A 219,460-nucleotide genomic window follows, 5' to 3' on the forward strand; every position below is an offset into this window, starting at 1 on the left:
ATGGCACTACCATCAACATCCAGGGCACACCCCATCCTCATCATCACCAACATATGTAAGTTATACATGATGGCACTACCATCAACATCCAGGGCACACCCCATCCTCATCATCACCAACATATGTAAGTTATACATGATGGCACTACCATCAACATCCAGGGCACACCCCATCCTCATCATCACCAACATATGTAAGTTATACATGATGGCACTACCATCAACATCCAGGGCACACCCCATCCTCATCATCACCAACATATGTAAGTTATACATGATGGCACTACCATCAACATCCAGGGCACACCCCATCCTCATCATCACCAACATATGTAAGTTATACATGATGGCACTACCATCAACATCCAGGGCACACCCCATCCTCATCATCACCAACATATGTAAGTTATACATGATGGCACTACCATCAACATCCAGGCACACCCACACCCCATCCTCATCATCACCAACATATGTAAGTTATACATGATGGCACTACCATCAACATCCAGGGCACACCCCATCCTCATCTCACCAACATATGTAAGTTATACATGATGGCACTACATCAACATCCAGGCACACCCCATCCTCACATCATCACCAACATATGTAAGTTATACATGATGGCACTACCATCAACATCCAGGGCACACCCCATCCTCATCATCACCAACATATGTAAGTTATACATGATGGCACTACCATCAACATCCAGGGCACACCCCATCCTCATCATCACCAACATATGTAAGTTATACATGATGGCACTACCATCAACATCCAGGGCACACCCCATCCTCATCATCACCAACATATGTATTATACATGTTATACATGATGGCACATATGTAAGTTATACATGATGGCACCATCAACATCCAGGGCACACCCCATCCTCATCATCACCAACATATGTAAGTTATACATGATGGCACTACCATCAACATCCAGGGCACACCCCATCCTCATCATCACCAACATATGTAAGTTATACATGATGGCACTACCATCAACATCCAGGGCACACCCCATCCTCATCATCACCAACATATGTAAGTTATACATGATGGCACTACCATCAACATCCAGGGCACACCCCATCCTCATCATCACCAACATACATGGACTACTCAACATCCAGGCACACCCCATCCTCATCATCACCAACATATGTAAGTTATACATGATGGCACTACCATCAACATCCAGGGCACACCCCATCCTCATCATCACCAACATATGTAAGTTATACATGATGGCACTACCATCAACATCCAGGGCACACCCCATCCTCATCATCACCAACATATGTAAGTTATACATGATGGCACTACCATCAACATCCAGGGCACACCCCATCCTCATCATCACCAACATATGTAAGTTATACATGATGGCACTACCATCAACATCCAGGGCACACCCCATCCTCATCATCACCAACATATGTAAGTTATACATGATGGCACTACCATCAACATCCAGGGCACACCCCATCCTCATCATCACCAACATATGTAAGTTATACATGATGGCACTACCATCAACATCCAGGGCACACCCCATCCTCATCATCACCAACATATGTAAGTTATACATGATGGCACTACCATCAACATCCAGGGCACACCCCATCCTCATCATCACCAACATATGTAAGTTATACATGATGGCCCACTACCATCAACATCAGGGCACACCCAATCCATCATCATCACCAACATATGTAAGTTATACATGATGGCACTACCATCAACATCCAGGGCACACCCCATCCTCATCATCACCAACATATGTAAGTTATACATGATGGCACTACCATCAACATCCAGGGCACACCCCATCCTCATCATCACCAACATATGTAAGTTATACATGATGGCACTACCATCAACATCCAGGGCACACCCCATCCTCATCATCACCAACATATGTAAGTTATACATGATGGCACTACCATCAACATCCAGGGCACACCCCATCCTCATCATCACCAACATATGTAAGTTATACATGATGGCACTACCATCAACATCCAGGGCACACCCCATCCTCATCATCACCAACATATGTAAGTTATACATGATGGCACTACCATCAACATCCAGGGCACACCCCCATCCTCATCATCACCAACATATGTAAGTTATACATGATGGCACTACCATCAACATCCAGGGCACACCCCATCCTCATCATCACCAACATATGTAAGTTATACATGATGGCACTACCATCAACATCCAGGGCACACCCCATCCTCATCATCACCAACATATGTAAGTTATACATGATGGCACTACCATCAACATCCAGGGCACACCCCATCCTCATCATCACCAACATATGTAAGTTATACATGATGGCACTACCATCAACATCCAGGGCACACATCCTCATCATCACCAACATATGTAAGTTATACATGATGGCACTACCATCAACATCCAGGGCACACCCCATCCTCATCATCACCAACATATGTAAGTTATACATGATGGCACTACCATCAACATCCAGGGCACACCCCATCCTCATCATCACCAACATATGTAAGTTATACATGATGGCACTACCATCAACATCCAGGGCACACCCCATCCTCATCATCACCAACATATGTAAGTTATACATGATGGCACTACCATCAACATCCAGGGCACACCCCATCCTCATCATCACCAACATATGTAAGTTATACATGATGGCACTACCATCAACATCCAGGGCACACCCCATCCTCATCATCACCAACATATGTAAGTTATACATGATGGCACTACCATCAACATCCAGGGCACACCCCATCCTCATCATCACCAACATATGTAAGTTATACATGATGGCACTACCATCAACATCCAGGGCACACCCCATCCTCATCATCACCAACATATGTAAGTTATACATGATGGCACTACCATCAACATCCAGGGCACACCCCATCCTCATCATCACCAACATATGTAAGTTATACATGATGGCACTACCATCAACATCCAGGGCACACCCCATCCTCATCATCACCAACATATGTAAGTTATACATGATGGCACTACCATCAACATCCAGGGCACACCCCATCCTCATCATCACCAACATATGTAAGTTATACATGATGGCACTACCATCAACATCCAGGGCACACCCCATCCTCATCATCACCAACATATGTAAGTTATACATGATGGCACTACCATCAACATCCAGGGCACACCCCATCCTCATCATCACCAAACATATGTAAGTTATACATGATGGCACTACCATCAACATCCAGGGCACACCCCATCCTCATCATCACCAACATATGTAAGTTATACATGATGGCACTACCATCAACATCCAGGGCACACCCCATCCTCATCATCACCAACATATGTAAGTTATACATGATGGCACTACCATCAACATCCAGGGCACACCCCATCCTCCTCATCATCACCAACATATGTAAGTTATACATGATGGCACTACCATCAACATCCAGGGCACACCCCATCCTCATCATCACCAACATATGTAAGTTATACATGATGGCACTACCATCAACATCCAGGGCACACCCCATCCTCATCATCACCAACATATGTAAGTTATACATGATGGCACTACCATCAACATCCAGGGCACACCCCATCCTCATCATCACCAACATATGTAAGTTATACATGATGGCACTACCATCAACATCCAGGGCACACCCCATCCTCATCATCACCAACATATGTAAGTTATACATGATGGCACTACCATCAACATCCAGGGCACACCCCATCCTCATCATCACCAACATATGTAAGTTATACATGATGGCACTACCATCAACATCCAGGGCACACCCAACCTCATCATCACCAACATATGTAAGTTATACATGATGGCACTACCATCAACATCCAGGGCACACCCCATCCTCATCATCACCAACATATGTAAGTTATACATGATGGCACTACCATCAACATCCAGGGCACACCCCATCCTCATCATCACCAACATATGTAAGTTATACATGATGGCACTACCATCAACATCCAGGGCACACCCCATCCTCATCATCACCAACATATGTAAGTTATACATGATGGCACTACCATCAACATCCAGGGCACACCCCATCCTCATCATCACCAACATATGTAAGTTATACATGATGGCACTACCATCAACATCCAGGGCACACCCCATCCTCATCATCACCAACATATGTAAGTTATACATGATGGCACTACCATCAACATCCAGGGCACACCCCATCCTCATCATCACCAACATATGTAAGTTATACATGATGGCACTACCATCAACATCCAGGGCACACCCCATCCTCATCATCACCAACATATGTAAGTTATACATGATGGCACTACCATCAACATCCAGGGCACACCCATCCTCATCATCACCAACATATGTAAGTTATACATGATGGCACTACCATCAACATCCAGGGCACACCCCATCCTCATCATCACCAACATATGTAAGTTATACATGATGGCACTACCATCAACATCCAGGGCACACCCCATCCTCATCATCACCAACATATGTAAGTTATACATGATGGCACTACCATCAACATCCAGGGCACACCCCATCCTCACATCATCACCAACCATATGTAAGTTATACATGATGGCACTACCATCAACATCCAGGGCACACCCCATCCTCATCATCACCAACATATGTAAGTTATACATGATGGCACTACCATCAACATCCAGGGCACACCCCATCCTCATCATCACCAACATATGTAAGTTATACATGATGGCACTACCATCAACATCCAGGGCACACCCCATCCTCATCATCACCAACATATGTAAGTTATACATGATGGCACTACCATCAACATCCAGGGCACACCCCATCCTCATCATCACCAACATATGTAAGTTATACATGATGGCACTACCATCAACATCCAGGGCACACCCCATCCTCATCATCACCAACATATGTAAGTTATACATGATGGCACTACCATCAACATCCAGGGCACACCCCATCCTCATCATCACCAACATATGTAAGTTATACATGATGGCACTACCATCAACATCCAGGGCACACCCCATCCTCATCATCACCAACATATGTAAGTTATACATGATGGCACTACCATCAACATCCAGGGCACACCCCATCCTCATCATCACCAACATATGTAAGTTATACATGATGGCACTACCATCAACATCCAGGGCACACCCCATCCTCATCATCACCAACATATGTAAGTTATACATGATGGCACTACCATCAACATCCAGGGCACACCCCATCCTCATCGTCACCAACATATGTAAGTTATACATGATGGCACTACCATCAACATCCAGGGCACACCCCATCCTCATCATCACCAACATATGTAAGTTATACATGATGGCACTACCATCAACATCCAGGGCACACCCCATCCTCATCATCACCAACATATGTAAGTTATACATGATGGCACTACCATCAACATCCAGGGCACACCCCATCCTCATCATCACCAACATATGTAAGTTATACATGATGGCACTACCATCAACATCCAGGGCACACCCCATCCTCATCATCACCAACATATGTAAGTTATACATGATGGCACTACCATCAACATCCAGGGCACACCCCATCCTCATCATCACCAACATATGTAAGTTATACATGATGGCACTACCATCAACATCCAGGGCACACCCCATCCTCATCATCACCAACATATGTAAGTTATACATGATGGCACTACCATCAACATCCAGGGCACACCCCATCCTCATCATCACCAACATATGTAAGTTATACATGATGGCACTACCATCAACATCCAGGGCACACCCCATCCTCATCATCACCAACATATGTAAGTTATACATGATGGCACTACCATCAACATCCAGGGCACACCCCATCCTCATCATCACCAACATATGTAAGTTATACATGATGGCACTACCATCAACATCCAGGGCACACCCCATCCTCATCATCACCAACATATGTAAGTTATACATGATGGCACTACCATCAACATCCAGGGCACACCCCATCCTCATCATCACCAACATATGTAAGTTATACATGATGGCACTACCATCAACATCCAGGGCACACCCCATCCTCATCATCACCAACATATGTAAGTTATACATGATGGCACTACCATCAACATCCAGGGCACACCCCATCCTCATCATCACCAACCATATGTAAGTTATACATGATGGCACTACCATCAACATCCAGGGCACACCCCATCCTCATCATGACCAACATATGTAAGTTATACATGATGGCACTACCATCAACATCCAGGGTACACCCCATCCTCATCATGACCAACATATGTAAGTTATACATGATGGCACTACCATCAACATCCAGGGCACACCCCATCCTCATCATCACCAACATATGTAAGTTATACATGATGGCACTACCATCAACATCCAGGGCACACCCCATCCTCATCATCACCAACATATGTAAGTTATACATGATGGCACTACCATCAACATCCAGGGCACACCCCATCCTCATCATCACCAACATATGTAAGTTATACATGATGGCACTACCATCAACATCCAGGGCACACCCCATCCTCATCGTCACCAACATATGTAAGTTATACATGATGGCACTACCATCAACATCCAGGGCACACCCCATCCTCATCATCACCAACATATGTAAGTTATACATGATGGCACTACCATCAACATCCAGGGCACACCCCATCCTCATCATCACCAACATATGTAAGTTATACATGATGGCACTACCATCAACATCCAGGGCACACCCCATCCTCATCATCACCAACATATGTAAGTTATACATGATGGCACTACCATCAACATCCAGGGCACACCCCATCCTCATCATCACCAACATATGTAAGTTATACATGATGGCACTACCATCAACACCATCACCCCATCCTCATCATCACCAACATATGTAAGTTATACATGATGGCACTACCATCAACATCCAGGGCACACCCCATCCTCATCATCACCAACATATGTAAGTTATACATGATGGCACTACCATCAACATCCAGGGCACACCCCATCCTCATCATCACCAACATATGTAAGTTATACATGATGGCACTACCATCAACATCCAGGGCACACCCCATCCTCATCATCACCAACATATGTAAGTTATACATGATGGCACTACATCAACATCAGGCCACCCACCTCATCTCACCAACATATGTAAGTTATACATGATGGCACTACCATCAACATCCAGGGCACACCCCATCCTCATCATCACCAACATATGTAAGTTATACATGATGGCACTACCATCAACATCCAGGGCACACACCCATCCTCATCATCACCAACATATGTAAGTTATACATGATGGCACTACCATCAACATCCAGGGCACACCCCATCCTCATCATCACCAACATATGTAAGTTATACATGATGGCACTACCATCAACATCCAGGGCACACCCCATCCTCATCATCACCAACATATGTAAGTTATACATGATGGCACTACCATCAACATCCAGGGCACACCCCATCCTCATCATCACCAACATATGTAAGTTATACATGATGGCACTACCATCAACATCCAGGGCACACCCCATCCTCATCATCACCAACATATGTAAGTTATACATGATGGCACTACCATCAACATCCAGGGCACACCCCATCCTCATCATCACCAACATATGTAAGTTATACATGATGGCACTACCATCAACATCCAGGGCACACCCCATCCTCATCATCACCAACATATGTAAGTTATACATGATGGCACTACCATCAACATCCAGGGCACACCCCATCCTCATCATCACCAACATATGTAAGTTATACATGATGGCACTACCATCAACATCCAGGGCACACCCCATCCTCATCATCACCAACATATGTAAGTTATACATGATGGCACTACCATCAACATCCAGGGCACACCCCATCCTCATCATCACCAACATATGTAAGTTATACATGATGGCACTACCATCAACATCCAGGGCACACCCCATCCTCATCATCACCAACATATGTAAGTTATACATGATGGCACTACCATCAACATCCAGGGCACACCCCATCCTCATCATCACCAACATATGTAAGTTATACATGATGGCACTACCATCAACATCCAGGGCACACCCCATCCTCATCATCACCAACATATGTAAGTTATACATGATGGCACTACCATCAACATCCAGGGCACACCCCATCCTCATCATCACCAAATATGTAAGTTATACATGATGGCACTACCATCAACATCCATGGGCACACCCCATCCTCATCATCACCAACATATGTAAGTTATACATGATGGCACTACCATCAACATCCAGGGCACATCCCATCCTCATCGTCACCAACATATGTAAGTTATACATGATGGCACTACCATCAACATCCAGGGCTCACCCCATCCTCATCGTCACCAACATATGTAAGTTATACATGATGGCACTACCATCAACATCCAGGGCACACCCCATCCTCATCGTCACCAACATATGTAAGTTATACATGATGGCACTACCATCAACATTCAGGGTACACCCCATCCTCATCATCACCAACATATGTAAGTTATACATGATGGCACTACCATCAACATCCAGGGCACACCCCATCCTCATCATCACCAACATATGTAAGTTATACATGATGGCACTACCATCAACATTCAGGGCACACCCCATCCTCATCGTCACCAACATATGTAAGTTATACATGATGGCACTACCATCAACATCCAGGGCACACCCCATCCTCATCATCACCAACATATGTAAGTTATACATGATGGCACTACCATCAACATCCAGGGCACACCCCATCCTCATCATCACCAACATATGTAAGTTATACATGATGGACACTACCATCAACATTCAGGGCACACCCCATCCTCATCGTCACCAACATATGTAAGTTATACATGATGGCACTACCATCAACATCCAGGGCACACCCCATCCTCATCATGACCAACATATGTAAGTTATACATGATGGCACTACCATCAACATCCAGGGCACGCCCCATCCTCATCATCACCAACATATGTAAGTTATACATGATGGCACTACCATCAACATCCAGGGTACACCCCATCCTCATCGTCACCAACATATGTAAGTTATACATGATGGCACTACCATCAACATCCAGGGCACATCCCATCCTCATCGTCACCAACATATGTAAGTTATACATGATGGCACTACCATCAACATCCAGGGCACACCCCATCCTCATCATGACCAACATATGTAAGTTATACAAACGGAGGTGATGGTATAGATGTAGTAGGATGCTATGCTAACTAAGGTCATGTGGTCGCAGTGGTCTCAAAGATAGTGATAAAGAATTTGAGCTTGTCTTATGCAACATCATACTTACCTTTGCTACTTGTTTTCTTTTAGTCCTTTCTGATCAACACTAAACGATTAGGCCTTGGGCTAGGAGGGTCCCACATGCACCCCCAAACCTCCTAACCAATATTGTTTAACCTTTATAGGGATGCAAAATATTACCAATTGAAGCGAAAATGTGGGAAATCATGTGCATCAATCATGAAAACAGTAGACCATGATGTAAAAGGAGCAAATGTCACATGCAATTTCATCGAACAATCATGTTTATATATATATTATATCATTATATACTTACTATACATATATTACACAACAAATAATTGAACTTTAATTATATCAATATCAATGTAAATTTACATATATCAACATTTAAAAGTTAAACGTGGGTATATTTCTAATGTACCCATAGCGTAACAGCTTTGATTTTCTCTCAGGTTCACAGTGAACCTGAAATGTGGAGCGAGCTTAGATCCTACAGTGAACACCGCTCTCCATTTTAACGTCCGGTTTAACGAGAGTTGTGTGGTACGGAACACGTGTCAGCACGGATCATGGGGCAGTGAGGAGAGGCATGGAGGCAACCCCTTCCAGCGTGGGGTACCATTCAACTTAGCCATCCACATAAAACATAACCATATTAAGGTAGATTATTATACAACAAACTTAATTCACGTATAATAGTAAACAAAAATAAACGAAAATACACTCTTACGATATCAAATAATCAATACCTGACAGAAGAATTTATTTATTTTTATGTTATGCAAAGTATCTGCCCTTGACGACAATTACTGATTAACAAATCATTATGTTTTGTTCTTACATAACGATGTTTTATAAGTATTTATGACGATTCCTCAAAAACACATGACATAACATAAAATTCTGTATATAACAGAAACATAAGACTGTTATCCATAGTGGTAGCATTTAGAACCGGCTGCTTTAGCAACAAGAGTGGGTAGATTTTCCATGGAAATAAATAGACTGTCAATTAAAACTACTTACTAGTTAATCATAGTGTATGGTAGCTCATTTTGCTTTTTGGAAAGTTAATATTTGCATTTTATATGTTTTGCAGATAAATGTGAACGGTCGACATTTTTGTGACTTTAACCACCGTATCCCGATGCACCATATCAACACACTCCATATTGATGGAGGAGTTGGAATAACTAGTGTCAGCTTTGGGGGCAAAGGTCACGGAGGTCATGGACATCACCATGGACACCACGGGGTAAGAAATGTAAACACGAGGACTGAATACGTAACTGATTAACGTACTGTTTCATTGTTCGTTGGATAACCACAAACCAGAGATTTCATCCAGAAAGGATTCTGTTTCTTGCTATGATCTATAAATTTGTGTTGTTTAGTTTTTGTTTTCTTTTAGGGTGGATTCCCTCAGCCAGGCTTCCCTCCAGCAGGCGCTTCGTTTTCGCCACCAGGCAGCATGATGCCACCAGGACAACCTATGTATAATCCTGTAAGTTTCGTTTTATAAATTTCTTAGATAAACGCCTTCATTTCAAAATAAGTAAGTTTCTGTCCTTTACATTTAAGGCTTGCCAATATATTCAACTGCATAAGCAGTATATATGGGCTGTAGTCCAATTTACCGAAATATCGCCGTTTCATTTATATACTTTATTCACTATTAACACGGCAACCATTACAAGAGGTTTTTTTAAAAAAGTTACAAATTACGGAATTTGATAATCATTTAAGCGATACTTACTATTCTATTGAAGCCCGTGCCTTTAACGACATCCATACCGGGCGGAATGACTCCAGGAAAAATGGTGTGCTTAAGTGGAGTTCCTCATAGTGTGTGCCAGAGGTAATACTACAAAAACGTTCCATATTTTTTATTTTCCTAGAAAATCGTTACTCAGTTCTATCCACAAATCAATCAAAACTCATTATAAAACACTTTGTAAACTACTTCAAGTTGTTGGGCGATAATTTATAACGTGATAAATATAGTCCAGGTGTGATTGTCCATTAGAACAGTTAAAACTGCCGTGTTTGATATCTGTGTACAGGTTCACCATTAACCTTCAGTGCGGGCCTATGACCGGGGAGGATATCGCTCTACACTTTGACGTTAGAATGCAGTTACCTGGAGATAGTCAGCAGGTGATCAGGAACGCCTGTATCAGTGGTGGCTGGGGATCAGAGGAAAGACAGGTGCCTTACTTCCCCTTCCAACCTAACGCTAACTTCGATATCATGATACTTGCCGAGCAGGGCAAATTCAAGGTAAGATCTGAGTACTAAATATGAAAAACTGTCATTAATGTTGACGTCTTATTATTTTGGATTACAAAATGGAACTTAAAAATATCAGGCAATTACTGTATCTGTATCATGCGTTGGCAATATCAATATCATTGTTTTCTGTTTTCGTTTTGTTTTGGTATATTTTGGCCTTTTTATTGAAAATTCCACATCATATACCAAAATGACACATTAAATGAATCAATTCAAAATTCAATTTTAACTTAAAAATGCTTTTGATGTTATAACTTATTTATTTGATACAGATTGCCGTAAACAACCAACACTTTGCTGAGTTCCACCATCGCCTACGACCTTTGAACCGTATCAATACCCTGAATGCATCCGGTGATATCAGAATCACACAGGTGCGCTTCCAGTGAACAATTCCATCTTTTGTCGACATACCTATGAGCTTCAACTCGTCAATGGATGATTAATACAGATCGAATGGTTGTAACAGTAAATCGAAAGTTTAGGTGCTTGTTATATATCCATGATTCAAAATTCACGATTAGTTGGAAGTGATTTCGTTTTGATTTTAAATTTCTTAATTTTTAAAAGTGCAATAATTTTGTAAACATTTTACATTTATCATCGTTGGAAACCACAAATACGTTATTGTTGATTTTGATTCAATAAAGGTTTCTTTACATATTAACAGTGTATTTGATTTCATTTCTATACTGTAAAACTGGAACTATCGTAGCGTGAAGGCGTCGTCTATTTCACGTTCTTGCATGGACATTTCCATGCCTAAAACATATTCATAAAGTTTAAATTTTAGACGTGAATATCGTCATAAAATGCACAGCTGGAATATTGGAGACCACCGAAAGAATGAAAGTTGAAATAAAAAAGCGAAATAATCCACATGCAAAACATCCAAGTTTACAGTTGTTGCTATTCATAAACATACAGTATTATATCATCACAAATCAGTATCACCTGTGTCATTTCACATACGAAATTACAGAAGGTATTGTAAAGCTACACGTTATAAATACGTGAAATGAAATAAAATAAAATATTGAATTCGAGAGAATGTATACACCACGTTTATAACTAACATGCTTACAACGAATTCTTGGTTGTAACAAAGTAATCTATGTTCCTATAAAATGTGTGTGATATGCGTATAACGAACACTGCTTCACTAATGCATCCACTCAAAACAGAATTACAGAATAATGTAACACCGTGAAGTACCACAAAATATCAGCTGAATACAATAAGTGGCAAGACAGCGAGACAGTTTTAGGAGCAGCGACGACATAATGACGACTTCGTGTTCCATCTTCAATGAAGGCAGAAACTAGAACCATTAGGTTACTAAAGAGATAGCGTTCCCTTTATCGTCATTGATACACATATCATTGATCAGGTCTGGTACAGGGGCTATTTATGATTGGAGCCGGCAACTCGTGTATCTGGAATCTTTCAACTTCTCGATCAGTTTAATGTTTATTTTTATCTATCATTTTGATATTTGGTTAAGTACATGTACATCTGCGTGTTTATTTTTTACGTGTCAATGTTCGGACAATGATCCCTGCTAATTATTTTGACAAATATCTTAACTACCGTCATCAAACACCAATGTCGGCCTGAAATCAGTTAAAAGTTTACCACAGATAAATGATATAAACATTAAAACACAGACGAAGATCAGTTAATCGATCCATTTTAAACATTGTCGTATTTAGAAAAGACATCTTATCTGTTAACCATTACATTAGATAATGCTGTTAAAACAAGTTTATAACGAACACGTTTATTACGACTTCGTGGTTAGAACATAACTATTACCATTTTTTGTTAAATTTTCCATAAAATATCTGTATTCTGTGTATAACGAACTATGCTTATAACGAAGTTATTTTGCAGGTCACCAGAGGTTCGTCTTAATGATGTTTTACTGTATTGATTTACTTAATTCAAGTCAATTACACTTTAAGTCAGGCCCTTCTTACAAGTGAGCGACCTATACATTATATACAACATGTGACATAAGACTGCATACACGGCTGCTTCATGATGCAATTGGATGAAAAAAGTGAAAAGAGATTTGCAGATGACGTCACATATATAAAAATGTTATAAATAATAGAACGCGGAAATAAAATATTGATATTTCCAGAGTACATCTTTCCGTTGTTTCGATGTCACATTGTACTTATCTTAATGTTAAGTCGTAAGTTACTAGGAAAACATTAAATATTGCAAGGCAGAGTCATGTCTGATCAAGTAAGAAAGATTTTTTTTTTAATTTTATGTAATATTTACATAAGTTATATTTTATTTCATGTAATACATACATTTACATATGGACAGTATCATGTCTGATCTTGTAAGTTATACTTTATTTTATATAATATTTACGTGTGGACAGTGTCGTGTCTGATCTGGTAAGTTATACTTTATTTCATATAATATTTACGTGTGGACAGTGTCGTGTCTGATCTGGTAAGTTATACTTTATTTTATATAATATTTACGTGTGGACAGTGTCATGTCTGATCTTGTAAGTTATACTTTATTTTATATAATATTTACGTGTGGACAGTGTCATGTCTGATCTGGTAAGTTATACTTTATTTTATATAATATTTACGTGTGGACAGTGTCATGTCTGATCTGGTAAGTTATACTTTATTTTATATAATATTTACGTGTGGACAGTGTCATGTCTGATCTGGTAAGTTATACTTTATTTTATATAATATTTACGTGTGGACAGTGTCATGTCTGATCTGGTAAGTTATACTTTATTTTATATAATATTTACGTGTGGACAGTGTCATGTCTGATCTGGTAAGTTATACATTATTTTATATAATATTCACGTGTGGACAGTGTCATGTCTGATCTGGTAAGTTATACATTATTTTATATAATATTTACGTGTGGACAGTGTCATGTCTGATCTGGTAAGTTATACTTTATTTTATATAATATTTACGTGTGGACAGTGTCATGTCTGATCTGGTAAGTTATACTTTATTTTATATAATATTTACGTGTGGACAGTGTCATGTCTGATCTGGTAAGTTATACTTTATTTTATATAATATTTACGTGTGGACAGTGTCATGTCTGATCTGGTAAGTTATACTTTATTTTATATAATATTTACGTGTGGACAGTGTCATGTCTGATCTGGTAAGTTATACATTATTTTATATAATATTTACGTGTGGACAGTGTCATGTCTGATCTGGTAAGTTATACTAAGTTATACTTATACTATAGTTATAATTTTTTATAATAATACAGTTCTATTTATATGACCATGTATTTATTTATCGTTTGTGTTTTATTCGATGAATTACGTAATATTTACTAATGTAGAGCTATCTTATTCTAATCACATAACAGTGACATTTCTTATCCAGTAGGTTTTAATTCCTGTCTTACAAGTCATATGTATTACATAACATCATAGTGTATGAAGTAACTTATATTTCTTCTCTTATTACAAATAGTGCTAAATAAGTGACAAAGGCATGCCATGTCTTACTACAAAGTATATATATCTAAAATAAGTGATAATTTCTTATCAGATTTGATGAAACGAGTCTTTTTATTTTGAGAGCCGTGGCGAGTAAAAAAATAAAAACTTCGAGACAAGTGCAATACAATCTCATACAAGTATCTCAAACCTATAAGCTGTTTTGGCGAAAGAATAAGTAAAAACTTGTATGTTGAATACGTGAAGGAAGGTTAAGTTACGGTATTAGGATCCCGTTACAGTAGTTTTATTGTGTATGTCTATGAAGCACTTCTGGGGTTCAGCTAAACATAATTACGTTGATCATAAGCGAATGTGCGTAATGGCTTGTCTAAGGTGTGTTACATGTAAATTAATTGTGACAAAATATGCGAAACAAATGTATGTCGCAGGATAAAAGTCCGAAAGATTAGGATCATATTTCTAGTGTATATAGAAGTCATTACCAGCGTCTATTTGACTATATTTACATTGTCTTGTCACTTCTACTATATAAACTAACCAAGGCAAAGTGAAGTATATGACGGTATAACTGACACCCAAAACGTGACCATTATGACGTCACTAATGTTAACGTGGTGACGTCAACTGATCACCGTCAAAACGGCTGTTGCATCTTGTGGATTAAATCGTCGTTGATAAACTGTTTTTTCTGGTCTAGCTTAAACGATGTTAATGCAGAGACCTTAAAGTGAGTTGATAGGGATATAATTATTAAAATATCTTCCTATGGCATCTATGGTTCTTATAGATGCCAGAGCTTTGCAGACAATCATCTCATAATGCGCTAGCATTTTTTTCAAAGTTGCTACTATCAGAAATATTCTGAAACATGAAGTTCAATTTTAACAATAGACTAATACTTCTCCTCTATAAAGCGGTGTATTGCTTATAATGGTGGAATACGTCCTATCATATGTTATGTGTTTCTTTACTATTTTAAGACTCGTGTGAAGACTCTCATTCCGGACGGGGTTACACCGGGGAAAATCCTGTTTGTCAGCGGTACCACACATAGCACATGTCAGAGGTAATGTCACAAAAACACCATGTTCTACATATTGCAAGATATCATTTTACTTTCTCGCAAACAAATTTTGGTATCTTCATGTTAATATATGTGTAATTACTAGTAGGCAATTCTGTTTGGACTATTTGAGATTTAATTTTTGACTCTACTTCATCTATTTCATTTGGCACTTCATACCTAATAAATCTTTATGTGGTTATAAGAACAAATTAGAAAAAAAGTCTAAATGGGCAAATGATAGAAGCATGAAGTGTTTGTGATAATGTCCTGCTGTCAACAGCAGTAAAGCCTACAATTAAAGGTACGTTGTACATTACATACCACAAATATCCTCGTCTCGGACAGAAACCTTTCCATCACGAGCTCCTTGGTAAATATTTCTCAATATCTACAGCAAATGTGCATTATACTATGTTTCTACATTGTTAACCGCAGTAATAATGAAACACATATGAACAAATTTGGCATCGTACCCTTTACTCGATACTGGATCCTATTTTGTTTTCAGATTCACCGTTAACCTAGTACGTAGTTCGGAGGCCGGTGATGACATCGCTCTCCACTTTGACGTCCGGGTGCGGATCTCTGGGGAGATACACCGCATCATCAGGAACTCACAAGTCCATGGACACTGGGGAGTCGAGGAGTACAACATTCCTTACTTTCCCTTCCAGCCGAACTCAAACTTCGAGATCATGATACTAGCTGAAGAGGACAAGTTCAAGGTACGTGTACCGTAACACGTTGAATGAAATATCGACAAGTACTTTATTTTGAGGGTGCCATTGTTCGGGAGGGTACAAGACAAAACAAACTGAATTGATCCATGTAAATTACGGAAAAACATCAAAAGTCCATTGCAGTTTTTGGTTAAAGCGCTTCATGTGATTTTCTTCTATTCAGTCAATTTCAATGCAAACTATTTATACTGGATTTAAAAATTGGTAATTCCATAATCGACTGTTGAATATTTTCTTACATATTTTCATCCAGTTGTTACATAATCTGTGTTAAGCTTACCGATAGTCGGTAAGCAGATAATTATATGTGGAAACTAATTGAGTTATATTAATTAGTATGAAAAGTGATGTGATGTAGACGTAATTATCCCTGTGAACCATATCGTAATCATTCGCTCTATTGTGTTTAGATTGCTGTAAATAACAATCACTTCACGGAGTTTCGACATCGCGTCCGGCCCCTGAATGAAATCGACTCATTCGTCATTTTTGGTGATGTCAGCGTCTCCCAGATGCGTGTCCAGTGATCATAAGCCTATACAAACTTCGCTAGCTAAGGGTATCAGTCCGATCCTCTCTTTAGTAGAGAGAAGATCGGACTAATTCCATTGGCTAGCGAAGTTCAGCCTATACCAGCTAGTTTTTGATCGACAGACAATGTAAAGGACGGTTTCGTTTGGTGCGTCTGCAGTTATGGTCGACACTGTCCACATATAACTGTTCTCTATTATTATCTCATCAGCATAGTTTGAAGAACAGGGGCAGGCGCGGACATAGGTAAATGTCATAAATGTCAGATGACCCACACCCCATCATCTAAATATGTATTTACACATTTTAATAACTTACTAACCAGCAGTTCGTAATTTTTCAATTCTGATACATATACATGTACTAAATTTACTGTTGAATGTATCTATTACAATAGTTTCATGTACTTTGAAAAAAGGTGTATTTCTAATATTTGACATTTTATTCATTTAATGATGTTATTTACAAATTGATTCTGTATTTTACAGTAAATTTATTTTATAAAGACATGAGGGTACAGAGAAATTTTCATCATGCTTGAACTACATATTTGCGGTCATATGTATAAATCATCGTTATTTTTACGGGAGAAGACGAATTATAAGTTTACAACTTGTGTCTAATCCCATTTGTATATAATGTGCAAATAAAATATGTTTAAATCATATCAAAAAATAACTCACACGTCGTAAAAGAGCAAAACTACATGCATCCACCTTGGTATTTCAACAGCTGTCAACAAGTCCACTTGTTACGTTTCGTCTAGTTAATTGATTATAAAACTACATGTTAATTTGTCGTCATTTTAATCGTGCACTCACTAATTGTTGACGACACTTTCATTGAACAAATACAGTACCTGTCTGCAGAGTAAAATTGCTGGATACCATTCCAAAAGAATGTTGCTGGTTTTTTTTCAATAATTTCAATAATAAGCAAGAATAGAAAATTCTTGATATGTTTCTATATTGTACGCATCCACGAAGTATGCGGTTGCATGGTGCAATGTTGGTTCAAATATGATCAATACCGTTTTTGACGTTATATACAATGTATTTAAAATAAAGTTCTCTAAATGATGATGGTAACAGTGTAGTGAAAGTTTTGTATCATTCAGTCTCCCAGCGTATAAAAAAACCTTTTAGTAAGATATTTTGTAAGTCTGTTTTTTAAATTAATTAACATTCTCAAGCAAGGGACTAAACAGCGCATTTAAGCCGACATATCTAGGACAAAGTAACTCTTACACCGTACGTATGGTCACCAAATAAAGACTACCACTATATATTTATTAAATAAAAGTCGTAACATAATGGGAGACTGTCGTTTTGTTACGGTATCTGAACAGTAGAAACTGGAATTCCATGCACTTCCCTCGGTAACTTCTTATGTTATAATAAAGAGGCGAACGGTATACTACTTCTTCTGGTGATAGTAAACTAAAGTCAAGTCTAATTTACTACTACGCAATACTAACGACACATGCCGAGGCAGTTGAGAGGGAACCAAGAATGAAGAAAGTTACAGCAGAGCAAAGACTTACAAACACGGATGGCTCCATGTAAGTTGGCTTTAGATATTATTGAGTGAAAATCGTCACGCATCTTGGACATTAGAACTTAGTAGCTATCATTTTCGTGCCTCCCAATTTGTTTCTGAAATTTTCACTGAAATTTGTATTATATTTCTTGTTTATTTTAAAACAAATTAATGCATGGTCCTAATATTTATGTTTTATTTGACAAGTGAGAAATGTTTCACTGTAAAAATATTTTTAATATTTCATTTGGTTACTTCATTCAATCATCCTCATCAAATACTTTGCAGTCAAATAACAAAACTGTTTTCATGTTAAAATGTGTCGACTTTATTTACAAAATAGCAATACTATATAATATGTACTTCTGTACAAAACTCTCCACATTCTCGAAACAAGATCCATACTTTATAATACTACACAACACCCATCAACAAATCTTATCAACCGTCCATCTACTCACAGACATATTTTAAGACCAATGCCGTCATAGCATTAAAAGTAATATCAAAACATTAACAATATGTACGCAGTACGTACCATCACATGGTAATTAGTATATAGCATAATGATAGGTGATCAAAATTCACATCCCGGTAATGCAATGTCTTCAGGGGAACCGGCTAGCAACAACAAACCTTCCTGACCATAGTTACTGTATAGGTTTACAGTGAAATAAATAATGCAATTTACAGAGGATTGAACAGAACAGTGTTTATTATAATGGTGCCATCATGGGATATCAGGTAGATTTGCTGGAGGTAGGCCCATCTCTCTACTGATTAACACTAGATATTAAGCTGGAGTTAGTCTCTTGATCCGATGTTAAAAACAAGAGGCCCAAAGGGCCTTAACGGTCATCTGACTACCTTGGCAATAGTAAATCTAATTTCATATGGTGTCATTTGTCAGGACCATGTCAGGATCATTTTCAATTTCTTTCAACAAATTTTATTTCAAACAAGAGGCCAAAGGGCCTTAACATGTAGGAAATTAATTAGATATAGTGTCATGGTAGCCATCTTCGATTTGGGATCAACCAGAGATGTAACAACACTTTGTCGGGACCATGTCAGGATCATTTCATGCAAGTTTCAGCCAAATCACACTGGTAGAACTTCAGAAGAAGTTCAAAATGTGTTTTCAAGATGGCGGCTTTGGCGGCCATCTTGGATTACGGATCGACCCGAAAAATAACAACACTTTGTCGGGACCATGTCAGGATCATTTCATGCAAGTTTCAGCCAAATCGCACTGGTAGAACTTGAGAAGAAGTTCAAAATGTGTTTTCAAGATGGCGGCTGTGGCGGCCATCTTGGATTTCAAATCGACCCGAAAAATAACAACACTTTGTCGGGACCATGTCAGGATCATTTCATGCAAGTTTCAGCCTAATCGCACCGGTAGAACTTGAGAAGAAGTTCAAAATGTGTTTTCAAGATGGCGGCTTTGGCGGCCATCTTGGATTTCGGATCGACCCGAAAAATAACAACACTTTGTCGGGACCATGTCAGGATCATTTCATGCAAGTTTCAGCCTAATCGCACTGGTAGAACTTGAGAAGAAGTTCAAAATGTGTTTTCAAGATGGCGGCTTTGGCGGCCATCTTGGATTTCGGATCGACCCGAAAAATAACAACACTTTGTCGGGACCATGTCAGGATCATTTCATGCAAGTTTCAGCCTAATCGCACTGGTAGAACTTGAGAAGAAGTTCAAAATGTGTTTTCAAGATGGCGGCTTTGGCGGCCATCTTGGATTTCAAATCGACCCGAAAAATAACAACACTTTGTCGGGACCATGTCAGGATCATTTCATGCAAGTTTCAGCCTAATCGCACCGGTAGAACTTGAGAAGAAGTTCAAAATGTGTTTTCAAGATGGCGGCTTTGGCGGCCATCTTGGATTTCGGATCGACCCGAAAAATAACAACACTTTGTCGGGACCATGTCAGGATCATTTCATGCAAGTTTCAGCCTAATCGCACCGGTAGAACTTGAGAAGAAGTTCAAAATGTGTTTTCAAGATGGCGGCTGTGGCGGCCATCTTGGATTTCGGATCGACCCGAAAAATAACAACACTTTGTCGGGACCATGTCAGGATCATTTCATGCCAGTTTCAGCCTAATCGCACTGGTAGAACTTGAGAAGAAGTTCAAAATGTATTTTCAAGATGGCGGCTTTGGCGGCCATCTTGGATTTCGGATCGACCCGAAAAATAACAACACTTTGTCGGGACCATGTCAGGATCATTTCATGCAAGTTTCAGCCAAATCGCACTGGTAGAACTTGAGAAGAAGTTCAAAATGTGTTTTCAAGATGGCGGCTGTGGCGGCCATCTTGGATTTCGGATCGACCCGAAAAGTAACAACACTTTGTCGGGACCATGTCAGGATCATTTCATGCCAGTTTCAGCCTAATTGCACCTGTAGAACTTGAGAAGAAGTTCAAAATGTATTTTCAAGATGGCGGCTGTGGCGGCCATCTTGGATTTCGGATCGACCCGAAAAATAACAACACTTTGTCGGGACCATGTCAAGATCATTTCATGCAAGTTTCAGCCTTATCGCACCGGTAGAACTTGAGAAGAAGTTCAAAATGTGTTTTCAAGATGGCGGCTTTGGCGGCCATCTTGGATTTCGGATCGACCCGAAAAATAACAACACTTTGTCGGGACCATGTCAGGATCATTTCATGCAAGTTTCAGCCAAATCGCACTGGTAGAACTTGAGAAGAAGTTCAAAATGTGAAAAGTTAACGCACGGCGCACGGCGGACGGCGCACGGCGCACGGCGCACGGCGGACGACGACGGACGAAACATGACGACTATAGGTCATCCTGACCCTTCGGGTCAGATGACCTAAACAAGAGGCCCAAAGGGCCTTAACGGTCATCTGACTACCTTGACAATAGTAAAATTATTTATATATGGTGTCACTTTGTCAGGATCATGTCAGGATCATTTTCAATTTCTTTCAACAAATTTTATTTCAAACAAGAGGCCCAAGGGCCTTTAAATATAGGAACTTAATTATACATAGTGTCATGGTTGTCATCTTCGATTTGGGATCAACCAGAGATGTAACAATACTTTGTCTGGACCATGTCAGGATCATTTCATGCAAGTTTCAGCCAAATCCCTTCGGTAGAACTTGAGAATAAGTTCAAAATGTGTTTTCAAGATGGCGGCTGTGACGGCCATCTTGGATTTCGGATTGACCCGAAAAATAACAACACTTTGTCTGGACCATGTCAGGATCATTTCATGCAAGTTTCAGCGAAATTGCACCGGTAGAACTTGAGAAGAAGTTCAAAATGTGTTTTCAAGATGGAGACTGTGGCGGCCATCTTGGATTTCAGATCGACCCGAAAAATAACAACACTTTGTCGGGACTATGTCAGGATCATTTCATGCAAGTTTCAGCCAAATCGCACTGGTAGAACTTGAGAAGAAGTTCAAAATGTGTTTTCAAGATGGCGGCTGTGGCGGCCATCTTGGATTTCGGATCGACCCGAAAAATAACAAGACTTTGTCGGGACCATGTCAGGATCATTTCATGCAAGTTTCAGCGAAATCGCACTGGTAGAACTTGAGAAAGTTCAAAATGTGTTTTCAAGATGGCGCCTGTGGCGGCCATCTTGGATTTCGGATCGACCCGAAAAATAACAACACTTTGTCGGGACCATGTCAGGATCATTTCATGCAAGTTTCAGCCAAATCGCACCGGTAGAACTTGAGAAGAAGTTCAAAATGTGTTTTCAAGATGGCGGCTGTGGCGGCCATCTTGGATTTCGGATCGACCCGAAAAATAACAACACTTTGTCGGGACCATGTCAGGATCATTTCATGCAAGTTTCAGCCAAATCGCACCGGTAGAACTTGAGAAGAAGTTCAAAATGTGTTTTCAAGATGGCGCCTGTGGCGGCCATCTTGGATTTCGGATCGACCCGAAAAATAACAACACTTTGTCGGGACCATGTCAGGATCATTTCATGCAAGTTTCAGCCAAATCGCACCGGTAGAACTTGAGAAGAAGTTTAAAATGTGTTTTCAAGATGGTGGCTGTGGCGGCCATCTTGGATTTCGGATCGACCCGAAAAATAACAACACTTTGTCGGGACTATGTCAGGATCATTTCATGCAAGTTTCAGCCAAATCGCACCGGTAGAACTTGAGAAGAAGTTCAAAATGTGTTTTCAAGATGGCGCCTGTGGCGGCCATCTTGGATTTCGGATCGACCCGAAACATAACAACACTTTGTCGGGACCATGTCAGGATCATTTCATGCAAGTTTCAGCCAAATCGCACCGGTAGAACTTGAGAAGAAGTTTAAAATGTGTTTTCAAGATGGCGGCTGTGGCGGCCATCTTGGATTTCGGATCGACCCGAAAAATAACAACACTTTGTCGGGACCATCTCAGGATCATTTCAGGTAAGTTTCAGCTCAATCCCACTGGTCAAACTTGAGAAGAAGTTCAAAATGTGAAAAGTTAACGCACGGCGGACGGCGGACGGCGCACGGCGCACGGCGGACGGCGCACGACGACGGACGAAACATGATGACTATAGGTCATCCTGACCCTTCGGGTCAGATGACCTAAAAACATACAAATTTATAATTAAAGTGAGTTATTATTCTGTTCAAGCAATGTACCGATTAATATTACAATGATTCGATTCTTTCGATAATATACTGATACATACTAGATTATGCCCCCTAATATGTTTGATTAGATACTGTTACACAAAATAAAGAACAGTAGTTCTAATTTTTGGAGGTAACTGATGAAAGACCTTTTAAAAGAAACACCATTCCTACATAATATATGATAACGTAACACCGATACTGACTGTAACTTATAATGACTACTGGTTCAGCTGTATAACAACCTTTGAATTAATGGAGACACGCACGGGTCAAGTCTTCTAATATAGTAAAGAGACACGCACGGGTCAAGTCTTCTAATATAGTAAAGAGACACGCACGGGTCAAGTCTTCTAATATAGTAAAGAGACACGCACGGGTCAAGTCTTCTAATATAGTAAATCAAATACAAAAAGTAATAACTTTCCTTGATAAATAACTAGCATGTACTTCCACAAGTACCCGGTAATATAAGTGTATCTAAATACAAATACTATTGTCCTTTTCTTTATATAAAAACACAACACGGGGATGTGTGCACCAATTTTGCAACTCAAAATGCCAATTTCTGCAACTCAAATATCAACACTACCCCCTGAGACCCCATCCCAAATTACTGGGAACTTTTAGCGTGTTATAAACCACAGTTAGGAGGAAGTGGGGCAGGGCTTCTATTCTGATCCTGAAAAGGGACAGTAAATCACCATTATTAGGAGGAAATACTTGTTTAGGAAGCTACTGGACAGGTTCTTCCCCATTCTGTCGGTGATCAACAGTACAGGCAATCACTGATAAAACAAATACATAGTCATAATCATTGTTTAATGTACATATATTGTATCTTTAAGACGTAGTTCACTCACCAAATCCGATGAAAAATCATAATTATATAGGTGTAAGAACAATTAGAAAACAAAACTGCATTATTTCATCATTTACACAGAAATTATCTCATTTAGAGATGGTAAATTATAATAATGACGCAGAAAAATTGATAAAATTAATTATTCGAACATGTGTGTACACTACAAGAAATAGAATTTTAACAATTGGTTTTACAATAAAGTATTGGGTGTATTGGTGGATGAAACCAGTAATTTACTGACAAGTTACAAACTAAGGCACATGGTATATCTGACATCCAACAATCTACATCGCTCTTCATTCAGAGGAAATCAACAGGAAGTAAGGTCCACTATAGCCAATCAAAATTTTAATGTAAAAATGTTCAATTAATAAAGACATGGGGGATAGCATTAAGGATTTATAACGCAATGATAAGCATAAGTATACAAATGGATGCATCCTTAAAACAATGATTTCAGTTGAAAGTCTTTTCAGGGATCAAATAGGTCGCCATTTTAATTTAAACAAGAATACATCCCTTTCATTGAAAGAAACGTTCATCATTCATTTCTGTTTTGCTTTTCTATGGCAGCAATTGTTCTTCCTCTTTCAATCGTAAATTACGTACATCGTACATTGGAAGCAACAAATGAATGCTACTTATATAATATTCTTTAAAGAGCAAAGTAAATGGTGAAAACTAGAACATTGTATGTAATGGACCAGAAAAAACTGTCGATTACATTTTAACTGGCAAATATATAAAATTGCATTCACACAATTCTTACATACCACTTCAATAACTTACTTTACAATAATCAAAAAACAAACTATCACATATCAAAATATGAAAGAAATTATGATTGTTGAGTTTGTTGAGCCCCTGCTACATCTTATTACCTTCAGTTCACCATGGTCTGATCATCAAACTGTTCGAGTTATTATCTTATAATACAATCTGTTCTGACCACCTAGAATCCTGAAGCTACTAAGTTACTTCAGTAACACAAAGAAACTTGAGAAACAACAATGGTGTATCAATAAATTCACTTGCAAAAAGACAGAAGTTGGATGAAGTCTGAAATATTTAAGCCTTTCTCAAAGTAAACACTAGTAATGCTACAGGGGGAGACAACCCATCAAATTATATCCAGACATTTTATCACAAATGTATGTCTTCTGGATACAATTTTTTAAAGACTGATACAGATACAGTAATTTATGCCTGTTTAACTGATGTATCCATGTACGTTTATTGAGATCTGACAAATGTCAAACTTCTATGATATCAAACAAGCTAGTCACCCATCTCCACTCATACCAGGACATTTTTATCAGTATGGCATATATAGCTAACCATCTTTACCAGGAAAAGACAATCAGATAATTCAGTGCAGCTTTTCATCTTTCCTGTGCGACTCATCAGACATCTCATTGTTTCATCTTAATACCAAAATATATATAATATAAGCCAGCTCACCATATTCACGATTATATATTGTATCATTCCATGAAAGCCTACTATTATCCTTTAATATGGTCAAAGAGATAGACAAGCTTTAAGCTTGAAAGCCATTTTTATCACACCACTGGCCAGTTCTATCGTAAGACACACGTGTAATAACACTAATGTGAGAGGTAATAGTGATGTCGTAATCACCATATGATGTTACATGATTGTATCGGTAGACAGACACGTCCAATATGAGCCTGGTTTATCTGCTCTTTTCTACGGTATAGTTGCTGATATTCGAACAGGTTTTAATTTCTCTAAAATCAAAAAACTCTAAACTCGCGAAAACCTTGCGATATTGTTCGAAAATCATGGTTTTACATACCATCCAGTGAATGAGGCTTTCATAGACTACAAAGATGAGTCGTGAAAATGAACCAACGCAAATATGTTGGAAACACTAAATTGCAAAATTTTACATCAGCAAATTAACAACTATACAGAAGAAACAAAATTGATAGTTTTTGTCAATATTTAACTGTCTGGCCATGTGATAATTTAAATCTCACATTAATGGCTATGAAATATAAAATTTATTTAACTTAAATAATTTGATATGTTAAGGCTCGTGCTATATCAAATTATTGAATTTAACTAATACATTTTGTATTACATAGTCATTTATATAAGATCCTTTATTTATATACTGATCTGAATGAAACATCATTTCAGAGACAAGCTGGCCATGTTGTCGTTAAGACACCAGGTAATAAAAGAGCTCACCATCTCTCTGATATGTCACACAGACAAGCTAGCTCAGACACATCAGATCAGCCAGCTCACCAGTGTCCTGACTGTTGGATTAGAATCATTATGCCGTGGTATTGACCCTCTCACACTCTTCCTCCTCCTCCGCGTATGTATAGGTAACAGGCGTCCCATTCCTTACACAGTCCTCTGTCAGTGTCACCTTCACTATCTTAGAGCCCGGTACATCATATAGATTGTCCTGTAATGTGTATAAAGAGAAAGATTACAGCCCGGTACATTGTACATGGCCGTTAGTAATAGATTGTCCTGTAATGTGTATAAAGAGAAAGATTACAGCCCGGTACATTGTACATGGCTGTTAGTAATAGATTGTCCTGTCATGTGTATAAAGAGAAAGATTACAGCCCAGTACATTGTACATGGCTGTTAGTAATAGATTGTCCTGTAATGTGTATAAAGAGAAAGATTACAGCCCGGTACATTGTACATGGCCGTTAGTAATAGATTGTCCTGTCATGTGTATAAAGAGAAAGATTACAGCCCAGTACATTGTACATGGCTGTTAGTAATAGATTGTCCTGTCATGTGTATAAAGAGAAAGATTACAGCCCGGTACATTGTACATGGCTGTTAGTAATAGATTGTCCTGTAATGTGTATAAAGAGAAAGATTACAGCCCGGTACATTGTACATGGCCGTTAGTAATAGATTGTCCTGTAATGTGTATAAAGAGAAAGATTACAGCCCGGTACATTGTACATGGCCGTTAGTAATAGATTGTCCTGTAATGTGTATAAAGAGAAAGATTACAGCCCGGTACATTGTACATGGCTGTTAGTAATAGATTGTCCTGTAATGTGTATAAAGAGAAAGATTACAGCCCGGTACATTGTACATGGCTGTTAGTAATAGATTGTCCTGTAATGTGTATAAAGAGAAAAGATTACAGCCCGGTACATTGTACATGGCCGTTAGTAATAGATTGTCCTGTCATGTGTATAAAGAGAAAGATTACAGCCCAGTACATTGTACATGGCCGTTAGTAATAGATTGTCCTGTAATGTGTATAAAGAGAAAGATTACAGCCCGGTACATTGTACATGGCTGTTAGTAATAGATTGTCCTGTAATGTGTATAAAGAGAAAGATTACAGCCCGGTACATTGTACATGGCCGTTAGTAATAGATTGTCCTGTAATGTGTATAAAGAGAAAGATTACAGCCCGGTACATTGTACATGGCCGTTAGTAATAGATTGTCCTGTAATGTGTATAAAGATTACAGCCCGGTACATTGTACATGGCCGTTAGTAATAGATTGTCCTGTCATGTGTATAAAGAGAAAGATTACAGCCCAGTACATTGTACATGGCCGTTAGTAATAGATTGTCCTGTAATGTGTATAAAGAGAAAGATTACAGCCCGGTACATTGTACATGGCCGTTAGTAATAGATTGTCCTGTAATGTGTATAAAGAGAAAGATTACAGCCCAGTACATTGTACATGGCCGTTAGTAATAGATTGTCCTGTAATGTGTATAAAGAGAAAGATTACAGCCCGGTACATTGTACATGGCCGTTAGTAATAGATTGTCCTGTAATGTGTATAAAGAGAAAGATTACAGCCCGGTACATTGTACATGGCCGTTAGTAATAGATTGTCCTGTAATGTGTATAAAGAGAAAGATTACAGCCCGGTACATTGTACATGGCTGTTAGTAATAGATTGTCCTGTCATGTGTATAAAGAGAAAGATTACAGCCCGGTACATTGTACATGGCTGTTAGTAATAGATTGTCCTGTAATGTGTATAAAGAGAAAGATTACAGCCCAGTACATTGTACATGGCCGTTAGTAATAGATTGTCCTGTAATGTGTATAAAGAGAAAGATTACAGCCCAGTACATTGTACATGGCCGTTAGTAATAGATTGTCCTGTAATGTGTATAAAGAGAAAGATTACAGCCCGGTACATTGTACATGGCCGTTAGTAATAGATTGTCCTGTAATGTGTATAAAGAGAAAGATTACAGCCCGGTACATTGTACATGGCTGTTAGTAATAGATTGTCCTGTAATGTGTATAAAGAGAAAGATTACAGCCCAGTACATTGTACATGGCCGTTAGTAATAGATTGTCCTGTAATGTGTATAAAGAGAAAGATTACAGCCCGGTACATTGTACATGGCCGTTAGTAATAGATTGTCCTGTCATGTGTATAAAGAGAAAGATTACAGCCCAGTACATTGTACATGGCCGTTAGTAATAGATTGTCCTGTAATGTGTATAAAGAGAAAGATTACAGCCCGGTACATTGTACATGGCTGTTAGTAATAGATTGTCCTGTCATGTGTATAAAGAGAAAGATTACAGCCCGGTACATTGTACATGGCTGTTAGTAATAGATTGTCCTGTAATGTGTATAAAGAGAAAGATTACAGCCCAGTACATTGTACATGGCTGTTAGTAATAGATTGTCCTGTAATGTGTATAAAGAGAAAGATTACAGCCCGGTACATTGTACATGGCTGTTAGTAATAGATTGTCCTGTCATGTGTATAAAGAGAAAGATTACAGCCCAGTACATTGTACATGGCCGTTAGTAATAGATTGTCCTGTAATGTGTATAAAGAGAAAGATTACAGCCCGGTACATTGTACATGGCTGTTAGTAATAGATTGTCCTGTCATGTGTATAAAGAGAAAGATTACAGCCCGGTACATTGTACATGGCCGTTAGTAATAGATTGTCCTGTAATGTGTATAAAGAGAAAGATTACAGCCCGGTACATTGTACATGGCTGTTAGTAATAGATTGTCCTGTAATGTGTATAAAGAGAAAGATTACAGACCAGTACATTGTACATGGCCGTAAGTAATAGATTGTCCTGTCATGTGTATAAAGAGAAAGATTACAGCCCGGTACATTGTACATGGCTGTTAGTAATAGATTGTCCTGTCATGTGTATAAAGAGAAAGATTACAGCCCGGTACATTGTACATGGCCGTAAGTAATAGATTGTCCTGTAATGTGTATAAAGAGAAAGATTACAGCCCAGTACATTGTACATGGCCGTTAGTAATAGATTGTCCTGTCATGTGTATAAAGAGAAAGATTACAGCCAGGTACATTGTACATGGCTGTTAGTAATAGATTGTCCTGTAATGTGTATAAAGAGAAAGATTACAGACCAGTACATTGTACATGGCCGTTAGTAATAGATTGTCCTGTCATGTGTATAAAGAGAAAGATTACAGCCCGGTACATTGTACATGGCTGTTAGTAATAGATTGTCCTGTCATGTGTATAAAGAGAAAGATTACAGCCCAGTACATTGTACATGGCCGTAAGTAATAGATTGTCCTGTAATGTGTATAAAGAGAAAGATTACAGCCCGGTACATTGTACATGGCCGTTAGTAATAGATTGTCCTGTAATGTGTATAAAGAGAAAGATTACAGCCCGGTACATTGTACATGGCTGTTAGTAATAGATTGTCCTGTCATGTGTATAAAGAGAAAGATTACAGCCCGGTACATTGTACATGGCTGTTAGTAATAGATTGTCCTGTAATGTGTATAAAGAGAAAGATTACAGCCCAGTACATTGTACATGGCCGTTAGTAATAGATTGTCCTGTCATGTGTATAAAGAGAAAGATTACAGCCCGGTACATTGTACATGGCCGTTAGTAATAGATTGTCCTGTCATGTGTATAAAGAGAAAGATTACAGCCAGTACATTGTACATGGCCGTTAGTAATAGATTGTCCTGTCATGTGTATAAAGAGAAAGATTACAGCCCGGTACATTGTACATGGCTGTTAGTAATAGATTGTCCTGTAATGTGTATAAAGAGAAAGATTACAGCCCGGTACATTGTACATGGCCTGTTAGTAATAGATTGTCCTGTAATGTGTATAAAGAGAAAGATTACAGCCCGGTACATTGTACATGGCTGTTAGTAATAGAATTGTCCTGTCATGTGTATAAAGAGAAAGATTACAGCCCGGTACATTGTACATGGCTGTTAGTAATAGATTGTCCTGTCATGTGTATAAAGAGAAAGATTACAGCCCGGTACATTGTACATGGCCGTAAGTAATAGATTGTCCTGTAATGTGTATAAAGAGAAAGATTACAGCCCGGTACATTGTACATGGCTGTTAGTAATAGATTGTCCTGTCATGTGTATAAAGAGAAAGATTACAGACCAGTACATTGTACATGGCCGTAAGTAATAGATTGTCCTGTAATGTGTATAAAGAGAAAGATTACAGCCCGGTACATTGTACATGGCCGTTAGTAATAAGATTGTCCTGTCATGTGTATAAAGAGAAAGATTACAGCCCAGTACATTGTACATGGCCGTTAGTAATAGATTGTCCTGTAATGTGTATAAAGAGAAAGATTACAGCCCGGTACATTGTACATGGCTGTTAGTAATAGATTGTCCTGTAATGTGTATAAAGAGAAAGATTACAGCCCGGTACATTGTACATGGCCGTTAGTAATAGATTGTCCTGTAATGTGTATAAAGAGAAAGATTACAGCCCGGTACATTGTACATGGCCGTTAGTAATAGATTGTCCTGTCATGTGTATAAAGAGAAAGATTACAGCCCGGTACATTGTACATGGCCGTTAGTAATAGATTGTCCTGTAATGTGTATAAAGAGAAAGATTACAGCCCGGTACATTGTACATGGCCGTTAGTAATAGATTGTCCTGTAATGTGTATAAAGAGAAAGATTACAGCCCAGTACATTGTACATGGCTGTTAGTAATAGATTGTCCTGTAATGTGTATAAAGAGAAAGATTACAGCCCGGTACATTGTACATGGCCGTAAGTAATAGATTGTCCTGTCATGTGTATAAAGAGAAAGATTACAGCCCGGTACATTGTACATGGCCGTTAGTAATAGATTGTCCTGTAATGTGTATAAAGAGAAAGATTACAGCCCGGTACATTGTACATGGCCGTAGTAATAAGATTGTCCTGTCATGTGTATAAGAGAAAGATTACAGCCCGGTACATTGTACATGGCCGTTAGTAATAGATTGTCCTGTCATGTGTATAAAGAGAAAGATTACAGCCCGGTACATTGTACATGGCTGTTAGTAATAGATTGTCCTGTCATGTGTATAAGAGAAAGATTACAGCCCGGTACATTGTACATGGCTGTTAGTAATAGATTGTCCTGTCATGTGTATAAAGAGAAAGATTACAGCCCGGTACATTGTACATGGCCGTTAGTAATAGATTGTCCTGTAATGTGTATAAAGAGAAAGATTACAGCCCGGTACATTGTACATGGCTGTTAGTAATAGATTGTCCTGTAATGTGTATAAAGAGAAAGATTACAGCCCGGTACATTGTACATGGCCGTTAGTAATAGATTGTCCTGTAATGTGTATAAAGAGAAAGATTACAGCCCGGTACATTGTACATGGCTGTTAGTAATAGATTGTCCTGTAATGTGTATAAAGAGAAAGATTACAGCCCAGTACATTGTACATGGCCGTTAGTAATAGATTGTCCTGTAATGTGTATAAAGAGAAAGATTACAGCCCGGTACATTGTACATGGCTGTTAGTAATAGATTGTCCTGTCATGTGTATAAAGAGAAAGATTACAGCCCGGTACATTGTACATGGCTGTTAGTAATAGATTGTCCTGTAATGTGTATAAAGAGAAAGATTACAGCCCGGTACATTGTACATGGCTGTTAGTAATAGATTGTCCTGTAATGTGTATAAAGAGAAAGATTACAGCCCGGTACATTGTACATGGCTGTTAGTAATAGATTGTCCTGTCATGTGTATAAAGATTACAGCCCAGTACATTGTACATGGCCGTTAGTAATAGATTGTCCTGTAATGTGTATAAAGAGAAAGTTTACAGCCCGGTACATCATACATGGCTGTTAGTAATAGATTGTCCTGTAATGTGTATAAAGAGAAAGATTAGAGCCCAGTACATTGTACATGGCTGTTAGTAATAGTTTGTCCTGTAATGTGTATAAAGAGAAAGATTAGAGCCCGGTACATTGTACATGGCTGTTAGTAATAGATTGTCCTGTAATGTGTATAAAGAGAAAGATTACAGCCCGGTACATTGTACATGGCCGTTAGTAATAGATTGTCCTGTAATGTGTATAAAGAGAAAGATTACAGCCCGGTACATTGTACATGGCCGTAAGTAATAGATTGTCCTGTCATGTGTATAAAGAGAAAGATTACAGCCCGGTACATCATTCATGGCCTTAAGTAATAGATTGTCCTGTCATGTGTATAAAGAGAAAGTGATTGAACATATGGCGATGTTATAAATATAATATGAAATGAAAATTGACATATGGGTAGATTTTGTATCCGAATACAAGCATATTATTCATAAAGTTTTGAGCAAATAATATTTTTGTCATCGCCTTGTCAATAAAAACAAATAAATGAAGCAAACTAGATCATTTTGTTTCAAATACTTTTTCTGAGGATGTAAAAAAAAAAAACCCCCATTAATCTCTTGAATTAAATTTTAAGTGAAAAACGTCTTACCAGAACTGCCCTGAGGCCACGAGCACCAGTTTTCTTTTTCATTGCTATTTCTGCCACTGCTCGGAGAGCTCCCTCTTCAAACTCTATTTCAGTCTGAAAACAAAAAGATTAATTGAATACATATATCTGTGTATACCCATTTTGTATGAGTATTATTTTCATCCCTTAATAAGCTTACAATATAAGAAGGGTTCCACTCTACATATATTACCTTGGACAAAGACTTGTTAGACAATGTGGACCTTGAAATGAATTAGACAGACCTACTATTAAAGACAAAACATTTACTGTTTTCATAGAAAATTACAACTCCATAACTCACATTCTTCACCTTTCACATAAGCACATAACATAAATAACTGTGACAGGTGCTGTCACATAAAGTTCTCCCTATCTCACATAAATAACTGTGACAGGTGCTGTCACATAAAGTTCTCCCTATCTCACATAAATAACTGTGACAGGTGCTGTCACATAAAGTTCTCCCTATCTCACATAAATAACTGTGACAGGTGCTGTCACATAAAGTTCTCCCTATCTCACATAAATAACTGTGACAGGTGCTGTCACATACAGTTCTCCCTATCTCACATAAATAACTGTGACAGGTGCTGTCACATAAAGTTCTCCCTATCTCACAAATAACTGTGACAGGTGCTGTCACATAAAGTTCTCCCTATCTCACATAAATAACTGTGACAGGTGCTGTCACATAAAGTTCTCCCTATCTCACATAAATAACTGTGACAGGTGCTGTCACATAAAGTTCTCCCTATCTCACATAAATAACTGTGACAGGTGCTGTCACATAAAGTTCTCCCTATCTCACATAAATAACTGTGACAGGTGCTGTCACATAAAGTTCTCCCTATCTCACATAAATAACTGCGACAGGTGCTGTCACATACAGTTCTCCCTATCTCACATAAATAACTGTGACAGGTGCTGTCACATAAAGTTCTCCCTATCTCACATAAATAACTGTGACAGGTGCTGTCACATAAAGTTCTCCCTATCTCACATAAAAAACTGTGACAGGTGCTGTCACATAAAGTTCTCCCTATCTCACATAAAAAAACTGTGACAGGTGCTGTCACATAAAGTTCTCCCTATCTCACATAAAAAACTGTGACAGGTGCTGTCACATAAAGTTCTCCCTATCTCACATAAATAAATGTGACAAGTGCTGTCACATAAAGTTCTCCCTATCTCACATAAATAACTGTGACAGGTGCTGTCACATAAAGTTCTCCCTATCTCACATAAATAACTGTGACAGGTGCTGTCACATAAAGTTCTCCCTATCTCACATAAATAACTGTGACAGGTGCTGTCACATAAAGTTCTCCCTATCTCACATAAATAACTGTGACAGGTGCTGTCACATACAGTTCTCCCTATCTCACATAAATAACTGTGACAGGTGCTGTCACATACAGTTCTCCCTATCTCACATAAATAACTGTGACAGGTGCTGTCACATAAAGTTCTCCCTATCTCCACAAAGCCTATAGATCTATTTTGACAAGAGTGACCTCCCCTGAATGATGATGTGACATTGTTTTACCGGTAAATAAATTTTATTTTGCAGAAGAAAAATGCCTTTAGAAAAGTCACTTCATTTAAAGTTAATATATTAGGCACAGCAATATCTATAATTGTATTAGATTTGTGTTCTCAACCATGTTCCTTTTTATTAAATTTTGACCAATTGCATGCCGTAGCAACCATCTTGACTCCTGGTCTGCAAAAGTTGCCCCAAAAAAATGACCTCAAATTAGTTTTATGTCACTTTATGATATACAACTTAAAAAATACAACAAAAATAAAACGGATCCTTTCCGACCAGTGAAAAAAGGGAAATAACTCTTACTGATTTTTAGAAAATTTGAAACACACAAAATTTGTTTTCGTTTACTCATAATTAAGGTAGTTTTCAATTTAAAAATCAGAATCTGATTTAAACTACATATTGAAACCGATTCCAGACAAATAGGACCAGTAGTTAAATATCTATATGCAGTTCTTTTTTGAAAAATGAAAGGCTGTATATACGTAGCAGCCATCTTAGATGCTTGTCGGAAAAAATGAAAACGTTCGACACACTTGTAGCTGACCAGAAATGGCCTTGCAAAATTTCATGGCAATCCGACTTAAAGTTTTTGAGAAAATTTTCAAACGAAGTCCAACGGAAAAAGAAAAACCAGAAGAAGAAGAAGAAGAAAAGGAGCAAACACAATAAGTTCCTCACTCTGTTGGGGGAACTTAATAATTCCACTATTGGAGTAGATAGTATGCAATTCAACTGGAAACAGATTTTCCATTCCCATGATTTTTAATGCCAATATCTATCCCTAACAAAACATTTTGATAGGAGCTCGAGGATCGGTGTGAAGTTTAAGCTTGATCTGCAGCTCATGGTAAGTAGTTATCACATGGAAATAAATTTCTTATTTTTTCAACAGCAGTGACCTTGACCTTTAGACCAAGTGTGTTTGAGTTTGAGTTTAATAAGTTAAATGGAAGATGGATTATTGAATGAAAATTTATGTGTGAACACACAATACTGAATAGTATATATCCGTTTTGCCTACACACAACACAAAATATTTCTATATCAAAAATAGAGTGACTTTAGAGAAGCTTTTGTTTCACTTACATCACTCTCTGCAAATATTTTCCTGTATTGTCGTACTGGTGCGTCCACTGGCTCTGTGAGAATTTTAACAAGACTATTCACACCTAGAGAATGAAGTGACACTAATATAGGAATACGTCCACATAATTCTGGAATCATTCCAAACTTCATTAAGTCCACAGCTTCCACCTTTTCTAAGATGCCGTCAAGTTGAGCACTCTCCTCGTCGAGTCCTTCATTGTTTTCATGTTCTTTATCTTCCTCTTTCTGATTAAAGCGAGCTCCAAATCCAAAATCCTGATAAAAAAGTAACACCATCATTAAGACTTTAACACATAACATATTACATATATATGTATGCAATGTATGTATTTAAATAATTATGTATATTTACTTGCAGATATCTGAACTTCTATCAAATGCTTACATAATTATAATATCTATATATAACATACTAGACAGTGCAGTGAGAGTTGAAAATTTTTGAGTAAAACACACTGAGAATCAGTATATATAACATTTACAATCTATCATACAAAAAGAATTATCATTTAAGAGGCAATATTAGAAACATTGACTATTCTGGTACATTATTTATATGGACAAAAACCTATGATTATATTAAAAACAAATTCCTTTGTTAAATTGTGAATCTTGGAAATGATACATGAAAGAGCATTTGATATAGCAGGAATTGGATATAAATCTATAGTCTTTACCTTTTCAGATATCCGAGCTTGTATTATTTTGTCTAATCCCATGAATGCCCCAGAAGCAATGAAGAGGATGTTTCTAGTGTTAATTTGTATGAGTTCATTTTTCTTGTTTTTCAGTGACACGGTTGTAGTGGTTCCCTCTAACGTTTTAAGGAAGGCCTGCTGTACTCCTTCCCCTCCCACATCTCGTCCAATGTTGTACTTAGGTACCTTAATCTTGTCTATCTCGTCCAGGAATATAATACCTGAAAGTTTATACAATATATACACACATCATTGTCTATCTCGTCCAGGAATATAATACCTGAAAGTTTATACAATATACACATCATTGTCTATCTCGTCCAGGAATATAATACCTGAAAGTTTATACAATATATACACACATCATTGTCTATCTCGTCCAGGAATATAATACCTGAAAGTTTATACAATATACACATCATTGTCTATCTCGTCCAGGAATATAATACCTGAAAGTTTATACAATATACACATCATTGTCTATCTCGTCCAGGAATATAATACCTGAAAGTTTATACAATATACACATCATTGTCTATCTCGTCCAGGAATATAATACCTGAAAGTTTATACAATATACACATCATTGTCTATCTCGTCCAGGAATATAATACCTGAAAGTTTATACAATATACACTCATTGTCTATCTCGTCCAGGAATATAATACCTGAAAGTTTTACATACACACATCATTGTCTATCTCGTCCAGGAATATAATACCTGAAAGTTTATACAATATACACATCATTGTCTATCTCGTCCAGGAATATAATACCTGAAAGTTTATACAATATATACACACATCATTGTCTATCTCGTCCAGGAATATAATACCTGAAAGTTTATACAATATACACATCATTGTCTATCTCGTCCAGGAATATAATACCTGAAAGTTTATACAATATACACATCATTGTCTATCTCGTCCAGGAATATAATACCTGAAAGTTTATACAATATACACACACATATTGTCTATCTCGTCCAGGAATATAATACCTGAAAGTTTATACAATATACACATCATTGTCTATCTCGTCCAGGAATATAATACCTGAAAGTTTATACAATATACACATCATTGTCTATCTCGTCCAGGAATATAATACCTGAAAGTTTATACAATATACACATCATTGTCTATCTCGTCCAGGAATATAATACCTGAAAGTTTATACAATATACACATCATTGTCTATCTCGTCCAGGAATATAATACCTGAAAGTTTATACAATATACACATCATTGTCTATCTCGTCCAGGAATATAATACCTGAAAGTTTATACAATATACACATCATTGTCTATCTCGTCCAGGAATATAATACCTGAAAGTTTATACAATATACACATCATTGTCTATCTCGTCCAGGAATATAATACCTGAAAGTTTATACAATATACACATCATTGTCTATCTCGTCCAGGAATATAATACCTGAAAGTTTATACAATATACACATCATTGTCTATCTCGTCCAGTTATACATATAATCACCTGCCAGAATATAATAGTTTATACAATATACACATCATTGTCTATCTCGTCCAGGAATATAATACCTGAAAGTTTATATACAATATACACATCATTGTCTATCTCGTCCAGGAATATAATACCTGAAAGTTTATACAATATATACACATCATTGTCTATCTCGTCCAGGAATATAATACCTGAAAGTTTTACAATATACACATCATTGTCTATCTCGTCCAGGAATATAATACCTGAAAGTTTATACAATATACACATCATTGTCTATCTCGTCCAGGAATATAATACCTGAAAGTTTATACAATATACACATCATTGTCTATCTCGTCCAGGAATATAATACCTGAAAGTTTATACAATATACACATCATTGTCTATCTCGTCCAGGAATATAATACCTGAAAGTTTATACAATATATACATCATTGTCTATCTCGTCCAGGAATATAATACCTGAAAGTTTATACAATAACACATCATGTTATCTCGTCCAGGATATAATACCTGAAAGTTTATAATATATACACATCATTGTCTATCTCGTCCGGAATATAATACCTGAAAGTTTATACAAATATACACATCATTGTCTATCTCGTCCAGGAATATAATACCTGAAAGTTTATACAATATACACATCATTGTCTATCTCGTCCAGGAATATAATACCTGAAAGTTTATACAATATACACATCATTGTCTATCTCGTCCAGGAATATAATACCTGAAAGTTTATACAATATACACATCATTGTCTATCTCGTCCAGGAATATAATACCTGAAAGTTTATACAATATACACATCATTGTCTATCTCGTCCAGGAATATAATACCTGAAAGTTTATACAATATATACACACATCATTGTCTATCTCGTCCAGGAATATAATACCTGAAAGTTTATACAATATATACACACATCATTGTCTATCTCGTCCAGGAATATAATACCTGAAAGTTTATACAATATACACATCATTGTCTATCTCGTCCAGGAATATAATACCTGAAAGTTTATACAATATATACACACATCATTGTCTATCTCGTCCAGGAATATAATACCTGAAAGTTTATATACAATATACACACATCATTGTCTATCTCGTCCAGGAATATAATACCTGAAAGTTTATACAATATACACATCATTGTCTATCTCGTCCAGGAATATAATACCTGAAAGTTTATACAATATACACATCATTGTCTATCTCGTCCAGGAATATAATACCTGAAAGTTTATACAATATACACATCATTGTCTATCTCGTCCAGGAATATAATACCTGAAAGTTTATACAATATATACACACATCATTGTCTATCTCGTCCAGGAATATAATACCTGAAAGTTTATACAATATATACACACATCATTGTCTATCTCGTCCAGGAATATAATACCTGAAAGTTTATACAATATATACACACATCATTGTCTATCTCGTCCAGGAATATAATACCTGAAAGTTTATACAATATATACACACATCATTGTCTATCTCGTCCAGGAATATAATACCTGAAAGTTTATACAATATACACATCATTGTCTATCTCGTCCAGGAATATAATACCTGAAAGTTTATACAATATACACATCATTGTCTATCTCGTCCAGGAATATAATACCTGAAAGTTTATACAATATACACACATCATTGTCTATCTCGTCCAGGAATATAATACCTGAAAGTTTTATACAATATACACATCATTGTCTATCTCGTCCAGGAATATAATACCTGAAAGTTTATACAATATATACACACATCATTGTCTATCTCGTCCAGGAATATAATACCTGAAAGTTTATACAATATACACATCATTGTCTATCTCGTCCAGGAATATAATACCTGAAAGTTTATACAATATACACATCAATGTCTATCTCGTCCAGGAATATAATACCTGAAAGTTTATACAATATACACATCATTGTCTATCTCGTCCTGGAATATAATACCTGAAAGTTTATACAATATACACATCATTGTCTATCTCGTCCAGGAATATAATACCTGAAAGTTTATACAATATACACATCATTGTCTATCTCGTCCAGGAATATAATACCAGAAAGTTTATAAAATATACACATCATTGTCTATCTCGTCCAGGAATATAATACCTGAAAGTTTATACAATATACACATCATTGTCTATCTCGTCCAGGAATATAATACCTGAAAGTTTATACAATATACACATCATTGTCTATCTCGTCCAGGAATATAATACCTGAAAGTTTATACAATATACACATCAATGTCTATCTCGTCCAGGAATATAATACCTGAAAGTTTATACAATATACACATCATTGTCTATCTCGTCCTGGAATATAATACCTGAAAGTTTATACAATATACACATCATTGTCTATCTCGTCCGGGAATATAATACCTGAAAGTTTATACAATATACACATCATTGTCTATCTCGTCCAGGAATATAATACCTGAAAGTTTATACAATATACACATCATTGTCTATCTCGTCCAGGAATATAATACCTGAAAGTTTATACAATATACACATCATTGTCTATCTCGTCCAGGAATATAATACCTGCCTTATAATACTATAGTAAGGAAAAAGGAAACCTCTAACCTACAATAAGTACACTGACAACTTTGCTACATGAGTTTTGAACTTGCAACTCAAAGATGAAGGGCTAGCGGTAGAATGTGGAGTCATGTACTTATTGTTCCCTGTGCAGAAACTTTCGTTGTTATCCTAATTGTTGTGAAACCACTAATTTAAATATAAAAACAATGAATTTTGTTATATAATTAACATTATCACCTAACTGCTCCACTGGCTAACCACTGATATTTCTATCCATAGAATGAGATCAAATCTCCAAACCACAAAACAAAGTACCCACAAACATTTCCTATTATACAGTATACACTGTATTACAACAAATAGATACAGTACCTGTTTCACATTTCTCCACATCGTTGTTGGCATTAAGGAGAAGCCTAGATAAAACTCCTTCCACGTCCTCCCCCACGTAACCAGCAGATGTTAGAGTTGTACAGTCTCCTACTGCAAATGGCACTCCTAGAAACTCGGCTAACTTGGAACTCAGTAAGGTCTTACCTGGCAACAGTAACATTATTAGTTATATAGTCAGTTACTGACCCCCTATAAAGGCATAGAGGGTCAGTAAGATTTATAGGGGGCGAGGGCGTAGCTAATTTATCGCATCGAGGACCATTTATTTGGTTTATTAATTCTTTGTTTCCTATTTGTTTGGTCAAGAATCTGATATCAAACCACACATGTATCTAACTCACCTACTCCTGTTGGTCCTAGTAGCGACACCACACATGTATCTAACTCACCTACTCCTGTTGGTCCTAGTAGTGACACCACACATGTATCTAACTCACCTACTCCTGTTGGTCCTAGTTGTGACACCACACATGTATCTAACTCACCTACTCCTGTTGGTCCTAGTAGTGACACCACACATGTATCTAACTCACCTACTCCTGTTGGTCCTAGTAGTGACACCACACATGTATCTAACTCACCTACTCCTGTTGGTCCTAGTAGTGACACCACACATGTATCTAACTCACCTACTCCTGTTGGTCCTAGTAGTGACACCACACATGTATCTAACTCACCTACTCCTGTTGGTCCTAGTAGTGACACCACACATGTATCTAACTCACCTACTCCTGTTGGTCCTAGTAGTGACACCACACATGTATCTAACTCACCTACTCCTGTTGGTCCTAGTAGTGACATCACACATGTATCTAACTCACCTACTCCTGTTGGTCCTAGTAGAAGTATATTACTCTTATCTAGCTGTACAGTCTCCTCTTGGTCGTCGCCCAATACAGTCGGCTGTAGTTGTGTCATAGACTTGGTAGGAGGGGGCTGTGACTGTCTGTTAAGTAGGGGCGAGCCCGACACAGCTAATAATGCATCTAAACCAAAACACCAAAAATAACCAAAAATAACATATAGGTAGCACAAAATTGTGGTTCTTTTCCATACGCAGCAATAATAAATTTGATTTTCAGTGACAACAAATAAAATTGAAAAACAGGATATATAATAATTAACGGAAGTTATTAATGGCATTGAAGTAATTACATAACTGATAACTAGCCCTTACACAACTTACCCGGTCTATTTAATTTCCCCAGTGACCCTTGAGCATCAATGTTGTAACAGTCCATGTAAGGCTGTGCCGGAGCAGATTTAGCTTTCTGGGCCTGGCTGTACTTTATTCTTGTGTAGTGATTATAAGTTTGGGTAGCTAACACTTTCTTAGCTCTGTGCTGTCCAGTCACATATTTATTTAAAAATTCATGTATCTGTAAAAAAGAAAATAAATACAATAATATGTATTTGTACATATACTTCACGAGACCTGTTTGCTCCTGTGTAAGTAAGTTGAGGTAATTAAACTTTGGATACAGAATGTTGTACATCTTATTACAGTAACTACATCTCAAATACATTATTACAGTAACTACATCTCAAATACATTATTGTAACAGTAATTACATTTCAAATACATTATTACACATTCATCTCAAATACATCTACATTGTAATACATTTATATATTACATGTAATTCTACATCTCAAATACATTACACTATAATTGCTGAATGGATCATACACAAAAATAATTCTGAAAATAATGAATTCAAAGAAATAATATACATTGTAATATTCAACATATTGCACGTATATCCCCAAAATCACAATAATAAGATGATTGTAATAGAGTAACAATTTTAATTAGAAGCTATTTTCAAAGTTAAGTTAAACAAGAGGCCCACAAGGCCTGTATCGCTCTCCTGGTTTGTGATGGCAAGAAATGTTCTAAATACAGATTCATTATTTCTTTTATCAAGGAATTTACCTCTTAATTTGGGCCCCACTTTTCTTGCTCCAGGGGGTTAGACCCAAAATTTATACAAACTCTGTTTCCTATCCCTAGACAATATTTCTGGCCAAATTTGTTTAAAATCCATGCAGAACTCTATTACTAGTAGCAATTTTAAAGATTTACCTTCGGGCCACGTGAGCTAAAAATCTGCTGTACATCTGCAATACACATGTACAAAATTTTACTACCCACCATTGTAAAATGTTAATTTATTAATCCTTATAAAAATACTGGACAAAATGATTAGTGATGTACCTTATATAAGCCCAACACTTACCATGCGTGGTGTAGGGGGTTTTGTGTCTTCTGGGATCTGTTCGTGTAGATCTGGTCCGTCTATAAACATGCTGTTACATGATGTTGACACACAGCGAACAAATGTTCTATCTGAAATAACGAAACCAACATTCTGATATACACTGGGATATTAGCAGATAATATGATACAACAGTCCTACAAATCATTACCCTAACTCAACCTACATGTATACCCACTAATTTGTACATCAGAATTATTCAGATGTTATTTACATACTTTAAAAGATTAACCTTTCTATAACTAGTCTAATCTGTGTGTAATGAACATGACAAGAAGCTTACCTGCATCTAGATATTCTAAAGTTGACCCACATTTTGGACAATCCACTAAACCTCCATCCCGACTCCTCCCTCCTCCAATGTCTCCTTTGAATTTATAGGTATCCACTGTAATCTTACGCATCGGTACATCCTGAGCAACGTTTATGATGGCTAATTTGCCTGAAGAGAAATGCAAAATTAACACTACACCACAGACTATCTATACAATAATGACCTTAAGGGTATTAGCATTATACTTGCTGTCACATTCCATTATCATAAAAGGTGACTTATTAATTAACTTGTCTCACTTGCCCCATTTTTGGCCTTGAGTTGAGCAAATGCATCTGTAAAGAAGGCTTTGGAATTTGTCCCTGCATAACCGAGGCACATCATTGGTGTATGCATGAGTCTAAAAGTGGTAATTTCTACTTATGCTTAATGTTCAGCATAAAGCTGTGGGACGGCTCTTTAGCTTGTCAGTATAATATATATATTTATTTATAATGACATTGTGTGGGTTATCTAGTGTCTGGTAGTATATGTTTCAGTGAGATTATGACATAGTAAAAAGACAATCATCAACTCGCATATGTATTTATTGCATTTGTGCACATGGGCATCAAACTCAAGTATATTATAATGGCACAGCCCTTTGTGCCCGGCCCGAATGGCACAAAGTGCTTCTAAGGTAACACAAACATGAAAATATAAGACAAGAATTCCACAGAAGTGGATGTGTCGCCTGCACAGCATCACAAAACAAGAGGCCCAGAGGGCCTGTATCGCTCACCTGGTTTGTAATGCCAAGTAATATTCTGAATACAGGTTCATTGTTTCTTTTCTGAAGGAATTTACATATTAACCTCTAAATCCCCTATTGGGCCCCACCCCTCCTGCCCCTGGGGGATCAGAGCCAAAATTTATACAAGTTCTGTTCCCCTTCCCCCAAGGATGTTTGTGGCCAAATTTGGTTACAATCCATGTAGAACTCTATGACTAGTAGCGATTTATAGGATTTACCTCTATTTCCCCTATTGGGCCCTGCCCTTCCTGTCCCTGGGGGATCAGAGCCAAAATTTATACACTTTCTGTTTCCCTTTCCCCAAGGAAGTTTGTGGCCAAATTTGGTTACAATCCATGCAGAACTCTAGGACTAGTAGCGATTTTAAGGATTTACCTCTATTTCCACTATTGGGCCCCGCCCCTCCTGCCCCCGGGGGGTCAGAGCCAAAATTTATACAAGTTCTGTTCCCCTTCCCCCAAGGATGTTTGTGGCCAAATTTGGTTACATTCCATTCAACACTCTATGACAAGTAGCGATTTAAAGGATTTACCTCTATTTTCCCCATCGGGCCCCATCCCTCCTGCCCCCGGGGGGATCAGAGCCAAATTTATACAATTCCCCTTCCCCCTAGGATGTTTGTGGCCAAATTTGGTTACAATCCATGTAGAACTCTATGACTAGTAGCGATTTAAAGGATTTACCTCTATTTCCCCTATTGGGCCCCGCCCCTCCTGCCCCCGGGGGGTCAGAGCCAAAATTTATATAAATTCTGTTCACCTTCCCCCAAGGATGTTTGTGGCTATATTTGGTTACAATCCATGCAGAATTCTATGACTAGTAGCGATTTAAAGGAAATGTTGACGGACAGACGGACGACGGACGGACGGAAACAGTGTTTTGACCATTTTTTAAGTCCCGTAACTCTTGCAAATATTGACTTATATTGACCAGTATCGCAACCATCTAAGATTTCATTGATATAAAGCAATATACCAAATTTGGTTGAAATTGGACAATAAATACTAAAGTTATTGAGCGGAAACCATGGACTTATCTGTTTTGACGATAATGACGGATTTCGACCATTATTTATCTCATCTGAGATCTCATTGATATAAAGCAACTTGAAAAATTTTGTTGAAATTGGACAATAAATATATAAGATATCGAGCGGAAACCATGGATTTATCTTTTTTTGACGATTTTAAAGTCCCATAACTCTTGCAAATATTGACAGATTTTGACCATTTTCGAACTCATTCGAGATCTCATTGATATAAAGCAGTTTACCAAATTTGGTTGAAATTGGACAAAAAGTTATCGCACGGAAACCGTTTCCCCGACGCCGACAACATAGTGATACCTTAGTGTCGCCCTTGCGTTGCAGGCGACACAAAATATGATGCTTTGAAGTAGGCTTATTATACAATCGAGCGGTTCAAATGCTCATATGACCTGATAAGCGTTATCTTCATCTGGCAGAAGCTCAGTGCTATTGCTCTTTATTTGCAAGCATTCTAGTGATTCAGACCATGCATGGCCACCTTTCAATAAAATCAGCTGAACAAAAATGGAATATCTGATACAACAAGAGGCCCATGGGCCTTAACAGTCATCTGACTATTAGCACAACACAATGTAGTCATTTAAAGATTTTAGCATATTTGACCCCTGTGACCTTCAATGAAGATCAAGGTCATTCATTTGAACAGACTTGGTAGCCCTTCATTCCAGCATGTCAAAGGCCCAATATCAGGTCTCTAGGCCTCCTAGTTATTCGTTTAAAATATTTTAGCCAATTTGACCCCTGTGACTTTGAATGAAGGTCAAGGTCATTCATTTGAACAAACTTGGTAGCCCTTCATCCAAACATGCTGCAAGCCAAATATGAGTATCCTGGGCCTTTTGGTTCTTGAGAAGAAGTTGTTTAAAGATTTAAGCCTATTTGACCACTGTGACCTTGAATGAAGGTAAAGGTCATTCATTTGAACTAACTTGGTAGCCCTTCATCCCAGCATGTCACAGGCCCAATATCAGGTCTCTAGGCCTCTTAGTTATTCACAAGAAGTTGTTTAAAGGATTTTTAGACTATTTGACCCCTGTGACCTTGAATGAAGATCAAGGTCATTCATTTGAACAAATTTGGTAGCCCTTCATCCTAGCATACTACATGCCAAATATCAGTACCCTGGGCCTACTGGTTATTGAAAAGAGTTTGTTTAAAGATTTTAGCCTTTTTGACCCCTGTGACCTTGAATGAAGATCAAGGTCATTCATTTGAAAAACTTCAAAGCCCTTCATCCAGGTATGTTACAGGCCCAATATCAGGTCTCTAGGCCTCTTAGTTATTCACAAGAAGTTGTTTAAAGGATTTTTTAGCCTATTTGACCCCTGTGACCTTGAATGAAACTCAAGGTCATTTATTTGAACAAACTTGGTAGCCCTTCATCCCAGCATGCTACAGGCCAAATATCAGTATCCTGGGCCTTCTGGGTCTTGAGAAGAAGTTGTTTAAAGATTTTAGCCTTTTTGACCCCTGTGACCTTGAATGAAGGTCAAGGTCATTCATTTCAACAAACTTGGTAGCCCTATGTCCCAGCATGCTACAGGCCAAATATCAGTACCCTGGGCCTTTTGGTTATTTAAGAAGTCGTTTGAATGAAAAGTTTACACACGGCGCACCGCGCACTGTGGACGGTGCACTATGATGGACGGTGCATGATGACAATTGGAATATCTGATACAAAAATGGAATATCTGATACGGAAATAAAATTTCTTCCTTCACTATTGGGGTTTTCTTCTCAAATATTTGGGACGTGCAAGGATAGAGTGTGAATATATAAATAAAAAATAATCAGAAAATTCGGCTCCATTATTTCCATAAATTGCACTTTTTAATATTGCATTATTAGCGGTTACTGAAACATCTGGCTGTACCTTAAGGCCTTGCCTTTAGTCATATTAGGTAAAAAGTACCAGCCTGTTCAATTTTATTGCAATACAATGTGGGAATATAGGTCACTCGCCTTACATATGATGTTGATTATTTTAGTGTGTGTGCCATAGTTGATGTGGTCCCTTTCATCTGTTTAATGTGACACCTGTGGGATGGGGCTATACACACATATCGCGTATACTTCCGGTTGTGTGTTGGCTGCTGTCATATGTATCCTTGTGCAGTCTAGGGTAACTTGGTGTTTACCTTTGAGACGACAGGATATTGGTGAGTTGCGCGCTCACTGCGCATATGCCATGGATCTGGCCAATCGGAATGGGTGTGCGACGTCGCAAATAGGACCAGGGGGCTGGGGTATAAAAAGGGCTGCACAGCGAAAATGGCTGACTTGCATGGCCGGATAACTGGCCAACACTCAGGGAGAGATACCTTTCCTACCTCAGGAGCTGATACCAGCTACCACACAGTGCTGACAACAGCACACGTACATTAGTGCGTAAACGTTAGGACACGTGGGGGTGTGTACATGTTAGTTAGGAAGTGGGGCTGTTGCTAGTGTTTACCGGGAGGTGAGGGTGTAGTGTATAAGTTTATAGGTATAGGAGGGGGTAGATATACCGTTATCAATAGGTCCTATATAATCCTATAGGGGTGTACTTATACTGTCACCGTTTATCTTTGTGTATTACTTTTACTTACTTTGTTACCGTTTATATGTATCACTGTTTAATTGATTAGTTAATTAATATGAATAAATCTCCATTTATCTTTATGTAAGTGTTTGTTGACATGTAATTAAATTGCTCCGCCACATCCTTATGAACTTGGGATTGAGCTGTCTGTAATCAGCTCAGCGTGTGTGCGTGTCTCTACTCTCGGGATTCGTTTGCTGACCGGTGTCGTGGGGATTGTAAATCAAAACTATATACGATCACAACATTTGGGAACTGACGTCCCCTCGACGCTGGTCCCGGGAGTGGGGACGCGCTATTACAGAATGGTGCCTGTGACCGAGGATGTGGAATGTGAGTATTTAATTATATGTCACTTGAACTATATATATATGTGAAATTCAGTTTCAAGGCAATGTGTATTTTGTAACCTTTATTGTTAGAAATAGCAAGTCCTGTAACAATAGACGTTCATTTACATGTTAAAACACAAAACTGTTATAATGAAGTAAGTTTTTGCTCTACGGTATCAGAAACTAGGAATAAGGATATTGATAAAACTTTGTTAGGTTTTGTCGTTGAAAGTATATCAATGAGACCATATTGTGTTGGTATGGGGAGATTGTAACTCTAAGGAAACTAGAAAGGAGCGTTACATTAATTAGAAAACTAATGAGTAATGAGAGGTCCAGCCAGTATTTAAACGTCAAAGAGAGAGTTGGTAAATTGGAAGGAAACTCTAGGGGGTATAGATAAACAAGGGAAAGTGTCAGGTCGGGTTCGACAATGGTTACTGGTGTATTATAGACATAGGTTGTCTTAATGCAAGGTGCATTTACATAGGGTAACATTTAGAATGCTGATAGACATTAGGCTCAATGTGTCTGTTTCTCCAATTGTTAAATGGGGTTAAGTTCACCAACTCAAAGGTGGATTCATTATGTTTTCAAAATGGGATAAAATGGTAGCGATACATAGTTTCGGGAGTGGAGAGATCGGCCGAGGTATACAGAATTAAATTCCTAGTGATACCTCCTATGTCAACAGTTGGGAGGGGATATATTTCATACACTAATGGGACATTGATGACAGGCTAGGGCGTGAGACCATCTAACGGGACAAGCACGTGTGTATCTGACTAGCCAGGGTCAGGATAGTACACTGTTTACCACTGGTATTGGATTACTCAAACAGTTACTGGACCACCCCTACTGTGAGGAATGGTATGAGTGTGACCTGATGTGACCTCGACCCTGAACTCAGTATAATGACAGGGTCAGGTCAAGTAACAGCCAAAGAAAATACAAGACATCTCCATTGGCATTGGCCTCGAGGAACTGTACCAGTTCTAGGGGGTTAATTGTCAATCAAATGGGGATCAATAGAGCTGTATGAGGGATACGGAGACGTTACGTACCTCCGTGAAGATGAAGGAAGACAATACCGTGGACGTTACGTACCTCCGGGGAGATTAAGAAGAGGACCACCGGAACCGGAAGAACACAGGAAACGGACATATTTTTTGAAGAGTGTGGTACAACGATTTTGTGTTAACGTTGACTGTGTTAAGCGTTATGCGATTTTGATTTCATTCGTGTGGATTTTGAAAAGAGAAGAAATTGTGACTTAAACATTTGGATTATTTTCATTTGTGAAATGTGAAATGTGAAATATTGTGGATTATGCCATTTTTCATTTCAGGGAAAACATTGACATTTCATTGCTATTTGTTTGATTTTCAGCTAAACTATAAGTTTTCGTTATGGATAAAAGTTCCTATGGGTTAATGTTCTTTATGGTTACTCAGATTTCGTGGTGGGATTCTAGATTCGAACTTAGTGCAGTACCTGTTAATCTATATTAATGGGGTATGTCACTAAAAGGTTATTGTTCCATATTTTGAGGTATTAATCGGTATTAAGCTGATGGTTATAATGTTAAATGTATATTATGGACAAGATTATGTTTTGGTATATTGTTCTACATAGTGTTTTATGTTCATATTTACTGTACACCATATTTTGATAGTAGCTATGACAATGTTTTGTTTATGATACATGGATGTCAGTACTGCCTGCTCCATAGAAATAGTGGTTCTGAAAATACTATCACATTATACCGGGTTATGATGTGTGTAGTTTGTGTAGCTTTCAGATTTTTGTTTTGTTAATGATTGGATGATTTTACTTTTGTATTCATAGAGGCGGTATTGATACCCATTCCAAGGGTAATTAAGGTTGATAGTCTTGGTGACAAAGTTATATTTTTGTGAAAATGATACTTTGATCTTAAGGGGGGATGAATGTGGGAATATAGGTCACTCGCCTTACATATGATGTTGATTATTTTAGTGTGTGTGCCATAGTTGATGTGGTCCCTTTCATCTGTTTAATGTGACACCTGTGGGATGAGGCTATACACACATATCGCGTATACTTCCGGTTGTGTGTTGGCTGCTGTCATATGTATCCTTGTGCAGTCTAGGGTAACTTGGTGTTTACCTTTGAGACGACAGGATATTGGTGAGTTGCCGGAAGACGTTCCGCGCTCACTGCGCATATGCCATGGATCTGGCCAATTGGAATGGGTGTGCGACGTCGCAAATAGGACCAGGGGGCTGGAGTATAAAAAGGGCTGCACAGCGAAAATGGCTGACTTGCATGGCCGGATAACCGGCCAACACTCAGGGAGAGATACCTTTCCTACCTCAGGAGCTGATACCAGCTACCACACAGTGCTGACAACAGCACACGTACATTAGTGCGTAAACGTTAGGACACGTGGGGGTGTGTACACGTTAGTTAGGAAGTGGGGCTGTTGCTAGTGTTTACCGGGAGGTGAGGGTGTAGTGTATAAGTTTATAGGTATAGGAGGGGGTAGATATACCGTTATCAATAGGTCCTATATAATCCTATAGGGGTGTACTTATACTGTCACCGTTTATCTTTGTGTATTACTTTTACTTACTTTGTTACCGTTTATATGTATCACTGTTTAATTGATCTAGTTAATTAATATGAATAAATCTCCATTTATCTTTATGTAAGTGTTTGTTGACATGTAATTAAATTGCTCCGCCACATCCTTATGAACTTGGGATTGAGCTGTCTGTAATCAGCTCAGCGTGTGTGCGTGTCTCTACTCTCGGGATTCGTCTGCTGACCGGTGTCGTGGGGATTGTAAATCAAAACTATATACGATCACAACATTTGGGAACTGACGTCCCCTCGACGCTGGTCCCGGGAGTGGGGACGCGCTATTACAACAATAAGGAATGATTAAGATATACATGTATCAAATGAAACTGTTAACGTTACCATGGAATTGTCAATAACTTTGTAATATTTTCCATAAGGAACGTATGTCAACTACTGGTTTCTTGATTTGTGTGTAAAGGAAGTGGACGTGGGTCAATCATCTGTAGCTCATCAAGTAGAGTATCTGGCTTGTGGATCAGATTCCGGAATTATGCCGCAATCTGGTTGCTACATTTTCTCATCTTCTGTTTTGCAAAATTTAACAAGCTTGCCATCTCATGTGTTAAGCATTAGCAGTATACGCTTTATATGTGATATGCGAACTATAATGAGTTGGTTTTTGTTTGTCTTCGGGGGTGAAAACTTGGAGGGAAAAATTGTAGTTGAATGGGACTGGGTGTACATGTAGATCATTGGTGACCTGCGCATGCAGGTGGGCTAGTTAAATTGGGTAAAGCAAGTATCCAGCTACTAGTATTTTGAGGTTCTGGGTTCAAGCCTCGTGGCCAGAATATGACCACTACCTTTTCTCCTCTCCTGTTACATATTTTGGTTTGTGATCATGATCATATGGTTGTGAATCATAGACATTTCGGCACTTGGTCACTTCGGCACTTGGTAATCTCGGCATTACCTTCACTCGAATTTTCAGGCTAAGCATATTTCTTTCAAAATGGTGTTGATGTGACTTTTAACTGTTCAAGACCGATTACAAAACCAGGGTTCTATCCATCGTTACATAATCACAGCAGTAGCTAGTCTTTTATCTTTTCCCAAGAGAGAAATGATACCTAGTCACTAAGACTGCGCTATGGTAAATCTGTTCAGATTAAGGGTGGTTGATAAATTTCGATGTTTGTACATTTAAATAGTATGACATATATAACGTTACTGATCGAGACTGATTGGTGTGTATTTCTTGTTCGCATATGTTTCGATTTCAGTCTAAACATTATGTAGGAATTAATCGAATCATAATTACCCAAACGTCCAATCCGTCTAATTCCTAGATTTCGTATCGGGTGGATACAACGAGAACAAAGTGAGACTCCTGCCATCGCTACGCATTTGACGGGTACTGTAGCACTTCAGAAATGTCGATGATATTTCGGTCGCTGTATGTTGTTGGATCAGGTCAAGGTTATAAGGAGAATTCATTTCATAGATAGAAACAAATGCAATATAAAAATAAAATGTTGACAAATATCTACATGTATTAGGTATGCTTCAATATAACTAATTTAAGGTACACTAATTCTCCAGGTCTAACATTTTGTACAAAGTTATTCAAAACTATTTATTAGTTATACTTTTCCAAAAATATTACTCCCTTCAGATGTTTTCACTTCCGGGTTGATAGTCTTGCTCGTTTAAACGTTTAATAGTATCGTATGTAGCAATGTACACAAGCGTCTTGTCTATCAAGACTGGGTTGCTTTCTTTTATTCTGTTATCGGTCAGAACGGAACGATATATTTGCTTCAGTTCAAACCAAGATGTCGACCGGCAGCAGGGGACTGCTTTCTAATTTCAAATATAAATGTCAAACAAGTATTAGCTTCCCAAAAAGCTAAGTGGGCTACGCGGAAGCTTAACCGTTGATTGGAAAGAATATGGAGATTAAACCATGATATGATGATATTTTCTTAGCAATTTCAATTGTTCTGTTGGAAGTCATTTTATAGCTTACGAGCTTGTGTAAGTGCAAGGTGCATCTGTGCATGTAACTAGCCAGATCTAGTACAGATGAACAGTTTTATGTTACCAGCAAATAAAGAGGATTTTATGCTGAGGTTGATAAGCTCAGAAAAAAAAGACAAAGAAAATATTGAACTTTAAATACCTCATTATTATGTTTCTGTGGGTTTTTTTCAGAATATGTATGGGTTTTTTTTCTATGTTCCGTTTTCATTTCGCTTTTAGCATGTATTGTCATTCCACACGTAACTTAATATGGAAATGTTCAAACAAATAAAATTGATTTTATGTTCAAATTTAGAAAATGGATTTTACCTGCAACTATAGCAGGCCAGTATCATTGGCCATGTTTAACACAGGAATCTGAGAATTAGTTACAGATTATGTATATAAGAGTGCCCCCCCCTCTTTTTTTTTTATAGGTCTAGATCAAAAAACGATAAAAAGCATACTCTACTATATTTTTTCTGATATGAGACGTTAACCCTGTGGTATTTTTAGACTGTATACCTTCAGCCTATACCGAAATAATATTCTGTCGCCATGTAGTCCGCTAAACCTGCCTATATATTTAGGCCTTTTTTTGCCTAATATATATATCACAGGCTGTGAGGGCTTTGTCAAGGCTCGTCTGAAACAATATGGAAACACAAGGGCCGTTTTCGTTTACTCGGTTCGACTGTTGGTTAAAGTCATTATTTCAAGTATAAATCCTGACGGACCTGCAGTTTTTTTATATAGGCCTGTGAGGGCTTTGTCGAGGCTCGTCTGAAAACAATATAAAATTACCAGGTCCGTCTAAACGAACAACTAGGTCCAACCAGTCAAACCTTGACAAAGCCCTCACAGGCATGTTTAATTGACTTGAAATAATGACTTTAACCAACGGTCGAACCGGTTGTTCCGAATAAACGAAAACGGCCCTGTGCTCTAACTATAATCTCGCCGTCTGAGGTTATAACAGTCGTTTTTATTTTCTATTTTTGGTTTTATCTTTAATAAAAACAGTAAAAAAGAATAACAACCTGAATGATCTACATAATGAGGATAAAGTAATAAAAAGAGAAGTAAATATGGTCCGGATACATCCAGAATGACGACTTTTCTTTACAATCTCCTCGACTTTTTTCCAAATAAGGAATTCCTCCGCACTAAGATTCACAATGCTTCAACAATATTTACGGCTATAAAGTAAACATATGTACTAAAGCCAAATATGTTTTATCTAATATATTATATTTAGTTAATAAAAAAACCTTGAAAAAACCGTTTACACGGAAGAACTTTTCTTGTCGCAGGAATATCCAGTAAGGTGTTGTTCGGTTACTGACAGCTGAAAACGTGTTTGAACCGATGTTATGGAGTATGAGTAGGATTCTAGAATAATCTAGAGTTTTTATTTCGTAAACACACACCGGAATATTTCAACGGAGGACGATTAAAAGAAGAAAAGGTAACAACACATGAACGGGCACAGTTCGGCGGAACTGTTCATTTAATTTAATATTTTACAAAGCCGAATCGACCAGCCCAACTCCATTTCGATTGTTGCTATCACAACATGAGAGTTGATTTGTTTTGCAGACGATCGTGCTGTTTCAAACATTTCTCGTTTTGCTTACCGCTTAGCTTATTTGGAATATCTTTTATATATTCAAGAAATTTTAGTTAACGTCGCATATCCGAAAAATTATAGTACTGTTTTAGTTAGCTACTGTTGTAGCTGAAAAGATATCACCTTCTGACTGACTTTTCCGTCAGAAGGTGATATCTTTTCCGTTACAACAGTAGCTATGTTTTAGTGTACTGTACGTATTAGTGTGTAGCGGAATTGGACTTGGTCAATAATCAGTGACATGGGCGGCTTCGAATGGATTTTTACATATGGTCACAGGGTTTGTAATGATTTTAATGAAGATAACTCTGAGTATATTTCTTTACAGATGGCTAAAGTGATCACACAACAGACCTTTGATGAAGTGGTGAAAGAGAATATGGAGGAATTTGGAATGGATGCTGATGAAGCAATAGATGATGCTGTTCAACAGTTTGAATCACAGGTAAAAAGAACATAGATTTAACATTTAGCTTTGTTTGTATATCAACTCGATATTCATGTAATAAAAGTGTAGAGTCCTACGTGACCTGAGAGAGCTATATATGTATGTGGTCCTGTGCATGAATGCATGTAGTGTTCTCACTTGTAAAGTTTTACTGTTTAAATACGTGATCTGAGAGAGCTATATGTGTATGTGGTCCTGTGCATGAATGCATGTAGTGTTCTCACTTGTAAAGTTTTACTGTTTAAATACGTGATCTGAGAGAGCTATATATGTATGTGGTCCTGTGCATGAATGCATGTAGTGTTCTCACTTGTAAAGTTTTACTGTTTAAATACGTGATCTGAGAGAGCTATATGTGTATGTGGTCCTGTGCATGAATGCATGTAGTGTTCTCACTTGTAAAGTTTTACTGTTTAAATACGTGATCTGAGAGAGCTATATATGTATGTGGTCCTGTGCATGAATGCATGTAGTGTTCTCACTTGTAAAATTTTACTGTTTAAATACGTGATCTGAGAGAGCTATATGTGTAAGTGGTCCTGTGCATGAATGCATGTAGTGTTCTCACTTGTAAAGTTTTACTGTTTAAATACGTGATCTAAGAGCTCAAGTTTGCGGAGTTTCTCTATAAGATGTAAATGTATAGGTAACTCTTGTTTGCATGTATAAGAGTACATGTATGGGGACTAGAGTGTGCAAATAGATGTTGTATGACTATGAGGTCATAACTTTTGGGAGTTACATGTAGTGTGTTGAGTTTTCGGGGTGCCAAATTCAATTCTTTTATTACCTTAAGCTTGAGCCTTTCGGCTCATCGGTTTGAAACAAACATATATATACAAATACAATACAAACCACACTCACATCCATGCTCTCGCTATACTTACATACACGCTAACACACAAACAACCCTCGTAAGTATACAAGGCTAGTGTAACGTAGAGGGATTATGCTAATATTTAACTTATAAAATGTTATTTCTTATTTTATTACTTAATTTAATATATTTTGCTAAATTTGACAACTCTTTTTTGTTCTTTGTTTCTAAAAGTTGAATTATTTTGTACATACTCGGTCTAATGAAATAATATTTCTTAATAAAACACTTTCTTAAAGCTAAATAACATTCACATTTTCAAATAAAATGAAACTCATCTTCAATGTCCTCACTGTTACAGTATCTGCATGTTCTTTCATTTCTTTCTAGACTCTGATCTATAAATGGATATAAAGTCATTGATAGGGACTTGGTACATGTTCTGTTCACATGGTCTAATGTTTTGATCTAAAAATAGGTATGAGGTCAAGATCGGCCTATAATCAGGCTCTGATCTAAAAAGAAGTACCAGGTATATTCAGTTGGTCCTGAGATCCCTTGATTTCAACTCTGGGTTAATAATAGGTCTTATGTCATTTCAGGAGGGAGCAGTTTACTTGTTATAGTGCATGGTCACTTCCAAGTAAATGTAACTATAACAAATGATGTAGTTCTGATAATACGTGTATACAGCTGTATATAGTTGAAGCGAAGATTAGAAACTTTCTAATTCTTCTCTACAATTTAGGTATACATGTACTACTTTCTAAAGTGATGTCATTAGTTAAAAATAGTTTTGGGACCTCCATATACATATATAAAAGGGAACATTCTGTAGTTTTTTGTGTAGGTTTATGTTTAGTTCTTCTTTAGTTTTTCAGTGCATTTGAAACTTAAATATTCTGAATAATCTTAACTTTTATTTAAAATATATTTAGAATATTTAAGTACCTCATGATCAGTACATCTTAAGGAGAAATATAAAGTTTGTTCAAGGATGCGCTCTATATTTTCTAGATAAAAAAACTTAGCAAAAATAGCCAAACTTTACTAAATATTTAGGAATGTTACCATATCAACTCCCAATTACAACTGCAACGATACATAACTGTCATACATGTTTATATATGCTGTCAAAGATATGTACTCAGTATTTGCAATTGATATTCAACAATTTGATCAGTAAATTTGAGGGCCAAAAAATGCCCAAACCATACATGTATAGTCCTTTACAAAAATTCAATTGTATTTTATGTTGTTTTTCTGACAGGGTGTCAACCTCAGTAACATTGTACAAGATTCAAGGTTGTTTTCTGGCCAAGGGGATGCTGCTGAACATCCAGTTGTCTCTGCCATTAAAAACCTGAAGATTTGTGTAGACAGTGAGGACTCTTCCAATGCTGAGATCACAGACTGTATAGTGATGATCCGAGCGGAGTGTGACGTGGATCTGTCCAGGAGATGTCTAGCTGGCAACAACCAAGCTTACCCTGCTTTGATACAGGCTCTGGAAAAGTTTCTTACAGACGACAAAATGCTTCAAAAAACTCTACTGACATTATTGTCTCTTACAAACGGCCAGCCTGATTTGTTGGATGAACATGGCTGTTCTTTACTCATGGAAATGTTGGACAGTTTTAGGGACAATGAAGATATTTTGTATCTCACTGTTGGTCTTATCTGCAACACTTGTACAAAACATGAGGCAAACAGACAGATGTTTGTGAAACGGAGCCTAATATCAAAATTGACAGAGGTGTTGAATAGACATAAGGGTAGTGAAAAGTTGGTGACAGAGACTTGTGGAGCACTCCGAGTGCTCACCCTAGACGATGATATTCGTGTTCCTTTTGGCCAAGCTCATGAAAATGCTAAAGCAATTGTGACAGAAGGAAATGCCCTGGAAACTCTCCTCAATTTGTGTAAAGGTGAATTTCTTAAAAAGCATCACTTGTATATATATCTATACAACAATAAAGACTGACTTATAAACTTTTTTACATTTGAGATAATTTTACAAGGAACAAATTAAAGGTATTATAAATGTATGACAATTTCTTTAACAATCTTATAATTAAGATAATTTGATCTATCTAGTACTGTAGAATGCAGTAGTTTGTTTCCTTTTTTTATAAGACTATTTTGATTGGTTTGATTTTAGATTACTCTGACAACCCTGGTGTTCTGAAGGAACTGTTCTCTACACTGGCCAAGTTGGTGGTTAGATCCGAGTTCTGTAAATCTGTGATGGACATGGGAGGCCTGGACTTTATCCTAAGGGCCTTGCAGAGCAGTGTTAAAGATAAGGTAAGGGACATAACTGTAGCTTCTGCACTGGGTGCTCCTTCAGTGGGGTTCTTTCAGAAAAACTGATCACGATATGGGGATGTCATAAAGCCAAATCCTATGTGTAAACGGTTTGTGTTTCAAAATGTATGAGAACCGTTAAAAATGTCATGTAATTGTGATTATTACCCATTTAATAAATAGCTAGTAATACTGTGTAATCCTAATTTATAATATACAAGCTGGTAATACATTGTTAATATATATGGTAATAGACAATATTTGGCAAACATTAGAATCTGTTTTCCAGAACAGTCATTTGATCTAATACTTACCATATGATGTAATTCAGCTAATTATATAATTGCAGTGCTTAGACTTTGATTCCAGTCATTGTATTAAAACTATTTTGAAAAAATTAATTTAGATGAACTAAACCAATTCTAAGCAATTAACAATCATACATAATTTCCCTTTAGCTTAAATAACGTTTAGAGTTTAACATTAGCACTTGATAACAGTCTTTAACACAAAGATATTTTAATGCACTGGTATTACACAGAACATGATTACAAATTACCGTATATGTTTTCCCCCATATATATTCAACATCAAAGAGATAACATGATTTTACCTCTTAACCTTTTATGGTATTGTAAGTTATAGATCAACTTTGAAATAAACACCAGTTTGTGATTGTTTATAATAGATGTTTAATTATATTCTCAGGGAGTTGGTAAACAAGCCCTAGGTCTTTATCATAGATGTATAACTATATTCTCAGGGAGTTGGTAAACAAGCCCTAGGTCTTTATCATAGATGTATAACTATATTCTCAGGGAGTTGGTAAACAAGCCCTAGGTCTTTATCATAGATGTATAACTATATTCTCAGGGAGTTGATAAACAAGCCCTAGGTCTTTGTCATAGATGTATAACTATATTCTCAGGGAGTTGATAAACAAGCCCTAGGTCTTTGTCATAGATGTATAACTATATTCTCAGGGAGTTGGTAAACAAGCCCTAGGTCTTTATCATAGATGTATAACTATATTCTCAGGGAGTTGATAAACAAGCCCTAGGTCTTTATCATAGATGTATAACTATATTCTCAGGGAGTTGATAAACAAGCCCTAGGTCTTTATCATAGATGTATAACTATATTCTCAGGGAGTTGGTAAACAAGCCCTAGGTCTTTATCATAGATGTATAACTATATTCTCAGGGAGTTGGTAAACAAGCCCTAGGTCTTTATCATAGATGTATAACTATATTCTCAGGGAGTTGATAAACAAGCCCTAGGTCTTTATCATAGATGTATAATTATATTCTCAGGGAGTTGGTAAACAAGCCCAGTCTTATCATAGATGTATAACTATATTCTCAGGGAGTTGGTAAACAAGCCAGGTCTTTATCATAGATGTATAACTATATTCTCAGGGAGTTGGTAAACAATCCTAGGTCTTTATCATAGATGTATAATATATTCTCAGGGAGTTGGTAAACAAGCCCTTGGTCTTTATCATATAATGTATAACTATATTCTCAGGATTGATAAACAAGCTAGGTCTTATCATAGAGTATAACTATTCTCAGGGAGTTGATAAACAAGCCCTAGGTCTTTATCATAGATGTATAACTATATTCTCAGGGAGTTGATAAACAAGCCCTAGGTCTTTATCATAGATGTATAACTATATTCTCAGGGAGTTGGTAAACAAGCCCTAGGTCTTTATCATAGATGTATAACTATATTCTCAGGGAGTTGGTAAACAAGCCCTAGGTCTTTATCATAGATGTATAATTATATTCTCAGGGAGTTGGTAAACAAGCCCTATGTCTTTATCATAGATGTATAACTATATTCTCAGGGAGTTGGTAAACAAGCCCTAGGTCTTTATCATAGATGTATAACTATATTCTCAGGATTGGTAAACAAGCCCTGGTCTTTATCATAGATGTATAACTATATTCTCAGGGAGTTGATTAAACAAGCCCTAGGTCTTTATCATAGATGTATAACTATATTCTCAGGGAGTTGATAAACAAGCCCTAGGTCTTATCATAGATGTATAACTATATTCTCAGGGAGTTGATAAACAATAGGTCTTTATCATAGATGTATAACTATATTCTCAGGGAGTTGATAAACAAGCCCTAGGTCTTTCTTATAACTATATCTCGGAGTTGTAACACCAGGTATAACTATATTCTCAGGGAGTTGATAAACAAGCCCTAGGTCTTTATCATAGATGTATAACTATATTCTCAGGGAGTTGGTAAACAAGCCCTAGGTCTTTATCATAGATGTATAACTATATTCTCAGGGAGTTGATAAAACAAGCCCTAGGTCTTTATCATAGATGTATAACTATATTCTCAGGGAGTTGGTAAACAAGCCCTAGGTCTTTATCATAGATGTATAACTATATTCTCAGGGAGTTGATAAACAAGCCCTAGGTCTTTATCATAGATGTATAATATATTCTCAGGGAGTTGGTAAACAAGCCCTAGTCTTTATCATAGATGTATAACTATATTCTCAGGGAGTTGGTAAACAACCTAGGTCTTTATCATAGATGTATAACTATATTCTCCGGGAGTTGGTAAACAATTCCTAGGTCTTTATCATAGATGTATAATTATATTCTCAGGGAGTTGGTAAACAAGCCCTTGGTCTTTATCATACTAGATGTATAACTATATTCTCAGGGAGTTGATAAACAAGCCCTAGGTCTTTATCATAGATGTATAACTATATTCTCAGGGAGTTGATAAACAAGCCCTAGGTCTTTATCATAGATGTATAACTATATTCTCAGGGAGTTGATAAACAAGCCCTAGGTCTTTATCATAGATGTATAACTATATTCTCCGGGAGTTGGTAAACAAGCCCTAGGTCTTTATCATAGATGTATAATTATATTCTCAGGGAGTTGGTAAACAAGCCCTATGTCTTTATCATAGATGTATAACTATATTCTCAGGGAGTTGGTAAACAAGCCCTAGGTCTTTATCATACTAGATGTATAACTATATTCTCCGGGAGTTGGTAAACAAGCCCTAGGTCTTTATCATAGATGTATAACTATATTCTCAGGGAGTTGGTAAACAAGCCCTAGGTCTTTATCATAGATGTATAATTATATTCTCAGGGAGTTGCTAAACAAGCCTTTGGTCTTTATCATACTAAATGTGTATAACTATATTCTCCGGGAGTTGGTAAACAAGCCCTAGGTCTTTATCATAGATGTATAATTATATTCTCAGGGAGTTGGTAAACAAGCCCTTGGTCTTTATCATAGATGTATAATTATATTCTCAGGGAGTTGCTAAACAAGCCCTTGGTCTTTATCATACTAAATGTATAACTATATTCTCCGGGAGTTGGTAAACAAGCCCTAGGTCTTTATCATAGATGTATAATTATATTCTCAGGGAGTTGATAAACAAGCCCTAGGTCTTTATCATAGATGTATAACTATATTCTCAGGGAGTTGTAAAACAAGCCCTTGGTCTCATCAAAGCTCTGGCAGGAAACGATGAAGTAAAAGTTGAGGCTGTGAAGAGTAATGCTTTGGAGATTATTCTGGTGGCTATGATTAAACACCAGGCCAATTCTGGAGTAGCTGAGTTATGTTGTGCCACCATCGCCACCCTGATCCTCCGTAATCCAGCTCACTGCACTGCTGTCATGAATCTGTCTGGTCACCAGTCCATTGTACAGGCCATGAAGATACACCCCAAGGAGGCAGCAGTACAGGTACAATATACTGTATTGGCATATCACAGAGTTATCTACCCTTGCAGGTATGTGAGCTTATAGTCATACTTTTCAGAGAAAATGATGTGAACTTTGGCTCACTAAATAATAACATCACAAGGGATACCTACCTGCAAATGGGTAACTCTATAATGTGCAAAGACCGTATTCTGTATTTATTTATAATATTATTATCTCAACATTAGCCTTACTGTGAACGTTTGGGTTATCTGAGAATTTAAGACTGGTGTTCACTGGATCCGGATGCTGATAGTCCGTAAATCTTACAATCCAGTTGGAAATATTTGAGAATGGATTTGATAATTGACTTATATAAACAGTAAGCCAATGTTAGGATCATTGAGGATTCACTGTACATGTCTGTAAACAGTAAGCCAATGTTAGGATCATTGAGGGTTCACTGTACATGTCTGTAAACAGTAAGCCAATGTTAGGATCATTGAGGGTTCACTGTACATGTCTGTGAACAGTAAGCCAATGTTAGGATCATTGAGGGTTTACTGTACATGTCTGTAAACAGTAAGCCAATGTTAGGATTATTGAGGGTTCACTGTACATGTCTGTAAACAGTAAGCCAATGTTAGGATCATTGAGGGTTCACTGTACATGTCTGTGAACAGTAAGCCAATGTTAGGATCATTGAGGGTTCACTGTACATGTCTGTAAACAGTAAGCCAATGTTAGGATCATTGAGGGTTCACTGTACATGTCTGTGAACAGTAAGCCAATGTTAGGATCATTGAGGGTTCACTGTACATGTCTGTGAACAGTAAGCCAATGTTAGGATCATTGAGGGTTCACTGTACATGTCTGTAAACAGTAAGCCAATGTTAGGATCATTGAGGGTTCACTGTACATGTCTGTGAACAGTAAGCCAATGTTAGGATCATTGAGGGTTCACTGTACATGTCTGTGAACAGTAAGCCAATGTTAGGATCATTGAGGGTTCACTGTGCATGTCTGTGAACAGTAAGCCAATGTTAGGATCATTGAGGGTTCACTGTACATGTCTGTAAACAGTAAGCCAATGTTAGGATCATTGAGGGTTCACTGTACATGTCTGTAAACAGTAAGCCAATGTTAGGATCATTGAGGGTTCACTGTACATGTCTGTAAACAGTAAGCCAATGTTAGGATCATTGAGGGTTCACTGTACATGTCTGTAAACAGTAAGCCAATGTTAGGATCATTGAGGGTTCACTGTCTGTGAATATAAACAGGGTATTCAAGTTCAACTTGTTTGAGTTCAAAAGTTAACAAGGTTATTCAGTATTTAAAACATTCAGGAGAAGGAAGTCATACAACATTTATCATTGTATATGTATGAAAATAAGTAGAGAAGTGTAATATCTCTCTAGACTTGTACAGGCATCACATGTACAGTATTTAACCCAATGAGCACCCCGATTCCTATAAGCGTACTTCCCCATTTTTAGGCTTCAATTTCACTCTCTTAGAATTAAAAGCAGACTGGAAATATGAAAACTTTGTTGGTTTCCTGCAAATTGATTTACGACTTACTTAGTAGAATAATTTTATGAAAGGTTAGTTCAAATTTGTTTTTATTAAGCTCCCCCCCCCTTATGGTTATTGGATCGAATACGGTATGTGTAAATTATTGTTCTGATATAAGAGGATACACAATCTTAACAACAGAATTATAAATAGCATATTCAAAATTGAAAATTTTGATGGTGAATAAAAAGAATAATCAGATGTAAAATTACCAGTATTTCATTTGATAAAGTTTTATGTAGGGGAATACAAGTAACCTGTATAAGATAAAAAAGCCAAACAAAATTGCAGCCAAGAAATCATGTGATCAATACTCTGATTCTAACTTCCTTCCCTCAAATAATGTACATATTCTTGGAAGCATATATACTAAATGATGGTAAAACTTTATACTGGAGTGAGAGATATTGACCTATTTCTAACTTATTTCAGAATCAAGCTTGTAATGCTCTACGTAATCTGGTAGCGAGAACGAGGGAGTACGCTGAGCCTATACTGGAGTTAGGAGCTGAGGCCTTGATTAACGAAGCCCTCAAAAACCACCCATCGTGTGCGGACGATGCCAAGGGGGCCCTTCGAGATCTGGACTGTGAAGTGGAACTGACGATACGCTGGAAAGGAGAGAGAGGGACCTTAACCCAGGATTAATCAGCATTACGAGTGCCTTTATTTATTCTATCAACACATATGTTGAAGAGAGTCTAGGAATGTTTAAATTTTTATACGGGAGCAAGTTTCATACATGCCTTGAAAAGGCTCTAAAAATTAGGGTTGGCCTTGATAATAAAGCCCTAAATTTTGTAAACAAGTTCCTAAAATAACAAAAATGATATTCTCTGATAAAATGGCTTTTAAAGTTAACTCCATTGAATTATGTACGTTTGGACTTTTGGAAGAGCAGTTACAGTCATAGACCTGCATGTATCAACTCCATCTATATTGGATTTGAAGACTATTTCTCATGTTTTATATAGGGATTGAATGTATTTTTCTAATTTTCATAGCGGTTATGAATAGCAGAAGCTATCTACATATCCCATGGAGCCCGTTAGCGCTCCTCAGAAGATATATAGATAGCTTCTGCTATTCATAGCCACTATAAAAATTAGAAAAAATACATTCAATCCATATATTTACATTAGAATAGTTTATGAAAATGAAAATTATTGAAAAGGTTTTATATTATATTTAAAAGTATCACACCCATACGACGAGAAACAAGATGAAGGAAAAGCTGGATGACAAAGTCGTTCTACAACATCGCGTTTTCAAGCTTCCACCTTCCGGTCGACCTTTTTTTGCAAATGACAAACGATAAACAAGAAATATAGTTAAAATAATATTTGATTTACTTATTACAGTAAACCTTAGTTAATTCTACATCTAGAAACAACACATTAAAGATAATACATTCAAATATTGTGGGGGCCTATTGATATTGATATTATATTGATATGAAACTGCATGGCGTCATGTTTGAAATCAGCTGATCTATGCACGAGAATCATTGTATTCATAGTGTAATCATAGTGTTTTCATAGGAAAATGATTGTTTTCGTCAGTTGGTTGATTCATATAGTGACAAAACACTCAGAATGTAAATATACATCTATGCAAAACAACAAGCTGAGACATTTTTAAAGGGCCACTACCTTTCCGAAACGGCTTTTAATTTTTAAAATGGGAATGTAAAACGAGATCAATAATTTTGTAGAGTCGCAGAAGTTATTAACTATACGTTTACTAGCACACTTATCATCACCTTCAGAACTGTTTAATAAAATAAATAAAATGTTAATTTTCATAACGCGGGTCGTTTTATGTTTCCCGCCGTCGTCCTAAATGCCGCGCGGTAGTTGACTATCACTGCGCCAGACGGCAAAACAGCGAAATGAATCTCCACTGTTATCGTACATTAGACAGGAAATCTTGCATATGTTTGGTGTTGTAACCTCATCTTAAGCCATCGATATATGTTTTCTTTTGTTATTAATGTTTTTAAGAAACCTTTAAATTTTGCTCCGGAAAGGTAGTGGGCCTTTAACAAAATTACTTGATTTCATAGCTGTAGGAACAAGATAATAATAATGTATTTAAAAGGCCTAAATTTTACTGAAAACTGTCCTGGAAATCTCTAAAAGGCTTTGTATTAACTTTTAAAATTTGTGTATGAAACCTGTGTAGCCTAATTCTGTGACCACATTGTAATTGGTTGTACCAAGAAAGTATTTCAGCTTATTAACAGGTTTACTGTTTGTGAGAATAGTTCTAATCTGTTTTATTTACAAATGTCCCATGTTATTTTAAGTTATATTTTAATGATGATACACTTGTAGAAACCTCAAGGCTTTAACCCTGTCGATGTGATTCTTTCTGTTTTTATGTTACAACTTTTATATTTTCCATGATTCTCCTGTTTTTATTCCTTTGATATCTCTACTTATACTTTGATCAAACTTGTTTTAAGGATTCTCTGATCACATCCCTACCCTCATCATATATCTTTATGAACTAAAATCACAGACTTGGAAAAATATTTTTTCTTAACTTTTCATTCATGACACCTGATCTGTTCAAAACTTTATACTTACTTGTAGGATGTTTTAATTTACCAGGAGTATACTGATTAATTGTGTTCATATTTATCTAAATTAAAACTTCACATGCAAGTTCAATTGCAATATGAATATGATGTACGTATTAACATTTATTGGCATTGACAGGGCATTAAATTGTATGTAGTATCCATCTTCAACTGACAATCAAATAATTATGAAAACAAAATACAACAAATGTTAAAGTAATTTCAAAGATATACCTACTACAACACAAAAGACTGACATACATTGCTGACAGAATCTTTGTATGATGAACCTGGTATTGAATAAATAAAAAAGTTGCATAGTACATTTCTTGGTACTGCGAAGTTTTTGTCATTTATACTGCTGTTATAAGTAACTGTGCATGCTAATTAAAGTTATGTAACTTATTATGGATGCAGTAAATAAATGTTTTGATAGTACTGAAAAATTCCTGTGTTCATTTGTTATATCATGTTTTATAGAGTATATCATTATAACCCCAGTTCACTATACATGGTATGTACACACGTTTTGTAAAATAACTCAGAATTAACTTTTTGATAGATTTTATTAAAAAATGGATGTTTCAAATAATGGATAGTGAGGGGGTGGGATTAACTGACGGGATGGGATTAACTGAGGGAATGGGATTAAAATTCAATCAATCAATCTGTTATTAACCAAAAGCCCTTAGACTTATAGGTACAAAACATGTATACATATATATAATTACATTTGTAGATATATTGACAATGTAGTTAGATAGTGGAGAATGAGATCACATACAAAATTCGCTACACAATAAAATGTAAACGTAATATCAACTTTACATATATTTTCGATCATCGTCTCTTAAAAGCTAGATATAAGTATTTCCCTAAATTTGATAACTCCCTGACATTTTCTATACTAAGCAATTGTATCAGTTTAAATATCGATGGTTTCATGTAATAATATTGTTTAATTAATCTGCGCCTGAGATCAATATAAAATGGACAAATCAAAATAAAGTGAAACTCATCTTCTATATCCCTTAAATTACATTTGTTACAAATTCTGTATCTTCTTACCACATTTTGATGCCTCCCAATTTCTATATTTAATTTATGAGCAGATATCCTAAACTTGGTTAACATTTGTTTGTATTTATTTTCAATAGGTTTGCACAAATAAAATTGTATACAATGACTATCTATAAGGTGTTGGTATAAAAATCCTTTAGGGGACATGGTTACATTTGATAATTAATATGTTTTGTTTTGAAGTATCAATTAGTCTCTGTTCTAATATTTTAAACGCAACATGAAAAGATAATGAAGATTCAAACATGTAATTAAGTGCTAGGACTGCTAACTCGTTTTTTGCTCACCTGCCCAAAGGGCAAGTGAGCTTATGCTATGGTGCAGCGTTCGTCATCCGTCCGTCGTCCGGCCGTCCAAATTTTTCCATTTAAACAACTTCTTCTCGAAAACTTGGAGACCTAGAGTCCTGAACTTTGACTTATAGCATGTTGGGATGAAGGGCTACCAAGTTTATTCAAATGAATGACTTTGACCTTCATTCAAGGTCACAGAGGTCAAATAGGTGAAAATCTACAACAGAATTCTTCTTAATAACCAAGAGGCCTAGAGACCTGATATTGGGCCTGTGACATGTTGGGATGAAGGGCTACAAAGTTTGGTCAAATGAATGACCTTGACCTTCATTCAAGGTCACAGGGTTCAAAAAGGCTAAAATTTTTAAACGACTTCTTATTAATAACCAAGAGGGCTAGAGACCTGATATTGGGAATGTGGCATGCTGGAATAAACAATTACCAAGTTTGTTCAAATGAACGACGTTGACCTTCATTCAAGGTCACAGGGGTCAAATAGTTGAAAATCTTTAAACAACTTCTTCTTAATAACCAAGAGGCCGAGAGACTTGATATTTGGCATGTGGCATGCTAGGATAAAGGGCTACCAAGTTTGTTCAAATGAATAACCTTGACCATGACTCAAGGACACAGGGGTCATATAGGCTTAAATCTTTAAACGACTTCTTCTTAATAACCAAGAGGTCTACAGAAGCTTGTTCAAATGAGTGACCTTGACCTTCATTCAAGGTCACAGGGGTTAAATAGGCTAAAATATTTAGATGACTTCTTCTTAATAACCAAAAGGCCTAGAGACCTGATATTGCGCCTGTGACATGTTGGGATGAAGGGCTACCAAGTTTGTTCAAATGAATGACCTTGACCTTCATTCAAGGTCACAGGGGTCAAATAGGCTAAAATCTTTAAATGACTTCTTCTTAATAACCCAGAGGCCTAGAAACTTGATATTGGGCATGGGACATGTTGGGATGAAGCGCTACCAAGTTTGTTCAAATGAATGACCTTGGCCATGACTCAAGGGCACAGTGGTCATATAGGCTTTAATCTTTAAACAACTTCTTCTTGATAACCAAGAGGCCTAGAGACCTGATATTGAGCATGTGGCATGCTGGAATAAACGATTACCAAGGTTGTTCAAATAAATGACCTTGACCTTCATTCAGGGTCACAGGGGTCAAATAGGTGAAAATCTTAAAACGACTTCTTCTTAATAACCCAGAGGCCTAGAAACTTGATATTTGGCATGTGACATGCTGGGATAAAGGGCTACCAAGTTTGTTCAAATGAATGACCTTGGCCATGACTCAAGGTCACAGGGGTCAAATAGGCTAAAATTATTAAAAGACTTCTTCTTAATAACCAAAAGGCCTAGAGACCCGATATTCGGCCTGTGACATTCATGTTGGGATGAAGGGCTACAAAGTTTGTTCAAATGAATGACCTTGACCTTCATTCAAGGTCACAGTGGTCAAATATGCTAAAATCTTTAAACTACTTCTTTTTAATAACCAAGAGGCCAAGGGACCTGATATTGGGCATGGGACATGTTGGGATGAAGCGCTACAAAGTTTGTTCAAATGAATGACCTTGACTTCCATTCAAGATCTCAGGGGTCAAGTAGGCTAAAATATTTAGATGACTTCTTCTATATAACCAAGAGGCCTAGAGACCTGAAATTGGGCCTGTGACTTGCTAGGATGAAGGGCTACCAAGTTTGTTCAAATGAATGACCTTGACCTTCATTCAAGGTCACAGGGGTCAAATAGGGGAAAATCTTTAAATGACTTCTTTTTTAATAACCAAGAGACCTAGAGACTTGATATTTGGCATGTGACATGCTTGGATAAAGGGCTACCAAGTTTGTTCAAATGAATGACCTTGACCTTGATTCAATGTCACGGGGGTCAAATAGGCTTAAATTTTTAATTAACTTTTTGATAACCAAAAGGCACAGGGACCAGATATTGGCCCTTTGACATGCTGGGATCAAGGCCTACCAAGTTTGTTGAAATGGATGACCTTGACCTTCATTCAAGGTCACAGTAGTCAAATAGGCTAAAATCTTTAAAAGACTTCTTCTTAAAATCCAAAAGGCATAGGGACCTGATATTGGGCCTGTGGCATGCTTGGATCAAGGGCTACCAAGTTTGTTCAAAAGAATGACCTTGACCTTCATTCAAGGTCATTAGGTCAAATAGGCTTAAATCTTTAAACGGCCTCTTTTTAATAACCAAGAGGCAAAGGGGCCACTAATGTGCTTAGGGATGATATACATTCTTATTTACTCTATTTGTTGATTATGAAACATGCATGGTTACCAGATTGCAGGTGAGCGATTCGGGCCAATTGGGCCCTTGTTTACATTTCTTATCCAAACATCATCTTGACTCACACATTCATCATAGCATTTTTTTCAATATCAAATTATCCGTTTGCTTTAATTTCAGCCAATATCTAAACACTTTTAATTAACTGACGGGATCGGATTAACTGAGGGAGTGGGATTTACTGACGGGATGGGATTAACTGAGAGGTGTGATTAACTTCATAACTACAAGTATGTAAACATGATAGTTATTAAATAAGGATTCCTTAACTTTGATCAATATATAGGGTGTCTGATAATAAAACTCGATGTCACTTCCAAACTAAGGTAAAAGTTACACAAGTTACCTCTCTTTGAACTTAGGCAAAGCTCTTAGTATTATGGATATCCTCCCATATGCACTTATGATGGACCATTCGATTTAACCTTCTCGAGGTCAAAAGACGATATTGAATGTAATGGCAACGCACCGAAATTAAAATGTAAATTAGATTCCGTGTGACCTGAAAAAAAGTCATAGAGCAAGTGTTTTATTTTGCATTAGTCCTCATCATATGGTCGTATATATAGTGAGCTATTCATGATAAGGTCGCCTTATGCTTTCTTTGTTGGTCTGTCACCCCATCCTCTCCTATATCCTGATATCAGTCTGTCCCTAAACAAAGGTATCACTTTGGTCCGTTTTGTTCTATTTTAGGATGATTAAAAATTTATTATTTTTGCTGAAAACTAAGACATTTCAACGATTTGATAGTTTGCGATTGATGCTTATTTAACGGCTGCTATATTAATGTCACCTTGTAAATGATATTCCTGTTTTCATGTTCTAAATATGTTTTTTATTTTTTCATCAGTTTTCTTAACTGAACTTCACAAACCCAAGATTTACATGTAAAAACTGCAAAAAAATATTATCTCTATTCTAATATTTAATTAATTTGGACTTAAACAATGAAAATGGGAATTTTCACCTTTTAGACCTCTGAAATTTCCATGAGCCCAGAAAAAAAAATCTGATTAGCATACATTAGCTGGCCCTAAATATTTTTTTGCTTATCACCGAGTCGCGTGAAATGGCTCAAAGTGATACCCCTCCTTTTGTTGTTTCTCAGAAAGTACTGAAGGATAATTTCTAAAATTTCACTTGAGGTTTAACCTGGTCTATTGTTTTGTGTACTTAATTCTGAGAAAGATAACATAAAGGAAAACAACATGGATAATATTTGTAGCTGTGCGACCATCTTGAATGTTGGCAGTCGAACTATGTTACAACTGTTTCTCAGAAAGTTCTGACAGGATTTTGGTTTTGAATCGTCATATCTAATCTCCCATTGGACTATAGATTTGTAAACTTCAGTTTAGTAGCGATCACAAAACAGCAAAGTCAACTGGGCGTATATTGAATTTTGAAATTAAATTTTGTTTATGCTCTTTCTCACAAATTTTTCTTCACTCATATACATATAAGTAGGTTTTCTGGTTCTTAATGGTATACAATCTTAGCAATAACTGAATAGTACAATTTCAAATATCCATTTTAAATTTCGACGAAGTTGTTTTAACATTTAAGTGTTGCGTCATTGCGTTATCAAATGTTTCAATGGAAATATAAAGCAGAGATAGAATCGTACTCCATTTAACTGGTGTAGATCTATCAATGGTGAACATCAAGACCATTCTGGGATCTCTTTAAAACAGAATCATTTGACGATTCCACCAAACACCTGCCAAAATGATTGCAACTTAAGCTGAACTTTCATTTAGGCTTATATATGTACTAAAAACTCGATTTGTATAACGCTTAACTATTGAAGGTATGATGCTAATTGGAATTGGCAGTCCATTGGTAAATTGTGATTAGAAAACAGTAAGCCGATATGTTAAAGCTGTTTCTATTCAGAATCGATGGAATATATGATACTCCACATTGAATAAACAGCGAAAACCCTTAACATAGAGGTGAAACAATATGTAGTATGCAATCACACATATTGATGGAAATGTTCTTTAGCCCTAGGAATACATAATGAATTGACTTATTTCGACAGCCAAGTGTCGATAGGATGAAATGTCCGACCATAGTGGTGTGTCATATTACAGACAGTCGGACCTTACACTGGCCTTACCCAATTGTATAGTTTTCCCTTCATTACCGAGATAGTCGCGCTATTGAAAACCTATAACTACTCATATAATCAAAGTCCGAATTGCAATTGAACAATTACTATACACTTCATTTAGAATCTAAAGTATTGAAGTACACGATAGATCGACTAAGAGGTAACATGCTGTTTATATCATATGTATTTTGAATATAATGGATACTCTACCCTGGCGCTGATTGTGTCTGACTGTCCAAGTCAATATTGACTAAAAACAAACTCGTTTTTATTACCGCATGGATTCATCATCATCTTTTTTCTTACAGTGTATATATATTAGTTATCTTTTTATCGGTTTAGAGCAACTAAAAACGTATTGCCTTCCTCCGATAATGGTTTCTGATGGGATTTGTAGAAACGGCACACAATGTGTAAACAGTTTTTAAATGAAAGTGCAATAATGACTTGGTTTGCACTGGGAACTAGTTTTCTTATGCGACAAAACCGGTATTGATATTAGGTGTCGCATGTTACTATTCACAGCCCTTTACGGAAGTCTATCGGTACACCATTCACTGTACATTATGAAAGGGCGTTTATATTTAGATGAACTAATGCAATAGCATTCAACGCAGTGTTAACCTATTAACAACATTTAACGCCTTAGTTAAGGTTTATTAAAAGCAGCTTGGACGCATTTTGAACAGCAAACGTTTATCTATTGTTTTGACACATGGACGACTTTTAGTACATTTATGTACGTGTTTTTAACCAATATAGCCTTGCCACTGTTAAAGATGCTCCATCGCCGACAGAGCATAAATGATATTCTTCATTTGAACAATAATTGGTGTTTAATCGCGTATATATATGTCTAATTAACACAAAAAATAACATCAAATAATTTGTTTCGCCTTTAGTGCATGCGCAATCATTACTTCATTCCATATAAGATATAGTGTTACGGAATTTTTTCGGGATGCAATTAATTATTTTTCATATTTTGAACTTGAGTTAAAATTAGAAGCTCAAACTTTTTAACGGTAGTAATGGTGTAAAGTAAGTAACTTTTGTAACTGATGAAAAATACTAAATCGTCTGCTCCTGTTTTTGATAGTGAAAAAATACCATTTGTCAGCGGTGGAGCATCTTTAAATTCTGCCAGCAAATATTATTCTACGGTATATAATTGTAGCATTTTATTTGCATCACGATGAAAAGTCAAATACATGTAACAGTAATGCATTGTGAAAGCACAGGACCTTGAAACATATATGTCAATTATTTAACATGACTCCCAATTACAACTAAAACTCTCGTAAAATTTACATAAAGTATTATTCTGGTGTTTTGTAACATATGCTACATACGATAGTACCAATTATCTTCAAATTAAAAAAAAAACTACATGTGCTCTGAACACATTTTAAAGAGCATTTTGGAGCATGCATGGATCCCACAATTATATTCCAACGAAGAACTAAGTGCACATTTTATATTCACTAATATCTTGGCTTGTTTGATTTCCGAGAACTTAATTCTTTCACGTCATTATCTTCTACGAATGTCGATACAGTGACAAATGTCCCCTCCGGCGTCTGTTTTTCTTCGTAATACATTTTCTCCAGCCGCTGGACCACGATCCCAAGTATTGACAGGTCGACACGGAAGAATCCACTGAAGGGCGAGTCAAGGTCAGAGACGACGTAACACAGCATACTGATGGAGAAGACTGTGATGATACACATGGTTAACTCCAGGCGATAGGACAACGCCCGTAACAATAGGATACCGATAAAGGAGAAGAAGCCCAGGGTCTCTAGGAATGCCCACCTGTCCAGGACATACAGGTAAGTGGTGAATGTAAGAAAAAGTCATAAATTAAAATTAAAACAAAGATATGTTGTGATATATATTGATCAGTTTCAACATAGGTGTCTACTTCTTAACTTTGAAAATTACTCTAAGCCTACCCCTACTCAACTTCGCTAGCCAAGGGTATTAAGTCCGATTCTCCTCATACTACCCTTGGCATATATCACTTCTCGCTTTCAAATTCTGATTGGATGCGGCTAGGTTCAGGCGACCAATGAAAACGCAGCTTTAATATGTCAACAGAACTGAACTGAAGCGATAGTATAGTGACCTACATTTGTATGTTGTGGCATCAGGCATGTCATGCCTGTTAACATCAACTCCGAGCGAAGTTATATTACTATCTACTTAATCAATTAGATGTTTTATACCAGCTGAATGAACGTCTTGGAGACGTTGCTCTCCAAACAGATTGGAAAGTACGTCCGTGGTTTATGTTTCACAAAGTAAACAATTCAATGATATACTGCGATTTCGTTACAAAATTGGATATTGCAGAACTTCTGCATGAAACACAAAAACCTGTCTCCGAACTTACTAATAAACAAATGACTCACACACATGTTCATCTTTGGTATTTTGAATCTGCCGCAAACAACACACGTGTTTCATAGGGCGCTGCCATTTTTTCAAACATACAACAATGATACGAGCTTTTTAATTGGTTGCTAATTACGTAAATGGAAGGGGCGCAACTGCGGTGATCTAGCAGGTGGCGCAGTGCGGGAACACCCGTTCTGAAGTGAGATATGCCAAGGGTAGTAGAAAGAGAATCGAACTAATACCCTTGGCTAGAGAAGTTGACCCCTACTCATCCTCGATACTCCAGGGATTATAAACTATCCACCCCTGGACTAAAGTGAAGGCTCTGTGTTTTGACAACAAATGCGTAACTGGGTTGGTCCTGTGGTTGACTTGGTTTGCAGCTCTCACTGTAATCTTCAAAGGAAACCTCTGTAGGTTTGTTATTGGTAAGTTTTATTCTCTTGAAGTGCCTTCATTTTTTGTATGAAATAGTCCAGGGGCGGATAAAACGTCATTGATAGTACTCACTGAAGCATCGCCGATGACCCCTACTATTTGTTTGAAAAGATATGTTGATATTGTAAGGGTATGCCAAGGATATTCCTGCAAAACCAGAAGCAGACGCCTGCTCACAAGATGATGGTATGTGACGGAAGTACATTATATTCAAAACCATATTTATATAAATAAAAACTATTTCATTCTCGCATCATATTTAAGTAACAGTTTCCTTAACTATAAGAACATATATTTAAATAATTAAATACTGATGAATATTGACGAACAAAATATTTCGTGGATTTATAATTGTGTATTTTTCCATTCAGGTGACATTGAAATAGTTGACTTCAAACGATTTCCGGAAATACTCTAACTACAGCATCGATAATTTCATTTCAGTCTAAAACTTGTTCGTACAAAATTAACCATCTCCAAAATATCAGAAAAGGGTGTGCAAAATACAAAGATCAATTGAATTCTAGAAGAGGATTGTGCGCGCCGTCAAAAATGTGAATTTTAACAACTATGTGTCTCAAATTAAGGAACTAGAAAAAGCATTGGAACAACAAAAGAAATTATGAAAAGCAAAGACGAAACAATCAGTACATTACAAACAACCGCGAAACAAAAAGAACAGACACAACGACAGATTGCGAATTTAAAAGTTCATAATTTCGGAGAAAGGGCGAGGAATTAAAACAGAAAACAAAACGAAATCCCCCAAAACCCCCCCCAAGCCTCCAAAAAAACTTAGGTACTACAGACGCGGAATACTTTCCCGGACATCCAAACAACACAACAAATCTTAATACACGACGCCTAGCGACCACACATTTCCTATGGAAACGAGCGGACTCCATCAAAACAGAGACCAGTTTAATTAAGACCGCGGGGACTTCCGTCCTTTCCCGGAGCGGTAAGGAAGTTATCACAAAGAATTTTTTCGTCGATAAATATTTTAAGTGCTTTGAAACTTACTTGTACATACAGGATATTCTCCCTGGACCAAGTAGCGACAAACTGCTATCCCATCCTGGTCCTGTCCGAAAAACTCTTGGACAGTAAGTCAGTTTATTCGCACTGCACCAAAGAAAAAAGGGCCAAGTCAACTCTAAACGGGGCGAGATTCTGAACGTATAAGGAAATTCCGAGAAACAAAAAGGTATTGTGTATTTTTCCATTCAGTTTATAAAACTTACTTGACTGGGTGTATCTTGGTGTGTAGTATCCCTATACGGTCAGAACATATGCTGTTCAGCTTGATGATGTGGGACATTATTTTATCACACATTGTCTTGTTGACGATATTATTGTCGTTGGCATCAACTTCCCGTAGTAGGTCGACGATGGACCAGATCTTCACTGTAAAATACAAAATCATATCACAAGACCAGTGTCATTCGAGACAGAAAGATTAGGTCAGTCTAACAGCAGCAGTTTATAGTATTATACTACGGTACAATTATTATATACATCTATGTGTCTTCCTTCCTGGGCGGTGTAACTTTCCTGGTAAGATTCTTTCAGTTTAGTATTTGTTTTAAAATGTTCTCATTGACTGCTTTGAGAACAAAATTCAAAACTAAAATAAAAAAGCGAGAAGCTTACTTTAAGTATATAATTTCACAACCGGTATACATTGTACTTGGATTTATAGTATGAACTACAAATGTATTTGTTGATAATATTTTATACACATATAAATGTGTGTATTTTTGTACATTTTATGTCCGTAATTGCTTGTTTTCTATGATGTTTTAGAAGTTCTCCCAATTACAAAGTAAACGTGATCTAAATAAACTAAAGTACTAGCTTTGTAAAAGGTTATTTAACAAACTTCGGATCGATCTACCTGTAGTTTCAATGTAACCTTGTCAACTCGTAATCAATGAACAGACAGAGGCTTCGGGTACGTGGGACTGCAGTTTCATTACGTATATACGTAAAGTGTTCATGTGAATCAATCAGGAACACATTTCACTACAGTATAAACAAACAATGTAGACATTATTTTGGCCTTGTGCTCCAAGGCCTTGTCAAATACGAACTATCACGTAAGAAGGACATATTCCTCAACGACTTAAGGTCTTGTGCTTGGATTTAGGATTTTTTCCTTCATAGTGAATATTTTTACTGGCTTATTTTTATGATTCTTAAAATACCAAAATCACTATACAAGTCAGATAAGAAAAAATTCAAATGAATGGTGTAACAAATCAACAGCCTACAAAAGAGTACACCATCCATTAGTTGTAGCAGTTGGTTTGTTATACCACGAGAAGACTGACACATACCTTTAACGTCTACTGTTGGTTTGTTATACCACGAGAAGACTGACACTACCTTTAACGTCTACAGTTGGTTTGTTATACCACGAGAAGAAGACTGACACGTACCTTTAACGTCTACAGTTGGTTTGTTATACCACGAGAAGACTGACACGTACCTTTAACGTCTACTGTTGGTTTGTTATACCACGAGAAGAAGACTGACACGTACCTTTAACGTCTACAGTTGGTTTGTTATACCACGAGAAGAAGACTGACACGTACCTTTAACGTCTACAGTTGGTTTGTTATACCACGAGAAGAAGACTGACACGAACCTTTAACGTCTACAGTTGGTTGGTTATACCACGAGAAGAAGACTGACACGAACCTTTAACGTCTACAGTTGGTTGGTTATACCACGAGAAGAAGACTAACACGAACCTTTAACGTCTACAGTTGGTTTGTTATACCACGAGAAGAAGACTGACACGAACCTTTAACGTCTACAGTTGGTTTGTTATACCACGAGAAGACTGACACGACCTTTAACGTCTAAGTTGGTTTGTTATACCACGAGAAGAAGACTGACACGAACCTTTAACGTCTACAGTTGGTTTGTTATACCACGAGAAGAAGACTGACACGAACCTTTAACGTCTACAGTTGGTTTGTTATACCACGAGAAGAAGACTGACACTACCTTTAACGTCTACTGTTGGTTTGTTATACCACGAGAAGAAGACTGACACGTACCTTTAACGTCTACAGTTGGTTTGTTATACCACGAGAAGAAGACTGACACGAACCTTTAACGTCTACTGTTGGTTTGTTATACCACGAGAAGAAGACTGACACGAACCTTTAACGTCTACTGTTGGTTTGTTATACCACGAGAAGAAGACTGACACGTACCTTTAACGTCTACTGTTGGTTTGTTATACCACGAGAAGAAGACTGACACGTACCTTTAACGTCTACTGTTGGTTTGTTATACCACGAGAAGACTGACACGTACCTTTAACGTCTACTGTTGGTTTGTTATACCACGAGAAGAAGACTGACACGAACCTTTAACGTCTACAGTTGGTTTGTTATACCATGAGAAGAAGACTGACACGAACCTTTAACGTCTACAGTTGGTTTGTTATACCACGAGAAGAAGACTGACACGAACCTTTAACGTCTACAGTTGGTTTGTTATACCACGAGAAGAAGACTGACACGAACCTTTAACGTCTACAGTTGGTTTGTTATACCACGAGAAGAAGACTGACACGAACCTTTAACGTCTACAGTTGGTTTGTTATACCACGAGAAGAAGACTGACACGTACCTTTAACGTCTACAGTTGGTTTGTTATACCACGAGAAGAAGACTGACACGAACCTTTAACGTCTACAGTTGGTTTGTTATACCACGAGAAGAAGACTGACACACCTTTAACGTCTACTTTACCACGAGAAGACTGACACTACCTTTAACGTCTAGTGTTGGTTTGTTATACCACGAGAAGACTGACACGTACCTTTAACGTCTACTGTTGGTTTGTTATACCACGAGAAGAAAACTGACACTACCTTTAACGTCTACTGTTGGTTTGTTATACCACGAGAAGAAGACTGACACGTACCTTTAACGTCTACTGTTGGTTTGTTATACCACGAGAAGAAGACTGACACGTACCTTTAACGTCTACAGTTGGTTTGTTATACCACGAGAAGAAGACTGACACCTACCTTTAACGTCTATGTGGTTGGTTTGTTATACCACGAGAAGAAGACTGACACCTACCTTTAACGTCTACTGTTGGTTTGTTATACCACGAGAAGAAGACTGACACGTACCTTTAACGTCTACTGTTGGTTTGTTATACCACGAGAAGAAGACTGACACGTACCTTTAACGTCTACTGTTGGTTTGTTATACCACGAGAAGAAGACTGACACGTACCTTTAACGTCTACTGTTGGTTTGTTATACCACGAGAAGAAGACTGACACGTACCTTTAACGTCTACAGTTGGTTTGTTATACCACGAGAAGAAGACTGACACGTACCTTTAACGTCCTACAGTTGGTTTGTTATACCACGAGAAGAAGACTGACACGTACCTTTAACGTCTACTGTTGGTTTGTTATACCACGAGAAGAAGACTGACACGTACCTTTAACGTCTACAGTTGGTTTGTTATACCACGAGAAGAAGACTGACACGTACCTTTAACGTCTACTGTTGGTTTGTTATACCACGAGAAGAAGACTGACACGTACCTTTAACGTCTACTGTTGGTTTGTTATACCACGAGAAGAAGACTGACACGTACCTTTAACGTCTACTGTTGGTTTGTTATACCACGAGAAGAAGACTGACACGTACCTTTAACGTCTACTGTTGGTTTGTTATACCACGAGAAGAAGACTGACACGTACCTTTAACGTCTACAGTTGGTTTGTTATACCACGAGAAGAAGACTGACACGTACCTTTAACGTCTACTGTTGGTTTGTTATACCACGAGAAGAAGACTGACACGTACCTTTAACGTCTACAGTTGGTTTGTTATACCACGAGAAGAAGACTGACACGTACCTTTAACGTCTACTGTTGGTTTGTTATACCACGAGAAGAAGACTGACACGAACCTTTAACGTCTACAGTTGGTTTGTTATACCACGAGAAGAAGACTGACACTACCTTTAACGTCTACTGTTGGTTTGTTATACCACGAGAAGAAGACTGACACGTACCTTTAACGTCTACAGTTGGTTTGTTATACCACGAGAAGAAGACTGACACGTACCTTTAACGTCTACAGTTGGTTTGTTATACCACGAGAAGAAGACTGACACGTACCTTTAACGTCTACGGTTGGTTTTTATACCACGAAGAAGACTGACACGACCTTTACGTCTACGTGGTTTGTTATACACGGAAGAAGACTGACACGTACCTTTAACGTCTACTGTTGGTTTGTTATACCACGAGAAGAAGACTGACACGTACCTTTAACGTCTACTGTTGGTTTGTTATACCACGAGAAGAAGACTGACACGTACCTTTAACGTCTACAGTTGGTTTGTTATACCACGAGAAGAAGACTGACACGTACCTTTAACGTCTACAGTTGGTTTGTTATACCACGAGAAGAAGACTGACACGAACCTTTAACGTCTACAGTTGGTTTGTTATACCACGAGAAGAAGACTGACACGTACCTTTAACGTCTACAGTTGGTTTGTTATACCACGAGAAGAAGACTGACACGTACCTTTAACGTCTACAGTTGGTTTGTTATACCACGAAAAGAAGACTGACACGAACCTTTAACGTCTACAGTTGGTTTGTTATACCACGAGAAGAAGACTGACACGAACCTTTAACGTCTACTGTTGGTTTGTTATACCACGAGACGAGAAGAAGACTGACACGTACCTTTAACGTCTACAGTTGGTTTGTTATACCACGAGAAGAAGACTGACACGTACCTTTAACGTCTACGTTGGTTTGTTATACCACGAGAAGAAGACTGACACGTACCTTTAACGTCTACAGTTGGTTTGTTATACCACGAGAAGAAGACTGACACGAACCTTTAACGTCTACTGTTGGTTTGTTATACCACGAGAAGAAGACTGACACGAACCTTTAACGTCTACTGTTGGTTTGTTTATACCACGAGAAGAAGACTGACACGTACCTTTAACGTCTACAGTTGGTTTGTTATACCACGAGAAGAAGACTGACACGTACCTTTAACGTCTACAGTTGGTTTGTTATACCACGAGAAGAAGACTGACACGTACCTTTAACGTCTACAGTTGGTTTGTTATACCACGAGAAGAAGACTGACACGTACCTTTAACGTCTACAGTTGGTTTGTTATACCACGAGAAGAAGACTGACACGTACCTTTAACGTCTACTGTTGGTTTGTTATACCACGAGAAGAAGACTGACACGTACCTTTAACGTCTACAGTTGGTTTGTTATACCACGAGAAGAAGACTGACACGTACCTTTAACGTCTACAGTTGGTTTGTTATACCACGAGAAGAAGACTGACTGTACTTTAACGTCTACCTTATACCACGAGAAGTCTACTTTAACGTTGGTTTTTGTATACCACGAGAAGAAGACTGACACGTACCTTTAACGTCTACAGTTGGTTTGTTATACCACGAGAAGAAGACTGACACGTACCTTTAACGACTACCGTTGGTTTGTTATACCACGAGAAGAAGACTGACACGTACCTTTAACGTCTACAGTTGGTTTGTTATACCACGAAAAGAAGACTGACACGAACCTTTAACGTCTACAGTTGGTTTTTATACCACGAGAAGAAGACTGACACGTACCTTTAACGTCTACAGTTGGTTTGTTATACCACGAGAAGAAGACTGACACGTACCTTTAACGTCTACAGTTGGTTTGTTATACCACGAGAAGAAGACTGACAACCTTTAACGTCTACAGTTGGTTTGTTATACCACGAGAAGAAGACTGACACACGAACCTTTAACGTCTACAGTTGGTTTGTTATACCACGAGAAGAAGACTGACACGTACCTTTAACGTCTACCGTTGGTTTGTTATACCACGAGAAGAAGACTGACACGTACCTTTAACGTCTACAGTTGGTTTGTTATACCACGAAAAGAAGACTGACACGAACCTTTAACGTCTACAGTTGGTTTGTTATACCACGAGAAGAAGACTGACACGAACCTTTAACGTCTACAGTTGGTTTGTTATACCACGAGAAGAAGACTGACACGTACCTTTAACGTCTACTGTTGGTTTGTTATACCACGACTTGAAGAAGACTGACACGTACCTTTAACGTCTACAGTTGGTTTGTTATACCACGAGAAGAAGACTGACACGAACCTTTAACGTCTACAGTTGGTTTGTTATACCACGAGAAGAAGACTGACACGTACCTTTAACGTCTACAGTTGGTTTGTTATACCACGAGAAGAAGACTGACACGTACCTTTAACGTCTACAGTTGGTTTGTTATACCACGAGAAGAAGACTGACACATACCTTTAACGTCTACAGTTGGTTTGTTATACCACGAGAAGAAGACTGACACGTACCTTTAACGTCTACTGTTGGTTTGTTATACCACGAGAAGAAGACTGACACGTACCTTTAAGTCTACGTTGGTTTGTTATACCACGAGAAGAAGACTTACCTTTAACGTCTACTGTTGGTTTGTTATACCACGAGAAGAAGACTGACACGAACCTTTAACGTCTACAGTTGGTTTGTTATACCACGAGAAGAAGACTGACACGTACCTTTAACGTCTACTGTTGGTTTGTTATACCACGAGAAGAAGACTGACACGTACCTTTAACGTCTACAGTTGGTTTGTTATACCACGAGAAGAAGACTGACACGTACCTTTAACGTCTACAGTTGGTTTGTTATACCACGAGAAGAAGACTGACACGTACCTTTAACGTCTACGTTGGTTTGTTATACCACGAGAAGAAGACTGACACGTACCTTTAACGTCTACTGTTGGTTTGTTATACCACGAGAAGAAGACTGACACGTACCTTTAACGTCTACTGTTGGTTTGTTATACCACGAGAAGAAGACTGACACGTACCTTTAACGTCTACTGTTGGTTTGTTATACCACGAGAAGAAGACTGACACGTACCTTTAACGTCTACTGTTGGTTTGTTATACCACGAGAAGAAGACTGACACGTACCTTTAACGTCTACTGTTGGTTTGTTATACCACGAGAAGAAGACTGACACGTACCTTTAACGTCTACTGTTGGTTTGTTATACCACGAGAAGAAGACTGACACGTACCTTTAACGTCTACTGTTGGTTTGTTATACCACGAGAAGAAGACTGACACGTACCTTTAACGTCTACTGTTGGTTTGTTTATACCACGAGAAGAAGACTGACACGTACCTTTAACGTCTACTGTTGGTTTGTTATACCACGAGAAGAAGACTGACACGTACCTTTAACGTCTACTGTTGGTTTTTTATACCACGAGAAGAAGACTGACACGTACCTTTAACGTCTACTGTTGGTTTGTTATACCACGAGAAGAAGACTGACACGTACCTTTAACGTCTACTGTTGGTTTTATACCACGAGAAGAAGACTGACACGTACCTTTAACGTCTACAGTTGGTTTGTTATACCACGAGAAGAAGACTGACACGTACCTTTAACGTCTACAGTTGGTTTGTTATACCACGAGAAGAAGACTGACACGTACCTTTAACGTCTACTGTTGGTTTGTTATACCACGAGAAGAAGACTGACACGTACCTTTAACGTCTACTGTTGGTTTGTTATACCACGAGAAGAAGACTGACACGTACCTTTAACGTCTACTGTTGGTTTTTATACCACGAGAAGAAGACTGACACGTACCTTTAACGTCTACTGTTGGTTTTTTATACCACGAGAAGAAGACTGACACGTACCTTTAACGTCTACTGTTGGTTTGTTATACCACGAAGAAAACTGACAGACTGACTACGTTGGTTTTTATACCACGAGAAAAAGACTGACACGTACCTTTAACGTCTACTGTTGGTTTGTTATACCACGAGAAGAAGACTGACACGTACCTTTAACGTCTACTGTTGGTTTGTTATACCACGAGAAGAAGACTGACACGTACCTTTAACGTCTACAGTTGGTTTGTTATACCACGAGAAGAAGACTGACACGAACCTTTAACGTCTACAGTTGGTTTGTTATACCACGAGAAGAAGACTGACACGTACCTTTAACGTCTACTGTTGGTTTGTTATACCACGAGAAGACTGACACGTACCTTTAACGTCTACAGTTGGTTTGTTATACCACGAGAAGAAGACTGACACGAACCTTTAACGTCTACAGTTGGTTTGTTATACCACGAAGAAGACTGACACTTACCTTTAACGTCTACAGTTGGTTTGTTATACCACGAGAAGAAGACTGACACGTACCTTTAACGTCTACAGTTGGTTTGTTATACCACGAGAAGAAGACTGACACGTACCTTTAACGTCTACTGTTGGTTTGTTATACCACGAGAAGAAGACTGACACGTACCTTTAACGTCTACAGTTGGTTTGTTATACCACGAGAAGAAGACTGACACGTACCTTTAACGTCTACAGTTGGTTTGTTATACCACGAAAAGAAGACTGACACGAACCTTTAACGTCTACAGTTGGTTTGTTATACCACGAGAAGAAGAAGACTGACACGAACCTTTAACGTCTACTGTTGGTTTGTTATACCACGAGAAGACTGACACGACCTTTAACGTCTACAGTTGGTTTGTTATACCACGAGAAGAAGACTGACACGAACCTTTAACGTCTACAGTTGGTTTGTTATACCACGAGAAGAAGACTGACACGAACCTTTAACGTCTACAGTTGGTTTGTTATACCACGAGAAGAAGACTGACACGTACCTTTAACGTCTACAGTTGGTTTGTTATACCACGAGAAGAAAGACTGACACGTACCTTTAACGTCTACAGTTGGTTTGTTATACCACGAGAAGAAGACTGACACGTACCTTTAACGTCTACTGTTGGTTTTTTATACCACGAGAAGAAAACTGACACGTACCTTTAATGTCTACAGTTGGTTTGTTATACCACGAGAAGAAGACTGACACGTACCTTTAACGTCTACAGTTGGTTTGTTATACCACGAGAAGAAGACTGACACGTACCTTTAACGTCTACGGTTGGTTTGTTATACCACGAGAAGAAGACTGACACGTACCTTTAACGTCTACAGTTGGTTTGTTATACCACGAGAAGAAGACTGACACGTACCTTTAACGTCTACTGTTGGTTTGTTATACCACGAGAAGAAGACTGACACGTACCTTTAACGTCTACAGTTGGTTTGTTATACCACGAGAAGAAGACTGACACGTACCTTTAACGTCTACTGTTGGTTTGTTATACCACGAGAAGAAGACTGACACGTACCTTTAACGTCTACGTTTGGTTTGTTATACCACGAGAAGAAGACTGACACGTACCTTTAACGTCTACTGTTGGTTTGTTATACCACGAGAAGAAGACTGACACGTACCTTTAACGTCTACTGTTGGTTTGTTATACCACGAGAAGAAGACTGACACGTACCTTTAACGTCTACTGTTGGTTTTTATACCACGAGAAGAAGACTGACACGTACCTTTAACGTCTACTGTTGGTTTGTTATACCACGAGAAGAAGACTGACACGTACCTTTAACGTCTACTGTTGGTTTGTTATACCACGAGAAGAAGACTGACACGTACCTTTAACGTCTACTGTTGGTTTGTTATACCACGAGAAGAAGACTGACACGTACCTTTAACGTCTACTGTTGGTTTGTTATACCACGAGAAGAAGACTGACACGTACCTTTAACGTCTACTGTTGGTTTGTTATACCACGAGAAGAAGACTGACACGTACCTTTAACGTCTACAGTTGGTTTGTTATACCACGAGAAGAAGACTGACACGTACCTTTAACGTCTACTGTTGGTTTGTTATACCACGAGAAGAAGACTGACACGTACCTTTAACGTCTACAGTTGGTTTGTTATACCACGAGAAGAAGACTGACACGTACCTTTAACGTCTACTGTTGGTTTGTTATACCACGAGAAGAAGACTGACACGTACCTTTAACGTCTACAGTTGGTTTGTTATACCACGAGAAGAAGAAGACTGACACGTACCTTTAACGTCTACTGTTGGTTTTGTTATACCACGAGAAGAAGACTGACACGTACCTTTAACGTCTACTGTTGGTTTGTTATACCACGAGAAGAAGACTGACACGTACCTTTAACGTCTACAGTTGGTTTGTTATACCACGAGAAGAAGACTGACACGTACTTTAACGTCTACTGTTGGTTTGTTATACCACGAGAAGAAAACTGACACGTACCTTTAACGTCTACAGTTGGTTTGTTATACCACGAGAAAAAGACTGACACTACCTTTAACGTCTACTGTTGGTTTGTTATACCACGAGAAGAAGACTGACACGTACCTTTAACGTCTACTGTTGGTTTGTTATACCACGAGAAGAAGACTGACACGTACCTTTAACGTCTACTGTTGGTTTGTTTATACCACGAGAAAGAAGACTGACACGTACCTTTAACGTCTACTGTTGGTTTGTTATACCACGAGAAGAAGACTGACACGTACCTTTAACGTCTACAGTTGGTTTGTTATACCACGAGAAGAAGACTGACACGTACCTTTAACGTCTACTGTTGGTTTGTTATACCACGAGAAGAAGACTGACACGTACCTTTAACGTCTACAGTTGGTTTGTTATACCACGAGAAGAAGACTGACACGTACCTTTAACGTCTACAGTTGGTTTGTTATACCACGAGAAGAAGACTGACACGTACCTTTAACGTCTACAGTTGGTTTGTTATACCACGAGAAGAAGACTGACACGTACCTTTAACGTCTACAGTTGGTTTGTTATACCACGAGAAGAAGACTGACACGTACCTTTAACGTCTACTGTTGGTTTGTTATACCACGAGAAGAAGACTGACACGTACCTTTAACGTCTACAGTTGGTTTGTTATACCACGAGAAGAAGACTGACACGTACCTTTAACGTCTACAGTTGGTTTTTTATACCACGAGAAGAAGACTGACACGTACCTTTAACGTCTACAGTTGGTTTGTTATACCACGAGAAGAAGACTGACACGTACCTTTAACGTCTACAGTTGGTTTGTTATACCACGAGAAGAAGACTGACACGAACCTTTAACGTCTACTGTTGGTTTGTTATACCACGAGAAGAAGACTGACACGAACTTTTAACGTCTACAGTTGGTTTGTTATACCACGAGAAGACTGACACTTGCCTTTAACGTCTACAGTTGGTTTGTTATACCACGAAAAGAAGACTGACACGAACCTTTAACGTCTACAGTTGGTTTGTTATACCACGAGAAGAAGACTGACCACATACCTTTAACGAGAACCACGAGAAGAAGACTGACACGAACCTTTAACGTCTACAGTTGGTTTGTTATACCACGAGAAGAAGACTGACACGTACCTTTAACGTCTACAGTGGTTTGTTATACCACGAGAAGAAGACTGACACGACCTTTACGTCTACAGTTGGTTTGGTTTGTTATAACCACGAGTTATAGAGAAGAAGACTGACACGTACCTTTAACGTCTACAGTTGGTTTTGTTATACCACGAGAAGAAGACTGACACGTACCTTTAACGTCTACAGTTGGTTTGTTATACCACGAGAAGAAGACTGACACGTACCTTCTAACGTCTACTGTTGGTTTGTTTATTCTGACACGAACCTTTAACGTCTACTTGTTGGGTTTGTTATACCACGAGAGAGAGACTGACACTACCTTTAACGTCTACAGGTTGGTTTGTTATACCACGAGGAAGAAGACTGAACACGTACCTTTAACGGTCTACGGTTGGTTTGTTATACCACGAGAAGAAGACTGACACGTACCTTTAAAAACGTCTAACTTTGGTTTGTTAATACCCAGGGCAAAAGGACCTTTAACGTCTACAGTTTGGAATTGTTTATACCACGAGAAGAAGACTGACACGATACCTTTAACGTCTACAGTTGGTTTGTTTATACCACGAGAAGAAGACTGACACTGTACCTTTAACGGTCTACTGGTTGGTTTGTTATACCACGAAGAAGGAAGACTGACAACTTTACTTTAACGTCTACTGTTGGTAGTTTTTATATAGGAAATAAAGTAGTTCACAGTAACTTTATAGGAAATATAGTTCACATAATTTTATATGGAAATAAAGTAGTTCACATAACTTTATAGGAAATAAAGTAGTTCACACTAACTTTATTAGGAAATAAAGTAGTTCACAATAACTTTATAGGAAATAAAGTAGTTCACACTAACTTTATAGGAAATAAAGTAGTTCACATAGTAACTTTATAGGAAATAAAGTAGTTCACAATAACTTTATAGGAAATAAAGTAGTTCACATAGTAACTTTATAGGAAATAAAGTAGTTCACAATAACTTTATAGGAAATAAAGTAGTTCAAAGTAACTTTATAGGAAATAAAGTAGTTCACACTTTTACGAATAAAGTATTTATAGGAAATAAAGTAGTTCACACTAACTTTATAGGAAATAAAGTAGTTCACAATAACTTTATAGGAAATAAGTAGTTCACATATTATAGAAATAAAGTAGTTCACACTAACTTTATAGGAAATAAAGTAGTTCACATAACTTTATAGGAAATAAAGTAGTTCACACTAACTTTATAGGAAATAAAGTAGTTCATAGTAACTTTATAGGAAATAAAGTAGTTCACATAACACATAGAAATAAAGTAGTTCATATAACTTTATAGGAAATAAATAGTTCAAATAACTTATAGTTCACAATAACTTATAGGAAATAAAGTAGTTCAATAACTTATAGGAAATAAAGTAGTTCACAATAACTTCATAGGAAATAAAGTAGTTCATAGTAACTTTATAGGAAATAAAGTAGTTCACAATAACTTTATAGGAAATAAAGTAGTTCACAATAACTTTATAGGAAATAAAGTAGTTCACATAACTTTATAGGAAATAAAGTAGTTCACAATAACTTTATAGGAAATAAAGTAGTTCACACTAACTTTATAGGAAATAAAGTAGTTCAATAACTTTATAGGAAATAAAGTAGTTCACACTAACTTTATAGGAAATAAAGTAGTTCACAATAACTTCATAGGAAATAAAGTAGTTCATAGTAACTTTATAGGAAATAAAGTAGTTCACACTTACTTTATAGGAAATAAAGTAGTTCACACTAACTTTATAGGAAATAAAGTAGTTCACAATAACTTCATAGGAAATAAATTAGTTCATAGTAACTTTGTAGGAAATAAAGTAGTTCACAATAACTTCATAGGAAATAAAGTAGTTCATAGTAACTTTATAGGAAATAAAGTAGTTCACACTAATTTTATAGAAAATAAAGTAGTTCACAATAACTTTATAGGAAATAAAGTAGTTCATACTAACTTTATAGGAAATAAAGTAGTTCACAATAACTTTATAGGAAATAAAGTAGTTCACACTAACTTTATAGGAAATAAAGTAGTTCATAGTGACTTTTTAGGAAATACAGTAGTTCACAGTAAATCTATAGGAAATAAAGTAGTTCACAATAACTTCATAGGAAATAAAGTAGTTCACCCTAGCTTTATAGGAAATAAAGTAGTTCACAATAACTTTATAGGAAATAAAGTAGTTCACAATAACTTTATAGGAAATAAAGTAGTTCACAATAACTTCATAGGAAATAAAGTAGTTCATAGTAACTTTATAGGAAATAAAATAGTTCACAATAACTTTATAGAAAATAAAGTAGTTCATAGTAACTTTATAGGAAATAAAGTAGTTCACAATAACTTTATAGGAAATAAAGTAGTTCACACTAACTTTATAGGAAATAAAGTAGTTCACACTAACTTTATAGGAAATAAAGTAGTTCACACTAACTTTATAGGAAATAAAGTAGTTCAAACTTTATAGGAAATAAAGTAGTTCACACTAACTTTATAGGAAATAAAGTAGTTCACAATAACTTTATAGGAAATAAAGTAGTTCACAATAACTTTTATAGGAAATAAAGTAGTTCACAATAACTTCATAGGAAATAAAGTAGTTCATAGTAACTTTATAGGAAATAAAATAGTTCACACTAACTTTATAGGAAATAAAGTAGTTCACAATAACTTCATAGGAAATAAAGTAGTTCACAGTAACTTTATAGGAAATAAAGTAGTTCACAATAACTTTATAGGAAATAAAGTAGTTCACAATAACTTTATAGGAAATAAAGTAGTTCATAGTAACTTTATAGGAAATAAAGTAGTTCACAATAACTTTATAGGAAATAAAGTAGTTCACAATAACTTTATAGGAAATAAAGTAGTTCACACTAACTTTATAGGAAATAAAGTAGTTCACACTAACTTTATAGGAAATAAAGTAGTTCACAATAACTTTATAGGAAATAAAGTAGTTCATAGTAACTTTATAGGAAATAAAGTAGTTCACAGTATCTTTATTGGAAATAAAGTAGTTCACACTTACTTTATAGGAAATAAAGTAGTTCACAGTAACTTTATAGGAAATAAAGTAGTTCACATAACTTTATAGGAAATAAAGTAGTTCACAATAACTTTATAGGAAATAAAGTAGTTCACACTAACTTTATAGGAAATAAAGTAGTTCACAATAACTTTATAGGAAATAAAGTAGTTCACAATAACTTCATAGGAAATAAAGTAGTTCATAGTAACTTTATAGGAAATAAAGTAGTTCACACTAACTTTATAGGAAATAAAGTAGTTCACACTAACTTTATAGGAAATAAAGTAGTTCACACTAACTTATAGGAAATAAAGTAGTTCAATAACTTTATAGGAAATAAAGTAGTTCACAATAACTTCATAGGAAATAAAGTAGTTCATATAACTTTATAGGAAATAAAGTAGTTCACACTAACTTTATAGGAAATAAAATAGTTCACAATAACTTTATAGGAAATAAAGTAGTTCACAATAACTTATAGAAATAAAGTGTTCATAACTTATAGGAAATAAAGTAGTTCACAGTAACTTTATAGGAAATAAAGTAGTTCACACTAACTTTATAGGAAATAAAGTAGTTCACACTAACTTTATAGGAAATAAAGTAGTTCACACTAACTTTTATAGGAAATAAAGTAGTTCACACTAACTTTATAGGAAATAAAGTAGTTCACTAACTTTATAGGAAATAAAGTAGTTCATAGTAACTTTATAGGAAATAAAGTAGTTCACACTAACTTTATAGGAAATAAAGTAGTTCACAATAACTTTAGGAAATAAAGTAGTTCACACTAACTTTATAGGAAATAAAGTAGTTCACAATAACTTATAGGAAATAAAGTAGTTCATATAACTTTATAGGAAATAAAGTAGTTCACAATAACTTTATAGGAAATAAAGTAGTTCACAATAACTTTATAGGAAATAAAGTAGTTCATACTAACTTTATAGGAAATAAAGTAGTTCACAATAACTTTATAGGAAATAAAGTAGTTCACACTAACTTTATAGGAAATAAAGTAGTTCATAGTAACTTTATAGGAAATAAAGTAGTTCACAGTAATCTTTATAGGAAATAAAGTAGTTCACAATAACTTATAGGAAATAAAGTAGTTCACACTACTTTATAGGAAATAAAGTAGTTCACAATAACTTTATAGGAAATAAAGTAGTTCACAATAACTTTATAGGAAATAAAGTAGTTCACAATAACTTCATAGGAAATAAAGTAGTTCATAGTAACTTTATAGGAAATAAAGTAGTTCACAATAACTTTATAGGAAATAAAGTAGTTCACAATAACTTATAGGAAATAAAGTAGTTCATAGTAACTTTATAGGAAATAAAGTAGTTCACAATAACTTTATAGGAAATAAAGTAGTTCACCTAACTTTATAGGAAATAAAGTAGTTCACACTAACTTTATAGGAAATAAAGTAGTTCACAATAACTTCATAGGAAATAAAGTAGTTCATAGTAACTTTATAGGAAATAAAGTAGTTCACACTTACTTTATAGGAAATAAAGTAGTTCACACTAACTTTATAGGAAATAAAGTAGTTCACAATAACTTTATAGGAAATAAATTAGTTCATAGTAACTTTATAGGAAATAAAGTAGTTCACAATAACTTCATAGGAAATAAAGTAGTTCATAGTAACTTTATAGGAAATAAAGTAGTTCACAAGTAACTTCATAGGAAATAAAGTAGTTCACTAACTTTATAGGAAATAAAGTAGTTCACATAATTATAGGAAATAAAGTAGTTCACAATAACTTCATAGGAAATAAAGTAGTTCATAGTAACTTTATAGGAAATACAGTAGTTCACAATAACTTTATAGGAAATAAAGTAGTTCATAGTGACTTTATAGGAAATAAAGTAGTTCACACTAACTTTATAGGAAATAAAGTAGTTCACACTATTTTTATAGGAAATAAAGTAGTTCACACTTACTTTATAGGAAATAAAGTAGTTCACAATAACTTTATAGGAAATAAAGTAGTTCATAGTAACTTTATAGGAAATAAAGTAGTTCAAAGTTACTTTATATGAAATAAAGTAGTTCACACTAACTTTATAGGAAATAAAGTAGTTCATAGTAACTTTATAGGAAATAAAGTAGTTCACAGTAACTTTATAGGAAATAAAGTAGTTCACACTAAAGTAACTTTATAGGAAATAAAGTAGTTCACACTAACTTTATAGGAAATAAAGTAGTTCATAGTAACTTTATAGGAAATACAGTAGTTCACACTAACTTTATAGGAAATAAAGTAGTTCACAATAACTTTATCGGAAATAAAGTAGTTCATAGTAACTTTATAGGAAATAAAGTAGTTCACACTAACTTTATAGGAATTAAAGTTGTTCACAGTAACTTTATAGGAAACAAAGTAGTTCACAATAACTTCATAGGAAATAAAGTAGTTCACACTAACTTTATAGGAAATAAAGTAGTTCACAATAACTTTATAGGAAATAAAGTAGTTCACAGTAACTTTATAGGAAACAAAGTTGTTCACAATAACTTTATAAGAAATAAAGTAGTTCACACTAACTTTATATGAAATAAAGTAGTTCACAGTAACTTTATAGGAAATAAAGTAGTTCATAGTAACTTTATAGGAAATAAAGTAGTTCACACTAACTTTATAGGAAATAAAGTAGTTCATAGTAACTTTATAGGAAATACAGTAGTTCACACTAACTTTATAGGAAATAAAGTAGTTCACAATAACTTTATCGGAAATAAAGTAGTTCATAGTAACTTTATAGGAAATAAAGTAGTTCACAGTAACTTTATAGGAAACAAAGTAGTTCACAATAACTTCATAGGAAATAAAGTAGTTCACACTAACTTTATAGGAAATAAAGTAGTTCATAGTAACTTATAGGAAATAAAGTAGTTCATAGTAACTTTATAGGAAATAAAGTAGTTCACACTAACTTTATAGGAAATAAAGTAGTTCATAGTAACTTTATAGGAAATAAAGTAGTTCACACTAACTTTATAGGAAATAAAGCAGTTCACACTAACTTTATAGGAAATAAAGTAGTTCATATTAACTTTATAGGAAATAAAGTAGTTCACACTACCTTTATAGGAAATAAAGTAGTTCACACTAACTTTATAGGAAATAAAGTAGTTCATAGTAACTTTATAGGAAATACAGTAGTTCACACTAACTTTATAGGAAATAAAGTAGTTCACACTAACTTTATAGGAAATAAAGTAGTTCACAATAACTTTATAGGAAATAAAGTAGTTCATAGTAACTTTATAGGAAATAAAGTAGTTTACAATAACTTCATAGGAAATAAAGTAGTTCATAGTAACTTTATAGAAAATAAAGTAGTTCACACTAATTTTATAGAAAATAAAGTAGTTCACAATAACTTTATAGGAAATAAAGTAGTTCATACTTTATAGGAAGTAAAGTAGTTCACAATAACTTTATAGGAAATAAAGTAGTTCACACTAACTTTATAGGAAATAAAGTAGTTCACAATAACTTTATAGGAAATAAAGTAGTTCACACTAACTTTATAGGAAATAAAGTAGTTCATAGTGACTTTTTAGGAAATACAGTAGTTCACAGTAAATCTATAGGAAATAAAGTAGTTCACAATAACTTCATAGGAAATAAAGTAGTTCACCCTAGCTTTATAGGAAATAAAGTAGTTCACAATAACTTTATAGGAAATAAAGTAGTTCATAGTGACTTTATAGGAAATAAAGTAGTTCACACTTACTTTATAGGAAATAAAGTAGTTCACACTATTTTTATAGGAAATAAAGTAGTTCACACTTACTTTATAGGAAATAAAGTAGTTCATAGTAACTTTATAGGAAATAAAGTAGTTCATAGTAACTTTATAGGAAATAAAGTAGTTCACACTAACTTTATAGGAAATAAAGTAGTTCACACTAACTTTATAGGAAATAAAGTAGTTCACAATAACTTCATAGGAAATAAAGTAGTTCATAGTAACTTTATAGGAAATAAAGTAGTTCACACTAACTTTATAGGAAATAAAGTAGTTCACAATAACTTTATAGGAAATAAAGTAGTTCACAATAATTTTATAGGAAATAAAGTAGTTCACACTAACTTTATAGGAAATAAAGTAGTTCACAATAACTTTATAGGAAATAAAGTAGTTCACAATAACTTCATAGGAAATAAAGTAGTTCACAATAACTTCATAGGAAATAAAGTAGTTCATAGTTACTTTATAGGAAATAAAGTAGTTCACAATAACTTTATAGGAAATAAAGTAGTTCACAATAACTTCACAGGAAATAAAGTAGTTCACAATAACTTCTTAGGAAATAAGGTAGTCCACAGTAACTTTATAGGAAATAAAGTAGTTCACCGTAATTTTATAAGAAATAAAGTAGTTCATAGTTACTTTATAGGGAATACAGTAGTTCACAGTAACTTTATAGGAACGACATCAGGAGCATCTATAGGCTTAATGTACTTTTTTAAGTGTGAATATATATAATTATTTAAATTTTGATGAGACTTGCATTGGTTCTAAGACAGATGAAAACGTGAATGTGAAAAACTGATTAATCCCTTTTCTTTATGAATTGAATGTAAAATGAATACACATGCATATATATATATATAATTGTTTACTCCCTCAATGGTGCTCATACTCCGTATATCTGTGACTGGGTAGGCACTTAGTGGTAAAATACTATGGACATTTTAGTGCTGCCCAGTTAGAATGAAAGATTAAGATTAAGTTTTGAGTTTTAAGTTATAAGCTATAATCATAATCAAAATCAAGTTAAGCTAAAATCAGAATCTTTTGATTAAGCAAATACTAATCAATTAATACCGCTATTAATTGAAGTTTAATATAACAGGAAGATATACATGTTATTCATCGTTACAGGTAATATCTTCTCATTATAGATGTAAATAACTATTTATTAGTATTTTCAGTATTACGTACGTATGATTTGTGTTAATCCAAAAAATGATTTAATATTATTTTATAAATCTGGTCCATTGCAAATATGCTTTACAAAAAATGTAAAAGATGTAATATGTTTCTGAATTGTATATATACATTTTGTAATACATGCATGCAATCGTGTGGAGAGGGTATATATAGGCTATGCCTGCTGCCCAATCCAGAATTAAATCTTTTGATTTAATAAAAATATTTTGGAATTAATTATTTGAATTAATTGAGTTTTAATACGGTGTTAGTGAATCGGTACTAATTGCTTGTCACTTTAGGTTTCATATCTGTACATGTAGAATATATTTAATGATCTATTTCTTAATGTCTCTCTCTGTGAATAAAAACAGAGTTTGTTTCTTTTTATTTTGTCCTTAATGATTGACATCGAATAATGGCGAAAACACACAAACACACCCTCACACACACACACACACACACACACACACACACACACACACACACACACAAAAGACGAATCTCTGGTTATATCTTTTAAGAGGACAATATGTGGTTTGGGCCTTTTTGGCCTCAAAACCGTCGAATTTAAAGCTAATAATTAAGAAATAAAATTGATGTATTCGATATAGAACAACCCTGATTTAATTGTAGTAAAAGTTACCTAAATTTGCAGCTTTAAGTTGCCATTTTAATTATCCGAAATATGCATAAATTAACTGAATTCGAAAATTTTGTCATTTTTTATCATATTTATTTTTGCATATAGTTATGGATGGTTACCATGGCAATTACAACTTCAATAATGTATAATTATCATACCTATTATACAAAAGATGTACTCGATATTTCACATAATTTGATTTAATTGTAATAAAAGTTTTCTAATTTTGTAGCTTTAAATCGCCATAATCGCGCGAATTTGAAAATTTTGTCATATTTGTTTGCATATTTAGGATGATTACCATAGCAATTACAACTTCAATAATGTATAATTATCATACCTATTATACCAAAGATATTTGTTATTCAACAATTCAATCACTAAATAACAGGTTTGAAAATTTGATGGATTTGGAGGCCAAAAAGCGGCCAAACCGTACACAGTGCTTTACATAGAGTTTTGGAATGAAATACGTCGAAATTTTATTAGAAAAATCCACCTAAAGTTTGTTTGACATTTTCCCATTTAAGAACAGTGGCTAAACTGTTATTAGCCTAATCGAGCCCCATGAAATGATATGACAACTGTCCGCGATGACGTAGGATATGCTTATTTTGCTTTATTTACCTAGTTCTATTCGTTTAAATATTTTTATGAGCATTATATATTCTATTTACATTTTGCCGGTGTGTCTAATCGATTTGATTTTCAACAAAGATTTAGGTATTATATTGATTTCATAACATCAACATGTTGCCAAACATACATTTATATTGTTTTTCACGTAATTATTTATCTCGCCTTTCTCGCTTTGCATAACGTTAAAACCATATCACAAACCTTAAGACAAATATTTCTCCATAGGATTGACTCTGTATATGTCATGATTATAGTAGGAACTTAGCCAAGTCTCAGTAAGTTCGGATTTAGATAACTGGCATTCACACAAATGTTCACAATCCACCATTTTGAAAATTATTAGTTTTTTCTCCTCAATATTTGTCAATAGTGTTCAGATCAACACAACGTGCATCTTGAAAATATCAGAACCGCTTTTAAAAAATGTTTCCTTAATCTTTGTCCATATATTCTGACATGTGCAAAGAGCAATATGACGAAATTCAAATTTAATTTGATGAGATTAACTTTGCTAACGCATTTTTTCACAATTCTGAGGTTTTAACCCAATAATACCAGAACCGGTTGAGATTTTTTCTCGACCTTTGTCAATGTTTTCTGATGCAAAGATTGGCTTGACCAAGTTCCACTTCGTTGAATGTGCTTGACTTTGATAAAAGGTGACTTACTTTGACAGCGGCGGAAAAAAAGGAACATTTCAGTCGCGCCATTCTCGACTACCGTCGAAAATAGGTACAGACACTGTCATATTATCAACTTTTATATGAGCATGCACGTTTTCTTGTTTTCCTGTCCATTAGTTTACATGGAAGCTTTGATGTTGTTGTGAGATATTTCGCCGTTTGATGAGAATGATAGGCCTTTATAGTATTTACTGATTCATCATGCTTTTAAATTTCAATACGCATTCATGTTGTGGTATAATATATATAAATGATAAGAATTTTAGAGTTTGAAAGTTGGACTAATATATAATTATTTACATATATCTTTTATATATTATATTACATTGTGTAGGTCAAGCACATGTGTTTCTTATTTACAATAGTATATGTACGTACATGTAAAGTCTATTGGAAACCAACCTCTGTTAGGGTCATTGTATTGCTACTAATTACATAGCCATGTTATTAATTATGTTACATGATAAGTTCTAATGAGTAAACATGTTTCCCTACGTTGTAATACAGCATCTACGTTGGGTCAACTGTTCCAGGTATTGGCTTTCATACCCAAATATTGACATATGTTATCCCGATGTACTGCTATATTAACTCGCCAATAATCTCTGTACAGAGACGATTCCTAAGACTCCAATAAACGTATCGTACCATTCACTGAATTTGCGTTGGAGTTCTACATCTACATTTCCTCAACATACATTTATACAAGATTATAAACATCATATTGGCGCCGTGCTGAAAAGAACCTGGGTTTGGACACTTTGCGTCGACTACCACTATCGATCATTGGTTTCACAGGTACGTAGATTTGGCCTATTAGCTCTTTTACAAGTAAATATTTGTACCACTTATTTTATTTTTCTCGCACAAATAATATTACTGTTTTATCATGGCTTTATCATCACTGAGTACCGGTCTTATTCTTAGTAAGAATTATCGTTTGACTTTATACACATATACATCTTATGAACTAAAATAGACTACCAGTATGTAGTTTCACTTTGAAGTAAACACATAAAAACACAGACATGCACCACAAGGAGTCGACCACATCAATACACATAACGCACACATATATACATAAAAATAAACAATTTATAAGTTAAAACAATTTCGTTATGGAAATATTTGAGGTAATATTTTTATTCAATAACCTTGCTAATTATTTTTAACTACAATAATCTACAATATTTCAAATCACTGGTTAAAAAATGTTCAATTATTTTATGATTCCTCTCCTGTGACATGTTCATGAAATTAGTTGATTGTTTGTATCATAAATCTCAGAAGTTCCTTAGTGTTTATTTACATATAATATTTACTATTCCACAAAAAAAAACATTTTTACATCTTATATACTTTTGACAAGTTTCTCTCACGTGATAATGCACGGAGGTTAAAATATGTACTTGGAAACTCGTCATTTTTATGTTAGAGGCAGAGTAGTGATGTGATTAAACACACACGTTTATTTTTAGTTGCTCTAATCCTCATATAACAGATTCCGCACATTATACTTTTATATACATAAAACATACAACATAACACACATTATGATTATATTATTTATTTCATTATTGGAGGAAATTACTACCTGATGTATTTGAATGCAAGGTTAACACTTGTTAATTTTCTCCTACATAACATATTTTCCACATACAATTTACAAACTTACGGAACTTTCTTTCACTTATCATCTAGTTTCCTTTAAGTCTCAATCTAATTAGAGACGAAGCATCATGTCTGAGTTTAAGACGGAAGTACGTACGTCGATCAGACTCTCTCATTGATTGTCATTCACTCTATGGCAACAGCATATCGTGAACATGTCCTCGAGGTCGGAATTAGTGCAAATTAGCTTATATATTATTTTGTAGTTTTTTTTCTCTCAAGTATTTCAATCAAATTTTCTACAAGTTTAAGCTATTTGTATCAATCTAGTTACATTAAATTACACATATTCATTTTATATCTTCATCAAATGATCAAGCATTATTAATGTCTTACTCATACACCACACATAGACATTTTATTTCACACAATTCACTTAGTTACCGGGGAAAAAAAACTATAAATGCAAATAAAAAAAGAAAAACCCACAATGTTAAAAAAAAAGAAACATACTACATTGTACATAAATTACGCATGTATGCTAGAAGTTGTGTTGTATTTTTCATCTAGTTTTCACAGATTCAATGTCTGTTCTATCTCAAAATAGATATATAATAAGAACTGATAAATTGCTAACATGCATATATGCCATCAGTTTTTTCACTTAGTATCACGTTTATATGTTTTTAGATTTATTCTTCTTATCAAATAGTTAAGTATCAAAAGTTTTACTCGTAGATAATGAGACGACCATACATCAATACTTTACTTACGGTTATATTATCGCTTTGAAGCACGATTTACAACTTAAGTTTTACATTGTACAAAAATTAATAGCAGTTAATACATTTAACACCACAAGCTCATGATAGTTTTTTTATGCATTTGTTGGCTGCTTACTACATTATAATATATATCCCTTTGGGGTTTTTTTTCCAACAAGCTCTAAATAACAACAGCTTGATAGTTATAGATATATTAAATAAAATATCTCCAACTATCCCCTAGGCAAATCTACAGATAATATTACAACTATTGATTGATACGTACAATGTTATTAAGCGATTATTTTATTATCTTTCATTTTTCTATATAGTTTTTCTACATTTCTGGTGACGCCATGATATTCTTAGAAATATATTTGTGATTGGTACAATTATTTATAAGGAAAAGAGTTAAAAGTCTAATCTTTAAAACTTGTCGCCTTTGATACGCAAAAGAATTGAGAATCAGCCATAATCCAATCGAAATATGATCTCGACCCCATGCGACGGAAGTGTTAATGTATCCACGCCTGTCAACTATAATTCCGCCTCCAGTTATAGAAGTGGATCGGTAGTCCATCAAAATTCTGACTTTATTGTGTCTTCGTTATATTTGACTTGTTTTGTGTATGCCGTCTTCATTCTATCATTGAAGTTCCTGTTAATATATGTATCTCCACAAAAGAAACTTAACATCTATTATTTCAACATACGTATATTTTCTGGATAGTCCCCTGAAGTAATTAAACACCAGGTGAAAATTGTTATAAGGACTATGCCAGGCTATGTCAGAGTCAGAGATAGTGACGTTTTATTTCACGCAAATTTTCAATTATATCTCTGTGCTTAAAGACATAAACATTCACACAAAAAAAAAAAAAAAAAAAAAAAAAAAAAAACTACATATTCAACGGATAGGGAGGAGCTGATGCAGTCTAATGCCGGAATGTTTGTCTAAAATCTCCTTATCCAAAGAAGTCAACACTACACCTTTCCACGTCAACACAATTATCATCAATGGATTTGGAAATACCCGAAGCAGTCTAATGCCGGGAATATTGTGTAAATCTTCTTTTCCGATGAAGTCAACACAACACCTTCCACGTCAACATATATCTTCAAAGTGCTCAACGGATTTGGAAATACCTGATGCAGTCTAATGCCAGGGAAAACGTGTTTTATATTTTTATCTCCGGAGAGGACTCATTACACTTAGTTTAACTTATATTCTACAATTTTTACACGGAACTCTCATCTTAAATAATTCTTAGCCTTATTGTGCAAGAAATCACTGTTGGATTCAAGATGGTTGTACATCGTTTTCAGCACTCATTAACTTTTCATCACGCGACGGCATATTTATAAACATTTCTATATCTACGTTGGACATTTTAAAGTTATATTTTGAATACTGTGTTTTTAATAATCAATTCGGAACTCTATGTTTTACATACTATACTTATTATGCTTTATATATATTCCTTTCAAGCAACATTCATATCAATAATTTCATTTTCTTTATTTATATCTTATTTTCAATCAAAATATTGAAAATTATTTGAAAGTGTCTTACTTTCATTTTAACTTTACTGTAAATTTTCATTGTATTATTTATATGTATGCACATGCAGTTCGTTCTACAGTTCTAGATTCTGTAATTTAGAATATAATGGTCATAATGATAATATAATAATGATCAATGATAAGATTTTTAGAAATTTTATAATTTATTATATCAAATTATATCTAATTTGATATAATGTATAACATGGCGACGAATGTGGTATAATATATATAAATGATAAGAATTTTAGAGTTTGAAAGTTGGACTAATATATAATTATTTACATATATCTTTCAAGTATATTACATTGTGTAGGTCAAGCACATGTGTTTCTTATTTACAATAGTATATGTACGTACATGTAAAGTCTATTGGAAACTAACCTCTGTTAGGGTCATTGTATTGCTACTAATTACATAGCCATGTTATTAATTATGTTACATGATAAGTTCTAATGAGTAAACATGTTTCCCTACGTAATACAGCATCTACGTTGGGTCAACTGTTCCAGGTATTGGCTTTCATACCCAAATATTGACATATGTTATCCCGATGTACTGCTATATTAACTCGCCAATAATCTCTGTACAGAGTCGATTCCTAAGACTCCAATAAACGTATCGTACCATTCACTGAATCTGCGTTGGAGTTCTACATCTACATTTCCTCAACATACATTTATACAAGATTATAAACATCATAATGTGATTATTGTTTAAGATTTTTGAAAGTAATGATTGAATTAAAACTGAAGAATTGTATAAAAAAGTACAATAAGGTATTTAAAGCAGATAAATGATCCTGTGATTTGATACGAAAAACATACCTTGGATTTGTATGATAATCCAGACGTTCACTAGGATAATCCACGGAGACATCGCGTTGATAGACGTTACGTGTTAAACATTTAATACACTTGGAGACCCTGGCAGCCTATACAAACACACCTTGAACTAATGAGATACATAGTATGTAGCAGGTAAACTCATTCACTATATAGCTATGATTACAGGTATCGACCGGTAGGTAACAGGTACATCAGGTACCATGGCAGGTGTGCCAAGACAAGCAAGGATGGCTAAGACCAAAGCGGAAGGTGGCGAGAAATACTCCTGACCAATGTCTTAGGACTTACGAGTTTCAGGTGGTCGTTACTATAAATTAAACTATTTATTTGTGCTTGGACTGGATTGCAGCGATAACCTCTTTATTCTACCAGAGTGTATTTGCGGAGATTCTAAATTACTCTAAAACCACTCCAGTCTGCTTAGAGTGGATCCCAATAACACCGAACCACTCCAATCTGTGAAGAATGAATGGTAACGAAAGCAATTTCATTATGTTGACAATGCGAAAACCAATCACGAACATCTTCACGGCTGCAGTTACTAGATTATGTCGTGAACTATCATTATTTTTTTACAAACATGTATCTTTGACACTTAGCTAGTGTCTTATACGTAGGAGATAGATTAATATTGCGTTTGTATAGCTGAACGTCTCAGCTCTTTAGATAGTGTTACATTTTACGCCATTTTGTTCTTTTATGTACAATTACGTTAAATGGTTGTTCAATATACAATACAACCCGAATACAACCATCTCAGTTAAATAGCGAAATATAAAGCAATCTATGGCTGCAGCACTATGTAATATCAGTTAAATGACATTATGTACTTTTAATTTTATATAATGATTATTTGTTCATAACGGAATCGTTCTTGTATCCATTCACATAATTGTCGTGGTAATTAAACTCTTATATAATGGATTGCGAATTAAATGAACCAATCTGGACGGTTTCAACAAAAGTTTTTTTCATCTTTTTTTTCTGGGAAAAAGGAAAGATTGCTTTCTTGGTGCAATCTCATCTGGGATTAAAATGAAGTTTGTAAAAGTTTCTAATCTTTTTATTGAAGTCATTCTTAGAAACGAAATAAAGTGCAACAACTAATTCAAAATATACTGTAGTCTCTTTCACACTCAGCCTCGTATTCTGTCCTACATGTTTTTATCGAAGGTATGATAGTGTGTTCATTCTAATGATAACGATAACTAGATATATACAATATACACCAAAGAAGGTGTTGGTGTCTCGCTGTAGTTCTTATTTGGTCTCGGATATTTCAGACGTATGAATAGAAGGTCTATTACTGATTTTTTTACCTTGACACTTATTCACTTGTCGCCTTCGGTTGAGCGCTCGACCCTGTAAGGAAGGTTCTGGGTTCTATTTGAGACGTAGGAGTTGAAGGTCTAATGAGTAATTAGTAATATTCTTTGACCGATGCACTCAATAGTTTATAAAGGTGGTAGTTTCTGCTCCTGCTTAGCGATCAGCATAAAAGGTAATAGAGCGATATGTTTGTCTGTTGTCAGTATAATGTGACCGGGTGGTGTGTACTTATTTGGTGTCGTCGACAGCATATAGAAAGGCAAGAGTTCCTCTATAGCAAGAAGATACGACATGAATATGCCACAGCCTCCCAAACTACGCACTTCACATGCGCAACACATTACGTACATAGGAGATCGTTCTTAAATAGCCCTGGTTGTTCTAATGGGTCATTAATTTAACAAAACAAATAAACGTTTGTCTTGGATTGACAACAAAAGGAAACTTCATTTAGTCGAATGATAGAAATGAAAAAAAAAGGATAGAAAATAACTCATTTAATAGCAAGAAAAGAAAGTGCGATCCTAAATTTAGTCGCCTTTTACTATCATACAATAGCGACTCTGGTACAGTTCTAACGACCTACCAGCAGGGAGAGGTAAACAATGATAAGGATATATAGTTTAATTACGTTTACACATTCAGGACATACAAAAGTGAAGTGTTCACGCATGTTTACAGAAGACACTTTGCGCGTCTACTATACAATGGAGAAGGGGAAAACATAATAAGGTCAGTACATGTAGTGCTTCTAGAAGTCATAATGAATGACCTTAAACAGTATTGACTGTCCGATATATAATGAATAAGCTATAGGAAGGCTATGAAGATCCTTACACTCATCACAGTGCTGTGTTCGAGGGAAACTAAACATGTTTTAGGCGAATAGAAAGTACTGTGATCGACTTGAAATATTTGTAAGATATATTTAAGAACCTCTTCTTCTGTGCATGATGATATCAGATCCTTGTAATCATAGTTTCCCCGAAATGTTTCGATGGGCCGGTTAACATGAGCTAACAAACAAACACATGTTTAAGCAAAAACATTAATGTGAATATGGAAAATACTGGATAAAAAAGACATGTATGATGACATTTGTTGTTTACACAACACTTTCGTTTCTATGGCCTTCCTATAATAATAGACTTTTTATTGTTTCATTTGTCTGGAGATCTCAGTTTTTGGTGTTTCTTATTAATAATTTTGTTGGTATAAATTACACGATTTGCTCATTGGTATCATAAAGTGTCTACTTCAACCTCTTGAGTTCCGAGTACCTTTTATTTGCGTCATTGGACATGGAGTCAGAAACTTGCTGGCATTGGGCATGTCAATGTGTTATTCAATATTATTATACCTCAAGTGAGAATCCTGCATTCTGATTGGTCGAGAGATATTTTGTATTTTACACTATCACACGGCAGGTAACATTAGAACAATAGGAAAAAATAGACTCGTTCGTAGCAACCCCCCTAGCAACGGGTGATAGTGTATTTTTGACAGTGCAAAATATTAACCGCCCGAAAAATATGCACACTCGTTTCTTTTTTCGACGCCATCTTTGTTTTTTGAAGCGACGCTTCAAAATTTATCTGGAGCTATTTAGTAATAGTTTTGCCAAATTAATCTGTTATCAATAAAAAAAATATTAAGGACGGAACTTTCCGTTCACGTCTTTTCGGTTACCGTCAAAGCGCTATATGTTCGTTTTTATGAACCCGTCGGTGATTAGGTGAACGGAAGACATGCGATTTCAAGCGTCTTCGTGACGTTGCTAATGTTGTAAACAGACGACGGGACGAAACCAAAATTCATTGCGATTTACAAAAACCTTAAGATTTAAACAAACGCAGGAGACAAGACAACAAGAATTTTCACTAAATGCGTATTGTGAGTATTCTTTTTATAATGCAAAGATAGTTAGCTCGACTGAGTAGAAGCTGATATGCTATTCTACTGCCGACGGTGATTGTTTGACTTTTGCTAAAATCAGTTCATTGGGTTAAAAAGTTTCAATAGATTGCAAATTCTTGAAAACCACTTTTGTTTCTAGACTTTTGGTATAATAAAATAAATACTACCTGCATTAGAGGGTGACAGTGCCTAGTGTCACCCCGAGGATATCACTGTCACCCTCTCTAATGCTGGTAGAATTTATATATTAAAGGGAATAGTCGGACAAACAAAGGCTTAAGTCGGTAAAAATGGTGTTAATATATCCAGTATAATTTCTTATGAAATAGAAAAATAAAATCTCCCTTCAAAATCGCTCTGTATGCGAAGAAATTAATATATATTATAGGAATCCTTATACGTCTTCCCGACCGGCTATCAGTGCAGTTCACTCTTAACGCATATCCACGCAGCCTCGTTTTCAAAGAGTGAGGCGAATTTATATTTAGAACTGTGCTAAATTTGCACGGGGCTTCCCCACAATTTCAATGGTCAAAACTGGACACCGTAAGCAGAACTTGACCATCATTATGGTATACAAGGACTTTTGGAAGGCCAAAGAACGTATTTATACTGATTTCCTTTGCCTGACTATTCGCTTTAAACATGGCGCCTTTCTATAAACATTGAATAACAAAAACCTTAAAGATATTATCTTTCTCAAAATATATATGTTATGGATACCTGTTATTTATAAATGCACGAATATGAATGTTGTCAATTTTAGTATCACTGACAATAAATAAAAATAGGTGCTGTTTGGCAATTTTCTTTTGAATGATGAAAGGGAAATGACATATTCAACGACACCATTTCGATGATTTATACGTTACAAGAATAGTTCTTAGAAAGTCTAAATAAGCTTATCACATTTTCAATAGTAATTTCTAATTTATGATGAAAATCATGATGATTCATTGTTTCTGTGATCTTTAAAACCCTGACCCGATTAAAGGACACCCACTATACAAAGTATCTACTTTATCAACGTCACCCACCTTGACAATATTGATAATCTCCAGAAAAATCAACGCAAAATCGACCATTATAACAATTAAATGGAACTCAACGTCGCTCCTATCAATACGGGTATTGTATCTGTGAGGTGCCGATGTTAGGACCCACGTTTATTTACGTTTATTATTCAAAGACTGGTAGCACTTGTGACCGTGGTGTGGTGTAATGTAGCGTAATACACGCCGCGAACACAATGTTCCTCCTCTTAGGCGGTCTCGGCACCAGTGCTATATCGTTAAATATCAAGGCACAATCGATAGACATCCCATGAACAGAATTTTTTATCATTATGCAAAATAACGGTTTTATATAAAAGCACAATTAACTTTGTTTTTAATAATCATGTATGTTTCTCTGCGTGGGACGAGAGCTAGATGCTGCAGAATCGATCCCGTTACAGCTAGAGAGAGTTCATCAATATTTTTAATTAGCTCCATTACGTATCATAAATACTACGATGTTGCTATGATAGACCTCTTTATGGAGCAGAGGTTGTCTTGACCTGAAAAAAGTGCAGATCATTGTAATAGAGGTTTTTATAAAACATCACCTGAGCTGGTGTATTTATTGCCAGGATTCGTCACCACACAGCTGTATTGAACTGTACGTATAATTATATTTAGTAATCGTATGCTTCCTACTATGAAATATCCTTCTACCTTATCAAGGATACTGCAAACCAACTTCCGTTCGTGTGCGATTTACTTTCGCGGATTTCGCGATCCAAATGAATTCGCGAAAGTTTATCTCCGCGAATAAATAATTACTAAATATATATTGAACGTAAATTGTAATTTATTTTAATTCCGCGAAAATTAATCTCCGCGAACTTGAAAATGAAATCGCGAAATTTAATAGCCGCGAAAGTTTACAGTAATAGAAATGACGTGTCTTCAACCTGAGCAAGCGTTGATGCACACACAGAGTCTGGAGACCATAGAACGAATGATTACCAGAATTATCTTGATAGCGTAAATTAATTCAGAAAAAAATTCAGCGTTTGCTTTCCAGTCAGTTCTCAAATAAACAGCACACAAACGGGAAAAAGAGTGCAGTGGATTAAAAAAAAATACTTATAATTTAATCTAACATCTTTTCACATTCCCAGTTCAGATACCCTTTTTGAATGATTGATAATGTGCACAGGAAATATCACCATGACGTTTCAGCTTCTGTAACAACCGACACCATATTATACTTTACCTATGGCAACTTTTCGTTTAGAATATATTCTGGGTTTTCGCTCACCTTGGACAAGTGGGGCGGGACCCAATTGGGGAAATTGAGGTAAATCATTTGATTCGCTACTATTCATAGAGCTTCTGACCAAATTTGGCCAGAAACATCCTCTAGGGAAGGGGAGCAGAATTTATATAAATATTGGCTCCGAACCCCTGGAACAAAAAGAGTGGGGCCCAATTAAAGATATCAGAGGTAAATCTTTAAAAATACTTCAGAAAAGAAATCATGGCCCTGTATTCAAAACATTACTTGGCATTACAAACCATATGACCGATACAGGCCCTCTGCGCCTCTTGGTTCATACAGCTTGGTTTCTAATCTAATTGAAATGAGACTCATTAGTTCTATACGTTATAAAACGTGTTGCCATTAAATGTTGTATTGATTAACTGTGTTGTAATAGAAAGTAAAGTCTGTTGAAAGTTCTAATGCACCGTTATAAGAAGGGGCATGTTAAGTCAATGATGCATCGAATCGAAACTGTATCTGATTTCTCAAGACCTTGAAATTTCTATTCCTCATGAGTATTGAACTGTTTTATCACCTTTTGAAATATGTTATCATTGACATTGAAATATATTTTATTATCATTCATCTAATACAAAGATTCAAATATAAACTAAATATATATGAGAAAGTGAAAGAAAAAAATGTCGATGAATATTGCAAGAACGGGGAACATGTCAAGATTTCTGCAAAGCGTTCATACACTGCGTTTTTTATTTGCAGTTTGATAAAATGAAATGAGTGCGATCAAAGTGTTAATGATACATATCCCCCTGAATTATCGAATAACAGTTATATTTATAAGGTGATATTATAGCAGTGATTGTGTACATTAGTTTGGACCTACAACGTTCGATATATATATATATATATATATTAATTACACGACTATAATAACAGTACTATCGGTTGAGGAGATGGTCTTATCATACGTTATAATTATGGGAGTAAGTGTCAGTCAAGCAGTTAGAAAAGCTAACTATTATAGCACGTTAATAGATAGGATAGATAAATGTAATTAAAGAAAAGAAAGCATACGATAAAGAATCAATATATAGAAAACATGCCTTAAAACGACTACTTTATGCATTATACAATGTAACAATATACAGTATCATTATATCGTTATAAATGGGTCAAAATTGCCAACGGCATATACAGAGACCTCAACGTAACAACTACCAGATATCCATGTCGAAAGGTGTGGTATTGGAGGTAACATTTAGTTTTATTCTGGCATTATCTTAGAAACTAGGCCTTGGTGTAAAGATACATAATACAGAATGAACCTTTAAATCGACGTTTGTTTTGTGTAACTGTGTACTTAATCAAGTCATAACCAAATAGATAAGAATTGTTATCAAATTGAGCACTAAAGTTGGTCAAATACAGACCATTCCTCTGTTAACATGAAGGCCATTTATTGTTATCATTCTATTCATTCATATCAAATCTCCTTTCTCAGCGACTCTTTCTAGGCAACATAAGGTCATATAGTTTTTATAATATTCGAACTATATACAATGCATTCACAAACATTCAGCTGACATCAGCGTTTGCTGTCTCTTTCCGTGCACCGATTCTTGTTTCTACATCCTTTGATTTGTTGTGTAGAAAATCAATAAGATCGACCATCATTTGGAGATCGATGAGGAAGAATCCGTGAAATGGGAAGTCGAGATCGCTGACAACACAGCAGAGGAGGGTGAAGGACACGACTGTTACTATACACATAGCCAGCTCCATACGGTAGGAGTCGGCCTGGATCAGTAGTACGCCCAGGAAACTGAAATAACCCAGAGTCTCCAGGAAAATCCACCTGTAACAGACAAACATAGATTACAATGACATGAAAACAGAAGCGCGCAGGATTAAAGAGTGATTTGAAATATATATGTACAAGCAGTAATAAAGTGGTTTAAACATCTAAAACACAGAAACACAAATAGGTGTGAATTGGGTTTAAAGGCATAAAACCTCAGACATGAAGAAATAGATTTATACTATAGATACATTCTTTATAACGTTTTTAATGTTACAGATCAAAAGTGACAATTTTGTCTAGACATCACATTTATACACCGTTAACACGAAGTACAATCAAACAAACAGGATAAATAGGCGAAATTAAAATAAAATGAACCTTTCAGATCAATAACTTCATTAATCAACTAACAAAATATTCCCTGGTCTTTATTCCATGATACTAAAAATTAGTACATCACATGATAATTACTAGGAATGCGATTGGATAACAGCCATGGTCTATTTTGCGACATTTCCTTGTCCTTCTTGACTACGGGAGACTATACCTGACTACGGAAACTATACCAAAGTATAGTCCCCCGGGAATGAGCACGCGACCAAATATATAACGTCATAATGAATGTCATGTGACGTACTAAATCTATTATGACCCTTTCCCTTGGGAACAGTTCTCCTAAAGTCTTCGACTCGGGGACTATACCTCGTCAGACAACACTATACGAGAACAGTTCTCTCTGGAAAGGGCCATAATAGAATAATATAACCTGTGTATCTAGTCTTGTTCTGTTTGTAATGTGAGGCATAAAAACCTCTAGAAAATGACCTTAGAATCACCTTGCAATATATAACCCCATACTCAAAATTGTATTTCACTAGGGTATAAGTCAATTTTAGGACTAGTTAATAGTTCACATTCAATGTCTACACACGGATTGTGTTAAGGCTGTATGGAAACACACAAGGCTCGGAGATCGAACTACCATAGTGTTTAAATTTAAACCATGCTTATATTCCTATAAATAAAGCACGATTTCTAATAAATCCAAACAAACGTACGCTACCTACATATACAGTTATTATTTAACCATGAATACAAAGAGGAAAACTATTTATTGTGAAACAGGTCACGAACAATGTAAGAACAAAATGCATAATGGATCAAATTAACATATGCAAAATATAAATAATAAACACGGGGTCACAGCGTCACAAAACATACCCTTGCTTCAGGTTTAAGACCCAAGTGAAGAATCTACGAGTCAACAGTAATATTTAGGGTTAGGTCGGATGCATAGACGTATCCCGTATCTAAACGAGTCAAGTACTCCTCCGCTCCGTGAGTCAATGATATAAGTTGCTTGAGCGTTTACAAGTCCAAAAGCCATACGTGTATATTCATAAAGACCAAGCCGTCCTTTAGTAAAAGCTGTCCTCTATTTGTGATGATCTAACAACTCCACTTGGCGATATCCAGACTTCATATCTACCACTGAAAATAGTCGACTTCCGGCCAGGGAGTCAAGGATCTCGTCTACTCTTGGGAGAGCATAAGCATCCTTCACTGTGCGTTGATTAAGCTGGCGATAATCGACACAAAGGCGAAGAGAACCATCGTTATTACGCATAAGTACCACATTAGAAGTCCATGGAGAATGGGAACGTTGTATCACTCCTGGAAGAGCTGATGGCTATGGTTCCACACTTCCTTCAACATGGAAGGTGGTATGCGTCAATGGAGCTGCTTGTATGGGATCTCGTTGGTCAACTTTATGCGATGCTGTATCAAGGTGGTATTGCCCAATTCAATGCCACTTGCAGAAAAAATGGGTCTAAACTTCTCCAAACGCTGACGACCACGAGCAACTTCTCCCCAGAAAGTCCTTCAGTGTGTAACTCAACCCTATCTAGGATATCTGCTTAGCCTCTGGTTCCTCTTCTAACTTTGATATATCCTCTACTGACACAGGTTCCTCTTCTATCTTTGATATATCCTCTACAGACACAGGTTGTAGTTCACACAAGATAGCTTTGGACTGTACATTCACTGTCCTCGTAGACATGTTACTGATGCGTATCTTCATAGGATCACCACTTATAGGTCTTATAGGATAAAACAGCTGCCGTCATATCTAAGGCTTGGGGAATGGCAGACTTCTCAGTAGGTTGGACTAAGGCACAAAGCTGATGGTAGTTAAGTTTCTTGCAGAGAGTTCCTTCCAATACAGCATATGTGTTCGGTTTAATGGTGACAGGTGAAGAACTTGTAGATCTTATGACTGTCGCGATAACTCATTATCCCTGATTGTCACACACCGAAAGGCAAGATAAAAAGGCGTTGTTAATCTAGCACACTGTCAGTAGGAAGGCCCAAACTGAGCCACAATAATTCTTTAGTGCCCAAATTAAAAATGTCAAATGATTGTCAATGTAAAACTCGAAATATGTTGACTGTCAAAGAAATACCAAAAGTCAACAACCTCACATCACGCTTAATGTGTTAATACATTTAGTAGTACTAGTTAGAGAGCAAAGGAAAAACAGGAAGAAATAAAAGGTTTTTGCATCGGACACAGACACGGATACCATGTATGACCGAAGACAATACGTCGGATAATGCAAATAAACCAACAGATAAGTTCTTGCCTTAAAGAAAAAATACTTATCCCAAAAGCACAAAAAGTTCCTGTATGCACAAAAATAAATAATGCAATACCCACTATCAATTACTTGAGCGTACTACTACAGAGTTAGACACATCAATATATAACACAATTAATACAAAGCAAAACTTACACTGTTAATCACATATATGTATAGAAGAACAACATAAGCGAACAAGTAAAGCGGTGAAAGGAAAATAAAAGTACAAAAACAAAAACACAAAAAACACTAGCAAATTAATACGTGAAGACAATATATAAATTAGACAAATTAAACCTACATTTTATCAAAATAAAAATGCAAAAAGAAAGCACACAAATATTTAGTGTTACTGTGTACCGTGTACTATTTTGCTCTGGAATCACATCCTGATGACCTGCAGTCGTGAGGTACCAAACGGAAGGTTTTCTCAATACGACCTCCATAGGACTTTGATCTTCCGTTAATACAAACTATAGATGTACTGGTGGTCGAATCGTTCAAGACCATAGAGCAAGGACAGTGTTTTTTACTTTTTTTTCTACTATATAATAAGCTGTAGAAGTACACTCCACTTTGCTACTTTTCACAATCATCCAATTGCCATAAATTACAACATGCCACACATTCACATTTGATCAGGAAACACCAGTCGTCAGGAGAATCTCGTGACTGGCCTTGACATTGGCGCCTGTGACGTTGATATTTTGTAGCATGGTACGGTGACCATGTAAAAACAATTTAATCAAAGCCAGTTTCCTGTATTTTATCAATTTAATATGCTCGTCATCATAGCGTTTCAAGACGGGCATACGTGATATTGGAATCACATGGGCCATTATGATGTCATCGACGACGCTGGAGACATCATCAAAAATGTTCAAAACATCATCAAGATTATCTAAGGCCTCGTCCAATTTTCTCTGGAATGTTTTGCGTGACACTTTCAAACCGAATAGAACTCGGGTCCAGCTGTACCGACCAAATATGATGTCGACTTCGCTGAATATCTTCGCGTCCCTCCTCTTAGATACGCTTCCATCCAGCACAAGTAGGCAGTACAGATCCTCAGACGTCCATTGAATATGTGAACAACGGTCATTTGGCGGACCCAATGGGTTGGTCCAGCTACAGAAACGAGTATACCAACTTCCGCCAGGCAATTAATTAATCTCATCCTTAACAAAGGGCTGAATTGCTAACTTTAGGTGTTTTCTACAGGTAGGCCTTCATCAGGTTGCAGGGTTTCCCCTGCTGGTGATGTGGTGTTTTAGCGATTTGTGGGATGAATAACGCTTACAAACTCCAGTACTTAAATCGCTTTATGATAGTAGTTTCATGGTATGGGAGACTTCTCATGATGGTTTCATGCAGACGTTTGAAATATGACAGATGCATCAAGACTCAAATACTTTTATATTTTGCTGATTTTTTTTTCTTTTTGAAGTTATGATTGGTTTAGTTTTATTAGTTTAACGTCCTATTAGCAACCGGGAACATTTAAGGACATGCCAGGTTTGTTGGGAGAGGAAGGCCTAGATGGTTTGATGTTCAATGAGATATTTCACAGGGAAGCGGATTGTCAGCAGTAATTGTATCTAGTTTTTATCATTGTACAGTTATGGGAATTCCTGTAAATTCCTACTCAGGCTGACGATTTATATTAACTTCTAACAAGGTCAATGGTCTCAAATGTATGATACATGTGAAAACTACTGTAAAAATCTAAGGTTCATCTTTATTTGCTGCACAACAAAAGTTATTAAATTTTATCAAGATAAAAATAAGAATGTGGCATCGAAAATACATTTTCATTAGCTTTGTTGTGCAGATTTGACTTCAAAAACGCATACACATCAAGTCACTTTTTACCTTCCAATGCATATTGACGGTTGCGAATTATATCATGCAAGTAAGGCATTTATGAAGTATATGTATGTGTTCCGTGAATCTAATGTACTCACTGAAATATATGTATGTGTTCCGTGACTCTGATGTACTCACTGAAATATATGTATGTGTTCCGTGAATCTGATGTACTCACTGAAGTATATGTATGTGTTCCGTGACTCTGATGTACTCACTGAAATATATGTATGTGTTCCGTGACTCTGATGTACTCACTGAAATATATGTATGTGTTCCGTGAATCTGATGTACTCACTGAAATATATGTATGGGTTCCGTGACTCTGATGTACTCACTGAAATATATGTATGTGTTCCGTGAATCTGATGTACTCACTGAAGTATATGTATGTGTTCCGTGACTCTGATGTACTCACTGAAATATATGTATGTGTTCCGTGAATCTGATGTACTCACTGAAATATATGTATGTGTTCCGTGACTCTGATGTACTCACTGAAATATGTGTATGTGTTCCGTGACTCTGATATACTCACTGAAATATATGTATGTGTTCCGTGACTCTGATGTACTCACTGAAGTATATGTATGTGTTCCGTGACTCTAATGTACTCACTGAAGTATATGTATGTGTTCCGTGACTCTAATGTACTCACTGAAGTATATGTATGTGTTCCGTGACTCTAATGTACTCACTGAAGTATATGCATGTGTTCCGTGACTCTGATGTACTCACTGAAGTATATGTATGTGCTCCGTGACTCTGATGTACTCACTGAAATATATGCATGTGTTTCCTGACTGGTGTACTTACTGAAATAGATGTATGTGTTCCGTGAATCTAATGTACTCACTGAAATATATGTATGTGTTCCGTGACTCTGATGTACTCACTGAAATATATGCATGTGTTCCGTGACTGATGTACTTACTGAAATATATGCATGTGTTCCGTGACTGATGTACTCACTGAAATATATGCATGTGTTCCTTGACTGATGTACTTACTGAAATATATGCATGTGTTCCGTGACTGATGTACTTACTGAAATATATGCATGTGTTCCGTTACTGATGTACTTACTGAAATATATGCATGTGTTCCGTTACTGATGTACTTACTGAAATATATGCATGTGTTCCGTGACACACCCACTCTCGGCTGACATGACGTTGAGGTCGTGGAGACACTGTAAGACCTCGGCGAACACTATCTGGTCTACAGGGACTGTTTACTGCGCTGATCACTGTTCAGAGGTTTCAGTAGCCCCCAGATATTTACTGTAGAAAAACAAAACTAGGAATTAGAACATGTTTTAGAATTTCGTTGATATCAATCAGTTTGTTTTTCTCATCATATATCTTAAATCTGACTCATTACACGAAATCGCCGTCATTCAATAGTTTCAATTAGCAGGTGACAAAGATATTGTTTAAGTCATATGTGCCGTAATTTCTACTTATAAATGGAAAGAATGAATTGTCCAAATATTCAAACATTTTGAGTATTATAAATCAAATAGTTCAAAATGAATTCTGCAGTATTGCCAATGGTTTATGTCTACACTGATTACACAAGGTAGAATTATGAAGCTAGACATTGGTCTACAACAATATGTCACATATTACAGCGTCATAGGTACAGTGTACAATCACTTCCAAAACATGTTTTCATCTAAAGGTTCTTAATTAATAAAGGTAAATTATTTCAGTTTTTTGTTTTCTTAATTTTTTTCATGTTTTTGTTGTTGTTGTTTTTGTTGGGTTTTTATCCATTAAAACTAAACTTTTGAATTACGGACAACCAAACAGCAGGTGATAATTTTCGATCCGTCATAACACATGAACTGTACATTACACATCTACAAAGCCCATGTAACAAGGACGTACCCGGCACACAGAGGTCCTCCATAGTCTGTATGCGGTAGATAATGTTGATGATTTCGTCTTTCAGTGTGTGTAGAACATGAAGAAACGTCCGATGGGAAATCGACTCCATTGATTCTAATAACAACACCAACTTTTTCATACTCCATGTCTGGCCTTTGAGTTTAACTTCTATATTAGTGTGTTTTTCAAACACTTCTTGGAACGCGAAACCAAACATGATGGCATACACCATCCCAGACGGGACCAAGAAGCAGCTTAGTGAATCGTTCACATTCGGAGGAGATTTAAAATAGGGTTTTGGCCAGAAATAATCAGTGATCGGCGAATACATAAACAGTGTCATTGGACAGAACAACAATGTTAGGGCTGGTGGTGTGACCATATACAGTAAACTAAGGCCATTGTTCTGGAAATAGCGCAGTTTGTCAATAGCATAGGTGTCTCTATCTGTGAGGAAGACGGGAAGGTTGGCGGGGTCACTGTCTACAAAGTCCTTATACTCATACACAAATGTGGACGGGTGGAAATTCTTCTGTGTGGGACGCTTAAACTTCACCCTCCTCCTCTGCCAAAGGAGATACAGTATCAGGAACACTGCAAACGCAATATTAAAAACACCAAATCGTTGTATATGTGGATACAGTATCAGGAACACTGAAAACACAATATTAAAAACAAACAAATCATTCTATACGTGGATACAGTATCAGGAACACTGAAAACACAATATTAAAAACAACAAATCATTCTATACAGGGATACAGTATCAGGAACACTGAAAACACAATATTAAAAACAACCAATCATTCTATACAGGGATACAGTATCAGGAACACTGAAAACACAATATTAAAAACAACAAATCATTCTATACAGGGATACAGTATCAGGAACACTGAAAACACAATATTAAAAACAACAAATCATTCTATACAGGGATACAGTATCAGGAACACTGAAAACACAATATTAAAAACAAACAATCATTCTATACAGGGATACAGTATCAGGAACACTGAAAACACAATATTAAAAACAACCAATCATTCTATACAGGGATACAGTATCAGGAACACTGAAAACACAATATTAAAAACAAACAAATCATTCTATACAGGGATACAGTATCAGGAACACTGAAAACACAATATTAAAAACAACAAATCATTCTATACGTGGATACAGTATCAGGAACACTGAAAACACAATATTAAAAACAACAAATCATTCTATACGTGGATACAGTATCAGGAACACTGAAAACACAATATTAAAAACAACCAATCATTCTATACAGGGATACAGTATCAGGAACACTGAAAACACAATATTAAAAACAACAAATCATTCTATACAGGGATACAGTATCAGGAACACTGAAAACACAATATTAAAAACAACAAATCATTCTATACGTGGATACAGTATCAGGAACACTGAAAACACAATATTAAAAACAACAAATCATTCTATACGTGGATACAGTATCAGGAACACTGAAAACACAATATTAAAAACAACAAATCATTCTATACGTGGATACAGTATCAGGAACACTGAAAACACAATATTAAAAACAACAAATCATTCTATACGTGGATAAAGTATCAGGAACACTGAAAACACAATATTAAAAACAACAAATCATTCTATACGTGGATACAGTATCAGGAACACTGAAAACACAATATTAAAAACAAACAAATCATTCTATACGTGGATACAGTATCAGGAACACTGAAAACACAATATTAAAAACAACAAATCATTCTATACAGGGATATCAGGAACACTTAAAACACAATATTAAAAACAATAAATCATTCTATACAGGGATACAGTATCAGGAACACTGAAAACACAATATTAAAAACAACCAATCATTCTATACAGGGATACAGTATCAGGAACACTGAAAACACAATATTAAAAACAAACAATCATTCTATACAGGGATACAGTATCAGGAACACTGAAAACACAATATTAAAAACAAACAATCATTCTATATTTGGATACAGTATCAGGAATACTGAAAACACAATATTAAAAACAATAAATCATTCTATACAGGGATACAGTATCAGGAACACTGAAAACACAATATTAAAAACAACCAATCATTCTATATTTGGATACAGTATCAGGAACACTGAAAACACAATATTAAAAACAACAAATCATTCTATACAGGGATACAGTATCAGGAACACTGAAAACACAATATTAAAAACAAACAATCATTCTATATTTGGATACTGAAAACACTATATTAAAAACAATAAATCATTCTATACAGGGATACAGTATCAGGAACACTGAAAACACAATATTAAAAACAACCAATCATTCTATATTTGGATACAGTATCAGGAACACTGAAAACACAATATTAAAAACAATAAATCATTCTATACAGGGATACAGTATCAGGAACACTGAAAACAATATAAAAACAAATCATTCATACAGGGATACAGTATCAGGAACACTGAAAACACAATATTAAAAACAAACAATCATTCTATACAGGGATACAGTATCAGGAACACTGAAAACACATTATAAAAAACAAACAATCATTCTATATTTGGATACAGTATCAGGAATACTGAAAACACTATATTAAAAACAATAAATCATTCTATACAGGGATACAGTATCAGGAACACTGAAAACACAATATTAAAAACAAACAATCATTCTATACAGGGATACAGTATCAGGAACACTGAAAACACAATATTAAAAACAACCAATCATTCTATATTTGGATACAGTATCAGGAACACTGAAAACACATTATAAAAAAACAAACAATCATTCTATATTTGGATACAGTATCAGGAATACTGAAAACACTATATTAAAAACAATAAATCATTCTATACAGGGATACAGTATCAGGAACACTGAAAACACAATATTAAAAACAACCAACAATATTTGATTCTATATCTATACAGGGATACAGTATCAGGAACACTGAAAACACAATATTAAAAACAACAAATCATTCTATACGTGGATACAGTATCAGGAACACTGAAAACACAATATTAAAAACAACAAATCATTCTATACAGGGATACAGTATCAGGAACACTGAAAACACAATATTAAAAACAACCAATCATTCTATACAGGGATACAGTATCAGGAACAGGAACACTGAAAACACAATATTAAAAACAACCAATCATTCTATACAGGGATACAGTATCAGGAACACTGAAAACACAATATTAAAAACAACCAATCATTCTATACAGGGATACAGTATCAGGAATACTGAAAACACAATATTAAAAACAACCAATCATTCTATATTTGGATACAGTATCAGGAATACTGAAAACACAATATTTAAAACAACAAATCATTCTATACAGGGATACAGTACCAGGAACACTGGAAACACAATATTAAAAACAACAAATTATTTTGTACGTGGATACAGAATTTCAAAATTATTGTTCATTTACCGGTATTACTATTAATAAGTGAAATAATTTCTATGTACATTTCCTGATGAAATTGCATTTAAACAAGGGGCCACAACACGTGGCAATATTTCACTGGTAGAAGGGAATAATGCATGGAAGATTAACAATAGGAAAGGCACAAGGATATAATGTCCTAATGTATTCAGAACGAGTACAGAAAGTTAATTTAGGGTTGGCTTGCAGAACGTAAATTAAAGTAAATAGTCGGTGACTTTAATGACAGATGTTTATCTTAGAACAGTCAACCCTCCAATAGTGAAATATGACAACGTCTATTAAACATATGTAAACAAAATAATATGCACCAAATAATAGACCAACCAACTCACATTACAAACACCATTGCCTACATACTTGATCTATTTTTTGTTGATAAACCACATTTCGTTGTAAATCATGGAGTAAATTCCCCGCTCTGCGAGCTCGATCATTGTACCATACACTCTAACACTGTATAAAGTACCTCGACAACAGTCCTACGAAAGAACTACATGGAATTATAAAACAGCGGATATTGCAGGTCTGAATGATGCTTTTATCTCTGCACACATCGACATATTTTTGGTGTATTTGATCGACTAGATGGCATCATAACAAATGTAAATAAATTTATAATTGATACATGTAAATCATTCATTATAAGTAAAAAAAGTTACGATCCGTGATAAACCTTTGCTTACAAACGAAGCATTTCGATCTAGAGACAGGTTTGTAAAGCTATTTCAGCGTACCAAAAATGACTACGACAAGTAAAGATATCAAGTGGCACGAAGAGAAGCAAATCGTCTTAAACGAGAAGCATTAAAACGATACAATGAAACAACATTAACTAAACTCACTAACAGCAACACAAACAAAAGATTCTGGTCGATCACCAAATCACTTCTCGGGAAACAATCAGATCATTTAATTCCTCCTTTAATCAAAAACAACAATATAATTAACGACGATAAAGAAAAAAAGCAGAATTATTCAATAAACATTTCTTTGACCAGTGATGAAAATGCTGAAATTACTTGTATCACTGATATCGAAACAACTCCAGAAAAGGTGTGTAATATTTTTAAATCCTTGAACACAAATAAAGCAACTGGTCCTAGTGGCATAGGCAATTTTATATTGAAACATTGTTCAGAATCACTGTGTCAAAATTGGTCTCATATTTTTAACATTTCCCTTAGATTGGGTTGCTTTCCAACCATATAGAAAACAGCTAGCCCAGGTGTGTCCTATCCGCAAGAAAGGCACCAAACAAAATGTGACAAATTACCGTCCTATACCACTCTTTCTCATGGTAAACAATCTTCTCATTAAGGAAAATTCTAGTTAAAAAAAAAAAAAAAAAAAAAAAAAAAAAAAACGATTCTACAATTAACCAATTATTAAAGATTACTTACAAAATTTACAAAAGCATTGATGAGACATAACGCACAATGTTCGGTCACTTTTACGTCACGCCGGAATTTCTTTGGAAAAAGTGTTGAACAGTAAAATAATATAAGCGCAATACTATTTTTTTAAATTAAAAAACAGAAAGGATATATTTATTCAATTACGGGAGGACTTTTATCAAAATATTTGTAATATTTATGTTTCTATTGATGTGTTTTTGTTGAGAAAATGACGTTTTTTGGCGCGACAGATGTAACACGCACCTGTATGCGGTTTCAGTTAAAGTGTCACTGTGGTCATACTGAACACCACATGGCGGTAAAATTTGACAAAGAGATTCCCCAAAAACGAACTATCGTGATGTCATTTCGTTATAATGAATTGTGACGTCATACTTCAAAATGGTGGACTTTGTTTGTAGACTTGCCGATCGACAGATCCGAAGAGAAAAGATAAAAAAGTGAAAAAAACACAAATACACACAGTACAAAACGGTACTAATACATGAGATAGAGACATGAATTGTTAATATAAAAATACGTTTTTCTTCTATTTTAATAACATGTCAGAAAATATAGACTGCGACGTCGTTCTACTTTTTTATCGAACAAAACCTTTGTCTTGCAGAAATGACACAAAATGAAATTCTTAAATTGACTGTTCTGTCACGCAAGTTCACGACGTTGAAAAATGACTTTATATTAGGAAGTATGTTTTCTATTCAGAATAAAAAAAAAAGGTTTTGCTCAAATATACGTGTGCGAAATCTCTACTGAAAATTCAAAAAAGTATTCGAAAAATTGCGTTTTTTCTTTGTCTTGCAGGTTTGCCGAATGTCGGAAATGACGTCAATTGCGCTCGTCATGTTATATAAGATAATTACGTCTTTTACATTAAATAACGTTACATAAAAGTGACCGAACATTGTGCGCGACGTCTGACGGAAAAGATGTATGTTCCGTCTTTTAAAACGTTTCCAAGGCATTTGATAAGGTATGGCATGAAGCTCTTATATATAAACTAGAGAATATAGGTATTCAAGGAAACCAACTTAATTGGCTAAAAAGTTATCTTACAAATCGAAATCAATTTGTTGTTTTAAATGGCCAATCATTAGAACGTAGGTATACCATCTCGGGTGTGCCCAAGGGCTCTATACTTGGCCCTTTACTATTTTTGATATATGCCAATGTCATTAATATAGGGATTCTTTCAGATATTAATTTATTTGCAGACGACATTTCTCTCTCTTCAGAAATTTACAACCCAGAATGTATTAACAAGTTAAATAATGATCTTTCTACTCTCTCAAAATTGGACAAAGCGTTGGTTCGTAACTGTTAATGCAATGAAAACAGAACTTGTCATATTCACCAAACAGCGCATTCTGAACAACCCTGATCTTCAGCTCAATAATGTCACAATCAATCACGTCAACACACAAAAACATCTTGGCATATCATTATCAGGAAACCTAAACTGGCATGTGCATATATATGATATTGTAGCAAAATGGCTAATGAAATATTGAACATATTGCAGTCATTGTCGTACAAAATACCACGTGTCTTTTTTGAAAAGCTATATAAATCTATGGTAAGATCTATCCTGGAATATGGTTGTATACTCTTTGATAACTGCAATCAGCATGAATCCGACTTTATTGAAAGTGTCCAGCGACGGACAGCTCTAATATGTACAGGGGAGTATAAGGTAACAAAATGAGCTTTGCTGAGAGCTACTTAGCGATAGAAGGAAGCATTATAGACTTAAAATGTTATCTAAAATTAAACATGATCTCGTCCCTCCATACTTGAAATCACTCTGTCCACTCCTTTCACATCGCACTCCAAACTAAAATTTCAAAAATTGTAATACACTACCTCCAGTTCCTTCCAAAAAACATGCTATCACCAATCTTTTTTAAGAACTATTAGAGACTGGAACAATCTTCCCGGACGCATAAGAAATAAACCCACTCTTAACTCCTTTTCACAAGCACTATTAAAGCTTTTGACTCTATAATCAAATCTAATCAATACGCATTGTCGTGGAAAAGGTAAAATCAATACGCATTGTCGTGGAAAAGGTAAAATCAATACGCATTGTCGTGGAAAAGGTAAAATCAATCATTGTAGATTAAAAATGGGCCTCAGTGCCCTCAACAAAAAAAGATTCTCTTACAAGTTGACACGAAATAAATTATTGTGATTTCTGGAAAGATACTCCTGAGGATGAAAAATATTTCTTTTTGTTATGACCTAGATTCATCACCCCACGTAAAAACTTATCCAAAATACTTGTAAAGAGCTGGTTCCAAATGAATGTCAATCCTGACCTTATCATTAATCTCGTACCTTATGTTTGTCAAAATCTATACATGGCTCTGAAGATAATACCGATTCATCAAACAAAATTATTTTTGATTCCGTTTTAGAATATATCATTGACTCAAAAAGATTCTAGATAATTTTTTCTTTACATTCACATTCCATTCCCCATTTCCTCAGCAGTTACATTGCTATCTCCCCCTCCCCTCTCTCTCTCTCTCTCTCTCTCTCTCTCTCTCTCTCTCTCTCTCTATCTCTCTCTCTTTGATTTCTATCTCCCCTTTCTCTCTTTTTTTGTCATGGAATGTTTGTGTGAGTGAGAGTGTGTGTGTGTTAGAACGGATTTCAAGTCGAAAACGGTTATAACGGGTGATAATTATATAACGTATTTGTGTTAATTAAATAAATCGTTTGTTCAGCATATAATTAACAAAATTCTAATTAGTTGTTTGAGCTATGTATCTTAAAGCGATTATTATACCTGTATACCAGGTGTCTGTATTCTACATACCAAATGCCCCAAGTGCCAATAAAATCATAGGTGGCCACATTATTTCTGAAACTGATGGCTCTGACTGTGCTTCTGCTTCTACTTCTACTTCCGGTGTAGTAAATTCTGCAAAAGGTATCAAGGTTATTTCCGCTTCCGGATATTGTAATCCAGTAACTTCTGACTCCGGTTCGGCAGTTCCTTCAGATTCTGGTTCGGCAGTTCCTTCAGATTCCGGTTCGGCAGTTCCTTCAGATTCCGGTTCGGATAGTTCCTTCAGATTCCGGTTCGGCAGTTCCTTCAGATTCCGGTTCGGCAGTTCCTTCAGATTCCGGTTCGGCAGTTCCTTCAGATTCCGGTTCGGCAGTTCCTTCAGATTCTGGTTCAGCAGTCGCTTCTGACTCCGGTTCAGCCGTGGTTTCTGGCTCCGGTTCGACCGTTGTTTCAGACTCCGGTTCTGCCGTTGTTTCTGACTCCGGTTCGGCCGTTGTTTCTGACTCCGGTTCGGCCGTTGTTTCTGACTCCGGTTCGGCCGTTGTTTCAGACTCCGGTTCGGCCGTTGTTTCAGACTCCGGTTCGGCCGTTGTTTCTGGCTCCGGTTCGGCCGTTGTTTCTGACTCCGGTTCGGCCGTTGTTTCAGACTCCGGTTCGGCCGTTGTTTCAGACTCCGGTTCGGCCGTTGTTTCTGGCTCCGGTTCGGTCGTTGTTTCTGACTCCGGTTCGGCCGTTGTTTCTAACTCCGGCTCGGCCGTTGTTTCAGACATTGTTCAGGTTGTCAAAATGATTTCTATTCCACGTTGTTTATATATGACTTCTGTTTAATCTGTTGATTCTAGTTTCTATTTTGATTTGTTTTTTGGTGACCAAGGCGATGGTTACCGTAAATAATGCATAACTTCAATTTGGAGATGGTCCCATCCATCATGTGTTCAATCCTATCTGAAATGAAAAAAGTGATATCAGTTTACATGTGAGACCAAATCCTCACAGTGTTCTATACAGCGCTATATATGAAGTTTGCACATGTAAAGGTAAATGTACCGATATATCCTCAGTTACTACTACCATTTCGATCCTGATTTTATTCTCGAAGATCATGTATAATCCTTTGGTCACAATAATCGACCGGTATCCGGGGATAGAAGGAAGGATACTGGTGGTTTTGCCATTTTTCCGACATCAGATAACACCGATCAAAAATTTGTCACACCTCATTTACATAAAAAGGAGGCTGTGCGGTACTCGTAAGGCGTCTGTTTCGACAGAGAATTTTTGGGGTCCGTTGAGGAAGTGAATAGCGACCGAACATACAATGCTAATCGGACGATTATCATATGATGTCCGGGCGATAACCGGCCTGTTCAACGGACATCGTACGAATATCGCCCGGGCATCTTACGGATAACGAACGATAGTTGTATAAGGCCCGGCCGAATGCCGGACGGTGTCATTACAGCTCGATATCCGGCCGAATATCGGTTGATGCTTAACCGATGTGTAAAGGATATGTGGCCGATTATGAAAATCTACGGTACATCGGAAAAAAATTAACTTCGAGTTAAAACTCTTCAGGCACCTCTCCGATGCTGCCTGAGAGCCCTAGTCACCGGTCAGCCATATATGGTGTCCGGCCGGATACCAGGTCAAAATGGCTAAAAATCATGCCTGGAGTTCATCCTAAGCCTAATCGGAAACGATTGTGACCAAAGCATTAAGCATGACTACCACGTTAAGTCAAATGACATGTCTAACTGCTGAGTAATGTAACATTTCAGGACTGATGTTGAATATTCTTGCTTGCGTTGACTGATGAAGGGAATTTAATCTCGTGCAAATGAAATGAATTCACGTACCATTTGCATTATTCCCATTTCCCTTCAACATTCAATGCAAGCAACAAAATTGAAAATCAATTCATGTTTTTGTGAACCAATTAAAAAAAAAATCTATGTCGCCAAGTAACTCACATTCGATGGGACAACAGTTACACAAAATAGAGTTCTGAAAACCGTTTCATTCTTTGGATGTTTCTGCAGTTAAGTACAGCAAGTTTAGTCACAGGGATACGAGAATAAGTTACAGTTTATATCAATATTGACCACCAACCAAAGTGTCCGTAGACCATTTTGTTGCACTTTTTACCACAGGGTTCTGAGAATTAGTTACAGATTATATAACCATTTTTAGACGTTTTAGAGGTCTAGATAAAAAAAACGATAAAAATCATATTCTACATGGTACTTTAGTACCTAAAACGTCTAAAATGGTCTTAGAGCACTCTAGTGGGTCCATGATTATTTAATCTGTAACGGTTAATTTTCAGGTCCCTGTGTTTTTTACGTGACGTCACGAGATCCGGTGAAGCTATTCTACGAACTTATATGGAGTCATTTCCTGTTTTATAAGTGTTAATAAACTAATCACTACTCTCCATGAAAAGCGAATTAAATAATTAAAATATGTTAAATCGTATATATGAGGAATGCAGAGTCTATGAAAAAAGCAATCCGATGGATGAAAAACGGTAGCAGGACAGAGACTAATGCTGATCGATGTTTGTGTACAGAAAAACAATTAAAAAAAACTCACCTGTATATCTATATGTTTTCATTGATGTATTGTACTAAAAACATGTGATTTGACATGATTCCGCAACTCGTAAAAATGATAAGCGTTTGGCACTGCGCAGACTTAGGCTACTGTACCGTCAACAATCGCCGAAGCGCTTGGGTTGGCATATTATTTTCAAGACACCACATATATGCATACAAATGGTTTTTGTTAATTTTTTTTTTCCAATTGAATAGCAAAACCCCATTGTTTAAGTTAGTATACATATTTTCACTTTTTAACTGAATCGATACTATGGACCACCTGCGAATATCTTAGGTGCACAGATTTACCAGACAGCACCTAGCTTATTAGTACTGAAAGTGAGTATGTGTGCCATCACATTTTCTGGTGGCATGAAACTGTACATAAAATATAAGCATACTAAAACTGATTGACGAATACTTGAATGGATTTCACGATAAGTCGGACGTCCACGTAAGCTTTTCAACTGCCATGTCATTACAGAACGCAAGAATACGATGTTTGTAATGAATGTTTGTTGAATAATTGTGAAATTATAACCGAAGCTACTAATGTAAATGTTGTTGAATGAACACTTAATTCATTCCCACATGTATGACATATGGCAAACATAAACTAGATCGATTATTTCTTACCATATCTCTAATTCATGACGATGCTTTTCAGATTCAGGCATCCCATGTATCGCCAAAAGCATGATATACCGGACGTGACGTCTTCAACCAAGAAGATGACGTAATAAATTACGTCACAAGTGATTTTCATCTGTCAAACAACTTATACGATCTCATGGATCTGAGAATTAGTTACAGTTTATATAGACTACTATTAGTTATATAGTCAGTTACTGATGACCCCTATAAAGGCATAGAGGGTCAGTAAGATATATAGGGGCGAGCTCGAGGGCGTAGCATTTCTGCCGGAGGTGCGATAATATAAGACTCTTTCATATGTGGATATGAAGGATAGACGATATTCTACCCGAGGGTCACAAAATGTAATAAAACCCGAGGCTTACCGAGGGTTTTGCTACATTTTATGATCCCGGGGGTAGAATATCTTTATCTTTCATATCCACTTATGAAAGAGTATTTTTCTTTCATACCTCGACGTTTTATTGCAATTTTACAACTATAATATCCCGCCATTTTAAAATAAATTCGAAGAAATCCACGGCTGAAAGTCAATTTTTCATACATGAAAAATTACGTGATATTTTCAACAAAAATTTCGTTGTGTGCATCTTTTATAGTTTTGAAAAAAATGTTAAAATTTTACCGAGGAAATAGAAATTTTGTTGACGCTGTGACGTCACGAGGCTTTATTGCATGGGTAGCCATGCAATACAGCCTCAGGTGGCATGAGTGTATTGCCCTAGACCAGCCAGTATAACACGTGTAGGTATGAAAGAAATGTTATTTTGGACCCATCAGAGTTCGCATAGACTATTTAAGACGTTTAACCCTCTTGCTGCCAGAACTCTGTTTGAAATATGTGACGTCACTGCCAGAACTAATGACGTAACGTCAAGTTCGCGACGTTGTATATATGTACATGCAGCTGCAGGTGCAGTACCCGTTTAGTATTGACGATCCCAATCATTTACGTCATCAACCTCAGTGATATTTTACAATAAAAGAGAGAAGAGATGGAACTGTACAATGTGCATTATTTATAATTCTTGTTAAGCACACAGGGATCTGAGAATTCATTGACCCACCAGAGTGCCATAACACCATTTTAGACGTTTTAGAGGTCTAGATAAAAAAACGGTAAAAATCATTAAAAAAAATCAAAAATCAATGTATATTCTGCCATGTAGATGATTTTTATCGTTTTTTATCTAGACCTCTAAAACGTCTAAAAATGGTGTTAGGGCACTCTGGTGGGTCCATGATTACATAATATGTAACTAATTATCAGATCCCAGTGGTTAAGCACGCTTGAAGTTTCGCGAAGAGTGCTATATCATAAACATTTTTTTCCTGAACAACACACAGTCCGGCATCACGAAGAGAGCAGACAAAATTTCTCTCGGATCTTAGGCCTGAAATAAACCCCATTAGTACCACTTACATGCACTTTATATTGAGATTTACAACAGGGGTAAATTGAGCTTCTTTTCTTTTTTTTTATGTCGCAAGTAATAATGACGATTTGTCGATGAATAAAGATACGATAATAATTTATTGATCTTTTGATTCTCCTTGTCACGTCATATTCGTAAATATGTGTAAACCAATATTTTGTTTCATTAAACTATATAATTATGAACTTTTTGAATACATTTGTATCAAATCTTTTATTTTTTATTGAAAAGTTTATAATAGTAATTTGTACTTTCAAAGATTTACCGTCACAATAAACGAGGACCATTATATATTTCTGCAATGTATATGTATGTTCCAAGTGTTTTGAGAGAAATACATGCAGCTGTATGATAGCCTGTTTCCGACTTGGCCAAAACGAGTCAAATCTTTTGTATTTTTGTCTTCCTATAATAAAAAACGACAATCCTCATTTATGCAAAACAAACTCGCGTTTTCTAATGAGCGTGGAGACATTAAAATTAAGTTAAGTAAACAAGCGCGCTTAGATTTAAAGTGAACAGTCGGGCAAGGATGGCTAAACTCGGTAAAAATGGTGTGAATGTATCCAGTATAATTTCTTATGAAATGGAAAAATAAAATCTCTCGTCAAAATCTGTCTGCATACGAAGAAATTAATTTAAAGTATGGAAATTCTAAAACGTCCTCCCGGCTCACTATGTCCGTGGTTACATTTCCACGCAGCCTCGCTTTCAATGCTTTCAACTTTTCTTTACTTTAATGGTCAGAACTGGGAAACTAAGCAGAACTTGACCGTCGTATTAATGTGTGAGAACTTTTGGAAGGCCAATGAACGCATTTAGACTGGTTTTCTTTAACCGACTATTCACTTTAACTTATGAGTATTTTGTGGTTAGACTACACTGTGTTAAAATAACTAATGAAATCTAGGCTTGTCTGACCATATTGAACGGTTTTTATTTATTCTCAAATGTATAGTGATTTATAATGATTCTAAATTGAAAATGCTCTCGCCAGAATCATATGAATCTAAGTTGTATTTTTAAAAATATTTTTGGAACATTTTAGATTTTTAGGCGTTCTACACGCTGTGTATCCGGCCATGTAGGGTATGATGTTTACCGACTTTTTTTTATTTTATATATCCCCAACCACGACTAAAACTGGTCTCTGAACACTGGGATATATAAATGTCCAAATATATGATACTGTATCAATTAATAATTATCATATCCCTCTGATCAAAATGTTCTATTGTCTTTATTTCCATTTCTATTTTACATATTTTGCCAATTTACAGTTAGGAAATCCGTATAGTTCAACACTACTTTTGAAACTCGCAATACTTTTATAACGCATTTTGAAAGTCCGATTGAATAATTTTTCTTCATTAATCCTATATGCTGAATAATGCAGTTGGAAATAAAGAAATTGAAATGAATCGGTATGGCTGCTATAGTTTTCCATCCGTCAATATCGACGGATATTTGAGTATGGTAAATGATGGTTTATAAACAGTAAGAGTTTTTGTTGAACGTGACAGAATGAAGAAAAAAATAGATAGAAAAGAAGAAATAATGAAGAAAACTAGAAATCTTATGGCTAGCGATTCATTGTAAAGGCTTCAAGGACTTTTATAGGGATATCTGCCTTGAAGTCTGCTAGTGTGGTGCTACATTGTATGATACAATTTACTGCTTCCGTTGTATAATTGTGGAACGGGAAAGGGCACAGGGACCTGGCACAATTTTTTTTAACCAACAGTATACAATACTATGATATATATATATATATGTATACTGTTGGTTAAAAGTTTCGTGCCAGATCCCTGTGGGAAAGGGGTATCTAATAGTGTTTTACACGACATGTATGTACATTCGTACACCGGATATTGCTAGCAGTGAAAGGTACGCAAATCTAGATGAACTATTTACACTATAATCATAATAATTGCTTTTACATATTAGCTCGTTTACAAAAGTTACCTACGTGGCCCATAAAGTATTTGTATATCCTGAATCTTCAATATTTGTTGGGGGAATTGGTGTCTTGGCTAGCAGATATTTATCTATATGTTCGTTAATATGCTTTAAACCTATAGTTCTACTACCTGTTCCAGTTAATATTATCATTATGGTATAAAAACCATATCATCGGACATGTTCAATAAGATATTATGCATTTTTGACGGTCACGACGAAGAGATACAGCTCTACATATGTCACTTTATCTGAATTTGTATCCTGCCATTCATGCATTTAATCCATAGTACGATGTTGACTCATTCTTGATTAAAATACTACCTTTCGTATATGTTAATCTCTTGGACATAACCTCATTTAAACGAGTTTCCGTTCCGGGAACTGAAAACAGGTTAAAGTAGTCAATAGGATCGGATTTGATATCTGGCGAGTTGATGAACCTTATGTCTTTCACAAACTCACATAAGTGTATACGTCACGAAGATCTCGTCCAATGTCCTCGAGATCTGGCGGTCCTCGCCTATAGCATTAATTATTTTCGTTTGATATATCAAATTCCATATCAGAATCGTTTTCTGAATAATATTCCATATTAACACGTCTCGTATATGGTGTCACTCATCTAAATTACGTAGTTACGTGCTAATCGGCGAAGTGACTACATTAATTGAGATATAAGAGTTATAAAAAGTACCGAAGTTGTAACGCTGTGCAACATCTTACGATTTACGATATTCAGACGTCAGTAATTAGATCCCTCTAACCCAAAGTAACCTTGTATTTGCACTGAGTGTTTTCTTTTCATTTTGTGTTTCTGCTGTGTCTAATTTTGATGAAAAACATAATTTGGCCCAATACATTGATACATTTTAGAACAACCGCTTCAATAACGTCATTATTTTGCGACCGTTTCCTATCGCAGCAGAGTTAAAACCCGCAAATACGCTGTGTATTTCTTCTATAATATCTTATTTCGTAGTATTCACAGCAATTTCTATCGTTATGATATTATCACTTTAATCCAAAAGACTTTTAACAAATTATCCTCTGCTGAAAAGTAAATGGGTTTCTCAAAAACCATTGCCTTGTTCATCATATTGTTCCGTACGTCATATTTCCTAATCTTTACGTCATTTGTTAAAATGTGATGTTTTTTTGACAAAGTGGGACATTAAAAAGACACTATGTACCATGAATTATTTCGATATGAAATATTTCGCTGTATATATGATAGAGTCGTGATTCTAGGTTCATTTGTGACCAATATAACGATAGTCTGTTGAAAATCAAGCGAGCTATACGCCACGCACAGGGGATTACTTGAAATGGACATATATGTACACTCTGGCAGCCAGCCGACAATGTACATATATGTACACTCTGGCAGCAAGAGGGTTAAGGGGTATAGATCAAAAATCAGATGAGAAAGTACCATGATGAATTCCCAAACCAGACTGTGAAAATTTGCGTGCTATTTTTGTTGAAACGGGGCGAATGTGATTACATGTAGATGTACATTGTCTAAATATTGTCAGTCTACACGGCCGTCGTGCTAATATTAGGAGATGTATCGTTCCGACTATATAAAGCATATTTTATACAAAATTTAAATATAAATCGGCATGAGGCCCCAACTTTTTTTATAGTACGCATAAAGAGAAAACAAAACATGTGGAAAAAGATCCCTGAATATATTTACTAAAAAATGACCAGCGCGTACATAATGCACATTAATGATATAGACAGTCCCGTAACATCTAGATGTTTTTAATTGATCCAACATGTGTTAGTGAAACCTCTTGTTGATTTATCAAACTGCTGAATATTACCGAGAAACCGATGTCCAAGACAATTTATATCAGGTCTGAGGCCGAGAGCACAGGGATCCGAGAATTAGTTACAGTTTATTTCAAGTCTGAGGTCGGGGGCACAGGGGTCCGAGAATTAGTTACAGTTTATATCAATTTTGACCCACCCAAGTGTTCATAGACTAACCTTAGAGGTCTTCTAGATAAGGGGTTCTAGATAAAAAAATTAGTGTAACTCATATTTTACCTGTACACGAGAATGGAGAAAAACTTCCCGAGACAAAAATGTCAAACCCACCAAGTTTTAGCGGCTAAATATTCATTATTACAATTCATTTCCACTTTATTAGCACTTTTACTATTATGGCACTACCGGTAAGACCATTTTAGACGTTTTAGAGTTCTAGATAAAAAACGATAAAACTCATACTCTACATGGTACTATATACGAAAAGGATGGAAAGCTTTAAGACTCAAATATCTCATTGGCTGGCAGTAACTTACGGTAGCTTATTGGTAGCTTACGCCATCTTGAATGTTGCATTCTGGGGTATATGCTATTTGCCAAATTTCCACCATCTCTATCTAACTATTAATACATACCTTTCATGATCTTCCTTGGATTTTCCACTGCTTTCATTTTTAACCTCCTTGAAGTGTATTATGTAAACCATTTCTTCTTTTCAGAGTGGGACCTGGAATCGGATATTCTATGCTACTGGTTAACAGAGAAATCCATACAGAGTCTAGGCGATCGTCGGTGGTCAGATTGTATATGCTACTGCAGATGACTGTAAAGATGATGAAAACTTGACAAAAGTAAACAATTTCTCCTCGGGGTAATTTCTGACCAAACCATAACCAATTTGATTTTTTCACTGGTATCGTCAGTCATTTTGATGATGACTTGAATGTTTGATGACTTTTATACATTTTTCTGCGACAACTCCGTAGGCTTAAATTTCTTCCATTTCTTCAACATATCTGACACTGGTTCTCTGGGAATTGTTGAACGTGCATTAAGTGTTGTAAATGTGTTGTACCCACTTTCCTCAAAGCCGCCTTTCCAATCCATATGTATTGGAGACAGGAGACTGCATTGATGCGTAGTATCTCTGGATGGCAACGGTGTGTGAAAATCTTGAGATGTAGCCAAAGGGGTAACTCTGGATGGTCTTGATGAAGGAATAGCTTGAGATGTATTCAAAGGGGTCTCTCTAGATAGCCTCATCTCTAGTATCGGTTGTAAAGGGGTTGAGGTAACGGTTTGCATTTTATCTAGATATGCTTTATTGCTTATCCAACTCTGTGGGACATTTACATCCCTGAGAGCTGTCAGAAAGGCGTTCATGCCTTGTGGATTGACATGTTTAAGAGATCTTTGACGTATAGCGTTTCCAACTAAATCTACTAAATTTGAACCTGGAATCACTGGCTCACCTTTATATCCAAATTCCCCTCTATCGTTCCACTCCACAACCTGTTTTAATTTATCCATCAACATCTCTGTCTTATAGTGGGCTGTTTTTGGTACACTTTGTAAGACAAGTTTACGCGTGAGATACTCCTTTGGAAAACTGGTGGCAGTCGCTATCTTGGGTTGCACACCATTTTGTTGATATTGTTGATGTCTAGACATGTACTTTCTTAAAATTTTGATCGTACATGGTCATTTTGTCGTTTAACGGAAGATCTTCACGTTGTAAAGTGTTTGCCATTTCTCCTTCTATGTCATGCAGTGATTTTACCAAAGAGTTAACAGGTGGTTTAGGTCTGGCTTTGGTGGTGTGACCACTTACTTTCAATATCTGTTTCCTCATTTGGTGTATAGACTGGACAGGACTTGCGTTGCTAAGGGTAGAAGGATAGAAGTAATGGCAGGTAAAAGTCCTCCTTGTTGAATTAAACTTTTTTGAGTTTTGTATGAAGAATTCAATAACTGACGGCACTTGTTTTTGTGACGAGATAGCCTTCTCTTTTGTTTAGGTGTTAAGGTCAAGACACCTTGTAGAATTTCTTGTATGTACTCACATATACATATATTATATATAATGAAACTTTTATTGGCTTTTTCTAGGAATAATTTTCGTAGGGAAGGCTTAGCTCTGCAGTAATACTCCAAGTCTTTGCAATTTTTCTCCAGATATGACATCATGGACAAATGTTCATGTGATATAAACTTTTTTTCAATACACGCATCCCTTATAAAGGTTTTTATGGGACATACACAACCTGATATTCTCCAGGAAATATACGTGCGCGTAACCTAAGATCTGTAGGCGTGTCTTGTTTCAGATCAACTAACAAATAACCGTAAGGATTGAGAGTGGCGTCATTGTAGGCTTCTACTATTGACGTCCTACCTGGAAACATCTGCTGTGACAAACATCTTATTTGTGAGGAATCCCTAGGATTTTTCATAAGGACAATGTAATGTGAATTCAAATTGATATCTCTATGATTTTTATTCTGAGGATGGTCGGTTGTCGTTCAGCAAATATCTTTTTGAAAGCATCCAACACTGTATCTGCCTTCTTGTTCTTTAAAGGTAGTACCCAAGCATAGCGTGAAAAATGATCAATAACAACTAGTAAGAATGTGATGTCATCGTTATAGTCTTTGCTGTTTTCATCATCTTTATTGTCATCATCAGTAGTATATACAATCTGAGTACAGGTGATCCCCTAGAGTCTGTGTGGGTTTCTCTGTTGAGCAGTGGCATAGGATATCTGATTCCTGGTCCTACACTGGAAAAAAGAAATGTTTTACATAACCCTACCTAGTAATAGTTCAATGGAATAGTTTCCCAACGATACATTGACGACATACACCACACGTCTACATCAACCTCAAGACTTAAAAGGGTCATGGGAAGTTGGTTTGGCTGAAATTCAATATCCACATTCTTGGTTTAACATGAGTGAAAATGAGTTGTGGTTGGAAATGACTGTTGGTGGTACTACTAACGTAGCTAGTACTGAATTTGATCCTGGAGCAACAGTAAAATTTCACTTAAAACCAGGCTATTATTCCAACGTGATCAATATCTTAAAATACATATGGGGTGCCAAAAGAATGGTATCACACGGAGAATCGTTCAGGATTGCTATGGACAACATTGATCAGAGGGTGACTTTGACAGTGATGACAGGTTTACGTTTGCAACTTAGTCCCAAGTTGTCAAAATTGTTAGGATTTGAATCTACACACTATTCAGAAGGAAAACACACTGGAAGGTACATGGCTGACGTCCATCAAGGTTTCTATTCCATTTATGTCTACTGTCCTTTAGTTGAACCACAGATAGTGGGTGATTCAAGAGTTCCTCTTGTCAGAATATTTCCAATTGACGGTACACCTGGACACGTTATCAGCAAAGAGTTTCAACCTATTCACTACATTACGTTACAAAGAAGGCAATTTCAAGAAATAGAGATTATGTTGAGAGACGATACCGGTAAACCAATTCATATTGAGAGGGGTAAAGTTGTCATAACTTTACATTTCAGAAGACGTCCGTTGGGCTTGAACAACCAGGCCTGAAAACTCTATAAAGATTGATTGAGGTAAATGTTTTAAACATTATGAAAACAGCTTACCAAAGTGACAGAAACCTATTTGATAGGTATTATGTGAATCAAGCTGGAGGTGGCAGTGATGGAAATATTTTCAGAGGAACCAGAATACAGAGAGGTTATGGTATTGGAGGTCTGTTTAGAGGTTTATTTAAATCCGTCAAGCCTTTACTGAAATGTGAGTTAAGACCTTCACGCCACTCTTAAAGAAAAGAGTAAAATCTGTAGGTCAACAGGCATTTCATTCTGGTATGAATTTGGCAAGTGATTTATTGAAAGGAAAAAACATCAAAACTGCAGCAAGAAAACGTGCTATTGAGGCAAGAGAACAATTAAAACGTAAAGCATTGAAAAGCCTTGGCCCGCCTGGAAAGAGAAAGAAGAAATTAAAAGCACCCAATCAGCATAGAGCTAAAGATATATTTGATACATGAATCACCAAAAAAGTTATATATATATATTAGTGTGTGCGCATATGTTATGTTGTGTGTAATCTGTGTACAGATTAGACAGTTATTCTTTAGAGATGTCTCTAATTCATCAGGATTCCTGTGAATGTGTCCAGTCAGAATTAGATTTATTTGATACGCCACCCACACAAACCAGTGTTGAAGATGGATACTGTTATCAAATTGGAACAGTCACATCTGTCACTGATGGTGGGCCTTACGTCTTTGAAATCTCCGGAGCTGGAGACGATTACTTAGATTTAACAAATACGTCCATCTACGTGAAAGCTAAAATAATCAAAGCTGATGGCACCAACCTTACTGACCAGAACGTTGCACCCGTTAATCTTTGGTTACATTCTCTCTTTAGTAATGTCAGCGTTTGTCTAAATGAAAAAGTTGTCTCATCATCCAATAACATGTATCCATTCAGGGCTAACCTGGAAACACTACTGAGCTATGGCCCTGCTGCCAAAGAGTCTCAGTTGACGAGTGCAATGTGGTATAAGAATAGGGCCAAACAAATGGACACTACAGGCGACGATAATCACGGTTATGTCAAGAGGAAACTTGCAACAGCTAATAGACAAACAGTGGATATGATGGGTAGACTCCATTCTGACCTATTTGCACAGGAAAGATATTTGGTTCATAACGTGAACATGACAATAACTCTGACCAGAAGAAAGGATGAATTCTGTTTGATGGGAGAAACAGATGAAGTTAAGGTGGTCATGAACAATATCTACCTTTACGTGAGAAAAGTAAAACTTAGTCCATCGGTGAGACTAGCCCATGCAAAAGCAATGGAGATATCACCTGCCAAATATCCAATCAGGAGAATTTATATGAAGGTGTTTTCAGTTCCAAGAGGAAACCATGATTTTGTTAAAGACAACATTTTCCTGGGACAAATGCCTAAGAGATTAATCATAGGATGTATTGATAGTGATGCATATAGTGGACTCATTGCCAAGAATCCTTTTAATTTTAAACATTTTGATATCAATTTTGTTGCCTTGAATGTAGATGGTAAACCAATCCCAACTACTCCTTTGCAACCTAACTTTAACCAAAAACTGTATGCAAGAAGCTACAATGGGTTATTTACCACTACTGGTAAAACACATCATGATGAAGGCAATAACATTTCAAGAGACGAATATGGCACTGGCTTTACATTGTTTGGATGTTTTAACTTGACGTTTTCCGGAGATTGTGTTGGACACACAATCAGCATCACTGTGGGTATCCGTACACCGGATATTGGTATCGACGAGGCGAGGCCTGTCGCAACAAGGATAAGTTTGACAATATTTGCACAATTCTAATGTAATTAATGTATCTGTAACTATTGTCCACTTCAAGCTTATTATATATCGCGTCCGTATGCGATCTGTCAACCCCCAGCGTCATATATTTATTGAGGAATAGACAGGAATCCAGGGTCACATGTAGGGGGTACCGCAATGAAAACGACTGTGAACTATTGTTTGTGATATTGAATAACTAGCTTGTTCCAGGTTACAATTTTTGGGTTGTATAGACGGGTTATGATGGGAAGTTCATGTTGAGGCCAATTTCGTACTGTCGTGGCCACGGATGTTTCAACAAGACGACTCAAAATTTAGCTTGTGTACGGGGGCTTGTTAAACTAGTGTACGGGGGCTTGGTTTATGTGATAAAAATGGTGTACGGGGGCTTGGCATAACTAAAATGACAAACTTAACAATATGTTTAAAACAGATAGCGTCTAGTCGTCCAAAAGACAGATGTAAAGTTTTTCTCTGACGTCTATGTGTTCGTAGATCTCGTGTAAAGATGTCAATGGAATAGTAGGCCTACCAGACGAAGATGATGAATGTTGGTTAAGTCTGTAAATTTTGTATACAATATTAGTTTGTTTGTTTGCTGGCAATTTTGTTAAATTCTTTAACGGAGGGGATCATTTTGAGGGAGGAATGTACTCGTATTAACCATGTAGCGCTGATAACTCAATTTCAATAAGAAATACAACTTCACCTGGTGGAAATGTCATAATATAATAGCAATAGTAAATTTTACTTTTAAATTGTAAACCATGGCTAAGAATACGTATTTCCATTTATCTATTTTTTTTCTTTTCGTTTACAGGTGCTGGCCGTTTACATTTGTTTTTACTGTCCGGAAAATTTCGATACGTTCCGTATGGCTACCTGCCACCTGATTGAATGTCATAGTGACTTGACATTAGAGCTACGTCGACGGGAAAATAATAAGAAGCCCGTGCATACTTTAACATCACACCCGAACTCTGTAGAGAGGAGGGCAAAACAATACCTGTTATTGACAAGGTCGAAAAAATACAAATTTCTAGGAGAGATGTTGTACCGAAAGATAGCCCATTCAATAAAGATATCTAAAGATAATGTTTAAAGATGCTCCACTGCTGGCAAATGGTATTTTTTCACTATGAAAATCGGGAGCAAACGATTTAGTATTTTTCTTCAGTTATAAAAGTTACTTACTTTCACCATTACCACCATTGAAAAGTTTGAGCTTTTAATTTTACTTCAAGTTAAAAATATGAAAAATAATTAATTGTTTCCCAAAAAAAATCCGTGACACTATATTCTATATGGAATGAAGTACTGATTGCGTATGCACCAAAGGCGAAATAAATTATTTTATATTATTTTTTGTGTTAATTAGGCATATATAAACACGATTAAATACCAGTTATTGTTCAAATGATGAATGTCATTTATGCTCTGTCGGCGGTGGAGCATATAAATACTTTAATACTTTTTGTTGCCCAGGCTTAAATTATTGAAAAGAACAGTTTTTGCCTGAATTGATCAAAATCAAAATGAATAATCATTCTGCATTGCGTATCGTTTCAATCAGTAATTTGATAATCATATAGAACGCTATATATTGCTATTTAGAAAGAAATATTTGACTTAAAAAGCTGCGTTTCTCAATTCATCAACCAATTATCCGTACAATCGTCAACCAAGCTGCCGTACAATCACCATCCAAGCCCCCGTACACTTGATTTTTAAGAACAAGCAAGCCTCCGTACACAACGTGATTTTTACTTATTTATTTCGTAATCTTCATGACCTCAAATTTGTCATCGGGGCGTGAGATGCTTTCATATGTCGTGAATTAGCCTTAGAAAATGAATTCCGTGATCAGGAAAGCATTAAATATCTATATCAGTGATTTATTTTGAACCGTCTTTTTCACTGCGGTACCCCCCTACATGTGACCATGGATTCCTGTCTATTCCTCAATAAATATATGACGCTGGGGGTTGACAGATCGTATACGGACGCGATATATAATAACCTTGAACTGGAAAATAGTAACAGATACATTCATTACATTAGAATTGTGCAAATATTGTAAAACTTATACTTGTTGCGACAGGCCTCGCCTCGTCGATACCAATATCCGGTGTACGGATACCCACAGTGAGCATTGTTAACCATTTTTAACATGCTAGCATGTTCAATAGCATGATAGCATGTTAAAATCGATATTTTAGCATGTTAAATCCAGTGTTGTAGCATTTTAAATGCATAATGAGCCATCTACACTCACTACATACATGCCAAACCACCATGACATCATGAAAACTAACCCTGCACACTTACTACATACATGCCAAACCTCAATGACGTCATGAAAACTAACCCTGCACACTTACTACATACATGCCAAACCTCAATGACGTCATGAAAACTAACCCTGCACACTTACTGCTGACATACCAACCCACAATGACGTCATGAAAACTAACCCTGCACACTCACTACTTACATACCAAACCACAATGACGTCATGAAAACTAACCCTGCACACTCACTACTTACATACCAAACCACAATGACGTCATGAAAACTAACCCTGCACACTCACTTCTTACATACCAAACCACAATGACGTCATGAAAACTAACCCTGCAGACTCACTACTTACATACCAAACCACAATGACGTCATTAAAACTAATCCTGCACACTCACTTCTTACATACCAAACCACAATGACGTCATGAAAACTAACCCTGCAGACTTGCTGCTGACATACCAAACCACAATGACTTCATGAAAACTAACCCTGCACACTTACTACTTACATACCAAACCACAATGACGTCATGAAAACTAACCCTGCACACTCACTACTTACATACCAAACCATAATGACGTCATGAAAACTAACCCTGCACACTCAATACTTACATACCAAACCTCAATGACGTCATGAAAATTAACCCTGCACGCTTACTGCTGACATACCAAACCTCAATGACGTCATGAAAACTAACCCTGCACACTCACTACTTACATACCAAACCACAATGACGTCATGAAAACTAACCCTGCACACTCACTACTTACATACCAACCCACAATGACGTCATGAAAACTAACCCTGCACACTCACTACTTACATACTAACCCACAATGACGTCATGAAAACTAACCCTGCAGACTTGCTGCTGACATACCAAACCACAATGACGTCATGAAAACTAACCCTGCACACTTACTGCTGAAATACCAAACCTCAATGACGTCATGAAAACTAACCCTGCACACTCACTACTTACATACCAAACCTCAATGACGTCATGAAAACTAATCCTGCACACTCACTACTTACATACCAAACCTCAGTGACGTCATGAAAACTAACCCTGCACACTCACTACTCACATACCAAACCACAATGACGTCATGAAAACTAACCCTGCACACTCACTACTTACATACCAACCCACAATGACGTCATGAAAACTAACCCTGCACACTCACTACTTACATACTAACCCACAATGACGTCATGAAAACTAACCCTGCAGACTTGCTGCTGACATACCAAACTACAATGACGTCATGAAAACTAACCCTGCACACTTACTGCTAACATACCAAACCTCAATGACGTCATGAAAACTAACCCTGCACACTCACTACTTACATACCAAACCTCAATGACGTCATGAAAACTAATCCTGCACACTCACTACTTACATACCAAACCTCAATGACGTCATGAAAACTAACCCTGCACACTCACTACTTACATACCAAACCTCAATGACGTCATGAAAACTAATCCTGCACACTCACTACTTACATGCCAAACCACAATGACGTCATGAAAACTAATCCTGCACACTCACTACTTACATACCAAACCTCAATGACGTCATGAAAACTAACCCTGCACACTCTCTACTTACATGCCCAACCACAATGACGTCATGAAAACTAACCCTGCACACATACTGCTGACATACCATACCTCAATGACGTCATGAAAACCAACTCTGCACACTCACTTAACTAATATACCAAACCTGCCGAAATCTTGAATATTGCATTCTGGGGGATATGCTATATGGCAAATCACCACCTTATCTCTCCCTGTGGTTATAATCGTTATCGTTGGTTACCCACGTTGATCAGCCTACGAACATGATGTTGTTAAAAGAGGCATAATGCATTGTTTCATTCTTATAAAGGTTTTAGAAGAATTGATTTACTGACCTAAACATCAAAATCTTCACTTGTAACTGTCTCTGTTGCCTTTGGGCCCAGTTGATGTTGCAACGTTGTAGCACGATCTTGATAATGAAAACAAGAGAGGACGTAGATGGTGTGCGGGATGGTGTGGTCGATAAGACAGGAATTCCGATTTAATTTCACACCTTTTGATGTTCTGGCAGCGATTTTAAGTATGAAAGTAACTCATTTTTTCGTATTTTGAACAGTGGCTTTGGTCAATTCATGTAGTTTCTGCAGCATGTTCATTTTGGACTAGGGATACACCAGTTATATGGGTTTTTTTTTTCTCTCTCTCTCTCTTTTGTCTGATACTATAAATGAATACCATTGCATAGTTGGCCTGACAAGATTTTGAAAACAAACTGATGTATGATTTCAAACTACATAACACCACCATAGTGTCTTGGCCGTGTCAGCGGAGGCCGACTTGTTGTTTTGTCGGGGGTTCCTTTTAAAGAAAAGTAACACAGAAGAGTTCCAAAGCAGCACTTGTTTTGCGCATTATGATTGGTCGATATACATATGTATTTAGACATATATCGCCGATTCCCTTGTCTAGTGACCCATGGTATAACCGGAGCGTAGTGGAGTTTAGACACTGGGTTGGCGAGGGTGGTTAATATCTGTATCTGTTCGACACCATCATGACATGACAAAGAGCGAGGACGAAGAAACTTTGCAGGATAATCTAACTACGATAAGGACATGGAAGATTTATTTTTCTGCTCATTTGCCTTAGTAATCGACTTGCTTGATATGAAATACAAATTAGATCCTTACTGAATTGATTTTATTGATACGTGAATTGTATATATTAAACTGGTGGTCACTCTGGCGCAACGATTGCAGAATAAACATTGAAAACTTAAAGAAATTCTTGTGTATCCTACAGAACCCAAATAGATCTAGTCCAGTGCAAATATGCTTTAAAAGATATAATATGTTTCTAAATTGTATGTATACATTTTGTAATACATGCATACAATCATGTGGATAGGGTATATAGGCTAAGCTAGAATTGTTATAATTATTTCTCATTCTGTGTTGTTTTGTTTTTACACCAAAATGTGATCGCCAATACCTAGTGAACATACTAAGCAATCTCTCCCAGAGTACATTGCGGTCCCCACATTTCTCTGGGAGTGGTTGCTTACTAAGAACAAGAAAGTGTTAGATTTTACAGTTACTTATCATAGAAATAAATAATAATTTCACCTCCTTTCATTTTGATTACCCTTTTTTTCGATTTTTCTTAAAAAATACGACAAATGTGCTTAGATAATTAATAATCGTAAATTTTCGGCAAAAACACAATAAATAAGTGTTGTTTCAATTCGTTTATCAAAAACAATAACTAAATATTGTTTCATTGTCTCGCATCTTTTTTCCTGAACAGGCGAATAGTGAAATGTCACAGACGACTTCAAAAACATGCCGTCGGGCTTAGTAAAGCAAAACTATCAATAGCCTGGAAGAAATGCACATAGAATTACAATAGATTTGTAAAGTTTCGAAAGCTTTTTCGCACACGTAATTATTTCCAAAATGATAGAAGCCGTCATCGATTGGTCAACTAGAGCACAGCTCATTATGGGACAGATCCGTATCATTTTTCTCTTACAGAGTGAGAAGAACTAAAGTTTGTGATGTAGAGTAACGTCGATCACTTCTCAAAACCAGTAACCTGAAGGTGGTGAGCCTGTAGCTGGAGTTCCATCACCATAGCACTGACGATCCCGAGGTCAATTCTAAGGAAACCGTGGAAGGGCGAGTCGAGGTCGCTGACTGCATAACACAGCAGACTGATAGAGGTTACCGTTACAACGCACATAGCCAGCTGGATCTGGTAGGACTGGGCACTTATCAGGAGTACGCCCAGGAAACAAAAATAGCTGAGCATCTCCAGGACAAACCAGCTGGAACAAAACAATGGCAATTCTTACTGAAATTACTACAATGACAAATTGAACTAACCGATAACTACTGCCGGATAAACTTGTGCTTTATCCGTCAATATCAACGTTCAATATAATTTGTTCCACATCTGACATACCTTTTTTCAAATCTGACCCTTAGCTTTAAAGGATTTGTGCAGCCAAAATTTTTTTTGATAATACGTCAGGATATTGCTTTGGATGGATGAAAAATTAAGTCCCACCCAACGAATCGCCTAGCTTTTAGCGCTATCGGTTGGTTTTGGTCGTGATTTACGGGTAGTGTCGACTACGGTTCAGAGATAATGAGCTAGGCGGTCACGTGGTCTTGTGATGTCACAGTAGTCCGCGGCTACACAAGGTAAGCCTAGTACTATACAGCACATACACGTATACGTTAGATCTACAATTTGAGTTTTTCGAGTAAATGGTTATTCTAGCTTTATGATGTTGATATTTTCAGTTTCAAAATATTCAATTTACACCATTTAAAACATTCAAACAAGCGTATATCTAACTTTAGATTAATTAATCAGTCCAATTTGATAGCGATATCAAAATGATGTTCGGATCAGTCTGGACTGAGATTAAGATAGCATATTATGTACATTTCGGAGTAATAAAAACAGTATAATGTTACACTATCTTTTTACGATTAAAATCCCAAAATTTAGCATGACTATATCTAGAATCCGTGTTTTTATTTCAAACTTCTGCCATAACGATGCAAACACGGCACAGTTTTTGAGTAAAAATAAAATGTGGACGGTTATCAGTTACGTGATATTGGAGTAACAATATCGAACTTATACCGAAAATAATATGTATATCTATATTGTTGCCTTTGGAACTTTATCCATAACGTTTACTAAAAAGCAGAAATACATCAATGATATTTCTGATATATGTTTTTAAATTACAGTATAAGTGTAGATTTAAATTCACTATTTCAAAAATATACTAAATCATTAAAATAGTATATTCATTGTCGATCCTTTTGTATACCATACCGAGATTCGTATAATCCAAAAAGCAACCACGTATAGTGTTCAAATGAAAAATGAAATTACTTGTATACAGGTATTATAGATAGATATAATATATTGTACCTTTTCAAAAATATACTTAGTGATATTTAAATAAGTATATTTAGTGTGGTAATGCTGTAACCCTTCTTGTATGACTATACTTGTAGATTCGAAACGGTGAAAATACATGCTTAGAATTTTTACTAATACCTTAAAGTCAAATTATCGGAAATTACAGGTATGCCACGATTCCGTAATTACAGTACTAGACTGGAATTATTTTTAAGTTAAACTCACTGCAAGGTCCGAAAAGACAATAACAAATACTATAATCCTAAGTAAATTATAATTCGAGAGACTTTAAGTCCTGTCTCTTACTATAGTAGAGAATCTAAGAATCTAATTGAGAGAATCATAGAGTACTCGTCATATAAGATCTATTATCATCTACACACCACACACAAAAATTTCGAAGGATGTCTCTCTTAACAAAAAAGAGAGAGTTAAAACTCTTACACACAGCCCAAATTCTACTCCTTGAATCACGGACGAGTAATCAAAAGATAAAGGCGTGAGGATAGAAACAATCCAAATATACGAACACTTCTAGAATAAGATCAGAGAAGTCGACAATAACTATAGAAGCACACATACTAAGTAATATATAATCTAAAGCACATCTTATCATAAAGAAAGCAATCTATATGATTATTAACTCATGAGCATATTCATTCACACATAGAGAGAGATAAGTGTCTGTATTTAAAACACACACGTGAATAAAAGAGAGAATGAAGTGTCCGGAGACATCTAATTAATTCAATTGTACAAGGCCAAGTCCATTAGTGTTTCCGTTCGCTGTTCTGTTTCTAAAGTTCGTCTCATTTTTCGTGACCCATCAAGTCCCAATAGTTTATCCGTATGATCTGTGACTTTCTTGTTCACCAGGGATAAAATTGACCATGGATCTGAAAAACATCAGAATAAATGAAGTATAGTTATGGAAACATATGCGTACACAAGATCAACAGTATTCAATACCTAATTTATCCAGCCTCAGTTTACATATTGTCTCACATGAAGTTAGGAAATACATATTACTCAACACAAGGAAACAATATCTGAGTAGTTTGATTTTGAAAATTTTGTTATCACTGAGTACAAACGAAGTGAACTTAAGTTGTTCTCACCGGCGCCGATTTGATCGTCTATGCCTTGAACCAGACATAGTTCGTTTATAAGCTGTGACTTTAGAATACTAAGGATTTCTAGCATCGTAGCTGGAGAAATTCCATTTAAGTTCTTGAAAATCCACGATAGCTCCTTTAGGACCCCAGCCTTCTCCTGAATGATGTCCCCGATCTGGCTATGTCGCTGGTACACGTGCTGGAAGGCGAACCCGAACATAAAGGCATACACCATTCCCGCGGGAACCAGGAAACAACCAATCGCGTCGTTGATGTTCGGTGGAGATGGAAACGAGGCTTTAGGCCAACAGTAGTCCACGAGCGGTTGGTACAACATCAGAGTGAGCGGACAGGATATGAGAGACACGCCCGGGGCAATACAAATCTTCACCAGTCCACAGAAGTTGTTTTGGAAGCTTTCTAGTCTTTGTAATGCATAGAGATCACGTGACGTAAGGAAGGTGTAATTCTTGTTACGGATGACGGAGACCTCTTCACCAACTTGAATGTTCTTCACCCGTTTAGTGGACGAGAAAAGAGTTGATAGCCGACGTCGATGACTGACGCAGTAGAGGAATATACACACTGAAATAGGAAAAAACAGATTAACGTCGACATCATATCACACACCAATAACGTCCACATCATTTCATTCATCAACAGATTAACGTCATATCACATTCATCAACAGATTAACATCATATCACACATCAACAGATTAACGCGACATCATATCATTTACCAGTAACGTCGACATCATATCATTCACCAACAGATTATCGTCGCCATCATATCATTCACCAACAGATTAACGTCGACATCATTCCATTCATCAACAGATTAACGTCGACATTATATCATTCACCAACAGATTAACGTCGACATCAACATCATTCACCAACAGATTAACGTCGACATTATATCATTCACCAACAGATTAACGTCGACATCAATCATCACCAACAGATTAAACGTCGACTCATTCCATTCATCAACAGATTAAACGTCGACATTATATCATTCACCAATAGATTAAACGTCGACATTATATCATTCACCAACAGATTAACGTCGACATATATCATTCATCACCAACAGATAACGTCGACATCATATCATTCACCAACAGATTAACGTCGACATCATATCATTCACCAACAGATTAACGTCGACATCATATCATTCACCAACAGATTAACGTCGACATTATATCATTCACCAACAGATTAACGTCGACATTATATCATTCACCAACAGATTAACGTCGACATTATATCATTCACCAACAGATTAACGTCGACATCATATATTCACCAACAGATTTAACGTCGACATTATATCATTCACCAACAGATTAACGTCGACATCATATCATTCACCAACAGATTAACGTCGACATTCATATCATTCACCAACAGATTAAACGTCGACATCATATCATTCACCAACAGATTAACGTCGACATCATATCATTCACCAACAGATTAACGTCGACATTATATCATTCACCAACATATTAACGTCGACATTATAAGTCATTCACCAACAGATTAACGTCGACATCATATCATTCACCAACAGATTAACGTCGACATCATATCATTCACCAACAGATTAACGTCGACATCATTCCATTCACCAACAGATTAACGTCGACATCATATCATTCACCAACAGATTAACGTCGACATTATATCATTCACCAACATATTAACGTCGACATTATATCATTCACCAACAGATATTAACGTCGACATCATATCCATTCACCAACAGATTAACGTCGAACATCATATCATTCACCAACAGATTAACGTCGACATCATATCATTCACCAACAGATTAACGTCGACATTATATCATTCACCAACAGATTAACGTCGACATCATATCATTCACCAACAGATTAACGTCGACATCATATCATTCACCAACAGATTAACGTCGACATCATGTCATTCACCAACAGATTAACGTCGACATCATATCATTCACCAACAGATTAACGTCGACATCATATCATTCACCAACAGATAAACGTCGACATCATATCATTCACCAACAGATTAACGTCGACATCATATCATTCACCAACAGATTAACGTCGACATTATATCATTCACCAACAGATTAACGTCGACATCATATCATTCACCAACAGATTAACGTCGACATCATATCATTCACCAACAGATTAACGTCGATATCATTCACCAACAGATAACGTCGATATCATTTCACCAACAGATTAACGTCGACATCATATCATTCACCAACAGATTAACGTCGACATCATATCATTCACCAACAGATTAACGTCGACATCATATCATTCACCAACAGATTAACGTCGACATCATTCCATTCACCAACAGATTAACGTCGACATCATATCATTCACCAACAGATTAACGTCGACATCATATCATTCACCAACAGATTAACGTCGACATCATATCATTCACCAACAGATAAACGTCGACATCATATCATTCACCAACAGATTAACGTCGACATCATTCCATTCACCAACAGATTAACGTCGACATCATTCCATTCACCAACAGATTAACGTCGACATTAAATCATTCACCAACAGATTAACGTCGACATTATATCATTCACCAACAGATTAACGTCGACATCATATCATTCACCAACAGATTAACGTCGACATTATATCATTCACCAACAGATTAACGTCGACATCATCATTCACCAACAGATTAACGTCGACATCATTTCATTCATAACGTCGACATATCATTCACCAACAGATAAACGTCGACATCATATCATTCACCAACAGATTAACGTCGACATCATTCCATTCACCAACAGATTAACGTCGACATTATATCATTCACCAACATATTAACGTCGACATCATATCATTCACCAACAGATTAACGTCGACATTATATCATTCACCAACAGATTAACGTCGACATTATATCATTCACCAACATATTAACGTCGACATCATATCATTCACCAACAGATTAACGTCGACATCATATCATTCACCAACAGATTAACGTCGACATCATATCATTCACCAACAGATTAACGTCGACATTATATCATTCACCAACAGATTAACGTCGACATCATATCATTCACCAACAGATTAACGTCGACATCATATCATTCACCAACAGATTAACGTCGACATCATCGATCATTATATCATTCACCAACAGATTAACGTCGACATTATATCATTCACCAACAGATTAACGTCGACATCATATCATTCACCAACAGATTAACGTCGACATCATATCATTCACCAACAGATTAACGTCGACATCATATCATTCACCAACAGATTAACGTCGACATCATGTCATTCACCAACAGATTAACGTCGACATTATATCATTCACCAACAGAACATATCATTCACCAACAGATTAACGTCGACATCATGTCATTCACCAACAGATTAACGTCGACATTATATCATTCACCAACAGATTAACGTCGACATCATATCATTCACCAACAGATTAACGTCGACATTATATCATTCACCAACATATTAACGTCGACATCATTCCATTCACCAACAGATTAACGTCGACATCATATCATTCACCAACAGATTAACGTCGACATCATATCATTCACCAACAGATTAACGTCGACATTATATCATTCACCAACAGATTAACGTCGACATCATATCATTCACCAACAGATTAACGTCGACATCATATCATTCACCAACAGATTAACGTCGACATCATATCATTCACCAACAGATTAACGTCGACATCATATCATTCACCAACAGATTAACGTCGACATCATATCATTCACCAACAGATTAACGTCGACATCATATCATTCACCAACAGATTAACGTCGACATCATATCATTCACCAACAGATTAACGTCGACATCATATCATTCACCAACAGATTAACGTCGACATCATATCCATTCACAACAGATTAACGTCGACATCATATCATTCACCAACAGATTAAACGTCGACATCATGTCATTCACCAACAGATAAACGTCGACATCATGTCATTCACCAACAGATAAACGTCGACATTATATCGTTTACAACAGATTAACGTCGACATCATATCATTCACCAACGATTAACGTCGACATCATTCATTCACCAACACAGATTAACGTCGACATCATATCCATTCACCAACAGATTAACGTCGACATCATATCATTCACCAACAGATTAACGTCGACATCATATCATTCACCAACAGATTAACGTCGACATCATGTCATTCACCAACAGATTAACGTCGACATCATATCATTCACCAACAGATTAACGTCGACATCATGTCATTCACCAACAGATTAACGTCGACATCATTCATCATCACCAACAGATTAACGTCGACATCATATCATTCACCAACAGATTAACGTCGACATCATATCATTCACCAACAGATTAACGTCGACATCATGTCATTCACCAACAGATTAACGTCGACATCATATCATTCACCAACAGATTAACGTCGACATTATATCATTCACCAACATATTAACGTCGACATCATTCATTCACCAACAGATTAACGTCGACATCTTATATCATTCACCAACAGATTAACGTCGACATCATATCATTCACCAACAGATTAACGTCGACATCATATCATTCACCAACAGATTAACGTCGACATCATATCATTCACCAACAGATTAACGTCGACATTATATCATTCACCAACAGATTAACGTCGACATCATATCCATTCACCAACATAGATTAACGTCGACATCATATCATTCACCAACAGATTAACGTCGACATCATCATTCACCAACAGATTAACGTCGACATTATATCATTCACCAACAGATTAACGTCGACATTATATCATTCACCAACATATTAACGTCGACATCATGTCATTCACCAACAGATTAAGTCGACATATTAACACGATTAACGTCGACATCATATCATTCACCAACAGATTAACGTCGACATTATATCATTCACCAACAGATTAACGTCGACATTATATCATTCACCAACATATTAACGTCGACATCATATCCATTCACCAACAGATTAACGTCGACATCAATCATTCACCAACAGATTAACGTCGACATCATATCATTCACCAACAGATTAACGTCGACATCATATCATTCACCAACAGATTAACGTCGACATCAAATCATTCACCAACAGATTAACGTCGACATTATATCATTCACCAACAGATTAACGTCGACATCATATCATTCACCAACAGATAAACGTCGACATTATATCATTCACCAACAGATTAACGTCGACATCATATCATTCACCAACAGATTAACGTCGACATTATATCATTCACCAACAGATTAACGTCGACATTATATCATTCACCAACAGATTAACGTCGACATCATATCATTCACCAACAGATTAACGTCGACATCATATCATTCACCAACAGATTAACGTCGACATTATATCATTCACCAACAGATTAACGTCGACATTATATCATTCACCAACATATTAACGTCGACATCATTCCATTCACCAACAGATTAACGTCGACATCATATCATTCACCAACAGATTAACGTCGACATTATATCATTCACCAACAGATTAACGTCGACATCATATCATTCACCAACAGATTAACGTCGACATCATATCATTCACCAACAGATTAACGTCGACATCAAATCATTCACCAACAGATTAACGTCGACATTATATCATTCACCAACAGATTAACGTCGACATCATATCATTCACCAACAGATTAACGTCGACATCATATCATTCACCAACATATTAACGTCGACATCATGTCATTCACCAACAGATTAACGTCGACATTATATCATTCACCAACAGATTAACGTCGACATCATATCATTCACCAACAGATTAACGTCGACATCATTCCATTCATCACATTCACCAACAGATTAACGTCGACATTATATCATTCACCAACAGATTAACGTCGACATTATATCATTCACCAACAGATTAACGTCGACATCATATCATTCACCAACAGATTAACGTCGACATCATATCATTCACCAACAGATTAACGTCGACATCATTCCATTCACCAACAGATTAACGTCGACATCATATCATTCACCAACAGATTAACGTCGACATCATATCATTCACCAACAGATAAACGTCGACATTATATCATTCACCAACAGATTAACGTCGACATCAAATCATTCACCAACAGATTAACGTCGACATTATATCATTCACCAACAGATTAACGTCGACATTATATCATTCACCAACAGATTAACGTCGACATCATATCATTCACCAACAGATTAACGTCGACATCATATCATTCACCAACAGATTAACGTCGACATCATATCATTCACCAACAGATTAACGTCGACATTATATCATTCACCAACTGATTAACGTCGACATCAAATCATTCACCAACAGATTAACGTCGACATTATATCATTCACCAACATATTAACGTCGACATCATGTCATTCACCAACAGATTAACGTCGACATCATATCATTCACCAACATATTAACGTCGACATCAAATCATTCACCAACAGATTAACGTCGACATCAAATCATTCACCAACAGATTAACGTCGACATTATATCATTCACCAACAGATTAACGTCGACATTATATCATTCACCAACAGATTAACGTCGACATCATATCATTCACCAACAGATTAACGTCGACATCATATCATTCACCAACAGATTAACGTCGACATCATATCATTCACCAACAGATTAACGTCGACATCATATCATTCACCAACAGATTAACGTCGACATCATATCATTCACCAACAGATTAACGTCGACATCATGTCATTCACCAACAGATAAACGTCGACATCATATCATTCACCAACAGATTAACGTCGACATCATATCATTCACCAACAGATTAACGTCGACATCATATCATCATTCACCAACAGATTAACGTCGACATCATATCATTCACCAACAGATTAACGTCGACATCATATCATTCACCAACAGATATTAACGTCGACATCATATCATTCACCAACAGATTAACGTCGACATCATATCATTCACCAACATATTAACGTCGACATCATGTCATTCACCAACAGATTAACGTCGACATCATTCCATTCACCAACAGATTAACGTCGACATCATATCATTCACCAACAGATTAACGTCGACATTATATCATTCACCAACAGATTAACGTCGACATCATGTCATTCACCAACAGATTAACGTCGACATCATATCATTCACCAACAGATTAACGTCGACATTATATCATTCACCAACAGATTAACGTCGACATCATATCATTCACCAACAGATTAACGTCGACATCATATCATTCACCAACAGATTAACGTCGACATCATATCATTCACCAACAGATTAACGTCGACATCATATCATTCACCAACAGATTAACGTCGACATCATATCATTCACCAACAGATTAACGTCGACATCATATCATTCACCAACAGATTAACGTCGACATCATATCATTCACCAACAGATTAACGTCGACATCATATCATTCACCAACAGATTAACGTCGACATCATATCATTCACCAACAGATTAACGTCGACATCATATCATTCACCAACAGATTAACGTCGACATCATATCATTCACCAACAGATTAACGTCGACATCATATCATTCACCAACAGATTAACGTCGACAATCATCACACAGATTAACGTCGACATATATCATCACCAACAGATTAACGTCGACATCATATCATTCACCAACAGATTAACGTCGACATCATATCATCACCAACAGATTAACGTCGACATCATATCATTCACCAACAGATTAACGTCGACATCATATCATTCACCAACAGATTAACGTCGACATCATATCCATTCACCAACAGATTAACGTCGACATCATTCATCACCAACAGATTAACGTCGACATCATATCATTCACCAACAGATTAACGTCGACATCATATATCATTCACCAACAGATTAACGTCGACATCATATCATTCACCAACAGATTAACGTCGACATCATATCATTCACCAACATATTAACGTCGACATATATCATCACATCATTAACGTCGACATCATTCCATTCACCAACAGATTAACGTCGACATCATATCATTCACCAACAGATTAACGTCGACATCATATCATTCACCAACAGATAAACGTCGACATCATATCATTCACCAACAGATAAACGTCGACATATCATACCAACAGATTAACGTCAACATTATACCAACGTAACGTCGACATCATATCATCCACCAACAGATTAACGTCGACATCATATCATTCACCAACAGATAAACGTCGACATCATGTCATCACCAACAGATAACGTCGACATCATATCATTCACCAACAGATTAACCAACAGATAAACGTCGACATTATATCGTTTACCAATAACGTCGACATCATATCATACACCAACAGATTAACGTCGACATCATATCACACACCAACAGATTAACGTCGACTTCATATCATTCACCAACAGATTAACGTCGACATTATATCATTCACCAACAGATTAACGTCGACATCATGTCATTCACCAACAGATTAACGTCGACATCATATCATTCACCAACATTAACGTCGACATTATATCATTCACCAAACATTAACGTCGACATTCATCGTCGACATCTGTCATTCAACAGATAAACGTCGACATCATTCCATTCACCAACAGATAAACGTCGACATCATATCATTCACCAACAGATTAACGTCGACATCATGTCATTCACCAACAGATAAACGTCGACATTATATCATTCACCAACAGATTAACGTCGACATTATATCATTCACCAACATATTAACGTCGACATCATTCCATTCACCAACAGATTAACGTCGACATCATTCCATTCATCAACAGATTAACGTCGACATTATATCATTCACCAACATATTAACGTCGACATCATATCATTCACCAACACATTAACGTCGACATCATGTCATTCACCAACAGATTAACGTCGACATTATATCATTCACCAACAGATTAACGTCGACATCATGTCATTCACCAACAGATTAATGTCGACATTATATCATTCACCAACTGATTAACGTCGACATTATATCATTCACCAACATATTAACGTCGACATCATGTCATTCACCAACAGATTAATGTCGACATTATATCATTCACCAACAGATTAACGTCGACATTATATCATTCACCAACAGATTAACGTCGACATTATATCATTCACCAACAGATTAACGTCGACATCATATCATTCACCAACAGATTAACGTCGACATCATATCATTCACCAACAGATTAACGTCGACATTATATCATTCACCAACAGATTAACGTCGACATCATATCATTCACCAACAGATTAACGTCGACATTATATCATTCACCAACAGATTAACGTCGACATCATGTCATTCACCAACAGATTAACGTCGACATCATATCATTCACCAACAGATTAACGTCGACATTATATCATTCACCAACATATTAACGTCGACATCATGTCATTCACCAACAGATTAACGTCGACATTATATCATTCACCAACAGATTAACCGTCGACATCATATCACACACCAACAGATTAACGTCGACATTATATCATTCACCAACAGATTAACGTCGACATCATATCATTCACCAACAGATTAACGTCGACATCATTCCATTCACCAACAGATTAACGTCGACATCATATCATTCACCAACAGATTAACGTCGACATTATATCATTCACCAACAGATTAACGTCGACATTATATCATTCACCAACAGATTAACGTCGACATCATATCATTCACCAACAGATTAACGTCGACATCATATCATTCACCAACAGATTAACGTCGACATTATATCATTCACCAACAGATTAACGTCGACATTATATCATTCACCAACATATTAACGTCGACATCATTCCATTCACCAACAGATTAACGTCGACATTATATCATTCACCAACAGATTAACGTCGACATCATATCATTCACCAACAGATTAACGTCGACATCATATCATTCACCAACAGATTAACGTCGACATCATATCATTCACCAACAGATTAACGTCGACATCATGTCATTCACCAACAGATTAACGTCGACATCATATCATTCACCAACAGATTAACGGTCGACAATCATGTCATTCACCAACAGATAAACGTCGACATTATATCATTCACCAACAGATTAACGTCGACATCATTCATTCACCAACAGATAACGTACGACGACATTATATCATTCACCAACAGATGATTAACGTCGACATTATATCATTCACCAACAGATTAACGTCGACATCATGTCATTCACCAACAAATAAACGTCGACATTATATCATTCACCAACAGATTAACGTCGACATTATATTGTTTACCAATAACGTCGACATCATATCATACACCAACAGATTAACGTCGACATCATATCATTCACCAACAGATTAACGTCGACATTATATCATTCACCAACACATTAACGTCTACATCATATCATACACCAACACATTAACGTCGACATCATTCCATTCACCAACAGATTAACATCGACATTATATCATTCACCAACAGATTAACGTCGACATTATATCATTCACCAACAGATTAACGTCGACATCATATCATTCACCAACAGATTAACGTCGACATTCATATCATTCACCAACACATTAACGTCGACATCATGTCATTCACCAACAGATTAACGTCGACATCATATCATTCACCAACTGATTAACGTCGACATCATTCCATTCACCAACAGATTAAAAACGTCGACATTCACCAACAGATATCATTCACATTAACGTCAACATCATGTCATTACAGAAACGTCGACATTATATCATTCACCAACAGATTAACGTCGACATTATATCATTCACCAACATATTAACGTCGACATCATTCCATTCATCAACAGATTAACGTCGACATTATATCATTCACCAACAGATTAACGTCGACATCAAATCATTCACCAACAGATAAACGTCGACATTATATCATTCACCAACAGATTAACGTCGACATTATGTCATTCACCAACAGATTAACGTCGACATCAAATCACACACCAACAGATAAACGTCGACATTATATCATTCACCAACAGATTAATGTCGACATTATATCATTCACCAACATATTAACGTCGAAATCATTCCATTCATCAATAGATTAACGTCGACATCATGTCATTCACCAACAGATTAATGTCGACATTATATCATTCACCAACATATTAACGTCGACATCATTCCATTCATCAACAGATTAACGTCGACATTATATCATTCACCAACAGATTAACGTCGACATCAAATCATTCACCAACAGATGAACGTCGACATTATATCATTCACCAACAGATTAACGTCGACATGATATCATTCACCGACATTGGTGATAGTGCCAAGTATATGAACATTATATAATACTTGATCTTAGCAAAAGGTTGGCCAAATATAAATGATTTTTATAAAACCGCTGTCATGGAAATAATACAACACGTTATGCTTTAACAGTATAAATAAGTTTTTTGTCCTAAAGTGTTAAACTACAATGCATCCAAAGCATGTTATCAGTTTTATAACATACTGCAGTTACCAATGTATGCTTTGAAACAAGTCTATTATTGGATTTTTACAGTTTGCACTGACATGGACTCAATAACCATGCTTTCTAGTATTATCATTACCAGTGTATAATGATAGTTCAACACGTGCGGCGATTCTATTGTTACGGGAATAGTTGCTGGCGTAGCAACGTGGGGTCATGACCCCACGTTTGGTGGGAACCTATGAATGACTATTCCGATCAGCTGTTTAATCGAATTCGTTGACGATGACGGGAGAGACAAAAATATGGGTATTTTAATAAAAGAATATGACAGTGTCGCGAAAAAAATAAATATATTAATTGCGTGAAAAACTGTAAATATGAGGAATATATTTTAATTTTGTTGAGGTTATGAGGGTTTAATGATAATGGAGCCCGTGTAAATTTTATGTAACCCCGGCGATTTACACCTGCTCTATTATCATTATACCCTCATAACCTCAACAAAATCAAAATATATTCCTTAATAAAACCTCATGCTTACCTACATACCAAAATCATCTTTATATCTGGTTAAAAAATATTATAAAATATTTGTCTTATCGATGAAAAAAATGATCATGTAAGCTGTCGAACAACAGCAATAAAACGTCACACATTCCATTTGGTGCAAACAAATTATAGTAGTACAACCATTATGAACATGATAAAGGAACGCTTCAAGGTTCGAAACGGAAGGAAATATTTAAATGTAATTGATTTTTTAATCGTGTTGACTTGAACACATATCTTATTCACAAGGGGCCAACTCAATAAAAATGGGTGTTGTCATACATTTTTTTTTTGTATTTGGTGGATGGACTGATGAATATATATAACAGTCATGTGATTTTTTTTAGAAAAAAATGAGATTTGAAAAATTATAAAAAAATCGGGATATTTACTATAAAAACGATTTTTTTAAATAATTTTTCAAATCTCGTATTTTCTGGAAAAGAAAATCACATGACTGTTATATATACTCATCGTTGAAGGGTGGAAATATCCTCGAGACAAATATCTACTTCCCCTAGCTTTAATTCTAGGGGTCATTATCGTCGACAAGAGCGATGATATTCCCTCCAAACCCAATCTACTCAACTATGATGCCACTGTCACAACAAAATGTCCTTAAAGCTGACAATGCAAGTTAAAATTATTAACATGATTTTGTTTTTAAATAAGTATACTCGTTTTTCCAAGAATCGTTTATGAGACATTCCCCGGTTGAGGACAGCCATTTTTGTTTTACATTCCGACGACTCACCGACCCCTATATAAAGCGCGTGAATCGACACACGTGCGCTCATTCATGTACCTATACACCTAGCAGTCCACAGGTTATATCACCTACAAATAGGTAAACAAAACCCTCACCTGTAAAACTATATGGGACTTTTTTTTAGCAAGAAAACATGTCAACTCCTCTAAGTTGTCATTTAGATGTTTCTCAAAATAAAATTCCAACGCAAGTGAATAGAAATCCAAAAATAATCCATCCACATATCTCCACGTATATCATCGTACCCGACGCACTCAACTGACCATATACACGTGAATATGTACCTGACCCAAACGAGCGACAACTATCAAGGACACACACGTGTCGTTGTACATGTACGTGTAAAACTTAGTGTATATTGAAGTGTTTTATTAGTTCGTATTGGACATATGTTGGGATATAGCTGACAACACATTCATCTATTACTTCAATGAAATATTGTCAGGTCAATTTGACATTGTTCTGAGACAAGATATGCTTAGAATGATACACGTGTGTCAAGTGTCCCGTGCTTTATATAGGGGGTTGGCCAGTGAAGGTTACTAAGCAGAGCAAAAGAAAAATGGCTGCCACTTCCTTAGATACTACGTATACACTGTCATAACTAGGGGATGTCTCAGAAACAATTTTTGAAAAAAAAATATTTCGTTAATATTTTTTTTTTAATTTCAACTGCATGTTTTTAACTTGCATTGTCAGCTTTAACTGGGTTTGTGTATACACTTTCCTTAGGTGTCTCTAATGTTTGCGTTAGGCCAAAAATAAACTACGATGTGTCCCGAAAGAAGCATAATAATTTTTATCTTCAGTCAGCTAACTGAAAAAGATTATACCGATTACCTCATAAATACATACCTGAGCATAATTTGTCACCATGGATTCCCAAACCCGATTGAGGACATCTTTGAGTCATTTTTGTTGAAACGGGTCTGCTATTGACTTAGTGTCGGTGTTGTGTATAGTTGTGTATGGTAATTTTGAAATAATCATTATCGCTCTTTTCAACGATAGTAAGCGTTTTTGTGATGGCTTACTAGAAATGGGAATTTAAGGTAAACTGTGTAGAATTTTTGTCTCAGAGAACATTCCATCCTTCTCAATACAAACTATTTAGATTACGATTTTAATTATTTTAATCAGACCCCTTAAAACGTCTAAAATAATATCTATATATATTTGCACTTTCGTGGGTCCAAATTGATAGAGACTTTATCTAACTCTCGGATCGCTGTGATCTATTATTTGAGTTTCTGCCACGTTCAAAATAGTTCACGACTGAAATGCCATATGTACAGTTACATGGAACCGATCGCAGCATTGGCATTAACACAATACACAGAATCCAATGGACATTTTATAAATAAGATTTAAATACATAAAGCAGTAATAAGAATGCTAGTGTGATTTACTGACCGACCACGCCCAGGACTAGTATCAGTACAGTCGGCATGACCATCTCCATAGTGGTTGGTTCAGATTCGGGTTCCGATTCAGGTTCCGAAGTGCTAGTTTCCGACTCCGGTTCGGATGTTGCCATGGCCATTTTGATCAAAATCCCTTACTGTGTAAAAGAATGATCTGAAACAATGTGTGTTGACATAAATGAACTCTTTGAAAAAAAATGCTATGCTTCTTTCATTTAATGTCAATTTGCGAAAAAAAAATTACAAAAAACTTAATACAATAGAATATGCAAATTTCAGAAATAATAGTTTTATCTAATTAAGTAACATTCAAAGAGGTATGTTAACCCATTGTTATAGAATGTTTTAAAAATAAGGTTTAGAAATACAATCTATCATAGCTTAAGAAAAACAAACCTCTATTTTATAACTGTACATTCACCTTCAGCTGAAAAGTGTTTGATTCGTGTGAATAAAACGTTTTCGCATCTAACGAAATCAACCAATAATGAATATTACATGACCAAATTATTTACCAGAATATATGAAGATATTGATAAAACACTACGAAGAAGAAATTGTCAAGTTAAGCTCGGGGTAAAATCGCCCATACGTAGAGCCGTTAATTAGATAGTTGTTAATTAATTGTACTTACCTACAGTGTAGCAGGTGCTCTGACCCGTACCGTACGCGTCTTCCTAATTAAATGATTGGGATGTTTCTGCGTCCACCGTGTATGACGTACATTATAACACACATGTAGTATCAGAGGTAATTGGTCGGAACAATATGAATAGATTGGGCCGGATCAATACTCATTATAACAAACCGCTTACCAATAAACAAGGTTTGTTTAACTGTTTGTTCAGAGAAAATGGGATGTGTATTTAACAAAGAAGGAATTTTGTGTTAATGATAAAAATATCGATTTTTTCTTATAATTCATTTATCTTCATTTGTGAAGTGTTCTTACATCTATTTCTTTACGTGAATTTCACGTGAACCAGGGCAAAAAAAAAGTGAATTTTATGTGAACCGGGGCAAAAACTGGCTTAGATCCCTACACAGAACGTTCAGTAAATATTATTTCAATGATGCACTCTTTTATTGTCATTTTGATAATAATATAAATATACATAATGTTCCTTCAGAATAACTAGACTAAATAAAATTTAACTATCAATCAGTTACAAAATGGAACAAAGACATATTTATTGATTGCCTTATTTTGTTTATTTCGAGTTATGATGCTCAATCCATCAATTTGAGGTGTTTGTTAATCTAGGTGTTCAGAATCGTAATGGGATGTTAATTGTTTGAACCAAGGGTTTATATGTGTGTTAAGTTTTCATTTATTTCTAATTATTCTTTAGCTAAAGTGCACCAGTAAAATCGATGACAGCCTACATCTAACGAACTTTTTTTTCTTTTTTTTTTTTAATTATAAAGTTAAACTCAATTTTAGCCGTTGAACAAATCTCTCATAACTACATAAATACTAAAAGTTTGTGGAAAGGTGTGTCTACTCATAACACATACATTTGTTGCATTAGTGGTACAGAAATACATGCATTGACAACCTAAAAAGAAAATGTAAAAGAATAATCAATTTGACATTAAAAACACTACACAGAAAACCGAAAACTCTTTGGCTGATATGACTCAAACTTAATAGTGTTATTCGCAGACAAACGTTTAATGTTGATTGCTGCCTGTTTTCTTATTTTGAGTTATGTGAAATAACCTTAACTTGACCTTATATCTATTTTCCTCTGTGTCACTAAATAGATATATGTTTCACAATTGATTTCTTCTTTATTCCTTTCTAGACATACATATTGATATATGAATACTTTTCTTCTTGCGTCCAATTATTTCAATGGCCTTCATATCAATAACAAACTAAACTGCTGCGGTATACACATACACAGTGATATTGTTTACATTCAGAAATAACGAAACAAATTAGTGTGAGACGTGTCTGTCGAAAGGCCCTTTATATTTTCTAGGTATTTTTATCCCTCGCGAACCGAGATTATCTGGGGTATTATTCTTGGCACCGTCCGTCCGTCCGTCCGTCCGTCCGAGATCATTTTCCGGACTGAAACTAAAAAAACCGTTCAAAACAGCTCCTTGAAACTTTTTGTATACATCAGAGAAGCGCCCTAGTTGCGCCTTTTTTATTTTTCCGTTACCATGGAAACTTATTAAAAAATACCAAATAACTGGGTTTTTTTTGTTTTGTTACCGGACTTAAACTCCAAAACCGTTTAATGCAGCGTCATGAAACTTTGTGTAATCTTGTGCTATTTTGGACCTTCCATTTTGGGAATTTTTTCCGTTACCATGGAAACTTATTCAAAAATACCAAATTACTGTTTCCTTTTATTTCCGGACTATAACTCCAAAACCGCTCAACGCAGCTCCCTGAATCTTTCTGTATACTTCAGACAAAAACCCTAGTTGTGCCTTTTGCTATTGAGTACCTTCCATTTTTAGAATAATTTTCGTTACCATGCAAATACTTAGTAAAAAATACCAAATTACTGCTTCCTTTTTGTTTCCGGAGTATAACTCCAAAACCGTTCAACGCAGCTCCCTGAAAATTTCTGTATATTTCAGACAAGTGCCATAGTTATGCCTTTTGCTGTTGTTGACCTTCAATTTTGATTTTTTTTCTGTTGAGTGTCTAGAAACTCTAGATTTACAATACTCGTATACATTTAATGTTATACTTGAATAATTGTTACTTTAACCTTGATGTATTTGTGTTTTATTCCCTGCGGGGCGCGGGGAATAATGTCACGCTTTGCGGTATCTTGTTTTATATTGTGTTATTTGTTTATATTGTTTTTGTTATCAATTCAATATACACTGTAAGTATGGTATGCCTATTCCTGCAATATATGTAGAAGAGCGGAAATATATATATTTTCTTTCATACCTACGAGTGTAATACTGGCTGGTTCAGGGCAATACACTCACGTCTCCTGAGGCTGTATTACAGTATACATGGCAAAGCCTCGTGACGTCACGGCGTCAACAAAATCTCTATTTCCCGGTAAAATCTTAACATTTTTTCACAAATATGGCTGGTTTAATATAAAGGATGCGGAATTTGTTATGAAAATATCACGTAATGTTTCATGTATGGAAAATTGACATCCAGTCGTAGATTTCTTCAAATTTATTTCAAAATGGCGGGATATTATAGCTGTAAAACTGCAATAAAACGTCGAGGTATGAAAGAAAAATACTCTTTCATAAGTGGATGTGAAGGATACGGATATTCTACCCTCGGGACCACAAAATGTTGTAAAACCCTCGGCAAGCCTCGGGTTTTACTATATTTTGTGACCCTCGGGTACAATATCCCTATCCTTCATATCCACATTTGAAAGAGTCTTATAATATTCACTACATATCTTGTTACATGTGCAGTGAATGCGATACATATATATTTACGTTCGTCCACAAATATATCTTATCCTTTAATGCACCATATACAGAGAAAACATTATTTTGATTCGGCATGGTTTTCATTGATAATGTTTCGTGCTTTGATTAATCCAAATGATTATTCTTTCTACACCATTAAGAACATAAATACATTGATAGTTAGATGTTTAACATTATTGAAACCCTGTCAGTTTAAGCATAATAACCTAAATTGTGTCTTTAAATCCACTTGATTCCCAGGGTCGAGGTGGACGAGGTTATCCCAACCACTGGTGACATTAGTGGAAGACAATGCTACTATTATTTTTTAGTGAATATCGGAGTTATCAGCTGGGTATTTGTTGTAACGAGACCTACTGTACAAGCTCATCAGCTGATTATAACAATTCTATAAAACAAACAGACTTACAATGCTAAGTGACCAATGACTCCACTAGGTACCAGGGTACGACACCCGTCATGACATCCAGATCAATGCACCCTCCATTAGAAACCAGATATCACCGCCCATTCAGGACTCGGTGGAACTTTGAAAATCATCCGTCATCTACCGCTGCATCATTGATAAAATAGTTCATACTCCACACAATGTTAACTTGTTAATTATACCAGGGTAATTGTGTAGGTTAATACGTTTGTAACATTATCAATGGTGATCTAGTAAATAGTGAGGTCAACAGACGACAAACACTAGCCTTTGATTAGTGGAGAACATTAATCAGTGGTTCAGTCATTAACCTAATTATACACAATACATAACACATAAAAATAAAAATGGAAATTATAAACCTTAAACGATTAAACAATTCGTTGTAGAGTAACAAAAACGTCCTGAAAGCCTTGTCATGCATCACTAGTCAACATATATCACCAGTATCTCATCCTCGATATGGGTTACTATCACTGTCGTTATAATCACCACCGGACTATCTATTCAAGAGAACTGATCCAATGACAGGCCTTCAAAAGCTTTCTTTGAAGATTTCATGGTGAGCGTCGCCCAAATTTAAAGCCATACAGTCAATCACATTGTACCGTTATTCGATTCGTTTGACTTACACAAAATTACTAAACTATACCTTCTCAACTATTGCATATGAAACCTCCAGTTTACCTATGACATATTCTAGGTATGGATATAACGAAAGTGACATTAACTACTGAAATAGGAGGATGCGGCATCTGGACGTTAAAAACTCATTGAATAACGAGAATATAGGAACCAGGCATATGGCTAACGAGTAACTGGAAAAGTATACATTTAAGATGAACAAATTGAAATACTACTATAAAACATAAGACCATTGATGATACAGTGAATAATGTCAGGTTTGATGCTATAAATCTCCAGATCCATCTGTAAATACACATAACCGTTCTGACTGCTAGTCGTGATCTGAAAGCTATTCTGTATTAATACAAGTGAATATAATACCCCAAATTGTCATCCTTTGACAGTAGGTTTCCATTGCATTATAAGAAAACATCGATAGAAACAACCAGTCTGGATTACGTGCATTATTCTTATCTTAAATTTTGAAAAATGAATGTAATATACATTGCGGATAATACCGTCGTCTGTTAACTTCTGTAAGAACATTTACTTATCAAATATATTATGTGATGATAAATATGCTTAAAGGAAGAAACATAAAGAATTGATAATTTTGGTGTCAGAATTGTTTAAAATGTTGAATACACGCGGCTACTTTAATGAGTTAATGAGGAAATGACTCACTTATCACCACTTACTTGATTGTCTGGTTATTTTGTGGTACAAAAGCAAGTATTAAATATGTAAATAGAGCTTCACAGCATGGTTACTGGTCCATATAGGTGTTGTCTGTTGCCATTGCTACTAACATCAGCAAAATTAAATATTCTGAAGTAAAAATTATGGGTACAGGACTGATTTGTATTTCAGTGAATGATGGAGGAATTCTGTGGGTAAGTATTATGATTGGCATGTTGAAGTCAACGAGAAAACTTGTACTTATCATTACTTCTTAATGTGCTTTGTCCTCCCGATGTTTCATTCCGATTTCATTATTTATTAGGACCCATAATCATCAGTGAAGCTACGGACGATAACTCTACTATAGCACCCTGTTCCAAACATATCGTAATAATGGGACAATTCAGTAGGTCAATTAGTGACAAGAAGCAAACGATCACTTTTTACATCTTCACCCATTCCATATATGCAACATCCGCCCTCCAAAACAAAATTGCAATAAGCAATTTTCCCAATGGGTGATAAATACCATTTGAAATTAGCATACAATTATTAATAAAACTAGCAATTAGATGTTAAGTTATATTTGCTGTAGATAGAAAACCTTTAGTTCAGTACTGTATAGATGAAAACTGTCAACTTTACAAAGGGAGATAATTACTAGAATTATTTCACTCTTCTATATAAAAAGAGAGGTAATCAAAATAGTTGAATTTTGCCAATTAAAGGGAGACAAATCCCAAATTCTGCAAAACATACATGAAGAATTAAGTGAATAAAACTGAACTTACTCTACTTGAGCAAAAAAATAAACTTAATCACAATCAACAATATGTGACATGAAGATGTAGAGTGAAATGACATTGATGGAAAGGAAACAAACAGATCAATGTAATTTCTAATGTTTGCTTTAAAATACATTCATATTTACATTAAAGCCGCATAATCCGTATCTTTCTGTTAGCAGGAACTTCTACGGAAGAACTTGTTACTTATCATGAACAAGTGAATGTTTTGTTATGTGATGAAGTTAAAGAGTCCCCCAGATCAATATATATACATTATCATCGTGTAAACATTACTTCCATTCGGTCATTTTGAGTGTTTACAATACGGCGATCGGTTGACTATGCTTTGCCTAATTTCCGCGGGCCACCGGAGGGATTCTTGTGGGAACGGTATTTAAACTTCGTATAAAATACGTGTTGCGATACCATACATCGTACTAGGAAAGATAAAAAATTGTACAAAAATGTACCAGATATATAAATAATGGTATTGATAAATAATGAAATAGACAAGACACATCGTACTATATAGAGATGAAAATGGTTATCTACATGTAAATCTCTGGTGATATTTTTAAAAATAAATATCTCAGACGATATTATACTTGCCTTGGATAACCATATAACTTGTTTTATAAAGGTCCAAATGAAATATAATAATAAATCAAGTAAAATAAGCACGGAGAGAAAACTTGACATAATATGCATTTTCGTTCAGTGTCATATGTACTGTGTATACATGTATTAGTTAAAAAAAATCACCATGTACCGCCATAAACGAGTATAAAACTTAATACATGTTATTGTACGTATATTTCCGATAATTATGTTGGAAAAGCTCCATGTTCGTTAAAAACATGATGATAAATTTCTGGTGAAACTATAAACATTTGGTTGATTACAGAAAATTAAAAAAAAAAAAAAAAAAATGGGGTTGAGGTTGCAATAAGGCGGTTTAATGTGTGTTAAAAGTTCTGAATGTCTAACAAGCAATTATGTATATATTTTCTGTGTAGATAATGAAGACAGCTCCCTTGGTTAAATTTGTGATGTACATGTACATTATAGCTTGCCAATGAACCATATAGCTACCATATAATATGATGCCCAGCCGTGAATTTGTCTCTGAATCAAATGAATCAGAAACATGTATAATGAAAGACCTAGGTGTTTCTTATACAATCATATTCATGCACAAATAGCACATTCATATACATTGTATAGTGTACATGTACACATATATTGTGCATTGAATTTTAAGTCAATAAAAAATGATTGGAGTTCAAATTAGCATCCAGTAGTAAATAAGCTGACCATATCATGTGATTCTCATGTCATCAGAGTAATTGCAGTAAAATTCATTTTTTAGTATGTATATAGTCTAACCTGCTGGAAAATCTAACTTTTTTAGTTGTATTTTGTATTTTGTATTTTTATATATTCAAACAATCCTAATTCCTTTAGTGTGATCCTGCTCCAAACACTAAGTGAAGTTGCTAAGAGCTTGTACATGTAGACCTTGATTGACCTGGACTAATTAGAAGTTATTGTCAGTCTATTCCTTTCTAATTCAATCAAAACTTTGCAACTTAAAATAGTCAATAATGAATAATGCAATTTAACAACATGCATCACAGGCTATTGTCTCTACAGATATATGGATATTCTTATATATGTGTGCAATCTGTGTATTACACAACAACAAGATTTTTTTATTACACATAGGGATATATGTATATCTATAGAGCCAAAATCCTGAGATTTGACACTGACTTTTGACCCAAATAACCTTTGATCTAGCTCCAGTCTTGTTTGCTATTTATTTTCTGTATTTGAAGATTTCTAAAATGAACACTACATAATTAAACAACTCAGACAAATGACATATTTATTTTAATTGGTTTATTGTTCATAAATTGGAATTACATCCTTGTCCCATATAAATTATTCAAAAGTTATACATACTAGGTATGTAAACATGCAATAATCATTATTATTCCTTTATTCATTTGTGTGAAGAAAAAATAAATAATTTGAAAATATCCTGGTGATAATTGTAAAGAATTATGCTAGGTTTGTTCTGTCCTTCCTTCTTGAAAATAATTTCTTTCTGGTTCATAATGGGTACATTACAAACAGACTTTATTTTTTACTGTCAGTTTTGATCTCAGATATACATGTAGTTGTTTTTCCCTTTTATTTTTGGGCGAGCTGCCATCACATCTTGCACTTCTGTCATCTGGTTGAAGGTCCCAAACACTCTATAAAGAAAATATGGAGTAAATGTCAGTTATGTACATAGATAAATACTGTATACATGTATGCATGTACATAATCTTTCAGTGTAAGCCTACATGTAAAACAAACTAGTTCCAATTGTTTTCTGTCAAACACAAATTTATAACAATTACACATTTTTTGAACACGTTTATCAAAATCAAACCTCACTAGAAACTAAGTTAGTCATTTCTTGAATTACAGGGGTCTAGGCATTTTCATGTGAAGAATAATGGTCCTAATTAGTGCGTCCTAATTAGTGCCAGAATTTATGTAGCCTAAATGTATTGGACATAATATATAATATATATTTTAAACAGTCAATTACTATTCTGTACTTACACCAATTATGATGTATTGGTGTGAATTTTATATCATTAAGACCAGCAGATAGGATAACGAGTACGTGACTAAGTGACTGTAAGTCTAAAAAAAATACAATCTTTCATATACGAGCACTGATGAAGTACGTTTGAAAGTGGCTTCTTTAATACAGTAATATCCATAGCATACAGTAAAAGGATATACATGTATATCACTGATATACATAAATACATAAATAGATATCGGAAAAGAAATCACACTCCTGACGCTGTAACAGTAGCTACAGTTGGGAGCAAGCTAAACTTGGTAGTGAAGTGCACTGGAGTGCACAAGTAAAGTTAACTCCGGTTCACTAGCTAGTGCACTAGAGTTAACATCGTAGTGCACTAGAGTTCACATTGTAGTGCACTAGAGTTAACAACGTAGTGCACTAGAGATAACATTGTAGTGCACTAGAGTTAACACTGTAGTGCACTAGAGTTCACATCGTAGTGCACAAGATAAATGAGCCTGATACTCCTACTTATTGCATAAATTGTACATGTACAATCTGTTTATGTATATATTTCATTGAATCGTTTTAAATATCTTTCAATTATTTCAGATGAATTACCAAATGTACTCTGTATTTAAAAATTAGCATAACTAAGTTAGTATGTAAATAATTTATTAAATAAAATGGTTAATTTTATTGGTGTACATTATCATATATGGGTTCAATCTGAGTAATTTAACCTGATATGAGTTTTAATATTAAAGTAAAGACTATACCGTAAGCTGCAATATGGCTTGACCACATGCATCTTTTCTTTTCTTTTTTCAGAAAATAAATGAATTTATTTATTTATTAGGATCAAATATTTTATACTTGTTATAATACATTTACTAATAGCTACATTTATTACCCGGTACTCAGATCAAATATTAGGTATTCTAGATATAAATAGCTATATTTATTTTAATTTATTTCATGTATTTAATTAATTTTTGGGGGGATTTCATTATTTATTTATTTGAATCATGTATCTTTGTTTTTGTCATTCTAGAAATTAACAGCTAAATATGATTGTATTTTACATTAAGAATATCAATTTTTGTACATTAAGCAGTTTTGGCTATTACACTTTTATTATACCCTCATAAGTCGCTCGGTGAATTTTACCTGTACTGGCCAGGCTCCAGGCCTAGGGCAATAACCAAGCTAGGGGTCACCTGTCTTGCCATGCATGACTGCCCCTCCCCTAATCCTGTAATTACCTATGAAGCCAGTTCAATTAACACAAAAATTGTGATTCCTGAAAATACAGGTGAACAGGTGCCCTATGAGTTTTGATTTTTGAAAAGTTACAGAACTTTGTATTTTGTCAAGAGTCAACAATTTAACTGAAATAAATTAAGTTGAAATTTATTAAAAAGTTCTTATAATTAGCTACCTTTGTACCCAAATAACTCTGTCAGAGACATACAAATATAGATTCTATATGTCTCTGACTCTGTTAATTAATTCTAGCAAGAAACTTATATGGATTTTTATCAGCTGTGCGATTGGGACAATCAGTTAATCAAATTTGCGAAATCATTTCATATGATAAACGGACCACGTTGATGAGTCTAATTATTTCAATCAAATCCTTATTTCTGTTTAAACATATATTGCTACACATATAATATTACATCATAATATTTGAAATATATTTTGATTGATATATTAAATTTTGATTTATTTCTGTATACCGTATATATATGTATAAACATATGAAATCTATATCAAAATTAAGCAGCAAAAGTTGTGTACATTTATTAAAAGATTATTAACTTAAAGTTATGATCATCGACCTGCATGTACATTAAAATAATGTGGAGTGTCGCATATAATTCAAGTTGTGTTACATGTATACATCGCACTGAAGAAAGCGATCATCTTTTAGATTAAGTAAACGCGTATAATACGACTCTATTAATGCTTCTGTTGTAATCCAAGATTAAATCTGTTATATGTTCCCCAATTTATCAACACTTTTCCTGATTTCTAATCTCTATTTTACTATGGTACCAATTCCAAAAAGCGACCAAACACTTATAGAATATAACTGTTACCCCTTCGGGACCCCACTCACCTTATGAAGTCAGTTTATGTGGTTTTGGTAGATCATTCACAAATCATAGTTGTTGTCATAGCTCGAATTCGTTTCCGTGTAATATTCTCAGCAATTCACAACATTTCTTAGTTTAAATAATTTCGTTATTCACTTCGAATCAGCAGTTGATTCTAAGCCGGCGAGCTTTCACTGCAAAGCTCGCTCCATTGCGGTAAACAACTTTTATTTCCGGACATGCGCAAAGTAGCATTTCTAAGCTTTGGAGGAGTTAACTTTTGACTTTATGTCGGACCGCGCATAAGTCTAAAATAAAATTTTGTATATTTATATCTTTGGACCTCTTAACTTTCTAGACTTGTAATTTGGGGAAAGTTCATAACTTTTTAGGGCTATTACACCATATCTTGTCATTGTTTGTTTTACGGACCCTGAAAGATACGGATCATGCGGCTTTAAGCACATGAACTTAATAAACCTTTGCTGTGAACTGCATCAAGTTACTTAAATTGATATCACACTCTGCGTGTGTGTTTTCAGGTTGTACTTTTTCCACAAGTCTGCATATCTTAACAAAATCCATAAGCACATTATTCTACACATGGATATGACATCAAGTGCCAAGCTTGTAGAACCAGATAATCTTCAGAAAAAAGTATAGGAAAGCAATATTGACAGGTATCTATGGACTGGACCGAATATCCATTTACCAAATTACTTCCATACCAGCAGTAAAATATTACTCCTTTCTCTACAGCTTTGGTAAAGCATGATAGTTTACTTTGACCAATTTCATACATACAAACATTTTTACTAATTTAGATTTGCTAGGCCTAGCTTGAAAAATATCACTATCTCACACACTGTTACTATCAAAACAAATTGTCAAAACACTTCACCAATACATATGTGAGAAGCATGGCTAGCATATTATTTCATTGATATCTTGGAAAGCTTACAAACAAATGTAAAATCGGAATTGTAAATATGCATTAACCTGTACTACTAATTACACAAATAGTAGATAACATTTCCCCACACATCCATGGAAAGGTCAGTTATGTGTGTGTATATATGTGTTTGATAACACATCCAGCAATCTATTATAATCAACTGATCATTTGGCACCTTTACCACGTGCAGATTACTGGAGAATTTATCCATAATCTTATAAAAAAATCTTCCACCAAAGTATTAGGAATGACACTGTGCCAACTTCAGAATACACACAATTCAAACAATTTCTATACATTTAATACAAGTTGTAGCATTACAAATAAGAACCAAATATCATTAGAAGAAAAATCAGATTCTTTCTACAATAAGAACACAAAATATGCTAGCAAAATGCTTTATGAAAAGCAAAAGAATAAAGTTCAGAAAAAAATATCATGTGATCTTTACCTTAAGTTGTGATCCTATTTTAAAAAATCAATCAACAATATATTCAATCAATAAATGATAAACTAATTAGTACGGAATTCACATACTGAATACAACTGTTCATTCTTTTTAAAGCAAGAAAAAGAAATCTTTATCTCTACACAAATGGTGGTGGTTTTGCTAAGACAGTCTTCTTAGCTGTAACATTACGAGAATCATAAGGGATCCATTGTGCATTTTGAGATGGCTCACCAACCTAATGAATCAAATATTCCTGTCCTGTTTTGGATTTCCTCTGAGCTAAAATCCTCTTTATTTTATAATATTTATCATGAGTATCAGAGGATTCAGAACTACTACTCTGAAAACTACAGTATCGTAAGGGCTTCCCAACATTCCTTCTAGGTCGTCCCGGAGTAGGAACTGAAGGTTGTATTGTACTTAAAGCACCACTGTGACTGCTATGAACTGCAGTATCAGAATGAATGTTGGTGTCATTTCCAGGAACAACTCTATCCTCACTATCTAATAACACAGTAATCGGATCAGTTTGAGACGCTGATTCCACCTTAACTGTTGATGTAACATTAAAATAGTTAGTCGGAGTTGGAGCTCGAACAAAGGCACGTTTAAGTCTATCAAGATGAATTGGACGTGGTAAAAGTTTAGCTGTCTCTGGATCTTCCAGTGTAACTAAATGAGGAGATACTATATCCTTGACAATATAAACCCTCTGTAAATGCTTTGAAGCTTTTGGCCTTTCCCTGTAGGTTCCTTTTAGAGAAATACATACTCACCTTTCTCCAACACAAGTGGCTTAGCTTTCGCATTAGCTTTATCCGCCATAACCGTTTGAGATTGATGTATATTGGTCAGTACCTGTTCTCGAATCATGTTGATTTTCTGTTTCATAGAGGAAAGGTAGGTATCAATGTCCGGTGATCCATTCTCTAGATCCTGGTCCACTGAGCATAGAGGAAATTGTGGACGGTGTCCAAATACAATCTCATAAGGTGAGTATCCCGACGTAGAATTGGCTCCATTATTCATCGCGAATACAATGGCAGGTAGTAGCTCCTTCCAGTTATCTCTAGTACTGTTCATATAGGGAGTGAGTTTGTAGCAAGCACAGATTGTGTCCTCTCGCATGCACCAAGACAATGGTGAACATAGCTCGGAGTAAAGTTTTGTTGTATTCTTAGTAAGCGACAAGTTTCTGTTGTAGCCTTTGAGATGAATTCCGTTCCTCTGTCAGATATTAAGGTGTTACGCACTCCAAAGGTACATACAAGTTGAACTATGGCAGTACCAACTGTCAAAGCATCCGAGGAAGCAATAGGTACCGCAAATAAAAGTTTGGAAAACAAATCCACAGCAGTGAATATATAAGACTTCCCTGATGGCGTAATGGAAAGTGGCCCATAGAAATCCATTTCCCAAACTTGAAATGGTCTACATGGTGTAGGGAATGCAGAGTTTTTGTTCAGCCTTGATTCAAGTTTAAGTTTTTAACAACAACGGCGTCGGGGATCAAAAGCAACCCGCTTTATGGAAATTAACGTTTGCATTTAATTTATCTTTTCTGATTAGTTCAGAAAATAATGGTATGTCTAATATTTGTAGAAGTTAATATCAACTTTTTACGTAATGTTTCCGAAATTATCAGCCAGTTTGGTTAATATATGTACCTTTAATTTAATACTGCCGGACATCTTGAATTTCAGATTAGAGGTAATTTTGAAATTCAAATAAGAATCGAATTATTTTGTATCAAACGCTACAAAATATAAATACTCACTGTCTTTGCAAGTTTTTTTATTTACTTAAAGTCAGCTAAGAAAATTGTTATATTATCATTATATACAGATACAGATAAATGTAGTAAATTGGCGGTCATCTTAGAATACAAAATGGCGTCTTTTTACATGAAGTTTAACACTACCAGAATGATCGTAAGTAATGCTAATAATAAGTATCAATAATATGGGGGTAGATGTTTAAGAGTCTTAACACTGATTTTTACACATGAATAGAGAAACAACTTTGTACGGCAATGTTGGATTTCAAAATGGCGGTCATTTTGAAATTAGAATAATTATCAAAATATTTATGTATCAAACACTATAAAAGTAAGGATATTCTCACTTTATTTGCAAGTGTTTATTTGCTTAAAGTAAGCTTAGTCAATTAGGTGTATTATATATATATATATATATATATATATATATATATATATATATATATATATATATATATATATATAGTTCGCAAAGTTGGCGGCCATCTTGAAATTCAAAATTGCGGTCAGTCTCCATGAAATTTAACGCTACCAGAATGTTCCTAAGCATCAATAATATGGGTGTACACGTTTAAAGTTTGGGTCTAGCTGGTGTAGAAATTAATATATGGGTCGCAGAAGGTGGCTTTTGGCGGCCGTTTTGAAAACCAATATGGCGGCCGCCAGGGGCCGTGATTTTTTGGGGTCCATTTTTTCCCTGAAACCTTATGTCCTAAAGAGGTCATATACAAAGTTTCATGCTTTCTTACATAAGCGGCTATTGGATTTTCGACCAACATAAAAATTCTGCTATCCTAACTTCAACCACAGGTTTACGACACGAAAAAAATACGAAAAATACTGATTTTTAGTAAAAAAAAATGTTGCGCGCCGTAAACCTATGCTCCAACTCATGCCCTTCAATATGGGGATACTTTCATGGGCATACCTAGCTCTTAACATTTATATACAACTTTCTTTGCAGAAGAATAATAAACCTAAGAGGCCCATTGGCTTTAACGGTCATCTGACTATTGGCACAATACCACACCTCAACGTATATGGTAGTGGCAAACAATAAAGACAATAAAAAGAACTCTTTTAATAGAAGAAGCTCAGTTCTGATATATCTGATGAATTAGACAATGATTGAAGGTTCTTTGATCATGCTACAAGTCCAATATCCAATCTCTATTCATCTTAGTAACTTACAAGAAGTCGTTTAAAGATTTTAGACTATTTGATCCCTGTGGCCTTGAATGAAGATCAAGGTCATTCATTTGAACAAACTTGGTAGGCCTTTCATGTCACAGGCCCAATATCTGGGGTTTAGGCCTCTTAGTTATCCATAAGAAGTCTTTTAAAGATTTTTAGCCTATTTGACCTTAAATGAATGTCAAGGTCATTTATTTGAACACACTTGGTACTTCATTCCAGCATGTCACAGGCCCAATATGTCAATGCATCAATGTTTGATGTAGTGCAAGAAATTGGACGAGCGGGAAGGGACGGCGAAAAGGCTGTGACCTTACTCGTGCACAATTCCCATCATCTTCGCCAATGTTATCAAGATGTTAGAAAGTTGTACCAGAAAAAATGAAATGTCATTTCTAAAGGAAGATGAACTTGAGAAACTGAAATCTAGCATCGGGAACTGTACTTATTGTGACATATGCCAGACTACCTGTACTTGTGGAGATGGTTCATTACTTCCCGACAGTTCAGTAGATGAGGTAGAGTCAGAAGATTTTTCTGATGATGCAAAATTGAAAGACATTGATATAGGTGATTATGATTGAAATGTGCAACTTTTGTTGCAGGCCTATTCTTGTCTATGATTTGTACTGCAACCAGATCACCATGGTATATAAAATATATCTAACGTTATATGTGCCACGACAATTTTGACAAACTATAGCTATTTGTTCGTTATTAAATTGAGTAATATATAGAAAGCCATTAGGTGATAAATTAAGTGTGAAAACCAATCAAATCCAGATTAAAATGTTTGATGCACTATAAACATTACTATAACAGCAGATGCTTTGGCACTGCAAAATAGTGTTTGTTTTCATGTTTTATGTAGAGATGAAAGTTGTAAACATATCTGCTAAAGTCACTGTACAATTACTATTAACGCAAAAAATGGGAAATAATTATAGTCCGCAACTTGGCTTCCTGTAAGCATTTCACTACACAGTCAATGCTTATGTGAGGATTTTTTATCAGTAGCTCTTATTCCTTTGTGTAAAATACAAAAAATAAAAAACACCAAGAATTTGTTTTGTAATGTCGGTAACTTTTTGTGGTGAACATATGTAATTATATTTTTGATGAGTCAGAATGCTTAACACACATGTCCTTAAATAGTACTACCGGTTGTGTTAAATTGTGTTCATAAAAGAAATATATGTTATGGAAATCAACAATTAACTGATTTTTACTTTTTCCATTATTAAAGAAATCTGCATGTATATATACTAAGTTTAAATTTGTAAACATGCATTAATTTAGAAAAATGAGCCATTTTCTTCGCCTTATTATACATGTTCAATTATTGATAATATGCAGAATACATATACAATCATTCTTATCAGTATAATCGTGAATATCCCAACCGCTATTTTACATATGTAATGATACTTGTATATGAAAGCACAAGTGAATTTTGATTCATTGAATTGGATAATATATTAGGGCCACTACAAAATTTTATTTATCTTGTACGTACAAGTTAGTATCTTGTACGTACAAGTTAGTATCTTGTACGTACAAGATAGTATCTTGTACGTACAACTTAGTATCTTGTACGTACAACTTAGTATCTTGTACGTACAAGATAGTATCTTGTACGTACAAGTTAGTATCTTGTACGTACAAGATAGTATCTTGTACGTACAACTTAGTATCTTGTACGTACAAGATAGTATCTTGTACGTACAACTTAGTATCTTGTACGTACAACTTAGTATCTTGTACGTACAAGATAGTATCTTGTACGTACAACTTAGTATCTTGTACGTACAAGATAACAATCTTGTACGTACAAATTACTATCTTGTACGTACAAGATAATATAATGTTGAAACTCTCGGTATTAAAGGCTGTGGCTGGTTTACTGTCACCATGGTATCGCATGAAGCTATACGTATATTACGTACCCTTTGTTTAAGCCAAAGGGAAAAAAGAATACCTTGCGACATGTTGTGGAGTTGTAATGCTGTGATAAGTTTCCGAACATATATATGTAAATGTTTATAACAGAGTATTAACTATGATCATCATTTTGACAATAATTGATGTGTGTATATATGTCTAATAAACACAAAAACATATATGAAATAATTTGTTTTGCTTTTGTTGTCTGTGCAATCAGTAAATCATTCGAATTAGGGCATAATGCCTAAGATTGTTTTCGGAGGCAGTTAATTATTTTCAATACTACTATTCTAAAGTAAAATAAATGCTCAAACTTTTCCAATAATGGCACCAGTGTAAAGTATTTCACTTTTATTACCGAAGAAAATTACGAATATGTTTGCTCCTCTTTTTAATAGATAAAACTTATCATTCATCGGAGATGTATCATATCCATTTCATCACTAAATGTATCTTATCTATAACACAAGCGACTATACAGTTTTCTCGAAAGGAACTATACAGTGTCAGTTTCAAAATAATGCAAGTGACTATACAGTTTCAACTCATAATCCGGCAATTTCAAACTACGATTGGGAAAAAGATATTGTCCTCATTAATATATATTTATATATTTAATATTGTCAAATAAGTTGATAAACCTGTGATCGTACTTGAAGCAATGCAAAGTAGACCGACTATCTTTAATAACGAAAAATATCAGGCGGGTGACTCAATTCAGCGGTGATGAACAGCAGTTCAACTCAACTTGTATGTACACAATATTAAGTTGTACGTACAAGATACTATCTTGTACATACAATATACTATAAGTTGTACGTACAAGATAGTAACTTGTACGTACAAGATAGTAACTTGTACGTACAAGATACTATCTTGTACGTACAAGATACTAACTTGTACGTACAAGATAATAACTTGTACGTACAAGATACTAAGATACATGGTATCGCATGAAGCTATACGTATATTACGTACCCTTTGTTTAAGCCAAAGGGAAAAAAGAATACCTTGCGACATGTTGTGGAGTTGTAATGCTGTGATAAGTTTCCGAACATATATACTGTATGTAAACGTTTGTAACAGAGTATTAACTATGATCATCATTTTGACAATAATTGATGTGTGTATATATGTCTAATAAACACAAAAACATATATGAAATAATTTGTTTTGCTTTTGTTGTCTGTGCAATCAGTAAATCGTTCAAATTAGGGCATAATGCCTAAGATTGTTTTCGGAGGCAGTTAATTATTTTCAATACTACTATTCTGAAGTAAAATAAATGCTCAAACTTTTCCAATAATGGCACAAGTGTGAAGTATTTAACTTTTATTACTGAAGAAAATTACGAATTTGTTTGCTACTCTTTTTAATAGATAAAACTTATCATTCATCGGAGATGTATCATATCCATTTTATCACTAAATGTATCTTATCTATAAAACAAGCGACTATACAGTTTTCTCGAAAGGAACTATACAGTGTCATTTTCAAAATAATGCAAGTGACTATACAGTTTCAACTCATAATCCGGCAATTTCAAACTACGATTGGGAAAAAGATATTGCCCTCATTAATATATATTTATATTTTTAATATTGTCAAATAAGTTAATAAACCTGTGATTGTACTTGAAGCAATGCAAAATAGACCGACTATCTTTAATTACGATAAAATATCAGGCGGGTGACTCAATTCTGCGGTGATGAACAGCAGTTCAACTCAACTTATATGTACAAAATACTAAGTTGTACGTACAAGATACTATCTTGTACGTACAAGTTACTATAAGTTGTATGTACAAGATAGTAACTTGTACGTACAAGATAGTAACTTGTACGTACAAGATACTAAGTTGTACTTACAAGATACTAACTTGTACGTACAAGATAATAACTTGTACGTACAAGATACTAAGTTGTACGTACAAGATACTAACTTGTACGTACAAGATACTATCTTGTACGTACAAGATACTATCTTGTACGTACAAGATACTAAGTTGTACGTACAAGATACTAACTTGTACGTACAAGATACTAAGTTGAACGTACAAGAAGATACTATCTTGTACGTGCAAGATAAATTAAATTATATAGTGGCCCTAATACGCCGCCGTAGAAATCCATAGGCCTAGAGAGAATTTTTATTTATACAGAAACATATTCAAATGAATAATTATATAACCATCATTTTTCTAATTCGTCTCTTTTTAGATCTCTCGTTAAATGTAACAGAAACATAAATAACATATACATGTTTCCGCTTATCTACATATGTATTTAGCCTGATTTCAGTTGTAATATTTCCTATTATATATATAATTAAATCGTCAACATAACTGTATACTGTATATATATTTGTAAAATTCTCGTAACCCCATTTCAGGAATACATATATGTCCCCCTTTTTGCTATAACCCCACTACAAAACACCTCACTGCCGTTGTCCTCGTGACGTCACATCCGGTTATTCTTCAAATCAGCGTGAGCGGCCGATTCCCTGATTAGCAGTCGATATACAGGTAAAAATCGAGCACTTCGGAGGGTGGTGGTATCTCGGTACTGAAGCGGCCGATTTTGATGCGGTTTTCAACATTCTTGTACACTTTAAGCTTTGCCATGATTCTGTACTTGCAGGACATCCTGGTATCGAACGGACACTTGCTCGATTTAAAGCTTCTTCTGGGTTTGAATGGAGGATGACATCCAAGTTCATATCGCATGCTGCGGGGGATGCTTATTATAAGAAAAGCACATATCATCCGAGAGCTGGTATGCAGATATATCATGCTGGTGCTCAAATGTATATGATACGGCTTGATATATTGGGACCTTTTTCAAAGTCCAGTCGCGGGAACAAATACATTCTTATTCTTATCTATCAGTTAAGTGAGTGGACGGAGGTGCATCAACAAGCGGACCAGACACCAGAATCTGTTGTCGAAGTTGTGGTATCAGAGTTTGGGTCACATTTTGGCACTCCACTGGAAGCGCACACTGACCAGGGGAGTAATTTTGAGAGTGGTTTCATGCAAAAGTTAGGTAAATTACTCGGATGGGCTAAGGAACGGACGACTCCATACCATCCATCATCCAATGGCCTCCAATGGTCGAAAGGTTCAACAGAAGATTGCTTCAGATGATGCGTTGCTTCGTTGAAGTAAACCAGTCCAATTTTAATGAGCAATTGCATCTTCTCACAGGAGCATACAGAGCCACTCCTCATAGCAGTTCGGTTTTAAAACCCAATCGACTAATGCTTGGACGAGAGGTCAGACTACCACAAGACATTATATTTGGATAAGTAAAAGAGGAATCGCCAAGTCTTGAAGATTATATAAAGAACCTTAAACATTCCCTACAGTTCTGTCATCAGGCTGCGCAATATGATCTGAGAGATGCAGCGCTCATCCAGAAAAAAGGTCATGATCTACTTTGACATGAAACTGTTTTCTATGCACGTGAACACGTTAAAAAGATTTTTTCCTTTTATAATTAAAAATACTTGCAGTGCTGCAACTTTATAAAACGTGGTAAAGTTAGAAAGTTTAAAACTCAGACAGACGGAGAAAAAATATGTTTAACATTAAAAAAGATTTCACTGTGATAAAAAGAGCGAAAGTGATAGACCATACAACTTTAAGTGAAGCTCGTACAAAAGGAAAAAGTCCCAAGTTGCAGCCACAATGGACAGGCCCTTTTGTTGTGCCATGGACCTGTCTTACATGAAACAGAGTAAGTAAAGTCGTCCATCATGGTCGTCTTAAAGCATGTCAAACGCAGACAAAGCAAAGAAACGACGAGCTTTATCGACTATAGACAGCAGCCTGGAGATAGTGCCAACAAATGGTGATGATGAGGAGGAAATTCGACCTCAGCAATTGGGTAGTTCAGAAAGGACTGGTCCAATGAGGAAACAGTGTCCCGTTGTGCCGGACACTAAAAGGGACATCCCTGAAGTATAGTTAGAGGTTCGGGACGACGAGGAAATGGATATCGATATAGTCCATGCGCGGACACAGAGTCCCGCCAGGCCCACCTCCCGCTTTGGAAGAAAATTGAGACATCAAGAGAAACTACAGGACTATATGGACTTTTGGAAACGGGGAGCTGTGTAGTGACTATCATATGTGATCCTGTGAACTGGGCTGCGGCATTTTCCTCGCGAGATGATTAAATAAAAGAGTTCCGTTCTTGACTGTCAAGCAGCGCTCCTTTTGTTTTTTGTAGTTGTGCCGTACCGGACCCATATTTGACGGTAACTCGTCACCGAGGCATCACAATATTTATACTCGGCTATCACTATGAGCCAGACCCTAAAAAGGACACCCCTGAAGTATCGCAAGAGGTTCTGGACGACGAGGAAATGGATATCGATGCAGACCAGGTAGTCCATGCGCGGATACAGAGTCCCGCCAGGCCCACCTCCCGCTTTGGAAGGAAATTGAAACGTCCAGGGAAACTACAGGACTATTTGGACTTTTGGAAAATGGGGAGCTGTGTAGTGACTATCATATATGACCAGTATTCTCCGACAGTGCGCCGATATTAAGCGAAGAGCGACGTACCGTGCGCCTTGCGAGAGTGCGAAAAGCAACAATGCGCCAAGCGAAGAGCACAGGGACCTGGCGCGAACTTTTAAACCAACAGTTTACATGTACATATTATAGTGTTAAGGGTATGAAATGAAGAGACGTAAGGTACGATAACAACTGTTATCGTTCCTTCGGAACGAAATGTTAACACGACAACTTTTAGCTATCAACCCGCTTATAACCGCGATTTGAGTAATAAGGAAATCCAACGATATATTTTGCTGAAATTTTGAATGTAAGCTAATCACGGCGTGATCTATCGATTGATATAATCACCTTAGCTGTGAAAATTCAAAACGACGAGATATTTTGGTGTAAAACCCCCAAAATCGGCATTTTGACCACTGATTTCTGTTTAATCTATCCTAGTAAATAAATTAATAAAGCTGAGAAGCTAGAACTCTACATATAAAAAGTCCTTGTAATTCTGAACAAAACGGTAGTTCTTACTTTTGGAAATGTTATATACAACGGCCACAATACAGCCATGAATAAAGGTGGTATTTCGCAGGTTCTCGGTAAATTTCCACAACAGACGAGATATTTCGGGGTCCCAGGCGCCTTCCTTCTGAGCTATTCTGAACGATTGGACCGGCAAATGTACCATTTAAAAATGAGTGATATTTTTGAAATTTTCTGTAGAAGTGACTAAACATTATAAAATGAGTAAATAATGTATGCAGTAATCATCAAATTTATGTTTTAAAATGCGCCCAACAAGTGCAACAGTGAAATGAATCTATTTGTACTGTCTCGAACGCACAAAATCATGGCGCAGACTATCGCGCCCCCTATAAGGAATGTGTATTGTTTGTATCCGGTTGAGTAAAAACGTTGAAGCCGCCTTGATGTTCAAGTTAAATCCGGCATTATCAGGTAAGTAATTGTTCATTTTACTTGTTATAGACATCAATATCGTTATCGGTGGATATTAGTATTATCAGATATATTTGATTGTTTTTGTAGGCCTGCAAATATAACGTTAGGTACTGTTTACAGTCTGTTTATGATCACCATCGCGAGTGACTGTCTTGACAACAGAACCATGCATGTGTTCTAAATCGTGGCTTAACAGCACGTAAACTGACAACTGTACCGACTTTGAGGCAGATGCCGTTTGAATATATGTATCTCCTGATATATTGTTTGAGCATATGATTAAATTGTTAGTAGTTAAACCATAAAGTCATGCACATATATCGTTTCGGTAGTGTGTAGGCTCACATGTAACGTACGTAACGGTAGCTTCGTTACATGTCATTTCGGTACATGCGGAAGTCTTTTCGGTATCATAAAGTGAACAGGGCGAAATGACTTTCAGAAGGTACCGAAACGTCTTTGAGTAATCTGAATATTAGACAACTAAAGAAAACAAACAAGAAAAAAAAATGGTAACAATGTACATGTAGTTTGACAATGGATGTGATCAACATTATTACATGTAGATATGGACATTTGTATGCACTGCAGTTTTACATGACACATAATAATTGCTTAGGCTTAAGTTACTGTACAGACTGGGTGGGTGAGGGCAATAATGTTAATGGAAATTCATTTCACAATTTTGCTGTGTTGTGTATAGTGATAGACAACTACTGCGTAATAATTAGGATGCCTAAAGGAATCATCAGATTGACCCGTGTTGTGAAAATTAGCATACATGTATAATATCACTCTGACCCATTTAGCAATGTTATATATATATACGGTCATGTCATAAATGTTGTAAGACGAACGTTATTGTGGCGTCGTAGATATTAATGATGTCTGTGATGTTGTATGATTATCTCGGTTGACACGTCGAATCCAAGCCTGATTCGCCACTCTTACATAAAACAGAATTGAAACTAAACAAAGTAATCCCAATTTTGACCCAGAGCTTAAGCCATGGCTATTCTCTCAAGGATTCAATAGATCTAGAATTAAATAAACAATGTTCAAGAAAATTTGTAAGATTTTTCCTTGTAAAGGAAGTTGTTGATATCTTCTTGGTGCCCCTGGACTCTGATCTGGTGGTCATTTATTGAGGTCAAGGTGCACTTTAAACTAAGCACCATGGATGCCCTTTTTTCCTGCAGGGGCGTAGGAAGCGGGGGGGAGCAGGGGGGGGGGGGGGGCAAACATGTCTGGCCCCCCCCCCCCCCCCCATTTTCGCCGAGTGAAATGTTCTAAAAATTCACATTTGAAAGAAAAAAGGGTCCTCCTACACATTTTTGAACTTTTTAGAAAATATTTCGGTGCACGTTTCCTAAAACATTCAAGCATGTAATGTTCAAACCTTTAATAATGAAAATTCAATACACACGAACTAGACTGAAAATGTCCATCAAGGAATTATACTATTACAAAAAATGCTTCTTAAAAGATTTATTTGTTTATATGTCTTAGCAAGACAATCAGTTGATTATTATTTTGAGTTACACAACAATGTGCCGATGGTGTGAATCCGGTATGTTCAAATCCCTCGGACCCCCAATAAATATGTAATGATATATGAAAAATAAATCAAGTATCTCCTGTGGGTGCGGGGCGGGGGGGGGGGGGGGGGGGGGTGTTATGAAATTATGAAATATTTCATCTTAAATTCCTACGCCACTGTCCTGTCAGAATCACTGAAGTTTTGACTATGTTTTGATTAATACTAGTTATGTGATAAATAGAATCTTACACTCATGGCTACATCATTTGAAATTTATTAAACTTAAATTTATAAAATTTGAAATACCACGAGCCTTTAAGGATATTTTGACATTTTATTTCCAAAATAACAACAGTTTTCTGGGGTTTTTTAAAATATCATACAGTATCTAGGTAAAAGGAGACCTAGTTATAACACTCACTATACAGTAGTGAATGTCAAACTTGTAACAGCCTCATCAGCTTGAGAAAGGTTTTCAAAATTTTTCTAAATCAAAAAAACAATTTAAAAAAAAATTTGATACATTGAAAGCCATTTCGGTTAAGGTAAGACTTTTAAATATATGATTTGCTTGCTGTTGACATTTTTTTCATCTGTGATGAATAACACTTGGAAACGGTAACTATTTTAAATACTAGTACCTATATATATATATATGTAGGTAATCTTCCTCAATATAAAAATTAAATATGATTAATAAAACAAAAGACTGAAGTATGAAAGATGTACCAAGTAATTCATTTCTGCGTATGAATAAAAGCTACAAATAGATCCTTTAATGTGATGATTTATTTAACTGATTTTCATATCATTCAGCAGTATCAAGGATTTAAAATAATTTAATTACCTGGTACCATATGTGTTCCAATTAGGATGTACAATTCGGATGTAGAATAGAGTTCTCTATTTTTATTAGTTTAACTTCCTATTAACAGTCATGCAGGGTCATTTAAGGACGTGCCAGGTTTGATGGTGGAGGAAAGCCGGAGAACCCGGAGAAAAATCACCAACCAGCTGTCAGTACCTGGCAAATTCTCCACATAGGATTCGAACTTGTGACCCAGAGGTGGACGGCTTGTGGTAATATGTTGGGACAACTTTACCACTTGGTCACCGTGGCCCCACGAATAGAGTTCTCATAAAAGGTCTCATAAAATGTTATGATAATTAGAAAGATTGGCACCTAATATAACTCATTACCCTAATTGCCCAACATGAAATTCGAATTAGCATTATACATTTCCAAGGCATTTCTTGATTAAGCACTATATTGTTAAATATCTTATGCAAGTACATGTATGATCAGATGCATGTATACCATCAAACAACTGACTTACTTGTAAAAGGGTACGTAGGTTTTAAATTAAAAACTTTATATTCTTTAAATGTTCATATGAACAGTTTTCATTGGGATTGGGTAAAGGGAGGTAATTGGCTTATTATTTTTTAAGGTATATTTTCTAGCAAAATGCTCAATATCACTAAAAGAATTGCAAAAACAGAGAAATTTATGTTTAGTTTTGGATTGAGTATTCGGTCATACCAATATTGTCTATATTTTGACATTTTTTTTTATCTACATATGGAAAAACAGTTTCTTATTGATAAAATGGGGGTAGCAGAGACTTTTACATGATTATTCGTGATGTACATGTATAATTACATGATATTTTTCAAATCTTTGATGCCGTGTCATTATGAAACGATATAATCCATATTAAATGAATTCTGGTTATTTTATATTTTTTTTATATTTTTTTTTATTTTTCAAGACATTTTATAGTACATAACATAATACAGGCATATACACATTCACTCCGACATACCATATACATTATACATGTATGTATAGTAATTGCAATCATATGATGTACATACATACATTTATACATCTATTACATAGATTTATACATTTTCTGGGTTATTTTAACTTGATTATAGCAGTAGTTTTATTTTGTTTTTTTTTTCTCTGTAAAAAACTGTTTAACATTTCTTGTTCTCTAAAATGTATGTATTTGTAAGAGATTGAGTGCCAGCCAGGCGGTATTGTCTATTATTACCATTTTTTAACTTATTTTTCGATAAAATGGGGGTAGCTAGGAGAGACATTTACGTGATTATTCATGAAAATGCATATTCCAGGCAGCAATAGCAATTATGATGAACTCCTTGCTTAATTGTATGTCATAGGGACAATTATAAAATGCCACATTCAAGTTTTCAGTCTCCCTTTATTTAAGAAAATAGCAGAGTAATAGCCTAATCTTTCTCCATATGCCAGGGGTTAATATCACTGACATAATATCTACCCCTGTACTATTTCATAATTAACTGATCGCCAGCTGTCAATCAAACCGCATTGTTTGTTCCGACATTGAATAGAAACAGGTATGTTTGCGGGTAGAGGCGTGTCTATATTACACCTGGCAATCGGTCAATGAAACTGCATGCAACAGAAGACACAGGTGATTAGATCATTTAACATACATTTAAGGAATTGTATAATGTGGTTCACTGTACATATGTGTTGGTTTGAAGTTGGGTGTCACTTTCTCTGTAATCGTGAAAGGAAGTCTATGCAGGACTCAGTTTTGAGGTAACCTGAGATGAAGTATCCAGTGACCTAATCTAATCGCCTTTTGTATGTCGTTGTGCGGTGTGCTTCGTGAGACGATAAACAATTTACATCTTCGTCTTCTTCTCCAGAACCACTGAACCAAATTCAATGAAATTTTGCAGAGACCTTTCACAGCCAAAGGTCAATCAAAATTGTGAATTATATGGTCCCCTAGGGACCTGAGGGTGGGGGCCAAAAGGGGTGAAATAGGCTAAAACTTCAACAATCTTCTTCTAAAATTCTGGAAATAGTGGAATCAAATACTCTTCATAAATGGAATCTTCCTCCTGGGGAGGGGGTCAAGTTTACTATAATTTATAGGTAAAACACATTTTTGAGTATTATTTAGTCTTTTGTAATAGAAAATGAGTCAAATGTTGTCAGAATTATCAGTATGAGATGGCCATTGAATCATATTAACAAATTTTCCATGACTGACCCCCAGGGACCTCTTCAGGGGGCCGCGGTGGCCGAGTTGTTAAGATGTCCCGACATATTACCACAAGCCTCCACCTCTGGGTCGCGAGTTCGAATGTAGGGCAGTTGCCAGGTACTGACCGCTGGTCGGTGGTTTTTCTCCGAGTTCTCCGGCTTTCCTCCACCAACAAACCTGGCACCTCCTTAAAGGGCCACTACCTTTCCGAAACGGCTTTTAATTTTTAAAATAGGAATGTAAAACGAGATCAATAATTTTGTAGAGTCGCAGAAGTTATTAACTATACGTTTACTAGCACATTTATCATCACCTTCAGAACTGTTTAATTAGAATAAATAAAATGTTATTTTCATATCGCGGGTCGTTTTATGTTTCCCGCCGTGGTCCTAAATGCCGCGCAGTAGTTGACTATCACTGCGCCACACGGCAAAACAGCGAAATGAATCTCCACTGTTATCGTACATTAGACAGGAAATCTTGCATATGTTTGGTGTTGTAACCTCATCTTAAGCCATCGATATATATTTTCTTTTGGTATTAATGTTTTTAAGAAACCTTTAAATTTTGCTCCGGAAAAGTCTTTAAATGACCCTGGCTGTTAATAGGACGTTAAACTAATAAATAACCAGGGACCTGAGGGGTGGGGCTAAAAGGAGTCAAATAGGATAGGCTAAAACTTCAAAAACCTTCTTCTAAAATTCTGGAAATGGTAGAATCAAATACTCTTCGTAGATGGAAAGGTCTTAAGGTCCTTCACAAAAGTTTTGAATTATATATGACCCTGTAAGGGAGTCGAGTTTACCGTAGTATTTATAGGGAAAACACATTTTTGAACATTATTTGGTCATTTGTAATAGAAAATGAGTCAAATGTTGTCAGAATTATCAATATGATATGGCCATTGAGTTCTATTAACAAATTTTCCATGACTGACTCACAGGGGCCTGAGAACCAACTTTGCAATGTTCTGTATCAGCACTCAGGTGACAGTCAAGGGCCTCTTGGGCCTCTTGATTTCTTTTGAACTGCCTCCAATTTTTCTATGAGATATTAGTTCATGGGTGGATATTACGTCAGTGATAGTAACCTCTGGAGTATTGATGATGTAGCAAAAAATGAGTTCTGCAAGCCTGTGATTGGTCAGTTTTTTTTCTTCTGAAGTGGTTCCAATTTTACTATGAGATAGTCAAGGGGTGGATATTAGGGTCAGTATGACCTATTGTCATCATGCACCATCTGTCATCTGTGCCGTGCACTGTGTGCCATCCGCTGTGTGCCGTCCGCCGTGTGTAAACTTTTCATTCAAATGATTTCTACTCAATAACCGAAAGGCCCAGGGTACTGATATTTGGCCTGTAGCATGCTGGGATGGAGGGCTACCAAGTTTGTTCAAATAAATGACCTTGACCTTCATTCAAGGTCACAGGGGCCAAAAAGGCTAAAATCCTGAAATACGTTTTTGTGAATAACTAAAAGGCCTAGAGACCTGATATTGGGCCTGTGACATGCTGGGATGAAGGGCTGCCACATTTCACAATAACAAAATGACCTTGATCTTCATTCAAGATCACAGTGGTCAAAATGGCTAAAAAATTTAAATGACTATGTTGTATTGTGCCAATAGTCAGATGACCGTTAAGGCCCATGGACCTCTTGTTTAAAATGAGTACGCTTGACCTTTATTCAAGGTCACACGGGTCAAATAGACTAAAATTCTGATATGACTTCAAACTCTGGTATACTTTCCGTAACCTAATGAAATTGGTCCCTTTTAAAAATAACAACAAGAGTTATCTCCCATTTCTCTTCTCTTCATTTCATCCGCGACACTCCTTCAGGTGTCGCCCAACTAGTATATGAAGAAAAAGAATCCTCCAATCAGAGAGTCGGATTAAGTATGAAAAAAATATTACTTGGAGAGCAAATTTTGCCAAGTATTGACCAAGTTGTGGTCTGATAAATCGGTAAATTTACGAAAAATATCCAGGTAGACCTTTCCCTGTCCGCTCGAAATGTCGTCTCGCCTCTAGTAGGTACCTCAAAAACCAAGCCTAAATCACAAAATCTACGCTAGTGGTGGTAAACAGTACCAATAACTGTGTTAATCAATAATCTCCTGTGGAGGTGTCATGTCCCGTACTTTGTAGAAACTCCATTTAAACATCATGGTGCTCACTTATTTAAACCATCACCGCCATGTTCATTTTTACTCAGAATTCTTCTCGATTTTACATATCGTGACTGTATTATGCAAATTATGTAATGTTGCGCTTGTCGGTAAAATCGAGAAGCGTTCCGAAGAACAAATGAACAAGGTTTCGAGATCCCTAAACGACGTGGGTAAAGTACAATTTATGATTATGACGTCACGAAACTCACGTCAAATGATGACATCATAATCACCGGATGGTTGGACCAATCGACGGTAAATATAATTATAAAACTGATGTCAACCTTTTTTCAGGTGGATAGTATATAATATATATTTTATCAACCCTCTAAAGTTTTATAATCATCGGCCTTCGGCCTCGGGTGATATCGCTTCCTCGAGTTGAAAAATCACCGTATCATGAACACTGGTCGATATTTGTATAATGCGACAGTGCGAGAGCGCCAAGCTACATGTAAGAGCGACAAAGACGCCATGCGACAGTGCGGCAATGCGCGATGCGACAGCAATCACATCAGAATGTTTGATATAAAGCATGCGTTAGTTACATGTGTCGTAACTGAGTGAACATTTTGACAAGTTATTTTTTCGTCTTTAATTTATAGAAAACCCAATACAGCTTAAATCGTCCAAATGAAATCACAAACATGCTTGATACCTTATAAATATTAGTTACAACACAGAAGTTTTGCACTGCGAAACTTAGTCTTGGTTTTTATGCCTTAGGGACATATATATGTGTGTTTAGATGGAAATATTTACATCATGCAGAAGTCACTTTAATTTAAGTGAAATGAAATTGTAGACTATGACTTATCTACATGGTGTGACCATATATTGTTTTTTTTTTCATTTCAGTGTAATGTATGAAAGTATAATGATTTTGGCAGTATTGCCAAAATAATTTTCAGCTCTTATTTGTGTTTGTAAAATGAAAAAAAACATGCATTGCAAATATTGTAATAAGACAGTCTTTTGGTTCAATAAAATATAAATAAAAATGATGGGTACGAGTTGGCCAAATTGTAGACCAATTGGAATGGGTACGGGTTCTCCTCGTGTATAAGCACGGCCCGGTCATGCAAATAGTCAGACCGGTACCTTCAGAACTCTCTACTTCCGGAGGTACGGAACCCTTTTCTACAGTTTTCGTGAAAAATGTGATAATTTAGGTAAACTCTTTCACGATGCATAGAATATTAGATTACAAGTATTAGAATCTCTAACAGTTTTGAAAAGTCGATATCATTTTCTCAAACTTTTTCGATATGAAGCCAAATGGCAGACTTGTTGACAGACGTTAATTGATAGTCTCATTCAGGTAGCCAGCCACCAAGGAGCTTAGTTTTGTAAACTGTTGTAGTTGTGAACAGAAACATATATATGTTTCTGTTGTGATAATGGATATCAGTTATGAATAATATTGAGTTATAAATATACAATATCAAATATTTAAGCCGATAAGGGAGTAGGCTAAGTTGGAGGCACAAACAGTTCAGAGGTTTTGTGTTGAAAAATTTGCTGGAGATGACAACACATTATGTATGTATACTGGTTTTAAAACCTATTCATGTTTTAAGGCTGTGTTTAAAAGTATTCAGAAAACAGCCACTTCTATGACACGTTGGAGTCAGATTCAGCGCCAGAGAGTAGGAATTGTAGCAAGGAAGATCCTTTTAGATCTGAAAGTCTTCCTCTTATTGACCAGTTTTTTATGTGTTTATGTCGTATTCGACCGGGGCATAATGAGCATGACCTTGGGGTTCGTTTCAATATTTCAACGAGCACTGTTAGCAGACTGTTGATCACATGGATTAGTTACCTATATTTCATGTTAGGCTCTTTGCCTATTTGGCCTTATCGACAAGTTATAAATGCCAACATGCCAGTTTGTTTCAGAATGACATATCCTAATACTAGGGTTGTGATCGACTGCCCAGAGTTGCGTGCTCAGACCCTAGGTGCTAAGGTTTTGAATTCTGAAACATACTCGAACTATAAATGACATACTACGTTCAAAGGTTCGATTGGCATAACACCATGTGGTGCTATAAGCTTTGTGAGTGCCTTACATACTGGATCTATTTTAGACAAAGAAATAACCAGGGTGTCTGGTATGATTGAACTACTTGATGTTGTAGATGAGGTTATGGTCGACAAGGGTTTTTTGATTAATGATCTTTTACATAAGGTTGGTGCAAAACTTGTTATTCCACGAGTGTTTCTATGAGTGTTTCAATGTTTTTCTATGAGCAATCTGACTTTCCTTTATGTCCTTATTCATGGCACATTCTTAATGACTCTACCTAAATTGTATATAGGATTGTTTAAAAACATACACTTAAACAAACTGATTTCATACAAGTATTTTCTATTCACTATTAGGAGTAATTTTTCTCTTAAAATGTTCAGAAATCTTTTATATTTATAGATAGAAATATTTAGGGTTGGATACGGCTAAGAATAAAACAGTACACTACCATATCAGTGTCAATGAAATCATACCTATAGATTTCATTTGCTTTATCATTGTTCTAATATGAACAAGTTATTGCAAGGACAATGCACTTTTCGTTATAAAGCATAATTACAAGACTTAAAGACCATGCTCTTACACACACTAACGGTAACCTGTATGAGTACCTGTATCAAACCCTATTTGACATGAAGTGGGAGGAAATATGTGAAGTAGAATATGTCAAGTTTTGATTTCATTTCATCCCATATTGCTTGGCGAAAGACAATTCTTTCCAAGTGGTAGTCATTTGAACACCAGACGAAGAAGTCGCACCATGGCATTTGGTAATAATAGTCATGCGTTTTCTTCAACTTATAACTTTATTAACAAGTTTCAAATACCCCAATTCGACAATTGAGTCAGATTGGGGACATTTGACTTCGAGTAGTCCCCAAGACAAAACTTTTGAAGAATGTGTCTATTCTGACACAAATCGGTATTGAAAAGTGGGCTAACGAGTGTGCCAGGATTCCTAGATCTCAACAAAGTAAAGGCTGCAGCAGTTTTGTTGAAAATTATATACATACTTTTTTTCCCTTTTTCGTGAATTACAAAACGACTGTAGATCATAAATTTCGGGTCGCTCCTAGCGATGGATTTATTTTATTCTTTTATCACTCAATATGTGTTTCTGATTTACGTTTTATTCTGTAAATATGTATACGTGGAAGATATATTATGACAATCAACTGTTTTTTTTTCAGTTAAGGCAACTTCAGACGGATGCTTTCTTCGTGGAAAGAGTTTTCCGTCCATGTGGAAAAACATTTAGCCATACAATTTAAATGCAAGAATAAAGTTATTTGTAAATTTTTGGTTTAAACTTTCTATTGACTCTCGGATGACCACCTTCGCATGCATGGTTGTTTTTGGTGCTAGTCATCTCTAATTTCATGTTACAACGCATGCAGTTTTATGGTGAAGATCTAGGCCTAGTTATTAAAAAAAACAAAAACGATTTGATTGCTGGCACCAGAACTGCAGATGTATTTCAAAAGTAACTTATATGTCACACCATGAAGCTTTATAAACATGAATGACTCTTGTGAAAATGCATTATTAAAGACAGCAATTGATCATGAGGTGTCTGTAAACTGTATCCATGAATATTAAACTTGATCAACACCATTTAAACCATGAGGCTAATATTCCATATTTTCGTTTGTTTTTCTTTATATACATTGTCATCTAAAGAAACACATTAGGTTTATTGTATTTTGTCAATATCTTGAATATTTACCTTTGAAACAAGTAAAAAATATTTCTAAGATAGCATATATATCTATAGTATGGTATCACCAATGATAGAAACAAGTTTTGACCATTTTTAATCTTGCAGAAATGATATAGAACATTTTGGATGGCAGTGTGTATTTTTGTTGTGAAATAAAAACAAAACCTGCCTGTAGACAATATACTTTAATTTTATTGGAATTCTTATTTGAATTTAGCAAAAATGAATAAGAAGGTACAATTTGTAGTCTTCCATCCACTCTTCTTTGTGGCATTACAAAAAAGAGTCTAGTTACATGTACTTCATTTTTTGAATTTAGTATTACACATTTATACACTGTCCATCAAAATACAATGATCTCAAGATGTACATACATTAAATATGTTATGGATAGGCCATGGAATACATGTATGTGTGTTTATTTGTTTTTATTATTTTTATGAGAATACAGTGGAACCTAGTTATATTGAAGTTTTTGTGGAAGGGGAATTAAAATCTCTTCAAATTTTCAAATTTCATATACCTATAACAAAGAAGAAAGACTATTGCTATTTGAGAGCAAGGATGTTAAAAATATTGCATTTCAAATTAAACAGTTCAATATAACTGATTTCAAATTAAGTGGGTTCCACTGTTTTAACATTCTTTAGTAACATGCTACCAAAATTAATTATTGACATCAAACTTCATCAATTGTTAAGTTTTCAAGTGTCCAGTGCAAAGTTATATGTAAATTGTGTTAAATGTATACTGTTACATGATGTATATATTATACAATGTACACGTTGTATCCTGTTGGATATTAATAAAGATATACTATGAATGTCTGATAACTGAATTGTTTCTGTATTCAAATGAAAAGCTTGCTTTGAAACAAACATATCAGTAGTACCTTTTTTATCCGACAATTTTCACCATACCAACCTCATATCCATATTTGCGGTACATGTAATTTATGCAAAATTACGTATGTAATTATTCTGATCACTTACAATCTATACACCCCTGGACTATCTCATAGTAAAATTGGAGGCAACTCAGCAGATAACATCTGACCAATCACAGGCCAGCAAAGATGTCCTTTGAAAACTACAGAGAGAGCCACACAGTCGACCAGTGTACTGTTATACGGCTCCTTTGATGAACATCAAAGGACGGACTTTTATTATTTTACTTGTTCTGTTCTGTTGCCTCCAATTTATCTATGAGATAGTCCAGGGGTATAGCGATCGTAAGTGACCGGAACCCCTGGAGTATCGAGGATGGATTCTCATCTCATCTAACTTTAAAAGTTTTTTTTTCTTTCTTTATTTTTTCTTTCACTCAGAGCAGCAGAGAATCAACTAACCACCAGCTAACAGCAAATTTTCTTTTTTTTTTAACTGAATTTTATCTATTGTACTTCAACACATACACCTACACAATATACAATATACATTTTTAACTAATGCATACAGTACACACTTATATACTGTATATACATACATACATAATTCATACATACATACATACATACATACATACATACATACATACATACATACATACATACATACATACATACATACATACATACATACATACATACATACATGCACACACATACATACATACACACATACATACATACATGACACACACACACACACACACACACACACACACACACACACACACACACACACACACACACACACATGCATGCATGCATACATACATACATACATACATACATACATACAATGTAAATTTGTTTAATTTTTGTTTATACACAATACATATGCTTATATTCATATTTGTTCTGTAACAAGCTTTCTGCTCTTGTGATTTACATGCTGTACTAAGTTGCCTGGTGTTGTAATCAGGGCATTAATGCAGACACACAAGGGAGGGGGTCCCATTAATGCAGACACACAAGGGAGGGGGTCCCGGCGGGGCCAGGGAGTATAATTGGATGAGGGTATCAGGTAATACCTTTATTTATCTAAGGGAGTTTGGCAGGTCCTTTAGGGTTTAGGTCAAACAGTTATAGCAATGTCATTAATATGTTCCGGAACTTCTAAGGAAGAGATGTTTATACAGGGGGATGTTATTAAGCCTGGGGCTGTGATTAATATCTATAGGTTTTGGATAAGGAAGGGCAGTGATGTCAGAAAGGGATGGGGTTCATGCACGTGGGGTGCGGGGGGGGGGGGCGTGTGCTTCGTTTAGGGGATCTAGCCTTTAGCCAATCAGTAGAGTTTGAAGGACACTTGCTTCAGCAGTTTTATTATTTATCTTTGAGCTGATTAGTCACATGACGAAGGCAGCCAATTAGGATTGTGCAAAATTTATAAGACAGGGATACCAGGTTCTAGGTAACTGGGCTCTGGTCAGTTTCATAATTCTTTGAACAGAGTCAGTTGGTGTTATTATCCCAGAATTTACCAAGTGGATTTTGATTTACATGGATTTTAAGTTATAATACACTGTCAGTGTATATCCATAGGAACTGTGTTATTTGACTTGGTAGAAAAGTTTCCATCGCTAAGCAACAAATATGGGACCTAAGCGCCATATACGATCAGCATCTCAGAGAAATAGGACAGCACCTTATGATGTGAATTTGCCAGAAAATTGGACTGTTTCGAAACTCAAAGAAGAGTTATCTTTATTAGGTGTCAATGTAACATCAAGTACAAAGCGGACACAACTTATTCAATTATATAAATCAAAACCTGTCCAGGTGTCGTCTAACACGGTACATGATGCGAGGGGTCAATTGGCTCCTGCACATAGTGACTCAAATGTGTCTGATCTATCCTCAATTATGGAGAGTTTTCGGGCAGACCTCCAACAGATATAATTCCAGAATGGATAATATAGAGACATCTATCAGCAACTTGCGTAGACCTAGGCCGGATGCCGCAGCTGGGAGTGAACAGCATGCTAATATTCAGCAAGAGAATAATCAACTTTACCAAGACCGGAACATCCAAGAATTCACCTTGGAAACAGCCATGACTAACATGTCACACAGGAGTAGTGTTGAAAATGACCTGTTTGTGCGAGGAAGGTATGGTTTTGATTCAGATACGCTCCCATTTGTAGAGACCATTTCACCTCAGCTAAGGAAGAGCATCATTGAAGGTAAGGATGTCAACTTGGCATCTCTTCTTATTCCTCGATATACCAGCACAAATATTTCCGGGGACAAATATGAAAAAGCTGACCCAAGACTTAACAAATCTCTGACAATGAGTGAATTTATACAAGCTTTTGGCATATATAAGAACATTATGTGCTCTACTTTTCCTGAACGTAGAAATGAACTTGACCTCTATGAGCGTGATATCGTCGACATGTCAACTAGATATGGCGGTTCAGGATTTTATGATTATCATAGGATGTTTAGTCAGAAAGCTGCGGCTCACCTAAAATTCCAGAATAGGAGGGTGGATTGGTCAATTAGGAACAACACTCTATTTTGTAACATTTTTGCCAATCTGAAACCTATCTCGTGTCATCTCTGCTCAAGTGTCAGTCACACGGTAGCATTCTGTCCTCTACAAGTGGATCCAAATCATCTTCAAGCTACCGGTAGTCAGCCTCATATACTGCAGCCCCCGACGGATATGTACAATCGTCCTATTTTCACTTACCAAGGGAAGGTTATTTGTAACCATTTCAACGGTGAAAAAGGGTGTTTTAGACCCAAGTGTCGTTTCTTACATGTGTGTTCCTCCTGTAAGAAGGAGCATCCAAAAACACAATGTTCAAAAAACTGGGAAAACCAACAAACACAGTCAAAAAACCCTAGTGACAACTAATTTTGAGACCGTATACACACCGGTGAATATTCAAACTCTCGAACGTCTCTTAAACAACCATCCCGATCGTGGTTTTGTAAACTATTTGGTAGATGGTCTTAAACATGGGTTTTTCACAGGCTTTGATACCCCACCTGTCCTCACGAGTGTAACAATTTGCTGTCCTCAAGACGGCAACCTGGAGTCACTAAAGAACTGGTAGAGAAAGAATTGAGCATAGGATTTATAATTGGCCCTTTTGATCACATTCCATTCGACATGTATCGTATTAACCCTATCGGTATTGCAGAAGGGAAATATTCAGGAAAGAAGAGACTTATCGTCGACTTATCAGCTCCACATGATGACGAATCTCATCCAAGTTTAAATGAGCTAAACGACAAAACAGAATTCTCACTTCAATATGTCTCTTTAGATAATGCAATCAATATCATCAAGCAGTCAGGGAAAGGAAGCCAAATGTGTAAAACTGACATAAGTGATGCCTTTAAAATTATGCCGATACATCCATCGCTTTGGCCGTTTCATGGGATTAAATGGGATTGTAAATATTATTTCTTTACAAAACTTGTGTTTGGTAGTAGGTCTAGTCCCAAGATCTTCGATACTTTATCAACTGCGGTATGTTGGATAGCAAAGCAACAGTTTCATATTCCAAACATTTTACATCTGCTAGACGATTTTCTTACTATAGAGCCAGCATACACCAATGGACAGGGAACTATGAACTCATTGTTAGAAATGTTCCGTGTGCTAGGGATCCCTTTAGCTTCTCATAAGACAGTAGGTCCCACAACTTGCTTGGAATATTTAGGAATTATTTTAGATTCAGAGAAAATGGAGGCGCGTCTGCCAGTGGAGAAGCTAGTGCGCATCCAAAGCATCATCAGTGCATTTAGTGTCAAACCATCCTGTACAAAACGGGAGATGTTAAGTGTACTAGTTCATCTTAATTTTGCCTGTAGAGTGATACCTGCGGGAAGATCATTTGTGTCATATCTGTTAAATTTGTCTACCAGTGTTAAAGAACTTCATCATCATATCAAATTAAATGATGAGTGTAGAAGTGAATTACAGATGTGAAGTAAATTTCTTGAGGGATGGAATGGTGTATCTTTTTTCTTGCATGACAATGTAACTCTAGCTGCGGATATGTGTCTATTTACTGACGCTACTGACAAAGCTTTTGGTGGGATTTACGGTAATAAGTGGTTCCAAGGATTATTTCCACAGGAAGCTTATAACGGCGAGAAAAAGTCATCGATGGCATTCTTCGAGCTATATCCAATAGTTATGGCTTGTGTTTTGTGGGGTAGGCATTGGTGTAGGAAACGTGTTTTATTTTATTGTGACAATATGGGAACAGTAGACATCATAAATAAAGGCCGGTCTAAGGTCAACGATATTATGAAACTGGTAAGGAAATTGACTTGGTGTTCCTTACAGAATAACTTTACTATTCATGCTAGGCATATTCCTGGTGTAAATAACACTATAGCCGATGCTATCTCTCGGTTCCAGATGGACAAATTCAGACGCCTAGTACCAATGGCCGACAGCACTCCCACTCCTTGCCTACCAATCTCCAAGCTGGTGATGATTTAAAAGAACACATTGACTCTCTTTGGGAGGCTTCTATTAGTCCCCGTACAGCCGCAGTATATAAAACTGCCATCAATTTATTTTTACATTTTGTGACTCTATGTGGATTGTTTGTCCCTGAAGATAAGTTACCATGTATTGATGAAGATATTTTGATCAGATTTGTGTCTTATTGTGACAAAGCTCTACTATTGAAATGTGCTACTATCAAGGTGTATCTAGCAGGTATAAGATTCTCTTACCTGAGATCTGGGGCCACTAACCCATTAGCTAACTGTGAAAGACTTCAATATATTTTGAAAGGTGTTAAAAAACAACAACAGGGTACTGCAACAACAAGATTACCGATTACTTTTGATATTTTGAGGAAGATTTGTGATCTGTTAAGAAATGGAGTGTTTTCTCCAGTAACAGACTTATTGTTACAATGTATGTGTCAAACAGCCTTTTTTGGTTTTATGAGATGTGGGGAATTCACTAGAGATTCAAGGGGTTTCTGTAGCGAAGGTCTGAAGATGAATGATGTCATTTTTTCAAAAGATCATTCATATTTCTCTATATTTTTAAGTAGTTCAAAAACAGACCCCTTCCGATTAGGAGTATATATACACTTTTTTAGAAACCCAGTTCTCTGCCCGGTAGATACCATGACGAGATATTACAAGTTGCGTTTGTCTCAAGGGGCTGTGTCCACATCGCCTCTGTTTACTGATAACGCCAGTCAAGCTGTTACTAGAGAAAGATTCATTGGTTTCATTAGGCACCTGTTAGGTATTTTAGGTTACAATGAAAAGAATTACAATGGTCATTCATTCAGAATAGGAGCAGCTACTTCGGCTGCAGCAGTAGGGGTAGAAGATCATATGATACAAACCCTGGGTAGATGGTCTTCAAATTGTTATACAAGGTACATTAAATCATCAAAGAATGTGCTGGGAAATGCACAACAATTAATGTGTAATTATACTACCAATCATACCTAAAACATAATTATCTTCTTGGGGGCACTCGTATTCAGACTACTTCTTCATACTCGTTTTGGCCAATCAAATGGTTGCAAACAACAATTTTTACCCCCAATTCAGATAATTGATAGATCAATTAAATTATTTTCTGAAATGAATAGGTACTCAGAGGATTTAAACTTGATACCGGTTGAGGTTGTACCCCTGGTAAATAAGGTTGTCCCTGAAATAAAAGTTATACCTATATATAAGATCTATCAATTAAACCAGAGGATTTAAACTTGATACCAGCTGAGGTGATACCCCTGGTAAATAAGGTTGTCCCTGGTAGAAAAAATTATTTACCTGATACCGGTGGGGACACCCCCGGTAAATAAGGTTCCCGATATAAAAAAATAAAAGAAATATGACTTGATACCAGATGGGTACGCCCCTGGTAAATAAGGTCACCCCAAATGCATGGTAGAAGTCTACCTCCAATGTTTCTAAATTATAAACCTGATACCAGATGGGTCATCCCTGGTAAATAAGGTTATAAATAACAGATTAAATTAAGGGTAGAAGTCTACCTATATAATAAGTATGTTTGTAGTCGTACGAGTAACTCCCAAGAAGCCACATGTTAGGTTATTTAGTCTTAGTTTAGGTTGTAGGTTCTTTATTTTGTACATCTATCGATATGATTAATTGCTTTTTGAATTAGATGCATCATGGATGTATTCGTAGTAATAAACATTTTAACTATAATCTTGCCTTATTGTATTGTGTGTAAAATGTAAATTTGTTTAATTTTTGTTTATACACAATACATATGCTTATATTCATATTTGTTCTGTAACAAGCTTTCTGCTCTTGTGATTTACATGCTGTACTAAGTTGCCTGGTGTTGTAATCAGGGCATTAATGCAGACACACAAGGGAGGGGGTCCCGGCGGGGCCAGGGAGTATAATTGGATGAGGGTATCAGGTAATACCTTTATTTATCTAAGGGAGTTTGGCAGGTCCTTTAGGGTTTAGGTCAAACAGTTATAGCAATGTCATTAATATGTTCCGGAACTTCTAAGGAAGAGATGTTTATACAGGGGGATGTTATTAAGCCTGGGGCTGTGATTAATATCTATAGGTATTGGATAAGGAAGGGCAGTGATGTCAGAAAGGGATGGGGTTCATGCACGTGGGGTGCGGGGGGGGGGGGGGCGTGTGCTTCGTTTAGGGGATCTAGCCTTTAGCCAATCAGTAGAGTTTGAAGGACACTTGCTTCAGCAGTTTTATTATTTATCTTTGAGCTGATTAGTCACATGACGAAGGCAGCCAATTAGGATTGTGCAAAATTTATAAGACAGGGATACCAGGTTCTTGGTAACTGGGCTCTGGTCAGTTTCATAATTCTTTAAACAGAGTCAGTTGGTGTTATTATCCCAGAATTTACCAACCCTCCCACCATCCCCAGTGTCTGCTCCTAAGTATATGTTGTTTTGTTGATTACATGCTTTTAATTATATTTTATTTTTGATATGTTTTCAGAAAATACAAATAACATATCTTAATATGTTTTGGAGTTACTCAACGAATTGAAGACAACAATGGCCAATCAAATGGTTGCAAACAACAATTTTTACCCCCAATTCAGATAATTGATAGATCAATTAAATTATTTTCTGAAATGAATAGGTACTCAGAGGATTTAAACTTGATACCGGTTGAGGTTGTACCCCTGGTAAATAAGGTTGTCCCTGAAATAAAAGTTATACCTATATATAAGATCTATCAATTAAACCAGAGGATTTAAACTTGATACCAGCTGAGGTGATACCCCTGGTAAATAAGGTTGTCCCTGGTAGAAAAAATTATTTACCTGATACCGGTGGGGACACCCCCGGTAAATAAGGTTCCCGATATAAAAAAATAAAAGAAATATGACTTGATACCAGATGGGTACGCCCCTGGTAAATAAGGTCACCCCAAATGCATGGTAGAAGTCTACCTCCAATGTTTCTAAATTATAAACCTGATACCAGATGGGTCATCCCTGGTAAATAAGGTTATAAATAACAGATTAAATTAAGGGTAGAAGTCTACCTATATAATAAGTATGTTTGTAGTCGTACGAGTAACTCCCAAGAAGCCACATGTTAGGTTATTTAGTCTTAGTTTAGGTTGTAGGTTCTTTATTTTGTACATCTATCGATATGATTAATTGCTTTTTGAATTAGATGCATCATGGATGTATTCGTAGTAATAAACATTTTAACTATAATCTTGCCTTATTGTATTGTGTGTAAATACATACATACATACATACATGCATACATACATACATAGTCCGTACATACACCCTCACATTCACTCACCCTCACATACATACATACATACATACGTACATACATACATACATACATACATACATACATACATACATACATACATACATACATACATACATACATACATACATACATACATACATACATACATACATACATACATACATACATACATACAAATGCATATTACATATTGATATAATTTGCATAGCTGATACCGTGTTTTATTATCATTTTCTCATCACGGTGATTACTTTTCTTTTGATTTTTAATACTCTATATCACATAACTTTAAAAGTTTAATGAGATATGGTCCCTGGTCTGATTGTCAGGGAAGTCAGATTGCTCATAGAAAAACATTAAGACACTCATCTACAGTTAGTAACTGGCATCTAGACTAACATGGATGTTTTTGTGTCAAAATGTGTCTGTAATAAAGATGTGCATTTATAAATAAACCCCATCACCAAATTATACAATCATATATATTGTGATATGACAAGAAAAATTATGACCCAAAATGTACATATGAGATAAGATTAAATGCTTTTGAATGTAGGAGCTCATAATTTGCTCCTAAAATTTGTCAAAAGGCAACATACTGTCCAGACCTGGTTCACAGAACCAGCCAGAGTGAGTGGCAATACATTGTCAAAGATTTTTATACTCTTTGCCCAGCCTGATGGCTCTCTAAAACATGAATCCTTAGTCTTGCATTTTCCCGTGGGTTTTTACTTCGTGCTTTGAAAACTGACATTTCAAACCAAGAAAAGGTGGAATAACAAGTTTTGCACCAACCTTATGTAAAAGATCATTAATAAAAAAAAACCTTGTCGGCCATTACCTCATCTCCATCATCAAGTATTTCAATCATACCAGACACCATGGTTATTTCTTTGTCTGAAATAGATCCAGTATGTAAGGCACTCACAAAGCTTATAGCACCATATGGTGCTATGCTAATCAAACCTTTGAACGTAGTATGTGATTTATAGTTCGAGGCTGGTGACTGTTGTCTGGATCGACAGGCTTCACTTCAACATCTAAACTTGGATTCTCTCTGTCCATTTAAAAAGAACATACATGTACAATTTCCCTTCATTTGTTTACAGAAAGATATTGCATAAGACATAGAAAATTATGAAGTATCATTTTCACCGACATAAGCTTAAGTAAATATTAACACGTTCATATCAAAATATTTGTTTCTTAGTTTAATTCTTCCGACATATGAAGTTCTTTTCAAATTGAGGATACTTGATATGTGAAGAAAGAGAAGAATTTTTAACAGTTGCTGAAGATAATAAAATGCCCATTTTAAAATGCATATAAAATTTCTGACAGAAATATTCTATTTTTATTGTGTGAAAGTAAGTTTTTCGAATGTATGAAGGAGTCTTCTGGGACTCGAACCCAGCATCCAAAAACAAATGGATGGTACCAAAATACAAAACTCTGAATACAAACACATCGAAAAACCAACACGGTATCAAACTCACAACAAAATTCATAGAAACATAGTTTAGGTGTGATGTATGCTCTATATGTATAAGACTTAAATGTACATTTCCATTTGATATACAATTACCTGTATAATATTTTAAGTATTATACATATACAAACAGTTTATGTTTCGATACACAATATTCCTCATGACGATTGTCTGTGGGGCCGCGGTGGCCGAGTGGTAAAGATGTCCCAAGATATTACCATAAGCCCTCAACCTCTGGCATGCAGATTGGAATCCCATGCGGGGCCATTGCAAGGTACTGACCGGCTGTCGGTGGTTTTTCTCCTGGTACTCCTGCTTTCCTCCACCAACAAACACGTCCTTACATGACCCTGGCTGTTAATAAGACGTTAAATAAAACCAAAACGATTTTCTGTCTAGGTCCAATGTACAGCAATTGAAAACTTCTGCAAGACCTTCAATATTATACCAACAACCTGTATTAAATACGTCAGATTAAATTTAAGAAAACTAATATGTAACAACAATATTTCAAGGGGAAATAGCAAATAACATATTTATGTATAATATGTATAATAACTTTATTAAAACCTGAACAAATTTGCTTCGTATAAAATGTAGTGTTTTTTCTCGAAACGTTTTAAGAGTGAAATGAAACTAGTAAAATTAGATAAAAAAGAAAAACTAAATGGAGTTATCAACACAAACTGTGTATGTTAGAAATTTCAAATTTACCATGCATTAACTCTCCTTACTCTCGTTCAATGAATGGACGCTTTTTAGGAGGTGCTCTCTCCGACCTGGTTTTAATCCATACAAAGACAGTTGGAACTGCTCTCTCAATTTCTTCATTCCAGTGAGGGTCCTCTGAAAGTCATCAGCAGTAAAATGCTCTGAACACACAAATGTTGACCCCGTTATCTGTAAATAAATGAATGCTATATAACAGCGCACGAAAATCAGAAATAACACAGGATCAGTGTAATGATTCTTGTTAAGAGAATAAAATGATTTGTACGTACTGGTACACATATCGTGTACATGTATTTTGTGTCTATGTTCAGTTGTAATAATACCATATTCAACCCAGTAAGTGCCCCTCTGTCTTTTTTGGACTTCAATTTCACTTACAGAAAACTGTACTTTGAATTAAAGACAGAGTGAAAATATGAGAACTTTGTTGGTTTCCTAACTGATTATATTTTTGCAAATTGATTTATTTACTTTGTAAAAAATTTCATCAAAGGCTAGTCCAAATTTGTTTTTATTCATCGCCCTGGAACCCTATTTGCTTCAATTTTTTATTGGGTCAAATATGGGGTATTATTTATAATATTCAGGGCCTACTTGTTCAAAAGGTGGTTATATGCTAATTATCAAATTCTCAAATTCAGATATTATAACAACATTGTTCATATTCAAATTTCTTTTAATATAAAATATTAACTTTACACAATATATTATTTTTAAACTCCATTACTTTTATGCTCGCTGAAATATAAACACAAGTTTTGCTGCAGAGGAGAAGTGAAAAAAAATCTATTATGGAATGATTTAAGTTACCGGTAATCACCTTTTGAACAACCAGGACAGCTGGTGTATAAGTTTCATCACAATTTATAAAAATTAGTGTCTTGTTTTATTTAATTACTGTGTGGAAGTTTGGTACATGAATGTGAGCATACTATGGGAGAACGTCATTAGGGTGTTTGGATGTGTGATATATTTTAGAAATTGATTTATATATGTTATCTAAATGTTACCGTCGCTGGGATTCCTCGTTTGTTGTCTTCTGTCGTCCATGCTGTGTATGTGTATTTCCGTTGCGGGTCAAATGTCGTGTGATTGGATGAGAGTTAGGGTGGGTGGGTCATTGTATCGCGAGCACTGATTGGTCCGTGTGTTTTATATAGTTCCATTTGTACGTGTGTTTTACGGGTAGTACAGAGCTCCTCGAGCTAAGACTACTCCGTTGTCGTGTGTGGGCTGACTGTGTTGGTGTTTGTGTCTATGGTGACTCTATGTAATATTGATTGTCCTAGTGTTGTTGTGTTGGGGAAAAAGCCGGGAGCTGCCCCCTTATGTATGTCTGTGTCCAAGAGGTGGCCTATAGGTAAGGGGCGACGTGTCTGTTCGCCGTAATATGTAGAGTTGTGAATATATTTAACTACAATAAACCTGTTGAAATGTTTATATGCGTTGTTTATTTCTCAGTAGGCTAATAAACACCCGAGACCCCTAGCCAGAACCTGGGTCAGGTGTGGTGGGCGATACGCCTACAAATGGTGCTGTGAGCAATGCTTGGGTAAATATCGGGTTGTTTATGCACGCACATTCATATGTATGTTTGTATTATTTGTGTTTCATGTTTCAGTGTTGTTTTGCACCCGCACGTTTGGTCGGATTTCCCTGTTACCTTTTGCATTATTATATTACAGTAACTTATAGGTTCTTATTTGGTTTGGGATTTGTTTACTATGGCTACTAACGGAGTTCCTGGTAGAACCTTTGGTGTATAGGTGCTATACCTAAGACTCCAATACATCGTTTACCGTCAGTCTCTGAAGATGGTGATAGTGGTAGACATACTGTCTCTGGTAATTTTACGTTCACTGTAGTTACATGTACTTCTGGGGTTAGATTACCTGTTGGAATAGGCCGTGGGCGTGGTTTGTGGATGGGTAATCAGTGTTTTATTTCCTACTCGGGGTCAAGGGTCATTCGAGGCCCCGATAGAGCATATCGTTACTAGTAGTGTAAAAACCCCACACATGGTTTCAGAACCATACCAGGCCCCTAGTGTTTTCAGGGAGGAATCTTTTGTGGAAGGTGCAATGCCTGATATGTATTCTACTCCAAAAGTAAAGGAAGGCAGAGAGTTGCGGGATTGTCAGGTTACAGAGACATTGTCTTATAGGGAAGTTCCATGTTGTCCAACATAGTCCTTGTCAATGAGACCACAGGGTAATTTCCCATTTATTCTTGTGCTAGCCATATGGCCCCAGTGATTAGTGTTGCCAGTCTAGCAGCCCCACATACAGGTCGTTCCAATATGGATCTACAACATTTACCATCAGTTAATCTTGGTAATTCATCACCAATGGGAATAAAGAGGAAGAAGAAAGAACCCCAAACTTATGATTGACCACTTATTTCGAAGATATCCTTATTCATTTTGAACAAATTTCTCACTGGAATGGCTGGACAGACATAGAGAAAGCACAGCAGATAACTATGTGCTTAAGGGGGTCTGCTCAGAGGGTACTGTCAGAATTAAGACCATCTGAAATGGATAAGTTTGAAAGGGTTAAAATAGTTTTGATTAACCGGTTTGATCCTCCAGGCAGGGAAGCCGCTTATAAGTCGGAGTTTAGAAATAGATACAGGTAAGAGGGGGAAAGCTTACATTGTAGTTGTATACGGAGAAGCTCTAAGGTTAGCTGCCCATAAGACTTATCCTCATAGGCATCTGAATCTGTTATAAGGAGATTTGGTGGAACAATTTATAGATGGGCTGAATAATTATGACTTAGGCAGGCATGTCCAGTTTTGACATGTTTGGACGCTTGACCAGGCCGTTAGCGCAGCTATAGAATATGAGTCATTTAGTGCTAGGCACGTTGGTTCAATTCCAGTTAGAAAGCTTAGGGAATTAAACCCTGAAGCTCCTGCTTTTATCCAGGCTGTGTCTAATGAGGCTAGTAAAATTAGTGAGGCTAGTAACGAACCAGATTTGGCGTCATTGATACTAGAACAATTCCAGAAGTTGAACAAAAAGTTGAATTCTAGGGGTAAGAATAAGGCAAGGTATAAAACTCCTAGTGGTGAACCTGTTGCCCAAAGACATGGCTATGTCTGCGGCAAGTTGGGACATCTGTCCTATGACTGAGGTGGTGGTGATAAGAATCAAAATTAAAACTAGACAGAGGTGGTCCCGGGGCCAGAACATCAGCTCCTATTTCTGAGGGTGAAGGGCCCATTGTTGTATTAAACACCATCACCATACAGCCATGTTTGTTTGCTAATGTGGGAATAGATAGTTCCAATCTTAGTTTACTGGTAGACTCAGGTTCCTCTGTAACTTTGTTAGATGTGGAGGTTTATAACTGAGAGGAAGGCATACGCCTGAGTTGAGAAGCTGTAACTTAAAGCTGTCAACAGCCTCAGGTAGTAACCTGATAGATTTTGGGAAAGCTGATTTTGTATTTAAAGAGGGAGTCAGAGTTTTGTGCAGGAAACTGTCGTAGCAACTCTCCAACATTTACAGAGTATCCTAGGTATAGATTTCCTAACGAGACATAGGGGAAATTTGAGTTTTGGTGAAAATACCCTGCAGATAGGAGGTCAAAAGGTGAATTTATATGCTGAATCTGTGAGTCAGTTTGCACGCATAAGAGTGTCAAATACTGTGTCTATTCCTAAAAGCTTTGAGTTTTATTTTGCTGGATATGTGGATGGAGATATAGATGGTGAACTAGGTATTGTTGAATCTATTAAGTTAGTGTGTAATTAGGGCCTTTTGTTGGCAAAGACTTTGATATCGCCTCAGAAAGGAAGGGAGGTAACTCTGTCAGTTTTAAATTTGACTTCTAAGGATATTAAGATCCAAGGTTATACTTTTGTGGGTAGTGTTCAACCAGTCGATCAGGTACATGAGGTTAGGAATGATAACAGGAAAAATAGCTCTAATCTTCCAGCACATTTACAAGATGTATTAGATAGGACTTCGGATGAGCTTAAACCAGGTCAGAAGTCAGAGGTAGAAAGGTTGTTACACGAGTTTCAGGATATATTTGCTGGTCCTGGTGGTACTCTAGGAAATACTAAGCTTGTAGAGCATAGTATTGATACTCAAGGGTCTCTCCCTATCAAAATACCTCATAGAAGGATATCTCCTGCTCAAAAAGAGGTGGTAGAAAAGGAATTAGCTAGTATGTTGGAGAAGGGCGTTATTAAACCAAGTTCTAGTCCGTGGTCTGCTCCAGTGATGTTGTGCTCTAAAAAAATGATTCTGCTCGATTTTGTATAGAATATCGGAAGTTAAACTCAGTCACTAGAAAGGATGCTTACCCGCTTCCTAAAATAGACGAAGCTATAGAAACATTGTCAGGTATGAACTGGTTTTCAACATAAGATTTGGCTAGCGGATACTGGCAATGTAGCATGTGATCTGTTTTGATGCCTCGTTCGAGTCGGCCATGTCCAGTTTGAGATGTGGTTTTGAGTGATTGCGTAATTCAAACCTTAGATTAAAAGGGAAGAAGTGTACGCTATTTCAGACTCAAGTTTCCTATCTAGGCCATAGGGTGTCAGAAGCTGGTATAAGCTGTGACCCACAGAAGGTGAAAGCGGTCAAGGATTGGCCCCAACCTGAATCCTTTACAGAAATTAAAAGTTTCCTCGGTTTAGCAGTATATTATAGAAAATTCATTCCAAATTTATCTGAAATTGCTACTCCCTTAACAAAATTGACTCGGAAGGGAAAGGTGTTCTTGTGGGATGCAAAGTGCCAGCATACTTTCCAAACACTCAAAAATCTGTTACTATCCAGTCCCATTCTCTCTTATCCTCAAAGTCCAGGCACATTTATTTTGGATTGTGATGCCTGGCTAAAAAAATCTGAACCTGAAGGCCTATTGGCTAGGTGGATAAGTGTAGTTGACATGTTCGATTACGAAATTCAGCATCGACCAGGTACACAGCATGGAAATGCTGACGGATTGTGTTACATGAACGAATAACAGAAATGAGAAACCAGCAGCTAAATTCAAAACACAATTTAATTATATATACAATATTATACAGAGGTGGTTTACAATATCTAAAGTAATTGGTGGTGGTACAAGAGTAATACGATGATTTAAAGTGTTACTTATCTGTATGCGAATGTCCTGGTATAATCCTTGATCCTTCCAGGTTTCAAATTAACAATAATCACAAATCCAGGAGGAAAATGAATGTCCACAGATGATTTGTAAAGTTCCAGGCAATATGAATAAATCCACACCAAGTGTTGTAATAATCCACAGATAAAGTCACGATAGCTCTCCCAATAGAATCTAATATGGCACTGTACAATTCTTGATATGTCTAATTACAGGTCTCATTACAGTTCTGATTAGCTTTGGACAGTTGGAGTATGTATAGCTAAACCCTAATTCAAGAATATTGGAGAACCTTCTACTTCTAGAAATATCTAACTAAAAACAGTAAACAAATAAGCACACAGAACTTTCTGGAAATAGATCATTCTAGATCTCTACTTATAATCAAGATGTTTACAAACATTTGTTTATACATGATAATTTTCTAGAAAGTTCTATAACCTAAATCAATGATATGAACTTTATAGGATGTATTGAGAATAAAGCTATAGGAGTTATTTCCCTTACCTCATAACTACATGTATTTAGTGTCATACATAACACACCCTCCTTAAAGAAAAGAAAGTTTTCTTGAAAAGGAAACTTTCTTGACATATCAAGTCAAGGTTTTTGTTTTTCATTTTCCCAATGAATGTCAAAGGGTTGTGGTCGGTGAAGACCAACACAGGCACAACTGTAGTGCAGAGATACACATCAAATTGGTTCAAGGCCAAAATCAATGCTAAACATTCTTTCTCAATGGTGGAATAATTTCTCTGGTGTTTGTCAAACTTTTTCGAGAAATAACAAATTGGAAGGTCAATTTGTTCAGTACCTTCTTGCATCAAAACAGCACCAACACCTACATCGCTGGCGTCAACAAACAGTTTAAACTGTTTATTAAAATCTGGAGCAGTCAGAACTGGTGAGTTTGATAATATGGCTTCCAATTTCTCAAAGGCAGACTTACATTCGTTTGACCAGACAAATTTGACATTTTTCTTTAACAAAGCAGTAAGTGGAGCTGCTATAACAGAGAAATTTTGACAAAATTTTCTGTAGTATCGAGCCATACCAAGAAATCTCATCAGCTCTCTCTTGCTTCCAGGAGTTAGAAAATCTATAATTGATTCTACTTTGGCCTGAACAGGTTTAACCTGCCCCTGTCCTACAACATGACCTAAAAATTCAACAGTTGCATGACAAAATTCACATTTCAATAAGTTTACAGTCAATTCCATGGTAGTGAGTCTCTCGAAGAATTCGCGAATCCCGCGTAGATGGTCTTCCCACGTGTCGTGGTAGTTGATGACGTCATCAATGTATCCATCACAGCCTTCCAGGTCTGATATCACGCTGTTAAGAAGACGTTGAAATGTTGCCGGGGCATTCATCATACCCAACGGCATAACTTTGTACTGGTACAAACCTTGTGAGGTTACAAATGCCGACACTTCTTTAGCTCTTTCTGTTAACGACACCTGCCAATATCCTTTCAACAGGTCAAACTTGCTTACGTACTTGGCTTTGGATAAGAGTCTGTTTTACTGACAGAGTTTACTTTTCTGAAGTCAGTACAGAATCGGTATGTCTTGTCTGGTTTTGGCACCAGAACACATGGAGAGCTCCATTCACTTTTGCTTGGTTCAATAATATCATTGTCCAACATATATTGAATTTCATTTTTTAAATGTTCTTCTTTCAAAGGATTGACACAGAAAGGATGTTGCTTGACAGGTGTCGCATCGCCTACTTCCACGTCATGATAGATAACATCTGTTTTGCCTGGTGTATCCGGAAACAAATGTTTAAACTCAAGTATCAAATCTTTCAGTTCATTGAGTTCCTTTTCTGATAGATGACACAGTTTCTTGTCCAAGTTCGCGAGCACATCTGAGTTCCGTAACTTAACACCACAGTCAAAACCTACATCTTGTACACCACCATCTAAGTCTTATTTACAAATATCAGCTGTACTTTCACTTTGTGATGGTACAGAGGCCAAAATAGCAATAGGTTGAGAGGTCTTGCTCTTTTCTCTATCTACATATTTCTTAAGCATATTAACATGACATAATTGAGTTTTCTTGCGCCTCCCTGGAGTTTGTACAATGTAGTTAACATCATCGACCTTTTTCTCAACAATATAAGGTCCAAAATATCTAGCTTGCAAAGGCTGACCCGGTATTGGTAATAGAGCCAAAATTTTGTCACCTGGATCAAAACTTCTTGTACGGGCATCTTTATCATACCATGTTTTCATTTTGGTTTGAGCAACGGCCAAATTTTCTTTTGCCAATTCACATGCCCTTGTCGACCTTTGCTTAAAATTAGACACATACTCGAAGAGATTCACTTTAGAATCTTCGTCCAAAATTTTGTCTTTCAAAATTTTCAAAGGACCACGTACAGTGTGTCCAAACACAAGTTCAAAGGGACTGAAACCAAGAGATTCTTGTACAGATTCTCTAACGCCAAACAACAACATGTGTATGCCTTCGTCCCAATCTCTTTTGTTTTCAAAACAATAAGATCTCAGCATATTCTTCAATGTCTGATGAAAACGTTCTAACGCACCCTGAGACTCTGGATGATAAGCACTAGACTTATACTGCTTGATCTGGAGCTGGTACATGACTTGTTGAAAAATACCAGACATGGAATTCGAACCATGGTCCGATTGGACAGCTTTTGGAAGACCAACCAATGTAAAGAATTTAACCAAAACCTTGACTATGTTAGGGGCCTTAATATTTCTGAGTGGAATGGCTTCAGGAAAGCGTGTGGACGCACACATAATAGTTAAAAGATACTCATTCCCAGACTTAGTTTTGGGTAGAGGATCTACACAGTCTATAATGACTCTACTAAATGGTTCCTCAAATGCTGGAATGGGATGTAAAGGTGCAACAGGGATTTTCTGATTAGGTTTCCCTACCACCTGACAAGTATGACAAGACCTACAAAAATCAGCCACATCCCGTTTCAACTTGGGCCAAAAGAAGTGATCTAAGATCCTGTTATAAGTCTTGGTCACACCTAAATGCCCTGCCATAGGTACGTCATGAGACAAACTCAGAATATCTTGCCTATACCTCGGTGGGACAACTACTTGATTGACAACCTTCCAGTCTTCTTCGGGAGACACATCAGGGGGACGCCACTTGCGCATCAACACACCTGACCTACGGAAGTAACAAACCGGGACTTTCTCAGCCTCTTCCTCACTCAAAGCCCGATTATACAATAAGGAGATTTCAGGATCTTTCTCCTGTTCTACTATAAGCTCCTCTCTAGACAAAGATGATTTACTCATCATGTCAGCCAAAGAAGTACCTTTGTTAGGAACAACTCTATCACTATCTAAGTCTGCAGGATTGCTCAAAAGATCACACTTGCCCCCGACATCCTCTATATCATGAGCCAAGAAAGTGTCACCTAACCCTGTACTATAATGATCCGCAACTACTGCAACATCAGAAACCTTCTTACTCATTGAACGAGTTACAGCACAAGAAGGGAAAATACCAGGAAATTCCTGTTGAATAGTCTCAGCATCACCTGTTTTATCTGGAATACTGGACACTAAGGGATCTACCCTAACTTTCTCTCCAGCCAAGTCATTGCCTAAAATGAGCGACACGCCCTCTATGGGAAGTTCCGGTCTAACACCAATGGTGACAGGCCCAGTTACCAAGTCTGACTTTAAATAAACACAATGGAGAGGCACATTAACAAAGCCTAACTCTACCCCTTGAAGCAAAACACTACTACCACATGAGGTCTCCTCAGACAAAGGCACTACGCCATCTAATATCAAAGAATGAGAAGCCCCAGTATCTCGCAAAATCTTCACAGGTTTCAAGTTGGTGATATCACTAGTAAGTGAAACAAAATCTTCAGAAATGAAGGGAGAGTACTTCTCCAAGACACTATCAGACTCTGAGCTCTTAATCTCAACAGACACTTTAGAATCTTCCACAATATTACTAAGTTTCTGACTAGGCTTTGACATAGCTAACACAGAAGGAACTGACTGTTTACGCCTTTGCTCCTTACGCTGGAGAGAAAAACATTCAGACATAACATGTCCTACTTTCTTGCAGTAATTACAAACAGGACCAGAAGGAGACCCCACACCTTCCCTAGGATCTATTTTAGAATCAGACTTAGTCTTGTCACCTAATTTAGGTTTGTCGTTAGAAGGGCCACTAAAGGTTGGGTTCCTAGGCTGACCAAATTTACTAGTACCTGTGGTACTGTTTTTGTCTTGAGAACTGTTTTTAACAAATGAGCCTTTGTGGGTGAGAGCGTAATCATCAGCCATTGTAGCTGTTTCACTAAGTGTTTCAACTTTTCTCTCATCTAAATGAGTTTTTATGTTTGTGTGGACACAACGTTTAAACTCCTCTATCAATAATAATTGCCTCAATTTACCGAAATCCTCATCAATTTCTTTAGGATCACACCACCTATTAAATAATTGTTCTTTTTCTCTGGCAAATTCTACATGAGTTTGTTCATCTCTCTTTCTCGAGTTTCGAAATTTCTGGCGGTAAGCCTCAGGAACTAACTCATAAGCTTTCAAAATAGCTTTCTTGTCTACTTGGTAATTTGAAATATCATCAACAGATAAAGAAGAATAAATGTCTCTAGCTTTACCAATCAGGACACTCTGAAGAAGCATTGTAAGCTTATCTTCAGACCAATTCATACTATCAGCTATTTTCTCAAAATGCAGAAAATACTTGTCAACTTCTTTCTCTTGAAAAGGAGGAACTAACCTTATGTTTCTACTGACATCAAAACCTCTGTTTCCTTGTAAACCCCTAAAAGTTGGATTACTTGAACTGTCCTGAGAAGCTAGTTCTAATTCTTTCATTCTAAGTTCTGTTTCAGCTTGAATTTTCTGCTTCTCTAGCTCTAACATCTGATCCCTCTCAATCTCTTTTTCTTTTAATTCTCTTTCTATTTCTTTTTCTCTTAACTGTTTTTCTATTTCCATTTGTCTTAGTTTCATTTCATGTTCAAGTTCCATTTGTCTAATTTGAATTTCTGAACTGACTGTTTCCTCTATATTATCTAATGCACTAGAGTCAAATTTGCTATTGTCAACAAAATATCTTATAATTACATTCCTAATTTCAGCTTTTCTCAAATTAGTTTTGATAGTAAGGCCTAAATGTTTACCCAATAACAGTAAATCCTTCTTACTAACTTGCAAAAGAACTTCCAGGGATGGCGCTTTAACAAACTGTTCTACCTGCATAGTAGTCATGTTTATCTAGCTGTTGGTTTCAAATGTAAACTCCAAGTTTTTACACAAATTTTGAAAATTTCTTAATTAATTTTTCAAAATTAGATTTCACAAATTAAATATCGATCCCGGACAAGAGCCTCCAATTCCTGTTACATGAACGAAGAACAGAAATGAGAAACCAGCAGCTAAATTCAAAACACAATTTAATTATATATACAATATTATACAGAGATGGTTTACAATATCTAAAGTAATTGGTGGTGGTACAAGAGTAATACGATGATTTAAAGTGTTACTTATCTGTATGCGAATGTCCTGGTATAATCCTTGATCCTTCCAGGTTTCAAATTAACAATAATCACAAATCCAGGAGGAAACTGAATGTCCACAGATGATTTGTAAAGTTCCAGGCAATATGAATAAATCCACACCAAGTGTTGTAATAATCCACAGATAAAGTCACAATAGCTCTCCCAATAGAATCTAATATGGCACTGTACAATTCTTGATATGTCTAATTACAGGTCTCATTACAGTTCTGATTAGCTTTGGACAGTTGGAGTATGTATAGCTAAACCCTAATTCAAGAATATTGGAGAACCTTCTACTTCTAGAAATATCTAACTAAAAACAGTAAACAAATAAGCACACAGAACTTTCTGGAAATAGATCATTCTAGATCTCTACTTATAATCAACATGTTTACAAACATTTGTTTATACATGATAATTTTCTAGAAAGTTCTATAACCTAAATCAATGATATGAACTTTATAGGATGTATTGAGAATAAAGCTATAGGAGTTATCTCCCTTATCTCATAACTACATGTATTTAGTGTCATACATAACACACCCCTCCTTAAAGAAAAGAAAGTTTTCTTGAAAAGGAAACTTTCTTGACATATCAAGTCAAGTCTTTGGTTTTTGTTTTTCATTTTCCCAATGAATGTCAAAGGGTTGTGGTCGGTGAAGACCAACACAGGCACAACTGTAGTGCAGAGATACACATCAAATTGGTTCAAGGCCAAAATCAACGCTAAACATTCTTTCTCAATGGTGGAATAATTTCTCTGGTGTTTGTCAAACTTTTTCGAGAAATAACAAATTGGATGGTCAATTTGTTCAGTACCTTCTTGCATCAAAACAGCACCAACACCTACATCGCTGGCGTCAACAAACAGTTTAAACTGTTTATTAAAATCTGGAGCAGTCAGAACTGGTGAGTTTGATAATATGGCTTCCAATTTCTCAAAGGCAGACTTACATTCGTTTGACCAGACAAATTTGACATTTTTCTTTAACAAAGCAGTAAGTGGAGCTGCTATAACAGAGAAATTTTGACAAAATTTTCTGTAGTATCGAGCCATACCAAGAAATCTCATCAGCTCTCTCTTGCTTCCAGGAGTTAGAAAATCTATAATTGATTCTACTTTGGCCTGAACAGGTTTAACCTGCCCCTGTCCTACAACATGACCTAAAAATTCAACAGTTGCATGACAAAATTCACATTTCAATAAGTTTACAGTCAATTCCAATGGTAGTGAGTCTCTCGAAGAATTCGCGAATCCCGCGTAGATGGTCTTCCCACGTGTCGTGGTAGTTGATGACGTCATCAATGTATCCATCACAGCCTTCCAGGTCTGATATCACGCTGTTAAGAAGACGTTGAAATGTTGCCGGGGCATTCTTCATACCAAACGGCATAACTTTGTACTGGTACAAACCTTGTGAGGTTACAAATGCCGACACTTCTTTAGCTCTTTCTGTTAATGGCACCTGCCAATATCCTTTCAACAGGTCAAACTTGCTTACGTACTTGGCTTTGGATAAGAGTCTGTTTTACTGACAGAGTTTACTTTTCTGAAGTCAGTACAGAATCGGTATGTCTTGTCTGGTTTTGGCACCAGAACACATGGAGAGCTCCATTCACTTTTGCTTGGTTCAATAATATCATTGTCCAACATGTATTGAATTTCTTTCTTTAAGTGTTCTTCTTTCAAAGGATTGACACGGTAAGGATGTTGCTTGACAGGTGGCGCATCGCCTACATCCACGTCATGATAGATAGCATCTGTTTTGCCTGGTGTATCCGGAAACAAATGTTTAAACTCAAGTATCAAATCTTTCAGTTCATTGAGTTCCTTTTCTGATAGATGACACAGTTTCTTGTCCAAGTTCGCGAGCACATCTGAGTTCCGTAACTTAACACCACAGTCAAAACCTACATCTTGTACACCACCATCTAAGTCTTATTTACAAATATCAGCTGTACTTTCACTTTGTGATGGTACAGAGGCCAAAATAGCAATAGGTTGAGAGGTCTTGCTCTTTTCTCTATCTACATATTTCTTAAGCATATTAACATGACATAATTGAGTTTTCTTGCGCCTCCCTGGAGTTTGTACAATGTAGTTAACATCATCGACCTTTTTCTCAACAATATAAGGTCCAAAATATCTAGCTTGCAAAGGCTGACCCGGTATTGGTAATAGAGCCAAAATTTTGTCACCTGGATCAAAACTTCTTGTACGGGCATCTTTATCATACCATGTTTTCATTTTGGTTTGAGCAACGGCCAAATTTTCTTTTGCCAATTCACATGCCCTTGTCGACCTTTGCTTAAAATTAGACACATACTCGAAGAGATTCACTTTAGAATCTTCGTCCAAAATTTTGTCTTTCAAAATTTTCAAAGGACCACGTACAGTGTGTCCAAACACAAGTTCAAAGGGACTGAAACCAAGAGATTCTTGTACAGATTCTCTAACGCCAAACAACAACATGTGTATGCCTTCGTCCCAATCTCTTTTGTTTTCAAAACAATAAGATCTCAGCATATTCTTCAATGTCTGATGAAAACGTTCTAACGCACCCTGAGACTCTGGATGATAAGCACTAGACTTATACTGCTTGATCTGGAGCTGGTACATGACTTGTTGAAAAATACCAGACATGGAATTCGAACCATGGTCCGATTGGACAGCTTTTGGAAGACCAACCAATGTAAAGAATTTAACCAAAACCTTGACTATGTTAGGGGCCTTAATATTTCTGAGTGGAATGGCTTCAGGAAAGCGTGTGGACGCACACATAATAGTTAAAAGATACTCATTCCCAGACTTAGTTTTGGGTAGAGGATCTACACAGTCTATAATGACTCTACTAAATGGTTCCTCAAATGCTGGAATGGGATGTAAAGGTGCAACAGGGATTTTCTGATTAGGTTTCCCTACCACCTGACAAGTATGACAAGACCTACAAAAATCAGCCACAGGTCCCGTTTCAACTTGGGCCAAAAGAAGTGATCTAAGATCCTGTTATAAGTCTTGGTTACACCTAAATGCCCTGCCATAGGTACGTCATGAGACAAACTCAGAATATCTTGCCTATACCTCGGTGGGACAACTACTTGATTGACAACCTTCCAGTCTTCTTCGGGAGACACATCAGGGGGACGCCACTTGCGCATCAACACACCTGACCTACGGAAGTAACAAACCGGGACTTTCTCAGCCTCTTCCTCACTCAAAGCCCGATTACACAATAAGGAGATTTCAGGATCTTTCTCCTGTTCTACTATAAGCTCCTCTCTAGACAAAGATGATTTACTCATCATGTCAGCCAAAGAAGTACCTTTGTTAGGAACAACTCTATCACTATCTAAGTCTGCAGGATTGCTCAAAAGATCACACTTGCCCCCGACATCCTCTATATCATGAGCCAAGAAAGTGTCACCTAACCCTGTACTATAATGATCCGCAACTACTGCAACATCAGAAACCTTCTTACTCATTGAACGAGTTACAGCACAAGAAGGGAAAATACCAGGAAATTCCTGTTGAATAGTCTCAGCATCACCTGTTTTTATCTGGAATACTGGACACTAAGGGATCTACCCTAACTTTCTCTCCAGCCAAGTCATTGCCTAAAATGAGCGACACGCCCTCTATGGGAAGTTCCGGTCTAACACCAATGGTGACAGGCCCAGTTACCAAGTCTGACTTTAAATAAACACAATGGAGAGGCACATTAACAAAGCCTAACTCTACCCCTTGAAGCAAAACACTACTACCACATGAGGTCTCCTCAGACAAAGGCACTACGCCATCTAATATCAAAGAATGAGAAGCCCCAGTATCTCGCAAAATCTTCACAGGTTTCAAGTTGGTGATATCACTAGTAAGTGAAACAAAATCTTCAGAAATGAAGGGAGAGTACTTCTCCAAGACACTATCAGACTCTGAGCTCTTAATCTCAACAGACACTTTAGAATCTTCCACAATATTACTAAGTTTCTGACTAGGCTTTGACATAGCTAACACAGAAGGAACTGACTGTTTACGCCTTTGCTCCTTACGCTGGAGAGAAAAACATTTAGACATAACATGTCCTACTTTCTTGCAGTAATTACAAACAGGACCAGAAGGAGACCCCACACCTTCCCTATGATCTATTTTAGAATCAGACTTAGTCTTGTCACCTAATTTAGGTTTGTCGTTAGAAGGGCCACTAAAGGTTGGGTTCCTAGGCTGACCAAATTTACTAGTACCTGTGGTACTGTTTTTGTCTTGAGAACTGTTTTTAACAAATGAGCCTTTGTGGGTGAGAGCTAATCATTTAGCCATTGTAAAGCTGTTTCACTGGTGTTTCAACTTTTCTCTGATCTAAATGATTTCGTCACTATTGTGTGGACAGACAACGTTTAAACTCCTCTATCAATAATAATTGCCTCAATTTACCGAAATTTCCTCATTTCATTTCTTTAGAAGTTATTTACAAATCAATTAAACAGTTCATATCTTGAATCATTCTATGTATAAAATTTGAGACAGTTATCATTACAACTGGCCATCGTTCATCGTCAAGTAAAATGTCTTGTTTACTGCCGAGTAGAAAGAAACATTTCTTATGATCTTCTAAATTGTCAAATTTGACGTATTCATAAACATCCAAGTAGTTTACCAGAAATTCTAGCATTTTATCTCGTGTTTCGAATAGACAGTAGCACTGTATAAGGAAGTGAACAGTTATATTATCGGTTAATTTGTTACATAATTTACAGAGCACTGGTTCTTTTTCATGACGATAGCTGAGCTTGATCATTTCACTTAGTTGCCATGTGTAGTTCGGATACTTTAATGCTAGAGTCCAAAGAGGATTTGGGCCATAGTTTTGGTGAACCGAGGCGTAGATTTGAAATGATTCCAAATGGACAATTTCACCAAGCCATTTGGTTTGATAAA

General features: G+C 36.1%; 8 protein-coding genes and 1 pseudogene across 16 annotated transcripts in view; 5 read left to right on the forward strand and 4 right to left on the reverse strand.

Annotated features, from left to right (window-relative positions):
* LOC138332923 (galectin-4-like) overlaps positions 1-12,358 on the forward strand; it is a 17,544-nt gene extending 5,186 nt beyond the window's left edge. For 5 of the 7 annotated variants that reach the window (XM_069280953.1, XM_069280954.1, XM_069280959.1 and 2 more), the window contains exons 4-9: positions 9,852-10,059; positions 10,499-10,654; positions 10,811-10,903; positions 11,169-11,257; positions 11,463-11,679; positions 11,964-12,358. In XM_069280953.1, coding sequence (XP_069137054.1) covers positions 9,852-10,059; positions 10,499-10,654; positions 10,811-10,903; positions 11,169-11,257; positions 11,463-11,679; positions 11,964-12,080 — 880 coding nt within the window. In that variant the 3' untranslated portion in view covers positions 12,081-12,358. Of the gene's footprint in view, positions 1-8,589; positions 8,622-9,851; positions 10,060-10,498; positions 10,655-10,810; positions 10,904-11,168; positions 11,258-11,462; positions 11,680-11,963 lie in introns of all 7 variants that reach the window. The other 2 variants (XM_069280955.1, XM_069280958.1) reach the window with 1 other exon arrangement.
* A 1,200-nt stretch (positions 12,359-13,558) lies between these two features.
* On the forward strand, positions 13,559-18,597 carry LOC138334039 (galectin-7-like). Its single transcript, XM_069282756.1, has 6 exons — positions 13,559-13,594; positions 13,904-13,944; positions 14,090-14,105; positions 16,153-16,238; positions 16,747-16,963; positions 17,389-18,597. The coding sequence occupies exons 1-6, from the start codon at positions 13,559-13,561 to the stop codon at positions 17,503-17,505; spliced, it is 513 nt and encodes a 170-aa protein (XP_069138857.1). The 3' UTR covers positions 17,506-18,597.
* Positions 18,598-19,352: 755 nt separating this feature from the next.
* On the reverse strand, positions 19,353-52,524 carry LOC138332922 (ATP-dependent Clp protease ATP-binding subunit ClpX-like). Of its 2 annotated transcripts, none has more exons than XM_069280952.1 (11): positions 52,363-52,524; positions 43,729-43,887; positions 43,407-43,516; positions 42,353-42,545; positions 41,988-42,152; positions 41,146-41,310; positions 36,672-36,913; positions 35,974-36,249; positions 33,315-33,407; positions 32,942-32,971; positions 19,353-26,998 (listed from the first exon to the last, which is right to left on the reverse strand). In XM_069280952.1, exons 1-11 carry the CDS (start codon positions 52,436-52,438, stop codon positions 26,861-26,863), a joined length of 1,647 nt encoding a protein of 548 aa, XP_069137053.1. In that variant the 5' UTR covers positions 52,439-52,524; the 3' UTR covers positions 19,353-26,860. The 2 variants fall into 2 exon arrangements, with proteins under 2 accessions (XP_069137053.1, XP_069137052.1); XM_069280951.1 differs by lacking the exon at positions 32,942-32,971 and adding an exon at positions 29,756-29,781 and having other exon boundaries at positions 19,353-26,987; positions 52,363-52,523.
* A 1,835-nt stretch (positions 52,525-54,359) lies between these two features.
* Positions 54,360-66,564, forward strand: LOC138332924 (armadillo repeat-containing protein 6-like). Of its 2 annotated transcripts, none has more exons than XM_069280962.1 (6): positions 54,360-54,531; positions 55,022-55,138; positions 57,229-57,886; positions 58,120-58,265; positions 61,737-62,053; positions 63,975-64,145. In XM_069280962.1, exons 2-6 carry the CDS (start codon positions 55,022-55,024, stop codon positions 64,006-64,008), a joined length of 1,272 nt encoding a protein of 423 aa, XP_069137063.1. In that variant the 5' UTR covers positions 54,360-54,531; the 3' UTR covers positions 64,009-64,145. The 2 variants fall into 2 exon arrangements, with proteins under 2 accessions (XP_069137063.1, XP_069137062.1); XM_069280961.1 differs by having other exon boundaries at positions 54,369-54,531; positions 61,737-62,006; positions 63,975-66,564.
* Positions 66,565-73,248: 6,684 nt separating this feature from the next.
* On the reverse strand, positions 73,249-101,983 carry LOC138334040 (uncharacterized). Its single transcript, XM_069282757.1, has 3 exons — positions 101,932-101,983; positions 76,028-76,190; positions 73,249-73,760 (listed from the first exon to the last, which is right to left on the reverse strand). Exons 1-3 carry the CDS (start codon positions 101,981-101,983, stop codon positions 73,430-73,432), a joined length of 546 nt encoding a protein of 181 aa, XP_069138858.1. The 3' UTR covers positions 73,249-73,429.
* A 6,173-nt stretch (positions 101,984-108,156) lies between these two features.
* On the reverse strand, positions 108,157-124,453 carry LOC138334041 (uncharacterized; annotated as a pseudogene).
* An 11,487-nt stretch (positions 124,454-135,940) lies between these two features.
* On the forward strand, positions 135,941-137,194 carry LOC138334042 (uncharacterized protein F54H12.2-like). Its single transcript, XM_069282759.1, has one exon. The coding sequence runs from the start codon at positions 135,941-135,943 to the stop codon at positions 137,192-137,194; it is 1,254 nt and encodes a 417-aa protein (XP_069138860.1).
* Positions 137,195-145,180: 7,986 nt separating this feature from the next.
* LOC138334043 (uncharacterized) lies at positions 145,181-160,069 on the reverse strand. The gene is made up of 3 exons (XM_069282760.1): positions 159,940-160,069; positions 145,579-146,160; positions 145,181-145,356 (listed from the first exon to the last, which is right to left on the reverse strand). The coding sequence occupies exons 1-3, from the start codon at positions 160,067-160,069 to the stop codon at positions 145,208-145,210; spliced, it is 861 nt and encodes a 286-aa protein (XP_069138861.1). The 3' UTR covers positions 145,181-145,207.
* Positions 160,070-195,773: 35,704 nt separating this feature from the next.
* LOC138334044 (uncharacterized) lies at positions 195,774-200,413 on the forward strand. Its single transcript, XM_069282761.1, has 2 exons — positions 195,774-196,050; positions 198,252-200,413. The coding sequence occupies exons 1-2, from the start codon at positions 195,774-195,776 to the stop codon at positions 199,313-199,315; spliced, it is 1,341 nt and encodes a 446-aa protein (XP_069138862.1). The 3' UTR covers positions 199,316-200,413.
* The last annotated feature ends 19,047 nt before the right edge of the window (positions 200,414-219,460 follow it).

Source organism: Argopecten irradians, chromosome 10 (assembly GCF_041381155.1).
Source record: "Argopecten irradians isolate NY chromosome 10, Ai_NY, whole genome shotgun sequence".
Classification (NCBI taxonomy): domain Eukaryota; kingdom Metazoa; phylum Mollusca; class Bivalvia; order Pectinida; family Pectinidae; genus Argopecten; species Argopecten irradians.

Excerpts from the sequence above, each read along its gene's own strand:
- LOC138334040 (XM_069282757.1), bottom strand. The coding sequence starts at position 101,983 with ATGTCTCCGTGGATTATCCTAGTGAACGTCTGGATTATCATACAAATC. Across the intron at positions 76,191-101,931 it reads GATTATCATACAAATCCAAG|TGAAGATCTGGTCCATCGTC; the intron begins GTATGTTTTTCG and ends TGTATTTTACAG. Across the intron at positions 73,761-76,027 it reads ACCAAGATACACCCAGTCAA|GTGGGCATTCCTAGAGACCC; the intron begins GTAAGTTTTATA and ends TGTCCTGGACAG.
- LOC138332922 (XM_069280952.1), bottom strand. The coding sequence starts at position 52,438 with ATGGCAGGAGTCTCACTTTGTTCTCGTTGTATCCACCCGATACGAAAT. Across the intron at positions 42,153-42,352 it reads GGGGAAATTAAATAGACCGG|ATGCATTATTAGCTGTGTCG; the intron begins GTAAGTTGTGTA and ends GTTTTGGTTTAG. Across the intron at positions 33,408-35,973 it reads AAATATTTGCAGAGAGTGAT|ACTGAAATAGAGTTTGAAGA; the intron begins GTAAGTGAAACA and ends TTTTGTTTTCAG.
- LOC138334043 (XM_069282760.1), bottom strand. The coding sequence starts at position 160,069 with ATGGCCATGGCAACATCCGAACCGGAGTCGGAAACTAGCACTTCGGAA. Across the intron at positions 146,161-159,939 it reads ACTAGTCCTGGGCGTGGTCG|TGTGTATATTCCTCTACTGC; the intron begins GTCAGTAAATCA and ends TTCCTATTTCAG. Across the intron at positions 145,357-145,578 it reads AGACGATCAAATCGGCGCCG|ATCCATGGTCAATTTTATCC; the intron begins GTGAGAACAACT and ends GATGTTTTTCAG.
- LOC138332924 (XM_069280961.1), top strand. The coding sequence starts at position 55,022 with ATGGCTAAAGTGATCACACAACAGACCTTTGATGAAGTGGTGAAAGAG. Across the intron at positions 58,266-61,736 it reads AGAGCAGTGTTAAAGATAAG|GGAGTTGTAAAACAAGCCCT; the intron begins GTAAGGGACATA and ends CTATATTCTCAG. Across the intron at positions 62,007-63,974 it reads CCAAGGAGGCAGCAGTACAG|AATCAAGCTTGTAATGCTCT; the intron begins GTACAATATACT and ends AACTTATTTCAG.
- LOC138334039 (XM_069282756.1), top strand. The coding sequence starts at position 13,559 with ATGCTTATAACGAAGTTATTTTGCAGGTCACCAGAG. Across the intron at positions 16,239-16,746 it reads ACACATAGCACATGTCAGAG|ATTCACCGTTAACCTAGTAC; the intron begins GTAATGTCACAA and ends TTTTGTTTTCAG. Across the intron at positions 16,964-17,388 it reads CTGAAGAGGACAAGTTCAAG|ATTGCTGTAAATAACAATCA; the intron begins GTACGTGTACCG and ends TATTGTGTTTAG.
- LOC138334044 (XM_069282761.1), top strand. The coding sequence starts at position 195,774 with ATGGATAATATAGAGACATCTATCAGCAACTTGCGTAGACCTAGGCCG. Across the intron at positions 196,051-198,251 it reads AAGGAAGAGCATCATTGAAG|ATGGACAAATTCAGACGCCT; the intron begins GTAAGGATGTCA and ends TCTCGGTTCCAG.
- LOC138334042 (XM_069282759.1), top strand. The coding sequence starts at position 135,941 with ATGTCTCTAATTCATCAGGATTCCTGTGAATGTGTCCAGTCAGAATTA.